We start from the raw sequence: 288,358 nt of genomic DNA, 5'->3' as shown, positions 1-288,358 counted from the left end.
CAACATATTCAATGGTTCTTGTTAATGTTATTTCCCATAGCCTTGGTACCTCCTCCACATGAGTGTGGAAATTCATATCAGATACTTGTGTGCATTTATAACCAAATTAATGGTGGAGATATCCATGGAGGACTTAGTACTGTACTGAGTGAAATACAGAAAAGCCAATGCTTAATAACAGCTTAAAGAACAAATGGCAAGGGCAGACTGGGACTTGATGTAGTTCATTCTAAATAAAATACCTTTATCCTTGTGAAAATATCCATGGAATGTGCAGAATAGCCCTTAACAACACCCGATATATGAACAATTTCAGGTTGTTCAAGAGATCATGCAGTCCCACATGGTTGTAGCAGGATTCCCACACAAGGATAATGAGTGCCGGCACAGGGTCCTCCCCTTTTCCCTCTAAAGGAAATGTAGGGTTGTAGCGGTGTGCTACACGCAGCGCTAAAATTACGACATGGAGTCGGTAACTGCAGTCGAAGGAAAAACTTTATTCGAAATCTTCAGCCTCACTTTTAAGCCTCCCTCAACCTGCCCCCCATGGCGCAGAGGCTCCAAAGCTCTGTGCTCGCAAACCCCCGTAGGCTATCTAATTGTGAGTCGGTTCGGATGTGCCAGGAAATGGGTCGCCACATAACCCCCCCACCCCAGAACCGGCGATACACCCCCCAATGTCCACAGTCTGGGCCAGAACCTGCTTGGGAGGTCGGCCTCTGCGCCGAGGTGCAGGAAACTCGGCCGGTTGCGCCAGGTCCACATGGGCCGGTTTGAGGCGGTCCACCGTGAAAACCTCCTCTTTCCCCCCAACGTCCAGCACGAACGTGGACCCATTGTTCCGGAGCACCATAAACGGCCCCTCATATGGCCGCTGCAGCGGTGGCCGATGCCCGCCCCTTCGTACAAACACAAACTTACAGTTCTGTAGGTCTTTGGGTTTGCAGGTCGGGTGCCGCCCGTGCTGTGAAGTGGGTATGGGGGCCAGGTTACCGAGCTTCTCGCGTAGTCTGCCCAGGACTGCTGCGGGATCTTCCTCTTGCCCCCTTGGGGCTGGTAGGAACTCCCCGGGGACGACCAGGGGCGTGCCGTATACCAACTCGGCCGACGAGGCGTGCAGGTCGTCCTTGGGCGCTGTGCGGATGCCGAGTAGGACCCAGGGAAGCTCGTCCGCCCAGTTGGCTCCTCGCAGGTGGGCCATGAGGGCCGACTTCAGGTGACGGTGGAAACGCTCCACTAGCCCGTTTGACTGTTGGTGGTAGGCAGTGGTGTGGTGCAGCTGAGTCCCCAAAAGGCTGGCCATAGCTGACCACAGGCTGGAGGTGAACTGGGCACCTCTGTCGGAGGTAATGTGGGCTGGTACACCAAAGCGAGATATCCAGGTGGCAATCAGGGCTCGGGCGCAAGATTCGGAGGTGGTGTCGGTGAGCGGGACCGCCTCTGGCCATCTTGTGAACCAGTCCACGATAGTCAGGAGGTGCCGCACTCCGCGCGACACTGGCAGGGGGCCCACGATATCCACATGAATGTGGTCGAAACGCCGGTGGGCAGGATGGAACTGCTGCGGTGGGGCTTTGGTGTGCCGCTGCACCTTGGCCATCTGGCAGTGCATGCACGTTTTGGCCCATTCACTGACCTGTTTGCGGAGTCCTGCCAAACGAACCTGCTGGAAACCATCCGGACAGTTGTCCAGATGGAGGGATGCGCCAAGTTATGAATGGAGTCGAAAACGCGGCGCCGCCAGGCTGTCGGGACGACGGGATGGGGCTGGTCGGTGGCGACGTCACAGAGTAGGGTCCTCTCACCTGGGCCCACGGGGAAGTCCTGGAGCTGCAAACCAGAGACTGCAGTCCTGTAACTCGGAATCTCCTCATCTACCTGCTGTGCCTCTGCCAGTGCCTCAAAGTCTACCCCTTGGGAAAGGGCATGAACGGTAGGGCGAGAGAGCGCATCCGCCACGACATTGTCCTTACCCGAGACGTGCCGGACATCCGTCGTGTATTCAGATATGTAGGACAGGTGGCGTTGCTGGCGGGACGACCAGGGGTCGGACGCTTTCGTAAACGCAAAGGTAAGCGGTTTGTGGTCCGTGAACGCGGTGAAGGGCCGACCTTCTAGGAAGTACCTGAAATGCCGGATTGCCAGGTAGAGCGCCAACAGTTCCCGGTCGAAAGCACTGTATTTGAGCTCGGGTGGTTGCAGGTGTTTGCTGAAAAACGCCAGGGGTTGCCAGTGACCTGCGATGAGTTGCTCCAGCACCCCACCGACTGCCGTGTTTGATGCGTCCACTGTGAGGGCGGTAGGGGCGTCCATTCTGGGATGTACTAGCATTGCGGCGTTCGCCAAAGCTTCCTTCGTTTGAACGAAAGCGGCGGTGGACTCCTCGTCCCAGGTAATGTCCTTGCTCGGACCCAACATCAGGGCGAACAGGGGGCGCATGATTCGGGCAGCTGAAGGGAGGAAGCGGCGGTAGAAATTGACCATACCTACGAATTCCTGAAGGCCTTTGATCGTGGTGAGTCGGGGAAAGAGGCGGACCGCATCTACCTTAGCGGGCAGAGGGGTTGCCCCGTCTTTAGTAATCCTGTGGCCCAGGAAGTCAATGGTATCGAGTCCGAACTGGCATTTGGCGGGGTTGATTGTAAGACCGTACTCACTCAGTCGGGCGCAGAGTTGACAGAGGTGGGACAGATGCTCCTGATGACTGCTGCTGGCTATGAGGATGTCATCCAAATAGATGAACGCGAAGTCCAGGTCCCGTCCCACCGCGTCCATTAACCGCTGGAACGTCTGTGCGGCATTCTTCAGGCCAAACGGCATGCGGAGGAACTCAAAAAGGCCAAATGGGGTGATGAGAGCCGTTTTGGGGACGTCGTCAGGATGCATCGGGATTTGATGGTACCCTCGGACGAGGTCTACCTTAGAGAAGATCCGTGCGCCGTGCAGGTTTGCTGCAAAGTCCTGAATGTGCGGCACAGGGTAGCAGTCCGGTGTGGTAGCCTCGTTCAGCCTGCGGTAGACGCCACACGGTCTCCAGCCCCCCGTCGCTTTGGGCACCATGTGCAGGGGGGAGGCCCATGGGCTGTCGGACCGCCGGATGATCACCAATTCCTCCATCCTCTGGAACTCCTCCTTCGCCAGTCGGAGCTTGTCCGGGGGAAGCCGCCGAGCGCGGGCGTGGAGGGGTGGTCCCTGGGTTGGGATGTGGTGCTGTACGCCGTGCCTGGGCATGGCCGCTGTGAACTGCGGTGCCAGAACCGATGGGAAATCCGCCAGGACCCTGGTGAAGTCGTTGTCGGACAGCGTGATGGAGCCGAGGTGAGGGGCTGGCAACTGGGCTGCACCCAGGGAGAACGTCTGAAAGGTCTCGGCGTGTACCAGTCTCTTCCTGGGCAGGTCGACCAGTAGGCTGTGAGCCCACAAAAAATCCGCACCCAGAAGCGGTTGGGCTACGGCGGCCAGTGTGAAGTCCCACGTGAACAGGCTGGAGCCGAACTGTAGCTGCACCTGACGGGTGCCATAGATCCTTACTGTGCTGCCATTCACGGCCCTCAGGGGGGGACCCGGTGCCCTGCTGCGGGTGTCGTAACTCGTCGGGGGTAAAACGCTGATCTCAGCCCCAGTATCGACCAAAAACCGGCGTCCCGACCGTCTATCCCACACATACAGGAGGCTATCCTGATGGCCAGCCGCTGTAGCCATCAGCGGCGGCTGGCCCTGGCATTTCCCGGGAACTTGCAGGGCGGGCGACAACGGCGGGCTTCTGTGCCCCACCGCTGGTGGTAGAAGCACCAGTGTTCATTGGGCCAGGGGTTGGCGGGCTCTGCGGCCAGGCCTGGACTGGTTTGCTGCCGGGAGCGTGGCTGGGAGATCTGTGCAATGGACGCCCCGCTCACCTTTTTGGCGTTCCACAGCAAGTCCGCCTGGGCTGCCACCTTCCGGGGGTCACTGAAATCCGCGTCGGACAGCAGCAGGCGTATGTCCTCGGGCAGCTGCTCCAGGAATGCCTGCTCAACCATGAGGGAGGGCTTGTGTCCTCCAGCCAGAGACAACATCTCATTCATTAAAGCCGATGGAGGTCTGTCTCCCAAGCCATCCAGGTGCAGTAAACGGGCAGCCCGCTCACGCCGTGAGAGTCCGAAAGTCCTGAGGAGCAGGGCTTTGAATTCTGTGTACTTGCCGTCTGCCGGGGGCGACTGTACGAACTCCGTGACCTGGGCCGCTGTGTCCTGGTCGAGGGAGCTCACCACGTAGTAGTAGCGGGTGTCTTCTGAGGTGATCTGGCGAACGTGGAATTGGGCTTCGGCTTGCTGGAACCATAGGTCCGGGCGCTGTGTCCAGAAACCCGGCAGTTTCAACGAAACTGCATGAACAGAGGCGGCGTCGGTCATTTCTGGTCCAAAAATCGTTTGGACTGTCGGGGTCACCAATTGTAGCGGTGTGCTACACGCAGCGCTAAAATTACGACACGGAGTCAGTAACTGCAGTCGAAGGAAAAACTTTATTCGAAATCTTCAGCCTCACTTTTAAGCCTCCCTCAACCTGCCCCCCATGGCGCAGAGGCTCCAAAGCTCTGTGCTCGCAAACCCCCGTAGGCTATCTAATTGTGAGTCGTTCGGATGTGCCAGGAAATGGGTCGCCACAGGGTCAGTAACGTTGCCATGAAACCAATCTCATCTCTCAGGTTCAGCACATTCACAGCAGCCCCTCAGCAGGGAAGACATAATCAGCAAACCAAGCAAGTTCCCTGGAGACCACCTGCCTCAGGCAGAGAAATTCACCCGCAGTCTGCATGGCTGGACACTAGGTATAGGCCACAACATTTACCTCTAGCCTCTTTCTTTTGGAAGAAAGTTTTAGACCAAGGTATTCCTTCTGGGACAGAGGGAAAAGTCAGAGGCCGTATTGATATGACGGAGAAGAGTATGAAACTCTCCACACACCACGAGACCCACCTCGTCCTTCACCCTCTAAATAGACAAAGAGACAGGACCCACCCCGAACGTCCACTCCCTCCCCTGCAGCTCAGGAAATGTTAATGTAATAGAGATTGCACAGGAGAACTCCAGACACAATTCTACTCAAAATGCTCCGTCTGATGAAATAAAATGCAAACAGAACCGGTCTCACCTTTCCATATGCCAAAACTCACATTTTATGCAAATTTGACCCTGCCATTTTGAAAAAGGTGCAGAAATTTCAATGCTAAATTCTATTATTATTCAAGACAATTAACTAAGTGAGCCGACAGGGAAAATTAAAACAGTAGCATACATGAAAACAAACAAGAATGCCCAACTTTTAACGTTCCCATGCAGATTTACAGAATTAAACAAACAATAGAAGTAGGCCGTAAAGTCTCCACACCAGCTTGACCCAGATTGTAATAAACTTCTAACAGGAACACAGTATGCTTCCTGTTGGATTCATACTACAACGAAACCAATAACTGATGCAAATGCACCAGATGAATGAGACATACATATTTAAAAACTGCTCAACTCTCATCAGGGTAAAATGACCAGAATGAAATTGAAACATATTTTGTACAAATATTATGGCCACTTACAACATCCTAACCACTATGAAATGGCTGATATTGAACTGACTAAATTAGGATGCCATCCTTTCCCACACCAGAAACAGTGGCATGTTCCCAACTATAGAGAAAAGCAATCTCTACAGGAAACTAAACTCCCTCTAGAAATAAGGTGTTTTGATAAACAAACCTTTTTGATTTAATTCACCCATGTAAGGCATAGCAAAACCTGACAGATTATGGTGATTGGTCATGAACTACATCATCCTGAATAAACACACAGCACCTAATTCAACAGTCATTACAACAAATGCTGCAAGGATTGAATCGTAAAAAGAATAAATCTTGTATAGATCTGGCTAATAGTTTCTGGTTTTACCTAATTCCTGTAAGTGTAGACATTACACAGCCTTTATAGAACCTAGAACATGAATGGCAGTGATGCTTCACTACCAGATGAACTCAACGCCTTCTATGACCGTTTTGAAAGGGAGAATATTGTTGTTGCATGAATTAAATTGCCGGAGAAAATTAAAGGTAGATACACAGCAGTTTCTTTATTCGACAAAACAAGGTACAGCAGGCATCATATCAAGACGCTTTCGGTGAAAAGATCTCCTAGCCGCATGTAGGGCTCGACACTTCTATATTTACAAAGGATAGACAATGCTTTCTTTTGAAACTACATATAAACTTCACACCTCCTGATTCACATTCATCCCACATACGCCAGCTTCCTCTGTACTGGTATTCACAGCTTTTAGGAATTCATTGTTCCAAATTAAATCTGCAATACATTCTCAAGGAACAGAAGACTGGCAGCCAAAACCACTTGCTAAATGTAAATGACCTAAACCCAAAAATTACTGTCATAAATTGTAAGGGGTTTCTGCCTTATGTTACTGCATATGTTAATTAAAATGGCTTCTTTGTAATGTTAAAAGTAAAAATGCTTCTGTAGCGGTGTGCTACATGCAGCGCTGAAATAACGACACATAGTCAGTGAGCTGCAGTTGCAAAGAGGTTTATTCAAACTTCATGGCCTCGCTTTAAAGCCTTCCTCTTCCCGCCCTCCCTGAGCGGGAATGCAGTATTCACCATCCCGTCCCATGCGCGGGCTTTTCCCCTTGCTGGTGACGCAGGCTTGGCACCCTCTTTGGGATTGGCCTCAATGCCAGCGCGTGCCACTTTGTGAGCCGGTTCGAGCGCGCTGGGAAGTGGGTCACCACAACACCTTAATTCCAGTATTTGGTACTTTTTGCTTTGATTGCACTGCAACTCGTCCCAATGGCTGCAAATTTGCCCCATCACCTGCCTGTCCTTCCTGACATCTTTACTGCTCACTATCTTAGATTTATTTCTGTTTTCCCCCCTTCTCTGCTCTATCATTCCGGTTCCCATCCTCCTGCCAAATTAGTTTAAACCCTCCCTAACAGCTCTATTAAACCTTTCCGCCAGGATATTGGTCCCCTTCAGTTCCAGGTGTAATCCGTCCTTTTTGAACAGGTCATACTTCCCCCAGAAAAGATCCCAATGATCCAACAATCTGAAGACCTGCCCCCTGCACCAGTCTCTCAGCCACGCATTCATCTGCCTGATACTTCTAGTCTTGCCCTCGCTAGCACATGGCACAGGTAGCAATCCTGAGATTACTACCCTGGAGGTCGTGCTTCTTAGCTTCCTTCCTAACTCCTGGAAATCTCTCTTCAGGACCTCCTCCCTGTTCCTATCTATGTCATTGGTACCAACATGTACCAAGACAGCTGGCTGCTTGCTTTCTCCCTTCGGAATATTCTGGACCCGATCCGAGACATCCCGTTCCCTGGCACCTGGGAGGCAACACACCATACGGGTATCTCTATCAGGCTCACAGAATCGCCTGTCTGTTCCTCTGACTATGGAATCCCCTATGACTACCAATGAAGAACAACAATGGCCTATGTTTATGCAATATATAAAATATAACAATGAAGAAGCAATAATAAATATCTATATAAGGATGTTGTGTCGATTGGCATTTATGCTCCTTTAAATTTAAAGCCTTGTCCTTCTTGGACCTTGTGCTTTTGGGAAGCTTTGGGACTTCCCTGGTAATATACTGTAACTGTAAAGCATTTTCGAGACACACTGTAGTGGCTCTGTGATGTCCACGAAGGAGATGATATTTAATGTGTTTGATAAGGTGCGAACAAAGTGGGCATCTTTCTTCTGGATGATTTTGAGCTTCCAGAGGGTTAATAGTACTACACTCTCTGTGGTTAATGGAGATTATTCTGTAGGTTTTCATAAATAAAAATGATGGAGCAATTTATGTTTAAAAAAAATGTAACAAGTCATTTATTGTAATGCTAAATCTGAACACAAAGCATAGCAAACTGTACTTTAATTAATTATGTCATCATGTCAGACCAGCCTCTTAAATTGAACCCCAACTCAATGTCAGAGGCTGTGAATTATGTATGTTTCTACCAATTACATTACCCTACAAAGTACACCCCAGCACCCCCCACACCCAGAATTCACTAAAATCAGCATCTGGATAAATCATCTGGCTCAGGTCTTAAGTTGCAAGGGTGAAGGAACAGCGCAGGCCTCTGTTGAAATGCTCATGGTCATGTCGTGACGGCAGGGGCATGGTATCAGAATCCTCCAAATCTTGATGGGTCGGTTTTAGGCGATCTACCCATCTTACCTATCCTCAGGTTTACTGAAGTCTTTTCTCTCCATTTCAAAATGTGGAACAGGCAATCGTGAGGGGCCCTAAGGGGTTGTTGGTGTGCATCATGATGGACAAAAACAAACAAGTCAAAATGTAGGTCAAAAGGAGCCCAAGAGTGCTGTTTGCCATGATGGGAGGTAGGATTAGACGCAAAGTAATTGAATTTACTGAGGAGGATGCAATGCTGATGAGAGGCCGATCATGGCACCAGGATTAAAATCAGCTGGCACTTGTAATGGCTGCCCTCATACCAAATCAACTGTGGACGACTGTAGATCCTCTTTTGGAGCCATTCTAAGCCACAGGAGATGATCATGTCATCAGGGAAGTCCTCCGAGTAGCCTTTAAGGAGCGGTGAAAGTGCTCGCAAAGACCATTGGATTGTGAGTGGTACGCAGTGGTGTGATATAGCCTGATGCCAAGGATCTGGGCCATCGCAGTCCAGAGGTTAGTTGGGGACCACAGTCAGAGGGAATATCAGATGGAGTGACAAACCAAGAAACCCAGATGCTGTTGAACACCCAAGCCACAACCGCAGCTGTGGCTGATGCTAGAGGGATACCCTCTGGCCATCTGCTGGTATGGATCACCATGGTAAGGAGGAGTGTGGTCACTCAGGGACCTCAAAGAGTGCCAGTGGAACCAGGCCATGACGGTTAATTTTTGTGCCCAGTACTCGAGACAGGCCGAACTCCAATTGTGCACGTCCTTTCTAAGGCCGTACCACACAAACTTTAGTGCAAATATTTTCTGGTGTGGCCTTCCGGCCTGGATATGAGAAAGCATGTATGGAGTCAAAAACATTCCGTTTCCAGTTTGCAGGGACTATGGAGCAAGGGCAACCAGTTAAGATGTTGCACAGGAGAGAAACCCTAGCTTCCCCGTACTTAATGTCAGCCAACCGCAAGCCTGTTACTGCTGTTCGGTAAGCTTGGAACTTTGGGTCACTAGCTTGGTCTTCTGCCATGCTGCCAATGGCTTCATCGGCATTATATTTCCCCTTGAGACCTTGTGTATCAGTTGAGAACTCTGATATGTAGGCCAGGTGGTGTTGCTGCAGTGGTCAACGATTGCTGTGAAATGGCGACCCTCTAGAGGAAAATAAAAATGGTGGACAAATAGATTGAGACCGAGAAGCTCATTTTCAAACCTACTGTACTTCCTTTCAGGGGAACGGAGCTGCCAGCTGAAGAAGACGAGAGGCTGCCACATGCCTCCGACCAACTTGTTCATTCACAGTGCCCACAGAGTAGTCTGAAGTGTCAATTATAATGACTATGGATGCATTGGGGAGTAGGGCCATGCTGGAAAGAGATTGTTTGGTATTATCAAATGACCTGGTCATGTCTGCTGACCAGAGAAGCACGTGATTAGGGGCATTGCCTTTATCTGCATGATACAAGGGAAGCATAAGTTCAACAGCTTGCTGAGTGAAGCAGTGATAGAAATTTGCTGTGTCTAAAAACTCCTGTAGATTTTAGTAGTGCAGGGCGGTGGGTAATCTATAATAGTGGCTACTTTTGATGGGATAGGTTTCGCACCTTCTGTGGAGAAATGATGGCCAAAAAAGTTATTGGTTGACAATCCAAACTGCGCCCAGTGTCCGCTCCTTCATACAAACATAAACTTACAGTTCTGCAGGTCTTTGGGTACATGGGTCGGGGTCCATCTGTGATGTGAAGTGGGTATGGGGGCCAGGTTGCCGAGCCTCTTGCGTAGTCTGTCCAGGACTGCTGCGGGTTCTTCCTTTTGCCCCCTTGGAGCTGGTATGAACTCTCCTGGGATGACCAGGGGTGCGCCGTACACCAAGTCGGCTGACGAGGTGTGCAGATCCTCTTTGGGCCCCGTGCGGATTCCGAGCAGGACCCAGGGAAGCTTGTCCACCCAATTAGGTCCTTTGAGGCGGGCCATGAGAGCCGACTTCAGGTGACGGTGGAAACGCTCCACTAGTCCGTTTGGCTGTGGGTGATAGGTATTTGTGTGGTGCAGCTGTGTCCCCAAAAGGCTGGCCATAGCTGACCACAGGCTGGAGGTGAACTGGGTGCCTCTGTCGGAGGTAATGTGGGCCGGTACACCAAAGCGAGACACCCAGGTTGCAATCAGTGCTCGGGCGCAAGATTCGGAGGTGGTGTCGGTGAGCAGGACCGCCTCTGGCCATCTTGTGAACCGGTCCACGATAGTGAGGAGGTGCCGCGCTTCTCGTGACACTGGCAGGGCGCCCACGATAGCAACATGAATGTGGTCAAAACTCTTGCAGGTGGGGTGGAACTGCTGCGGCAGAGCTTTGGTGTGCCGCTGTACCTTGGCTGTTTGGCAGCGCATGCACATTTTGGCCCATTCACTGACCTGCTTGCAGAGTACATGCCAAACGAACCTGTTAACTACCTACTGGACAGTTGACCTGATGGAGGGGTGCACTAAGTTGTGAATGGAGTCGAAAATGCGCCGCCGCCAGGCTGCCAGGATGACGGGACGGGGTTGGACGGTGGTGACGTCACAGAGTAGGGTCCTCTCACCTGGGCCTACGGGGAGGTCCTGAAGCTGCAAACCAGAGACTGCAGTCCTGTAACTAGGGATCTCCTTGTCTGCCTGCTGTGCCTCCGCCAGTGCTTCAAAGTCTACCCCCTGGGACAGGGCTTGGATGTTAGGGCGGGAGAGGGCATCCGCCACGACATTGTCCTTTCCTGAGACATGCTGGACATCCGTTGTGTATTCAGAGATGTAGGACAGATGTCGCTGCTGGCGGGACGACCAGGGGTCGGATGCTTTCGTGAACGTAAAGTTAAGCGGTTTGTGGTCCGTGAACGCGGTGAAGGGCCTACCTTCTAAGAAGTACCTGAAATGCCAGATTGCCAGGTATAGCGCCAACAGTTCCCAGTCGAAAGCACTGTATTTGAGCTCGGGTGGTCGTAGGTGTTTGCTGAAAAATGCCAGGGGTTGCCAGCGACCATTCATGAGTTGTTCCAGCACCCCACTGACTGCCATGTTAGATGCGTCCATTGTGAGGGCAGTAGGGACGTCCGTTCTGGGGTGCAATAGCATCGCGGCGTTCGCCAAAGCTTCCTTTGTTTGAACGAAAGCGGCGGCAGACTCCTCGTCCCAGGTTATGTCCTTGTCCTTACCCGACATCAGGGCGAATGGGGGCGCATGACTCGGGCAGCTGAAGGGAGGAAGCGGTGGTGGAAATTCACCATACCCACGAATTCTTGAAGGCCTTTGATTGTGTTGTGTCGGGGGAAATGGCAGACCGCGTCTACCTTGGCGGGCAGAGGGGTTGCCCTGTCTTTAGTAATCTTGTGGCCCAGGAAGTCGTTGGTGTCGAGCCCGAACTGGCATTTGGCCGGGTTGATTGTCAGGCTGTATTCACTCAGTCAGGCGTAGAGTTGACGGAGGTGGGACAGATGCTCCTGACGACTGCTGCTGGCTATGAGGATGTCGACCAAATAGATTAAAGCAAAGTCCAGGTCGCATCCCACTGCGTCCATTAACCGCTGAAATGTCTGTGCGGCATTCTTTAGGCCGAACGGCATGTGGAGGAACTCAAAAAGGCCGAATGGGGTGATGAGTGCCGTTTTGGGGATGTCGTCCGGATGCATCGGGATTTGATGGTATCCCCGGACGAGGTCTACCTTGGAGAAGATCCATGTGCCGTACAGATTTGCTACAAAGTCCTGAATTTGCGGCACAGGGTAACAGTCCGGTGTTGTAGCCTTGTTCAGCCTGTGGTAGTCGCCGCATGGTCTCCAGCCCCCTGTTGCTTTGGGTACCATGTGCGAGGGGAGGCCCATGGGCTGATCCCCAATTCCTCCATCCTCTTGAACTCCTCCTTCGCCAGTCGTAGCTTGTCCGGGGGAAGCCTTCGAGCACGGGTGTGGAGGGGTGGTCCTTGTGTCGGGATGCGGTGCTGTACGCCATGTTTGGGCATGGCTGCCATGAACTGCGGTGCCAGAACCGGTGGGAAATCCACCAGGACTCTGGTGAAGTCGTTGTTGGACAGCGTGATAGAGTCTAGGTGTGGGGCCGGCAACTGGGCTTCACCCAGGGAGAATGTTTGAAAGGTCTCGGTGTGGACCAGTCTCTTCCTTGGCAGGTCGACCGGTAGGCTGTGAGCTCGCAAAAAATCTGCTCCCAGGAGCGGTTGGGCTACGGCGGCCAGTGTGAAGTCCCATGTGAACTGGCTGGAGCTGAACTGTAGCCGCACTGTTGGGCGACGTAGGTCTTTACTGTGCTGCCATTCACGGCCCTCAGGATGGGACCCGGTTCTCTGTTGCAGGTGTCGTAACTCTTCGGAGGTAAGACGCTGATCTCAGCTCCGGTGTCGACCAAAAAGCGGCGTCCCGACCGCTTGTCCCAGAAATACAGGAGGCTATCCCGATGGCCAGCTGCTGTAGCCATCAGCGGCAGCTGGCCCTGGCATTTCCCGGGAACTTGCAGGGCGGGCTTCTGTGCCCCACCACTGGTGGTAGATGCACCATTGTTCATTGGTCTCCTCACCCCTGCCTCTGGGGTTAGCGGGTTCTGTGACCGGGCCAGGTCTGGTTTGCTGCTGGGAGCGTGGCCTGGTTATCTGTGCGATGGACGCCCCACTCTCCTTCTTGGCTTTCCACAGCACGTCCGCCCAGGCTGCCACCTTCCGGGGGTCGCTGAAATCCGAGTCGGACAGCAGCAGGCGTACGTCCTCAGGCAGCTGCTCTAGGAACGCCTGCTCAAACATAAGGCAGAGCTTGTGACCTCCAGCCAGGGACAGCATCTCGTTCATCAAAGCCGATGGTGGCCTGCCCCCCAAACCATCCAAGTGCAGTAAGCGGGCAGCTCGCTCGCGCCGTGAGAGTCCAAAAGTCCTTATGAGCAGGGCTTTGAATTCTGTGTATTTGCCGTCCTCCGGGGGCGACTGTATAAACTCCTCAACCTGGGTGGCTGTTTCCTGGTCAAGGGAGCTCACCACGTAGTAGTAACGTGTGGCATCTGAGGTTATCTGCCGAATGTGGAATTGGGCTTCTGCTTGCTGGAACCATAGGTGAGGTTGCAGTGTCCAGAAGCTTGGCAGTTTTAACGAAACTGCATGAACAGATGCAGCGTTGTTCATCTCCGGTCCAAATATTGTTTGGGCCGTCGGGGTCACCAATTGTAGCGGTGTGCTACACGCAGCGCTGAAATAACGACATGGAGTCGGTGAGCTGCAGTTGCAAAGAGGTTTATTCAAACTTCATGGCCTCGCTTTAAAGCCTTCCTCTTCCCGCCCTCCCTGAGCGGGAATGCAGTATTCACCATCCCGTCCCATGCGCGGGCTTTTCCCCTTGCTGGTGACGCAGGCTTGACGCCCTCTTTGGGACCAGCCTCAATGCTGGCGCGCACCGCTTTGTGAGCCGGTTCGGGTGTGCTGGGAAGTGGGTTGTCACACTTCTTTGTTATGTTAACTGGTGAGAGAGTGCTTTCTCTTGCAGTTTGGGTTATAATTACTGATAAAGAGAATTGTATTCATTTGTTAACCAATTGGGATAGATGTTATTCTGTCTTGTGAGTCTGTAAGCTGGTGTTGTGCGACCTTTTGGTGAGTTGGAGAGGAGATTGAGAGGAAGACAGACGTGCTGAGAGTGCTCTGGTCGATCACTTCGGGTGGTCCCGAGCTACGAGTCGTGGGGTCGGAGCGGATCGCAGGGGAAGAAGGAAGCTCCAACTGTGTGTGCACGAAGAAACTGAACTTTGATAAGTCTGGTGCATTTTTTTGTTTCCATTCATTCCTTTTATTATTGTATCTTTATTAATCTCATAGTCCAAATAAAATTTATGAAGTGTAATTTGTAAAATGTACATTCTGTGCTGGCTGTTGATTGATGTTTGAGGCCGTATCAGGTGGCATTGCACAACAACTGATGCAACTGTGAGACAAGGTTGGGTGGGGGACAGGGTCTCCCCTAGATACGTACGAGGCGATATAGCTAAGCGTTACAAATATAACTACAGCTGTGAAGATCCCTGCTGCCCCTGATAACCCCGTGATCTTTGTCATAGAAGCCAATGTTAGGCTTTCTTTAGAGAGAGTGAACACTCGCAAGGTGGAAGGTCCCGATGGAAAACCCGGTAAGGCTCTGAAAACCTGCGTCAACCAACTGGCAGGAGTATTCAAGGACATTTTTAACCTCTGACTGCTAAGGGCAGAAGTTCCCACTTGCTTCTTGCTTCAAAAAGGCAATAATTATACCAGTGCCCTAAGAAGAATAATGCAAGCTGCCTAAATAACTACCCCCGGGAGTATTCACATCTACAGTGATGAAATACTTTGGGACGATGGTCATGAATAGACTGAACTCCTGCCTCAGCAAGGACCGGAACCCATTGCAATTCATCTATCACCACAATAGGTCAATGACAGATGCAATCTCAATGGTTTTTCACATGGTCTTAGATCATCTGGACAACACAAACACTTACGTCAGGATGCTGCTCATTGACTATCGCTCAGCATTTAATACATCATTCCCACAATCCTGATTGAGAAGTTACAAAACCTGGGCCTCTGTACCTCCCTCTGCAACTGGATCCGTGACTTCCTAACCAGAAGACTACAATCTTTGCAGATTGGTGACAATGTCTCCCTTAATTGCAGGATTTTGCAGAGAGTGGTGTGGACAGCCCAGCGCATCTGTAGTTGTGAACTTCCCATGATTCAGGACATTTACAAGGACAGTTCTGTAAAAAGGGCCCATAGGATCACTGGGGACCCAAGACATCCCAACAACAATCTATTCCAGCTGCTACCATTCAGGAAGCGGTACTACAGCATAAAAGCCAGCACCAACAGGCTCCAGGACAGCTTCTTCCACCAGGCCATCAGACTGATGAACTCACAGTGATTTGAGAATACTCTATATTACATTGACTGTTCAATTTATTATAAATTATTATAAATTACTATGACTGAACATTGCACATTGAAATGGAGATGTTACATAAAGATTTTTACTCCTCATGTATGTGAAGGATTTAAGAAATAAAATACAGTAAATTCAATTCAATTCCTTGCTGACGATCAACATGACACACCTCAGTGATGTGTACTTAGCCCCCTGATCTACTCTCTCTATATCCATGACTGTGTTGCTAGGCATAGTTCAAATACCATCTATAAATTTGTTGATGATGCAACTATTCTTGGTAGAATCTCAAATGGAGATGAGAGGGCATACAGAAGTGAGATATGCCAACTACTGGAGTGGTGTCGAGACAACAACTTTGCACTCAACGTCAGCAAGATGAAAGAGCTGATTATGGACTTCAGAAAGAGTAAGACGAAGGAAGACACGCTAATCCACATAGAGGGATCAGAAATGGAAAGAGTGAACAGTTTCAAGCTCCTGGGTGTCAAGATCTCTAAGGACCTAACCTGGTCCTAATATATCGATGCAGTTATTAAGAAGGCAAGACACTGACTATACTTCATTAGGAGTTTGAAGAGATTTGGTATGTCAAGAAATGCACTCAAAAGCTTCTATAAATGTAGCTTGGAGAGCATTCTGAGTGGGTGCATCACTGTCTGATATGGGGGGTGGAGGCTACTGCACAGGACCAAAAGAAGCTGCAGAGGGTTGTAAATTCAATCATCTCCATCTTGGGTACTAGCCTACAAAGTACCCAGGACATCTTTAGGGAGCGGTGTCTCAGAAAGGTAGCATATATTATTAAGGACCTCCAGCACCCAGGGCATGCCCTTTTCTCAGTGTTCCTATCAGGTAGGAGGTACAGAAGCCTGAAGCACACACTCAGCGAATCAAGAACAACTTCTTCCCCTCTGCCATCCGATTCCTAAATGGACATTGAACCTGTGAACACGACCTCACTTTTTAAAATATATATTATTTCTGTTTTTGCACGATTTTTATTCAATATACATACACTGTAATTGATTTACTTATTTATTTTTTATTGTTACTTTTTTCTTCTTCTTCTTCTGTATTATGTATTACATTGAATTGCTGCTACTAAGTTAACACATTTCAGGACACATGCCAGTGACAATAAACCTGATTCTGATTCTGACCTAATGGCTCACAACATCAGTGGACCAGACTCCCACAAAGTCTCCAGAATTGTACACAGATATCTTCTGCAGGACTCGTCCATACTCTATAAGGAAGACCAGACACCTGGCTGAGCATTTAGCACAGATTGAGATTGCCTTTAAAAGGCTGTTGGACAGTGGCAATCTAATTAACATTAAAAAATTGCAACTCTGTATTGTAGAGAAGTAAATATCCTAGGCATTATAATTACCAATTAGGGAAGTGGCTTAACCGCTGAATTTAGAAAAGAAAAGTTGATTGCGTAGGATATCAAAAATACACTAAAAGTCTTAGTCAACCCTAGGCCAACTGAATTATGCTAGAGCTTTCATACCGGACTATCCTCAATGGTTTAAACACCTTTATACAAGAGGTATGCACTAAAAAATGGAAAGTATTTTGTTTTTACCACAAATGATTATGAGGCACAAGAGAAATTGATGGAGTTCAGCAAGTGATAACCCTCTGCAAAAGAGCTAAGAGTACCTCTGGTTCTATGAGTTTGTGTTTCTTCAAAACAAGTCTTCTGTTTTGTTTTAGACATCTGCTATAACAAGGGAGAAGAAATATACGCCCCCATACATTATACCTCAATAATTTCACCCCAACAGAACAGAAATTTACTGCCTAGGAATGATGTCTTATTGCAGTAAGACAAGGGGACAAACCAATTTTTGGTTTGAAAAATGATAGCAAATTACCAACAAATGAAGAGAGGGCTACCATGAATAGATATGGCCAATGCTTTTACAACGTGACACCTTAAAGTGGGAATATATTCCTGAGAGCAATGACTTTCAACCTTTACGTTGCATCTTCTCCATGACCAAATATAGAGTGACATCCCTAAGAACACTGTTCTCAAATGTGGTACTGTGGCGATATAACAGGTTGATTAGACCCAAACTATTTAGTGTCCAGGAGATGTGGTAATAAGTGAACAAGCACAACAAAGTAACTTAAGCTTAATAGAAACATAGAAAACCTACAACACAATACAGGCCCTTCGGCCCACAATGCTGAGTCAAACATGTACTTACTCTAGAAATTACTTAGGGTTACCCATAGCCCTCTATTTTTCAAAGCTCAATGTACCTATCTAGGAGTCACTTAATAGACCCTACCATATCTGCCTCCACCACCATCGCTGGCAGCCCATTCCACACACTCACCAGTCTGTGTGTAAAAAACTTATCCCTGACATCTCCTCTGTACCTACTTCCAAGCACCTTAAAACTGTGCCCGCTCATGTTAGCCATTTCAGCCTTGGGAAAAAGCCTCTGACTATCCACACAATCAAAGCCTCTCATCACCATATACACCTTTATCAGGTCACCTCTTATCCTCCGTCGCTCCAAGGAGAAAAGGGCAAGTTCACTCAACCTATTCTCATAAGGCATGCTCCCCAATCCAGGCAACATCCTTCTAAATCTCCTCTGCACCCTTTCTATAGTTTCCACATTCTTCCTGTAGTGATGTGACCAGAACTGAGAACAGTACTCCAATTGGAATTTGACCAAAGTCCTATATAGCTGTAACATTACCTCTCAGCTCTTAAATTCAATCCTATGGTTGATGAAGGCCAAAGAACTGTATGCTTTCTTAACAACAGAGTCAAACTACTCAGCAGCTTTGAGTGTCCTATGGACTTGGACCCTAAGATCCCTCCGATCCTCCACACTGCCAAGAGTCTTACCATTAATACTTGCCATATTTGACCTACCAAAATGAACCATTTCACACTTATCTGGGTTGAACTTCAACTGCCATTTCTCAGTCCAGTTTTGTATCCTATTGATGTCCTGCTGTAACCTGACAGCCTTCCACACTATCCACAACAGCCCCAACCCTTGTGTCATCAGCAAACTTACTTACCCATCCCTCCACCTCCTCATACAGGATGTTTATAAAAATCACAAAGAAAAGGGGTCCCAGAACGGATCCCTGAGGCAGACCACTTTTCACCAACCTTCATGCAAAATATAACCTGTCTACAACCACTCTTTTCCTTCTGTGGGCAAGCCAGTTCTGGATCCACAAAGCAATGTCCCCTTGGATCCCACGCATCTTTACTTTCTCAATAAGCCTTGCATGTGCTACCTTATCAAATGCCTTGATGAAATCCATATACACTACACCTACTGTCCTACCTTCATCAATGTGTTTAGTCACATCTTCAAAAAATTAATTCAGGCTTGTAAGGCATGACCTGCCTTTGACAAAACCGTGCTGACTATTCCTAATCATATTATAATTTGTTATCATAAAATAGAAAACATGAATAAACCACATTAAATACTATGTAGTAAGTCTCAAGATACCAGGGCTCATGATTCTTAGTCAGCATTGATTCCCACTGTTGTTGGGAGATCTCCGAATTCCGACTCACTTGTGAAATCACCCTGGATCGAAGACACTGATTGTGATTCCTCAGGCCAGGTGAAGTTCAAGATACCAAATGAAAGGTACCCCAACAAATAGGGAGTACCATAAGCACAGAGAAACACACAGAGACAGACAAACTCTCTGATCTTTTGTTTTTATGCCATGAAATCTGCTCGGTTTCTTTCATTCAAGCAACACGTGTTCATCAACACACTGTTTAGCATACCCTTATAAATCAATTTGACACTTTAATTGTCATTCCTAGTCCATCAGTCCGCCAATGTTTTGAAGTTAACTTTCCTTTAGTGAACAAAATAAATTCAGAAAGTTCAAAGTAAATTTTATTATCAAAGTACATTTATGTGACCACATACAACGCTGAAATTTATTTTCCTGTGGGCATACTCAGCAAATCTACAGAATGGTAATGATAATAGATCAATGAAAGATTAAGTTGAGTGCGGAAGACAACAAACTGCAAATGCAAAGATAAATAAATAGCAACAAATAATGAGGACATGAAATAACAAGATAAAGAGTCCTTAAACTGAGATCATTGGTTGTGGGAACATCATGTTACAGAACATTAATATTACATAAGCTTGAATCCAAAAAAGAAGTCATCAAGCATATTTGACAGACACCAAGAAAGAATCCATCAGCCGAGTTCTCAAAGTGACCAACAGACATTTTGACAACAACAGATTCTAACATGTCCTAATCCTCAAAGGGTACCATCCTGATTAGCTTCGACAGGAGGGGTTGCCAGTAAAAGACCAGGATACAGAGGCATGAAAAAGTTTGGACTCCCCTGGTCAAAATTTCTGATACTGTGAATAGCTAAGTGAGTAACAGATGGCCTTATTGCCAAAAGGCATAAAGTTAAAGATGACACATTCCTTTAATACTTTAAGCAAGATTACTTTTTTATTTCCATCTTTTACAGTTTCAAAATAACAAAACAGGAAGAGGGCCCAAAGCAAAGTTTGGGCACCCTGCATGGTCAGTACTTAGTAATGACCCCTTTGGCAAGTATCACAGCTTGTAAACACTTACTGTAGCCAGCTAAGAGTCTTTCAGTTCTTGTTTGGGGGATTTTCACACATTCTTCCTTGTAAAAGGCTTCTAGTTCTGTGAGATTCTTGGGCCGTCTTGCATGCACTGCTCATTTGAGGTCTATCCACAGATTTTCAATGATATTTCGGTCAAGGGACTGTGAGGGCCATGGCAAAATCTTCAGCATGCGCCTCTTGAGGTAGTCCATTGTGGATTTTGATGTGTATTTAGGATCATTATCCTGTTGTAGAAGCCATCCTTTTTTCAGCTTCAGCTTTTACAGACAGTGTGATGTTTGCTTCCAGAATTTGCTGGTATTTAATTGAATTCATTCTTCCCTCTACCAGTGAAATGTTCCCTGTGCCACTGGCTGCAACTCAAGCCCAAAGCATGATCGATCCACCCCCGTGCTTAACAGTTGGAGAGGTGTTCTTTTCATGAAGTTCTGCACTCTTTTTTCTCCAAACATACCTTTGCTCATTGCAGTCAAAAGTTCTATTTTAACTTCATCAGTCCACAGGATTTGTTTCCAAAATGCATTAGGCTTGTTTAGATGTTCCATTGCAAACTTCTGATGCTGAATTTTGTGGTGAGGAAGCAGGAAAGGTTTTCTTCTGATGACTCTTCCATGAAGGTCATCGTTGTTTTCTTGATAGGTACCATGGGTTACGAAGAACAAACCATATTCTGGAAGAACATAACTAGAACTTTTATTTATCAGCAAACAGCAACCACATCTTAACCATACAAGCTTCTCAAACATTCTGTCAGTTTTGTGCATGCCACTGACCCTGTCCAATCATGTTCTTACATGTGACACGTGATGTCACCACATCTTCCTTTCCTTAAAAAGAAACAATTAGCAACATTAATCAAAACAAGTGCATAATTTAACATGAATCTATCAGTTTATCTGGAGGTTTACGAACAAGAGTAGACCTTCTCAGTGTTTCACACAGATCTTGTGTTTCGTTGTTATTTTCATGCTTTGTCTGGTCTGCATCAGTTAATTGAAACTTTGAAGTTGGCTCTTTCTTAGGTCTTTGTGAAGAAATCATAATTCATTTATTAACCGTGTAATCTCTTTTTTATGCTGGGACTTTATCATTTCAATAAAACTTCTCAATTCCTTCACTTGTGCTTTCACTTCTTCATTTGGATTCTGGTTCTTGTCACTTTTTGGCTTCAGATCCGTACTGCTCTGTACTGGCAAGTTTGGATTTAGTGGCAATGCTTTGTCAGATGTTGGCAACAAAAGGATAGGTCTGGGATCTTTCTTTATGACTTCTTTTAGTTTTGCTGCGTTGGAATCAAATTCTGTTCTCTCTCAATTTTTCATCAAGTCACTGTATTCCAACTGTGTCACTATCCAGGACTAATACTCTTTTCACCAAGTTCAGTCTCCTGATGAATGGTTTTGGCCCGAAACATCGTCACTACCTCCTCCCATAGATGCTGTCTGGCCTGCTGAGATCTGCCAGCATTTTGTGTTTTTAGATAAACCAACTATTGACTGTACATTCTTTGGCACCACTACAAATGAAAGCAAGTGCACCATATTTTTGTGTGATTCTCTTGCCACACATGTTCCTTTAACTGGAATGTTTGCACCTGAATACCCAGTCACTTTTAAATTTGTCTGATGTAACTTTGGTCTTGGCTTTAATACATTAAACTCAGATTCTGCAAGAACATTTTCTTGGGCTCCAGTATCCAATTTAAACAGAATAATGTTTTGGTTCACTTGCAATGGCATAGTCCAGTCATTCTTACTTTGTTTGTTTTCACAAAACACATCTATATAAAACTCCTCACGTTCATTTTCAAGCACTGCGTTTACGTATTTTATTTCTTTTCTACTTCTGCAACAGTGTGAAAAATGTTTAGTCTTACCACAGTTACATTTTCTGATACACTAACTGTTTAGGTCAGTGCTGCAACCCACAGTGATCACAAAGTTTTTTCTTTTGGATGATGGCTTGCTCTCAGTCAGTTCAGTTGTTGCTTTATTACTTTTCCTAATATGTTCACACTTTACAGTGTCTACACTGCCGTTCCCGATAAAAAGTTCTTTAGCCTGTGACATCATGGTCTCCAAAGCTTTGCAGACCGCCACAGCTTTTTCCAAATTCAGATCTTTCTCTAACAGTCTTTCTCTCAGACCATTATCCAGAATGCTGCAAACAATTCTGTCTTTAATGAGAGAGTCTGTCAGCTCTGCAAACTCGCATCTTTTACTGTGGTTTCTCAATTCTGTAACAAATTGATCAATCATTTGACCAGTTATCTACTTGCACGTAAAGAATTTATACTATTCATATGTCACATTGCGCTTCGGTGTACAAAACGCCTCAAACCTGTTGATTTTCACTTTTACATTCAAATTATCTCCATTCTCAAAAGTAAAATGGTTATATACCTCAATTGCGTCATCCCCAGTCACGTGAAGTAGACTTGCAGCTTTCATTATCTCTGTTTTATCATCTGCTCCGATCACCAATAAATAAATCTCAAAACGCTGTTTAAATCTTTTCTAGATTTCAGCTACATTTCCAGTCAGCTGAAACGTCGATGGGGATTGCAAAATTTCCATTTTTTAAAGCTGTTAGCAAACAACAAAAAAGTTTGCGCTTTTTTTTCCCAATTCTCTTCACTTCTTCCTTGTTAGTAAGACGAATTAATCTTCCAGACCGACATCTTACACCATATCGTGTTCTTGATACGTACCGTTGGTTACATTATATCAAACCATATTCTGGAAGAACATAACTAGAACTTTTATTTAACAGCAAACAGCAACCACATCTTAACCATACAAACTTCTCAAACCTTCTGTCAGTTCCGCAGATGCTCCTGACTCTGTCCAATCATGTTCTTACACATGACATGTGATATCACCATATCTTCCTTTCCTTAAAAAGAAACAATTAGCAACATTAATCAAAACAAGTGCATAATTTAACATGAATCTATCAGTTTATCTGGAGGTTTACGAACACGAGTAGACCTTCTCAGTGTTTCACACAGATCTTGTGTTTCGTTGTTATTTTCATGCTTTGTCTGGTCTGCTTCAGTTAATTGAAACTTTGAAGTTGGCTCTTTCTTAGGTCTTTGTGAAGAAATCATAATTCATTTATTAACCGTGTAATCTCTTTTTTATGCTGGGACTTTATCATTTCAATAAAACTTCTCAATTCCTTCACTTGTGCTTTCACTTCTTCATTTGGATCCTGATTCTTATCACTTTTTGGCTACAGATCCATATTGCTCTGTACTGGCAAGTTTGGTTTTGGTGGCAATGTTTTGTCAGATGCTGGTAGCAAAGGAATCGGTCTGGGATCTTTCTTTACGACTTCTTTTAGTTTTGCAGCATTGGAATCAAATTCTGTTCTCTCTTGCTTTTTCATCAAGTCACTGTATTCTGACTCTGGGTCACTGTCCAGGACTAATACTCTTTTCACCAAGTTCAGTCTCCTGATGGATGGTTTCAGCCCGAAACGTCGTCCCATCGATGTCCTATCGATGTCCCATCGTCGTCCCAACTACCTCCTCCCATCGATGCTGTCTGGCCAGCATTTTGTGTTTTTAGATAAACCAACTATTGACTGTACATTCTTTGGCACCACCACAAATGAAAGCATGTGCACCATATTTTTGTGTGATACTCTTGCCACACATGTTCCTTTAACTGGAACGTCTGCAGCTGAATACCCAGTCACTTTTATATTTGTCTGATGTAACTTTGGTCTTGGGTTTAATGCATTAAGCTCAGATTCTGCAAGAACATTTACTTGTGCTCCAGTAACCAATTTAAACAGAATAATGTTTTGGTTCACTTGCAATGGCATAGTCCAGTCATTCTTACTTTGTTTATTTTCACAAAGCACATCAATATAAAACTCCTCACGTTCATTTTCAAGCACTGCATTTACATGTTTTATTTCCTTTCCACTTCTGCAACAGTGTGAACAATGATTACTCTTACCACAGTTTCATTTCCTGATATGTTGAACACTCTATAGGTTGGTGCTGCCACCCACAGTGATCACAAAGTTTTTTTTCTTTCGGGTGACGTCTTCCTCTCTGTTGGTTTCATTGTCTCTTCATTCTTTTTCCTAATATATTCACGGTTTACAGTGTCTACGCTGCCGTTCTCAACAAAAATCTCTTTAGCCTGCGACATCACGGTCTCCAAAGCTTTGCAGACCGCCACAGCTTTTTCCAAATTCAAATCTTTCTCTAACAGTCTTTCTCTCAGACCATTATCCAGAATCCTGAAACAATTCTGTCTTTAATGAGAGAGTCCTTTAGCTCTGCAAACTCACACCTTTTACTGTGGTTTCACAATTCTGTAACAAATTGATCAATCATTCGACCAGTTATCTACTTGCATGTAACGGATTTATACCATTCATACATCACATTGTGCTTCGGTGTACAAAACACTTCAAACTTGTCGATTATCACTTTTAGATTCAAATTATCTCCATTCTCAAAATTAATATGGTTATATACTGCAATTGCATCGTCCCCAATCACATGGAGTAGATTTGCAGCTTTCGTTTTCTCCGTTTTCTCATCTGCTCCGATCGCCAATAAATAAATCTCAAAACGCTGTTTAAATCTTTTCCAGTTTTCAGCTACATTTCCAGACAGCTAAAGCGTTGATGGGGATTGCAAAATTTACATTTTTAAAGCTGTTAGCAAACAACAAAAAAGCATGTGCTCTTTTTTTTTTTAATTCTGTTCACTTCTCCCATGTTAGCAAAAGGAATTATTCTTCCAGAACGACCTCTGACACCATGTTGTGTTCTTAATATGTACCATGGGTTACTAAGAACAAACCATATTCTGGAAGAACATAGCTATTACTTTTATTTAACCGCAAACAGCAACCACGTCTTATTCATACGAGCTTCTCGAACATTCTGTCAGTTCTGCGCATGCTCCCGACTCTGTCCAATTACGTTCTTAAACGTGACACGTGGTATCAACACACCTTCCTTTCATTAAGAAGAAAGACAATTAGCAACATTAATCAAAACAAATGCATAATTTAACATGTCTCTATCAGTCTCTCTGGGAGGTTCGCAAACACAAGTAGACTTTCTCAGTGTTTCACACAGATCTTGTGTTTCGTTGTTATTTTCATGTTTTGTCTGGTCTGCATCAGTTAATTGAAACTTTGAAGTTGTCTCTTTCTTGAGGTCTTTGTGAAGAAATCGCAATTCATTTATTAACTGTGTAATCTCTTTTTTATGCTGGGACTTTATCATTTCAATAAAACTTCTCAATTCCTTCACTTGTGCTTTCACTTCTTCAATTGGATTCTGGTTCTTGTCACTTTTTGGCTTCAGATCCGTACTGCTCTGTACTGGCAAGTTTGGATTTAGTGGCAATGCTTTGTCAGATGCTGGCAACAAATGGATGGGTCTGGGATCTTTCTTTATGACTTTTTTTACTTTTGCCACACTGGAATCAAATCTGTTCTCTCTCACTTTTTCATCAACTCACTGTATTCTGACTCTCTGTCACTGTCCAGGACTAATACACTTTTCACCAAGTTCAGTCTCTCACAGGCAGATAAACCAAGTATTGACTGTACATTCTTTGGCACCACCACAAATGAAAGCATGTGTACCATATTTTTGTGTGATACTTTTTGCCATACATGTTCCTTTAACTGGAATGTCTGCACCTGAATACCCAGTCAATTTTATATTTGTCTGATGTAACTTTGATCTTGGTTTTAATGTATTAAACTCAGATTCTGCAAGAACATATACTTGTGCTCCAGTATCCAATTTAAACAGAATAATGTTTTGGTTCACTTGCAATGGAATGTTCTAGTCATTCTTAATTTGTTTGTTTTCACAAAGCGCATCTATGTAAAACTCCTCGCGTTCATTTTCAAGCACTGCATTTATGTGTTTTATGTCCTTTCCACTTCTGCAACAGCGTGAAAAATGTTTATTCTTACCACAGTTGTAGCACATTTCCCAATACGCTGGACACTGTTTACGTTGGTGCTGCCATCCATAGCGATCACAAAGTTTTTTCTTTCAGATGAGGTCTTGCTCTCAGTTGGTTTAGTTGTCACTTTATTATTTTTCCTAGTATGTTCATGCTTTACAGCGTCTGCGCTGCTGTTCTCAATAAAAATCTCTTTAGCCTGCCAATAAAAATCATTGTCTCTGAAGCTTTGTAGAGTGCCACAGCTTTTTCCAAATTCAAGTCTTTCTTTAACAGTCTTTCTCTCAGACCATTATCCAGAGTGCCGCAAACAATTCTGTCTTTAATGAAAGAGTCCGTCAGCTCTGCAAACTCACACCTTTTACTATGGTTTCTCAATTCTGTAACAAATTGATCAATCGTTTGACCAGTTTTCTGCTTGCATGTAAAGAATTTGTACCGTTAAAAGTCACATTGCGCTTTGGTGTACAAAACACTTCAAACTTGTTGATTATCTCCTTTCTCAAAATTAAAATGGTTACATACCTCAATTGCATCATCCCCAATCACATAGAGTAGAATTGCAGCTTTCATTTTCTCTGTTTTCTCATCTGCTCCGATCGCCAATAAGTAAGTCTCTAAACACTGTTTAAACCTTTTTCAGTTTTCAGCTACATTTCCAGTCAGCTGAAGTGTTGATGGGGATTGCAAAATTTCCATTTTTAAAGCTGTTAGTAAACAACGAAAAAGTTCACGCTCTTTTTTTCAATTCTCTTCACTTCTCCCATGTTAGCAAAATGAATTATTCTTCCAGACCGACCTCTGACACTATGTTGTGTTCTTGATACGTACTGTGGGTTACTAAGAACAAACCATGTTCTGGAAGAAGATAACTATAACTTTTATTTAACAGCAAACAGCAACCACATCTTACCCATACAAGCTTCTCGAACATTCTGTCAGTTCTGCGCATGCTCCCGACTCTGTCCAATCACGTTCTGACACATGACACGTATTATCACCACAGTCATATTTGTGCAGGTGTCGCCAAACAGTAGAACAGTGCACCACCAATCCAGAGTCTGCTAACTCTTCCTGAAGGTCCTTTGCAGTCAAATGGAGGTTTTGATTTGCCTTTCTAGCAATGCTATGAGCAGTTCTCTTGGAAAGTTTTCTTGGTCTTCCGGACTTCAATTTGACTGCCTCCATTCCTGTTAACTGCCATTTCTTAATTACATTACGAACTGAGGAAACGGCTACCTGAAAACTCTTTGCTATCTTCTTATAGCCTTCTCCTGCTTTGTGGGCATCATTTATTTTAATTTTCAGACTGCTTAGCAGCTGCTTAGAGGAGCCCATGGCTGCTGATTGTTGAGACAAAGTTTGAGGAGTCAGGGTATTTATAAAGCTTTGAAATTTGCATCACCTGGCCTTTCCTAATGATGACTGTGAACAAGCCATAGCTCTAACAAGCCAATTAAGGTCTGAGACCTTGATAAAAGTTATCTGAGAGCTCAAATCTCTTGGGGTGCCCAAACTTTTGCATGGTGCTTCTTCACTCTAAAATTATACAAAATAAAAATAATACACTAATCTTGCTTAAAATGTTGAAAATAATGTTTCATCTTTAACTTTATGCAAGGCGATGGGAATGAAGCAACAGGGAGTTTGGACAAGATGGAAGAATGCGGTGGAGAGGAAAGTGACCTGGGCTGAGCTTTGGAAAGCTAAGTCACACTGCATCCAATTTCTCATCCAGGCAGTGTACGATGTGCTTCCAAGCCCATCAAAGCAGAGTCATCAGCGTGCCCACTGTGTTCCAAGCGAGGAACCCTGGAGCACATCCTCAGCAGCTGCACAAGGGCACTTGGTGAGGGACAGTACCGATGGAGGCATGATCAGGTCCTGAAGACCATCGCTGAAGCCATCAGAGCAGGAGTGGAGTGGGTGAAGCCATCCCGACCCTCCAAGCAGACTATTGCCTTTGTAAGAGCTGGGGAGCAGTCAGTACCCACCAAAAGAGCATTGGCAGGTATCCTGACCTCTGCAAGAGACTGGCAGCTGTTGGTAGACCTCGAAAGGCAACTGAGGTTCCCCAACCATATCGCAGCCACCACCCTGTGACCAGACATTGTCCTTGTGTCTGAGTCTATGAAGCAGATGGTGATGCTGGAGCTGACAGTCCCGTGGGAAGATTGCTTGGAAGGCGCCATTGAAAGGAAGCTCTCCAAGTACGCAGGACTGGTCAGCAAGCTGGATGGAGAGCGAGGTGTCTCCAGTGGAAGCTGGTTGTAGGGGATTTGCAGCCCGTTCCTTAGCCAGAGCTTTCAGCAATTTGGGCATCGAGGGAGAGAGGAAGAGGAGAGCCATCCGCAGTACCACCGATGCGACAGAGAGGGCCTCAAGATGGCTGTGACTCAGAAGAGGGGAGCCATGGCGTCATAAGTAGCTAGCCATCTGGACACAAGCTGGGGTCTGATCAGCCCCGGCTGGGTCACCTGGAGGAGGCTATATGGTGTTGAAAGACCCAAAACACCCAATGATTCCAGGAACATCACTGATGATGTGTGCAGAAACATCAGTAGATGTATGCACACAGCTATGACTTTTGGAGATCAGTTCATCTTCTACTCACTTAACTATTCACAGTAACAGAAATTTTGACCAGGGGTGCCCAAACTTTTGCATGCCACTGAATATGTCCACCATAGCAAAGAGGTACTGGAATCGCTTCTGTAAAAGAAGGGACCAACATAATCTATTTGCCGAATCAGAGCAAGGGCACACCCATAGCAAATTGCTGCCAAGGGTCATTTTAAAAGCTGTTGGTCCTTAATTTCTAAACGTAGCCCACGATTCCCTACCACTATATGAGCTATACCACTACATAGCTAACGTAGTCTGGGGAAACTCAGCAACCCCCAATTTTACACCCAATTCCATCCAATCCTTATGATGCTTGTTCAGAAAGCTACCACTTCCATTTGACATTGGAACTCTATTGTTTATGACCTACCTCATGGGTGAGTGTATCAGTGAGTATCCATCCCATTAAAGGAAGGTCAGGGCGGAGAGAGAAGAGAGAATTCTCCATCTGTGTTCCAGTCTCCAATAAAGCCCAGTAACAGCAAGAAACTGTTTCTCAAATGTAGTGTATCTGGTGGCAGCAGCAGGAAGCTTTCAGGACCAGAAACCTTATTCCTTATTCCTCCCTCTAGTCTTCTGCCAGAGGCTTCACACGGCTACATCATCTTTAACAGAAGCTTGCAGTTCAAAGGGGAGACCTTCTGGACAAGGAGACAGTGGTAAGGCCATGCCAGTGGCCTCCTTTGCAGCCTGAGAGGCTGATTGTTTCTCAGAGGCCCATAGAAAACTAACTTTCAACAAGCGTTGACGAATGGGAAAATGTGTCACCACCAGAATCTCAAAAGACCAACAACACTTTGGGCTTCTTGTTTTGTCATAGGGGCTGCTATGTCTAGGATCTTATTTCTGATCTTATCCAGAATTATCCTCTTATGCTTAGTTCATTGTATTCCCAAAAAATGAACAGTCGTAGCTAAACCGTCCACTTTACAGGGGTTAATTTCACATGTGATCCAGCCTAGTGCCAAAAGCTCCAGAAAACTCCTCTTCAGAGGATCTGCACTGCACTAGTGAAGTACTTTAATGCTGAGGGATAAGACACACTCACGCAAATTCCGTACCCTCCGCACTATGACAAATAGTGGGACTATGGATGTATCCCTGTGGAAGCCATGTAAAGGTGTTCTGAAGGCTATTCCATGTAAAAACAAACTGATCCTGGGACTGCTTAACAACAGGGATGGAGAAGAAAGCATTAGCCAAATCAATAATAAAATATAACGGTCAGTCCCACTAGAAAGGTCCTCAATCAGGGTCACAACATCAAGAACAGCTGTGATAAGTTGACTTATATGATTTAACTGGGGATAATCAATGGTCTTACACCCTGAACCATCAGATTTCCTAATTGGCCAAACAGGGCTATCTTAAGGGGATGAGGCAGGACAAAGCACGTCCAGGTTTAAGAGGGACTGAACTGTCTCACTGATTTCCCTATGTCTTCCCGGGATATGCTTACTGCTTGGCAATTACTAATTGTGATGCCGAAGGGTTTCCACTTTGTCTTTCCAAACAGAATAGTCACCTTCTTAATACCAAAAGCAAATTTGCCAAAGGGTGGCGTGATAGAGATTCCTGTTAACAAATTGATTCCCAAAATGTTTTTTTTTTGTAACTGGGAGATGAGCATGGGGACAGACCAAGGAGGTCACAGTAGCGAGGCCGACCTTTGTTCATACAGCATCTGTAACTAACCCCACTATATTCCTGAAAACTTCCTTGCTCCCCTGTTTATAGATCCAGGTTCCCATTGAAATAAGGTAACCTCAGCCCCTGTGTCCACCAAGATGTTTCATCGCTGCTTATTGCCATGTGATCACCAAAGGGTAATAGGTACGCATAGCCTCTGGTCTCCTTCTGAGTTGCTGGAAGTACGAGTTTCTATAGCAACAGTGGAGGTACCAGAACCCTGCCTATACCCCTAGGTGACGGGCTGAGTAACCCACTATCCAGGGTCCAGTCCACGCCAATTCAGATATAACTGGAGAATGTTCTGCTTTTGGGATTAATACTACAACCTGCTGTAGAGGCCAGAAGGGTGACTGGTCCCTTTGTTTGGGCTATTGAGTACAACCCACCTGGGCCACAATGCTCATGGTATAACACATAAAAAACACCTGCAGGTATACCATCATTTTTTTTTCCTCATCCAGCCTTGCCTTCAGCAGGGACAGAAACATTTCCTTTTCACTCCGACGGGAAGAGGAGCTCTTTGACACCGGCTGCTTTGGAGCATTCGTAGTTCCGTCCATCACGCACTCAGAATACCCCTGCTGCTGCCAGGGGTACCTTTAACCAGCACCCATTCCTGATCCACCTCTGGCCCTTCAAGTTGGGCCAATGGATTGTTCGTCCCTGCAAATGTCTGACCCTGAGCTGACCATGTCAGAGCCAGCAAGATGCCCCTCCTCTATGAGACTCTCTGCTCCATCAATCAGGTTAGTTTTCTAAGGGAAAAGGGGACATCCTCAAGGTCATTAAAGGCATTATTATTATAAATAGCAAATTGTGTTACCATATCACAGAGGCATGAAAGAGCCTCCAAGGGATTTTCCAGGGATGAGGAGATGCATCTCAGTCCAAAGGGGCAGGGTAGCGAGCTTGAGCAGCTTGTATGACCACTGCCCACAGCTCCACCAGCATGAACTGTCCACAATTCAGAGAAGACCAATGGGTCTGTTGTTAATAACTGAAACTGACTCAATTCATGCAATGCACATTAAAAATAGTTAGGAGGCTCCTAAATCCCATAGGCGTGTGAGCTAGCTGGGTGAGGATTCCCCTGGCCTTTGAGTGCAATTCTTTAACTCAGTGGTAGTTATGAATTGTGGTTTATAGACTTCAATTTAGCACTCAACACCATCACACCCCGGAAACTGGTGGGCAAACTGTCTTTGTTGGGTCTTAACACCTTCCTCTGCAAATGGATACTGGACAATTTAACAGTAATACTTGGCATCCTGCCAGACAGTAATATTTGACAGGATACTTGGTAGCGTGGAGGAGCAGAGGGATCTGGGGGTACATGTCCACAGATGCCTGAAAGTTGCCTCATAGGTAGATAGGGTAGTTAAGAAAGCTTATGGGGTGTTAGCTTTCATAAGTCGAGGAATAGAGTTTAAGAGTCAGGAGGCTCTATAAAACTGTGTCCAGTACTGGTCGCCTCACTATAGGAAGGATGTGGAAGCATTGGAAAGGGTACAGAGGAGATTTACCAGGACACTTCCTGCTTTAGTGAGTATGCATTATGATTAAGGGAGCTGGGGCTTTACTCTTTGGAGAGAAGGAGGATGAGAGGAGACATGATAGAGGTATACAAGATATTAAGAGGAATAGACAGAGTGGACAGTAAGCACCTCTTCCCCAAGGCACCACTGCTCAGTACAAGAGGACATGGCTTTGAGGTAAGGGGTGGGAAGTTCAAAGGGGATATTAGAGGAAGGTTTTTCACTCAGAGAGTGGTTGGTGCATGAAATGCACTGCCTGAGTCGGTGGTGGAAGCAGATACACTAGTGAAATTTAAGAGACTACTAGACAGGTATATAGAGGAATTTAAAGTGGGGGGTTTTACCAAAGGCAAGGTTTAAGGGTTGGCACAACATTGTGGGCCAGAGGGCCTGTACTGTGCTGTACTATTCTATGTTGTTCAGTAAGACCACAGTCAGTCTGCGTGGGCAGCAAAGTCTCTCGTCCCATTACACTGAGCATTGGCACTCCCCAAAGTTGTGTGTTCAGCCCACTGCTGTCCACACTGCTGATGCATGACTGTGTTCAGTTCAAACCGTGTCATCAAGTTTGCGGATGACACAACAGTGGTTGGCCTCATCAAGAGCAATGGGCAGGTGGAGGATAGAGAGGAAGTGGAAGTGGACTGGTGTGAGAGGAACAACTTGAGCCTGAACATTGAGAAGACAAAGGAAATCATCGTGGCGTTCAGGAAGGTGCACACTAACCATCCCCCTCTGTGGCTCCTCCATAGACAGAGTTAAGTGCACCAAGCTTCTGGAGTTCACACGACGGACAACCTCACATGGTCCCTTAATACCACCTCCCTTAACAAGAAGGCACAGCAGTGCCTCCACTTCCTGAGAAGATTGAGGCAAGCATTGCTCCCCACTTCACACCACCTTAACTGCATTTTACAGGAGCACCATTGAGAATATCCTGACGTTGCATCTCGATCTGTTATGGAAGCAGTCGAGCATCGGACCTGAAGTCCTTACAAAGAACTGTAGGACCAGCTGAGAGGATCATAGGAGTCTCCCTACCATTCATCGGGGAAATTTATCAAGGAGCACTGCACACACAGGGCCCTTAGTATTATCAAGATTCCCACCCATTCAACCAGTATCCTCTTTAGCTTTCTACCATCAGGCAGGAGACTATGCTGCATAAAAACAAGAACGGTAAGGATAAGAATCAGTTTCTTCCCCCAGGCCATTAGGCTTCTGAACTCCCTGCCACATTGTATTCAAAGTGTCACTGGTTAATCTATTCCATACCTTACAATATTTAATATTAATGCACTTTTGTTTGTATTTATGTGTAATTCGACTGTAGATTTTATCCTTACCTTCATAAGTTATTGTGTGTTATGTGTATTATGTTTAAGGCTGTGCTTTACACCCTGGTTTGAAGAAATGTTGCCTCTTTTCTATATATATTATATGGTTATATAAGTTATACACATTGATGTAGTTAAATGATGATAAACTTGACTTGACTTGGTCTCAGTGGCAATAGGGATGGCCGCTGAAGCTTGATTTTGGTCATCAGCATTCCAGCGTTCCTCTTTACCGTCTATATGTCTGATAGGGCACACTTCGATTACATTGTTCTCATCCCCATTCAAATCATCATCATACCAGACATCCCTATCCCAAGTGTTTGGATCCCAGTCCTCCTTCAGGACCATAGATCGGACCTTTACAGGATCCACTGTCATGAACTGCATTCCATGTGGTGTTTTGTTTTACAGTAACCATTCTAAGTGCCATAGCAACTTGTTTAACTTCAGAAAGCTCACCGCCTTCTAGTGCTGTGTGTGCCATTTTGCTTAAGGTATCGTTCTGAAAACACAAATAGGCCAACTCACGGTGCAGTCACATAATTTCCTCAGAGAGCTGAGCTTTTTCAGTATTTAACTGTTGCAATACAATCATAAAAATCCACCCTACCTGAGGCAGAGAATCCCTCTTTGAGTAAAAATCTATATGCTTAAGGCATTGTTATAAGGAAGCTTAATGTCATGCAATTTAGCAAATGCTTTCTCCCAGCATGTAAGAGGACCCAATTTACACAGATCATTAGCCAGCGATCGAAAACCCTCAGAGTTATCCAACCATCCAGGGACCCGATAAGTGTCGGGTCCAGTATCGATCAACTTGCTTGTCCACCTCCACATTTTCCTGGACCTGCTCTCTGTACCAGAGCGTAATGGGATGGATTGATCAGACCCAAAGAATTCAAGTGTCCACAAGATGTGGTATTAAGCATACAAGCACAACAAAATAACTTTATCATTACAAAAATAGGAAGCAAAATAGGGCCACACAAAATCCTACTTAGTAATTCACAGAGATTTCAGGACTCAGGATGTCTTAATCATCTCTTGATTGTTGCTGTTGTCGAGAGACTCCGAATTGTGACTCACTCGTAAAATCACATTGGATCCGAGGCACTGGTTGTGATTCCTTGGTCTCGGCAAAGTCCAAAGAATGAACAAAAGGCACTCCAATAAATATGAGCTTAAACAAGCATAGAAAGACACACAGAGACAGAAAAACTCTTTGATCTTTTGTTCTCATGCCATTAGCTCAGCCTCACTCACAAAATGCTGGAGGAACTCAGCAGGTCAGGCAGCATCTATGGAAATGAATAAATAGTTGACGTTTTGGGCCAAGACCCTTCTTCAGGACATGAAACTTTGACTGTTTATTCATTTCCATAGATGCCACCTGACTTGTTGAGTTCGTCCAGGATAACGTGTGTTGCTTTGGATTTCCAGCAGCTGCAAAATCTCTTGTGGTTATGATCATCTCAGCCTGGTTTGTTTCATTCAAACAACATATGTGTTCATCAACACAATGTTCAGCACACCCTTATAGATCAATTAGACATTTTAATAGTCACCCCTTATCCATCAGTCCACTAATGTTTTGGACATAACATTCCTTCAGTTATGAAAGAACATTAATATCACATATGATCTAAGCTAAAGTGTTGAATCCAAAAATGAATGCATCAAATCAACTTGACAAACACTAAGAGAGGATCCATCCCTCTAACTATCAAAATGACCAATAGACGTTTAGGCATTAAAAGACATCCTCATGTTAATGGTGCCTGAGACTAAGAAAGACTCCAGCTGCTATCAGTAAACAGACATTAACAAACCCTCAGTGTATAACATGCAGACACACTACATGCTGCGATTTCACAACAAGTTAAACTGTTAATTTGAGCTGTTCAGATATTCATTCAGTATTTTACAAAATTTAATATAACACAGATGGATCAGCAATGAAAATCCAGAAAGATGGATTCATTTAATTACAGGCAGGATCAGGAATTATAAAAATATATTGTTTATTTGAAACTTAAACTGAACCACATGAGTTTCAAGTGCATCCTTTAGGGAGTCATACATCTCAATTTGCAGAGGCTAAATCCTTAGAATTATGTCTAAAAATAAGTAAATACAACAGAACCAGTCTTGGTATGCACTGACTCTAATTATATTAGAAAGAGATCTTGCCATCCGCTCAACTACCGGATGGAGATCACACGGAGAAAGAGTACTTCCACATTTGTCCACGTGGAGGAATGTTTATGAATTATTATTGACTTGACCATTAGTGTAGGTGTTACACATCCCAAGACATACTGCAGTCCACGTACATAGATATGGTAATAGATTAGCCAATGAACCAGCAAAACAGGCTGTCGAGATGAACCTTACTATGGTAAAGGAGGCCAAGGTTTTTGTGGTAACTAAGCAACAAATAAAAGATAACCAGGACGATGTTTTAGGAATTCTCCTAGATACTATTGAACCCAATTCCAAAGGATTTCCAAAATGGTAGAAATATGAAGCTGACAGTAAAGATAAGGCTTGAGTTTGCCACCCTTAAAAGATAAGAAGCAAACACTTCTTATGTTTTCTTAGGCCCAAATGCAGGAACCACTGACTCAAGAAGCCCAAGAAGGACTCAGACACAATCGTGGCAGTGAACATGCCACTTGTACAATATTAGTCATGTTATACAGATGGCCTTACATGTTGAGTGACTGTAAGCAATTTGTTGCAAAATGCAAAGAGTGCCTTGCCTATTATAAAGGAGCATTCACAAGACCAGCTCCTACAAGACAAAGTAAACTCAATGCACTGATGCAGTTGTGGCAAATTGATTATATGGGCCCATTTTCTGGCATCCCAAGACAACCCACCTTATCAGAAACCTAATAATAGGTATATTTTTGTGACAGGTGAACTTTGTATGGGATACAGTATATATGGCTAGTCCGCTCAAATTCTTGTAGTGAGACCACAACCATCACAGCACTCTGAAATTCCATACACGTTGGTACCCCCACTGGCATGCATGCCGAACAAGGGTCTTCCTTCTTTGGTAAAGGCTTTCAGGCCATGTGTGAACAAGCAGGCATACAAGTGGAGTACAGCACTTCATTCCACCAATAATCGAATGGCTCAGCAAAGGAATCAGAAGATTAAGCAAGGCCTAGCAAAACTGGTCTCCTCCAGAGGCCAAAAGTGGGCTACACTTGTCTCTGAAGTGTCAATGTTCATAAACTATATGCCAGTTGCAAAAATAAGAGTGCACAAGAATGTTACACTTTATTATTTCATGTATAATATTCGATTAAGTACACCCCTCATCACCTATACCCAATGCAACTCTTCTCAGGGAATTCAAGAGAAAGCAGAGGAACCTGACAAGACAGGTTGGAATTCACAAAAATGAGACTTAGTCCAAGAAAAGACCTGCCAGAAAAATAATTCTGACTCTAGTTTCCATCCTAAATGGAAACCTCCTTGTATCATTGCCCAGACTATCAAGGTCATCAATGATAGGACTGTGTAATTGAAACACAGAAGGAAAACAAGACTGTAAGTAAAACTGACTACATGGACTATAGTAAGCCTGTACCAGCAGGATTTATCCCACCCCCCAGAATGAGTGGAACCCCTATATTAGATTGGTAAATTGGTCCACCACAAACTCATACAGTCTGATGGGAAGGGGAAGGAGTGAGATGCATTGAAAAGATGAAACACAAGTTAGGATATAAAAAAATGTCACAAAAATTCTTCTTACTTTTAGAAAACCTCATGCGTACATTGCCCAGGGATGATAGGTCTAAAATGCATTGTTATTGTTAAGCGTAAGACAGAATCAGACTCCAGAATGGCCTGTTATCATGCTGTGTTTCTAAATAAAGTTTTGAAAAAAAAACCCCACCACCATTCACTTCATTACCATGTACAAAAAAAGTGACAGATGGAATACAGTGTCAGGAAATGTATGGTTGTGCATTTTGGTAGAAGGATTAAAAACGTAGACTATTTTCTAAATGGATAGAAAATTCAAAAATCTGAGGTTGAGTCGGTAGTGAGGAAATCAATGCGATGTTAGCATTGACTTCAAGAGGACTAGAATATTGAAGCAAGGATGTAATGCTGAGGTTGTATGGAACACTGGTGAGACTTCATTTGGAGCATAGTGAGCAGTTTTGGACCCCTTTTCTAAGAAAAGATGTGCTGACATGGAAAAGGGTTCAAAGGAGGCTTACAAAACTCATTCCAGTATTGAGAAGCTTCTCATATGAGGAGCATTTGATGGCTGTGGGCCTCTACTCACTGGAATTCAGAAGAGTGAGGCATGACCTCATTGAAACCCATCCTCACCGTGCTGAACAGCCATAACACTTGTCCATGTCTGCCTAACACTGTCAATGAAGGGCATTCTCTTTGCACCAAACCAAATGTTTAAATTCCATATGAATTCACAAGAGCTGCAATGTTTCTAGATTGAAAATGGAATGCATTCTTTGACCTCATACTAGATATCACTGAACTGCTGTTCGTCAAGCCTGGACCTCTGGGTCAGTAGCTTGGTTGGTTGCCATGCCGACATAGTCAATCCCTATTTGTACGGCCTCAACAGCAGGCCATGAGAGACAATCAACCATGGCATTATTTTTCCCCTTGATATGTGTACAGTATATCAGTTGTGAACTTTAAAATGTAGGTGGCGTTGCTGTCTTACAGACTAATGGTCTAATATTTAGGCCATTGCATGTACAAGGGGTTTCACACACGATGGCCAAAAAAGTCACTGGTTGACAACCCAAACTGACATTTAGCAGGGTTAGTAATCAACCCATGTTGGCTTATGCACTTGAAAAGTGGGTAGAGATGAGATACGTTTTCAGATTTGGATGCACTGGTGACAAGTATGTCATCCAGATAAACAAAAAGAAAATCTAAGTCTTTTAATACAGACTCCGTCAGCCGTTGGAAAGTCTGTGCTGCATTTTTCAGCCCAAACGACATGTGCAGAAACTCAAAGAGGCCAAACAGGATTATCACAGCCATTTTGGGAATGTCCTCCAAACATATAGGCCGCAACTAGCCCCAAACTAGATCAACTTTGGAAAAAATAGCTTCATGGCTAAATGTGCCGTAAGTCTTGGATGTGTGGGACTGGGTGACTATCAGGGGTGGTGGCCTCGTTAAGGCATCGGTAATTGCCACATAGGCATCAAAGGGACCAGATGGAGGGGTGAAGCTCAGGCGCTATTCAGCCGGCTTACAATGCCAGGTCTTTCCACTTGGGAAACTCAGCCTTCATGGTTGTCTATGTGCACGGGTATGGTCTGGTGGGCCAGTTGTAGAAATGTGGTGCTTGACCCCAAGTTTTGTGATTCTGGTGGAGAACGTGTGCTTGGTGAGGTTTGGGAATTTGTCCAGCCATCGAGGAAACTCAATGCGGTGGTGCATGCGCTTGATAGAGTCGTGGGGAGCAGGGTAATGGCCCAAAGTCCTTGAAATCCACAAGCCAGTAGTTCTCATGTTCGACTAATAGTCCTTGAGTACATAGGAATTCTGCATCGAGCAGAGGTCCAGCCACTTTATCCAGGATAAAGTTTGACGTGTAATGTCACCCACTCACCTGTCGTGTCCCGTAAGTCTGGATCCTGCTGCTATTGGTGATGTCCAGTGAGGTTTCGGCGCTCTTTGCCCTCTCATCAATATGCAATGCTCGCAGTGTGCTCACTTGTGCACCTGTGTCACACAGGAAGCGTCAACCTAAAAGGGTGCCTGGAATGATCAGTAAATGCCCTGGCAGTGGGAACTCACTGTGTTCACAGACCTCTGATGTTCTGATGCACTGGCACTGTTGAAGCTGCAGGATGGTCGGCACTTCCTGATGTTTCTACCAAAGCGAGGGGGGCAAAAACACAGGCCAAGCGTCAGCTGTTTCACAGCTGCGGGCAAACTTATGTTGAGGGATTTGCTGACCAGGCTTATTGAGGTCGAGAAAGGAGAGGAAAGATGATACACCACCGCCTGGCTGAGTGCAGACCATAAGCTACTTGATCAAACTCCCTATAGGCCTTCACAGGTGCATCAGCAGGGTCTATGTGAACTTGATCAGGCATTTGCTGCGTAACAATTTATTTTCAAATAAAAACAAGGATGGTAATTTCCCAGGAGAGACAGCATGTGGTCCATTAGCTCTGATGGCTTGGCATCACTGAGGCTGGGCAAGGAGAGCAACTGTTTGGCGTTCTCAGACTCCGATAGTCCAAGGTCGGTGAAAGGTGAGTTTTCAGAGATCGGTATTTATCATGTTCAGGTGGGTGTTCTAGCAGACTTATCATTCTTGCATGCAAGGAATTACTGACTGATGCTACCACATTAAAAAACTTAGTGTCATCAGCGGGATTTCTCACAGTGTGAATTGGGCCTCGGCTTGTACAAATCAAGCAATGACATTTTGCTCCCAAAACTCCGGCAGTTTCAAAGTGACTGTATTGGCCAACATGTTCAATATCTCTGAAATGATCCTAGAGCAACAGGGTCACCAATGTATGTTTTTGCGAATTAAATAATGTGAGGCATTTTGTGTTAAAGATAAAAAAGGTCACACATTTTATTGAACTTCAAAGCCTGAACACAAAATGCAGTAAAAACCCTTTACACAATTACGTCATCATGTAATACCTGCCTCTTAAAGTGAACCCCAACTCAATGTTATTTGTTGTGAATTATGTACATTTCGACCATTTACATTATCCTCCCTTGGGAAGAATGAAATAAAAGATCAGGTGCTGTATTTCTCACTGTTACATGAGAATGCTCTGTAAGTAGTGGAACTGTGGAGGTGGAAAAGTGAACCAGGGAGACACAGAGGAAATGATCCCTCCTGAATGCTGAAAGGAGGGGAGAGAGGAAGATGTGTCCAATTTTGGAATCCCTTTGAAGATAGTGAAAATTAAGGAGGATGATCCATTGAGTTGAAGGCTTGTCTGGGATGGGAGAAGGTGAGGACAAGAGGATTCCAATACTTTTTTTTGGCAGCAAAGATAATGAAGTTTTGACGTTCCCTGCTAGAGCATTGAAGATGTAGTGATTCATCTCAGTCATTTAGTGGCAACAACCCTATTTTGTGTGCCTGTAGTTCTCAAAAAAAGGAGATTGAAAAAACAGATTTAATGTCAAATCAAATGTCTATAGATTTATGTTCAGAAGGATTTTCATGAAAGCCTTAGAGAGACCTTGTCTGAAGAAAAAGCAAACAAAAAGAATGAAAGAAACAAAAAGAGGTAGAGGAAGCATAACCAGTGCCGTCATAAATGTAATGGAAGAAACTTAAGGAATGGAGCCTGTACAGGAATGAAATAACTGTTTCTCTATTGTTTCCTCAGCTGTTCCAGTGATGCCTAGTCAAAGCTCAAGGGACAACACCTCTTCTGTTCGGCACATTTCAGCATTTGAAAATCAAATTTAATTCTTCAATTTCAGGTAATAACTGCCTTACTGCCAGGTATTTCAGTTTCTATTTGTTTCTTTGTTCCCTTTCTTGTCTGTCAGTACCTGCTGAGGAAGTACGGTAGTGTAGTGGTTAACACAATGCTTGACAGGCAATCCAAGGTCACTTCCCACCACTGCCTGTAAGGAGTTTGCACGTTCCTCCTATCAGTGCAGCAGTTTCCTCTGCGTGCTCCTGCTTTGTCCCACAGCACAAAGATGTACCAGTTGGTAGGTTGATTGGTTATTGTAAATTGTTCCATGATTAGGCTAGGGTTAAATCAAGGGATTGCTGGGGAAATGGCTCAAAGAGCCAGAAGGGCCTTCTGCACTATGTATCTCAATAAATAATTAACAAGTAATTATTCCAAGACAACTTCAGTCTTCACTGCATGCAAATTGGGTTATTATTGTAACATGTACTAAGGCATATTGGACAAACTTTATTTTGTATGCCATCCATACAGATCAGTTCATTACAATAGGGCATTGAGGTACTACAAGGGGAAACAATAATAGAACACAGAGTAAATTGCTACAGCTACAGAGGAAGTGCAGTGCAGTTACATAATAAGTTACAAGGCCATAGATTGTGAGGTCAAGAGTCCATCTTATTGTACTGGGGGCCATTCAATAGTCTTGTAACAGTGAGATAGAACCTGGCCTTGAGCCTCATGGCTCTTGCTTTTAGGCTTCTGTATCTTTTGTATCAGATATTCTCTCCAATCTCTCTAGTCCTCCTTTCCTTAACTTAGCCCACTTACTTTCTCACTTCAGTTTTGATGACCTATTGATCTGGAAAAACTGATGAATATGAGACATATTCCTATTCCTCTTGACTCACTGCGAAAATCTTATCAATCTATGTTAACACCATCGTGGACGTTCATCTGGTCAACACTCTAATAATACTAACCTTTCAAATAGAAGTAAATATAATTTGCTGAGCTTAGCAGCTGTACCAGAACCCACCTTTTGTATCTCCATTTCTTGCCTTGTTTTCATGGAACAAAAACCACACAATCAAACTGTTTGGAAGTAATGAAATGACTAAAGTTACTCACTTCCAAGGTGCAATTCAGTTTGATGTGCAGGGTTCATTTTAGATGATTTGTGTGTTTTTTGCGGAATCTACAAGACATGTAAATTCTTAATTTTTTACTTGTTTTCATGGCAATATTTTGAAATGAAATAGCCATAGGAACTGAGATATTGCAGTTCAGAATAATTGTCATCTTGAGTCACAAACAGGTTGATATCTGGTGTATTTGAAGTATTTGTAGTTCATTTCTGATGGTCTTGTTTACACCATTTATCAAACATTTATAAATCAGCAATGATTATACTTGTGAGAGACTTCCAATATAGATCTCAAGCATTGTTTTATGGAGAAAGGAATTGGCACCATTATATCTTCATTCCAAATATGTAATATCTCTTCTGGTCAAAGGTAATCAGAGTAGAAATTCATCTTCTGTCAAATGGGCTAAACTCTATTTAGTGAAAACAACTGAGGGCAAACTTCCACCAATTCTGTGTGTCTGGTGTTATCAATTAGAGAACTATGTTTAAAAAGATAGATTTGCTGTCTGATTTAAATACGTATTGCATTAGTGCTCAAAAAGATAACGATGAAAGCTTTAAAGAGAGCTACAAGTGCCTTTTCTGGAAAAATAACAAGCTATAAAAATGTCTTCAAACTATAAAAAGGAAACAGCTGACTATCTATAAACAAAAGAAATATTGTGTACCTGACACATTGTGACATTTAAAAAAAAACGAATTGCTGTAAGCTTGTTATACTTTGATGCCAATGAACTCTTGCAATAATTTAGGTCAGAGAAGTTAATTTAGTGTACATGAAGATCCGGTTTCAATATTCACTCTATGATAAGTAACACAAAGAAAAACTGAAAAATTTTGTGTAGAATAGACTCTCTATTAACATCAATCAGGCAAACTATGCTACAAAATGAATGATCACATCAAATAACTGAGCTTGGGCATAATTTTGTCCTGAGGTCAATTATCCTACAAACATTTATCACTCAAACTCATTCTAAGATTAATTATTTCATTTTTAACATAATGCATGAGAATACTTTATGAATTTCAGCATGTGATATCCAGTAGTACCTAGTCTCACAGCCAGAAATAACATTTTAATTAATTTATCTGGTGATACAGAGTGAAGAAGTCCCTTTTGGCTCTTTGTGCCACATTGCCCTAGCAACCTCCAATTAACCCTAACCTAATCACAGGTATAATTTACAATTAACCTACCGGTATGTCTTTGGACTGTGGGAGGAAACTGGAGGACCTGTGCATTCCATGGGGAGGACACACTGTACAGAGAAGCCTTACAAAACATGCAGGAATTAACCTCCAAATTTTGAACCCTAACAACAGATGTTGGTTATTATATGTTTATTTTATGATAGGTAATTCTAGTTTCTTCTCTTCCACATGTCATGAGTTTGAATTGTACCTGCTATAAAATTTGTTTGATAAGAGAATGTGAGATGTAAACATTGGCATCCTGGATATCGTCTGGTCTTATATTATGTCCCAACAGAATAAAAAGTGAAAATTTCTTCTATGGTGAGCCCCACCCTATTTCAAAACATGAAATATCTGGATTTAATGTTGATCTAGCTGAACTCTCCCTTTGGTTCAAGATCCTGATGTTTGAGAAGTAATAACTCTTCCTGAACCTGGTGGTATGGGTCCTGAGGCTCCTGTACCTTCTTCCTGATGGCAGCAACAGGAAGAGAGCATGGCCTGGCTGGTGGGGGTCCTTGATGATAGATACTGCTTTCCTGTGGCAGCACCTTGTGTGGATGTGATCAATGGTGGGATGGCTGGACCATAGCCACTACTTTTTGTAGGACTTTCCATTCAAGAGCATTGGTACCTCCACACCAAGCTATTATCCAACTAGTCAATATACACTTCACTACACATCTATAGAAGTTTGTCAAAATGTTAGATATCATACAGAATCTTCGTAAACTTCTAGGGAAGTAAAGGTGCTGCTATGCTTTCTTCATAATTGTACTTACACAATGGGCCCAGGACAGATCCTCTGAAATGATAACACCTGGGATTTTCTGCTTTTCTCCTGCTGAAGTCAATAATAAGCTCCTTGGTGTTACTGACATTGAGAGTCAGCTTGTTGTTGTGGCATTACTCAGCCAGATTTTCAATCTCCCTCTTTTTTGCTGATTTGTCATCATCTTTGATTTGGCCTATGACAATGTCAGAGTCACCAAACGTGAATATGATATTGGAGCTGTGCTTAGCCACACAGACACAAGTGTAAAGTTAAGTAGAGCAGGGAACTAAACACATAGCCTTGTGGTGCACCTGTGCTGAATGAGATCATGGAGGAGAAGTTCTTGCCAATCCAAACTGACTGGGGTCTGCAAGTGAGGAAATTGAAGATCCAATTGCTCAAGGGAGTACCGAGGCCAAGGTCTAGGAGCTTATTGATTGATAAGGAAATTAATTTTTCTGAGTCATTTTCTATTTGTCTCAGCTAATCACATTTAGGAGACTCACGGTGTTAGACTGAAGGCAAGTGTACCTGACAGATTAAAATACACACATATTGACCCTTTGCGTTGAGTGTCTCCATTCTTTATATTTAAACCAAGGATCTTTTGAACTTCCACAGCTGTTATTTTTTTTCCACAGATTTTGTGTTTCAATTTTCCTTAAACTTCTTGGCACAGTGGTGTAGGAATTAGCAAAGACTTTACAATGCCAGCAATTCCAGATTGTTTATTGTCATTCTTCTGTACAGTAAAGGAGAACACAATGTTTGTAACTACAGATCTGACGCAGCATAAAAAAGCACAATAAGCATAAAAAACACAATTAAAAAGCACTTAAAATACTGTATAAATACAGGATTAGCTTATAGACCGATCATATGTACATCAAGTGAGGCTAGGTACAGAAGTATCTGTACATAAGGTGACAGGAAATGATAAAATGGTGGTGGTGAGGAGAGTGGTTGGTGGGTTAATGGTTGGAAGTGCAGATCAGCCTGATTGCTTGATTCATCACCATGTTTGATCCAGCCAACAACAGTGTTGTCATCAGCAAACTTAAATACGGCATTAGAGCTGAGTTTAGCCTCACAGTCATAAGTATAAAGTGAGTAGAGCAGGGGGCTAAGCACACAGCCTTGTGGTGCACCAGTGCTAATAATGCAGGTTGTGGAAGAGATGTTGTTAGCAATCAAAACTGACTGGGGTCTGCAAGTGAGGAAATTGAGGAACCAATTGCGCATGGTGGTATTGAGGCCAAGGTCTTGAAGTTTATTGATTAGTATGGAGCAGATAATGGTATTGAATCCTGAGCTGTAGTCAATAAAGAGCAGCCTGATGTATGCATCCTTGTTGTCCAGATGTTCCAGGATTGAGTGAAGAGCCAACAAAATAGCATTTGCTGTGGATCTGTTGTGTTGGTAGGCAAATTGGAGTGGATCCAAGTCACCTCCCAGGCAAGAGTGGATATGTTTCATCACTAACCCTTCAAAGCACTTCATCACAGTGGATGCAAGTACAACTTGAAGATAGTCATTAAGGCAGGTCTACACATTCTTCTTAGGCACCAGTATAATTGAAAACTGCTTGAAGCAGATGGGTACCTCAGACTGTTGAAGCAAGAGGTTAAAGATACTGATGAACACTCCAGCCAGTTCATGAGCACAGATTTTTAGTACTCAGCCAGGTACCCCATCTGGGCTGGTAGTTTTCTGTGGGTTTATCCACCTGAAGGATGCTCTTACATTGGCCTTAGTGGTTGAAATCACAGGGTCATTCTGTACTGTGGGAATTCGTGAAGATTCCTCCATATTTTGCTAGTCAAAGTGAGCATAGTAGGCATTGAGCACTCTTGGGTGTGAAGCATTCTTGTCACCTACATGTGTGTTGCTTGGTTTCATTTTGTAAGAGTAGTAGCATTCAAGCCCTGCCACAGCTGTCGAGCCTCCTTCAATGATTCAAGTTTGGTCCGGAGTTGCCTTTTCACATGTGAGATGCCTCTCATAATTCCATACCAATATATTTGTCCATGGCCACTTCTATTGCCCTGTTGAAGTCAGATGCAGATTAAAAAAATAATTCATATTCCACCTCATTTGTCTCCAGTCTGATGGAGTAAACATTGATTTCTCTAACTTTGAGTAACCACACCCCCTTGCGTCTTTTTTATATCCTACTGGATGCCATCACTCCATCTTTCCCTACTCCCACCCTCTTTACAATCATCTTTACAGTCCTCCCACCAGCTCCCCTCCTTACATGCTTCCCTTTATTACATGTTCCACTGTTCTCTCTTATCAGATTCCATCTTCTGCAGCTCTTTATTACTTTCATCTACCATCTTCTTTCATGTTTCCAATCTACTGCTTTCTCACCTCGATCTACATGCCAATTCTTGTACCACACCTTCCCTATCCATCTCCCCCACCCCCTCTCTCCCTCAAGTCCAGATGAAGGGTCTTGACCCAACATGTCAAGTGTCCACTTCCCACCTGACCTGCTGAGTTCCTCCTACTGCTTTGTCCGTTGCCCCCGATTACCAGCATCTGCAGTCTTGTGTCTCCATTTGCTGTTAGTGTTGGGATTCTGAAGAAGAGAAGAAATCCCTTATGCGTTGAAATAAGTCTTCATAAGCCCAAAAGTTCTTTGCTCTAATTTAGCTAACATAGAATCTTTTATAAATATTAATTTTTTTGTTGGTTTATTTGAGATATTTCATATATTTAAGTGAAGTCAGTCTTCTTATCTCTGCATTATTTAATACAAGTCCTGTACAAATCATTAATTCTATAGAATGGCATTCCAATAAAATGAGTAAATGTTACACACCAGTCACAAACTTAACATCACAATCTAAACTTGATCATGCATAACAGTTGCTCCAGGCTTACATATTGTTTGGACTTTCTGGTTAAAAACTATTTCCTTAATGATGTTGTTCTACAAATAGGATAATGTGCAATATAAATATAGCAACAGATTAAGATATCAGATGTATTTAAACTCTATTAATATAATGGTAAAAATTCAATTTTGGCAATTGATGTATTAAAATTAATCCCTTAGTAACTATAGCTTCAATAATTGTCTTTATTAGTGAAACTTCTGATAAAAAACATTATTTGATTTAGGATGTGGCAGTAAAATTAACATATAACTCAGTCATTTTTATCTATCAATCTGTTGATTCCTTTCACTTGTTGGAAAATCAAGTTTTAAAACAATCCTAAGATTCAACAGCAATTAGTATTTCTATTAGCAATAGAGCCAGAAATGCTTTTTTCAAGGTTTTCTCACATTTGTTCCCCAATTTAAAGTATCAACTATTTCCCATCTTAAAGTGCTTTATGATTCTCCAATCCCATACATCCTGCTTCTCAGCCCATTGATCCACCTACAAGAAGCATAAGTAAGTTTAGGCTTCCCAGCTTTTAAGAATAATATCAAAGCAAGATGTAGCAAAAATTGAAAACAGAATGAAAAAAATGTGTTACGAACCCTATAACTGGGTCACTTACCAGCAAAGATGGAGACATCCATTGAAGTCTGATGATACTATTTTTAACAGTATTTATTAGTAAAAATACACAAAAATAATATGAATGCAAATATACAGATAATATACGTCATCAATACGAAATCTAAAAGTGTGGGTATAATAATAATAATCAATAAGAAATAAGCTCTATCGTTGTCTAGGGGATAATATATTGTCCGATGGAAATATAAAGTTCACTCAGTTCATGCAGGCTGCAGCCGTTGGGGACCACTGTTTTGCAATTGTTGGAGAGATTTGGAGAAAAACTTGCCGGCTTTCCTTTATGATTTCGATCCATCAGGAGTCTCGTTGTCGTGGCCATTCAAGTGTGACCTCTCTTTTAGTTAAACTGTTCTTCCGTGGTGAGCTCGACACCCCAGGCAAGGGAGGACGCACACGAGCCCCACCGGCTGTCACTATTAAACGCTGTCACTGGATTTCCAGCGTTTCTCCTGACGCGTCTAAAGGGGTTGTTCCCCAGACCCTCTTTTATCCTTACTCACGGGGTCTCAGATGTCAATCAGGTTGGGATGATGCAATCCCTCAACCAGACCACTCTGGTTGTCCCCTGAGGGGTTTCAATGAATAGTACAGTACTCAATACACAATTCCGTCTCCAAGAGACAATAGCCGTTATCAGTGGTTCTGTTCCGCTGATGTCAGGCCACATGCCAAACCTTGTGTATTCTGGACGTCTCTCTCTCATTTCCTGGGTCTCAGACCCGAAATAATAGCGATCTGGCGATTCTCAAAAAGGAGGGGGCGACTTTGTACCCTTCGGCCCCTCAGAGTTGCTTCACATTCGTAACAAATGAAAATACTAAAATACACAGCAGGTGAAACAGAATCCATGGAGAGAAATTAACATTTTTGTTAACAATTGAGCCAAAAAATTCACTTAAATATAGAAAAATATCAGGGATTGCCTTCTGCCTGGTACATCCTCTTTAAATCACACACATGCTGGCTTAGTTAAGAACATAGAACAGTAGAGCACAGGAACCACATGGTTGTGCGAAATAAGTTAAATTAATTATATTCCAATGAAACTAATTCATGTGCCTACTTAAAAACCTCCTGAATCCTCTGTCAGCTTTACCTCCACCACCAACAAGACATTCCATCTCCTTTGAACTCAACCCATCTTACCTTAAATACATGCACTCTGGTATTCCACATTTCAACCCTTGGAGAAAGGTCCTGGCTGTCTACTTTATCTACAGTATGCCTCTCATAATCTTATAAACCCCTGTCAGATTTCTTCACAGCCTCTGCTACACCAGAGAAAACAACTGAAGTTTGTCTAGTCCCTCCTTATAGAACAAGCCCTCTAATTCAGGCAGCATCCTAGTAGACCTCTTCTGCACCCTCTTTAAAGCCCAGGATCCCTCTGCACATCAATATTGTTGACGGTCTTGCTCCATTAACAGTGTACTTCCCTTTTACATTTGATCTCCCAGCATGCAACACTTCATATTTGTCCAGGTGATGGTCCATCTTCCGTTCCTTAGCCCATATTTGCAACTGATTGCTATCCTATTATCTCCCTTGCCTGTCTTATTACCTCCTTTCCCTCCATGGATTCTGTTTTATCTGCTGCGTATTTTAGGATTTTCATTTTTTTTCCATTCTGTTTTCAATTTTTACAACATCTTGCTTTGACATTATTCTTAAAAGCTGGGAACCACAACATCAATCTCCATATCATCTGTAAGCTTACTAACTCACCCAACTATTTTTTCATCCAGGTCATATATATCACAAACAGCAGTGATTCCAATATGGATCCCTGCAGAACACCACTCTTCATAGACCGCGAGCCAGAATAAAATCAATGGGCCAGCTAATTCTGAATCCATACAGCCAATCCAATTCACTGTCAATCCCATGCATCTGAATCTTCTGGAAGAACCTTCCATGAATCACCTGTCAAATGCCTTATTAAATCTAGTTAGACAACATCTACAGCTCTACCTTCATCAACTCCTTGAGAAACTCAAAGTTAGTAAGACATGACTTACCCAGTACCATGCAATGTTGACTGAGCCTAACTGAGCTATGGGATTCCAAATGCTCTTAAATATTATCCCCAAGAATCCTCTCCAGCAGCTTCCCTACCATTGATGTAGAACTCACCTCTCTATAGTTTCTAGGATTATCCCCATTTCCCTTCTTGAATACTGGAACATTAGCTACTCAGCAGTCCTCTGGGATCTCACTCTTGGTTAGAGATGGAATGAAAATATTTGTCAAGGCCCCAGCCATCTTGTCTCTTGCCTCTCTCAATAACCTGAGGTATATCCTATCAAGCTGTGGGAACCTAACCACCTTAATCCTCTTTCAAAGACCCAACACTGTATCCTTCACTATTTTGATTTTACTGATTTTTCTATCCTCCATGACCTTCTCCTTAATCAATACTGTTGCAAAATATTCATTTATGACCTCATCAACATCATCAGCTCAGAGCACATATTCCCTCCTTATCCTTAAGTGGTTCTTCTTAGTTATCTTCTTACTCTTGATATATGTATAAAACGCCTTGGTTCTCTTTAATCCTTTTTGCAAAGACTTTTCATGCTCCACCTGGCTTTGCTAATTCCCTTCCGGAGATCTTTTCTGGCTTTGTTATCATCCTCTGTACAATTATATATTTATATTTGTTACATATGTTTCATTTTCCTTCTTGACTAAATTCACCACATCTCTCAGTAATCACAGTTCCCTTACCTTGTCCTTCCCTCTCACTGGAACTTACCTGGTCTTTAGACACCCTCCACATCACAGATGAGAACTTGCACAAAAACAGCTGCTCGTAATTAACTCTCCCTGGTCTTTACCTAATACTCTCCTAACTTGCCCCTCTCCAATTTAATACTCTCCTACAGGGTCCATACTTATCCTTATCTATAGCTATCTTAACACCTAAGGAGTTGTGATCAGTTTCCTCTAATTGTTCTTCCACTGAAAGGTCACCTGGTCAAGTTCATTTCCCAACACCAGGTTCAGTATAACCTTGTTGAACTATCTACGTATTGATTAAAGAAACCTTTCAGGATATACCTAGTAAATTCTGCCCCAGCTAAACCTCTTGCTCTAATGAGGTGCCAGTCTATACTAGGGAAATTGAAATCACCTAATACAAAAACCTGTTGTTTTAACACCTTTCCCTAATTGGTCCATTTGCCTGTTCCTAAATGTCCTTGTGGTGGCTATTGAGAATGAGGGGGTCAGTTTATAGTACGATACTAGAGAGAGATTGCATCTTTTTTTAGTTCAACTCATATAGATAAACCCTCTGTCATGTCCCCTCTGAGTGTAGCTATCACCCCAACCTCTCCTATACTTCTTTCTCTATCTTTTCAAGATCAAAACTCTAGAATATAAAGCATCCATTCATGTACCTCTCTCAACCAGTCTCTGTTATGGCTACAGAATCATAATTCCACATACTGATCCACGCCTGAAGTTTATCACCCTTACCATAATATTCCTAGAATTAAATTGTTCGCCAGAGAGTACTACAGTCTCCAAATCAGTGAATTTGAATAAATCAAGGACAGAGGAAGTAGACAAACCATTTGTCTTTGTTCTTGCCATGAGGGCAAAGGAATGGAAGCTACCATTTTGTGAAACTGTTCTGGACCCTCCATTTTGTGAACTGGTTTTGCTTGACTCAGTCAGTGTTTTAATGTAGACACAATGATGCTCCAGGTAATCTCCTGGACTAGAGATAATTTTCAGATAAGTTACTTGGAAGCTGTTCTTTGGTTAGATAAAACATGCAGGCTTGTGAATGGTGAGATCTATGCCTGCTTTGAGTGATTTGATCTGGTTACTGATTTAGAATAAACAGCCAAAAATTACCTGTTGTCATTTGTGGAAGAATGGCAATAAGTGGATTTTGGCTTACATCACAGCCAACAAGAAGGTGTTATATATCGGTCAGATGACCTGTGGCCAAAAACGCTGAAATGCAACATTTGAACTGGTAAGGAGTGAATATAAAGCAGAGGCTTCAATTTAAAAATAGGGACAACGAGACTCTAGACACTAGAATACTACAGCACAGTACAGGCCCTTCAGCCCTCGATGTTGTGCCAACCCCTATATTCCTTAAAAAAAGTACTAAACCCACACTACACCGTAACCCTCTATTTTTCATTCATCCATGTGCCTGTCCAAGAGGCTCTTAAATACCCCTAATGTTTTAGCCTCCACCACCATCCCTGGCAAGTCATTCCAGGCACTCACAACCCTCAGTGTAAAAAACTTACTCCTGATGTCTCCCCTAAACTTCCTTCCCTTAACTTTGTATATATGCCCTCTGATGTTTGCTATTCATTCCCTGGGAAACAGGTACTGACTATCCACCCTATCTATGCCTTTCATAATCTTGTAGACCTTTATCAAGTCCCCTCTCATCCTTCTATGCTCCAAAGAGAAAAGTCACAACTCTGCTAACCTTGCCTCAGAAGACTTATTTTCCAATCCAGGCAACATCCTGGTAAATCTTCTCTGCATCCTCTTCATAGCTTCCACATCTTTCCTGTAATGAGGTGACCAGAAATGAACACAATACTCTAAGTGTGGTCTCGCCAGAGATTTGTAGAGTTGCAACATGACCTCTCCACTCTTGAACTCAATTCCCTATTAATGAAGCCTAGCATCCCATAAGGCTTCTTAACTATCCTATCAACCTGTGCAGTGACCACGAGGGATGTATGGATTTGAACCCCAAGGTCCCTCTGCTCATCCACAGTCTTAAGTAACTGACCATTAACCCTGCACTCAGCCTTCTGATTTGTCCTTCCAAAATGCATCACCTCACACTTATCTGGATTGAACTCCATCTGCCACTTTTCTGCCCAACTCTGCACCCTGTCTATATCCTCTTGTAACCTTCGACCACCTACAACTCCACCCACAACTCTCTTCAGAGACCCACCATTGTGGATGTGAAGAATGCCACGGATGTGCGGAGATTAGATCAGGATCATGGCCAGCATCGACTCTTTTTCTGGATATTACCTTTCCAATTCTTTGACTGTTCATGGAAGGTCAGGAAAACTCAGTGGGTATGCACACAAGTATCCAATCATGTAAATTCATGTGTTCTTATGTTGACACAATAAAGGTACTTGTCAGTAATTATAGATTCTCTCTGTGCCTTACTGATCGTTATTACTAAGGAGTAGGTCCTTGCAACATTCTGTCCATCCCATTGTGTCTATTGCCTTTTTCTTACTGGTCATGACATCTACCTTCCTCGCAATCCCTGTTTTCTGACCTGGAGCTCTGGTTCACATGTTTCTGCCAAACTAATTTAAATCCTCTCGAGTAGCACGAGAGAATCTCTCAACCAGGAAACTGGTTCTCCTCCAGCTGAGGCACACCCTATCCTTTATGTATCCTTGCTCCAGTAGATGTTCCATTGATCTTAGAACTTGAAACACTGCCCCCTGCACCAGTTCCTCAACCACACATTAATTTATCCGTCTTTCTGTTCTTGGCCTGATGAGCACATGGCTTCAAAGATTACCACCTTTAAGTTCTTTCTCAACCTGTTATACTCACTGGGTCCTCTTCTCCACTTGTACCTATGTCATTAGTGCTAATGTGCACCATGACCTCTGGCTCCTCACATTCCCCCTAGAGAATGTTCTGCAGCTGCTCTGAAATATCCTTAACCCCAGCACTTGGGGGACAACACGAATGATGAATTGACTTTATTTCTTACATCCTTCATACACATGAGAACAATCTTTATGTTATGTCTCCATCTAAATGTGCAAAGTGTGATCATAGTAATTTATAATAAATAGAACAGTCAATGTAACATAGAAATAAACTCAAATCAGTGTGAGTTAATCAGTCTGATGGCCTGGTGGAAAAATGCTGTCCTGGAGCCTGTTGGTCCTGGCTTTTGCGCTGCGGTGCCATTTCTCGGATGGTAGCAGCTGGAATAGGTAGTGGTTGGGGTGACTCAGGTCTCCAATGATCCTATGGGCCCTTATTACACACCTGTCTTTGTAAAATGTCCTTAATCATAGGAAGTTTGCAATTACAGATGCACTGGGCTGTTCATGCCATTCTCTGCAGAATCCTGTGATTAAGGGAGTTACAGTTCCCATACCAGGTAGTAATGCAGCCAGTCAGGATGCTCTCAATTGTACCCCTGTAGAAAGTTCTTAGGATCTGGGGGCCCATACCAAACTTCCTCAACTGTCTGAGGTGAAAGTGGCGCTGTTGTGCCTTTTTCACCACACATCTGGTGTGTACAGACCACATGAGGTCCTCGGTGATGTGGATACCGAGGAACTTAAGCACTCTCAACCCCAGATTCATTGATGTCAATAGGGGTTAACCCGTCTCCATTCCTCCTGTAATCCACAACTAGCTCCTTTGTTTTTGCGACATTGAGGGAGAAGTTGTTTTCTTGACACCACTTTGTCAGAGAGAGTACTTCTTCCCTGTTTGAGGTTATTGTTATTGTTTGAGATTAGGTCAATCAATGTATTGTTGTCGGCAAATTTAATTAGGAGATTAGAGCTGTGGGTGGCGACACAATCATGGGTATACAGGGAGTGAAGGAAGGAGCTTAGTACACAGCCCCGAGGGGCTCCTGTATTGAGAGTCAGAGGGGTGGAGGTGAGGGAGCCCACTCTTACCATCTGCTGGCGATCTGACAGGAAGTTCAGGATCCAGCTACACAAAGTATGGTCAAGGCCGAGGTTTCTGAACTTCTTGTTGAGCCTGGATGGAATTATGGTGTTGAATGCTGAACTGTAGTCCAAGAACAGCATTCTCACATAAGCATCCCTCTTCTCCAGATGTGTAAGGACGGTATGTAGAGCAGTGGCTGTTGTGTTGTCTGTTGATCATTTGTGTCAGTAGACAAGTTGTAGGGGGTCCAGTTTGAGTGGTCATGACCCCAGCAGTATCGAAAGGGGTATTCTTGCTGCTCATAAGAATGGCCAAAGGCTGTCACTTCCCTTTACTTCTTTGAGTGGTCAACCAGCTGCCTGCAGCCAGTACCTCAGGTGCAACTATCTCAAAAAATCTCGTCTCTGTGATGCTCTCAATATCTCTGACATCCCTAAGTACATCCAGTTCCAACCCTATTTTCTTCACACAGTCAGGAGCTGCAGCTGGCTGAACTTCTGCAGATGAAATCATCAGGGACACCGACAGTCTCTGTAATCTTTCACATCCTGCAGGAGCATACTGCTGCATAAACTGACATCCCATTTTCTCTAACAAGAACAATAGTTGTAAGGGAATATCCATTATACCTTGTCTCCTCTCATCAAAGCCTCAATCACAGCACCTGCATCTCAAACACAGCCACTCCAAAATGGCTGCTCCACTACAGCTTGCATCCCTATTATGCTGTATCTGCAAAACAAACAATTGGGCAAACAAGCTCCTAACTTAAAAAAAACTTTCAAAGAGCTGCTGGCTCCACCCTTCCGCTCCTTTGGCTGCTGCAACTTGATAAGTAAGCTCTTAACTGAAAAACAACTTTCACATTTTAGTGCAGAGAAAACCATCAATTTATCACCATTGAAACTTACAGGATGTGTAGACTGGAATGTATTGTATGCTGTTGGATATCATTTCTGCATTACAATCTATATTCTAGGTCTCCAGTAATTTCCTAATTTTCATCAATGTCTCATTTCTCATAGAAATGAGATCATATGGAACAGAAAACCATTGTAATATTTTATTCAATTTTTAGGCAATTCTATTTTGGAATATCTCTTCCTGAATTTTTATTTACTCGGCAAACCATGAACTCTCACGTCAAAATTACTTTCTCCTTGAGGGCTGTCACCATGCTAGATATGGAAATTAAATATACAAAGCCATATCAGTACAAATTATTGGATCCAGTACCTTTTTGTTTAGAATATGGATTAATTATTAGTCTGTGACCTGAAGCTGCTTTCATGACACATCTGCAACATTTCCAAGATGTTGTTCATTCTGCTTTCAGAAAAGTATCACCTATGCCGCATTTTGGTTCCTATTATAGCTTAGTAGTAAAATGGGGATGAGGATCTGCTGATTGACTGCTTTAATGAGAGATTTTCAAAAAGAATAGTGGTGAATTATGATTACAGAAATTAAACCAGTTCTGGCTCTACATTATGATATAAATCAATAGTATGTTATCAGGTGACATTTAGTTTACAATGTTAGTACAGTTCTTATACAAGTAATGTTAAAAGCAGATGCAAAGTGATACATGCACAAACAAAAATACATTTATATTGCATCTTATACAATCACATAATTAATGCAAAGTTAGGCACACAGAGTATTTGTTGTTTTCAAGATTAATTTGGCTATGAAGCAATCCATTTAATGTGCTGTTGTTGTCACTGGTTAAGATTGAATTTTGGCCAGAAGTACACTTATCCAAAATGCCAGGGCACGTCCTGCATTCATAAGTGTATAGTGCTATGAAACTTACACATTTACATGAACAGGCAGATAAGGCTTAAGTTTAAATGAAAGCTATCTCTCCAATCATACAGCAAACCATTAATATCAAGGTCAAGCTAGATTCGGTTTTAAAATCTCTGTTGTAGGGTTTGCACCTACAGCCTTTTCATCTAGAGGCAAGAATGGAAACAATAAATCAAGATTTAGCACCACTATTAAAATAAGACCATAGACATAGGAGCAGAATTAAGCCAGTTAGCCCATCGAGTCTGCTCTTTCATTCCATCTTGGCTGATTTATTGTTCCTCTTAATCTCATTCTCCTGCATTCTCCTCGCAACCATTGAAGCCCTTACTAATTAAGAAACTGTCAACCTCCACTTTAACTATACCCAATGACCTTGCTTCCACAGCCATCTGTAGCAATGAATTCCACATATTCGCCATCCTCTGGCTAATGAAATTCCTCCTTATTTCTATTCTAAGGGGTGTCCTTCTATTCCGAGGCCCCTTTGTCCTAGACTCCCCCAGTATAAGAAACATTCTCTCCACATTCACTCCATCTGGGCCTTTCAACATTCTGAAATAACAGAAAGATTCTTGTACTCTAATAAGCCATTTTCTATCATATTCTAAAAATAAGCTTATTTTAGCAATAAAGCCCTTTGTGAGTGTTTACAGTGAGAAACACTTTGCACTCTTCTTCCACCTCCATCTGTAGGGATGTCTCAGCTAAGTCAACTTTGCTGGAATGTTTCCCCTGCAAAAAGGTCTGGAAAGATAGCCTCTACATTGGGTAGATGGTATTGATCTACTTTCAGTACTGGGTTCATGGTGACCTTAAAATCATCACAGACCCTGACAGACTCATCCTCCTTGGCTATTGGCATTACACAATGCCATTGGCTATGGGCCCCACTCAACCTTGGAAAGAATTCCCTCAGCCTCCATGCGATCTAGCTCACTGGCTACTTTATCACAGGTGGTATAAGGCACCAGACAGACTTTGTAAAACTAGGTGTGGCATTTTCATTTAACGCTATTTTACCCTCAATATATTTGAGATTTCCAATGCTATCCTTGAGCACTGCTGTGGCATCATCCTCAACCTTTCTAAACTGGCTTTCAGTTGACTCTATTGCAAGGATGTGTGTGGTAAACAATGTATACCAGTCTGGACACGCCTCTCTGCTGACTGCTCCTGTGGCTCCTCCCACAGACCCCTTTATAAGCAGCGATTGGAGGCACTGCTCCTCCCTCGGTCTCCGGGATGCCATGGTCCCTTTTGCTGCTAATAAAAGCCTATCGTTCACCTCCCGTCTCCGAGAGTTATTGATGGTGCATCAATGTGGCATGCAAATAGTGAATGGATCTCCAGTCAAGTTGAATTTATTTGACTCAGCCAGTCACTGCCCCACAAGGGGGGTGGGCGCTCCAATTTTTACCCCATACAAGCCCAATGTGGTTTGTTAGTTGTTGTATTTCACTGTTACAAATGTCATTCCCACAGGAGTTATCCCTTCTGTAATATAGCTGGATATTTGCAGGCTTCAGTGCAGTATGTTTGAAATGCCGTTCAAACTCATTTTGTGGAATGACTGAAACAGTCAAGCCAGTGCCCAATTCGATTTTTATTAATTTGCCATCCACTTCCAGTGTAAGTCATATTGCTTGCTTTTTGTTAGTTTTCACATTGTAAGTTTCAAATCTACCTAGTCCTGTGTCACTCCTATGTTCTGTGATTCCTCTATGAGACCCAAAGTGTTCTGCAATCAACAACGAATTTGGTTGTAAGTGTTTCTGTATTACTTTCACAATATCAGCAAACCTCAGTTTGGCTGATTTTGGATGGAGCAGTTAAACTTATTAGCAAGCTGTATGCTCTTCCACCTAATGCATGCAGCAAAACTGGCACCCGATTTTCATTGGCTATTCCATTTGCTTAAAAAAAACTGCTCAATTCATTCAGTACATGTCATCCAGTTATCTATTGTGCAATTAAACATGTCTATCTCTGTTGTAGTGAGTCATTTCTGCTTCTTAAAAAATTTATTGTTATTATCGCTCAGTACTCAGAGTTTATGAACCCATGGCCGTACTAGTTCCTTGTTGATTTTGTCAATTTTCTGCCTTTTTAAAAAAAACTCATATGTCTCTCTCTCCTTCTGAAGAAAATGTGCTGTGCTTCAACAGGTAGGTAGTCCTCTCAGGTTTGTTTTAAAACTTGCTCTTTACCATCGTTATGTTTTGCAGCTCCAGAACTTAATTGAAAGAAAAGCACAGGAGCTGGGATACTTGTCTACTTAGTTTTCTTTTAGTGAAAAAACTCACATATGACATGGTGGCATTATGACTTCTTACAATAAGTCATAATGAATTATGTAAACAAACAAAGAATGCTTAATCAAACAATATATTTACAAATTACTTAAATTATATTTAAGTAATATATTTACAAATTACTCAGAACAGAGATGCGAAAATTTTTTTTTAGCCGGAGGGTGGTGAATCTATGGAATTTGTTGCCACAGGCGGCAGTGGAGGCGAACTCATTGGGTTTATTTAAGGCAGAGATTGATAGGTATCTGAGTAGTCAGGGCATCAAAGGTTATGGTGAGAAGGCAGGGGAATGGGACTAAAGGGGAGATTGGATCAGCTCATGATGAAATGGCAGAGCAGACTCGATGGTCCGAATGGCTGACTTCTGCTCCTTTGTCTTATGGACTAAATATTGAATACACTACACCGGCCTCCAATGCCCCTAAAATACATTTCAACCATCTATTTGATAAGAATTCCAAACCTGTGCCAGTTGTAAAATTTACAATGTAGTCCCAATACATGAAACAGCATCATTGTCAATTAATCTTTTTCCATCTCTCTAAAAGAAGGCTAACCTTCATCTATTTAATTATGTTTCAGCCTGGTGAGACTTGAGGGGAAACAAAATTTCTTTTTGGAAGGGTTCTTTGGATTTCTTGCTTACTCTCTCAGATAATGGCTTTTAAGGCTATATTATCTCTGGTCAACCTCATTTTCCATAAGAATAAATCAGCATCTTTCTACGTAAGTAAAATACTAAATCCTGAAGGATAGCAAACTTCATTGCAAGTAAATTTTACCAATACGCCTCAATTTTCTTCCACAAACAATATAGCCCCTGTACTTTAGCAAAATACAGGTTTTCCCCCAATCACATCCATAAGTACAAAATAACAACTCATCTAAAAAAAATCTCAAATTCCTGGGTAACTGAGGAGAAAAAGTGGCAGATGATAATTGGGTTGTTTGTCCCGCCTGAAGCTTGTCTAAATGGGATTGACAGGTGTGTAAGGCATTCTTGCAAACGGTGTTGGTTCCCATTACTCAAATGATGAATCTTGAGCTGGGGTGGGAAATGCATCAGCACTACTCCAGAGCTCACCCTGCATCATTGTATCTCCAAGCACAGTAACACTCCAACCTAAAGAAAAAAGCCTGCCCGGACGTCGGCCACAGCGGCCCATCCAGCGTGGGCGTGGCTCAGATAAGACCCGCCCCTTGCGTCGAGTCCATCCAATGAGCGGTGTTGTGTCCGTGACGGCACGTTGTATTACCCCGCCCCGACTCAGTGAAACGTAAACTGCGTTAAAATGGCGGCGGCGCTGTTGTTCCGGAAAGATTAACGGTCGAAAAGCAGAGTGAGGTCGGCTCGGTAGCGATTCGGCAATCCCTCCTGCGAGCCAGTCCCGATCCAACGACAGTCGCCGGGGTCAATCAAGGAGACGAGAGGATGTGTTGCTGCGTTTGCACGGGTGGCTGATAGTTCGCTGTGGGTGTTGTAAGGATGAACCAGGAGGTAAGGGGGGGGGGGGGCACGCTCCGCGTATGGAGAGGTCGAGATGATGGGTCGATAGGCGAGCCCTCATGAGGAACCCGAGGGGAGGTGGAGACCAGCGGTACCTCACTGGCCGGCTCTCTCTGACAGTTGCTACAGGTGTGTTAGTCGCTGCTGCTGTTTCGCAGAGTAAGGCGGGGAGGTGAGGGCCGCTGGCACACCCGTGACGGTGGCGGTGGGTAGGGGTATATTTAGGGGAGCTCGTCTACTCGCTCCGCATTGTCTAATGTTGGGCGCCACGCCCATCGCTTCAAACCCCACTCTTCCCGGAGACACCTGCAATGTGGGCGTACAGCCTGCTGCCACCCCTGCCCGCAATCTCGGACACCGGGCGCATCTGGGCTCTGTAGACATAGTTACCTTCAACCCAGTCACTGCACCTGGGGGTGCAAGAATTCGTTGTGGCCGCTTTGCATCTCAGTGATACATGTTTTTTTTTCGTGAATGAGTCACTATTAAGTTGATATGTCACATTGGCCCCCTTTTCTACTCTCCCCTTAAAAGAACACCGTGGCATTTAGCCCTTCGAGTCTGTTTTCCCCATTCAGCCTCCAACACCATAACGTGCAAATCAATGTATTTGTTTACTGTTCGCTTGATCCACGCATTTCCTCTAATTGTGCAATATCTGCAAATCTGTTTTGCATGCAACCGTGGACTGAGCTATGATTTAGAAGATTCATCACTAAAAGAATTTCTTCATTGTAGCTCCAAATGACCCACTCATTATTCCAATTTTTTTGTTTCAAGTTAATCACACTTTATTTTACTTTGAAGAAAAGTAGCTGAGTGTACTTAGTCTCTCCCTGTATAACTGATTTGTCCCAGGGACCAGTAACTTTTTGCTGTACTTTATACTATACTTTTAGCGTAAGGAGATAAATTGTACGCAATACTCAGGTATGGTCTCAATAAGGTCCTCTACTTAATGATACCTTACTATGATATTTAGATCTCCCAGTAAACAGCAAATTTGGAAATATTACATTGGTTGCCTTGCTGAATCATTGTTAGAAGTTCTGTGATTTTTGTCCTTACCTGCTCTTCCGGAAAATCTCAGTATGTTGATGAGTCAACATGGTACCCTTTCACAAATTCATGTAGCTGCAAACCATTTACATGATTTTCTAAATGTCGATGTTATTCTTTATGAATTCCAGGGTTTTCACAGCTACCAATGCTGTTTTTTTAAACTAGATTTAGCAAATGTAATCCCACATTTCTGTAGGAGAACATTCTAGCATGTTTTAATTTTGTGAGGTAATAACTACTAGCAGCCCCCTTTTTTTACTAGCAGCCCTCTTAAATTCTGGGATGTAGTTCTTGGAATTAGTCAATGTATTCGGTCACTAACATCTTGAGTAAATTTTGTTACTTTTGCCTCTTTCCTTGTGGCACTGGAGCTTCAGTTTTCCAGAACTTCTGATGGCTGCTTTATTATCTTCCACATAATTTGCTTAATTTCTCTACCTTCTCATTGTGATATCATATTATGAATTTTTTTCATTTTTAGCATCCAGTTTTCCTTCATCAGCTTTATTTTTGTGCTTAGCTATTGAAGCTGGTGCAATCTATTTTTCCTCAGTGTATTGTTCATTGCTTTATCAATTTTTTAGTCCTCTTTTTAATTCTAAAGCCTTGTTAGTCTCAAGGCATGCTACTATTTTTGGTACTTTTAGAATTTCAAATTTAAAAATATCTAATTCCTTCTTGCTTTTCCTACTATTTTTGTGTCTTAAAATAATGTATGATATGAGGCAAATATAAATTAATTTAAATTCTAACTGTTGTCATACCATGAATGTTAATTTCCAGTCTGTCAGCCAATTTGCCGTTTATACTTCAGTTGTCTTTTATTATAAATACATGTAAAAGGCAGTTCACCAACTTTTTTATATATGCCATGTCTTCACTCTTTGGTGGCCTATAAACAGATGTTTTCTGCCACCCCTCCCCCTCCACTTCTGTTTAACTACATATAAACAGATTTCTAATTCTATAATTGATTTGCTGAGCCAAAATCCCTTGTGTTAGCTCTTCCGATAATATCCCTTCCTAAGAGTGCTGCCCCACCATCTTTTTGAATATCCTTTCTAAATGTTAAAAAGACTACAATATTTCTCTCGAAGGATTGATCATTGTGTCGGCACATTTTTGTTTTATCAGTTATAGGCAATTATTTATAATCTTTGATTTGTCCAATTTGGATAGAAGAAATTTGGATGGTGATCAAAGATTTCAGAAGGCAGGAGGCAATCATGAGTAGCCATGAGTAAACCTTTGACTTGGCAAAATGATAGTACAAGTGCCATTACAAAGAAAACATGGCAGTGCCTGTACTTTGTTTGAAGATTGTGAAGTTTCAGCATGTCATCTAAACTGGAATTTTAGTCTGGAATGGAAACACCAATGTCTTTGAATGGAAAAACTTACAAAAGGTAGTGGATACATCCCAGTCCATCATGGGTAAAGCCCTCCTCACCATTGAGCATGTCTACATGGAGCGCTATCGGAGAAAAGCAGCATTCATCATCAGAGACCCGCACCACCAAGATCCTGCTCTCCTCGCTGCAGCGATCCGGAAGGAGTTACAGGAACCTAAGGACCCACACCTCAAGGTTCAGGAAGGGTTATTAGCCCTCAACCATCAGACTCTTGAACCAGAGTGGATATCTCCACTCACCACAACACTGAACTGTTCCCACAACCTATGGACTCACTTTCAAGAACTCTTACCTCATGCTCTTTATATTTATTGTTTAATTTTTTTTTTGTGTTTGCATAGTTTGTTGTCTTTTGCACATTGGTTGTTTGTTTTGTGAGCAGGCTTTCATTGATTCTGTTGTTTCTTTGTATTTACTATGAATACCTTTAAGAAAATAAATCTCAGCATTGTATATGGTGACATATACTAATATTACTAACAACTTTAAAAGAATTCGTGTAGTGCCTCAGGGATTAGATTTTGGATTTCTTGATCAGTATGTTGGGAAATTAGCCGAAACAAACAGTTATGATTGCTAAGCATGCTGATGGTATAAGTATAAGTTTTGAGGATAACGTATGGCAGCTAAAAGGGAAAGGTGTTTAAATGACTGGACGACCATCAGGCAAATGGATTATAAAGTGTGAACGTAAACTTTTCCATTTGGCAGAAAAAGCAAAAAAATGCATTGTATCAATTGAGAAATTGAAAAGCTATAAAATATGTAGAGGTGTTGTGAGCTTTTCTTTTGTCATGGCATCTGCATGGTTAGGCCAGGGCAGGCAATTGGTAATGTTCAGTCCTAGAAACTTGAAGCTTACAGTACTCTTGTCCTCAGTCTATTGATGTCAACTGGAGTGTGTGCACTGTTCCCAGTTTTTTGTTTGCTATCATTGAGGGGAAAGATTGTCAGTCATGACATAATATCACAAGGATTCTTGTACTCCAACTTGAGATACAGCCCATTGCAGTGGTATCATCTGCAAGGTCCTGCATGGGAAATTGGTCAAGGAAGTTCAGTCACTGGACATTAAGATGAGTTAGTAAATTGGATTAGACATTGATTTTGTGGGAGAAGCCAGAGAAAGGTAGATGGTTGCTTCTCTGATTGGAGGCCTGTGACTAGTGGAGTACTAGAGGCGTCTGTGCTGGGTCTGTTGTTTGTCATCTGTATCAATGATCTGGATAATGAGGCTAACTGGATCAGCAAATTTGTGGATGACACTGAGATTGGGGGTGTAGTGCACTGCAAGGAAGGCTATCATAGCTTACAGTGGGATCTGGACCAGCTGGACTGGAATTTAATGCAGACAAGTTCCAAGTTTTACACTTTGTTAGGACTGACGAAGGTAGATCTTACACAGTGAACAGTAGGACACTAAGGAGTGTGACAGAACAGAGAGATATGGGAAATGAGTTAATTGAAAGTAGTATCAATGGTAGATGGGATTGTAAAGTAAGCTTATGGCACATTGGCTTTCATAAATCCAAGTATTGAGTACAGGAGATGGGATGTTATGTTGAAGTTGTATAAGACATTGGAGAGGCCTAACTTAGAGTATTGTGTGCAGTTTTGGTCACCTGCATACCTGGTTTGGTCAACTGGAAAGATGTAAATAAGGTTAAAAGAGTACAACAGAAAAATTACGAGGATGTGGGAGAGTCTAGGAGACCTGAGCTATAAGGAAGGATTGAAAAGGTTCAGCCTTTATTCTTTGGAATGTAAAAAATAGTGAGGAGATAAATAGTGATGGATGTATATAAAACTTGGGTGTATAGATAGGGTAAATGCAAGCAGGCTTTATCCACTGAGGTTGAGTGGCACTGCACCCAGAGAGGTAAAGTTGAAAAGTTTCAGGGGCAATATGAGGGGAACCTTCACTTAGCGTTGAGAGTGTGGAAAGAGCTGCCAGCACAAGTGGTCCATGCAAACTTGATTCAACATTTAAGAGAAACTTTAATCAGTACATGGATGGTAGGGGTAGGGAGGGCTATGGTCCCGGTGCAGGTTGATGAGAGTAGGCAGGTTAAATGGATCTAGTTAGGCTGAAGGGCCTGTTTTGTGTTGTACTTTTCTATGACTCTAATTCTATGACTAATTTGTAAATGGAGTTGGAGCAGAATCTGGCCATGCAGTCTTGAGTGTATAAGAAATAGAGTAAGTGGCAGAGGATACACTTATGGGCCACCAGTGTTGAGAATAATTGTGGTGGAGGTATTGCTGCTTGAATGCAACTGGATCCTTGAATTCCAGGATGCAACAGATGAGCAACACACAACAGAACAAACACACAGATGAACTCAGCAGGCCAGGCAGCATTTATGGTAAAGAATAAATAGTCAATGTTTCAGGCCAGGACTCTTCTTCAGGACTGTTGTTTGCAACAGAAGATACTGAGTCCCAGGTCGAGAGGCTTGGAGAGGAGATTGCTTGGAATTATAGTATTGAAGGCAGAGCTGTGGTCAATGAACCATGGTCTGATGTAGGCGTCTTTACTGTCTAGATGCTACAGGGATGTTAGTGCCGGGGAGATGGCGTCTACTCTAGACGCATTTTGATGGGAGGTGAATTACTATGGGTTGAGGTTGTCTGGGAGTACTGTTCCCTCTGAACTCTGTGATGCAAGGTCATGCTGAAGTGAAATGCCCTGCGCACATACACTGCACAGCTGGAATTTTCTTTTTATATAATGTTAATTTGAAATGCTTCTAATATAATTCTAGAATCTTTATATAATTGTGAACTACTCTGTAATTGTGTGAATGAATATACAGGTAGTCCCTGAGTTACGAACGTCCGACTTATGAACAACTCGTACTTACGAACCGTGGAAGGAGGGCGCTGTCCGCCATTTTAAATTGGATTGTGACGCCGTCCGCCATTTTAAGTCGTTGCTGTTTGTATTTGGCTTAAATTTTTCTTAGCATGATTCACCCTGACCCCACCCTCCCACTTTCTTCCGGTTGGCTGGTGGCGCAGTGAGATCAGTGCCAGGCTTGAGAACGGAGATTCCCAAGTTTGATCCAGTGACAGACTGCTCCCAAGCGTGCTCTTCATCCGTGCCGGGTTGATGTCAAGCTCGCAACTTGACTTCATTAAATAAAAAGCACTGCCACCTCCAGTTTAAATTCCCCCACGGAATATTGTGGAGGATCAAATACCCAAACCCAGAACAGTCCCCACTTGTCCCATTTAACTTGTCTCAGTGCAGTGGACTTTGGGACCTGGGGAATTCAGTGTGGTGGTCCTTGGGACCCAGTGGAGCTCGGGACCTGCTGCCTACAGTGTTTCTGTTCCGTTGACTGGAAGCGATCATGATTGAAAATCAAGTGGAAATAATAAAGCGTTTGGAAAGAGGCGAAATGTTATCAGTCATTGGAAAAGCGTTAGGCTACAGTCGGTCAATGATTGGAACAATTTTAAAGGATAAAGTGAGAATAATGGAGCATGTGAAAGGCCCTGCCCCGATGAAAGCTACAATTATTACTAAGCAACGCAGTGATTTAATTATTGGAATACATAAGTTTCTTAAGTGTTTTATATACATAGAAAGGTAAAATATATACTATATACTATGACAAATGTTTGACTAACTGACGCTAAATAATACCGGATGTACTTGTTATGACTTGCGTACAAATCCGACTTAAAGATGGACTCAGGAATGGAACTCGTTCTTAACCTGGGGACTGCCTGTAATGGGTAGATTTTCTAAATAATGTACCACTGCCTTTACATTGAAACATTTTAGAGCTTCAGTGTATTTACATTGTTAGTGTTTCAAGTTACAACTGTTAGAAATTGTTGTAATAATAAACACAGAATGGAAGTTGGTTGGGCTTGGCAATACCGTCTATTGGAATGACAATGTGAAAGATCTGCTTGCCACCTAAAAGTTCTGACATCGATAACAGTGGCTATTATTTGGTTTATTCAATGTGTGTGTAATCATTTGGATAATAGATTTCCTGATGATGAGCTAAGAGAATGGCAAACTTTTGACCCTGTTCCTTTTGCAAACGCCTGACAAAACCTAAAATGGAGAGTTATAGGCTGAGTTAAGGGGTGGGGAAGGATTAGATTGATCAGAGAGTAGGTTTATATAGGGTAGCCCATTCTGTGTTCTACCATTCCACGTTCTATCTTCTCCACCCCAATGTTTCTAGCTTAGTTTGAGCTTAGACTTAGTTCCTCTTAGGTTCATAGGGAAACCTTTGGGGAAAGAGCGGGGAATTGGGAGTCAGGTTAGGTTTTAGGACAAGTACGTGGGGGAGTATAAGAGATCCATAGAGACAAGGCGTACAATTGACAAAATAATACTCAGCTACTATTATGAACTGTGACAAAAGCATTGCCACAAAAATATCGCAGCAATACTGTGATTTCAAATCTCTCATTTCTGCGGAAGTTAAGACTGGTTTAATTAAGACATTCACTGATGTGTTGACCTATGTGCTTGAAAAAGTATTTGAAGAACTGTCAATTCTGTTGACATTGGAACATTTAAAGCTTCTAATACTGACTGCAATTGTTGATTGAGTCTTCTGAATTCAATCAAATGTAAATCCAGAAACGGGTAGTGGTGAAAATGGAACTGTTTCACCACTTCAAGTTACGAACTGAAAAATTGAAGATCTCGACAGTCATCTTGAAAGTTCCAATGAAAATAAAGATTTGGGGGAAGCAGTTGTCGTCAGTATTATATGAAAGCAGTTCATTATCTGCACTAGGTGTGAAGTGTTGAAGTAGTGAAATGATTTTATTTTCATTTTTGGCCACAACTGGCATCTCCAAGTCTGAATGCTTGAAACTGCAGTGAAGGTAAACAATTTTTAATTGTCTTGTTGCTTCTTTCTCGCCAACGATCAGTGACAAAAATCGCTGCTTTTTAAGCACAAACACACACAACTGGTGCTGTATAAAAACTACTCCCTCCAAGCATTTTGTAGTGAATAATGGCCATGTAAGTTCATTCAATTGATACTAGTTAGAAACTCATCAGTAACAGTCTCCTGTTCCAATTAAGTGGCATAGCATCCCAAATAAATGAAAGAAATCCCATCTATTTTCTTGTGGTTTTTATTCTTTTCGAGTTGTCCCAAATAAGTGGCTGGCTTCTAATTAACCAGAACCCACCATGTCTTGAAGGAGTTCATAAGTTTGTGCTTGTTCTCATTGAAGTATTTGTATTTCTTAGTGGATTATATAATTTTGAACTATAGTTAAGTGTTTGACAGTGTTCTGTTATTTGGGAGTTTCTTGTGGCTCTGTACATCATGGATTGCTAGTCAATAAGTTTTATTATCCAAAGCTTTTTTCAAGAAGAAATACTCAACTGTTGCAGCAGAACATTATCTCCATTTGTATTGGATCCCTTTGCCATTGGATCAAGACCTTGCTCTGTGAAGCATCTATGATGGCTGGTTTGCAACAGCTGCACAATGTGAGTTGAAATTGAACTTCCGCTATAGTGTGCGATGTTCGCAACACTCAGGCATTCGTAATCAGCAAGTAAACTGTCTACCCCATATCCTCTCTTCTGTTGACCTCCTTAGGTGCTTTAGCCCACAAAACCATAGTGGAAGTAAGCGGCCCTCGATCACAAGGGTTTGTCTAAGAAGTCACTGCATAGGCCAGAGATGACATTTCCACAAAATTTCATTAGGTTTCTTGAGCAGAATATAATTTTTTAGCATGCATGACTAATTATTTGCCTCGCCTTCCTTTAACTTCTTACAAAAGTACATCATTGAAAACTTCTGTTAAAATAATAGCTTTATACCATTCATCTTGTTTCCCCAAAGGAAAGTGTATGGCTATGGGAACAGTACTACATGTATTTTCTGTATTACAACCTTGACTTCAATTCCAAAAATATTTCCAACTGCATTACAGAACAGACTGAGCTTTATTAATAGTGTCTTTTAGGCATCTTAACACAACCTTTGGTGTTTCAAAGAATACAGTCAAAATTTAGAACTGATCTCTGCAATTCGCAAATTGCTTCTGGACTGATTTATGAATTTATCTGTGGTTTTAATGTAGGTGGTGGATCTGAATATTGCTTAAAATTAGTTGTAATCCTTTAATATTACTAATTGCTTTAATTATTGAATCTTGTTTAAATTCTTTCATGGCTTTGCCTTAGTCATCAGAAAGTGGTCTGAAATTACTTGCCTTTGGTGTATTCATTGAGATGGCACATTGAAGCGTGGAAGTTAGGAAGGAACTAGAGATTAGATATTTGCTGGTGATGGGCATTACACTCTGTCTCCTTAAAGCATTGTTGGCATATTGTACTAGAAGTCAGTGACATACCATTGAGGAAGGGAAAACTGGTAACTGGATATTTCTGATAAGTTCCATTTTAAATTTAAAAAATACCGTTCTTTGCTGAAATCCCAACACAGGAGATATATATGTGGATCAGAGAATTTGTTTGAACAGTATATTTAAATCAGTTCAGATTGGTGACTGAAGTTATCTACACCAGTTCAAGAGCCTGATGGTTATAGGGTAATAACCTGGTGGTGTGTGATGTAAGGCTGAGCTGAGGGCATGGATTGGATGAGGGAGATCTTCGATTAATGCTGCTTTTTTTGTAGCGGCACTCCATGTAGAGCCTGTGATGGATTGGGCTGTGTCCACCACTTACTGTAACATTTTCCGTTCCTAAATATAGGTGTTTTCATATCAGACTATGATATAGAAGGGAGATTGAATATGTGGTTGAATGGTGCCACAACAGTTCATGTGAGCCAAGGGGGAGACTTGTGCTACCATCTAATTCTATAGGGTGGTATTCAATTGTAGCATTTGAATGATTTTCTATAGGAGATGGAAGCTAACATTTGCTTGGAGTTCCAGAATGTAATTTGATTGTGAAAGCATTTGTGATAAAATTTGGCAGGAGTAGAAGTAAGTTGTGAAAACCCAATTTGTATTTTTAAGCTGCTTTGAGGTCAAGTGCCTTGAGTATACAGTATATTTTCATATTTCTTATCTTCATTTGCTTGGTTTTTAATTTTGGGTGTTTATGCAGGTGGTTGTTTGGTATTCGTTTAATTTCAAAACCACCCATTTGAAGTGTATGTAAATTATGCTGAAAATGGTAGAATAAATCAGCTCTAACCTCTTAAATAAGATGCAACTTTAGTGTAAAATGAAGGCAGCACTAATGTTGGTTCAAGACAGCTAAGAGCCTGTGTTTTGACACATCCAAAATATTTTAATTTTTAAACTAAGTTTAGTGGGAAGATATGCTTAAGTATATACAGCATGTATATGTTTTGTATATGTATCAACTTTAAGTATAACCTAGTCCCTGAGAAGTGATTGTTAGGTTTTGGCAGTAAATTTTAAATCCCTAATCTGTTATAGTCACACATTCAATGACTAAGTACTTGACTTTTATTATAATGCATGTATTCATTCTCTTTGAGACTACTGATTTTTTTATATATATAGGAAAAAGTGCAGACTGCACTTGTTACTTCTGCAGTCATAACTAGATTGATGTAAGATTGGAACCATTCCCAAAAAACAATGTAGAGTGTTTTATGTAATTACAGTGCAATATCTATTATTGCATCAACATAAATGCTAAAGCAAAATTACTCTGGGTATTGGAATTCTGTAATAAACAATTTTGGGAATATGCCAGATCAGGCAGCATCCATGGAGTGAGATTGATTTGTACCATTAACTCTTGACTTTTCATCTAATCTAGGATTTGAGTTGTAGAGAAGTGGGCATGTTGGAGAGAACAAAAAGGAAGGTCTACAATTGTGCTGAAACCAGGAGAGTGACACAGGTACTGGTGAAGCTGTCTGAATTAGGGTGGTGCAAGTATGCTGTGAAAATTATTGAAGCTGATGTAAGGAGAAGGATGAAATCTGATATACCAGAGAAAAAGAAAGCAAAGTTAAAAGTCTTGAATGACTGATTATCTGAATTTGATTCAAGGTTGTTTGGTGTATTTTCTAGTACACCCTCTCACTGGAGTTTGTACACCAACTTGGCTAGTTAGCTAACTCTGTTACAGCCATGTGACTCACTGGTGAGCAGGTCAGCTTTCATAAGCAGTATATATCTAGAATCGGAATGATTTGGAGTTCAACCAAACAGGAAAGTTAGAATGTTCCAATAAAGTGAACATCAGTTGCAAATAATGCTGTGTAGATATTCCCTTTACACTATCATCAGTAGCCCAGAATTGGCAGATAGTACACTGGCATAAAATTATAAATGAAGTATATTTACCCAACTTTCAACTTTATCAGATACAGAAAAAGAAAAGAAAAATAAAAGGGCTCAATACAGTTAAACCAATCCAAGGTGCTCATAAGCGTTGGAGCTCATTCTGGAAGTCAGGAGTATATTTGTTATTCACGCGCTGGACCTGCAGTCAGTGTGAAAGCACCTGCCACATTTTGAACATCCCTTGAAGACAATTTCGAATGAACTGGCTCTCTCTTAGGAGTATTAGCCCTTTCTCCTTGGAGCTGTTCATCTGCACAAAGCACTTATTGCAGTGGGGACTTTCCTTCCAATGGCATTCTACGGCATCTTCCCTTGTGCCCTGCTCCTCAGCTCCTGCGAAAAGACCCCAAGCCAAACTACTGCCCTTCAGAAAACTCTTCCCCCACAACTCTCTAGAACCTCTCTCTCATCCCACAATGCTGTTTAACTGACATATATTGCTAAGTTAGACAACATTGCTCCTTATTTTTAGCCGAATCCAAAACACACTTTCCAGCGGGGCATACTGCTTTTACAGAAAATTGCTAAAATAAAATGCCTCAATGCATCACAGTAGAAATCTTAACCAGGGCATTGCAAGGAGAATGAAATCGTTACTCTGGATCTCATGTATCACAAAAAGAACACAATACATATGAATACTCAAGGTAGCTTATATACATTGATTATATATCTATAAAATGCTGCTAGGCACAGGAGTGTCTGAAGCTAACTGACAAAAAATTATAAAGTAGTGGTTGTGGTTGGTGTTGAAGGGTGGGTTAGTGGCTTGAAGTGTTGATCTGCCTTACTGCTTGGGGAAAGTAACTGCTTTTGAGTCTGGTGTTCCTGGACTGGATGCTACGTAGCTTCCTCCCTCATGGGAGTGGGACCAGCAGTCCATGAGCAGGGTATTCATTTGGATTACAAAGAATGTATTATGCAAAGATTTGAAATCTAGGGTGCTTTTCCAGAAGCTTGTTTTGAACTTATTTGCAATGATAATGCAGTCAGAGCAATATTGCTGATCAAAATGGAATGGAGAAGTAAAATAAATTGTAACTTCCCACCTATCTCCCTCCTGACACTTATCCTTGCAAGCGGAACAAGTGCTACACCTGCCCTTAAACTTCCTCCCTCACCACCATTCAGGGCCCCAGACAGTCCTTCCAGGTGAGGCGACACTTCACCTGTGAGTCTGCTGGTGTGATGTACTGTGGCCTTCTATATATCGGTGGGACCCGACGCAGACTGAGAGACTGTTTCACTGAACACCTATGCTCTGTCTGCCAGAGGAAGCAGGATCTCCCATTGGCCACATATTTTAATTCCACGTCCCATTGCTATTCCGATATGTCAATCCATGGCTTCCTCTACTGTTGAGATGAAGCCACACTCAGGTTCAAGTCGTCACTTTTATTATCATTTCGGCCATAACTGCTGGTACAGTACACAGTAAAAATGAGATGATATTTTTTCAGGACCATGGTGTTACATGACACAGTCCAAAAACTAGACTGAACTACATAAAAAAACAACACAGAAAAAAAACTACACTAGACTACAGACCTACCCAGGACTGCATAAAGCGCACAAAACAGTGCAGGGAATACATTAAATAATAAACAAGACATAGGCACAGTAGTGGGTGGTAAGTTGGTGTCAGTCCAGGCTCTGGGTATTAAGGAGTCTGATGGCTTGGGGGAAGAAACTGTTATATATAGACTGGTCGTGTGAGCCTGAATGCTTTTCCCAGATGGCAGGAGGGGTGACGAGTTTGTACGAGGGGTGCTTGGGGTCCTTCATAATGCTGTTTACTTTGCAGATGCAGCGTATAATGTAAATGTCCGTAATGGTGGGAAGAGCAACCCCCGATGATCTTCTCTTTTTGTTCTTTTTCAATCTTTTTAATGAGTTTCATATATAAAAAAACATAACATAATAATGAATAGGTTATAAGTGCAATAGACTTGAAATTGCATTAATAATAAGATAACAATATCCTATTAAATATCAACAAAAAGAATAGTACATTAATCAATCAAGCCTATAATAATTATATATGAAAAAAAGAAAAATATCATCAAAAGAAAAAAAAAATTAAAAATACAAGAAAAAATATATATTGAGGAAAAAAAACACTAAACTAAACTAACATGGGCAATAATAATAGTTTATATGTATATGATAGTGTCAAAAACTCCGGAACTCCATACCTGAACAAGAATAAGCAGAGAGAAGGTCTGGAAGAGGCCAAATTAATTCATATCCCAATGATCTCAGCTGACCTCACTATATGCTGCAGGGTCTTGTGATCCGAGATGGTGCAATTTTCAAACCAGGCAGTGATGCAGCTGCTCAGGATGCTCTCAGTACAACCCTTGTAGAATGTGATGAGAATGGGGAGTTGGAGGAATAACACATTACATTCCGTCTGGGTAGCCTCCAACCTGATGGCATAAACATTGATTTCTCTAACTTCCGTTAATGCTTCTCCTCTGCTTCTTACCTCATCCCTAATTTTTAATTATTTTCCTCTTTCCTCTCACAATAACACCTTGCCTGTTCTCCATCTTCCTCTGGTGCTTCCCTCCCCCTTTTTTCTTCCAAGGCTTTCCGTCCTATGATACTCCCCCTTCTACAGCCTTGTATTCCTTTTGCTAATCAACTTCCCAGCTCTTAGCTTCATCCCCTCCTCCCCCCCCCCCCTCACCCGTCCCGTCTTCTCTTATCATTATTTTGGGTCTCCCCCTCCCACTTTCAAATCTCTTACTACCTCTTTTTTCTGTTAGTTCTGTTAGATGAAGGGTCTCGACCCGAAATGTTGACTGTACTTTTTCCTATAGATGTTGCCTGGCCTGGTGCGTTCCACCGGCACTTTGTGCGTGTTGCTTGTAACTAGAAGTTTGGGATCATGCTTGCAGAATGAAAGGAGGCATTTACTGGCCGAATCTGGTTTCTATCATCACAATATAATACACTAACTTGGTAGAAATACAATAAATGAACCTGGAAAATGTGTTTCAGAGGAGGTAAAAAAAAATGTAGCAACTATCTCAGTTGAATGGGAAGGTGGATTGCACCTTAAAGGTGATAGAATGGATTAGAGCACTACAGAGAGAATGGTCTATTCAGAATTCCAAAATTGGTGTATCAATAGTTGTCTGGATTTTTTTCTTATCCCTTGTTTATGGTTTACCAACACCAGATCCATGTGACATTCAGGTGCCTGTTCTCCACCCTATTATACCATAATTTCTTTTTGCACATGCTCCTTAGACAACCCCCACCCTTCTCATTCACTTTCACTTTATTTCTAATGTTTCCCAGTTCTCATTGATTGGAAATGTTTACTATGCTTCCTTTCCACTGATAGGACTTGGTCTGATGAAAATTGGTGTCATTTCCTATTTTCATTTCTGTCTTGTTGATTTCTTGTGTTTTTTTTTCAGATTGTAACATTTCTTGTCATCAGAATAAAAAGTTTAGATTTAAATTTACTTTTTACATTTACTTTATTTTGATTTTTTTTTGATATGGACTGAAAGAAGAAAATTCCAAAAGTATATAAAATGTTTTTGCAGAACATGGCAAGGAAAAGAGCTAAACAGATCACCCCCCAAAAAAACTGGTGCCATTGTAAAGCTGAATTGATTTTCTGATTATTAAATTGCGTTAGTAGTTACAGATGAGAGTTCAAATCACAGTTAAATCTTATTTTAAAAATAAAAAGTATTTGAAAATACTTTGACTTTGAAGTACTTGAATACTGACAATATTTTGAAAATATTCTTAGTAATGTATCATTACTTGTTATCTATAACCTTTGTTTCACTGTAATTGACCTAGGTAAAGGACAGTGCCAAGATTCAAGCTGCCTTGTCAATGTTATCCTTTAGGAGTGGTTAATAAAACATAGCACTTGAGTTTAGGGATTTTTGAGTTAAAGTGCAAATGTGATCAGATTACTTTTCTTATTTATTAACAAAACCTATATTTCACTACAGAAATCACTTTGTCCTTTTCACTTGAATGTCAAAAAGTTGAATAAAACTTTTTTATAGCTTCCAGATACATTTTCACAATTGTATATTTTACTGATTAACAATGTAACTGCACACACCTTTAAGTTGTGATTCACATTATTTTCAACTTGGGCATAATTTGAGTAAAAGAATTGATCTAATAGATTGAAAGATATATTACGATATTATGTCACTAGCAATATGGTCTTCCTTGTAATATGAAGGCACAGTGTAGCTAGAGTAGGATTTGAGGGTAATGTAGAAGGAAAATCAGTTATTTTTAGCCTTTACAGTGATGGTCATTGGAGGTGAGGGGAACTTCGGGACTACACTGTACCAGGAATGAGTCATATAATTTCAATCTGGGTAGGTTGTGAACCGGAAGATGCTGTTTAACAAACATGTATAGGGGTATTAAAAAAAATACATGCAAAGTGATGTTTCCAAGAGTTCTGATAATGTGTACTGTCTGTAATTTCAGATATTGTTACTGAATAATATCCAGTGGTAGGGAATATGGGATCAGTAATGATCCAAATATGATGTGTTTGCAACTCTTGTTTTGTACTTCTCTGACTAACTTTATGCTGGTAGTGTTAATCTCATTGCTACTAGAATTTGAAAATTAAACTTGCTAACTCAACCAAATCGAGCCCTTTTTTCTTACCAAGCCCAATAAAATCCCATTACTCAGTGCCTGCTCCAATTCAAGTGTATATCATTTTCCCCTTTGAAAGGTACGAAAGGAATGGTTGCTTCATTTTTCTGATTAATGGATTCCAAATTATGATTTGCTGTAATTTTTAGTAATTGCTGGTATTGGGAGTGGCATAGTGGTGTTACAGCGACTAGTGGTCGAAGTTCAGTTCTCACCACTGTGAGGAGTGTTGTTTTTGCGTTCTCTGTGTGAGTTTAGTCCTGGTGCTGTGACTTCTTCCCACATTTCAAACATGTACTGTTTAGGATTAGCAAATGCTATGTTGCCACCAGAAGCATGGTGGAACTTCCAGGCTTCGCCCCAGCACATCCTCAGACTTTTGGTCACTGATGCAAGATTATGTATTTAACTATGTTTCAATGTACATGTGACCTTTATCTTTTATCTTTTTTATTTTACCTTTCATGAATCTGCTCTCTAATTATTCCTTGTGTATAGTTGTCTGTCCCTTGTTTTCTATGAAATGCAAAATGACTTTAAACTATCATATCTACTTTTCTGCTTTCCTGATGCTTCAGTTTCTACATGTAACTGAAGTCTGTTATTGCTGCTGTTAGTCTGGTAAATTTCTGAATGCATGTTCAATAGAGCAGGTTGCTCCAATCAACTTGTGACCAGTTTTTAAAAACTTCTTCCACTACTGATTCTTTGCTTATAGAAACAATGTTATTTATGTTATTTAAGTTAGATATGGCCCTTGTGGCTAAAGGGATCAGGTGGTATGGAGAGAAAGCAGATACAGAGTTCTGAGTTGGATGATCAGCCATGATCATACTGAATGGCGGTGCAGGTTCGAAGGGCTGAATGGCCTACTCCTGCACCTATTTTCTATGTTTCTATTTTAAACCTAATTTGTCAGTTTTCAAAGGGCTTTGTCTTGGTACTTTTATTAAAATTTAACATTAGACTATGTTGTCTCTTCCGTTCTGTCTGTAGTCATATTTTTACATTACATACCTACCAGTAAAAGTTATTATATTTGTATGTAGGTTATGAGCATTGTTGTCAAGGTCATTTAACATTCATTCTATGTTCATTGGTCAGGCTGTCAGTTATCATCTTTGTTATTAATTATACACTAAAGCTTGAGTTGTGCTTTCTGTACTGAAGCGCAGGTCATGAATCTTGAATTCATCCCTGACATCGGTTGGATTCTTGTTGCTTTTTCGAGCTGAAAAGCACATCGCTACTGTGTTCATTAACCAAAGTTATATGCAATCTAATGACAGAGGCTTTAATTTTGCAAAAGCTTGCGAATTTCATTTAAAAAAGTAATTAGCAAATCTTTTTAAAATACATAACAAATCATCATGATGTGTCTCCAGGGCAACCTTAAAGAACCTGATTATCAGACAAGCAAAGCCTTTAGTAAAATTGTCTGACTTTGTTATATTTGCAAATACCAAAACATTGGTCCAAGATTGTTTCTGTAGATTTTTCCTTGTCCTCTAACTGCAGAGTTCATCCCCTTTTTTAAACAAGAATGAAACATTTATGAACCTCCTCTCTTTATCAGTATCCTCTCTTTATCAGTATCCCAAATGTGTAGGAAAATTGAAAGGTTGTGACCAGAAGCTTTTTGAAGTTTCCAACTTCGTAATTTGTATATATCCCATCTAGGTCCATGACTACTTTGGAGCATGCTAATATCTTAAAATGCATTTATAACTAGAATACAGGAATTGTACCTGTGGCTCCTTATAAACTTTAATGTTCCTGTCACTGTGATCTTGCATTGTACTATTTTCAAAAACAATGTTTTCATGCAGTTTATAAGTTTTGCATTCAACTGAAAAATATTACATGTATGATCAGTTTGTTGTAGATTGTAGTAGTTTTGACATAACTTATTTTTTATCTAATTAATACTGATTATGTTGAATTTGAATTCGGCAGAAGAAAGGAGGATACTATAAGTTGAGACTTTTAAGTAGCCACTGCTTTGATACACTTAAAAGCATTTAAGTTAGGGAAATTCTGTAGTAATAGAGATCCAAGATAGCAGCGCGATGCAGCTTGCAGCGGCCACTCCAGAGCTGATTATCTGTTATTTGTGAAGTGGGGTGCCGTGTGCAATCATAATCGGATGAAAAACTGATGTGGGAGCACGGAGGAACATCTGAAAATCTCCAGGAAGACCTTCTTCATTGCTGCCGCTGCAGTGAGGTCCGCGTCTCTGCTAGGAAGAACAGGCCCCCAGTCCTTGGGGTCGCATTGCTGATGGCCGTTAGCGGGGGCGTCTTAATACGCTCGGCAGAGGATGGTTTTTGGAGAAGCTGTGCTGGAGGGGATGGTCAGAGGCTCAGAGGTTCGATGGACTCGGAGTTCGCTGCGGTATGCTCGCTTTCAGGCTGTGCTGTGTCTGCAAGGCTGAGTCGGGCGGTGCTTTCATTGTGTGCTGTGTCTGCGAGGCTGATTTGGGCGGCGCTGTGGAAGTCCATAGCAGGGGTATTCCGTTCTGCCGCCTGCGTGGGATGACGAGTCAATCGGGACCCTGAGGACTTGTGGAAAACTGTGTGGTGGTTTCTTTCGAACTTACGGTCTTTTAACATCTTTTGATTATTTCTACTGTGCCCATGGTCTGTTTTTTTTTATCAATTATGCTATTGTTTGCACTGTTGTAACTGTGGTTTTGTGCAGGTCTTGTACCTTTAGTATTTGGTCTTGTTTGTCTGGTGGGATTGGAGCTCCTTTCCAGGGAACGCGCTAAGATGGTAGCACGATATTAATACGCAGCAGCCTCTCCGGACTCTGGATTGGGGATTGCCAAACGTTATGTGGATTTTCTGGTGTAGTCTGTTTTGTCATGTGCTTTTGTGATATCATTCTGGAGGAATGTTGTCTCATTTTTTAACTGCATTGCATTTGTGGTTTTTAAATGACAATAATCTGAATCTGAATTTGTGACTTTTGTTGAAAGGAGTTCATGAAGGTAGTTAAACTACATATTCTAAGGCGTCTAGCAGAGTTAACAGCAAGCAAAAAAGGAAGACCTTAATGTGATTAATGATTTTTGTTTCTTCTGGAAAGCTCAAAAGTGATTAATTTATAAATTACTTTTGAAGTATATTCACTGTTGGTTTACATGATTAAGTCAGTTTACAACAACATGCTCCCACAGACTGATCCTGTGATATCTGAGGAATCTGGGGAAAACCATAATTTTTTGTTGGGGGGGGGGGGAATACTGCTTATGGAACTGTTAAAAGACAGCTGTTACACTAGCTCGGTAATTTGCATAAGGGAAGTCCTTGTGTGTCTCTGAAAATAAATTGTTGTAATAATAGCTAGACTTTAGTGGACTTGGTAGAACTGAAACTGTACAATGATGTGCTTATTCATCTGTTTTACTTAATAGGCCTATCTGTAATATCACTCGAGCTTCTATTGGTTGAGTTGCAGTGAGTTAGGTTGGATTTGTCCAGATCTTCCTGTGTATATGTTACAAACTTCTCATATTTAACAAATTGTTTTAAGCACAGGAAGAAGTTGTACAGTTCTGGAGTGCAGGCTGTCATCCTTGTGGAAGCAGTTGAGGTCGAAAACTTTGTTTCCTGGTTGTTCTCTTACAGACTGGCTGAAGGCCATTCAGAAGTTTTAGAGAGCTTGAAGCCAAGATGGATCGTATACTGTGCTTCTGGTTTTATCTCCGTACGATTAGGCATAATTTTTGTACTGATACTGATTTTTGTTGATTTTCATATGAACATTCTCTGTTCCTCATGACCTCCACCACCCCCCCCCCCCGCCCCCCCCCCCCCCATTAAGTTGGTTGCAAATCCCGGTGCGAGAAATGTTAGAAATTGAACTAAAAACAGCCTTACAAAGGTCTGAGGTTTCATATACCCAACATCCGCTGCGGATGGAAATCCGAAGTAAAACCAGCACCCTAATCCTGTCAGATTTTCTTCCTCTGGCCTATCCATCCATCCCTATTGTACGCAATAGGTGTATGCAAAATTATGAGAAACAAAAATATAATGGTCAGCCATTTCCCCAGGACGGCACTGGCCAATAACAGAGGACATCAATTTAAGATTGGTGGAAGAAAGTTCGGGGGAAACACGAGAATTTTTTTCTTTAAAAACAGTACTAGGCACCTGAATTGCAGTACAAGGGATGGTGATAGAGACTAATAAAATAAGGACATTAAGAGACTCTTAGATAGATACACAGATAAAAGAAAAAATGAAGGATAGAATGAGTAAAGGGGTGGGGAAGGATGAGATTGATCAAAGAGTAGGTTTATATAGGGAAGCCCATACTGTGTTCTACCATTCCATGTTCTGTCTTCTCCACCCCAGTGTTTCTAGCTTAGTTTGAGCTTAGACTTAGTTCCCCTTAGGTTCATAGGGAAACCTTTGGGGAAAGAGTGGGGACTCGGGAGTCAGGTTAGGGTTTAGGACAAGTACGTGGGAGAGTATCAGAGATCCATAGAGACAAAAGGCATGTGCGGGTAACACCCCCCCCAGGGTGGCCAAGTCCAGGATTCAAGGCCTGATTTCAGATCCTGTCTTCGGGAATGCCTGAGGTCAATACTGAAGACTGAAGCTCGAAGTTCAAAGTTGGTGAGTCTGGAAGTCAAGGACTGATGGACAGACCCCTGGGTCTGCAAGTCTGCTGGCAATGTCAGAGAGTCCATTGGAAGCAGGAGTACTGGAGGCGGCCTATCCAGTGTTGGAAGTCTGTCCATATGAGTGAGAGAGCATGTTTTAGTGCTGTTGTTTGTATTGTTCTGCTGAACACTGGGGCATGCTGTGTTGATATCAGAACGTATGGAAACACTTGCAGGCTGCTGCCAGCACATCTTGTGGTTGTGTTGGTTGTAATGCAAGTTACTCATTTCACTGTATATTACCATGTACATGTGATAAATAAATGGACCTGAGTTTTTTTTTATCATTCTTATTCCTGTTGACTACATAGTTGTCCAAAATTGTTCACAACTATGTGTCCTCCTGCAGCATATGGTGACCCCGTGATCATTCTTGGAGGCCGACATCAGAACATCAACTCAGAGGCCGAACTCTTGCAGAGTGCCAGGTCCTGATGCTGAACTTGGTAAAGCATTGAAAACTTGTGCTAACCAACTGGCTGGAGTGTTCAAGGACATCTTCAATCTCTCATTGCTGCAGTTCGAGATTTCCACATGCTTAAAAAGGGCAAAAAAATCATAGGATGAACTAGACTTGACATAATTTTCTGACCTCAATCTGATAGAAAATTTGTGGGCAGAACTGAAAAAGCGTGAGCGTGAACAAACCTGACTCAGTTACACCAGTTCTGTCTGGAGGAATGGAACAAAATTCCAGCAACTTACTGTGAGAAGCTTGTGGAAGGCTACCCAAAACGTATGACCCAAGTTAAACAAATTAGAGGCAATGCTACCAAATACTAACCAAGTGTATGTAAGCTTCTGACCCACTGGGAAAGTGATGAAAGAAATAAAAGCTGAAATAAATCAATCTCTCTACTGTTCTGACATTTCACATTCTTAAAATAGTGATCCTAACTGACCTAAGACAGGGAATGCTTTCTAGGATTAAATGTCAGGAATTGTGAAAAACTGAGTTGAAATGTACTTGGCTAAGGTGTATGTGAACTTACGACTTCAACTGTAACTGGGACTGGAAGGCTCGAATTATAAGGAATGACTGGATGGGTTGTTTTCCCTGGAGTGTAGAAGGAGTAATATAATGTAATATATATATATATAAAAAAAAATTGAGAGGCATAGTTAAGGTGATTTGTCAGTCTTGCTTTTGGTGTAGGGAATTGTAAAATTGGAAGGTATATGTTTTGGGTGGGGGGGTGGGGGGGGAGAAGCTAAAGGAAGCCTGAAGGGCAATTTTTCAAATGCTGGTGCGTATGTGATACAGGTGATAAAGGTAACAACAGAAGAGCGTACAATCGCAACATTTAAAAGAATATATGGAAGGTACGTGAATAGGAAGGATACGGGTCAGATGCAGGCAAATGAGACTAATTTAGGTAAGTAACTTGGTTGAAGAAAGGGTTGAAGGGCTTGTTTCAGTGTTGCACAACTCTCATACACTGAAGAAGGCTGTTTTTCCTTTTTTGTCCAGGCTGATTCCTAGGGCAAAAATACTCTTGGTTTGACTCTACCTCATTTCTCTACACCCTGTAACAACTGCCACCTAATGTCCAACTTAAATTTTAAGCCACTAATCTATATAGGTAGTGATTTGCATTAGCTAACAAACCTACCAGCACATGTGAGAGGACACCATGGGAACTTTGTGTTGCAAAGAGAGCGTGGAAGCGAGCTCACATTAATAGCATCCAAGGTACCATTTCAGGTTTTCTGTATATAAATGTGTTTTCAAGCTGTATTTTTCTGGTGGCCTTCATACAAAAACTGATAAGAATACAAGTTCATCAAACACTGATGATGTAAAACATCCTGAATACTTTTGCATTTTGTTGCCTTATTGAATGAAGTATAGACATCGTCAATAGAGGAGAGACTGGTTTTTGTGCTATGCTGAGCTGTGTCCACAATGAAGACATGTCGGTTACTAGGTTAATTGGTCATTGCAAATTATTCCATCATGAGTCTAGGGTCAGATCAGGTATTGCTGGGGGTTGAGCTTGAAGGGCCAGAAGGGCTTATCCTCTGCTGTATCTCTAAAATAAATTCTGTAGTTTCATGCAGTTATGTGCAGAACAGAAGCCATACCAAGTTGTCATGCATCCAGACAAAATTGGGAAGAGTCAACTAGGATATGCTGAATTTCTTTAACCTCCTGAGGAAGTAGTGGTTTTGGTTGGCTTTCTTGGTTGTGACATCTTCAGTATGGTTGAGCCAGGCAAGCTATTGGTGGTATTCACACACAGGAACTTGAGTTTTAATTCCCTTCAACCTCAACCATGTTGATGAAGACAAGAGCATTTGCACTGCCCCCCCCCCCCCCAATTTCTGAAGTTACTGACCAGTTCTTCTGTTGACATTGATTGAAAGGTTGTCATGACACCATGTTACTAAGCTCTCAATTCTCTCCCTGTGCCCTGAGTCATCATTATTTGAGATGTAGCCCACTGGAGTGTTATTATCTGCAAACTTGTAGATGGAATTCGAATAGAATCAGGCTGGTTATGAGTGTACTGAGAGTAGAGTAGAGGGCGGATAATGGAACCTTCAAAGATAAGGAAGCAATATTTATAACTTGGATGGAAGCATGCTTATTTTTTGATACTGCAGGTTTTCTACACTTGCAAAAGATGAAAATGGTTAGAATACAGGAAAAGAGATTCCTAAAATAATCAAACCCAAACTAGCAGTGATCTTCAGAAGGTGAATAAAGCAATCACTGTGCAATCAAGTCAGTCATACAATACAAATTAGTCCTTCAACCTGTCCCATTTGCCCATATCCTTGGAAACCTTTTGTATCAAAATCCGGTTTATTATCACCGACATGTGTTGTGAAATTTGTTAATGGAACAACAACAGTTCAATGCAATACATAATATAGAAGAAAATAAAATAAAAATAAAATAATAAGAAATCAATTCCAGGATACGTATATTGAATAGATTAAAAAGCATGCAAAAAGCAGAAATAATATATATTTTAAAAAGTGAGGTAGTAGGATTCAATGTCCATTTAGGAATCAGATGGCAGAGGGGAAGAAGCTGAATCACTGAGTGTGAGTGTGTGCCTTCAAGCTTCTGTACCTCTTACCTGATGGTAACAGTGAAAAAAGGGCATGCCCTGGGTGCTGGAGGTCCTTAATAGTGGACTCTGCCTTTCTGACACACTGCTCCTTGAAGATGTCCTGGATACTTTGTAGGTTAGTACCCAAGATGGAGCCCACTAGATTTACAACCCTCTGCAGCTTCTTTCGGTCCTGTGCAATAGCAGCCCCCCCCCCCGATACCAGACAGTAATGCAGCCTATCAGAATGTTCTGCAAACCACATCTATAGAAGCTTTTGAGTATTTTTGTTGACGTACCAAATCTCTTCAAACTCCAAATGAAGTATAGTCGCAGTCTTGCCGTCTTTATAGCTGCATCAATATGCTGGGACCAGGTAAGGTCCTCAGAGATCTTAACACCTAGGAACTTGAAACTCACTCTTTCCACCTCTGACCCCTCTATGATGATTGGTATGTGTTCCTTCATCTTACTCTTCCTGAAGTCCACAATCAGCTCTTTTGTCTTACTGACGTTGAGTGCAAGGATGTTGCTGTGACACCAGTCCACTAGTTGGCATATCTCACTCCTGTACTCCTGCTCGTCGCCATCTGAGATTAGAATGCATTTGAGCTATGCCTAGCCACAGTCATGTGTATATACAGAGTAGGGCAGTGAACTGAGCACACATCCCTGAGGTGCACCAGTGTTGATTGTCAGCGAGGAGGAGATGTTATCACCAATCTGCAGATTGTGATCTTCCGGTTAGGAAGTTGAGAACCCAATGGCAGAGGGAGGTACAGAGGCCCAGGTTCTGTAACTTCTCAATCAGGATTGTGGGAATGATGGTATTGAATGCTGAGCTATAGTCGATGAACAGCAAACTGATATGGGTGTTTGTGTTGTCCAGGTGGTCTAATGCCATGTGAAGAACCTTTGAGATTGCATCTGCCATTGACCTATTGTGGCGATTGGCAATTGCAATGGGTCCAGGTATTTGCTGAGGCAGGAGTTCAGTCTAGTCATGACCAACCTCTCAAAGCATTTCATCACTGTAGATGTGAATGCTACCAGGAGATAAGTCATTAAGCCAGCCCACATTATTCATCTTAGGCACTGGTATAATTATTGCCTTTTTGAAGCAAGTAGGAATTTCCACCCATAGCAGTGAGAGGTTGAAAATGTCCTTGAATACTCCTGCCAGTTGGTTGGCACAGGTTTTCAGAGCCTTACGGGGTACTCCATCGGGACCTTCCACCTTGCGAGGGCTCACTTTCTTTAAATACAGCCTAACATTGGCCTCTGAGACAGAGATCACTGAGTCATCAGGTGCAACAGGGATCTACACAGCTGTAGTTATATTCTCCCTTTTAAAGTGAGAGTAGAAGGCATTGAGTTCATTGGTAGTGAAGTATCACTACCATTCATGCTTTTGGGTTTCACTTTGTAGGAAGTAAAGTCTTGCAAAACCCTTCCAGAGTTGTTGTACATCTGAAGTCGCCTCCAACCTTGTTCAAAATGGTCTCTTTGCCCTTGATATAGCCCTCCACAAACATACCTGGTTTTCTGGTACAGGCCTGGGTCACCAAACTTGAATGCCACAGATCTAGCCTTCAGCAGATGACGTTCCTCCTGGTTTATCCACAGTTTTTGGCTTTAGAATGTACAGCAAGTCTTTGTAGGCACACACTCATCCACACAGGTTTTAATGAAATTGGTAACAACCAAATGTTTCTGGTAACTGATCAATCCTGCACATCAGCTTGGAGGAACTTTAGGCCATTTTCTTGTTGCATTATCCGACTTCTATTGAGCTTCAGGTGATGAACTGTTATGCTGACATTCTCCTGTAAAATGCCCTGATACAATTTTGAACTCTTTACAAGCTGTCAAGGCCCTGATGCAGCAGAGCAGCCCCAAACCATGATGCTCCTTCCACCATGCTTCACATTTGGGATGGGGTTTTGGTGTTGGTGTGCAGTGTCCTTTTCCTCCAAACATAGCAATGTGCATTTCTGCCAAAATGTTCAACTTTTGTCTCATCTTTTCACAGAACATTGTCCCAAAAGCATTGTGGAATATCCAGGTGGTGTTTTGCAAACTTAATACGTGCTCCAGTGCTTGCTTTTTTTTGGAGAACAGTGGATTCCTCTGTGGTGTCCTTCCATGAACAGCATTCTTGTTCACTGTTTTTCTTCTACTGGACACATGTACAGAGACTTTAGTAAGTTTAAGTTCTACAGATGTCTGCAGATCTTTTGCTATTACCCCTGGGTTCTTTTTCACCTCCTTCAGCAATGAACACTGTGCTCCTGGTGTGATCTTTGCAAGATGCCCACTCCTAGGAAGAGTAGCAACAGTATCAAGATTCCTCCATTTGTAGACAATTTCTCTTACAGCAAATTTATAGATGGTATTTGAACTATGCTTAGCCACACAGTCATGGATATATAGAGAATAGACCAATGGGCTAAGTACGCATCTCTGAAGTGCACCTGTGTTGATAGTCAGAGAGGAGGATATGTTGTTACCAATCCGCAAAGATTATGGTATTCCAGTTTGGAAGTTGAGGTTCCAGTTCTGGAGGGAGGTACAGAAGCCCAGGTTCTATAACTTCTCAATCACATCTGTGATGGTATTGAATGCTGAGCTATAGTTGATGAAAAACATCCTGACATAGGTGTTTTTTGTTGTCCAGGTGGTCTAAGCTGTGTGAAGAGCCATTGAGATTGCATGTGCCATTGACCAATTGTGGTAATAGGCAAATTGCAATGGGTCCAGGTCCTTGCTAAGGCAGGAGTTCAGTCTATTCATGACCCAACCTCTCAAAAGTATTTCATCACTGTAGATGTGAATGCTACCTGGCACTCCTTGTACCTGTCCAGGTATCTTTTTATGAAGAATGAGTTTGTAAGCTTTTGGGAGGGAAGAAGATATTAGAGGGGAAAAAAGTTTTTTTTTAAAGAATAGCTTGATTTTGTCTGTGGGTGGCAATGGGTGGATATGTATGTATGGTTAGAACAAATGCAATGTGTTAAGGTGTGTAGAGCAACAGATATCTTGTATGTTTATAGATTTGGGAGGTAACTAAACAAGTACGTGGGATGCTTTCATTTATTGACAGAGCTGGAGCAGATGAGCGGTGAAGTTGTGCTAGAATGGTATACAAAACAGTTTCATCGTGACTAGAAATGTACATTACAGAAAAGATGTGATTGCACTGGAGAACGTTTAGAGGGGAATTTAAGACCATAAGACATAGGAGCAGAATTAGGCCATCCGGTCCATCGAGTCTGCTCTGCCATTCAATCCTGGCAGATCCCTTGATTGCACTCCTCAACCCCACTCACCTGCCTTCCCCCAATTACTGCTGCCTGTGCTTATAAGTTCCATAAATTCATAACCTGCTAGTTAAATAAATTTTTTCTAGATCTGTTTTAAATGGGCACCACTCTATGCAGAGGCTGTATACTTGTCCTAGACTCCCCACCAGGGAAACATCCTTTCCACATCTACTCTGTCTAGGCCTTTCACTTATCAAAAAGTTTCAATGAGATTCCCCCTCATCCTTCTAAATTCCAGCGTGTACAGACCTACAGCTATCAAACATTCCTTGTATAACTTTCATTCCTAGAATCATTCTCTGAACCTTCTTCAATGCCAGCACATCTTAGATGAGGAACCCAAAACTGTTCTCAATACTCAAGGTGAGGCCTCACCAGTGCCTTATAAAGCCTCAACATCCCATCCCTGCTCTTGTTTTCTAGACCACTTGAAATGAATGCTAACATTGCAATTGCTTTCTTTCCTTAGACTCTTTGAATGCATGTAGTGTACAAATAAGTAGATGACCTTGTAGCGCATTTAGAGATTAGTAGGTATGACTTTGAGGGCGTCGCTGAGCTGTGGCTGAAAGATCATATTTGGCAGCTTAACATCCAAGGACACAGATTGTGTCAAAAGGAAAAGCAGGTAGGCAGAGGGGGTGGGGTAGCTCTGTTGGTAAAACAATGAATTTAAAGCCTTAGAAAGAGATGACACCGGATCTGAAGATATAGAATCCTTGTGGGTACAGTTAACAAACTACCAGGGTAGAAAGAGCCTGATGGGTGTGAGATACAGGCCTCTGAACAATAGCCAGGGTGTGGGATGCAAATTACAAGGAGTAAAAAAAAGCATGGAAAAATAGCCTTGTTACGATAGTTGTGGGGGATTTCAATATAGAGGAAGATTGGGAAAATCAGGTTGGTGCTGAATCCCAAGAGGGAATTTGTAGAATGCCTACAAGTTGGCTTTTTAGAGCTGCTTGTGGTTGAGCTCACTTAGGGAAAGTCAATTCTGTATTTAGTGTTGTGTAAAGAACCAGATTTGCTTGAGGAGCTAAAGGATCATTAGGAGGAAATGATCATAACATGATGGAATGTACCCTGCAGTTTGAGAAGATAGTTTGATGTATCAGTTTGATGGAGGAGTAAAGGGAATTACAGAGGCATGAACTGATCAAAGATGATTGGAAGGAGACACGAGTAGGGATGATGGCAGAACTGCAGTGGCTGGAATTCCTGGGAGCAATTCCAAAGGTGCAGGACAGATACACCCCAGCATTGACTAGACATTGTACCAAAGCTATGAAGAAATGCTCGATATGCTGAGATTTTCTTTTGAGTGAGGGAGGTTTAGGATAATGAGGTGTACAGACTTGAGAGGTCTTAATAGAGTTTGTATGAAAGACATTTTCCTTTGCTAAAGTATGAGACATGGATTTGAATTAATTGGTAGAGTAGTCAGAAGGGACCTGAGGGGATAGGACAATGGGAGCATGGAAATACATCTTCTTTGAACATGGTAGTGAAAGAAATCTTCAAGTATACATTTTAGGGTTAAATAGACAAATATCCATACACTCTTAGAGCAAAAAATAAAGTGTTTCCTGCTTTTATGTATTAAAGAGTGATCAAAACATTCACAGATGTGGAAACATGAGATTCTGCTGATGCTGAAAATCTTGAGCAAAACAAATTGCTGGAGGAACTCAGCAGGTCAGGCAGCATATATCAAAGGGAAAATAAACAAAATTCCAGCAGAGACTCTTTAGGATATTTACAAATACGATTGAAATGGAAAGGTTTTTAAAAAATCCTTAACAGAAACTACAGGGAAGTTTTTAAAAACTGTAGACAGTGAATTTCTGAAATACAAAGACAAAATACTAGAAGTACTGAACACATCAGGCAGCATCTATGGCAGGGCCTTCCCAACAATTTTAATGCCACGGACCCCTACCATGGGCTGATGGGTCTGTGGACCCAGCTTGGGAACCCCTGATCTATGGAGAGGCAAACAGAACTGATATTTTCAGTTGAAGACCTTCCTTCAGAATTAGGAGAAACTAGAAATGGAACAAGTTGTAAGTCAGAATTGGAGGTTATTATCACTGACATGTGAAATTTGTTGCTTTTGTGGTAACAGTGTAGTGCAAGACAAAGATAGTACAAAATGAAAGAAATAGACTATTTCAAAAATTTGCTGGTGGGACGAAACGATTGCTAAGTTATACAGTATGGGTCTTCAGGCTTCTGTACCTCTTCTTTGATGGTAGTAATGAGAAGTGTAAATGTTGAGGGTCCTTAATGATGGATGTTTTGGGGGTAGAGCTAAAATGATTGGGTTGAATTTGAGTGGGGTGTTTGTGAAAATAATAAATATATATTTTTGAAGATGTAAGTGAGATGTTTGAAGTCTTTCTGAATTAAACAATTTCAGGTTATGTGCTATTTTAGTTGTTAAGTGCGTTCATCTTTGGAACCATATGGAGCTTAGAGAAATAGAGGGCTATGGGTAACCCTAAGTAATTTCTAAGGTAGGGATATGTTTGGCACAGCTTTGTGGGCTGAAGGACCTGTATTGTGCTGTAAGTTTTCTATGGTTCTATATAGGAGAACAAAGACAGGTGTGACTAGAGAATTGAAGTAGTTGTGGGATGGAAGTCTCTTCTTGACTTCTGCATTTAAATTGGCAAATAAAATGATGCAGAAGTCATGTCTAGTAAATGGGGGGGGGAGCAAATTCCTTTCTGATGTGAAATACCATCTATCAAGAAATCTTTATGTAACTGTTACCACCATAGCTATTGTAGCTGTGAGCAGCAATAGCTATGAGAGCATATATTGATGAGCATCTCAACTACCGTGAAGACGAGAAATTCTCATTGAATAATTGTTCATATCCTTGACTCCAGCCCCTTATGCTCATGAATGATATATTCTCTCTCCTGACTACATAACTCTAGTGGAGACTTTTTCTTGTATGATAAAATGTCGGTGTTGTGAAACCATAGGAATTGCAGCTTCTGCTTTGATCAGACTATCAATGTTCTCACTCCTTTACTTTCCCCTCTAGCTTGAGAAAGCAATGTCGTGGCTCTTCATTTTCTGTCTGATGTGAATGTCTGCTGTTTGATTATAATTTTTGAAGATAACTTCTCAATTATATTCCAGTTGATGAAACCCGTTACACCTCATATCTGAGTGATTGATTCAATTGGATCAAATGGGATACATTTTAACTGGGGAAATGAACCTTTATTTTCCAGCATTTGTTTATGTTTGCATCAAGCCGGTTCCATTTTGATATTGATAAAAGTAACGTTTATCTATTTTTTAAAAAACTTAAAATAAGTGAATATCTTCTGTTGTAGGACAATAAGACTTGCTCTGTTTGGGGAGGTGGGAGGGGTGTGTGTTGGGAAAGATGCAAGTGAACAGGCACCTGATCCCTTGCTTGCAGGAATTTGTACATCCACATAGTTTAAGTTCTCTCAAGACATGAAAGGAAGATGCCCTTTTCAGTCAGTTTCTAGATCGTGCAGGAAGACTCTTAACAGGGCTGGACAGCAATTAAGAAAATATAGGTTTAATCAGTTATTCCAACTGTGTTTGCTGCACTGGAAATACAGACTGTTTTTGGTTTTCTGGCACTGAATGGAAGTAATACAAGTAAATTCCTGCTTCACCTGGGAGGATTATTTTTGGTCCCTGGACGATAAATGGGGAGAATACAAAAAGAGTGCATGTTGAATTCCTGTAGTTAAATGAAAAAAATAGATTGGCACTTTCAAAGTACATTTACTCTCAAAGTATGTATGCATTATACAATTGTGAGATTTGTTTCCTAGCAGGCGGCCATGAAACAAAGAAACCCAAAAGAACCCATTTAAAAAAAAAGACCTCAAACACCCTATGTACAGAGAACAAAAAAACTAATTATACAAACAGAAAGCACAAGCAAATAGCATTCTGAATTGAAGTCCACAAGAGAGCCTGTCCCCAGATCCTTCATTCGGAGCAGAGCAGGGAGCTGAACTGGCTTGTCCCTTGCCTTGGGCCCTGACACCCTGACCTTTTCAATCTCACCTAAGTTGTTGTCCAAGCATCAGGTTCAGTCGCTTCAGTATGATCTGGGGCCTGGATCCTGCAGTCTTGATTGGGCGTGTACCTGATGTTTCCAGTTCACCCAATTGTGAAGGGAATTAAATGCTGACATGAAAGAGGAGAGCAAGATTACAAGTGATGATATGTTGGAAGTGTTAGAAACTGAGTAAGTCGATACGTTGCAAATTCGAAGATTGAAGAAGATGAGAATAAGATAATCGTATCCTTGTTCTGGATGGAAAAGAGGGAGCAATGGTAGAAGTTCAGGAAATAAGCCAGTGAGGTTGAACTTGTCCATTGTGGTTGTGAAAAACTTTTTCAGAACACGTTTAATGATTACGACAGCAAAGACCTTAGAGCAGGGGTTCTCAACTTTTTAATGGACTAATTCCATTAAGCAAGAGGACTGAGGATGCCAGATTGGGAATCCCTGGTTTAGAGGAAGTATCTTCAATGAAACTGTGAATTTGTGGTTTTGTAGTGGGTAGTGATCATTAATCCCTATCCTGAGGTTTATATAAAGTTGGTACAAACTCAAATGAACTGAGTTAAAGTGAGAGCAGAGTGGAAATAGGCAAAAGAGGTGATAAAACTATTTGAATTTGTTTTGTTGATATGGAATTGGCACTGTTGTAGTCAGTGATTGAACAAGAAAAAAACGGAGTGATCAGACTAGGTTTGAAGCTCGAACTATTTCACATATATCCAACAAAGGGCTTTACACAACATGGACCTACAGTACTTTTCCTTTTGCTAAACATCTGATTTGGAAGAATTGAGTGTAACTGAAGTAGAATTGAGTCAGCAGAGGGGATCTGGCCATACTTTGGAGCATTTCAGTCAACTCAACCTTGGGAAGTTGCCTGCAGACTGAAATGGAGTTAGGTTATCCCAATTAACACAAAAAAAACTTCTTGTAGATAATTTCTTTGAAGAACATTTAACTGCCATGATTTCAAAAGTTAAGGAACTACTTACATTGCTGATTGAAAGCAACTTCATTCATGATCTCATTAGCTTTAATCTGATTTTGCATTCAAAATACTTGTAACATCAGAGTGAATGTGCATGTATTGAATGTTCATTAATGTCAAGTGCATTTCTCACCTATTCTTTGTAAGAGACTTAATTGTTGGTGTGTATACTGTAAGATGTTAGGTTTTTGGAATATGAGGGCAGAGTTTAACCTGTTAGAATTGGACAGTTGGCTTTTCCAGTTATGAAATTTTCAAAATGTACTTGTGGGATTTGGACTTTAATAAGTCTTAACATATAGCCATTAGTGCTGATTGTTGCTGTTAGCATCACACTGTATTTACTTATGTGTAAATATTTTATTTACTTTATTTACTTCTAGTAAATAAATTTTTGTGGCTGTGGGCTGAAAAATGTTATTTGCTGTTGATTTAGTTGACGTGTGGTCATGAATTGGTGTAAAGCAAAACATTTCAATACCCAAAATATCAATCTTGCCCTTACCAATTAATAATGTAGAAATGTATTTTTGTTTAGGAGAAAAATAGGTCAATATGGAACTTCATTTTTTTTTGTATATGTAGGATTGAAGGTGCCTGAAAAATAGCCAAGGGAATTTTGAAATAATATGGGAAGACCAGTTTTGGATTTCAGTCAGTTAGGGCAAGTATGTTTCAGATGAATTGGTGACAGAACTTGTTGATTAGAAAAAATATTTTGTCTGCAAGCTCCTAACCAGGCATCAAGTTCATTTCAAGTTGGGAGTGTCAAAAATTTAGTTGAGTTAAATTGATTCCTACCCATTGGAAAAAAGTGGTTAAGAATTTCTTCTTTCTCATCTACAGTAGGTTCCATATGTAGTGTCGGTTATTAAGAAAATGCTGTCTGAAATGTTAAACTTGTGCTTGGTGAAATTTTGATTTTTATTGGTTTCATGTGAATTAGATTGTGATTTCCCATTATCTCATTTAACCTACAGATTCAGTTTTTAAATCATCAAACATATTTAACTAATGGTTTTTGAGTTCACATCTTCACTACTTTGTTGCTTACAGTTTATTTTTTGTTGTTTCAGGCTGATGTTTCCATATGGGGATGGGGATGCCTTGGTGTCGTTCTTTTTCTAGTCACTTTTGGACCTTTTGCTATATTTTACTTTGCGTTTTATATCCTGTGCTTTGTGGGTGGGTGAGTATATTTTTAAAAATCTTTAAGAAACATGTTAATCTTGCACCATCTAGTAGATAAACTATAAGTGTAATATTCTGTATGTTAGTTTGCATAACAATTACATTCTTTAATACTTTAAATGTTTAATGGCATAATTTTTAAAGTCCAATTTGCTGTTTTGCCCAGTTGTGCATCTGTTTTCATAAAACCTGTATAATGCTGAAAATGTTGAATTAGATTTCCAAGCCTATTGGTGAGCTTGGACACTTATAAATGGAACAAAATATATATATTTTTAAAAATATAATTAGTTTCTAGCTTATGCAAAGTGTTTTAATATACTGTTCATCATTTACCATTTTAGTTAATTATTAGTCTTTCAATTTACTGGAATTTTCTCAAAATAGTTTCCTGGCCTGAGTGGTATTTTTTTTTGAAAGAAAAACTTGCCCAAGATTCTTTATTTTTGTTCAAGTTCCCTTTTGCCTGTTCATTTAGGCCTAAGTTCATAAATTGTTGGATGTTCTTTTTCCAGCCACATCTGAAGATTGAGGAGAGCCATGTGTGGTGCATAAACACTGGCATGTACTGTTTAATCTGAATGGACTGTCATATCCTGCATGGCTAGCTCAGTTAATACTAACCACATGAATCACATTAAATACTACTTTCCTCTTCTTAGCCAGGTTACCCTTTTATTCCAGTATGGAAGTCAACAATCAACATTATCTTACTTCTGGAAATAACTATTTTCTCAAGTTATGAATTGATTTTTACTTTCAACATTTAAAACATGCATGCTACTTTTTCTTTCCAAACAATTTAGTCCAACTCATTGTAACGTCCATTGCATTGTCCATGCCCAAATGACTACCTTTAATCTCCTTCCAAATGACCTCTCTTGAACCATATAGCCTGTGTTGTTCAAGCTTTGTTTCCTTTTCTGACTCTGGTTTCTCAGATAATTCTGGATTTAGCTGTTTACTTGTTTCTTCAGAACTGATAATTCAAAGGCTGTAAATTGTAAGTTTCATCCCAGGCCTGTGTGTTTTAATCCTTAACTTTGAAATTGCCTAGCAACTGATTCATTTGGGGATTCCCGGAATTGGTAATAAATGTATTTTTTGTCAGTGTTGCATACGGCCATAAGATTGATAAAGAGCATGCTGATCCTCACAGCTTTCCAATGTTAGCTCACTTCCATGACTTGCACTGAGTTCCTTCACCTATTTACAATGCCCTGTAAAAAGATTCAACCCCAACCACTTGTTCACATAAATCAGTCTTACAGCCAGGGATTTCACTCAATTTAACTGAGAATTTGTACTTGTGTATCATATGCTCCTTTTTTTCTCGGTAGAGTCTAAAAGAAAACAGAAAAATTGCAAAGCATGAAAAACTAAAAATTCAAAAGCTGAAATGTCAGCAGTTCAATAGTATTTACTCCCTCAGTATTTGTTAAGCCACCCCTTTCGGCTATTACAGCCAGTAGTTTGTTTGGATAAGTCTCTATTAGCTTTGCACACAATGAAGGAGCAAGATTTACCCATTCCTCCTTGCAAAATTGGTCAAGCTGTGTCAGGTTAATTGGGGTCTGGTGGTGGACAGCAATCTTGAGGTTTTATCAGAGAAGTTCAATGGTGTTAAAGTCTGGACACTGGGCCACTCAAGGACATTAATTTTCTTCATTTGAAGTCACTCCTTGGTTCTTTTCGCAGTGTGTTTTGTTTGGGTCATTGTCCTGCTAAAGGATTAACTTGCTCTTCAGTTCAAGCTTTCAGGCTGAGGCTGGCATGTTTTTATCCATGATCTTTCTGTATTTAGCAGCATTTATCTTCCCATCAATCCTGACCAGATTTCCAGTCCTTACTGCATAGAAGTATCCCCATACCATGATGCTACCTCCACCATACTTTACAGTAGGGATGGAATTACCTGGCTGATGCACAGTATTAGATTTATGCCACATGTATTGCTTTTTTTTAAAAAAAAAAGAAACATCCTTAACCATGGAAGACGTGGAAGGAAGGTTCTGTGGTCATATGAGACTAAAGTGGAATTTGGCATCAACACTAAGTAGTACATGTGATGTAAATCACATACTGTGCATTGGCCAGGTAACAGCATCCGTACTGTAAAGTTTGGTGGTGGCACTATGCTATGGGATGTTTTTCAGCAGCAGGGGCTGTAAATCTGGTCAGTTGTGATGGGAGGATGAATACTTCCAAATATAGAGAGATCCTAGATAAAAAGCTGCTAGCCTCTGCCAGAAAGCTTAATCTGGGGAGGAAATTTGTCTTTCAGCAGGACACAACCCAAGCACAGTACCAAAGAAACCATGGAATGGCTTCAAATGAAGAAAATTGATGTCCTTGAGTGGCCCAGTCAGAGTTCTGACCTTAACCTGATTGAACATCTCTGAAAAGACCTCAAGATTGCTGTCCACCGCCGGTCCCTAACTAATTTGGCATATTTGAGCAATTTTGCAAAGAGAAATGGGCAAATCTTGCTCCATCACATTGTGCAAAGCTAATAGTGACTTGCCCAAAAAGGCTGTATTGGCTGCAAGAGGTGCTTAAACTATGTACTGAGTGAAGAGGGATGAATACTTTTGAACTGCTGAGATTTCAGTTTTTGAATTTAATTTTTCATGCTTTACAATTTTCCCTGTTTTTTGGGCTGCTCTGTGGGGAGGAGCATGTGATTCACAAATAATTCTCAGTGAAATTGATCGAAATCCTGAGTTGGAATGTTCATTTATGTGAATGGGGCTGAATACCTTTTTGAGGCGCTGTATGTGTCAGTTTTAGTCTTACAGGCATTTGCCTTCTCAGTTCCAAATTCTGGAATCTTTCCATAATCCATCATATTTCCATTTTTAATAGTCTTCTGGAAGCTTAATCTGACTGATCTGCAATAATGTGTATTTTTTGTAAATACTGTTATAAAATGCACAGTGTGATATTGAAATTGGCAGGGAGCTGCTTGTAGTGTAATAATTTTATTTGCTGCCAGGATCCAGGGTGTCATAGCAGGTAGATACTTGAATTAAAAATGTGGGAAATCACTAAGAATGCATTGAACATCCTTTTGGATAATAACTGCATTTGATAGTATGTGCAAGTATAACATCTGCATTGCTGTGTAGTGAAACCGACATTAAAGTGATCTACAGTTGTAATAGTGATAAATAATTTCTATAGGCAACGTTGTGTACTTGAGTTCAAAGAAGAATGCAAGGACTAGTTCCCTGAGTTCTTATTAACAATATAAGTCAACATTTTGGGTTGAAAAACATTACTGATGACCCAATTCTGAAAAAGTGTCTCCAATGCAAATTGTTGATTCTTTCTTCCCACAGATGTGGTTTGACCTGTTAAGTATTTTTGCTTTTGTATTAAAATTTCAGTTCAATGATTTTTGATCAGAACATTTATTGACAGTTGTTAAACTATTAGATAAATCCATGTAGGCTTACAATGTAGAGCACATAACTGGTTAAAACTAAAGTGCAGAAAAGCACAAATTAATGCTTAGATATCAATTTGGATTGAAAAGATTAATTCATTGATGTAAAATGTTCTGTAATAATTTCTTGTTTTGGCTGATCCTAAAATCAGTCTAATGAAAAATTATTAATTTCGAAACATTTGAGTTTGTCAGTGTTTCTTGACTTGCTCAGTAAAACAACAGCTTCTGTTTTTTTTTCTGATCTTAAGTATTTGTAGTATTTTTTTTCCAGGTTAGAACTGGATTATTAAAAACTGCCCTCAGCCTCAAATTTCAAACAAGTTCCAACAGAATTTTCTAAAAGTTGCCTTCTGTTGAACTTTGCATTGGTGTCTATGGATCTACTCCATAGGGATATTTTGCATCCACTGTTTTATGACTGCAGTGAAAAGGCTGTGAGAAAATGATCGTTCAAGTGAACTTTGTGCCACATATCTGGTCTGCAATCCAGAACTTACTCCAACTTGTTTCTTACCTTTGTCACCCCTTCTGGAATATATTGATGAGATTAAATTAAGAGTGCGAAGAAGCATTTGTGAAACACAAGTTGAAGCATTCATTGATTATAATAACTGAGTCTGAGGCTTCTACACTTGATGGATACTTAGGATGAGCAATCCTTGAATGGAAGTTCCATTGAAATCCAGATTAAAGAATCATGACATCATCAATGTTGGTATTCAGTCCACAAAATGAATACTGGTTGTCCTCAAGCAATCCAGTAATTCTCACCTCCAGTTCTTTAAACATGACTCTTCTTAATTCTCTCGTGCAATACTCCCAAAATGCTCAGCAGTCCAGTCGGCTTCAATAGTAATCAGTGGATGTTTTAGACTGAGACCCTTGTTCAGGACTGGAAAGGAAGGGATTGGAGTCAGATTAAGGAGGGGGGAGAGTGGCAGGTGTTAGGTGAAACTAGGAGAGAGTGAAGTGAAGAGCTGGGTGATTGGTGAAAGATGAAAGGCTGGAGAAGGGGGAATCTGATGGGAGAGGACAGAAGACCAGTGAAGGACGAGGAAGTAATGGGCAGGTCAGGACATAAGGTGAGAGAGAGGAACAGGAATGGGGAATGGTAAAAGAGAGGAAAGGGGGAGGCAGTTACTGGAACTGAGAAATTAATGTTCATTCCATCAGGTTGGAGGCTACTCAGATGAAATATAAGATGTGCTCCTCCAATCTGAATCTAGCCTCATCATGGCAGTAGAGGAGGTCATGGACTGAGATGTCAGAATGAGAAAAGGAAGTAGAATTGAAATTGATGGTCACTGGGAAGTCCTGCTTTTTGTGGCAGATGGAGCGAGGGGTGATCTCCCAGTCTACATCGGATTTCACCTAAACAAGGGGCCATACCACGATCACCGGATACAGTAGATGATCCCAACAGACTTGCAAGTGAAGAGTTTAGGGCACTGAATAGTAATGAGGGATGAGGTGTAGGGGTAGGTGTGGCACTTGTTCTGCTTGCAAATATGAGTACCAGGAAGGAGATCGGTGGGGAGGGATGAATGAACAAGGGAGTCATGTAGCAAGCAGTCCCTGTAGAAAGTAGGGGGTGGAGGGAAAGATGTGTTTGGTGGTGGGATCCCATTGGAGCTGGCGGAAGTTGCGGAGAATTACGTGCTAGAAGTGGGGACTGTTGGGATGATAGGCGAGGACAGTAAAAACCCTATCTCTGGTGTGTCTGCAGGAGGATGGGGTGAGGGCAGATGTGTGTGAAAAGGAAACAATGTGGGTGGGGGCAGTGTTTGATGGTGGAGGAAGGGAAGTCCTTTTCTTTGATGAAAGAGGACATCTCAGTTTTTCTGGAATGGAAAGCTTCATCCTGAGAACAGAAGCAGCGGAGACAGAGGTACTGAGAGAAGGGAATGGCATTTTTACAAGTGACAGGGTTGCAAGAGGTATAGTCAAGGTAGCTGAGAGTGGGTTTATGATCAATATCAGTAGATAAGCTGTCTCCAGAGATGAAGGCAGAGAAATTGAGTAAGAAGAGGGAATGGAAATGAACCAAGTAAATTTGAAGGCATGGGTGGAAGTCGGAGGCAAAGTTGTTGAAATTGACAAGCACAGCATGGGTGCAGGAAGCAGCACAATGCAGTTGTTAGTGTAGTGTAGGAAGAGTTGGGGAGCAGTGTAGGTGTAGGCTTAGAACATGGACTGTATCACACAACCTGTGAGAAAGCAGGCATAGCTGGAATCCACGTGAATGCCCATGGCTACACCTTTGGTTTGAAGGAAGTGGGAGGAGCCAAAGGACAAATTAAGGGTGAGGACCAGTTTTGCCAGATGGAGGAGAATGGTGTTGAAGGGGAACTCTTTGGGTCTGTTGTCTAGAAAGAAGCTGAGAGCTTTAAAGCCTTCCTGATGGGGGATAGAAGTTTTCAGGAACTGGACATCCACAGTGAAAATGAGATAGTCAGGGCCAGGGAACTTAGTCATTGAAAAGATTATAAGTGTATGAAGTGTCAAGGAAGTGTATAGGTAGGAAGGGACTGAACCAAGGGAGGTAAAACAGAGGAGGTATGCAGACAGAAGTTCAGTGGGGCAGGAGCAGGCAGAAACAGTGGGTATACCTGAACAGTCAGCTTTGTGGATCTTGGGTTAGGTAGAAACAGGCGGTGCAGGGTAAGGGAATTAAGAGTTTGGTGACAGTGGATGGAAAATCCCCAGAGTTGATGAGGTTGGTGATAGAATTACTTCATTTTATTATCTTGTGTGTACGTTTATACATTCTCCTTGAAATTTATGATTTAATCTTCATCTACCTCACTGTCTGGGGCATGCTGTCTTTTCATTACTACCATCATGGAGGAGATACAGGAGCTGGAAGGCCCACACTCAGTTAACCACAAATAGTTTCTTCCCCTTTGTTGTCAGATTTCTGCATAATCTATAAACACTAACTCATTACTTTTTAGCACTATTTTATTTATCTTGTAATTTATAGGTATTTTATGTCTTTGCACTCTGCTGCTGCCGCAAAACAACAGATTTAATTTCTTACAAGATTGTGATGATAAACTTGATTCTGACTCATTAAGACAGTCAATTCCAGATCCTGACTATTTGTGTGAAAGTTCTTTTTTTTCCATAAGTTGCTCCGGGTTCTTTCTCAATCCCATGACATTTTACTCCTCTGGTTGATTTTCAGCTGAAATGACTTGAATGATTTAGAAGACATTATTAAATTGCTTCATAGTATTTGTTCCATGGAGAATAATCCCAGGTGCAACTTATTGACCAGTCACGTTCCTGTACCATCTTTCTAGAACCTTTCTTCCTGCATTGCAGTGACCAGAATAGAATGTAGTATTCTAGTTAAGGATTTTTTAAAGATCAGTCCAATGTAAATTCTTTATCTTCACATCTTGATTAATATAAGAAAAATGGTATCTGTTTTGGAATGATGTGCTTCAAAGTACAACATGAGGGGAATGAGACCCTTGAAGAAAAGTAAGTTTTAGTATCCTTTTGACATTAAATTAGCTAGTATAGGCAATTGTAGAGCAGTGAAGAGCTTGACCAGTTGATAAGGAAAGATAAGGGAAAGTCTTTTCAAGATCTCTGTTTAGTCTTATTGTTGTTAAAATAGCCTCTAGGGCAGTTAGTTGTCTGCCCCTCTTGTCTGATGTGAGAGATCAGAGGCTATCACTGTCCCTGGTGTCTTTACTTCTGGGAAGTAAGTCCAGCTGCAGTGTTTAGTTGACCGCACTCAGCAGTGAGAACATTTGTCATGTGGAGATTATCATAGTGGGAGCTTTAGTGAGGTGGTTACATCAGAGAGGCCGATGACAGGCAGCTGAGCGACCGCCAAAAGTGTGTGGGACTTGCCTGTGGCCATTTCTCTCACTAATATATCATTTTGGACACTTTGTGGGGGAGGGAGTGGGGAATAGCCTTACAAATGGGAGCCGCAGCCAGATCAGTGGTACTGTGACCGGCTCTGATGCACAGGAGAGGTTGGAGGCAGCTATTGTGGCAGTAGGCTCCATATTTAGAGGGAACAGTGGGTTCTGTGGCTGCAAATGAGATATCAGGATGACACGTTACCTCCTGAGTGCCAGGTCAAGCAACTCTAAGCCATTTCAGAACATTCCCAAGGTATAGAGTAAGCAGGCAGATGTCATGGTAAAAATTCGTACCAGTGATCTGTATCGGAGAAAGGATGAGGTTCGGCTGATTGAATAAAGTGAGTTAGGCAGAAAGTTGAAAAGCAGAACCTTTGCTACCTTTGGTTGCTTTAGCCATTGCCACATGCTACATGGGAAGGAGGCATACACTCAGCGATTCAGGAACAGCTTTCTCCCCTCTCCCGATTTCTAAATAGACATTGAACCCATGAACAATACTTCACTTTTTTTTCGTTATTTTATACTACTTATTTTAACTTAACTATTAAATTGACATTCTTAATGTAAGTCATTTCTCCCCTCTGATATATCAGCGGGGAGAAGAGGTAAGAGGCCAGAATGGGGAGTAGAAGAAGAGGGGAGGGGGAGGGAAATTTTTTTCTCTACTGGACGGAGAAATCAATATTCATGCCATCAGGTTGGAGGCTACCTAGATGGAATATAAGGTGTTGCTCTTCCACTCTGAGAGTGGCCACATCTTGGCATAAGAGGAGGCAGTGGACTGACATGTCGGACCAAAAATGGAAGTTCTGCTTTTGGCAGATGAAGCAGAGGTACTCAATGAAGCAGCCCCAATTTACAACAGCTATCACCAATGTAGAGGAGGCCACATCAGGAGCGCCAGACATAATGGACAACCCCAGCAGATTTGCAAATGAAGTGTGCCTCACCTGGAAGGACTGTTTATTCACTTCCATAGAAGCTGCCTGACCTAGTGAGCTCCTCCTGCATTTTGTGTGTGTTGCTTTGGATTTCCAGCAGTTGCAGAATTTCTTGTATTTATGATATACCTGTAATGTATTGGACTAAGTCTATTAATCTCTGTGGCTTATTGCATTCCTGTACATTTCCATTGCTGTACTAGACTATAATGTAACCAATTGGGATACTTTCAGTAGTGCATCTGTAGAAATTTGCCAGTTTTCTGGGATAAGCTGAACTTCCTTAACCTCCTAAGAAAGTAAAGATACTGGCACACCTTGATGTCATTGCATATGTATACTTAAGCCCAGGATAGGTCAATCCTGTATGTTAATACTCAGGAATTTAAAGCTACTGACTTCGCTGCTGATTTATCCAGTGTAGACTGGTGCATGATTGCCCTTCCCTTTCCTGAAGTTGACAACCAGCTTTTCTTAGTTTTATGACGTTGAGTGAGAGTTTGCTGTTGCGACGCCTCTTATCTGGATGATTAACCTCACTCTTGTTTGCCTGTAATTTGTTTAATATCGGTGTCATTGGTGAATTTATAAAGCATTGGAGCTGTGCTTAGCCACACGATCATGTATATGGAGAGTAGAGAGCTCAGTATACAAGCTCGTGGTTCATCTGAGTTGATGACAAGTAAGGAGATTAAGGAGATGTCAGAGGTGACTTTGTGAAGATGGCACAGGCAGTGAGGTGGATGGTGCAGAGGGTGGTGACCGGGACCCCGATGCTTGCCAGTGCTGTTGTTAAGTATTCAAGACCTCGTATTGCTACTTTTTGGAAATATGCTTGGGTAGAGCTGTCCTCCAACATCACTGTGGCTGTTGAAAGCTTTAAGGGCCTTGCTGCATCTTTCAAGGCTGGGACTTACAAACAACTAACTGTCAAGGATGCCTTGAGAAACACAAAAGTTCTGATGTGGTTTTTCATTAGTGAGGTCATTGGCCGAGGAAGCCTGATTGGACATAGAGTCTGAGCTCCTCTGTTTGACCAAGCATTCCATTGTATGTGAATGAACATAATATTTCAAAATAAACAAACCTATTATTAAGACCTGGAAAAAAAAGTAAGGAGATGTTGTTAATAATCCTCAATGAGGCCTGCCAGTATAGAACTTGTGTATCTAGTTGCAGTAGGAAGTATAGAGACCCCGGTCATTCAGCTTGACAAAAAGTTTGAATGGGATGATTGAAAAATGTGATGTAGTAGGTAAACAACATCCTTATGTATGAGCCTCTATCGTGGTAGGGAGATGGGATCCAAAACCAGGCAAATTCAGTAAACAGGTCTGGTTGGAGCATCGCAGGGAGCAAGGGAAGCTTGATAGATTAAGTTGCATTTATTTCAATGCAGGTGATCTGACAGGCAAGGTAGATGAACACACGGCATCAATAGGTTGATGAGATTGAGATATTGCAGCCATAACAGAAATCTGACTGAAGGAAGGACAGGACTTGCAGCTCAGTGTTCCAGGGTACAGATGCTACAGGATGAATATGGGAGGAGTTAAGAGAAATTGGAGGTGGGGTTATGATTTTATGTAGGGAGAACATCACATGAATATGAAATGATTGGAGGGATATGGGCCGTGTGCAGAAGGAACTAGTTTAATTGGGTGTTATTAACTTAATTAGTTTGGCACAATATCATGGATTGAAGGGTTTCTTCCTGTGTTCTCTTCTATGTTCTATTTAGAGAGGATATTCATGGAATTGTACAGTGAGGCAGTATGGGGGAACTGAGAAAGAAAAGGGGTGATTACAGATGGCATTGTACTTGAGGCCTCCTGTTGTCAGAGGAGCAAATATGTAGGCCCATCACTGTAGCTGTGAAAATAGTAGGGTTGCAGTAGAAGTGAATTTTAACTCGTATTTAGACTAGGGCTATCATTGTATTAAGGGCATGGAGGGGGAGGAATTTAAGTGCATTCAGGAAAAAATTGTCAAGTAATATGAAGGAGAGGCAAAATTTGACATATTTGATGTGGGTATTAAGGTAAGGCAGGTGACTAAAGGATTAGTCTGGGAGCACCTCGGGACCAGTAACCTTATTTCTATTAGTTGTTAGATAGTTAGGGGAAAGGATAAGAATTGTGGACAAGTTTGTCCTGAATTGAAGCTAGGCTAATTTTGATTTTGGATAGGAACCTTCAAAAGTTGATTGGGTGGTGGTGGAGGGGGGGTGGGGGTGGTGGAGAGGCTTTTGCAGGTAGCTTCAAGTAAAGACATTATCAAAGTACATGCATATCACTACATAAAACCCTGAGATTCATTTTCTTGCAGGCATATTCAATAAATCCAATACCATAATAGAATCAATGGAAGACCACCAACTGGGCATAAAAACCAATGTGCAAAAGAGAAAAAAAAAGCTATGCAAAGTACAAAAAGAAAGAAATAACATTTATAAATAAATGAGCAATAAATACTGAGAAAATGAGATGAGCCCTTGAAAATGAGTACACAGATTATGGGTACATTTTAGTGATGGAGCAAGTGAAGTTATCTCCTTTGGTTCAAGAACCCGATGGTTGAAGGGGTAGCAATTGTTTCTGAGCCTGGAGGTGTACGTCCTCAGGCTCCTGTACCACCTTCCTGATGGGAGCAATGAAAGGAGAGCATGTTCTAGGAGGTGGGGATCCCTGATTATGGATGCTGCTTTCCTATGATTACACTCCGTGTAGATCTGCTGAGCGGTGAGGAGGGTTTTACTTGTGATGGACTGGACAGTATCCATTATTTTCTGTAGGATTTTCCATTCAAAGGCATTGGTGCTTCCATACCAGGCTGTGTTGCAGCAGTTGATATTCTCTCCACCACACATCTATAGAAGTTTTAGATATCATGTTGATTATTTGCAAACTCCTAAGGAAGTAGAAGTGCTGCCATGCTTTCTTCATAATTGCACTTACATAATTGCTGGGGGTAAGACAGGTCCACTAAAACGATAACACTGAGGAATTTATAGTTGCTTGGTCTTGCTGACATATTGAGTAAGAGGTTGTTGTTGTGGCACCACTCAAGCCAGATTTACAATCTCCCTCCTATCTGTTGATACATCACCACCTTTGATTCGTCCTACGACAGTAGTGTAGTCAGCAAACTTGTATATGGCATTGGAGCTGTGTTCAGCCACACAGCTGTAAGTATAGAGTGGGGGACGGGGGGGGGGGGGGGGGTAAACGCACAGCCTTGTGATGTACCTGTGCTGATTGAGGTTATGGTGGAGATGTTACCAATCCAAACTGACTGGACTCTACAAGTGAGGAAATTGAGGATCCAATTGCACAATAAAGTACTGAGGCCAATGTCTAGGAGTGTATTGATTAGTTTTGTGGGGTTGATATTGAATGCTGAGCAGTGGTCAATAAAGAGCATCCTGATGTATGCATGTTAACTGTCCAGATGTTCCAGTGCTGAGCGAAGAGCCAATGAGCTGGCACCTGCTGTGGACCTGGTAGGCAAATTGGAGGCATTTAAAGTCTCTTCTCAGGCAGAAGTTGTTACATTTCATCATCAACCTCTCAAAACACTTCATCACTGTGGATTTAAGTGCAACAGTACGATGGTCATTGAGACAGGTTACCCATGTGCTTAGGTACTGGTGTAATTGAAGCCTGCTTGAAGTAGGTGTTTACCTTAGACAACCGAAGCAGGAGGTTAACGATCTCAGTAAACATCGCATCTAGTTGATCAGCACAGGTCTTTAGTTCTTGGCGAGGTATTCAATTTGGGCTAGATGCTTTCCGTGGGTTCACCCTGCAGAAGGATGCTTGCACACCAGCCTCAGAGAATAAAATCACAGGGTCATCTGGTCTGTGGGAATTTTTGTTGGTTCCTTCATGCTTTGGCAGTAAAATCATGTATATAAAGCTTTGAACTAATCTGGAAGCGAAGCCCCGTTGTCACCCCTCTATTAATTTCGCTTTACAAAAGGCACTTAAGCCCTACCACAACAGTCACATCATTCATTGATTTAAGTTTAGTCAAGAATTGTCACTTCATCCAGGAGATGCTTTCTGGAGTTCATACCCGGACCTCTGATCTGGCCCTCAGCAGATTGCAGGTATCGTGGTTCATTCAGGTCTTTTGACTGGGGAATACTCTGAATGATTTGACACACTTGTCTGTAGTTTTTTATAAAATCTGTGACATCTATACTGTATCCACAGATGAGTCCTTGAACAAACTGTAGTCCACTGACACGAAGCAATCTCATAACCTCTCTTTGCCTCCCGTGACCATCTCTTTGTTGTCCTAATCTCTGGAACTTTTCTGTTTAGCCTTTGCCTGTATGCAGATAGGAGAAGGACAGCAAACTGATCAGATTTCCTGAAATGTGGTCTGGGCCCAGAATGGTAGTCATTCTTTATCTTAGTGTGAAGACTGATTTATACTTGTGTGTTGCACCTACGCTGTAGGGTGCCATGCACCTTCCCAAGAAAGTAACTTGCATGTCGCGGTGACGCAGACCACGACAATTTTGATTGGGCCGCTTGGTAGCATCACATTTCCTCCTATGCATTTCCGGTTGCTTCTTCTCCGCCATGTCTGTACACCGATGCGAAATAGATGAACCATATCATCAAATCTACCTGCTGCCATGTGAAAATGTTTGAAATGCATTTCCTCGTCCATGTCTCTCACGAAGAAACTCAACACATTGGCATAGAAACCCCACCGTCAACTAGTGTGTTGGTGCACACCAACGCAAGCTTGCTACGACGTAGAGCTATGCGGAAGTGAAAATCAGGGTTATTGCGTAGGCTGCGGCGTAGCCCATATGCACAAGTATAAATCAGCCTTAACAGTGGTCTAATGTGTTGGGACCTCTGGCTATACTAATGGTAATTAGGCAGGAATTTTTTCAAATCTGATATCCAGCAAATGAGAGGCTTTTAAAAGTGAGAGGCCAGTGTTGTGTCACGGGAATTGATGCTGGGTTCACTGTTCATTTATATTGACGATTTAGATGAGAATGTGGGTTGCATGATTGGTAAGCTTGATTCCAAAGTTGCTGATGCAATGGACACTGAAGTAGGGGATCTAAGATTTGATTGATCAACCAGGCCAGTGAGCCAGAAATAGGATGTTGAGTTTAATCTAGATAAATACAATGTGTAGCATTTGGTAGGGCTTGCACTGTAAATTGCAGGCCCTTGGGAGCGTTGTAGAATGTAACACTTGGGGGGGGGGTGCAATGCAAATAATTCCTTGAAGGTGGTGACATACACAGTGTGGTGAAGTGTTTGGCATGATGCCTTCAGTGATGAGGATATTGAATGCAGGAGTTGTGACATCACATTACATCTGTGCAACAGGATGGCAAGGCTGCATGTGGAATACACTATACATTTCTGCTCACCCTGCAATGGGAAAGATGTCATTAAATTGAAAGGGATGAGGGGGAAAAAGATTAAGAACGATACAAGGAGATGGATAAACTAGGTCTTGTTTGCTGTAATTTTCTTGATTTGATTGCCTATTCTAAGTCAATCAAGTTAAATTCATGGAATTGTCAATGACATCAATTGCATTTTTAGTTCAGCTTTCAAATCTGTCAGTTTTGGAATTTACAAAGGATTCTTCTCAAATAACCACGTGTAGGGAAATTGATGATTCAGCATGAATTAAAAACAGTGACCTTTTTTTAAGAGGTAATGAATATTGGTGCTGCTTCATGCACCCATGCTAAGCTCGCTCAGCAATTTCATTACCTTTGCCTCCAACTGTCACCCTGCCCTTAAGTTCACTTGGTCCAGTTCTGACACATCCCTTCCCTTTCTTTATCTCTGTAGAGAAACAATTTACCGACATCATTTATAAACCTACTGCTTCCCACTGTTATCTTGACAATACCCCTTCCTACTCTGTCCCCTATAAAAATGCTATTCCTTTTTCTTAGTTCCTTTGTCTCTGCTGCACATGTTCCTAGGGTGAGATTTTCCTTTCTAGGACATCAGAAATGTTCTCATCCAAAGAATGGGATTTCCCTTCCTCCACCATTGATGCTGCCCTCACCCATATCACCTCTATTTCCTGGACATCCACGTTCACCCCATCTTTCTACCACCCTAACAGGGATAGATTCTTCTTGTCCTCACCTACCACCCCATGAGCCTCCACATCCAGCACATCATTCTCTGCAACTTCTGCCATCTTCAATGGGATCCTACCACCATATACATCTTTATCTCCCCCACACTCTCCACTTTTCGCAGAGACCATTCCATCTGTGATTCCCGTGTCCATTTGCCCTTCCCCAGTAACTTCCCACCTGACACATATCCCTGCAAGTGAGAGAAATGCTGCACTTGCCAATTTATCTCTGCCTTTAAACTCTGTTCAGGACTCCAACCAGTCCTTCCAGGTGAGGCAACACTTCAAATGTGAATCTGTTGGTGTCATCTCTTGTATACGGTGCTCCTGATGTGGCTGGTCAATATCTTTTCCCCTTCCTTCTTCATCTGTTCCCTACTCTGGCTTTTTATCTCTTCTCTGCCTATCACCTGCTCATGGCTCACTGTCATCACCGGTCAAATTTCTTGTTTTCAAGCCCTTTCCTGGCTTCACTGATCTCCTTCTAGTTGGTCCTCCGTCTCTCCCCGCCCTCTTTCTTCCCCCCCTCCCCCCACCAGAACTGTCTCGCCTCAAAATGCTGTTCATTCATTTCTGTAGCTGCTGCCTGGACTGCTGAGTTCCTCCAGCATTTTGTTTGTTGCTCTGTATTTCCAGCATCTCTGCAGAATCTCTTGTGTTTGAGTGTTTTAATCTTCTTTTCAATGGGAACAGGAAGGAATGTTGTTTTGTTGCAGCATGTTAAAGCACCTGAAAGTTCACATACTTAGCTTCAGCTGAGCCATACATTCTCAAAATATTGTAAGTAAACACCCTTAAACAGCCCAAAGGCACACCAGTCTACCTGTTGGCTCCTGTTGCGACACAAAGATGGCAGGGCGTATTAAATATATGCTGTTCCAGATGCATAGGAGTACATGACGAAAATGTAAACTTCTAGGATTAATGTAAATGTTTTAACTTTGTGAAGGAAGTTATTGGGATTTTATTGAGAGCAAAGTGCAGCATCCACTTTTACAAGATATTTTTTTAAACAACTGCACTTTTTGATGGAGATTAAATATTACATATTTGATACTAATTGCAGCAAATTATAGCCTGATGCAGATGAATGGCAGATGCTGAATTTAATCTGAAACTTTGTGATGAAATATTTTGAGCTGTAGTCTACTTGTACATTGGCCCCTCAGTACCTAATCTACCCTGACCTTTCAATTTTTGTTGGTAAATGCCATGGCATAATATGTTGCTATCACTTGTTGCTATGACAGCATACTAAGAACATTTCAAGATAGTGCACTGCCTGATTATATCCCATTATTTACAATTTGTGACATCCCTCCACATTTGAACCTCGGTAGTAAAATAGCAGCCTGTCCATCAAAAAGCCTCTTTTGTACAGAAACCTGCATTATGCTATTAGATCTCAGCTGAAGGTAAAGCTGGGTGAAGTGTATGATTGCAACAGAGGATGGCAGGCAAGATTTTAATCATATAGATCTCCTGTAGCTAGGTCTTTGGTTGTAAGCTTGTCAAGTATTGAGATGATTCCTTTCATTTTGTCAGAACATTTAGCATCATTGCGCTTGACCATGGATATCCAACTTATTTAATTTCCCTCATGACTTGTTTAAAATATTTTTAAACATTTATCTAACCACCTTTAACATGTTATGTCTGAACTTGCTCCCATCACCATTTCAAGCAATAGTTCCATGGCTGTGCATCAACTTAATACCCAGTTTTTGTTTGTGAAGTAACCTTGAATTTGAAGGGTTCAGAAGGTTATGAGCCAAATGTTAACAAATGGAATTGGCTTGGATGGGACATCATGGTCAACATGAGCAGGTGGGATGAAGAGTCTGTTTTTGTGTTGTATAACTCTTGTATGAAGAGTCCCACTATGTTTTTAAAAAGTTGTTGTTATTGTACCTGCCTTAACCACTTCCTCTGGTTGTTCATTCCACACAGATACAAAAAAAAAATGCCCTTCAATTTCCTATTTTAAATTACTTTCCACCCCCTCCCCATTTTAAACCAGTGCCCTCTAGATCTTGATTCCCCAACCCTGGAAAAAGACTGGCTGATTTCCCTTATCTGTGTTTCTCATTATTTTGTACTTCTCTATGGACCTCTCAGGTCTCTTACACTCCAAGGATTTGAGTCTGAACTTCTTCAATCTCTCTATAATTCAGTCCTTCAAGTCTTGGAAATATCCTTGTAATTTTTTGAGGTTGTAGAGTGAACATATCTGAAGTATAGTGTCATCTTTTTCACCGCTTGTCTACCTACATCTCCATTTTCAGGGAACCATGTACTTGTACTCTGTTCCTCCATTTACAGCATTCCTCAGTGTTCTGCTGTTCACTGAACATCCTACTTTGCAAAAGACAGTATCTCACATTTAACTGAATTAAACTCCGTTTGTCATTCCTTATTAAGCTGATCAAGATGACAACCTCCTTCAGTGTCCACTCTACCATCTATTTTGGTGTCATTTGCAAACTTTCCAACCATGCCTTTACATTCTTATCCATATCAGTGATGGAGTTGACAAACAGCAGTGGACCAACAACGTTGGTTCTAGTCTGAGGACCAACCTCCCACCAAAACCTCTGCTTCTTATCTATTCAAATGCATATCCAATGAGGCAGCCCTCCCTGGACTCCATGTGATCTAAATGTACCTCCACGTGATTACTTCATATCTCTTGTGGGGAGGGGGTTGGGGAGGCACAGTAGCGTAGTGGTTAGCAGCATGCTTTACAGCGCCAGTTATTAAGCCGAGGTTTAATTAATGTCTGTAATGAGTTTGTTCATTCTGCCCATGACCACATGGTTCTCCTCTAGGAGCATTTGTTTCCTCCCACATTCCAAAGATGTATGCTTAGGGTTAAGTGAATTCTGGGCATGCTATGTTGGCATCTGAATTGTGGCTGCTGGGCTGCCCAGTATAATCCTCTCTGATTTGATGTAAATGATGCATTTCATTGTTTTTCTGTTTCAATGTGCATGTGACTAATCTTTCATCTGATACAACCCACTGTTACCAGCTAATGTATGAACTGCATGTAAATTGGTGGATTCCAAGTCTCAAATAAGTTCCAGATTAATGTCATCTGATTGTACAACCAAATTAAGTTGATAAATATTATTTAAAGTGCATGTAGTGTGCAGTACAGTAAACAGTGTTCAGTCCTTGTGATGAGACCTCAATGGTGGCAGGTATTCATTAGTCTCGAAGCCTAAGGGAAGAAGCTGCTACCCAGTCTGGCATTTCTCATACCGATGCTCCAGTACCACTTCCCTTCTGGTAGTGGGTCAAAGGGATTGTGGGATGGGTGGTAGGAATCCAACACAATGCTTCTGGCCTTTTGCTCCCGGTATAGGTCACAAATAGGGGAAGGGGGACCCCCAGTGATTGTTGCGTTTTTTTTTTACTATCCTCTTCAGTGTCTTGCATACTGAAGTCTTGCAATTTCCATATTTCCTCTGTGTATTCCAGCTCATTGTTGCTGATGAGGCCAACCACTGTTATCAGTGAGCTTGATGATGTGGTTTGAGCTGGATTTGACAGTGCAGTCATGAGTCAGCAGCTGGGGGCAGCTCAGTGTGATGGAGTTGCCAACTGGGGCTGACTGGTCTTTCTGCCATTAAGTCCAAGATCATGTTACAAAGAGTGATGTTGAATTGCACCAAAAACAGTTTACCCACCCAAGAGTGATGATCGTGCTTGTGAGGCATGGTTTTCGAGGTGGAAATGACTGAGTGGAGAGCTGAGGCTGTGGCATCACTAGTGCACTGGTTTGAATGGTAGGTGAACAAGAAAGTATCCAATATAGCTGGAAGTTGGGATTTTGTATGATCCACTGTAGTAATTATTTAGATCACATCTCTTGGGCATCAGAATAATGGTGACTTAATTGAACCCTGCAGGGGCAGCGGACTGTTGCAAAAAGATACTGAAGATGTTCATTAAGGACCTCTGTTAGCTGGGCTGTACAATCCCTCAGCACCTGAGTAGTATGTTGTCCGGCTCCACAACTTTGCTTGGGTTTATCCTGGCTGGGGTCCTCTTCACCTCAGGTGTGGCTAGACAGGATGCCTATTCCTCAGAAGGAGAGGGCTTTCCTTCCAGAATGCAGTGGGACCAGCAAGTCTACAAGCACTGCCTAACACAGCTACTTGCATGATAGATTTCAACAGCCATGACATGGATTCATCTCCAGATGGGGTTTACAAATGATTAGGACTCTCAACATCTTCCTACCAGTATAGGTGTCAATTATATTTCCAACTGAATGCCAGAAGTTACTGGTGTGTTCCTTGATTGATAACTTACTTACAATCATCAGAACAAGCATGATTTATGATGAGATTATTCATACTTGGTATTACTCTGAAATCATCAGTTCAGTCTTGATTTTAAGCAATCTACCAATATCCCGATCACTTATCTATACTGTCAATGGTTGTTATGCTACTCAATTTCTGGCCTTTTCTAAGTGGGAGTGTATAAGAAACATGTAATGGGAAGAAGAGACTTCAAGAACATATCCATCCTCAACAATGATAGGGCCAAACACGGGTACCAAAGATGAGGCTAAAACATTAGCAACTGGGTTCAATCAGAAGTCCAAATGGATTATCTATATTGGCTTTCTGATAATGTACTATCAAAGAATCCTATATGATTTTTCTCTGTGTAATAGCAGGTATTATACCATGGACTCTATTTAAGAGCAATTCAGCTGGTTTCACTCCCTTTTATTTACTGTTACCTTGAAATTTCTTTTATAGAAACATAGAAAACCTACAGCACAATACAGGCCCTTCAGCCCACAAGTTTCTGCCAAACATGTTCCTACGTTAGAAATTACTAGGCTTACCTATACCCCTCTATTTTTCTAAGCTCCATGTACCTATGCAAAAGTCTCTTAAAAGACCCTATCGTATCCTCCTTCACCACCATTGCCGGCAGCCCATTCCACACACCCAGCACTCTGAGTAAAAAACTTAGTCTCTGACTATCCACACAATCAATGCCTCTCATCATCTGATACACCTTTCAAATACTTGTCCTGCTTCACTTTAAACATTGAATCTGCCTGGAAGTTCGAGGAAAACTTATTGTCAAAATTAATATGTGACCATGTACCATCCAATGATTAATTTTCTTGAAGGCATTCACAGTAGAAAAAATACAATAGAATCTATAAAAAACTACATACAAACAGACAACCAACGTGCTAAAGAAAAGCTGTGTAAATACAAAAATACTACTACTCATAAGGAATTAGTTGATAAATAATAGTGACAGCATGAGTTATAGAGTCCTTGAAAGTGAGGCCATAGGTTGTGGATTGAGTTCACTGTTGAGGTGAGTGAAGTTATCCACGCTAGTTCAGTAGCCTGGTAGTTGAAGGGTAATAACTGTTCCTGAACCCAGTGTTGTGGGACCTAAGGCTTCTGTACCTTTTTTCCAGTGCAGCATCGAGAAGGGAGCATGGCTTGGATGATGGGTATCCTTAATGAAGGATGCTACTTTCTTGTGGCAGCTCCCTTATGGATGTGCTCATTGGTGGGGAGGGCTTTTCCTCTGATGTACTGGGCTATATCCACCACTTTTGTAGGCTTTTCCATTCTTGGGCATTGGTGTTTCCTTTCAGGCTCTGATGCAACCAGTCAGGATATTACTCAACTACTATCCCTGGTAATACATTTTAAATGTTAGTTTTAAAATCTTTTTTTTAATAGATCATGTTACTTTTCGTTCTTTTACCAGTCACTTTCATTCCAGTACCCAAGGTTGTTAAAATCCTATCAATGAAAACATTCTTTCAACCACATATCCATACAGAACATCGAACAGTATAGCACAAGAATAAACCCTTCCATCCACAATGTCTGCAACAAGCACTATACTAGGTTAGACCAAATCTCTTCTGCCTGTGCATGATCCATGTTGTTTCATTCTCTGCATATTCGTGTCTAATAACCACTTAAAAGCCATTATTATATCTGCTTCGATCAGTACTACTAGCAGCCTGTGCTTGGGTGGCATCGCAGTGTATTGGCTAGCACATAGCTTTACAGTGCCAGTGACTGGGGATCAGTTCTCACTGCTGTTTGCATGTTCTTCCTGTGACCACATGGGTTTCCTCCAACACTCGCATGGATTTATGACATTTATCACATAGATGTAATAGGGTGGCACCAGCTTGTAGGACCAGAAAGGCCTGTTACCATGCTGTATCTCTAAATTTATTTACTACTCTCTATATCTTGTCCCACACATCTCCTTTAAACATTTCCTCTCACTTTAAATGCATATTCTCATGTTCTTGATGCTGCGATGCATCCTAGGATGTGCTGGAACACGTCATCAGTGATGTTACCTGGGGACATCAGATATTTCAACATTATATACCCTCGAACAAGGGTTGATCAGCTCCTGACTTGTGTCCCAGCAGCACTGCTTCATGCCTCTATAACTTTATAAACATCTATCAGATGTTTGGTTAACCTCCAATATTCCAAAGAAAGCAGCTCAAGTTTGCCTGACCTCTCCTGATAATTCATACCCTCTAATACAGGCAGATTTCTATGCACGATCTTTCCAGGAAATTCTAATTGCAGCATTGCAACTGATTGGTTAGCACTGCCACTTCCCTCATTTTATTCTCTTTTTGTCTCAAACATCTTTTATCCAGGAATAGCTGAAATCCATTTCTATCCTTTGTTTACTTAGAACTCACTTAATGTCACAATTTTATTATCCCATGTGAATAAATGCACCCTAAAGCCAATTAGTGCTGTTTAATATACTTGAATTTTAATACCTGTTTATCAAGAAATGGCTGAAAGCATTGCAAATAACGTACCGGTAGGTCACAGGACAGGTTGACGTTATAGTTCTCCAGTACAAGTCAAATTGCTCATTACAATTATGACACCAGCATCAAATCTGACTGGAAAACTGGCTTTGTCTGTACAAAGCCAAATGTAATCCAGTTGATTTATGGCCAAACAGTCTACCTCTGGTCATCAGCAAAGTGAATAAATTTATTGTCTACTGCATAATTTATTTTAATCTATTTTATTTCGAGCTACAGCGTGGAACAGAGCCTTCCAGTCCACTGTGCTGCACTGCCCATCAGCCCACCTATTTAACCCTAGCCTAATCACAGGACAATTAACAATCTCCAACTAAGCTCTAATGGGTACACTTACTGGAGATAACTTAATGAACAACTTTCTGCTTAGATTTTTACCGGAATCTGTACCTCATTATGGTCTTAGTCCAGATATGAACTGAAGACCTACATTCCAAAGATGAGGTGAGGGCCATTACCCTTGGTATCAAGATACCTTTGACTGAGTGTGACAGCAAGATGCCCTGATAAAATTGAAATCTATCAGCAGAAGGGGAGAAAACACTCCAATGACTGTGTTTGTTCTTTGAAGAAAAATGGTTGCGATTGTTGAGGGTCAATTATTGGCCCTAGAATATCGCTTGGTTTTTATTAATGGAAGTGACCTCTGCCCAACCAACTTCAACTGTTCAGGAACATTCAGAAGATGTTTGATTGCGCAATGTTAAATTTTATTGCATCTTATCAGAAATGAAACAGTGGATGCAGCAAAACCCCAGGTAGTGGACATAGGCTGATGAGTGGCAAGTAACACATGACCAAGGCAATGACCTGTAGTGCTTCACGTTTCCAGTTTCTTTAGTTGTCTCAGTGGTGGCGTTCCATAAGTAATGTGCCGAAATAAGAGACTTTGCTGCATAAACCTTTGATTTTTTTTCTACTACTCTATGATACTGGTTATAAATTTTGCCAGTTTTCTGCAGTTTAAACCTGTATTTCTGTATTACTGATGAGGTTTCAGTCAAGCTTTATATGATAACAGGTTTCCAAAGTTCACTTGAATTTATGAGTATAATTAGCTGCCATTGTGCATTTAAGCCTAACCTAAAATTTATAAATTGTTGTTTTCATTATAAAAGTCAAAATTTGTTAAAATAATTTCAAGAAAATGGAGATGCATTCATTTCTCTTGGAACACAAGACTGACATAGGAGCAGAATTAGGCCATTTGTTACATCACACCTACTCTGTTATTCCATTAAGGGTGATTTATTTTACCCCTCAATCCCATTGCCCTGCCTTCTCCCTGTGACCTTTGAATCCTTTACTAATCAGGATCCTATCGGTCTCTGCTTTAAATATACCCAATGACTTGGATTCTACACCCATCTGTTGCAATGAATTCTACAGATTTACTAACCTCTGGCTAAGGAAATTCCTCTATCTCTATTCTAAAAGAACATCCTTGTATTCTGAGGCTGTGCCCTCTGGTCCTAGACTCCATTCTATCTGGGCATAAAGATCCTCTCATTATTCTAAACTCCAGCAAGTACAGGTCCAGAGCCTTCAAACACTTCTCAGCGATTAACCCTTTAATTTCCAGGATTATTCTCATGAATGATCTGGGCACTCTCCAATGCCTGTCTTACTTAGGGGCCAAAACTGCTCACAATGCTCCAAGCATGGTCTGACCAATTGCTTATAATATCTCAACATTACATTCTTGCTTTTATATTCTAATCCTCTCATGAATGCTAATATTGTATTTGCTTTCCTTACCTTACTAAGATCACTTAGTATCATAACTAGTCATAACTCAGTATTACAGTAGTCTGCAATCTGTCTACAAATTTGTTCTTCTAAATCCAACGGACTGTTGTGTGGTGTATAATATAGCCCCATTAACGTGGTCATACATTTGTTATTCCTCAATTCCACCCATAAGTCCTCACTAGACATGTTTCTATGCTGACTGAGTACTGCTGTGACATTTTTCCTGACCACTATTGTGTATCATTCAGCCAGGTCTTTTGATATAAAGTAACAAAAGACAACAGATTCAGGGTGAATCACAATTTTTGTGCATTTATTATTTTACTTGTAAGAGAAGCTATATTTTCCAGCCAAGTATCATCTGGAAAATAGTTTCGTTCTTCTTTCAACCAAAGCAGTTCTATATTTTTTTCCAAGAGAACAGTAATAGGCTGCTCCATTCTGTAGCATTGCATTCCTCTATTATCTTTATCCCTATCTCATTTTCACATTTGTTCTTTAGAAGCTCTATCCTGTTGTCTCTGTTGTCAAAACATCCCCCCTCAGCCATAAAACAAGACTCCTGTCATTAAAAAATGGCTTCTTCCCATAAAACACAGTCTTGTAAGCTTCCCATTCAAACCAGCAAAGCACCATGAGATTTTCATAGGTTCCATCTTGTTCAGTTGCATTTTACAGAAGTTACTATCGTAAATTCCGGACTATAAGCCGCTACTTTTTCCCACGCTTAGAACACTGCGGCCTATACTACGGTGCGGCTAATGCATGTTTTTTTTTCATGCTGCCAAAAACATTTTGCCTCGTAACAGTAGACCAATAAAATTGATGAGTAGTTCACAGAGGTCCAATGAAATTGTACGATAAATCAAGCGCACTTTCACAGTTAAATTATTGTAAATCAGTCATTTGTACTCACCCTCATCAACATGGAAAACACTCGAAGAAAAGCATATGATGCAGCTTTTAAGTTAAAGGCGATCAATCTGGCGGTTGAAGAAGGAAATCGAGCTGCTGCACATAATCTTGGCATTAATGAATTGATGGTGAGACGGTGGAGACGCCAGCGTGAAGAACTGAGTCAATGCAAAAAGACGACAAAAGCTTTCAGAGGTAATCATAGCAGATGGCCCGATCTTGAAAACTTTCTTGAAGACTGGGTTAACACACAGAGAGCAGGCGGCCGCGGTGTTTCCACCGTGCAGATCAGACTGAAGGCTAAAACAATCGCCACCAAAATGAAAATCGAAGATTTTAGAGGTGGGCCATCGTGGTGTTTTAGATTTATGAGACGAAAAGGTCAGGGTACGCACAACTCTGTGTCAGCAGCTCCCTCCCGACCATGAGGAAAAACTTGCTAACTTCCGCACATTCACTCAAACAAAGATAGCAGAGAATTCCATCGAGCCAGATGATATCATAAATATGGATGCAGTACCTTTGACGTTTGACCTGCCTCTCACTTGGACTGTTAATAAAAAAAGTGACTCGTCCATTACACTGAAAACAAGTGGCCATGAGAGAACGCATTTTACTTGTGTTCTGAGCTGCACAGCATCCGGACTAAAGCTTCCACCAATGGCGATTTTTAAGCGGCTGACAATGCCAAAGGAAAAATTCCCAAAATAAATCATGGTGAAAGTCAATAAAAAAGGTTGGATGATGGAGAGTCTAATGAAGGATTGGCTGAGAGAGTGCTACGCCAAGCGACCAGGGGGATTTTTTCACAGAAAAAAAGCATTGCTCGTTATGGACAGTATGAGGGCCCATATAACAGATTCAGTGAAAGCTGCCATCAAGAGTACAAACTCAATTCCAGCTGTGGTTCCTGGGGGCACCACGAAGTATTTGCAGCCACTGGACATCAGCGTGAACTGGGCATTTAAAGTGGCGCTGCGCGTTGAGTGGGAGGCTTGGATGACGAGCGGCGAGAAATCCTTTACCAAAACAGGCCGCATGCGAAGAGCATCTTTAACTCAAGTCTGCCAGTGGATCCTAAATGCGTGGAGCCGTGTCACAACATCCACCATCACCAGCGGGTTTCGAAAGGCTGGACTGCTGCGTGATGAAGAGGACCGCGTGCGCTCAAGTGAGAGCGACAACGAAGAGACTGAAGTGAGTGACGAGATCCTGAGGTTGTTCAATTCGGACACTGAAGAAGAGGACTTTGATAGTTTTAGTGCACAGGAGGAAGATGAAGAAGGCGATCAATAACTTTTCCTGGTAGGCTGCAGTATATATATTTTTTTTACCAGTCGTTAGGAGATATTGGAATGTTGTTCGTGCACTGTTCAGTAAAAAAGTATACGCAACATAATTTGTGTGTTACCAATACGTATGTATATTTAAAAGTAGCTGTGTTACAGGCACTGTTCGAAAAAAAGCATTTGGAATATGTATTTGTTTATGTTACTATACGGATTTAATTAGAAGTTAAAAAATCCTCACGTGTAATATCTTTCTGTGTAAATATCTCATATTACAACGTGGGACACCTGCGGCTTAAAATCTGGTGCGGCCTGTACAAGTACAAAATTGATTTTGTTTCTAAAATTAGAGCGTTGTGGCGACCCATTTCCTGGCACATCTGAACCGGCTCACAATTAGATAGCCTACGGGGGTTTGCGAGCACAGAGCTTTGGAGCCTCTGCGCCACGGGGGGCAGGTTGAGGGAGGCTTAAAAGTGAGGCTGAGGATTTTGAATAAAGTTTTTTTCCTTCGACTGCAGTTACCGACTCTGTGTCGTAATTTTAGCGCTGCGTGTAGCACACCGCTACAATTGGTGACCCCGACGGTCCAAACGATTTTTGGACCAGAAATGACCGACGCCGCCTCTGTTCATGCGGTTTCGTTGAAACTGCTGGGTTTCTGGACACAGCGACCGAACCTATGGTTCCAGCAAGCCGAAGCCCAATTCCACGTTCGCCAGATCACCTCAGAAGACACCCGCTACTACTACGTGGTGAGCTCCATCGACCAGGACACAGTGGCCCAGGTCGCGGAGTTCGTACAGTTGGCAGACGGCAAGTACACGGAATTCAAAGCCCTGCTCCTCAGGACTTTCGGACTCTCACGGCGCAAGCGGGCTGCCCGTTTACTGCACCTGGATGGCTTGGGCAACAGACCTCCTTCGGCTTTAATGAATGAGATGTTGTCTCTTGCCGACGGACACACACCCTGCCTCATGTTTGAGCAGGCATTCCTGGAGCAGCTGCCCGAGGACATACGCCTGCTGCTATCCGACGCGGATTTCAGTGACCCCCGGAAGGTGGCAGCCCGGTCGGACTTGCTGTGGAACGCCAAAAAGGTGAGCGGGGCGTCCATCGCACAGATCTCCCAGCCACGCTCCCAGCAGCAAACCAGTACAGGCCCGGCCGCAGAGCCCGCCAACCCCCGGCCCAATGAACACTGGTGCTTCTACCACCAGCGTTGTCGCCCGCCCTGCAAGTTCCCGGGAAATGCCAGGGTCAGCCGCCGCTGATGGCTACGGCGGCTGGCCATCGGGATAGCCTCCTGTGCGTGTGGGACAGAAGGTCAGGACGCCGGTTTTTGGTCGACACTGGTGCCGAGATCAGCGTTTTACCTCCGACGAGTTATGACACCCGCAGCAGGGCACCGGGTCCCCCCCTGAGGGCCGTGAACGGCAGCACTGTAAGGACCTATGGCACCCGTCAGGTGCAGCTACAGTTCGGCTCCAGCTAGTTCACGTGGGACTTTACACTGGCCGCCGTAGCCCAACCGCTTCTGGGTGCGGATTTTTTGCGGGCTCGCAGCCTACTGGTCGACCTGCCCAGGAAGAGACTGGTACACGCCGAGACCTTTCAGACGTTCTCCCTGGGTGCAGCCCAGTTGCCAGCCCCTCACCTCGGCTCCATCACGCTGTCCGACAACGACTTCACCAGGGTCCTGGCGGATTTCCCATCGGTTCTGGCACCGCAGTTCACAGCGGCCATGCCCCGACACGGCGTACAGCACCACATCCCGACCCAGGGACCACCCCTCCACGCCCGCGCTCGGCGGCTTCCCCCGGACAAGCTCCGACTGGCGAAGGAGGAGTTCCAGAGGATGGAGGAATTGGGGATCATCCGGCGGTCCGACAGCCCATGGGCCTTCCCCCTGCACATGGTGCCCAAAGCGACGGGAGGCTGGAGACCATGCGGCTACTACCGCAGGCTGAACGAGGCTACTACACCGGACCGCTACCCTGTGCCGCACATTCAGAACTTTGCAGCAAACCTGCACGGCGCACGGATCTTCTCCAAGGTAGACCTCGTCCGAGGGTACCATCAAATCCCGATGCATCCTGACAACGTCCCCAAAACGGCTCTCATCACCCTGTTTGGCCTTTTCGAGTTCCTCCGCATGCCTTTCGGTCTGAAGAATGCCGCACAGATGTTCCAGCGGTTAATGGACGCGGTGGGACGGGACCTGGTCTTCGCGTTCATCTATTTGGGTGACATCCTCATAGCCAGCAGCAGTCGTCAGGAGCATCTGTCCCACCTCCATCAACTCTGCGCCCGACTGAGTGAGTATGATCTTACAGTCACCCCCGCCAAATGCCAGTTCGGACTAGATACCATTGACTTCCTGGGCCACAGGATTACTAAAGACGGGGCAACCCCTCTGCCCGCTAAGGTAGATGCGGTCCGCCACTTCCCCCGACCCACCACGATCAAAGGCCTTCAGGAATTCGTAGGTATGGTCAATTTCTACCACCGCTTCCTCCCTTCAGCTGCCCGGATCATGCGCCCCCTGTTCGCCCTGATGTCGGGTCCGAGCAAGGACATTACCTGGGACGAGGAGTCCGCCGCCGCTTTCGTTCAAACGAAGGAAGCTTTGGTGAACGCCGCAATGCTAGTATATCCCAGAATGGACGCCCCTACCGCCCTCACAGTGGACGCATCTAACACGGCAATTGGTGGGGTGCTGGAGCAACTCATCGCAGGTCGCTAGCAACCCCTGGCGTTTTTCAGCAGACACCTGCGGCCACCCGAGCTCAAGTACAGTGCTTTCGACCGGGAACTGTTGGCGCTCTACCTGGCAATCCGGCATTTCAGGTACTTCCTAGAAGGTCGGCCCTTCACCGCGTTCATGGACCACAAACCGCTTACCTTTGCGTTTACGAAAGCGTCCGACCCCTGGTCGTCCCGCCAGCAACGCCACCTGTCCTACATCTCTGAATACACGACGGATGTCCGGCATGTCTCGGGTAAGGACAATGTCGTGGCAGATGCACTCTCTCGCCCTACCGTTCATGCCCTTTCTCAAGGGGTAGACTTTGAGGCACTGGCAGAGGCACAGCAGGCAGATGAGGAGATTCCGAGTTACAGAACCGCAGTCTCCGGTTTGCAGTTCCAGGACCTCCCCGTAGGCCCGGGTGAGAGGACCCTACTTTGTGACGTCGCCACCGGCCAGCCCCGTCCCGTCAGCTTGGCGGCGCCGTGTTTTCGACTCCATTCCTAACTTGGCGCATCCCAGTAGGTTCGTTTGGCACGGACTCCGCAAACAGGTCAGTGAATGGGCCAAAACGTGCATGCACTGCCAGACGGCCAAGGTGCAGCGGCACACCAAAGCCCCACTGCAGCAATTCCATCCCGCCCTCCGGCGTTTCGACCACATTCATGTGGATATCGTGGGCCCCCTGCCAGTGTCGCGCGGAGCGCGGCACCTCCTGACTATCATGGACCGGTTCACAAGATGGCCAGAGGCGGTCCTGCTCACCGACACCACCTCCGAGCCCTGATCACCACCTGGATATCTCGCTTTGGTGTACCGGCCCACATTACCTCCGACAGAGGCGCCCAGTTCACCTCCAGCCTGTGGTCAGCTATGGCCAGCCTTTTGGGGACTCAGCTGCACCACACAACTGCCTACCACCCACAGTCGAACGGGCTAGTGGAGCGTTTCCACCGTCACCTGAAGTCGGCCCTCATGGCCCGCCTGCGAGGAGCCAACTGGGCGGACAAGCTTCCCTGGGTCCTACTCGGCATCCGCACAGCGCCCAAGGACGACCTGCACGCCTCGTCGGCCGAGTTGGTATACGGTGCGCCCCTGGTCGTCCCCGTGGAGTTCCTACCAGCCCCACGGGGGCAAGAGGAAGATCCAGCAGCAGTCCTGGGCAGACTACGCGAGAAGCTAGGTAACCTGCCCCCCATACCCACTTCACAGCATGGGCGGAACCCGACCTGTGTACCCAAAGACCTGCAGAACTGTAAGTTTGTGTTTGTACGAAGGTGCGGGCATCGGCTACCGTTGCAGCGGCCATACGAGGGGCTGTTTATCGTGCTCCGGAACAACGGGTCCACGTTCGTGCTGGACGTTGGGGGGAAAGAGGAGGTTTTCACAGTGGACTGCCTCAAACCGGCCCATGTGGACCTGGCGCAACCGGCCGAGTTTCCGGCACCTCGGCGCAGAGGCTGACCTCCCAAGCAGGTTCCGGCCCAGACTGTGGACATTGGGGGGTGTATCGCCGGTTCTGGGGGGGGGGGGGGGATTTCTGTGGCGACCCATTTCCTGGCACATCCGAACCAGCTCACAATTAGATAGCCTACGGGGGTTTGCGAGCACAGAGCTTTGGAGCCTCTGCGCCACTGGGGGCAGGTTGAGGGAGGCTTAAAAGTGAGGCTGAGGATTTCGAATAAAGTTTTTTCCTTCGACTGCAGTTACCGACTCCGTGTCGAAATTTTAGCGCTGCATGTAGCACACCGCTACAGCGTGCGGCTTTTAATCAGGTGCGCTCTGTAGTCCGGAATTTACGGTAATTCATAAAGACTTCAGGGTTACAGATGTGTTGCTACATTCCCCCCTCTTTGTCATTTCATGACAATATAATCATCAGAACACGTTTGTTAAGGCATGAGTATAGTAATCAAAATTATTTCAAACATTCTTATGTCCTGAATGTTCCTCACACATTCTTACAGTCTCAGATCTTTTCGTTGAGCAAAATTCTCTTTTTCTAGACTAAACCAATAGGGACACATTTTTAATATACTTTCCTTCTTAGTCCTATTTTACTATGCATAAATCACAAAAGAATAATAGCTATTATATCAATGATTATGCTGATATGTAGGATAGTTGGAGTGTTATAATTGGGAAACTGATTTCCCACTTCCTTAAGCTTTTTGTTGTGATCTCAGATATGATCTGCAAAGTAAGTTGCAGTATGTCTTTGGATTCATCTGGCATGTAATTGCAACGTTCTCGTCCAATCAGGGCACACTTCCCTCTTTTGGATAAAATGAAGTTCAAAGCCATTCAATTTTTGCAGTGCTGCTGTACAGATAGCCACCAGTTTTGCCAAAAATTTAGATATTGTTTGTCAGGTTTGATCAAGAGCGGTTTAATTGGTTAACTTTTCCAATGCTGATGCCATGTCAATCAGTTTCCATGCTGCTTCACCAGTATCATAGGCAAGTGTTACCTTCCCCGGGGACCACAGTGAGTCATTTCACTCTGGGATTAGTATTATCTGACATTAGTCTTAGTATTATCTTACAGATGTATATCTCATCCTCCAAAACACTTGTTTCCAAATTTATATTCCCATTTGCCCCCAATTACATTTTAGCTCTATGGATTAAGGAAGGAAGGGGTTTATGTTTTCTAAGTCCTAGCATAATTGTACCTAACACATCCAGGGCAGAGAGCTTGGGCCAATTAAAGTAACAGTTTATTACTGTTTCATGAAAGGACATAGGTAAGAAAAGGCACACCCATTTCCTTAAGTGCCTGGACATCCATACAAACCCAGTAGTTTATGTTATTGGTCCAGTTTGCATATTCGTATGTCATTTGTAAGGAAGTGTTTGTAGTCATTTACATCTGTCAAAGAAAAGATGAGAGCTAATCCAATCACTCTCATTAGGACTCTCAGTGGTTTTATATATTTTGTTCAGTAGTCATATTTTAACAGTGAGAAGTGTGAGTCTATGACGTCTTTTCTCTTGATGGCTGTATTACCAGCAATACTCAAAATAGTCCTTTAAATAGAGGTTCCAAAAAATACTTTCTTTTAAATGTATACACCATCATGTAATCTCCAGGTTTAATGTTGTGGCACTTAGTGCCTTCTAATGGTTTCTGGGCTTCCTTTACCTGTTGACGACAACTGGTAATGCTGCTTTATTGGGCAAAACAATAGTTGGGCTGAACAATAGTCCAGGTTATGTATGTCTACCTACTTAACTTCCAATAGCACATCTGATGGCATGCACAAGGGTTGTCCTCTTATGATTCTGTGTAGGGACAAACAAATGTTTCTATTAGCAGTGACTCAAATATTCATCAGAACCAAAGACAGCACCTGTTTTCACTTTAGTCCACTCTCCTCACACATTTTGCTGTTTATTCATAAATTGCGCCATTCCTCCTTTCCACTAGACCAGGGATGGCTGACCTTTTACATTCCATGCATCAGTTTTTTCACGCACAAGTTCAGATGCGCCATACAGCTCTTGTACCCCCATTCAATTCTTGTAAAAAATATGTTAGTATAGACATATTTAGTATTTTTACATGATATATTAATTTAATATAAAAACAAGATTAACATTACTTAATGAGACTTTTAACAAATATATTTTCTTTTGATTTCTTCCTTTTCCTTAATCATATATTCTTTCCATATCTCAGACCCGAGCACTAGCTTCAGTTTTCCTTCTATTTCAGTCTGATGTTGTGTTTTATACTGTCTATTAAGATCATGTCTTCTATTATGTGAGAAAGTGTCTTCACAAACAATGCACAATGGTTTTCCTGACGAACCCGCTGTAAATAAGAATTCATTTTCCCTCTGTTCATTGAATTCACGTTTACTATCACTTTCTGCTTTTGCACTGTGATGGGTAACTGAATGTAAAAACAAGGCTTAATTTTCAAAAAATAGTACAAAACTGCAAATGTTCACAAAGGACAAACAAAGCACAACTACGTAGCGCACAAGTGTCAATTGTAAACTGACTAGCAAAAACCTGCGGTGCACGACTGGTGCAGGTGCCTGGTACCACAGGATCAAACAAGTATCAGACGTGTATTGAACAGTTATGGAATGACTGCAGAACAAAAGTCTTTGTTTCCTAGTTTGACTCATTGAACATTTTAAAAAAAATTGTAAACAGATTAATGTAAAAGAAGTTAACATTCGCCAAAAAATGTGCACAAAATAATAACATCGCTAAAAATAATTGCTAAGTTTTAGATTTATTCTCAGTAAAACCCATTTCTAGCTCTAAGCCACTTGAATTCCTGTTATAGATTTTTTTTCTTTACAAATCAGTTTTTGGTTAATACCTCTTGCATGAGCAGGCTTTTTTTAAATTATTATCACGAGTGCAATGCGCCATTTCTAATCATCCAGTGTGCTGCTTTTGGCACATGTGCCATAGGTTGGCCATCCCTGCAGTAGACCTACTGACTGAGAATCGGAATGTTGATTCACCTGTATGTCTTTGCATGCTTCTTTAATTATGTTACTAGTGAAATGGGTACGATTGTTGCTAGATAGTTTCCAGAGGATCCCAAGTTGAGGGATTATTTCCTTTAACAAATATTTTGCTACTTGTAACTGCATCATTCTTTCTATAAGGAAACACTTCAAACCATCATGAGAACACATCAATAATAACTAATACATACAGGCAGCCCCCGGGTTACGTACGAGTTCCGTTCCTGAGTCCGTCTTTAAGTTGGATTTGTACGTAAGTCAGAACAAGTACATCCAGTAATATTTAGTGTCAGTTAATCAAACGTTTGACTTAGAAGATAATATATATTTTATCTTTATATGCATATAAAACACTTAAGAAGCATATGTACTCCAATAATTAAACCACTGTGTTGCTTAGTTATAATTGTTGCCTTCATCGGGGCAAGGCCTTTCACATGCTCCTTTATTCTCACTTTATCTGTTATCCTTTAAAATTGTTCCGATCGTTAACTGATTGTAGCCTAACACTTTTCCAATGACCGATGGTGTTTTACCTCTTTCCAAAGGCTTTATTATTTCCACTTTATTTTCAATTGTGATTGCTTCCCATTAATGGAACAGAAACACTGCGGGTGGTGGGTCCCGAGCTTCGCCAGCTCCCGAGTTCCCCTGGGTCCTAAGGACTACCACACTAAATTCCCTAGATCCTAAACTCCACTGTACTGAGACAGGCTGAACGGGCCAAGTGGGGGTTGTGCTGGGTTTGGGTATTTGATCCTCCACAACATTCCACGTGGGAATTTAAACTGGAAGTGGATTTTTTTTACGAGGTCGAGTTGCGAGCTCGACATCAACCAGGCACGGATGGTATGGGAGCCACTGGATCGACATCAACCCGGCACAGGAGTGGTCTTTCACTAGATTGAACTCGGGAAACACTGTTCTTGAGCCTGATGCTGATCTCACTGCACCACCAGCCGACCTGAACCGGGGTTGGGGGGGGGGGTCAGGGTGAATCTTACTAAGAAAAATTTAAGCCAAATACAAAGTTAAGCACTCAACACAGTGTCAACGGCAATGACTTAAAATGGTGGATGGCGTTCTCCTTCCTTGGTTCGTCAGTCAACGTTTTGGGCTGAAACAAAGGGTCTCAGCTTGAAACATTGATTGCTTGCTTCCACGGATGCTGCCCAACCCGCTGAGTTCCTCCAGTGTGTTGTATGTGTTTGTATGTTTGTATGTCCTCCACGATTGAAGTGCATTCAGGGCCAATTGCGTGGGGCTGCTTGTTTCTGGCACAAGAAGGATAGGCCTATTTGTTGCCTCTTGCAGTACAATTTACAGCTTTATTGCCCTTAGAGACCTCATTCATTTGTCCAATATGTGCTGTGTCTTTCATAATTGCAACCTGTTTAGGCTCACTTAATGCTACCAATAAGTTTTGTATATGCACTCAATTTTATTTTCATGGGGAACATTCCAAGGTCAAAAAATTCCTGTTGATTTCCAGATCATGTGCTGTTTCAAAGGCATAGTATGAGTAAGTATAAATATTGGCAATCTGCCCTTTACCAAGTAAGCGCAAAGAACTGGCTTATTTTGCTGAAGTACACATGGGAAGTGCTGCTGTACCTCCACAACATGGGTGAGGGATTGGAACAGAATCAAGGCCCACTTCTGCCAAAGAACCGTGGGCTCAGGTACATGATACCGCCGGCGATACAGAAACAGGCAACATCGACCGTTTCTAAAGGAAAAGATCAACGAGAACTGCGCAAACGTGAAGGAAGGAGCATGCGCAACCGGGAGCACCCAGAACTACAAATCCCAGTTACGACTGAAACCGAAAGTGAATCTGAGAGAGAGTCATTTTCTCTGGAAAAATCAGACGAAGATGGAGGCAAAAGTCTTTCTGGAAATATGGAAAAGACTTTGATGCAAATAATGCGTAAATTAGAAAAATTAAACGCATTAAAAGTAATCAAAAGAAAAATGGCAAATATGGAGATGATGTTTGTTAAAATGACAAAAAGACAGGAAAAAATGGAAAAGAGAATTATAGATTTGGAATCTACAATGGAAGGTATAGTTGAAAGAATGAATAAAATGGAAAATGATACTACTGCCTGGACATCAGAAAGAAAACAGTTTATGGAAAAAATTGATAAGCTTGAAAATTTTAGTAGATGAAACAATATTAAAATTGTTGGACTCAAAGAAGATGTAGAAGGAGAAGATCCAATAATTTTTTTTCAGAAATGGATCCCTGAAAAATTGGAAATGGAAGAAGATACTCTAATTGAGAGCGAAAGGGCTCATAGAGCCTTAAGGCCAAGATCTCAAGCTGATCAAAATCCACGAGCAATTTTGATAAGATGCTTAAGATACAAAGATAAAGAAAAGATCCTGAAGGCGGCTGCCCAACGTGCCAAAAAGTGAAACGGGCCATTGATGATAGCAGGGAAGGCAGTTCTTTTTTATCCTGATATAAGTTATAACCTTTTGAAGAGAAAGAAGGAATTTAACCCAGCGAAAAATGTCTTATGCGAAAAGGGTTATAAATTTATAATGCGTAACCCAGCAATGCTGATAATTTTTTTGGAGGAGGGAAAAAGAAGATTTTTTAATGATTATCGAGAAGCGGAGGAGTTCACACAAAAATTTCCATCTATTCGCTAATTATACATAGAGACTTACAAATGTGATGGATTAAAGATGAAGATAGAGACCGTGAATGGAAGTGATGGACATTTAAGGATGATACAGGGGAGAAAAGCAAAATTTCAGAAATACTAATTGAGAATAGTATTTTTTTCTTATATATATATACTTTTCTATGTTGCGGGGGGCTGGGGACCTTTGGATCGGTTACTGCGGGATTCACGTGTGTAATCATGGCGATTGCCATGACCCGTACAACAGAGGGGGGTAATGTTGTGTTCCTTTTTTTCACAACATTAGTAGGGGGGTATTTTGTTTTTTTCTTTATACTCGATATTTTTCTTCTATCTTTCTGCCTGGATGATTGGTGGGGACACACATAGCAACATGGAGAATTTTAAAAAGATTTCCCAAAATACCACGAAAGTTGAAAGATTAGGTATTATTATAGCTTGGAGTAACATAATTAAAAATAATGACTAATTTACTGAATTTTTAAAGTTTTAATGTTAATGGGCTTAATGGACCGGTAAAAAGAAACAGAATTCTAACATACATTAAAAAAATGAAAACAGATATAGCCTTTTTACAAGAAACACCTTTAACAGACAAAGAACATCAGAAATTAAAAAGAGACTGGGTTGGAAATGTTATTGCAGCTTCATTTAATTCAAAGGCGAGAGGAGTTGCAATTTTGGTTAATAAAAAATTACCAATTAAAATACAAAAAGTATTAATTGATTCAGCGAGGAGATATGTAATTATATATTATCAAATTTTCTCAGAACTATGAATTCTTATGAATATTTATGCACCAAATGAAAATGATGTAAAATTTATACCAAGAGGTCTTTTTGAATTGGGCTAATGCACATGACAAAATATTAATAGGTGGAGATTTTAACTTTTGTCTAGATCCAGTTTTAGATAGATTGTGGCGGCTCATTTCCTAGCGTATGCGAACCGACTCACAATTAGATAGCCTACGGGGGTTTGCGAGCACAGAGCTTTGGAGCCTCTTCGCCATGGGGGGCCGGTTGACAGAGGCTTAAAAGTGAGGCTGAAGTTTTCGAATAAAGTTTTTCCTTCGACTGCAGTTACCGACTCCGTGTCGTAATTTTAGCGCTGTTTGTAGCACACCGCTACAAGATCAACAAAGGTGGACACAAAATCAAAAGTATTAAAATTAACTCTATCATTGATGAAAGATTTAAACTTGATTGATATATGGAGGAGAATTAATCCAAAAGAAAGAGATTACTCATTTTATTCAAATAGACATAAAACATATTCAAAGATAGATTTTTTCCTATTATCAATGGATATTCAAGATAGAGTGAAAAATGTGGAATATAAAGTGAGAATAGTGTCAGATCATTCTCCTTTGATAATGACAGATAAAGAGGAATCAATTTATAGATGGAGGTTTAATTCAATGTTACTAAAACGTCAAGATTTTTGTGATTTTATGAAAAAGCAGATTCAGTTCTTTTTAGATACAAATTCACATTCAGTTGATGATAAATTCATATTGTGGGAAGCAATGAAGGCATACTTGAGAGGTCAGATAATGTTATACTTCTAAAATTAAGAAGGAATATATGATAGAAATAGATCAATTGGAAAAAGTGATTACAAAATTAGAAAAAGAATCTCAAATATGACAGAAGAAAAACGAAGACAACTTAACTAATAAGAAGTTACAATATAATAAACTCCAGACATATTGAACAGAAAAAGCAATTATGAGAACTAAACAGAGATATTATGAACTAGGTGAAAGATCACATAAGGTCCTTGCATGGCAGTTAAAAACAGACCAGACTTCTAAAACAATAAATGCAATTTGAACAAGAGTAAATAAAATTACTTATAAACCTTTAGAAATTAATGAAATGTTTAAGAATTTTTAATCTGAGTTGTATAAATCAGAATCACAAAATGATAATGTCAAGATAGAAAGATTTTTATCACAAATAACTCTTCCAAAATTAAATACGGAAGAATAGAAGGGATTAGATATGCCTTTTACATTGAAAGAGGTCGAAGAAGCCCTAGGATCACTTCAAAGTAATAAATCTCCAGAAGAAGATGGTTTTCCGCCTGAATTTTATAAAAAGTTTAAAGATTTACTAATTCCTCCTTTTATGGAGTTAATACATCAAGCAGAAAGAACGCATAAACTTCCAGAATCTTTTTCGACAGCTATTTTAATACTATTACAAAATTAATACAAAAAAAGATAGAAATCTTTTAAAGCCAGCATCATATAGGCCTATTTCTTTATTAAACACTGATTATAAAATAATAGCAAAGATCTTATCTAACAGATTATCTAAATACTTACCAAAATTAGTACATGTGGATCAAACAGGATTTATTAAAAACAGACAATTGGCAGATAATGTAACTCGGTTAGTTAGTATAATTCAATTGGCACAGAAGGGGGAGGAAATGAGTGTGGCAGTTGCTTTGGATGCAGAAAAAGCATTTGATAGATTGGAATGGGATTTTTTATTTAAAGTATTAGAAAAATATGGATTAGGAGTATCTTTTATAAAATGGATTAAAACCTTAAATATTAATCCCAAAGCTAAAGTAGTGACAAATGGTCAAATTTCAACACCATTTCAGCTAACAAGGTCAACTAGACAAGGTTGTCCATTATCACCTGCTTTATTCGTGTTGGCGATAGAACCATTAGCTGAACTAATTAGAATGGACCCAGATATTAAGGGTTTTAGAGTTAATCAGGAAGAATATAAGATTAACTTATTTGCTGATGTTGTTCTGCTTTATTGAACAAACCCATTGCACTCGTTGCATAAATTATCTTATAGATTAGAAGAATATGGGAAAATATCAGGTTATAAAATAAATTGATATAAAAGTGAAATTTTACCTCTTACTAAAGGAGATTATAGTCAATGTCGATTAATAACTCAATTTAGATGGCCGACAAATGGTATAAAATATTTAGGTATAGAGTTGATAATGATATAAAGAACTTGTATAAATTAAATTACTTACCATTACTGAAAAAAATTCAAGAAGATCTTGATAAATGGACGGTATTACCAATAACATTAGTAGGGAGAGTAAATACCATCAAAATGAATATATTCCCTAGACTACAATACTTATTTCAATCATTACCAATACAACTACCTCAGAAGTTTTTTCAAGAGTTAAACAAATATGTGAGGAAATTTCTTTGGAAAGGTAAGATGTCAAGAATATCTTTGGAAAAATTGACACGGAAATTTGATCTAGGAGGGTTACAATTTCCAAATTTTAAGAATTATTGTAAAGCAAACCAACTTAGATTTATTGCATCTTTTTTTGAGAAAGATAAACCGGCATGGATTAGAATAGAACTAGATAAAATAGGAGAAAATATACCAGAAGATTTTATATATAAATGGGAATCTAAATGGATACGGGAAAACAAAGAATCTCCTAAATTAAAACATTTGATTGACTTATGGAATAAGATAAATGTTGATGATGAGACAAAGAAATTTTTATTAGCAAAGAGATCTTTAATTCAAAATAGACATTCTATTTACAATGGATAATCAACTTTTATATGATTGGTTTCAAAAAGGGATTAGATATATAGGAGATTGTTTTGAAGGAGGTATATTAATGTCATTTGATCAATTAAATAATAAATATAAAGTATCAAACAATACTCTTTTTTGTTCCAACTAAGAGCTTATTTAAGAGAAAAATTAGATCAAACGATGTTATTGCCGAAATCTAATGAAATAGAAACTTTAATTTAAAAAGGAAAGATTAAAAAATTTATTTCTTGTATGTATAACAATTCAAAAACAGGCAATTAAATGAGTCCATAAGTCAAGACAAAAATGGCTTGAATATTAAAATTGAAAAAACAAATTGGTCAAGACTATGTCTTGATAGTATGACAAATACAATAAATGTCCGGTTAAGATCAGTGCAATATAATTTTTTACATCAATTATATATTACACCTCAAAAAATAAATAAATTAAACCCAAATTTATCCGATCAGTGTTTCCGATGTAAACAAGACATCGGTACTTTTTTATATTTTACTTGGTCGTGTTCTAAAATTCAGCCTTTTTGGACAAATTTAAGAGTTTTATTGGAACAAATTATTGGAACTCAACTTTCACATAATCCAATATTATTTTTACTAGGCAATATTGAAGGGATAAAACCGAAAACCAAATTGAATATCAGAAAAAATTTATAAAAATTGCATTGGCAGTAGCCAAAAAGGCTATTGCAGTTACTTGGAAATCGGATACATACTTAAGTATAGATCATTGGAAGAAGGAAATTTATGGTTGTATTCCATTTGAAAAAATTAGTTACAACTTAAGAGATAAATATGAAACATTTTTGAAAATTTGGCGCCCTTATTTACAAAAGACAGGATTAAATATATAGGTGCTCCGAAGATGAAATAATTGGTTATTTGGGGAAATAAATAAATATATGTACTAAAGTTATTACAAACTCCATGGAGCATGTGGGGATCTTCCGATATCCAGGCAATCTTTCTTTCTTTCTTTCTTTTTTATATAGGGATGTTAGGGGGGAGGGGTTAAGGGGAGGGGGGTAGGGTATATATATATTTTTTCATATTTTCTTTTATTTCTGTAATTATTTGAAAACTCAAGAAAAGTTTAATAAAAAAAATAGTAACATGGGCGAGGGAAACAATTGCATTTCCTGCTCATGGTTTTCCCATATCACTACATGAAGCTAAACTGTCAACAAAGAAAATTAAATCGGCGTAAACAATAGGAGTATCAGTAAAGTACACACGAGGTTTTATTACTACTTGTGTAATGGTTTCACAGCAGTGTTGATCACTGTATTCCTCCATGGGGAGAAGATGAGCCATATTAAGAGTTGCAGAGCAAGTAATTCTAACATTTGGGCTTATTAATGATTTGATTTCATTACTTAGTTTGTCTGGCAGGAGTAAGGTGTTACTTGGCACAAGCATGTGCTGTACAGCAAGGCAGGGGGCTGCCACTGGCAATCTGATAAACCTCTGGCTATTGGATCTGAGCACTGAAATAAGCAGTTGGCATTTGTCTTTCCCTGTGATTCTGAGTCTGAACAAATCACTCATCGTGAACGAAAAGTTGAAACTCCTCACTATAATCTGGGTGGCCCAAAGCTGAGGCAGATATCATTGCTTGTTTTGTACATTTAAGTGCTTTCTCAGCTTCTGTGGTATAACGCATTAGGTTGACTGGGAAGAGATATTTTCTGGAGGGGGCCTAACAATGGCGGCATAATCTATAATTCACTGTCTACAATACCCAGTCATTCCCAGAAAATACTTTATTTCCCTACGAATTGTTGGTTGCGGAACTTTATCTGTTGCTTCAATCCAAGTCTTAATCAATGACCTTGTGTCCTGGGATTTGGTACTGTATGTCGCAGATAAGTAACTTCTGGTTGTACAAACTGTAGTTTCTCCTTTGATACTTTATGACCTTTCTTAGCTAATTTATGTAAAAAGTAGAGGGGGTTCTGCTCACAGGCTTCTTTGCTTGGAGAGGTCGACAGGAGGTCATCAACTTACTATATTAGGATGGAGCCCTCAGCAGGGAAATTCCTTACCTCCTTCCATTTTCAATTTACATGACAAACACTGATGGTGTCAAAGCTATTTTCCAAGTAATTTCAAACTCAAAATCAATGTGTCAAAGGTCGCTTGTAAAAGAAGGCAGTCTTGTTAGTAGTGTAGCTTTTAAAATTGCTCTCAATCTTGTATCTTTCCAAAATTGATAATTTCAAATTCCTGATTTAATTAGCTGCCAATAAGCAATTTCCCCCAAATGCCCATTTCCGTCAAAAATGTAGGCATGTCTTATCTGGTATACAGATGCATAAATTTTTCCCTCAACCCAGGTTTCACCTGGCCAGTATGGAATCTGTGTTTCCTTATGTTACGTATCCCGTAACTGGATAACTTACCAGCAAAGATAGAGAGGTCCGTTGAAGTCTGATGTCACTATTTTCAAACATTTTTATTTATAAAGGGGCACAAAAGTAAGGTTAATGCAAACATTCAGATAATGCATGTCACCAATACTCAATCTAAAGCGCGGGTATAGTAATAATCATCATTAAGAAGTAATCTCGGCTGTTGTCTAGGGAATAATATTTTTGTCCATTGGAAATATAAAAAGTCATTCAGAAGTCTGCAGACTTTAGCCTTTCGAGGAATCGTTGGGTTTCACGTGTTTTAGAGGGATCGGTGAAAATGAAAAGAAAACCTGCCCGGGTCTTTATGAAGCCACTCCGTTAAGTCAGGGGAGTGTTGTTTTCCCCATTGTTAGTTCGAAGTCCTTCTCGGTATTATCAGCCACCCGCTCCCCAGGCAAAGGAGTTAGGAGCACACGTGACGTTGAGTGGCTTCCAGCTCTCACGGGAGCGTTGAGCGAGCAAGTTCTTCTGGTGCGTCGCTCCCGTACCGCCTCCTGCAGTCCGCTTTTATCTTTATTTGCAGAGTTGTAGGTGTCCATCAAAGTAGGGTGATGCAATCTCCACCCCCACATTGCCCGAGGGTGTCCATGTCCATGGTAGCTGTCACGTAACAGGGACATGCACATGACACAGGTGCCTCTAAGAACAATGGCCAGAACCGTTGCATTGTCTCTCACTTCCGAGACCCGAATTAATAGCGATCTTGCGATTCTCCTGAAGGAGGGGGCTGCTCCCGCTCCTTCGGGTATACAGATGCATAAATTTTTCCCTCAACCCAGGTTTCACCTGGCCAGTATGGAATCTGTGGTTCTTTAAAATCAATTCCATGAAAAAAAGAAACAAATAAAAAAATAGACAAAATGGAACAAAAAAAACTCGCTTGTACTGTTCTTCCTTGCAAATAGTTGTGGAACACAATATACACAGTTAATTCCTGCATGAAAAGCTTTCACACGTTTCAAACTACCAAGGAAAAGGAAAAGAAAAAATTCTGGGTGGTGTCCCCCCACGTATTAACACATTCATGTAAACTCTTAAAAGTGCAGCCTCTTGAAAACAGGATTTACACTCACTCTCTCTCACACTTGCACTCATATTTTCTCTCACTCAAATGAACTCTGTTGTAGCCATACTTTACATGCAAACCATTCACACTTTAAGCCATTTTAGTAAAATCTCTTGTTCCTTAGGGTTAAAAAATTACCACAATATTTGACGGCATTGAGGAAATGTGTTACTCAGAAATAGAAATGTTGGAAGTTATTCATCATGCACAAGTGAACAACATTCAACAAATTTAAACCATGAATTCTCCCACAGTAACTAGAATTCTAACGTACTCAGACCCTTCTGCAACTCCAGTCTGATTTTTGTTAGGATTTAAATTACATGAACTGTTTGCTATACAGTTTGGAGCACAATGGCTTCTCCCCGACCTGCATTTCCCCACACCAATATACTGTGTATTTTCTCAAAGACAATACACTTTAGCTGCATCTGGAGTATTCCTAAAGTTAAAATCTATCTCCCACGCTTCAGTATGTGTAGGGTCCAGCAGTTCCAATATCTCTCTAGATTTGAGGGTACTGTAAGACTCCAGTGTTCTTAACCATCTATTTGTAGGTTCTGGACCTAAATGATCTCGATCTAATATTGATCCATACATCCCTTGGAACACCATCCGCAAATGCAGTGGGGTGTTCTTCTTTCCTCGGGTAGCATTTATGTAACTCATCTATTGGGTCCCCTTGTTATTGTCCATAACAGTCAGTATTGCATTATTTATTTCCTAATTTATTCACCTTGTTGCTGTGCTTCTGGTAATGTTGAGTGTGCGTTCAAATGCAAGCACTGTGTTTTGCTCTCTGGTAACCAATTACATGGAACAACCCTCTAGAGTCATATCTGGGCACATATGTCCTGATATCCTTTACAATATCTGTCAGCTGCTGTACACTGCATGAGTTAGTGTATGTTATATTTTGGTTTTGATTTCCTGCCCCGGCTCTTCTCTCTCTGAAAGTATCTCAGGGTGGGGGGGAGTCCTCATCATACTGGTCACTTTAAATGCTACATCATTCCAATCCATATTTCTGTATACATCCTCTTCCCCTCTTTAATATCCTAAAGCACATATTATTCCTCACTGGGCTACAAGTTAGCTCTACAGCTTATGTATCTGCTTTAAATTCATTGTGTGATTTCCAGTATTTCTTTTTCTTTTGATGTGCTGATTTCTCTGTCTGGATCATGTGAAAATACACCTTGTCCCTTTTTTAACTTTATCCTTATTTTGTTCTATTTAGATTTAGCAATACTTATATCAACTTGCTAGTTTTCACAGTGTCCTGTAGGGTTTAATAAATTTCGGTATTTAATTCAGAAACCTCATGTCCCTGACACCCTTTCGTTATTGGAAGATCTACTCATTTCATTTCTCATATTCCCTCAGGAAATGTTTGCACGTTCCAGATGCTGGCTCAACCTCTAAGTCGCCAATACTAAAACCATCCAGTGCAATTGTGCATATCTCTTTCAAATGTCTGAGACTGCAGGTTGATCTAAAATGTTCAACTCTTACTCAAAGTTTCTGTCATCATGCTGAATGTGTCAGAATCATGAGAAGAGAAACTGACCCGCTGAAGCCCATAGCATTCATTGCAGTGTGTAGGGCAAAAGCAAGATACGACCAAAGTCAAACTGCCGAGGGTGAAAAAAAAACCTTACTTTTTCTTTGGTGACCATTAAACTTGAAGTTTCCCCTAGGCAATTCTGTCCTCAGAATTTCCTTATTATTGGGCAGTCAATATACAAAATATTCCACTTAGAACATCTTATATTAACTCTGTTAATAAATTTTCTATTATTTCTCTTCTCGGATCCTCACTCCCTTTATCTTTTAGTAAACTCTGCTGTTGTCTAGGGGTTAATAGATTGTCCGTTGGAAATATAAAAGTCAATCAGAAAGTCTGCAGGCCTCAGCCCTTTGAAAATCGCTGGGTTTCACGTGGGGCGACCGAGAGAGAGAGATTGGGGGAGAAGAGAAAGAACTTGCCGAGTCTTGATGAATCTTCCGTGAAATCGGGGGAGCGTTGGTTTCCTCTCCCCGATGTTAGTTAAAAGCGGTTTTCTGTGATTCCAGCCACAAATTCCAATCCCTGAATCTAACGCACGTGGCTTCCTTCAGAATGGCTTCCCGCTGCTGCGGGATCACTTTCGTGTCTTCTTGGTGCATCTGAGGGGGCTGTCCCCCTGAGACTCTCCTTTATACTTCCTCACGGGGTCGCAGGAGTCAGTCAGGTTGGGATGATGCAATCTCTCTCTTAACCAGCCCACCTTGCCCGAGGGCTTTTCACGTGGTCTCCATGAGACAATAGTCGCTGTCGTCTTATTCTGTATCCCAGGTGGAACGTGCAATTTGGCATATCTCTCTCTCTCTCTCTCTCTCTCTCTCTCTCTCCTCTCTCCCCCCTCTCCCCCTCTCCCCCTCTCCCCCCTCTCCCCCTCTCCCCCTCTCCCCCCTCTCCCCCCCTCTCCCCCCTCTCCCCCTCTCCCCCTCTCCCCCCTCTCCCCCTCTCCCCCTCTCCCCTCTCCCCCCTCTCCCTCTCCCCTCTCCCCCTCTCCCCCTCTCTCCCCCTCTCCCCCTCTCCCCCTCTCCCCCTCTCCCTCTCTCTCTCTCTCTCTCTCTCTCCCCCTCTCCCCCTCTCCTACTTGGTCTACTGACCCCCCCCTCAACGGGTGCTCTTGCGATTCTCACAAAGGAGGGGGCTGGGATCATAGCAAGACCAATAAAATTGATGAGTAGTTCACAGAGGTCCAATGAAATTGTACGATAAATCAAGCGCACTTTCACAATTAAATTATTGTAGATCAGTCATTTGTACTCACCCTCATCAACATGGAAAACACTCGAAGAAAAGCATATGATGCAGCTTTTAAGTTAAAGGCGATCAATAACTTTTCCTGGTAGGCTGCAGTATATATATTTTTTTTACCAGTCGTTAGGAGGTATTGGAATGTTGTTCGTGCACTGTTCAGTAAAAAAGTATACGCAACGTAATTTGTGTGTTACCGATACGTATGTATATTTAAAAGTAGCTGTGTTACAGGCACTGTTCGAAAAAAAGCATTTGCAATATGTATTTGTTTATGTTACCATACGGATTTAATTAAAAGTTAAAAAATCCTCACGAGTAATATCTTTCTGTGTAAATATCTCATATTACAACGTGGGACACCTGCGGCTTAAAATCCGGTGCGGCTTGCACAAGTACAAAATTGATTTTCTTTCTAAAATTAGAGCATGCGGCTTTTAATCAGGTGCGCTCTGTAGTCCGGAATCTACGGTAATTGTTTATTCAATTTAGATAAAGAAAACGGAAGTGAAGATCCTAAGATTGAAAACAACGAAAAATCTTGTACAGATTTACATTCCAAATTTACCCATTGTGGGCAGGCAGCTGTAGTCAATTCTTGTGTCCAAAATATTAAATATCGTATATTAAACTGCCCAGTAATAAAATCTCAAATTTGGCAAAGCCAAGCCACCTTCCTTAGGTTTCTGTAAATATTTTTTGCCTAGTCTAGGATTTTTATTCTGCCAAAGATAAGATATTTTGGAGTCAATAATATCAAAAAAAGATTTAGGAATAAAAATTGGTAATGCTTGAAATAAATATAAGAATTTGGGTAATACCATCATCTTAATAGCATTAATTCTACCAACCAATGACAAAGATAGTGGAGACCACCTGGCAGCAAGTTGCTTAATCTGGTCAATTAAAGGTAAAAAGTTAGCTTTAAATAAATATTTGTGCTTTTTAGTAATTTTAATACCTAAATAAGTAAAATAATCTGTAATAACCTTAAATGGTAAACGTTTATAAATTGGAACTTGCATATTTAATGGAAATAGTTCACTCTTGTTAAGATTCAATTTATAACCAGAAAAGTTACTAAATTGAGCAAGCAAAGACAAAATAGCAGGAATAGATCTTTTAGGGTCAGATATGTATAGTAACAAATTGTCAGCATATAGTGATAACTTATACGTCCCCCTCCCCACGAGTAATACCAAAAATATTAGGTGATTCACGAATAGCTATAGCCAAAGGTTCTAGAGCGATGTCAAATAGTAAAGGACTTAAAGGACAACCTTGCCTGGTACCACGAAATAACTGAAAGAAAAGGAGATCTTTGATTATTGGTAAAAACCGAAGCCAAGGGTTTATGGTATTTTAATTTAATCCATGATATAAATTTTAAACTAAAATTAAAATGTTGCATTGTATTAAATAAATATGGCCATTCAACTCTATCAAATGCTTTTTCGGCATCTAGAGAAATGACACATTCTGGTGTTTTAGGTGAGGAAGTGTACATAATATTTATTAATTTTCTAATGTTAAAAGATGAATAACGATTTTTAATAAATCTAGTCTGATCTTCAGAAATGATTCGAGGTAATATATTTTCTAATCTAGTAGCCAAAATTTTACTAAAAATCTTAAAATCCGTATTCAACAAGGATAGGCGGATAGGATGCACACTCAATAGGGTCTTTATCTTTTTTAAGAATTAACGAAATAGAAGCTTCATAAAATGATTGTGGCAATTTGCCTATAATTAATGCATCTTTAAAAAATTTTACAAAGCCAAGGAGAAAGTATAGAGGAAAAGGATTTTAAAAATTCTGCAGAATAACCATCTGGACCAGAAACTTTACCGGAATTCATTGAAAAAATAGCCTTTTTTATTTCATTTTCCGTGATGGGTGTATCTAAAAATACATTATCCTCTACTGTTAATTTTGGAATATTCAATTTCCTTAAAAATTCATTTATTATAGAAGAATCTTCAGCAAATTCTGATTGATATAGGGAATTATAAAAATCTTGAAAGGCTTTATTTCTTTATGGTCAATCGTTAGAGTACCATCTTGTTTACGAATCCTAGTAATCTGTCGTTTAGCCGAAGCAGTTTACAATTGATTAGCCAATAATTTACCAGACTTATCTTCATATACATAAAATTGAGTTCTCGATTTAAATAATTGATTTTCAATCGAAGAGGATAATAACAAATTATGTTCCATTTGGAATTCCACTCGTTCTTTATAGAGTTCTTTGCTAGGAGTCACTGAGTAAATCCTATCATTTGCTTTGATTTTATCAACCAATGTTAATATTTTAGAATTAGTTCGTTTCCTAACTCCAGCAGAGTATGAAATAATCTGCCCACGAATAAAGGCTTTAAAGGTGTCCCATAAAATTCCACTAGAGATCTCTGCTGTAGAATTTGTTGAAAAAAACAAATCAATTTGTTGTTTGATAAAATTGACAAAGTCTGAGTCCTGCAATAAAATAGAGTTAAATCTCCAAGATTTAACATTAGTAAATTAGTCCATTATCTTAATAGATAACTTCAAAGGTGCATGATCAGAAATAGTAATAGAGTCATATTTACAATCAATAACATCTGTAAGTCAATGGTGATCAATGAAAAAGTAATCAATTCTTGAGTAATTGTGATAAACATGAGAAAAATATGAAAACTATTTGTCATTGGGGTGTAGAAAACGCCAAATTTCAAAAATTGCTGAATCAGTCATAAAGGAGTTGATAAGAGAAGCCGATTTATTCGGAAGAACTTGGATGGGCTTGGATCTATCCATCGAAGGGTTTAAACAACAGTTAAAGTCCCCACCCATTACCAGTCTGTACTGATTCAAATTGGGAAAGGATGTAAATAGACACTTAAAAAATTCCGGACAATCAGTATTTGGAGCATAAACATTGACTAGAACAACTTTTTGTTTAAAAAGTAGACCTGTAATAAGCAAAAATCTACCTTGTGGGTCTGAAATTGTTTCATGATGTATAAAAGAGGTTGAAGAGTCTATAAAAATGGAAATGCCTCTTACTTTGGCTTGAGAATTCGTGTGATATTGTTGACCTTTCCAAAACCTAAAAAAGCGTTGACTATCCATCTTCCTTACATGAGTCTCTTGTACAAAAATAACATTCATTCTATGGAATACTTTGAATATTTTTTTCCATTTAATCGGATGATTTAAACTATTAGTATTCCAAGAAACAAAATTAATAACCCTATCCATATTAACAATATTTATTACAATTAACACATAATGTTGAAAAAAAGATAAACTCATGAATCCGGAAGAAGGAAGTAAGTTCAAGGAGAAACCGGAAGTTACGGCACTGCAACCATTTTGGTAGTTTCATATAAGCCCATGAAGTGAAACTAAGCAAAAAGCAAGCAAAAGAAAAAGAAAAAAGAAAAACCCCCCTCCCTCCACCCTCAAAACCCCAGGAGAAAAGCCAAAAAAAGGCAAGCAAGCAATCTAACACTAAAATTACCCCCATGTCTCAAGACGGTAACTCACAAAAAAAAATTGAATAGAAGATGCAAACCACCCATATTATGAGAAAGGGTTGATATAACAAAAACTAAAATATAAAATTAGTATTATATATATAAAACAAAAGTATTTAAAAAAAATAAAACCCATAAATGAATAATACTGAATTAGTGTTTTAAAACAAAGTTTGAAACTTCTTCAAACACATCAAAACGGACATGACGTTTCAGGCACTAAAGCCCTTCGGGAAGAAGAAACGACATTTTGTTTTTTTAAAAAAATCTTAATATTTAAACATTAAAAAAATATATATACAAACTTGAAAAAAATCTTAGATTATTTTCAAAACTAACAGATTGATAATATGAAAAAATAACAAACTCAGAATAAACCAGAAACGAACTTCTACCATATAGAAAATACATGTAAGCCATACGCTAAAAAAAAACATCATTTTTTTAAAATAATCCAAATCTTGTATACTAATTATTACATTAGTTAAACCGATAAAATGTTATTCTTCCAAAAAACTTTGAGCATCCGCTGGAGATTTAAACAGCCGATAAGTTCCGTCTTCAAGAGAATCTCTCAGATGTGCTGGAAATAGCAACGCTTGCTTGTAGCCTTTCTGATGGATTTCCGACATAACTGATGTAAAAGCCATTCTTGCTCTTAAAACTTCAGGACTGTAGTCTTCCAGAATACGAAATTTAAATTATTGAGAGCTGATCATACCCTTTTTCCGAGCAGCCCGAATCAAACGCTCTTTGGTATGAGGATAGTGGATCCGGAGAATTATTTGTCGCAGTTTCAAGCTTGAATCTGAATGAAAACGAGAGACGTGATGTGCACGGTCGATTATTAGAGGAGAATCCAGTACTTCTGAGCCAAAGACATCCATTAAAAATTTGGAGGAAAAAACAGTGAGATCGCCATTCTCAAATTTTTCCGGAATCCCGATTAACCAAAGATTTTGTCTTCGAGAGCGATTTTCAAGATCAGTAATCTTAGACTTATAATGATCCAATTGTTGAGAAGTCGAAGTTTGCTGTTGTTGCAAAGTTTCAATTATAAGATCTCTCTTACGAGCAGCTTCTTCAAGAGCTAAAATACTTGCTTGTTGTTTTTGTGACTCCAATGTAAGTACTTGAAATTTTACATCAAGTGCCTTAAACATTTCATCAAACTTATCCATCCTTGCGGTTAATTTATTCTCCAGTTTTGCAAGTCTGTCGTCTATAAGATTCGCAATCACTTCCAAAGTTATCGGTTCCTTCGTCTGTTTCGATTCCTTTGCTTTAGACATTTCAACGAGTTGAAAATGATTCAAGCAGTTGAAAAAAGTTTCATGTGTTTAAACCCCTTTAAAATAGGTATAAAAAGATCAATTAGGGGGTGTTTGTAGGTTAAAAAAGATAAAAGGTTTGAAGCAAAGCCTAAAGCTGCTTCACTCCATAAGCACCATCTTGAGACCTCCAACCTTTTGTTTCCTGACTTTGAGGTCTTAACAACATGTCTCCACAACCACTCCACTATTCAGGCACTCTAGTTTCCATCCCTCTGCCACTAGTTTAAAATGTCCCCCTCCTCCCCCATGCAGTATGAGCAAACCATGCTAAGATATTAGTTTCCCCCTCCAGTTTAGGTGCAAATAGTCTCTTGTGTACAGGTCCCACCTTCCCTGGAAGAGAGCCCAATGATCCAAAAATACACCAGCTCCTTAGCCGCATGTTAATTGTATGATCTTCCTGTTTCTGGCTTGTGGTACAGGTAGCAATCCTGAGATCACAACCCTGGAGGTCCTATCCATCTAATTTTGCACCTATCTCCCTGAACTCACTTTGCAGAACTTCATCCCTCTTCCTACCCATGTCATTGGTACCTATATGGACCACGACTTCTGGCTGATCACCCTCTCATTTAATGCTGAGGACTCGATCTGAAATGTCCCAGACTCTGGCACGTGGGAGACAACATACCCTCCAGGAATTTTGTTCCCATCCACAGAACGTGCTTTCTATTCTGCTAACGAATCTCCTATTACCACAGGACGCTTCTACTTCTCCCCCTTTCAACTGAGCCACAGAGCTAGACTTGTGCTGGAGACCTGACTACTGTGACATTCCTTTATGTCAATCCCCTAATGGTATCGAAAGTCATACCTATTGTTGAGGGGAATGGCCACAGGGGTACTCTGTACTGGCTGTTCAACCCCTTTCACCTTCTTGACTGTCGCTCAGTTTGCTGTGTACTGCATCTTGTGTGTAATTACCTCTTTATATGTTCTCTCTGTCATCCCCTCAGTCTCCCAAGTAATTTGGAGTTCATCCAGTTGCAGCTGCAGCTACTTAATGCATAGTGTTGGAAGCTGCAGCTGGATGCACTTACAGGTGAAGCCATCAGGGACACTGGTGGTCTCCCAGCCTTCCAACATCCTGCAAGAGGAGCATTCTCCTATCTTACCTGGCATCCCTACTGCTCTAACTGTGCAGTTATAAAGAAGGAAACAATAAATAAAATGACAAAAAATAATTTACCTGCAGCTTCTCAACTTCTCTCACTCAGGCCTCTCTTCCTTGGAGGTTTGAAGAACTAAAATCTCAAATCCCCAGTCTTAAGACTGCCCACTGCAATAGAGGCCACTCTGCTAACTCCTGCCTTATTTTTCTTTGTTCTTGTTGATAAATCACGATATCTGCTGCTGTTCAAACACTGAAACTTCCATGAAGCACTGCTTTTTAATGCACACTTAGCGACCTGTGTGGGTCATGTCTTCTCTCGCTCTTGATCTCTGGCTGCTGTTCAAACACTGAAACTCCCACAAAGCACTGCTTTCTAATGTACACTCACTGACATGTGAGTCACCTCTTCTTTCGCTCCCGATCTCTGGCCGCTGTTTAAATTCTGAAACTACAGCGAAGTGGTGCTTTTAATGCACATTTGCCACCCTGTGTGCCTCCTCTTCCCACTTCTCCATTTCTTGATTGTCCACTGTTCAAATGCCAAAATACCTGTGAAGCGCTGCTTTTAAATGCATTCTCACCAAATTGTAGGAGTCACCTCTTCTCTCAGTCCCAATTATTAAGCTAAATGACCATTTGAAATGTAAGCTTAGTATTTGCAGTCAGCATATCCAACATAAGAGTAAGCAATATGCCATCAATGATTTATTTTAAAGTAAATGTACATGAATGTCTGAAATAATTGTCTAAATGGATGCAAAATCGAATCTTGTAATTTGATCTGGATTGTTTTCAATTGAATCTTAACATTTTAATGTTGGAAATTTGAATATCAGTCTTTCCTATTTTGTAGGGGTTTTGCAGTGATACTGCTTTTTGGGAAGACAAATTCTGAGAAACATCTTGAAAAGTGTGAGCAGACATTTCTTCCTGCAGCACCAACAGGAGTCCCCAAAGTAAGGTGTTTTGTTTGAACCAGCTTCATTTACCGTAATGTATTCCAATAATTTAACAAGAATTTGTACCTTAGTTCATAATGCTAAATTAGTTCAATTGTATGTCAGTAGTACTCTGGAAAGAAAGAATTTTGTTTTGCTTGTCATGAATAACTGTTGCTTAGAATTAAATTCAGGGAGTGAGGGTTATGTTAGAATAGTGTACCTTAAAAGAAATTGAACCAGATGTGACAGAAGGAAGACTGCAGATGCTGGAAATAATGAGCAACAGACAAAAATGGCTGGAGGAATTCAGTGGGTCTATGGAGTGAAATAATCAGGACTGGAAAGAAGGAAGGCAGAGCCAGAATAAAAAGGTTGAGGAGGGGAAGACAGCAGGAGGAGCACGAGCACGTGGATGATATGTGAATCCATTTAAATAGATGGAGATTGGTAGGTGGGGAGGGTGTTGAGTATTGCAAGATACTGGGAGGTGTGATAGATGGAAGAGGCAGAGAGCTAAAGAAGAAAAATCTAATAGAAGAGGAGTATGGAACAAAGGGAAGGAGGTGAGAAACCATAGAGAGAGAAATGTAGCTGAAGGGAAGGGGGGGGGGGGGAAGAAAGAATATTGAGGCCAGAGGGATAAGGGAAAACAAAGTGGGGGTAGGAAATGGAGGGAATAGTTACCAGAAGTTAGGGAAATCCATGTCGATACCATCAAGTTAGACACTAACAATACTAAATTTGGAGTTAGTTCTTCAAATTCTATCCTCAACTTGGCAGTAGACATGTCAGTGTGGGAATAAGAGTGGAATTAAAGTGGCTGGCCACTGGGTAATCCTGGCTGTTAAGGTAGATACAGCGAAGGTGCTCAGCGAAGTGATTCCCCAACCTGTACTGGTTCTCATTGATTTAGAGGAGGCTACAGTGGATACAAAAAATCGAACAGAGGTTTGCTTCCCAACTTAGCCTGTTTCATCATCTGAAGTGACTGTTGTCCCTGCCCATTTCTAATTGATATGATACAAATAGCTAATCTCACAGGCCCTTTTTACTCAGGAGAATGACAATGAGTAAACCTTGGACTGCCCTCTCAAACACCATGACAAGCTCTGACATAGGTTGGAGCTATGCCTTTACCCAAAATTTAAAGGCTTTTCAGTTCTCAAAAATCTGATGTTCAGACTCTTGACACTGGTAAAATTGTTGCAAATTAAATATTTAACAGAAGTCTAAATTTAAAGCACCTGAAAAATGGACAAGTCAATAGACCTTTTAACTCTCGCCTTCCGCTTTCTATAGGTTGAAAATGTCCATTGAAATATTTTGACTTCGCTACTCTTAATGCCTAATTTAGGATGAGAGAGATAATTTTCCTTGTGTAATACTGACGATTTTTAGCAAGATTGATCTCCGTTGATTCTGTGGAGTTCAATGACTGATCAAAGTTACTGACACAGTGGCATTTATCACTTGTCAAGTTTCAGACTGAATGCAATTCTTGTGTGAGACTGCTGAATGGCAGGAATTCCCTACAGATCTGCTTGCCACATGGAGCACAGTTCAACCCTTGTCACTGTAGAGCAACATGTGCTTTGAGCTGTAAGTTGCAATTTAAAACCCCAAACAGGATGTAACTTTACTGGAGTGAGGTTTAAAGTGCTTTTGAGAACTAGGTTTTAAAATATCTCAAGAAATATTGCTTAAGCTTGATAGATAATATTCTGCAGCTTTTAAAGATTTGAGTATTTTAAAATTCTAATTGAAGTTGATAGAGCTGCTAATGTTCATCAGTTTTTATTATAAATGAAAAGCAAATGGTGCTGAAGATCAAACACAAGGAAATCTGCAGATGCTGGAAGGGTCTCGGCCCGAAACGTCGACAGTGCTTCTCCTTATAGATGCTGCCCGGCCTGCTGTGTTCCACCAGCATTTTGTAGGTGTTAAAGATCTTACACATTTTAAATAGACCTTTTGGGAAATAAGAACTTCAGAGAAAAATAGTTAAATTTAAATTTCTGCTCAAATTAAGTTTCCTAGATGGCTCTTTTTTTTAAAAATCCTAGACCATGGATTGAGTCCAGATTTATAACAAGTTAGAGATAGATTGATTATCATATAATTTGAACTTTACATCTGTACTTGTAATGGTGCTAGAAAGTAAAATTTCTGCATAAATATGACCTAAAATGTAATCAAGTCTTCACACAACTTCTAAAGCCAGATAAAGAGAACCAAAATAAATAAATAACACAAAAAATTATACTTGTTCATTTACTTATTGAGAAAAATGATCCAATGTTACATGTATTTGTTGGAAAAAAGTATGTGAACCTCTGAGGTAATGCCTTCTGCAAAACCTATTCGGAGTCAGGTGTTGTTATCAATGTGATTGCATTGGAGGTATAGGTTGTGGAGGTGCCCTGCCCTCTATAGATAGAAATATAAATATAAAAAAAGACACGCAAAGTCAGGTTACTGACAGAGACTGCTTCTTCTTGAGGAAGATCTGTTTATGAGCACAATGCCTCTATCAAAACATCTTTCAGAAGACCTTAGAAGAAGAATTGTAGAGATGCATCAAGCTGGAAAAGGCTACAAAAGCATTTCTAAAGACCTGAGTGTTCATCAGTTCACAGTAAGAGAAATTGTCTACAAATGGAGGAATCTTGATACTGTTGCTACTCTTCCTAGGAGTGGGCATCTTGCAAAGATCACACCAGGGGCAGTGTTCATTGCTGAAGGAGGTGAAAAAGAACCCAGGGGTAATAGCAAAAGATCTGCAGACATCTGTAGAACTTAAACTTACTAAAGTCTCTGTACATGTGTCCAGTAGAAGAAAAACAGTGAACAAGAATGCTGTTCATGGAAGGACACCACAGAGGAATCCACTGTTCTCCAAAAAAAAGCAAGCACTGGAGCACGTATTAAGTTTGCAAAACACCACCTGGATATTCCACAATGCTTTTGTGACAATGTTCTGTGAAAAGATGAGACAAAAGTTGAACATTTTGGCAGAAATGCACATTGCTATGTTTGGAGGAAAAGGACACTGCACACTAACACCAAAACCCCATCCCAAATGTGAAGCATGGTGGAAGGAGCATCATGGTTTGGGGCTGCTCTTCTGCATCAGGGCCTTGACAGCTTGTAAAGAGTTCAAAATTGTATCAGGGCATTTTACAGGAGAATGTCAGCATAACAGTTCATCACCTGAAGCTAAATAGAAGTCGGATAATGCAACAAGAAAATGGCCTAAAGTTCCTCCAAGCTGATGTGCAGGATTGATCAGTTACCAGAAACATTTGGTTGTTACCAATTTCATTAAAACCTGTGTGGATGAGTGTGTGCCTACAAAGACTTGCTGTACATTCTAAAGCCAAAACCTGTGGATAAACCAGGAGGAACATCATCTGCTGAAGGCTAGATCTGTGGCATTCAAGTTTGGTGACCCAGGCCTGTACCAGAAAACCAGGTATGTTTGTGGAGGGCTATATCAAGGGCAAAGAGACCATTTTGAACAAGGTTGGAGGTGACTTCAGATGTACAACAACTCTGGAAGGGTTTTGCAAGACTTTACTTCCTACAAAGTGAAACCCAAAAGCAGGAATGGTAGAGATACTTCACTACGAATGAACTCAATGCCTTCTACTCTCACTTTAAAAGGGAGAATATAACTACAGCTGTGTAGATCCCTGTTGCACCTGATGACTCAGTGATCTCTGTCTCAGAGGCCAATGTTAGGCTGTATTTAAAGAAAGTGAGCCCTCGCAAGGTGGAAGGTCCCGATGGAGTACCCCGTAAGGCTCTGAAACCTGTGCCAACCAACTGGCAGGAGTATTCAAGGACATTTTCAACCTCTCACTGCTATGGGTGGAAATTCCTACTTGCTTCAAAAAGGCAATAATTATACCAGTGCCTAAGATGAATAATGTGGGCTGGCTAAATGACTTATCTCCTGGTAGCATTCACATCTACAGTGATGAAATGCTTTGAGAGGTTGGTCATGACTAGACTGAACTCCTGCCTCAGCAAATACCTGGACCCATTGCAATTGCCAATCGCCACAATAGGTCAATGGCAGATGCAATCTCAAAGGTTCTTCACATGGCATTAGACCACCTGGACAACACAAACACCCATATCAGCATGCTGTTCATCGACTATAGTTCAGCATTCGATACCATCATTCCCACAATCCTGATTGAGAAGTTACAGAACCTGGACCTCTGTACCTCCCTCTGCCATTGGGTTCTCAACTTCCTAACCGGAAGATCACAATCTGCAGATTGGTGATAACATCTCCTCCTCGCTGACAATCAACACTGGTGCACCTCAGGGATGTGTGCTCAGTTCACTGCCCTACTCTGTATATACACATGACTGTGTGGCTAGGCATAGCTCAAATGCATTCTAATCTCAGATGGCGACGAGCAGGCGTACAGGAGTGAGATATGCCAACTAGTGGACTGGTGTCACAGCAACATCCTTGCACTCAACCTCAGTAAGACAAAAGAGCTGATTGTGGACTTCAGGAAGAGTAAGATGAAGGAACACATACCAATCATCATAGAGGGGTCAGAGGTGGAAAGAGTGAGTTTCAAGTTCCTAGGTGTTAAGATCTCTGAGGACCTTACCTGGTCCCAGCATATTGATGCAGCTATAAAGGCGGCAAGACTGCGACTATACTTCATTTGGAGTTTGAAGAGATTTGGTACGTCAACAAAAATACTCAAAAACTTCTATAGATGTGGTTTGGAGAACATTCTGACAGGCTGCATTACTGTCTGGTGTGGGGGTGGGGGCTGCTATTGCACAGGACCGAAAGAAGCTGCAGAGGGTTGTAAATTTAGTGGGCTCCATCTTGGGTACTAACCTACAAAGTATCCAGGACATCTTCAAGGAGCAGTGTGTCAGAAAGGCAGAGTCCGCTATTAACGACCTCCAGCACCCAGGGCATGCCCTTTTTTCACTGTTACCATCAGGTAGGAGGTACAGAAGCCTGAAGGCACACACTCAGCGATTCAGGAACAGCTTCTTCCCCTCTGCCATCTGATTCCTAAATGGGCATTGAATCCTTGAACACTACCTTACTTTTTAAAATATACATTATTTCTGTTTTTTGCATGATAATTAATCTATTCAATATATGTATACTGTAATTCATGACTTGTATATTATTAATTTTTATTTTGTTTTCTATATTATGTGTTGCATTGAACTGCTGCTGCTGAGTTTACAAATTTCACAACACATGCTGGTGGTAAGAAACCTGATTGTGATTCTGATTTTGAAGTTATTGCTGTATAAGGGGGTCTCACCAGTTACTGAAGGCAAAAGTTCACATCCTTTTACCAACAAATGCATGTAATGCTGGATCATTTTTCTTAATAAATAAATGAACAAAAATAATGTTTTTGTGTTACTTATTTAATTGGGTTCTCTATCTACTTTTAGGACGAGTGAAAATCTAATCACATTTTAGGTCATATTTATGCAGAAATAGATAAAATTCTACAGTGTTCACAAATTTTCTAGCATCACTTTAAAAACAGAAATATAGAAAACCTACAGCACAATACAGGCCCTTCAGCCCACAAAGTTGTGCTGAACATGTCCCTACTTTAGAAATTACTAGGCTTACCTATAGCCCTCTATTTTACTAAGCTCCATGTGCCTATCTAAAAGTCTTTTAAAAGACCCTATTGTATTACAGCTGTAGGTTGTAAGCTTTCTTGGATTTTTTTCATTTTCTATAAATGCCGCTGAAAATATTGTAGTAGTACCGTCACAGCCAGTTCTAATTGCTATTCAATTCTTTAATGTTTCCATTGGTCCAGGCTTTAGAAGAAATGAAACGTGAAACTAGGCAAATAAAGATTGACCGGCGTTTGACTGGTTCAAGTATAATTGATGAACCTCTACAGCAGGTAAAGAAAAACATCTTAAATTTTGTGGTTTAAAAAAAGTACTGTAAAATATTCATATGTAATGGTTGTGTGGAGAATTTTTAAATAGAAACATAGAAAAACTATAGTACAATACAGGCCCTTCAGCCTACAATGTTTGGCCCACAGTATGTTGATTGTATTAATTCAATGCCTTGTTTGAATACCCTCCACTCTTATTTTAATGTAAATTGATCCTTTCCATAATAAACACTGAACATTACTACTTGCATTTTTTTATGGAAAGAAGCTTTTAATGATGCAACAAAAGTAATTGTATCCTGTACATAGTCCAAAAGAATTCTTGAAAAGTTGGCTTGGGGATGTGGCAATTGCCTTCTAATGAACAAAGGCAGCATCCTTAAAGGCATAAACACAAGATATTCTGAAGATGTTGGAAATCCAGCCAGGTCAATGCCAACACGCGCAGAATTACTACAATTTGTGTCAACTTGAATATCATTAAGGCTCTTCAATGTTGCTTTTGACTTCATGCTTTCTCACTTAATTTCTGGAGTTTCTCTTTTTCAAATGTTTGGACCAAGCTTGAAACAACATTTGGAGTTATAATGGTTCTCTGTAATTTGTATGTTTGTGCAATTTTTTAGTACAATTGACACCTTCACTCATTTTGTTAAAGATTCTTGGAGCAGCAGTCGCTGTTTGTATTTGTTCTGCTTTCTATAGCTAAAGTATTACAGGGAAATTTTATGCTTTGTTTTCTAGATACTGGTTTTGTTATATTGCTTTGGAGAAGCTGATTTGGCTAGATACACAACAAGTTTTAATTATATTAATTAGAGCTCTAGTGGCTGCTTCAGAATTTGGAAAGCCAGTGTGCATCGTTCAAGTCTTCACAGTTTATGACAGCTTAACTAGCATTCCTTAAAATTCTGCAGTACTTTGTGCATCTTTCATTTCTCCTTTGCTCTTCGGATTTACTTGAAGGGAGTTGCAAAAAGTTGCAGTTGGTTTCTTAAAGTTGGAAGCTTCATTGGAGTGCCTGATCAAGCAACCAAAACGAATAGGTCTCAATTCCCCAACTTCTGGTCACACCTTTCTAATTATTTCTGTACCTTTTCATCACTTTCTTAGAGACGGCAGTATAGTGCATTGATGAGAATTTTGCATGGGTATGTTTTCTGATCAAGGTTCTTCGTAAATTCGTCATTAGCCCTGTAGATTTCTTTTCCATTTGATTTTTAGTAAATCCCTTTTCTTTGTTAGCAATTAATTACAACAACCTGTATTGCAGCCTTTAACAATTGTTTATTCACAGATTTCTGTTCTTAATTTCATTTTATTTACTTTTTTTAAAAAAATTGCTACCTCAGTGAATCTCCCAAGTATTTTCTGAATTGAGTATCTTTCCTAATTAAGTTTTTCTGCATAATTATTTCTTCTTTGTATTTTGTTAATCTTTCTTGTTGGCTCTGTATCATCTGCAAATTGTGACAACAGTGTTATTTTAATTGTTGCTGGCAAGTTAACGTTTGTATGTAAGTAATTGTCCCATGGTGGTAATAAGTAAGCCTCTTTAATTTATCGTCCTTGTGAAAGTAGTTGTCTAATGACAAAAGGTCGGGATTTTCAGAATGTTAACCAAGCAATCTCCACTGCTGGCTTGTTTTTCATTATACACTCAGTTGCCATTTCTTAGGAACACCTGTAAACCTGCTTGTAGTTGTAAAAATTTAATCAACCAATCCGATGGCAGCAGCTCAGTGCATAAAACCATGCAAACATGGCCAAGAGGTTGAGTTGTCATTCAGCCCAAACATCAGAATGGGGAAGAAATGTGATATAAGTGTCTTTGAGTGTGGAATGACCGTTGGTGCCAGACAGGGTGCTTTTGAGTTTCTCAGAAACTGCTGAACTCCTGGGATTTTCACCCGCAAGTCTCTAGAGTTTCAAAAAATTCAAAAAAAAAATCCAGTAAGCAACAATTCTGTGGGGGAAAACCATCTTGTTATTGAGAGAGGTCAGCGATACGCCATAGCATCAAGCTCTTTGCCCAATGAACCCATGCTGCCCAATTACACCCCTGTGACCAACTAACCTGTACATCTCTGGAATGTAGGAGGTAGCCAGAACACTGAGGAAACCTACAGGGTTATGGGGGAATGCACAAACACCTTAAAGACAGCTGTAGGAATTGAACCCTGGCACTGAAAAACATTTCTCTAACTGCTATCCTACTGTTACAGAGAATGATGTGAAAAACAAAACAAAAAAAAATTCCATGGATGGCAGATCTATGGGAGAAGTCAGAGGAGAATGACCATACTGGGTCAAGCTGACAGTAACTGAAATTACTACATGTTACAACAGTGCTGTGCAGAAGAGCATCTCTTGAAGTGGATTTGCTGCAGCAGCAGAAGATCATGAACATACCTGACAAAGTGGCACTGAGTGTGTTTTCTCCTATTATTGAACTGAATTTTCAAGGCTAATTTATCATGTATTATTTTTGTTTTTGTAGCCTGGCACCTTTGATTCTCAGTGCAATTGGTCCTACGTTATCACAGGTTCATCTTGATAACTGTTACCAAATCATGCCAACCCAATTTAAACTTACCATTGAAATTACAATTTTAAATGCTGTGTGTTTGTACGCTTAATTGTACAATTACACTCGCAGTCCTTAATCTTCAATCTAAGGTTATGCTGAAAGTTCTATTTGTAAGCATTTATTTTCTGTTGATTTAATTCAGTGATCAAATCAGTTTCTATGGCACAGCCTTTTCAACCTTCTGTTACAATGTGTTTAATCTGACTTTTACCCAGATCTTCAATAAGACAATTGCTACCAATCAAAAATGATAGTCATGCTGAACACTTCAGTTCACCACATCTGTGCTGACCTCTGACCAACCTCACTAATCCTTCTTTTTTTACGTACACACTCATGCACCAGTCTCTACTTCCTTAGAAGTTTGCAAAAATTTGGAGTGACATCTTTGAAAAACTGCTATAGATGTCTGGTGGAGAGTATATTGACTGGTTGCATCAAGGCTTGGTAGGGAAACACCCGTGCCCTTGAATGGAAGGTCTTACAAAAAGTGATGGATATGGCCCAGTCCATCACGGGTAAGGTACTCCCCACCATTGCACAAATCTACATGGAACATGGTCATGGAAATAAGCATCCATCACCAAGGACCCCCACAGCCGAAGTCATGCTGTCCGTGTTGCTGCCATCAGAAAGAAAGTACAGGAACATCCAGACCAGGGGTCAGCAACCTTTACCACTGAAAGAGCCACTTGGACCCGTTTCCCACAGAAAAGAAAACACTGGGAGCCGCAAAACCCGTTTGACATTTAAAATGAAATAACACTGCATACATTTTTTTTGCCTTTATGCTATGTATAAACAAACTATAATGTGTTGCTTTTATGAAATTGATGAACTCCTGCAGAGAAAACGAAATTACATTTCTGCATGCAACAAAAACATTTTGAACTCCGAAAAAAAGACGTTGGGTTGAAGGTTACTTTTAAGTAAAATACTCAATGTCTATTTGAGTTCTTCTTGTATTTATGAAAAACGCTGAACTTAAATTTTCCGCCAGCCGCAAACCAAAAATAACGTCAGCCAGCTGTCAACCTGAAAAATAAAAGGACTATTTCACTGAACAATGAAAAAATATGAATATTCCTAAAATAATAGGCAATTAAAATATGTATCATACTTGGTTAATGGGATTTCTGCTCCTGGACCTCAGCGCACAGCATCTGCACATCAGGGCTGTATGACATCACCTTCATCTTTACACAGGATCGCAAGCTGTCATCTGTGAGGCGTGCGCGATGTTTTTAATAAAGTTCATGTTGGAGAACACCTGCTCACATACATATGTGGATCCAAAGATCGACAGGACTCCAAACGCATACTTTTTAATATTTACATAAATGTCGGGGATAGTATTCCATGTTTCGAACACAAGTTTGTCCGCTTTTGGGAGATTTTCAATATCACTCCATTTGTGATTCTGAGCAAGAACGGCCTTCTGACGGGCAACATCTTCAAGGTCTGCTGTCAAGCGTCTAAACTTGGACACCCATATGTCTTTGTCGGCTATTTCGGCCAGTTCCATCTCAAGATCAGGTTTGCTCACACCTGCCAATGCAGTCGTATTCAGTAGAGATGAATCGATGCTTAGGGGAGTGACCGGGAAGGATAATGTGTTTTTTTCCTCTCTGAACTCACAGAAGCGTTTCCCAAACGAAGTTTGCATTGCGATGATTGCAGAATGTAAATACTCCGAACTTATCATGTCGTGACCTTGTTTGAACTCTCTCAAATTGGGGAAGTGAGACAAAGTGCCTTTCTGTCAATCTCTGGCAAGCACTGTCAACTTGCACTCGAATGCCAAAACATCCTCCAACATGTGTAGGGCTCTACGTCCTTTCCCCTGAAGAGCTGTGTTCAGCATGTTCAGGTGCGCTGTCATGTCTACCATGAAGTGTAGCTTTTCCAGCCCTTTGCTGCCCAGGAAAGTTTTCACTTCTTCCAGACACGTGACAAAGCGTTTCAGCACTTCCCCTCTGGACAGCCACCGGACTTTGTTGTGCAGCAGGAAATCAGAATATGCGCTTTCCAGCTCGTCCAGTAACAAACGGAATTGACAGTGATTTAAACTTTTTGCCATTATTTTATTGACAATCTGAATGACAACATCCATTACTTCTGTGCATTCCGGAGGAAATGTTTGAGCGCACAGTGCCTCTTGGTGCAAGATGCAGTGAAAAATCAGCAGCTTTCTGTCCAGCGACTTCTGCAGTAAAGCCACAATTCCCTTGTGCGTTCCCGTCATATTCGGTGCCCCATCAGTAGCTACTGACACCAGGTGGGTAGTCTTTATTCCTTTGGCTCTTAAACAATTCAAGACAGCCTCACAGATGTCCTCCCCCCGTGTTTGGTCTTTTAGAGGTATCAACTCAATCAGTTCTTCCTGTGGCCCGGCAGAGTTTACATACCGGCAGAATAACGCTATTTGTTCAATATCACCTTTGTCTTTAGACTCGTCACAGGCAATCGAGTAGGCCACAGCTGAATTGATGTCTTTAATTTGCTGTCTTGTGATGTCTTCTGCCATTTTTATGGTTCTGTCTTTGACAGTCTTTGCAGAGAGGGGCATATCCCTGATTTTCCGCACAATTTCACTTTTGTTTTTAAAGTCCGTGAATAGATGTTCTGAAATCTTAATGAAAGATTCTTTTATATATTAACCATCTGTAAACTGCTTCCCGTGCCTGACTATTTCCTGAGCAGCAATATAACTAGCGTATGTCGTTGGTTTTCCGGACTTCATCCATTGCTTGAAATGATTTTTGCTCAGATCAACCTTCTGCATCAGTTCCGAAACGGCTTTTTTTCTCTCATCTCCATCCGGATATTTTTGAGCAAAGGCTGCGTGCTTATTCTAGAAATGCCTTGCAACATTTGACTTTTTGTTGTTTGCTAGTTTCTCATTGCATATTAAGCATACCGGTAAACCAGTCTCGTCAACAGTGAAAGCAAATGAATCTGTCCACGTATCATTAAACGTTCTGTTTTCTTCAGTCACTTTTCTTTTTTTAGAATTCTCCATAGTTGGCCTACCTTGGATCGAAAAATTAAAGAAATCGCGCACTGACGGGTGTCAGGTATTGGCAGTGGTGACGTATATTAATAGCGATAAAAACACGTTGTAGCAGTGTGCTCACACAGTCAGTAAACTGCAGTCGAATAACTTTATTCGAACTAAACAGCCTTGCTTTTAAGCCTCCCTCAACCTGGCCCCCATGGGCGCGGATGCTGCAAAAGACCAATTATTTCCCAAAGCAACAGGGAGCCGCAGCACAGAGGTAAAAGAGCCGCATGTGGCTCCGGAGCCGCGGGTTGCCGACCCCCGATCCAGACCAACACTAACAGGTTCAGGAACAGTTATCACCCCTCAACCATCAAGCTCCTGAACCAGAGGAGATAACTTCACTTAAGTTCACTTGCTGCATCACTGAACTGTTCCCACAATTTATGGACTCACTTTCAAGGACTCTTCATCTCATGCTCTCGTCATTTATTGCTTCTTTTTTCTCTTTAGTATTTACACAGTTTGTTGTCTTTTGCACATGGGGGTTTGTCCATCCTGTTGGGTCTGGTCTTTCATTGATTCTATTATGTTGGATTTACTGTGTATGCCTTCAAGAAAATATATCTCAGAATCATGTTTGAGTAGTCCTCAATTGGTTCAGGTTGCCTTTCTGGCTCCATTTTACTTCGTAAGGGTAAATTCATTTAACAATGTTTTATGTCGAGCTGAGAGAATTATCTGCCACGTCATCAAGAGCCTACTCTGATATCCTCCCACTGTCTAAGGAGTTTGTAGGTTCTTGCTGTTGTCGCATGGGATTCCTCTGGTATTTGATTTAAGAATCAGAATCAAGTTTAATATCTCTGGCAAATATTGTGAAATTTGTTAACTTTGCAGCAGCAGTACAATTCAATACATGATAAATACAGGAAAAAATACAGTATATATGTGTATGTGTATATATGTATGTGTAGACATACACAAACATATATGTGTGTGCATATATGTGCATTATGCATATATATGGGTGTGTATGTATGCATGTATTTGCATAAATCTATGTGTATTAAATAGTTACGATAAGTAGTGCAAAAACAAATTTTAAAAAATAGGTAGTGATCATGGGTTGAATGTCCATTTAGAAATTGGATGGCACAAGGGAAGAAACTGTTCCTGATTCACTAAGTATGTGTCTTCAGGATTCTGTATCTGTTGGTAATAAGAAGAGGGCATGTCCTTTGTGGTGGGGGTCCTTGATGGAAATTGCTTTTCTTAGGCACCACTGCTTGAAGATTTCTGAGATACTATGGAGGCTGGTACCCATGATGATGGAGCTGACTAATTTTCCAACTATTTGCAGCTTACTTCGATCCTGTGCAGTAGCCCCTTCCTCTCTCCCCCCCCCCCCCTCCACCCCTCATACTAGATGGTGATGCAGCCAGTCAGAATGCTCTCCTGGGTACATCTGTAGAAGTTTTTGAGTGCTTTAGGTGACAAACCAAATCTCTCCAAACTCCTGATGAGATATAGCTGCTGTCTTGCTGTCTTGCTGCCTTAATAACAGCATTGATATGTTGGGACCAGGTTAAATCCTCAGAGATCTTGACACCCAGAAACTTGAAATGGCTCACTCTCTCCACTTGTAATCCCTTGATGAGGATTGGTGTGTGTTCCCTAGTCTTGCCTTTTCTGAAGTCCACAATCAGCTCTTTCGTCTTACTGACGTTGAGCGCATGGTTGTTGACACTATTCAACTAGCTGGTATGCTTCTGTACACCTTCTCATCACCATCTGAAATTCTGCCAGCAATGGTTGTATCATCAGCAAATATCTGGATGGCATTTGAGCCATGCCTAGCCAAACAGTCATGGATATAGAGAAAGTAGCGCAGTGGGCTAAGCACATATCCCTGAGCTGCACTGGTGTTGATTGTCGGTGAAGTAAGTAAGTTATTTCCAATCCTCACAGATTGTGGTTAGGAAGTCCTCCATTACTCCAGAGATGTATGGGTTAAGATTGCTAATTTGTGGCCATGCTATGTTGGAACAGTGTGTATTCTGACCGTTGCTGGCTGCCACAAGCACATCCTTGGACTGTGTTGATATGTGACTCAGATGGCACATTTTACTGTATGTTTCAATGTACAGTGTCTATATAAAATATTCACCTCCCTTTAAAATTTTCATGTTGAGTTATTTACAACATTGAATCACACTGAATTTAATTTGTTTTATTTTGATGCTGATCAACAGAAAAAGACTCTTTCATGTCAAAGTAAAAACAAATCGATCTACAATGTGATCTAAATTAATTACAAATATAAAATACAAGTTAATTGCATAATATTCATCCCCCTTTAATATGAAACACCAAATCATCACTGGTGCAGCCAATTGGTTTTAGAAGTCACATAATTAAATGGAGATCACCAAGGTGTTTCATTTGATTGTTGTAAAAATACACCTGTATCTGGAAGATCCTTCTGCAGGTGAGACAATATCCTGGGTAAAACTACACCATGAAGACAAAAGAGCACACCAAGCAACTCTGCGAAAAGGTTATTGAAAATCACTTCAGGAGATGGATACAAGAAAATTTCCTAGTCATTGACTATCCCTTGGAGTACTGTTAAATCAATCATCAAGAAATGGATAGAATATTGCATAGCTGTATATCTGCCTAGAGCAGGCCGTCCTCAAAAACTGAGTGACCGTGACAGAAGGGGACTGGTGAAGGATGTCACCAAAATAACCTATGACAACTCTGGAGTAGTTACAAACTTCAATGGGTGAGATGGCAGAGACTGCCCGTACAACAACTGTTGCCGGGTGCTTCTCCAGCTGCAGCTTTATGAAAGAGTGACAAAGAGAAAATCACTGTTTGAAAGAAAAACTCTCATGAAATCTTGGCTCGAATTTGCCAGAAGGCATGTAGAAGACTCTGAAGTCAACTGGAAGAAGGTTCTGTGGTCTGATGAACCAAATTTGAGCTGAGCTTTTTGACCATCAGACTAAGTACTATGTCTGGCGTAAGCCAAACACCTCGTGTCATCAAAAACACACCCCCTGTACCATGAAGCATGGTGATGGCTGCATCATGCTGTGGAGATGCTTCACCTACAGCAAGCCCCGGAAGGTTTGTGAAGTAGAGGGTAAAATGAATGCAGCAAAATACAGGGAAATCCTGGAGGAAAACTTGATGCAGTCTGCAAGAGAACTGTGACTTGGAAGAAGATTTGTTTTCCTGCTAGACAATGATCCTAAGCATCAAGCCAAAGCTACACAGAAATAGCTTAAAAACAGCAAAGTTAATATCCCGGAGTGGCCAAGTCGGAGTCCAGACCTCAATCCAATTGAGAATTTGTGGCTGGACTTGAAAAGGGTTGTTCACTCATGATCTCAGTGCAATCTGACGGAGCTTGAGCAGTTTGTAAAGAAAAAGTTTTGTTTAAAAAAACAAACTGCAGTGTCCAGATGTGCAAAGCTGAGAGACCTATCCATACAGACTCAAGGCTGTTATTGCTGCCAAAAGTGCATCTACTAAATACTGACTTGAAGGGGGTGAATATTCATGCAATCAGTTATTTTGTTTTATATTTGTAGTTAGTTTAGATCACTTTGTAGAGATCTGTTTTCACTTTGCCACAAAAGTCTTTTCTGTTGAGTAGTGTCAAAAAGCCAAATAAAATCTACTGTGATTCAGTGTTGTAAAAAAAACAATAAAACATGAAAATATTCTTTATAGACACTGTGTATCAAAACATAGTGAAATCCAAGGTGAAAAGTACTTGGGAGTCCTTAAAGGTTAGCTTGCAGATTGTGCTGGTGGTAAGGAAATGTGGACTATGTTAATATTACTATTATAATAATATAAGGTGCCACAGTAGTGTAGCGGTTAGTATGATGCTGTTATACCTCAGGACATCAGGATTCAAAGTTCAGTCCTAGCATCCTCTGTATAGAGTCTCTGCATGTCCTCCCTGTGGAATGCGTGGGTTTTCTGCGTGCTCTGATTTTCTCCCACTGTTCAAGGACATACCAGATAGATTAATTTGTCATTGTAAATTATCTCATGGTTAGGTTAGGGCAGCTCAAAGGGCAAAGGGGCCTATTCCATTACTGTATTTCTAAATAAGTGTATAATATCAGAATGTTTGAATCTTCTTGCCAGAACTGTTTTTTTAAAAAAACAAGATATGGTAGGGTTTTTGGAAAAAAGCTTGTTCTTTCTATTTTTCATTTTCTTTTGCAGGTCATCCAGTTTGCACTAAGGGACTATATACAATACTGGTATTATACTCTAAGCAATGATGAATCATTTTTACTTGAAGTCAGACAAACTATACAAAATGCACTAGTTCAGTTTGCTACAAGGTAAGTGGATTCACTTGATAGCACACTGGTGGTATAGAATTTATTCAGTTTAAAAATTAATATGAATATTAAGGTAAAATTTATATTAACTATTTGTGGAAAATTACAAAATAATGCAATCAGCAGCACCCGTGGATAGAAATACAATTAGCAAAATTGAGGGTGAGGAGAAATGTAGAAGGAATATATGGTATCAGTAAATTGGAAGACTGGTGTTATGATTTGTAGGTTTGTAGATGGTGAAGTGGGAGATAGCAAAGAAAGTTGACTGAAGATGCAGTGGGACGTAGTTCAGCTGGAGGTTGAGCAGAGCATTGGCAGATAGAATAGAATCCACATAACTTAAAATGCAGACTGTACTGATGTCAGAATGTTTAAAACTTGTTGCTTGGACCTTTAATAAGCAGACAAATTTTGGTAAGATATATAAAACAAGTGGTGGAGACCTTTTGTAGAAGAGCAGAGCGAACTAGGGATCCAAGTCCATAGCTCCTTGAAATTGGTGACTCAAGTAGGATAATGCAAAAAACATTTGGTGTGCTTTCCTTCATAGAGTGAGACATTGAGTATGAGTTCCAACATTATATAGCAGTTGAACAAGACGTTGATTTGAAATGTTCATGAATTTTATAAATTGTAACAATAATTTGGCTCTTAATGATTGTCACTTAACTTCTGCGTCATAGAAAATGTTATTTTTTTGCCATTCTGCTAAATACACAAAAATATTTTTAAGATTTCTCAATAGTGATTTTGTAGTTTACTACAACAAAAACATTTATTTGAATTTGTAAATGAAAATAAAATTAATGATGCTGTAAACCTGAAGAAAGGAAAACAGAGCTAATGTTTCAAGACAAAAGCAATTTGTCTTCACACTGAACATTTGCTTTTTGGTCCCTCACCTCTACTCTGCCATTCCTCATTGCTGCTTTATTTTCTCTCTCAGCCTCATTCACCCACCTATTCTCTGTAACCTTTGAAGTCCTTACTAATCAAGAATCAATCAACCTCTGCTTTAAATATTCCCAGTGACGTGGCCTCCATAACTGTCTGTATCAATGAATTAAACAGATTCAGCACCCTCTAGTTAAAGAAATCGTCATCTCTGTTCTTAAGGGACGCCCTTGCATTCTGAGGCTGTGCCCCCTGGTCCTGGGCTCTTCCAGTATTGGAAACATTCTTTCCATGTGTACTCTCTCCAGGCTTTTCAAATTTTGGTAGGTTTCAATGTCATTTACCCCCTGTTCTTCTAAAATCCTGGAAGTATAGGCCTGAAACCATTAGTGCTCCTTATAATTTTAACTTTTTCATTCTCAGGATAATTCTCATAAACTTACTTCAATCTCTCTGCCAGCACATCTTGTCTTAAACACAAGGCCCAAAACTGCTCACAATACTCCAAATATGGTCTGACCGATGGTTTATAAAGCCTCAGTATAACATCCTTTTATATTCTGGTTTTCTCGGAATGATTGCTAACATTACTTTTGCCTTCAAGTCAATCTGCAAGTTAACCTATAGGGAATCCTGCACTAAGACTCTGGAGTTCCTTTGCACTTCCAATTTCTGAATTCCTTGCCCACCTATAAAATAGTCTGTGTCCTCCTACTAAAGTGCATGACCATACACTTTTCCTACACTTTATTCTACCTGTCACTTCTCTGCCCATTCTCCCTATCTGTCCAAGTCCTTCTGTAGACTTCCTGCTTCCTCAACACCACCGAGGCTTCAACCTTTTTATTGGCACAGTCACTTTCAGCAATTTATCAGAGGTTCTGATAACATTCCTTTCTGCTCAACTATAAATATCACTTTACTCGAATAGTTTGGGAGCTTTACTGCATCCGCTCCGTGAGCCCCATTTCTACTCTCTCACCATTTTGCCATTCCCAGATCCAGAATATTCAGCATTACTGAGGTAGATCAAGAAGTAGCTGGAGTAATTCTCTGTGTCATAGATAACTTGGAGTTATATCAGCATATCTATTTATACAGTTCAAATGATCAAATGTGTTGATTTTTTTGAGATTGCCTAAAATTAGTTTAACAGTGATACTAGCGCATTGCCGAGCATCAGACTGAGAAAATGGTTGTCAATTACTTAAAATAACACATATAGTATAAAAGAAAGTGAAAATGGAAAGAACTTGAAAGAAATTATTTTATAAGTAGTATGAAATGGAATTGCCATGTAGTCTAGAAACAGTTGTTGTAAATATAATGCATGACCAGGGTACTTAAGACTGTAGGATAACTAAGTATTCTTAATATGGTATGATCCCAAATAGCATAATAGGAATATATACTGAAATTAATGGAGCCAAAGCCTAGTATGCAAATATGGTTTTGGGGACAGAGAGAGGATTTAGGGACCAGGTTTGGGTTTAGGGACAGGGAGGGTTGATTTGAAAGTTTGAAAGTCAAAGCCTGATGGCTGGAGCCTGGAGCTCTGTCCTGGATTTGGAGGACAGTCTGTGTGTGTGTGGATGGTGAGGGAGGAAATTTGGTTATTTTTCTATTGTTTAGTTGCTTGTTGTGTTCTGTGTTGTTCTGCCGAATATTATGGGCATGCTATGTTGCTGCTGGAATGTGTGGCAACGTAAGCAGATGGATATTGTACCAGATGGTGAGAAAGAAGTGGCAATGAATTGAGCAGTAATTGAAAAAAATCAATAAGCTGTTAATGTTGTAAGTCAAAAATGTTAAAAAACCACAAAAAATGCTAGTAATATTTGGCAGATCAGGCAGTGTCTGAGGAAAGAAGCAAAGTTAATGGTTTAGCTCAAAAGTTCAGAAGTTCTTCCACCTGAAACATAATTCTCTTTTCATAGATACTGCCTAAGCTGCTGATAGGTTCAATGTTTCCTGTTTTTATTTTAAAGATTCTTGACTGATCGACAGCAGCATCACTTCTCTTTCTGACCTATTAATGGTAGTAAGATGTACATTATGGGGGGAGTTGAGTCTGAAAGAGCCAATTCCCTTGATGGTTTCTATTTACTCTTTCCATCATCCTTTTAGGTCATTATAACTTTTAGCATACAAATATTTCTCCTTTGCTCCTATCTTCTTTGTAGACGAATTTGCCTCTGTGTGCTCTTCATAAGAATAGTTTTTCCTAGTTATTGTATGAAAATCCATAACTAGTGCCAATGTTTTAATCAATGCAGGCAGTCATAGAAAATAAAGCCATTAAGATTGGTACCAGACAGATTGCTAAGGATCACTTTAGATCTTTGTTCTAGAATTTACATCTTGTGATTTGTGTTTTGAAAAATGTCAATCAAGCTTATTTTACTCTCCTATGAAAAATAAGGTCAAAAGAAGTAGACTGGCAACCATACTTTACTACACGATTAGTAGATGACTTTGCTACCCATCTGCGTGTGTTCAGGAAAGCTCAGCAAAGGCTAGAAGATTTGAGACCAAAAAAAGGTAAGGGATAAATTTCAAACTCAATTTTTCTTGAGGTGATTGTCTGGACTTTTGTCATATAGCATTGTGTCCAATTTTCTCTAATAGGAGAATCTAAAGTTGAGAATGCAGGAATGTCTGGCCATAGCCACACTGGCACTTCACATCCCTTGGCATGTGTTTCTCCTTGCATTGTGTAGAACATTGCGAGAAATCAAAGTCACTATGCACAAGGCAAATGTTCATTTTAACATTTTGGCAGTTTGCGGTGGTAATATCAATATGTGCATTAAACGAAGGCAAACTTGAAACCAGTTATTTCTTCCTAAGGTACCATGCTAGGTTTGTATGATTGTTTTGCACTAGTCCTAATTAATGGCCTATTCATTTTGGAGGTAATTATCAATTGTTTATTTGATCTCTGGTCTTGGAAAGGTAAAGTGTTCAGGTCATTTAACAAGTATCAAACCTGAGCAGATACCTACAAGAGAATCAAAATTTGATCTGGATTTTTTTATTTGTGTATCTTTGGTGGATGTAGCCCTGCTCCCTATGGAATGCACACATATTTTCACCAGCTAGAACTTTTCAAATAATCTTTCAGTGTTGGATTTAGATTGATATTAGATTTTAATTTCAATTTTGGAGATGTGGGCATTCTCCATCAATGCTACGATTTATTACCTATCCGTAATTGACTGACAGAAGATGGTGACCTTTTTGAATTCCTTTCAGTGAAGGAGACTGAGGGGAGTACGTGGATGCTAGCGTTCTTAAGTGCCTGGTTCCTTTGTTTTTGGTGGAACAGGTGATGGGTTAGTCAGGATAGTCCAAGTGAGTAACTGCAATGATTTTAGTAAACAATGAATATTCCATCATACCTCTGATTATGCTTGTGCATGGTACAAAAGCTTTGAAATGACAAATAATAGCTTATTGAGGGTTACCCAGCCTTCGATTATCCTTCACAGCCACAGTATTTATGTGATTCTGGAGGCTAATCAAAGACTGGGTAATGTCCAGTCAAAAGATCAAAGGATTTTTGACCTGAAACCTTAATATTGCCTGTCTTCCCAGAGATGTGACCTGACCTGCTGAGTATTTCTATCATTTCCCATTTTTATTTTGTCCAGTTGAACTTCTGGTTGATGATAATTCCCCAAGGGGTTAATGTTGTGGAGTCAAAGGTCACGATGCCATTGTATTCAAAAGTAGATGGCTAAACTTTTTCTTGTTAGGCATGGTATTATTTGGCGGGTCTGTGGCATGAATACTGCTTTCCATTTATTAGTCCATATAAGTCTTCCTGCACGTAGGCAAGAACAGTCTTATTTGCTGAACTGTTACCAATAGAAATGAACTTTGTTGATGTGAGTACATGGATAAAAGGTAAACACGAGGAAATCTGCAGATGCTGGAAATTCAAACAACACACACAAAATGCTGGTGGAACACAGCAGGCCAGGCAGCATCTATAAGGAGAAGCACTGTCAACTTTTCGGGCCGAGACCCTTTGTCAGGACTAACTGAAAGGAAAGATAGTGAGAGATTTGAAAGTAGTGGGGGGAGGGGGAAATGCGAAATGATAGAAGACTGGAGGGAGTGGGATGAAGCTAAGAGCTGGAAAGGTGACTGGCAAAAGTGATACCGAGTTGGAGAAGGGAAAGGATCATGGGACGGGAGGCCTCGGGAGAAAGAAAGGAATTGGGGGGGGGGGGGGAAGCACAAGAGGGAGATGGAGAGCAGGCAAACAACTAAATATGTCAGGGATGGGGTAAGAAGGGGAAGAAGTGCATTAACGGAAGTTGGAGAAGTCAGTGTTCATGCCATCAGGTTGGAGTCTACCCAGCTGGTATATAAGGTGTTGTTCCTCTAACCTGAGTTTGGATTCATTTTGACAGTAGAGGAGGCCATGGATAGACATAACAGAATGGGAATGAGACATGGAATAAAATGTGTGGCCACTGGGAGATCCTGCTTTCTCTGACAGACCGAGCGTAGGTGTTCAGTGAAATGGTCTCCCAGTCTGCGTCGAGTCTCACCAATATATAAAAGGCCACACTGGGAGCACCGGATGCAGTATACCATACCAGCCGACTCACAGGTGAAGTGTCGCCTCACCTGGAAGGACTGTCTGGGGCCCTGAATGGTGGTGAGGGAGGAAGTGTAAGGGCAGGTGTAGCACTTGTTTCGCTTACAAGGATAAGTGCCAGGAGGGAGATCGGTGGGAAGGGATGGGGGGGACGAGTGGACAAGAGAGTCGCATCATATAGGGAGCAATCCCTGCGGAAAGCAGAAAGGAGGGGGGAAGATGTGCATTGACTTCTCTAACTTCCGTTAATGCCCCTCCTCCCCTTCTTACTCCATCCCTGACATATTTAGTTTGTTTGCCTGTTCTCCATCTCCCTCTGGTGCTTCCCGCCCTACCCCCCCCCCCCCCCCCCCTTTCTCCCGAGGCCTCCAGTCCCATGATCCTTTCCCTTCTCCAGCTCGGTATCACTTTCGCCAATCACCTTTCCAGCTCTTAGCTTCATCCCACCCCCTCCAGTCTTCTATCATTTCGCATTTCCCCCTCCCCCCACTACTTTCAAATCTCTTAGTATCTTTCCTTGTGACAAAGGGTCTCGGCCCGAAACGTCGACAGTGCTTCTCCTTATAGATGTTGCCTGGCCTGCTGTGTTCCACCAGCATTTTGCATGGATAAAAAGTGCTTGATTAGGGTGCAGAGTTGTTACTTTTCTTGCATTTTCCTTGTTGTTTAACTTTCCTATGTTTGGTTGTATTTTTATAAAATTACCTATCTGCATGTAACTTTCCAGTGAATTTTCCAGCAATTATGGTTCAGTTGCTTTTGTATTTTTCTAGAACTTTATTAGTTTTCTATAGCAGGTGTCACACCACTTGAATCTGAGTATTTTTATCACTGTTATCTCTGGTCAGAGTATGAGATCATCACAACTTTTTTTGCCCTCGTCTCTGTTCTCTAAGCTCTTTCTATGATCGTTCTTTGTTCTTGTAACATTTAATAAAACAACCCTAGGCAACAGGTTTTATGCATCATTCTTTATTTCTGAAGAACCTTTGGACCAAAAACACCAGGATCCAACAAAGGATATTGATGAAACTATTGAATATTATTATGCCCAGGGAGCTGTCCTGAGCAATTCCTGTAATGATATTCTACGGATGGGATGATTGACCTCTAACAATTACTACTATCTTCCTTTGTATGAAGAATGATTCTATATGTGGAATTGCTTTCCCTAGGGGAAAAGAGTTGAAGTCTCACAATAAGATGTATGCCATTCAGAACTGATTAAGAAGAAAATTTTTCACTCAGATGGTAATGAACTTATCAAGATCTCTATTACAAAAGACAGTTGAAGCCAGGTTAGTGACTATATCAGAAGGAGGAGGTGGATAAGTTTCTAACTACAAAAGGCATCAGGGAAATGGTCAGAAAGTGGGATTATGATATCGAGGTAAATATTCAGCTATGATCATAATGTATGGAGGAGTAGCTCGAAGGGCTGATGACCTACACCTGCTTCAAATAATCTGTATACAGTTTATTTGTACTGGGCTAAGTGATTGAAGGCATTGACTATGTAGAGTGGTACTACAAATGTAAAGATAAATGCAACTGTCTTGATCATCAGCAAGAGATACGCCTATTAATAAATATGCTCTGAAATAAAGTTGTCATGGGAGTTTCTCACTGAAGGAAGCTCAGAATGAGAGCAAAGTGTTATATTACTTGAATGCTATAAACTCTACCAAATACCACTGGCCCGAGCTACAGCACAACACTACCCCTCATGTTTTACCGTGGAATTTCATTTATATGTTCAAGTTGAAGCCTGTTATTTTCTTTCTTTTTCAATCTTTTTATTGAGTTTCATATAAATATAAAAAAACATAACATAATAATGAATAGGTTATGAATACAATAGACTTAAGATTACATTAATAATAGGATAATAATATCCTATTAAACATCAACAACAAAAAAGTACATTAATCAATCAAGTCTATATAATTATATATGAAAAAAAACAAAACTAATCATCAAAAGAAAAAGAAAAAAAAATTAAAAATGTGTGAAAGAAAATATATATATGAAACAAACACTAAACTAAAACTAACATGGGCAATAATAACAGTTTATATGTATATGATAGTGTCAAAGAACTCCGGAACTCCATACCTGAACAAGAATAAACAAAGAGAAGGTCTGGGAAAGGCCAAATTAATTCACATGAAAATGTCGGATGAACGGTCCCCAAGTTTCTTCAAATTTAATTGACGAGTCAAAAATAGTGCTCCTAATTTTTTCCAAACTCAGATAAGAAATAGTTTGAAAAAGCCACTGAGACGTGGTAGGAGGGTTTACTTCTTTCCTATTTTGTAATATAGACCTTCTGGCCATTAATGTTACAAAAGCAATCATTCGTCTGATTGAAGGAGAAAACTGATTACCATCCTCATTTGGTATACCAAAGATTGCAGGAATAAAGTTAGGTTGTAAATCGATGTTCCAAATTGAGGAAATGGTAACGAATATGTCCTTCCAATAGTTATGTAAAGTAGGACATGACCAAAACATATGGGTCAGTGAAGCCACTTCTGAATGACATCTATCACATTGAGGGTTAACATGAGAATAAAATCGAGCAAGTTTATCTTTAGACATATAAGCTCTATGTACAATTTTAAATTGTATTAAAGCATGTTTAGCACATATAGAAGAAGAATTAACCATTTGTAAAATTTTTTCCCATTTATCTGTTGGTATATTGTATCGAAGTTCTTTTTCCCATTGTTGTTTAATTCTATCAGACATCTCTGGTTGTATCTTCATAATCATGTTGTAAATAAAAGCAACTAATCCCTTCTGACAAGGATTTAAGGTAAAAATCAAATCTGAGAAATCCGTTGAAGTTGAGTTGGGAAAAGATGGTAAAACTTTATGTAAAAAATTTCTGATTTGTAAATATCTGAAGAAATTAGATTTAGGTAATTTAAATTTATTGGAGAGTTGGTCAAAAGACATCAAAGTACCTTCAAAAAAAAGGTCACGAAAACATTTTATACCTTTCCTTTTCCATATGCTAAAGGCTTGATCTGTCAAGGAAGGTTTAAAGAAAAAAATTAAATAAAATAGGGCTATCAAGCACAAAGTTTTTCAAAGTAAAGAATTTCCGAAATTGAAACCAAATTCGTAATGTGTGTTTAATAACAGGATTAGATATCTGTTTATTAAATTTAACTAAATCAGCAGGAAGAGAAGAACCAAGAACAGAGAATAAAGAATATCCCTTTACTTCATTGCATTCCAAATTTACCCACTGCGGACACAATAATGAGTCCAAATCTAATTTCCAATACGTTAGGTTACGAATATTATTCGCCCAATAATAAAATCTAAAGTTAGGCAAAGCTAAACCACCATCTTTTTTAGATTTTTGTAATTGCCTTTTACTTAACCTAGGGTTTTTGTTTTGCCACACAAATGAGGAAATTTTTGAATCAATGTTGTCAAAAAAGGATTTAGGAATAAAAATTGGTAAGGCTTGAAATAAGTATTAAAAATTTCGGTAAAATCATCATTTTAATAGCATTAATCCGACCAACTAATGATAAGAATAAGGGAGACCATCTTGTAGTAAGATGTTGTATTTGAAGAAGCATAGGTAAAAAATTCAGTCTAAATAAATCTTTATATTTCTTGGTAATTTTTATACCTAAATAGGTAAAATTATCAGTAACAACTTTAAATGGAATCCTGTCATTCAATAAAGTTTGCGCATTTAAAGGGAATAATTCACTCTTATCTAAGTTTAATTTGTAACTAGAAAAACTACCAAATTGAGCCAACAAGGATAAAATAGTGGGAATAGATCTATCAAGATCAGAAATAAATAACAGCAAATCATCAGCATAGAGTGATAATTTATATAATTTCTCATTACGAGTAATACCAAAAATATTAGGAGATTCACGAATAGCAATGGCTAAAGGTTCTAACGCAATATTAAATAATAAAGGACTTAAAGGACAACCTTGTCTCGTACCACGAGATAATTGAAAAAAGGAGGATCTATAATTATTTGTAAGAACAGAAGCAACAGGTTTATAGTATATTAGTTTAATCCATGATATAAAATTAGGACTAAAATTAAAATTTCTCAATGCATTAAATAAATATGTTCATTCAACTCTATCAAAGGCTTTTTCAGCATCTAATGAGATAACACATTCTGGGACTGTGGGTGATGAAGTATGAATTATATTAATCAATTTTCTAACATTAAAAAAAGAATACCGATTCTTAATGAAACCAGTTTGATCTTCTGAAATAATCTGTGGTAATACTTTTTCTAATCTAGTGGCTAAAATTTTTGTAAGAATCTTAGAATCTACATTTAATAGTGATATAGGGCGATAAGATGTACATAAAGTAGGGTCTTTATCTTTTTTAAGAATTAGAGAGATAGTAGCTTCATAAAAAGACTGAGGTAATCTCTTCTTAGCAAATGCATCGTTAAAGATTTCACATAACCAAGGGGAAAGCAAAGAAGAAAAAGTTTTGAAAAATTCTACAATATAACCATCAGGGCCAGGAGCTTTCCCTGAATTCATTGATGAGACAGCCTCACCTATTTCGGCCATAGAGATAGGAGCATCGAACAAACTTCGATCTTCATCTGTCAGTTTAGGAATATTCAAATTGTTAAAAAAATTATCCATCATGGACAGATCACCATCAAATTCTGATTGATATAAAGATTTATAAAAATCTTGAAAAGTATTATTGATTTCTTTATAATCAGTGGTTAAATTACCATCTTGTTTACGAATTTTAATAATTTGTCGCCTGGTTGAAATAGCTTTTAATTGATTAGCTAACAGTTTACCAGTTTGATCACTGTGAATATAGAATTGAGCTCTAGTCCTAATTAATTGATTTTCAATTGAAGAAGATAATAATAAACTATGTTCCATTTGAAGCTCAACTCTCTTCTTATAAAGTTCTATGGTAGGAGTCACGGAATAAATCTTATCAATTTCCTTAATTTTATCCACCAATAAAGCAATATCTAAATATCTTTGTTTCCTTTTACCAGCGGAATACGAAATAATTTGTCCACGGATAAAAGCCTTAAAAGAGTCCCAAAGTATTCCTCTGTCAATTTCTTCAGTATAGTTTGTTGAGAAAAACAAATCAATTTGCTGCTTTATATAGATGACAAATTCTGGGTCTTGAAGCAGAGTAACATTAAGTCTCCAAGATCTAACATTATTGGAAAAGTCCGGAATCTTAATAGATAACTTCAAAGGTGCATGATCCGAAATAGTAATAGAATCATATTTACAATCAATAACATCCGTTAATAACCGATGATCAATAAGAAAGTAATCAATTCTAGAATAACTATGATATACATGTGAAAAAAATGAAAATTCTTTATCTTTAGGGTTCAAAAACCGCCATATTTCTGTAATTCCCGAATCAACCATAAAAGAATTAATAAGTAAGGCTGATCTATTCGGAAGAGTTCGAATAGGTTTAGATCTATCCATCAAAGGATTCAAACAACAATTAAAATCTCCACCCAATATCAACATATATTCATTCAGATTAGGAAGGGAAGTAAATAAACGTTTAAAAAATTCAGGGCAGTCAAAATTTGGGGCATAAATATTAACTAGAACCACTTTGAAAAAAGATCCCCACCCCCTCCCCCCACCCTTCGAAGAAAAGCCAAGCGGCAGGCGCATAATCTAACACTAACCTTACCCCCATTTCAAGATGGCAGCTCCATAAAAAGTTTTTTTAAAGAAAAACTATGTAACACCCATATTTAAATATAGGGTTGCAAAAAGAAAATATATGTCAATCAGAATGAAAAAACTAATATAATAAAACAATCTTTAACAAAAAAAATAAACATCAAAATTTAAGAGTGTAATATACCTTTAAAAAAATTTCATATATAAATGCAAGAAAGATGACGTTTCAAAAGCAAAGACTTATGGGAAGAAGAAACGACATTTTGAAAAAGCCATCTTACAAAATATAAATGTAGATTCAACAATCTATTAAAAAAGTTTAATAATAAAAAAATACCAAAATAGGATCAAAAAAGATTCAATAAACACTACAATATATATTAAAAAAAACTAAAAAAAAATTCAAAACATTCGTCCCATTTCTAAGTACAGGCAAACAAATAAATGTTTATAAAAAGCATAGTCTTATGGGAAGAAGAAACGACATCTTGAAAAAAATAAATCATTATTACAAGATATAGATGTATATATCTGAAACAGAAAAAAGAATTAAAAAAATATTGTAAAAGTTAAGAAAGCATCCATAAAATAGTGATAATAATGAAAAATAAGAGCCAGACCCGTAGAACGGGATAGAAAGTTATAACCCAACTTCGTAGGTTACTTAAAATGAGATGGCACCCTCTCTCCGAGGAATCTTCAACATGACACAAAGTTCAAGTTGCACTAGAAGATCTATATTCTTCAACAAATTTCTTTGCTTCTTCCGGTGTTTTGAAAAATTGCTGACTGTTGTCGTTTAACGTAATTCTGAGCTTCGCTGGATACATTAAAGCTTGTTTAAGGCCAATCGAATAAATCTCTGCCATCACTGGTTTAAAAGCGATTCTTGATTTCATTACATCAAAAGAATAATCTTCAACAATTCGAAATGAATTGGTGTTATAAGAAATCATGCCTTTTTTACGAGCTAATCGAATTAAAAGCTCTTTCTCCCGAGGATAATGAAGGCGAACAATCACCGCTCGTGGTTTATCAGACAGAGCCGAAAATCTCGCAACTCTGTGAACACGATCGATAACAGGTTTAGCTTGCAAACCTTCAGCACTGAAAGTTTCCCATAGTAAATTAGAGAAAAATTCAGTTAAATCACCGGACTCAACTTTTTCGGGAAACCCGATGATACGCAAATTCTGTCTACGAGATCGATTTTCGAGATCAGTAATTTTAAACTTATACTGATCCATAGTTTTAGCATTCGACTCTACCTTCTTCTCCAACGCTTCAATTGTACGTACTTTTGCACAAATGGATTTTTCAAGAGTCACGATCTTATCTTCATGCCGCTGAATATCCGATGCCTGCGATTGAAGTTTAATTTCAAGCGATCTATCAGCTTCTTCAAGTTCGGATATTTTCCTGGTAAGCTTATTTTCCAAACTTGTCAGTCTGCTTCCCAATCTACCATCCAATCTGCCTTCCAGACTCGAAAGTTTAATACCCAGTTTAGCGTCCAAAAGAGTAGAGATTGCGTCGATGGATACAGGTTCCTTAGACGATTTCTTGCTTGTAGCCATTTTATGTTTGTCGAGATTAGATCAAATATTATTTTAGGAAGAAAAAGTTAATCAAAAGTATCAACCCATGTGATTAAATTCGAAAAGATTTAATTAAGGGGTGATTAGTTGAAAAAATGAAGAGCGCCTAAAGGCAGATGTTTACGTCGCCATCTTGAAACTCCACCCCCCCGCCTGTTATTTTACTTTCAGTTTTATTAAATGATTGCTTCTGTGAAAATTAGCATATCATTTATTTTGAAAATTCTGTCACATATGATCTCTCAAATTAATTGAAATATAGTTATCAGTCTGTCAGTATCTTCTATTCAAAAGGGTCATAGAGACAGTTAATTCGTGATGGTTTTGTTAATATGCAGGTGCGCTTCCCAGAGGGGGAGCGAATATGAGGAGGACGAGTTTGATAGCATTGAGTGGAAGCAAAGTGAGGAAAAAAATCAGGCTAAACAGAAGCATACAAACCTTAGTACTTAGTGCAACTAGTTACCTGGAAATAAATTATTGCGTGCTAATTTTAATGGAGATTTTATTAAGACTTTGCAATACTTTATGCATCTTGATTTCAAGCTGTTGCTGTTGGGACCAAGCTATTAAATGTGACTATTTCTTGTTTGAAGCAAACACAATCCCCATCAGTTCTGGATGGATGAAATTTACATTAATTAATTGTAATAGGGAGGGAGGAAAAAAAATAGTTATTTTGCTTGCCTACTTGTTGAGGAAGAAAAGAATATGATACCAGATCGAGCACATGCACTTTATTTTTGCACTTCAATGTGTTACTTGACTTTTGCTTGAATTATTTTCCTGTATCTCTGAAATTGCATGTGATGAACAGTGGCAATCAGTCGACTCATGGTGGTATTATAATCTACATCAATTATAATTAAAGTTTGGTTCTTAAGAAACTGAAGAGATAACATTTTCTGTTTTATTTCTTGAACTTCAAAACTGTTTTGAAGAAACCTCTTATTTGTAAAGAAGAACTTGTGTAGCAAGTTTGAGACTCCTGGATAGGTACATGGAGCTTTGAAAAATAGAGGGCTATGTGTAACCCTAGGTAATTTCTAAGGTAAGGACATGTTCGGCACAGCTTTGTATTGTGCTGTAGATTTTCTATGATTCTAATCCAGAACTTGATTATTTCTTTCCAGGCAAGAATTTTTCATGTAAGTACGTTCACACATAGTATACACATTTTGAACCTGATGTAAGAATGTGACTCATCCATCTTGATAAGAAAGTGAATATGAAATTTGAAAAACTTGAGTTCAAAGAGGTTTCAACTTTGAGTGGAAAGGGTAATTTTTTATATGGATAACACAAATTGGTTGGTAAAGTTCTTAATCAAAAGTAGAATCAGAATCAGGTTTATTATCACCTGCATGTGACATGAAATTTGTTAAACTAGCAGCAGCAGTTCAATGCAATACATAATCTAGCAGAGAAAACAATAAAAATAATAAGTAAATCAATTCCATATTAAATAAATTTTAAAGAAGTACAAAAGCAGAAATACTGTTATTTTTAAAAAAGTAAGGTAGTGTTCAAAGATTCAATGTCCATTTAGGAATCAGATGGCAGAGGAGGAGAAGCTGTTCGTAAATCACTGAGTGTGTCCTTCCTGATGGTAACAGTGAGAAAAGGGCTCGTCTTGGGTACTGGAGGTCCTTAATAATGGACACTGCCTTTCTGAGACACCGCTCGCTGAAGATGTCCTGGGTACTTTGTAGGCTAGTACCTAAGATGGAGCTGACTAGATGTACAACCTTCTGCAGCTTCTTTCGGTCCTGTGCAGTGGCCCTCCATGCCAGACAGTGATGTAGCCTGCTCTCCGTGGACTTAATGTTGATAAGAGAAGAAAGTAAGACCATATGATATAGGAGCAGAAGTAGGCCATTCAGTCCCTCGAGTCTACTCCATCATTCAGTTGCAGGAATAATGGTAGAAATAGCTGATAATGCAACTGAATTTAAACCAAGATAAGTGAAATCATACATTTGGGGGTGAAATAGGGTAGCTCAGATCATAATTTAAAACAGCATAAAGTTAAAACATTAGTGATCTCAAGAAATTGAATATACTTATTACAACCCCAACTTCACACCTCAAGAAAAAGCAACGTGCTGCTGCTGCTGCATTAGCCTTTATAACTAATGGGTTAAAATTTAAAGATGCCTTTGCTGTTGCTCGACAAGGCCCTCTAAACCTAACCATTGATGAAAGAAGTTGAGATTTCTGTATTTATATTGGTCTGCATTTTACTTAACTAATATTATCAAACACACCTATCAATAGCAGTAATAATGTTGATTTCAGTATGTTATTAAGATCAGTGATTCTGTCATTTTAGATATCTCTGAAGAATTTGTTGAAACATTTTTTGAAGTTGAAGTAGAAATGGAGCGTGAAGTGTGCCGTGACCTCATTTGTACTTCAAGCAAAGATGAAGAAGGTTTGTTTTGTTTAGCCTTTGTACTGAAAAGGGTTTTCAAATGCAGAAAGGAGCTATTTTTCATCTGAACAAAGTTCATTTCTTGTTGTGCTTTTGGTGTACCTTAATACCATAATTATCGTCAGGTAGTGTTATAAAGATAATGAAAGCAAATAGAAAATAAGAGGTCCAGGTCAAGAAGTAAATGATGATGCTCAGTTAAAATGATGCTGACTAATAAAGACTGCTGAAATATCATTATATTTAAAGCATACTGATCGTAAAAGCTGGTGCCAATTTATACTGTGCAATTATAGTGGAAACATGTAGATAATCAGAAACAGAATATACTCAGGAAATCCAGAAAGGAGGTATAGGTATAGTACTTGAAAGAAGTAAAACTAAGGGTAGAACTATGACAGTGAGAGCAGAAGTGTGTTTGATGTGTTCAAAGGGCAATTTCACTGAGGAAAACAATTTTTGTGACAAAATTCTAAATAATTGGTGTGAGTCTCATTTAAACATAGCTCAGTCTGTAAGAAAGTGAGGATGGTAAGGAATAGCTGAATTTGTAAAAACAAAGAATGCGGCTAGTAATAGTTTTTGCTAAAGGTCAGGTGAAATAGCTAAGGAAATCAGTTGTTAGCATGGAAGATGAAAAAAAGGTATGAAATACTCGGTGAGAGGGCAGCACAATTGTAGGAAGGCACCTTTAATCAACAAAACAGCAGGGAAGAATGGACAACACCATGCTTACTGAAATGTTCAGGAGCAGACTTGCCTTTCAAAGCTTGTTGATTGTAAAGACTAATGCATCAATTTATCCAGTTCTTTGTACTTGATGCAACTTGATATGCTGTGTTTCTGATCAGTTTCTCTGCTCAGTGATTTGTTGCAGTCATACATCAGCCTTTTGAGTTAGCTTGCAATTTAGTCTTAAAACAAAAAAAAAGCAAATTTTACAAACTTTAAAACAGGAATGTACTGAAGCTATTCAGCATGTCAGGCAATTTCTTTGGGGAAATGAAACAGCAGAACTTAAAATTGCCTTTTGTATGCAGTTTATTTGGATCATTAGTCATTATTTGAAATGTGCAAGTTGCAGAAATCATTAGATGCATAATTAATAAATTCCCTAAAGTCATCTCCATGTTGTATTGTTTCTTGATTTTGATGTTTATCTCCATCTTGGTAAGTTTAATCTGTGCAGAGGAAGCAGAATTTATGAATAAAATACAAGTTACAAAATTTACACATCCTAACTATGAAGCATAGAGTTTTCTAATAAAGATGTTCTTTTTCAAAATGGCTTATTCTTTTGTTTTCTTGTGTTCAGTATGTCTTATTTTTCTTGATAAATTGAGCAATTTTGAAATTATTTTCTATATGTTACAGTCATCTAAGATGACTAGCTGACAAATAATTGTTAACGCATGTTAAAGAAATTTATAATTAAATCTTCAGTTTTAAAATAGATTTTTAAAACAGTATGTCAGTAGGTTCAGGGCTTTTTCTAAAACATGGAAATCCTGAATTTTTAAGCAAGAGGTCAGAATTTTTACTTACAATGTTTTGTTGTTGGACTTTTCATAGAACATGGAGCAAAAATATGATAAGTTGACCACATTTTTTTCTTCAAATCAAGCAAACTATTTGGATTTTAATATTCAAATTAGCTCAAGCTATTTGGAAGAAAATCCTAAAATAAGATAATGCATGTCACTTTTCTTTCAACTGTACCCACACAATCTTTAAATTGTTTCAGTTTGTGTCTGTCATTGCACCCCTCTCTCATGTTTCTCCATGCCATCTTTCACCCTCATGCTGTGGAACAATGTGCTGTTTTATCAAGCAGAGTAGAACGGGAGTTAATATCAGTTAAAGACCATAAGACGTAGAAGCAGAATTAGGCCATCAAGCCCATCGAGTCTGCTCTGCCATTCCATCATGGCTGAATCTGGTTCCCACTCAACCCCAGACACTTGCCTCCTTGCCATATCCTTTGATGCCCTGACCAATCAGGACACGATCAACTTCTGTTCTGAATGCCTTCTCATTCTGTGGCAGAACATTCCACAGATACTCCTCTCTAGCTTAAAAAAAAGTTCTCCTAGTGTCTGGTCTAAAAGGTCGCCCCTCAATTTTGAGGCTGTGTCTTCTAGTTTAGGATACTCCCATAGGAAACATCCTTTCCACATCTAGTCCTTTCAACATTTGGTAGGTTTCAATGAGATTCACCCTCTGCATTCTTCTAAATTCTGGGCCCAAAGCTGCCAAATGCTCCTCATGTTAACACCTTCATTCTTGGAATCATCCTTGTAATGTCCTCTGGACTCTCCAACAACAACACATCCTTTCTAAGGTATGGAGCCCAAAACTATTTGCAATACTCCAAATACAGCCTGACTAGTGTCTTATAAAACATCAGCATTGTCTCCTTGCTTTTATATTCTCTTTACCTTGAAATAAATGCCAACATTACATTTGCAGTCTTTACCACAGACTCAACCTGTAAATTAACCTTCTAGGAGTCTTGTACGAAGACTGCACTTCTGATGTTTGAATTTTCTTCCCATTAAGATAATAGTCTGCACTATTGTTCCTTTTACCAAACTGTATTATCATACATTTTCCAACACTGTATTCCATCTGCCAATTTTTTGCCCATTCTTGCAATTTGTCCAAGTCCTCAGCACTACCTACCCATCTACCAATCAGAATCAGAATCAGACTTTAATCGCCAAGTACCTGTGCACATACAAGGAATTTACTTCCGACAGATGTTGTCTCTCTGCTCATAACAATAATAATGATAAATATAAATGAAAATATAGATTATACATACAGGTAGTGCAATCCAAGTAATAGTTAGCCGACAGTTAACCGGCAGTTAACTGTTCAGCAAAGTGACCGCAGTAGGGATAAAACTTCTCCAGAGCCTATTAGTCTTAGTCTGGAGGGATCTGAAGCGCCTACCAGACGGAAGCAGTTCAAACAGTCCGTGCACAGGATGGAAGGAGTCCTTTATGATGTTCCCCGCCCTCTTCTTCAACCTGGAAGAGTACGGGTCCACAATAGAGGGCAGGGAGGCTCCAATGATGCGCTCGGCATTGTATCATTCACATCATTCACAAACTTTGCCACAAAGGCATCAATTCCATTAACTAAATCATTGACGAACAGTATGAGAAATAGCACTCCCAATACCGACCCCTGAAGAATACCACTAGTCACTGGCAACCAACCAGAAAAGGTCCCTTTTATTCCCACTTGCTGCCTTTTGTGTGGCACCTTATGAAATGTCTTCTGACAATCCAAGTAAATTACATCCACTGCCTCTCCTTTGTCCACCCTGATTGTTACTTCCTCCAAGAACTCTAACAGATTTGTCAGGCAAGATTTCCCTGTACAGAACGCATGCTGACTTTTGATTTATTCTATCATTAGTGTCCAAGTACCTCAAAATCTCATAATTAATAATAGACTCCCAAAACTTTTCCAACCATTGAGGCTTGGCTAACTGGCCAATAATTTCCTTTGCCTTCCTCCCTTCTTAAAGAGTGAAGTGACATTTGAAATCTTTCAGTCTTCCGGGACCATGCCAGAATCAAGTGATTCTTGAAAGATCATGACCAATGCATCTGTTATCCCTTCAGCAACCTCTCTCAGGACTCTGAGGTGTAGTCCATCTTGTCCAGGTGACTTATCCACATTAAGACATTTGAGATTGCCTTGCACTTTTTCCTTTGTAATAGCAATGGTGTACACTACTGCTCCCTGACACTCACCAACTTCTGGCACACTGCTTGTGTCCACCACAGTGAAGACTTTTGTAAGGTACTCATTAAATTCATATTTGATTTCTTTGTCTCCTTAATAATTTATTTCACCAGTCATTTTCAAGTGGTCCAGTATCAACTCTCACTTCCCTTTTATTACTTATACAACTGAAAAATCTTTTCGTATCCTTTATATTGACTAGTTTGCCCTCATATTTCATCTTATAGCTTTTTTAGTTGCTGTTTGTTGGATTTTAAAAGCTTCCCAATCATCCAACTTCCCACTCTCTTTTGCTAATGTGTATGCCCTTAGCAGTCCTTAACTTCTTTTGTCAGCCCCAGTTGCCTACTTCTGCCATTTGAGAACTTCTTCCTCTGTGGGACAAATCTACCTTGCACCTTGTGAACTATTCCCAGAAACTTCAGCCTTCTCTGCTCTGCTGTCATCCCTGCCAGTATCTTCCAGTCTACCTGCGCAAGCTCCTTTCTCATGCCTCTGTATTTCTCTTTATTCCATTGTAGTACTTATACATGTGACTTGTGCTTTTCTCTCTCTCTCTCTCTCTCTCTCCCTCTCCCTCTCCCTCTCCCTCTCCCTCTCCCTCTCCCTCTCCCCCTCCCTCTCCCCCTCCCCCTCCCCCTCCCCCTCCCCCTCCCCCTCCCCCCTCCCCCTCCCCCCTCCCCCTCCCCCTCTCCCCCTCCCCCCTCCCCCTCCCCCTCTCCCCCTCCCCCCCTCCCCCTCCCCCCCTCCCCCTCCCCCTCCCCCCCCTCCCCCTCCCCCTCCCCCCCTCCCCCTCCCCCTCCCCCCCTCCCCCTCCCCCTCTCCCCCTCCCCCTCTCCCCCTCTCCCTCCAGTATGAATTCAATCATACTATGATTACTGTCTCCTAAGGGTTCCTTTATGTTATGCTCTCTAATAAAATCTGGGTTATTACACAACACACAATCTAAGATAGCCTTTCCCCTTGTACGCTCAAGCACAAACTGCTCTAAAAAGCCACCTTGTAGGCATTCAACAAATTCGCTATCTTGCGATCTGTCACCAGACTGATTTTCCCAATCCTCTTACATGTTGTTCCCCATTACAATTGTGACGTGACATGCCTTTTGCAGCTCCCTTTGTAATCTCAACCCCACATCTTGGCTACTATATATGATTCCCGTAATGGTTTTTTCACCCTTGCAGTTTCTTAACTCCACCCAGAAAGATTTGACATGCTCTGACCCTATGTCACCTCTTTCTAAAGATGTTAATCCATCTCTTACCAACAGAGCCACACCTATGCCTTCCTTCCTACCTGCCCTTTCAATACAAAGTGTATCCTTTGATGTTGAGCTCCCAACTATGGCTGCCTTTGTGATGCCCACAACGTCACACTGACCAACATCTAATTGTGCCACGAGTTCATCCACGTTATTCTACGTGCTACACACATTTAAATACAGCACTTTCAGTTCTGCATTTTTCTCCCTTTTGAACTTTGCCCCTGTGGTACAATTTAACTGTTTACTCTGTCTGCATTTGTATCCATGCATTGGGTTGCCCTTCCTTACATTCATGTTACACCCATCATTTAGTTGTAAACCTGCTGGCTCATCCTCAGCTCTATCATACTGGCTCCATTCCCCTGTCATAATAGTTTAAAACACTCCCAACAGCTCTAGTAAATATGCCTGTAAGAATATTGGTTCCTCTCGGGTTCAAGTGCAACCTGTCCCTTTTGTACAGTTCACACCTGCCCCAGGAGACCAGATGTTCACACCATAGCATGCTAAGTTATAATACATTGGATACTTTTATAGTAGGAACCAAGGGGAGAATTGATAAAGACAATTTTGATTGTCATTTCAGACCTAATGTATTCCAGAAGCCTCTTGATTCAAAGAATATTTAGAAAAATTATGGTGAATGCTGTTGCTATAAAAAATGCATGACAAAGTAGTGGCGTAGCTTTGTTTATTTTCTAGTAAACTTTTTAAAACATTTTGCTTTCAGTTTTCCTTTACAGATGTCTTTTTTACAACAGGATAGTAGAGGAATTGAGCTAAAATAAAGTACTCCATCCTTCCACTGAACACAGTATTAATGAAATGTATATTGGAAACAAACTGAAGTATATATTTCCTGGCCTTAATGGATATATTTTTTGGAATTAATGTATTATTGTTACCTACAAAGATGCACTGAAAAGCTTGACTTGCATATTGTTGTATAGATTAGATCCTTGCATAGTGCATTAAGATAAAACAATAAATGATGTGTAACAGCTGCAGAGAAAAGCCAGTGCAGATAAACAGTGAATTGTAAGATCATAAATAGATAGGTTGAGGTCAAGAGTTCATCTTGTACAAGGGAACCATTAATAGTCTTATAACAGTAGGGTGTCATTGAGCTTGATGGTACATGCTAGCAGGAGTTTGTATCTTCTTGCCCCATGGAAAAGGGGAGAAGAGGGAATGTCTGAGGTGGGTGGTCCTTGATTATGCTGGCTGCTTTACTGAGGCAGTAAGAAGTATAACTAGAGTGCATGGAGAGAGGAGGCTAGTTCCTGTGCCATACTGTGTCCATACTTCGGCATTTTTTATGGTCACATACAAAGCAGTTACTGTGCCAAGCCATTATGCACTCAGAATGCTTTCTTTGGTGGGTTGACAAATGCTACAAATAGAAGAAAAAATAAAACACATTTCTTACCTAAATTAGTTCTACTATGGTTACAACTTAAGTAATGATTAATGGGATAAAAAAAAATTACAGAAGTTACAGTTTATGACTGGCATTTACAGTTGTTGATTTCAACTTGCTTACTTTTGCAGCATTCTTGAGAGATCTCTGTGAGGTTCTATTATATTTGATTCTTCCTGCTGGAGACTTCCATAACAAGAACATGAGATATTTCCTGAGGGTGAGACGAGCTGGTTTCTTCTTCAATCTGATTATATGATTGCAAAATGTGATGTGAGCTCTTAACTATTTCTCAGCTGCCAAATAATATTGCTTAATCATTTCTGAAGATGCATTTGGTTGAAATCATACCTGCTAAATTTTGTGGCAATTAGATATTTAAATTATAGTCCATAACTACAGAAGATTCTCTCCTGATCACACTTCATAATTCTGGAGGTTTCAAAAGAACTGGTGAAATTTACCTTACCTGCAGGATAAGTTATCCATTTAAATATTAGGACTTACTAGTCCAAGCATTGGCAAGTTATGAAACTGAATTTAATATGGATGAGCACCAGAGGATGAACAAAATTGACAAAAAAAAATTATTGTCATTGAAGCCCTGCAATTCCTAAAATTTTCATCAGGTTTTGGATTGACCATCTTAACGCACCTATCTGTAAATAGATAGGTATATAGATAAAAATATCATATATGGTCTAGAGATCCATGACATGTATCATGATGGCTAAAACAGTTGTCATTACCTTTTATATATCTAGCTTGTTTACAGTGCCTCTTGAAAGGGTTATTGCAAGCATCTCTGTGACCTAGTCACTGTAAAAGTTACAGAGTAGCAGTATAACTGCCTTTTTTTATTAAAAGATAAACATTTATCCATAGGTATTATGATGAGATTCTGAACAAAATCATTAACTCATTTAGATTCACGACATTTTTCTGTTTAAGAACAACAATTTTGCTAATGAAACTGGGCTTTTCCCAGTACATGGCTTCCTTCACTGCCAAGAGTTTGGGAGTGTGATGAGGTACTAAGTAAGTTCTAGATTTTCCAATTATTCATGGGTGTAGGCCCTACATGTTAATATGTTCAGTATTGATTTCTTTATTTCTAAACATTTATTAGCCATTTTCTACTGTGGTTGGGATACAAAACCAGGGCTTTCTACAGAACTTGAAATCTCAGAGGCAGTTGTTTGTGGACTTCAGCATCAGATTTAAAATGTGAGTGGGGCCTGTTGGAACATTCTGTGGAGCTGGAAATTATTTGGGTAATTAAGCACTTGGCAAGGGTCAACAAAAAGAAGTGAAGTTTAAGTGAGGCAGCCATCATGATGGTGGACATTGTTGGAATGGACGTGTTAGAGTGGGGAGCTGAGTCAGGCTCAAGAAGCTATGGCATGAAGAGGCAGAGACTAGGTTGAGGTTTCTGAGTTTTCTCTTTCTTTGACTATATAAGTCTAGCAAGACTATTGAGAGTGGGTCACAGATTAGTGGTGTGCTCCTCATGCAAGATGAGGGAGATCTGGGAAACTTCCAGGATCCCTGATGGCTACATTTGCATCTGAATGCAGCTCCTTACAGACCATGTTAGGGAACTGGAGCTGGATGACCTGAAGAATGAGGAGGAGGCAGATGAGAGCTACAAGGAGATAATAACCTTAGTTGCAGGAACCAGGTGGCTGGGTGACTATCAGGAGAGGGATAGGGAATAGGCAGACCATTTCCCTCAATGAGTATAACTGCTTTGGATACTGTTGAGGAGGAGTTGGGGTTGAATGGCCTACCAGGGAAAAGCCGCAGTGACGAGATCTCTTGCACTGAGTTTGGTTCTGTGGCTCACAAGGGAAGCGGGGGGGGGGGGGGGGGGGATTCAATAGCTGGCAGAATGGTCAAGAGATTTTGTGGATACCAGATGGTATGTTCCCTTTCATGTCCCAGGGATCATTATAATTATGAATCATTATCATTATTCATTAGCTGAATAGCAGTGATGCATGGTAATCTAAAGAGGTTTTCCACTTTTAATTTTGAGAAGTTTTCTAGTTTTACTTAATGTTATGTTATTTCAGGGAGTTTGGAGTTGATATTAATCTCCTAGTGACTGTCCTTTATAGCTGGTCAAGCAATAACCAAAGTTGTAATTGGAAAGCCTGGCAAATTATGTTAAGATATTAGGATAGCTGCAAGGTTGCTACTTGAGTGAGATTGTTCTTGTTTTAAGCACCAGGTCCCAAGAGCTCATAAGGATTCTACAGTATTAACTGGGTTGGAGTAACTGTGCTGTTATTTGTTCAATCTAATTTTATTTGTTGCTGTTTCATTGTAATGGCTGTTAATATGAATGAATAAGCTAGACTATAGAGTCAGCCCTGATGCTATAGGTCTTTACTTCTAATTACAAAATTCGAAAGGGTATATATCTAAACTGAGTTTAAATTCCCAGTTTCATTAGTAGGATTTGCGGTCGTGCCTTTGGAATTCATAGTTCAATCCTCCAATCTGTTTATTTAATCACTTGCATCCCCATTTTCAATGAAGAATGTATTTTTGAAAAGCTTAAATATATTTTCAAAATGCTAATCTAGTCAAAAGAATTGCTCTAATTTTTCAGGAAATTTTGGCAAAGGGAATTCTTCTTCCATTAATTGACCAGCTTAGTGATCCTGACTTTGTTAATCAGTATATTATATGGATGGTAAGTGACATTCATGATTAATGAAATTGTGCCAATTTCATCAATTGTCTTGATAAGCATTTCTTTCCTACAATGTTAAATTTAATACATTTGAGCAAAACAAAAAATGGAGAAAAGATTATTATACAACTGTATCTCATTAGAGAAATAAAGGAAATAAGGGGTATAAGGGCTGATATGTAAAGAACACATTTCTCTGTTAATTTTTGTATTAAAGATTATGAAGACAAGGTTAATTGCAAAGTGTCAGTTTCTGTACTGGCAATAACTGGGAATTTTTGTTATTTTTGTCAAATGGTAGCTCTGTGATCAGTAATTTGTAAACAGGTAAGAATTATCAACAACTGAAATGTGTAGAAAAATCAGCAATGTTTGTTTTAATTATTAGAAGTAAATTTTAAATTTTATGTTTTAACAGTATGCATTTTTGGGCTATTTTTGTATTGAAATTGTTGATTGAGACTAAATCGCACGGGTTTATGAAATGTTGGGGTATTTTTGTTTCAGATTCGTGATGCCAATTGTAATTATGAAGCTTTTCTGAATATTATCAAACTAAGTGACAAAGTTGTGGAACTGGAAGCAGTGAAAGAGAAAGCTGCAGATGAGCTGCAGCATCTTCGATCTCTAGATACAGCTGGTGATGGTAGATATTTAAATTAATCTGGATTTCCCTGGCTTTTAAAGTATGTTATTGTGTATTGGAGTAAGTTTTGGCACCCTCAATGGCAAGGAGAACAAGTTGTTAATTGCTGTCATCTCCTCCACCTTTTAAATCTACTCCTCATCTTTTCTTCATCAGTCCTGCCAAAGAGTCTCGGCCTGAAATGTTTTCTATCGATGTTGCCTGCCCTACTGAGTTCCTCCAGCATCTGCAGATTTTCTCTTGTTTGTTAATTGGAAGGTATCTTGTTTTGTGAGGGTTGCCATTAAACCTTGAGGCTGTATATTTGGTCAAAGTTGGTAGTGAAAAATGTTTTGAAAGGTGTTTGATGTATAAAATATGATTGGCATAAACAATGTATTTTTCTTGTATTAAGAAATTATTATCTTTTACATAGCTGACAAGCTTATTGGAAAGATAATTAAAGATAAATAAGTTAAGTGTAGTTTAAATACTTTCTCAATTTGAATATTATTGGATTTCTCTTGCATTCCAAATATCTCATTTTGGGTAACGCTGTAGAAAAAATGTTCCAAATCTATTTTGCCCATATTTCAGAGTGATAATGACGAAACCTTTTTGTGCGGGAAAAAGAAACTGCTACTACATTAAAGAGCCTGGAATTACTTGATATAAAAGGTTCTACTGAAATTGTTTCCTTAAGTTGAGTGGAGAGCAAAATGGAATATTTGTGTTTCCATAAGCAATGTGCTCATCAGGATTGGACGGATTCTATTTAAAGCCATCTTCTGGCTACTTAATAGGGTTCTGGAGTCCTAGCATCTTTCATGTTTCAGAATTATTTTTCTCATGGTTCTCAACTATAGGAATTGCTTTCACTTCAAATAATAGAAGTGTTTAAATGAGAATAACAAAGGAATAGCAGAAGATCGCTATAGGTCAGACAGTCCAATCATGCTGTGCATGCTTTTACACTGCCTAAAGGCTGAGATATAAATATAAACTTGTCAGTGAAAATAAAAACCATCTGAAAGTTCTAGCTTAGGAGATATTCAGGTGCAAACTTTTTTTCTGTTGGGTTATAGCAATTCTTACTATAAATGTACATCTCCAGATCTTACCAATCAGCACTGAAAATTTCTTCAGAATCCAAACAGAGATTTCAGGGAGATGACTACAGCATGTTGAGTTGTGCCACCGTCAACAGTGGTGCAGCAGTTACTGCTGCTGCATTGGAGCTTAGTGACTTGGGTTCAATCCTGATGTCAGGTGCTCCATGTATTCTTTGTGCCCTCTTGGGTTTCTCCCTTGTGCTCCAGTTTCCTGTCACATTCCAAATGTGTTAGTTTGTTAATTGACTACTGTAAATTATCTCTAATGTAAGTGGGTGGCAAGGGTATTAGGAAGCTGATAGGTACGTGAGAATAGGGTTCAGAGAAATAGATAGGGGAATGGGATTGATGGAAAGCTTTGAAAACAAGTATAGGGAGTACCTAATAAAGTGATCACTGAGTGTATGTTCATGGTCTTCTGTTGCTGCAGCCCATCCACTTCAAAGTCTGATGAGTTGTAAATTCAGTGATGTTCTTCTGCACACCACTGTTGTCACGCATGGTTATTTGATTTACTACCACCTTCCTGTCAGATTGAGCCAGTCTGGTCATTCTCCTCTGATCTTTCATAAACAAGATGTTTTCGCCTATCCACACTGGATGTTTTGAATGTGTTTTTTGTTTCTCGCAGCATTCTTTGTAAATTCTAGAGACTGATGTGTGTGAAAATCTCAGGAGATCAGCAGTTTCTGAGATACTGAAACTACCACATCTGGAACCAAAAATTATTCCACGTCGAAGTCACATTGATGACATTTCTTTCCCCATTCTGATGTTTGGTATAACAATAACTGAACCTCTTGGTCATGTCTACATACTTGTATGTATTGATTTTATGCCACATGATTGGCTGATTAGATGTTTGTACCTAATGGAGTGGCCACATTACCACTGGTTGTGTCATGAGAAAACATTAAAAATGAGTTCAGTACTCATTATATTATCTTATTTAATAAGAGCACCATAACAGCTGTAAAGTTCAGGGATATTAACAATTATGGGGACAAAGTATATTAATTTCCATAAACTAAAACCCAGTTTTCCAACATTCTTAATCCAAAGAGGCAGGGCTGTTGTATGCTATATGTTGTCAAAAGATGTCAGGTTGAAAAAAATTGATGGACAATGATGTTTGTTTAACTATGTGAATATAGTAGTTCACAAGTAATCCATATGTAGATTATAATTGGTACAGTGAAACAATAGCTGAGATATTGGGGTGAGTTGACTATGTTCCAGTACAGAAAGATGAAATTTAATGAACATTCAGAGAGAAGAATATAATCTCACCCATAAACTTACTAAGAATACCTTGTGCATTCACGTTCAAATGATTTATATAAATTACAAACCACAAAGGTACTAGCATTGACTTCTGTGGCGCATCACTGGACACAAAGCTTCCAGTTTGAGGGAAAAACCCTCCATGATCATCATCTGCTTCCCACTAGCAAGCTACTATGAATCCAGTCCACTGTCTCTCTGGGTCCCATGTGATCTAATCTTGCAGACTACCCTGCCAATAGAGAACCTTGCCAAAGATCTGGTTAAAGTCAGTACAGACAACATCCACTGCCCGACCTGCATCTACCTCCTGGGTTACCTCTTCAAAGATCCCAGAGTTCCTTCAGACATTACTTTCCATGCTGAGGGCCTTTTGGTCTCCAAGATTATGGCTGAGACAGTGGTTGTACTTCTGGGTTCGTGGGAATTTTTTGAGGACAGAGAGGATCAGGTTTAAGGACAGGGAAGTGAGGAGTCTAGATCTACTCTGTGCTGCACATTTTAAGACCAGTGATCATGTGGATGGATGTTGGGCTGGCAGATGCTGTAGATGAAGACTAGTGAGAATGAGAGCCATTGTTGCTATTGTTTCCTGAATTTTGTGGGCATGCTATGTTGGTGCTGGATTTTGTGGCATCACTTGTGGGCTGTCCTCCGCACATTCTTATGTTTTGCTGATTGTTAATGTATGTTTTGATGTACATGTGATAAATACATGAACCTGAATTCGACCCTGTTTCTCCAAATGTTGGTAGATCCTGTCTCTCAGAATGCTCTCCAGCAATTTACCCACTACTGATATCAGACTTACTGACTTGTGATCTTCTGGCTTGTTTTTGCTACCTTTTTTAAATGATGGTGCCATATTAGCCACTCTCTAGTCCTCTGGCACCTCACTTGTGGGATGAAGCATAAATCTCTTCAAGGGCCTCCATAGTTTCTTCTCTAGCTTCCCATATAGTCCAGAAATGCACCAGGTCAGGTCCTGGATGTTTTTCCATCAATGCATCTTAATATCTCCTCCCTGCTAATTCATATGTGTTCTAACACAACACTGCTCATTTCCCCCTTTTCTAAATTTCCGTAACTTTCTCCACAGTAAAAACTGAAGAGAAATAATATACTTTAAAACCTCACCCATTTCCTTTGGGTCTACACAGCAGCTGTGCGAATTTTTAGGGAACTCATTTTCTCCTTTTACTCATAATATAGCTGTAAAAAATATTGGGTCTTGCTTCACCTTGCTTGAAGGATCCTTCTTGTAGCCTATTTTTGTCCTAACTTCTCTCTTGTGAATTCCTACATTTCCTGTTATTGTCAACAGATTTGCTAGTTACCAATTGCTTATGCACAGTGTATCCTCTTTTTCTTAATTAGAACCTCAATATCCTTTGTCATTCAGGGTTCCCTGAACCTGCCAGCTCTTGCCCTTCATCCTATCAGGAACATGCAGGCCCTGGAGCTGTTGACATCACATTTTTAAAGCAACATCCCATTTAATAGCTCCAAAATATGTTCCACCACAGTTCAGAATCTTAATGTGTGAACTGGCTGTATCCCCTATAACTACTTTAACCTTTCTTAAGCAAAGGAACAATATAAGGCACATGACATTGTTTGGGAGCTTCACTGGTGGTTAGCGACGAAGCAGTTACCTCAGCATGGGCCTCCACAATTTCTCCTCTGGTCTCCAACAAAGTCTGAGGAAGCACTTGGTCAGCCCAGGGTTTTTATCTGCCTTAATACTCTGTAAAACTGTAAATACTTCTTCCCAGGTAATGTGAATGTCCTCTAAAGCATCTCCACTTCTTACTCTTAGTTCTTGGACAACCATCATTAGTAGTAAACACAGAGGAGAAATATCTATTAAATGTCCCACCATTCTCCTGTGACTTGAGCCATAGGTACGCCTGCTGATCTCTAAGGGAACCTACTCTCTCCCTAGAACTCGTACAGCTATAGAACCTCTTGGGTTTTCCTTAATCTTACCTGCCAGGTACATCTCATACCCTCTCCTCGCCCTCCTGATTTCCCTCTTAGACTACCCTTAATCAATTTATTGTCACTCATTTATTCATCCCTAGCCTAAACCTATGCTTTCTTCTTTTTTTAATTAGAGCTTCAATATTTCTCGTCTGCCAAGGCTCTTTGAACTTGTTGAGCTTACTTGGATTTTCATAGGAATATGCTGCTCCTGGACTCTTGATAATCAGATTCTTAAAAGCCTTTCACTTGGCCATGTGTTTCTTTTCCTTCAAACGGGCTCACCCAATCAACTTCTGCTAGATTTTGCTCAATTCCTGCAAAATTAGTCCTGATCCAATTTAGATTCTAATTCGGGCAACTGTCCTACCTTTTTTCTTCAGTGTCTTAAAACTAACAGAAATGTGGTCATTATAGCCAAAGTATTCCCTCACTGAGTTACTTTCTGGGCCTCATTCCCTGAGTGAAGGTCCAGTATTGCATTCAGGAAACTTTACTGGGCACATTTCAGAAATTTCTTCCCATCCAGGCTCTTAATACTCTGGGTGGCCCAGTCAATGCTGAGGAAATTAAAATGTCACACTAATACAACCCTGTTATTCTTACAGCTATGAAGAATTTCTCTGCACGCTTGCCCCTCATGGTCCCATTCACCATTGGGGGTATCGAGTATTTAGTGTAAATTGTCATGTGTAACACAAGCAGATTTCCTTGCCAGGATATTGGTCTCTTCCTGATTCAAATGCAACCTGTCCCTTTTGTGCAGGTCGCCTCTACCTCAGAAGAGATCCTAATGGTCCAAGAGACTGAATGCCTGCCCCCTACACCACTTCTCAGCAAAAATTAATTTGCCATTTTTCTTTCATGGACTAACTGTAGGGTAGCATTGTAAGACAATGACTTCACATCAGTGTGCTAGAGTATTTTAACAGCAGGTTCACCAATCACCATGTGAGAGTCCAAGGAGAACAAAAACTCCATGAAGCCTAGCTCAAGGTTTTCCTTTATAGTCATCACATACTTAAGCCCCTTTGAACGTTGCAGCCTCTGAATCTACTGCCTGAACATTCAAAATTACCTTTAGTTAGTTGGACTTGTTAGCTTCTATTTGAATGACCTACTTTGGATTCTTTGGCTTGTAAGAGGTTCTGTGGTAAATTGCATTGTACCATGTCTTTGCTTTCACAAGTTCAATTGTTGGACACATTTGCTTCCTGGCTAGATTTAGTTCCTAATTACAAGTCTGCTGATGTAAGTAGACCCCTTGTTTTTTAATCCTTGCAACATGACCCAGTTATTCTACCTCCTCCAAAAAAATTCCCCAATGAATTTAGCTCCTAAGAATCTACCGGGGCATTCTTCTTCTTGAAAGGATGCAATCTATGGTTCACAAGCTTGCACAATATGTGCACCTCCTGTTTGTTCAGAAACTCCACCATTTGCACATGGGTTATGACGAGCAATGGGCATGAGGGGGCAACTTGAATAAGCCAAAGTGGTGGGTAATTAACCATGTATTTCCAAAATAATCTAATTTCTTGGAAGAATTGTGATACAATGTCATGTACAAGTCAGACTTTGATTTGTGTTGCTTCATTTCATCTCTCCATTTTATATGTAGTACCAAGGGCTTTCAAGCAAGATCTGTTTTCACACTCGAGCTTCTTTGAGTATATTTTAGTAACTTTTTGCAGACTTGCTATTATCTTGTGTATCTCTGGTTCTCTTATCCTGATGGCATTAATTCTACCAACCATCTTACTCTAAATATATGCATTCCTTTTTTTGTTGAAATAACTATAAAGGCACTCCTTAATTGATGAACGTCAATCTCAGCATATAAATCTCATAATAAATAAGGTGTTATGAAGCATTTATTAGAAAAGCATTTCACTTTCTGATTGGTCTGTTGTATTTTAAAAGATGGTTGTATCATTAGATTTTACTTATATAACTTGTCCGAATACTTTCTTAGGCAAACAGTTATTTAAATAAAAGGTTGATTTGAAGCGCAAATCTGTAAATCCTAAATATTAGATATATATAATCGTGTCAAGGTAAAACTAAAAGCAACTTACAAGCAGTCATTTATCCTCTGTGTTTATTTGACAACACATGGATAGGGTTAATGTTTTGACTTTGAGTACGTTATTTTAATCTGAGGTGACTTAATCTGAAAGTATATATTTTAATGTTTAAATTTATTTGAAGATTTTTAGAAATCTGACCTATTCAGGTTTTGCTTAATTGTTGCAACCTTACTTTTAGATATAAGCAACATAAAGAATCAGATAAACAGTTTACTTTTTGTGAAGAAAATCTGTGAATCGAGGGTACAGCGATTAAACTCCGGAAAGGTAATGTATTTATTAATTGCTTTTGGGTTGCTCATTAAAATGGAAACAACCTTAAAATTGCATTTTATTTAACTTGAAATCATTAATGACATGAAAAGACGTGCATCATTTTTATTTGTCAAACAATGGCAATGGCTGTATCTGAAGAAAGTTAAAAATTGTTGTCCAATTTGGCTTTGAAAGTAACACTTGTATCATTTCTGCAGCTCTAAAGTTCTTTCTTTCTTTTTCAATCTTTTTATTAAATTTCATATATAAAAAAAAACAACACAAAATAATGAATAGATTACAGATTCAATAAACTTGAGATTACATTAGTAATAGGATAATAATATCCTATGCAGCTCTAAAGTTAAACAGGTGAAATTTAGTTTATACGGTCAATTCTAGTTAATTGCTACATTTGAGCAAACTAAGTGGCTGACCCATTTGTCCAAAGTTTCATGGAATTAGTTATGGTACAAAAAAGAGAAACTTTTAAAACTGAGTAACAAATTACATTTTTAAATGAAGTACAGAACAGATCAGAATATCGCTAGTACTACTACTACAGTACTGTAAAACTGTATTAATTCCTAATAGTCATTGATGGAGGAATTCATCCATTGTATGCTGCATATTCTTTTGATGGGCTGTAAATGAACAACCAGTTGCAGACACCTAGTGCAGATAATGCACTGCCTTAATACAAAGCTTTCAATGATTGCATCCTCCTAATCTTTATTTTCATTGTAACGTTCAAGATGATTGTTGATACCTTCAAATTTTTCATAGTTCCTAACTTGTTGAAGAAGTGAAATTGTTACCATTTTCACTCCCAGTCTAATCCAGCATCTTCAGACCTGAATGCTAGAAACCATAGTGAGCAAAACTGTTCTGAATTCTCTTGTGCTTATTTCTCACTATTAGTGGCAAAAATTACTGCTTCTTAAACACAAGTACACACAACTGATGCTTTTTAAAAACCTTTCACTCTACGCATGGTGTTGTGTCTAATGATCACATAAGTGCACACGACTGATGCTAGTTAGAAAGTGTTTGGCAATAATCTCCTGCCCCAAATAAAGGAAATCCTGGCTGTTTTCTTGATTAGTTTTTGTTTTTTGTGAGTTATCCCAAATAAGCAGTTGGCCTAATTAATCATGGATTAAGTGGAATCCACTGTATTCTGTCTTTATTCCTGCAGTTTCATTTCCTTAATGTCCAAAAGCAGCATTAAATGTTTTTAAAATGAATATCTACAGACATCAATACAAAAATATCCAGCATCTCAGTCAGTAAAAATGACAAATAACATTTCAGATGCAAGATCTTTTCTTAGAACTGGAAATAAAATTAGCGGATTGATCACTTGGTGTTTTTAAAATTAAAGATATTAATCTCCATTCTGTATTTAAAATACAGCACATGAAGTTGTTTAGATATTCTCTACCTCCTTGCCATGCTTCAGTATTTATAAATGGAATCCATCACAACCATAGTGTAAATTTAAACTTTTTATTCAGAATGGCTATTTGGTATTTGTATCAGGGTAAAATAAAGTTGATACCAGCCGTTGGCAACAGTACTGTCTCAATCATTAACGTTGCACGTCTACATTTCTTGGTCTTCTAGCTCACCATTGTGGGCATGTGAGATTTTAATTTCAAAAACTTAAATTCTTGTGTGTTCAAAATAGCTTCTGCATTAATATGTCCTTGAATCAATAAACAGAGGGTGTCAGATTAGGTTAATTAATACAGTGCCATCACTAGACAACAATGTAATATTTGAAAACAAGGAGTTGTGGAAATGGATATGAATAGATAGCTTTAACATGATGTTGGCAATTCACAGTAAACTGAAAAAATTTGTAAATAAGATAATGGAAGCAAAAGTCTGTGTAGAGCTACCCTTGAGAATCACTTGCCAGTGGAAACGGTAATGGAAGACTTGAGTTTTTTATTTGTGTGTTTCATTTTAGGTTGCCCTCACAATTGCCCTAACATTAGTCTAGGAGAGAGAAAAAAATAAATATGGCAATACTACTGCAAATACTCAATGAAAAGAAACTGGCAAGAGATATCAAGAAAAAGCACAGCTTTATTAAAAAAGTGATTAGGACTACTGTTAACTAGAGTAGTTTTGTAAGTGAAAACCAAGGAATAGTGAACATGCTGCATGGCGACCTTGTGTTTACTTACAGCATATTAAAATCTATTTGTAGCTAATATAAGAACACAGACACTCAAAACCAACAGGAGCAAATTGATTGTCATGAATGAAGTAACACTAGTAACTGACATTTCCCTAAAGCCACCTGAAGAAGTTGGGAACATTGCATGTTCATTATAATTCTTCATCATTATATTGTTTCAGAATGGTTTCCTCAGGAGTTCAGCTAGTATAAGGGGATACAATCTGAAAAGCTGAGTGTATTTTCTATTTTTTTTGTATATATACTACCAGAATACATGGTATCTTGCTTTCCATTTTCGGGCAATTGCCACAGAATAAAGGCTGCAAATAGATTGATTTAAACAGGTTGAAAATTTTTTAGCTTATTGGAAAGCCAGTGTAGATTGTAAAGGGCAGGTCATGCCTGATGAAGATTATTTAATTTTTCTGGCAAAGGCAGCAGGCAGTAGAATCCGTTTATAAAAATTTTTCAACTAATAAACAGCTTGATGTAAGAGCACTCTACTGGTTCCATTTTATTTGCCTAAAAACCACGGAATTGACTTCCAGTGTTTTTATCTTCCTTCGTTAGTGCTATTGGTTCAAACGTATACACAGTTATGAAGATTAGGGAATCCTTGGAAATCAGCAAAGTGTAACCAAATTAAAGAGGGAAAAGATACAATGTGAGAGTCAATTAAGAAACAATATGAAAATATTTCAGGAGATTTTACAGAAAAAGAAAATTTATATCTAGATGTTAGAGGATGACACTAGAAACTCAACAATGTCAGATTTTAAATTATTTTAGATTTGTATTTATGGTGGAAAGACGCTAACAGTATCTCATTTACAGATAATCAAGGAGCTGTAGTGAAGCAGCAATTTAAAGCAATTTCTTTCACAAGAGAAGGAGTAACACTGGGCAGTAATTTATTTCAGTAGTGTTGCTTCCTCCGAATTTTTTTTTCTCTTTGTGATACACTGCCTGAAGATGAACACAAATGTAATTTCAGACTACTTGTATCAGGTTGGAATTTGGAGAAACAAGAAATTAACTACTTGAATATAATGCGTTTAATTGCATGACGGTGCTGGCACTTTACAATAATTTAAGCTAAAAATGTTTTGTTGATGACACTTCTTGCTTAAGTGTCCTCCAATAATTAGCCAGCATCGATGGATTCCAATTGCCCTGATACTTATTCTTCAAACCTTTCACCATACTCGTTACTGACACCACTAAAATTTGCAGGAAAGAAGTCCAAATGGAAATGCAAAAAATTAATCTTTAGTGAAATTTTGCACTTCATGCTTGAGGCAAGTTGTCAACCAGCTACTTGTAGTTTGGTGCTCTGTAGCTGCCAAGAAATTTTTGAACAACATCCTTGTATGCGTTCCATGTGATTTTTTTTCTGGTCCCACTAGAAGTTCTTTGAATTGCCTGTTATTCATGATGTGTTTGATTTGTGGACCAACAAAAATGCCTTTGTTAATCTTGGCGTTAGTTACGACTTGAATTATGAATTGAAATAACAAATATAGATGATTTTAAAAAAAAGTGAGTGATGGGGAAATTTCATGTTGATTTTCATTTTTCATTTTCAATCTTTTTAATTGATTTTCCGTAAAGAAAAAATTACAAGTCAGAGAAGTTTTAACAAACACAATACAAAAGACTTATAAACAGCAAAAAAAGTATGTATTGTCAAAGTCAATTAAGTATAGTATTACAGTTGTATATAATAAACAAAAAACCACAACTTCTCTTGACAAATCATAAAAAAATTGGAAATTTTATTATACAAGAAGAAAAAAAACACCTGCTAAACTAAAAACAAAAAAAAAGAAAGATTGGGCAGTCCATTTGAGGATAAAATTAGAAGAAAAAAGAAGAAAGAAATCGTCCTTCCAATCACCTCTGCACCTTCGCGGATAAGGAAATTTTTTTTTAAAATTTTTTTAAATAAAAAAAATTAAATCATATGAAAATATTGAATAAAGGGTCGCCAGACTTGCTCAAAATTAAAAGATGTATCAAAGGTCCGGCTTCTAATTTTCTCCAAACTTAAACAGGACATAATAGAGGAGAGCCAGTTAAAACAGTAGGTGGATTAGAATCTTCCCAGTATAACAAGATTGCTCTCCTAGCCAGTAAAGTTGAAAAGGCTGTCACATGTTGAGCAGAAGCAGAAACTCTACCTGTTTCATCTGGAATAATCCCAAAAATGGCCGTGAGTGAATTGGGTTGTAAATCCACACCTATAACTTTTGATAATGTTCTAAACACATCCCTTCAAAAATTATTTAAGTTTACACAAGACCAAGACACCTCTGCGCTGCATCTGTCACAAATAGGACTTGTATTAGAAAAAATATGTGCTAATTTATCTTTTGACATATGGGCCCTGTGTACTATCTTAAACTGAATTAAAGAATGACATGCACAGATAGATGAATTATTAACTAGATAATAAATTTTACTCCATTGATCATCTGAAGGTGAATGTTGAAGTTCTATTTCCCAAGTGCATTTAACCTTATCATTAGGCAACATGCGAGCATTCATTAACTGTTTATAAATAATAGCTATTAATCGTATTTGAAATAGTTTAAACTGAAAAATAGCATGAACCAAATTTAATGGGTAGGCCAAGGGAAAATTTGGTTAAAAAAAATCATGTAAGAAATTTCCTAATTTGTAAATATCTAAAAAAAAATGTGTACTGGATGTATCATATTTATCCATTAACTGCGAAAAAGACATTAAACAGTCCTCTGAAAACAAATCTAAAAAAGTTTTTATTCCCTTAGTTTTCCATGTTAAAAAAGCCTTATCCAGAGTTGATAGTGATTTTCATGATCAGCAACTCAGAATCCATAAGATACACCTAAAACTATTTAGGAAGCAAAACTTTTGTTGTCTAGTGCAATTAATAAACTATGGGAACTAGAGTCCAACCAGTCCTCTGGAATTTATGGACACAAAAAGGGCTCTTCGAGGCAGTGGCTGCAATGATAATGGATGAGTGAATTCAGAAATATTCACTAACTTCTAGAGAAAGGGTTGTAGATTTCTGGTGAGGTTGCACAGTATTGCGTACAATTTTGGTCTCTATTTGATTGGGGAGGGATTGTTGGGATTCTGGGAGGTAGGGGACACAGTGAGCCAATACCCACTTATAATGGAGATAAGGAGGAATACTTTACAGCGGTGGCACTCTTGAATTCTAATTCCAAGAGCTAGGGAATGGTCATTAAAAATATTCAAGTCAGATGTGTCTGTGTTTCATGATAAGCTCTTTGCACTGCTCAGATGTAGCAGACTTGCAACAATCTTGTTCTCCCAATCTTGAACATCTACTGATTAACTGCCATCATCTACAGATGAGATCTCTGTGATCCTGACTGCAGTTTACATATCATCTAAAGCAGATGTTAATCAAGCACTCGATGTATTGAGTGCCGCAATTAGTAAATAAGAAACAACCTAGCCCGACGCCTTTCACACTATTGCCAGGCACTTCAGTCAGGCTTGTTTGAAGAAATCTCTCCCCAGTTATCAGTATTTCACCTGCAGCACCAGGAGTTCCAACACACTCGACCACTGCTACACTACGATGGGAAGGTCTACTATTTCACCCCAACACCGCATGTCAGGCAATCCAATCAGCTGGCGGACCTCCTCCTGGAATACTGGCACAGGCTAAAGAGCAAACCACCAGAGGTAAGGAGAATAGAGAGGTGATTACAGACAACTATGGGATTACTTCAAGTCAGCGGACTGGGCCATGATCATGGATTCTCAGAGGATCTGAATTAATATGCCATGCTTATCACAGACTTTATTAAGGGTGTATTGCTACAAAATTTTTCAGTTTTCAACCAGAAGCCCTGAATGAATCAAGAGGTCTGCAATCTACTCACAGCTAGATTAGTGGTGTTCAGGTCTGGTGATCAAAAAAAAAGTACAGAAAATCCAGCTAAAGTCTCCAAAAAGTTATATCACGTCTGGAATGACAATTCCAGACCAAACTTGAATCACAGATGGATGCTCAACAGCTGTGGCAGGGCTTGAATACTATCACTTCCTACGAAATAAAATCAAACGACATATGTAACCACAGGGTTTTGCTCCCAGCTGAGCTCAATGCCTTTGATGTTCGCTTTGACCAACAGAACATGGAGGCACCTTCACAAACTCCCACAGCCCCCAGCAACCTTGTAATTTCCATGTCAGGGGCTGACATGAGCATCTTTCAGGAAGGTGAACACGGAAAACATCTGGCCTAGGTGATGTACCTAGCTGAGTACTGAAGACTTGTGCTCATCAACTGGCTGGAGTGTTTACTGATATCTTTAACCTTTCGCTTCAGCAGGTGAGGTACCCACCTGCCTAAGCAGGCTCCAATTATACCAGTGCCCAAGAAGAACATGTTAATTTGCCTCAGTGACTATCATCCACTTGTGTCCATTGATGAAGTCTTTTGAGAGGCTGGTGGTGCAACATATCAACTCCTGTTTGAGGAGTGACTTTAATCTGCTCCAATTTGCCTTTTGTCACAACAGCAGATGGCATTTCATTGACTATTCACTCAGCCCAAGAACATCAGAATAATGATAATGCATACATCAGGATGCTCTTCATTGACTCTAGCCCTGCATTCAACACTATCATTCCCTCAAAACTAATCAATAAACTACAAGACCTAGGCTCAATACCTCCTTTTGCAACTCGATCCTTGACTTTGTCACTTGCAGATTCCAGAGTGTTTCGATTTAGGTTTCTCTTCCACAAATACAATCAGCACAATTGCACCACAAGGATGTGTGCTTTGCCTGCTGCTCTATTCATTGCATACTTTTCACTGTGAGGCTGAGTGTTGCTCCAATACTCTATTTTAAGTTTGCTGACAATACCATTTGTTGGCCAAATTAAAAGATGGTGATGAATCAGCATATTGGAAAATCTGGCTGAATGGTATACAGTTTGTCTTTTTCACGTTGGTTGTTTGTCTTAGTGTATAGTTCTTCATTGATTTCTTTGAATTTACTATGAGTCTTGAATGCCACAAGACTCAATCTTGGTAGTAAATGGTGACATACATGTACTTTGACATCAAATTTGCTTTGATGTTTGAATTTTAGATGTTTGAGCTGCAAGGAAATTAATATGTATGAAGAAGAAGCAGTAAAATGATTATGAGATGACAATTTGGTTGTTCAGGAAAATTATTGGTGGAACAAGATTAATAGGCAAATTGGTCTACTACTGTTTCTTATTTATAGTGTTTTCTTTATATTGTGAATTACAATCCTTCTAGAGTTTCAGGCACAGTACCCGTCTTTCGTGATTGTTGATTTGTTCTTCATGTGCTTTATTGTAGTCCTAAATGCTAGGCAAGTTATAGCTGTTGCTGTATGAATTTCATTTATAATACTGATGCCACTACTCAATTTTGGAGGTTGAACAAAACAATTATACACTTGAACATATACATTTTTTCATAGACTTTAAATTCATATAATTCTAAATGCTGTTTATACTGTTTGCTGTATAGTGATAATTTTTAATGACAAATTTAATTGGAAATATGGTTTTATTCAAAAATATAATAATGCTGAGTTTAATTAAATTTTATTGCATGGATTGCCATAACTGAGTCGTTTAAAAAGATTTTCTGTATGACTAACTTCAGCCTTCAGTGCTCCAAATAATCCGATGTAAATATTTTTTTTTTGTGTGGGCAACTAACAAAGGGGTTAAGTGTTTGTGATGTCCAAAAGGCAGTTTGATCCTTGCGTTGTCAAAGCATAGGAAGAGTTGTATAAAACTTGGTTAGGTCATTTTACAGCATTGTGGGCAGTTCTAGTTGCTGTATTATTGAAAGGATTTGGTGCCCTTGCAGAAGGTGCAGAAGTTGTTCACAAAGATTTTGCCTGGATTAGAGAGTACCTGCAATAAGAAGTTGAACAAACCTTCCCAAGATGAAAATGTCAGATACTGGAGGGCATAGATTTAAAATGATAGGGGGAAAGTTTAAAGGAGATTTACACAGTACATTTTTTCCCACACGGAGAAATGTGCTACCGGGGTAGTGATGGAAGCTGATACAGTAGGCAATGGTTCAGGTGCATTTAAACATACACGTGAATAAGCAGGGATTGGATTGATATAGCATATGTATGATCAGATGAGATTCATTTAACTTAACATCCCAGCCAGGCAAGTCATTGTGGGTCAACGGGCCTATTCCTGTGATATATTGTATTACATTGCCTTATAGAGTTTTCCCATAGTATAGATGAACAAAAAAGTCATTTTTTATTCTACTTCCTAACTTTGTAAGATAGCTTCTAAAAATTTACATCTTTGCTTATTATATTTGTTGGATGTGATAATCTTCCCATTCATAACTATTTTCTGCTTTGAAGTATGGCTGAATCAGAAGTATTGAAATGTAAATTGTGTAGCTGGTTTTCAGCTGTTAATTGTTAATTTTTGATCTGCAGGACGTAGATACACTCAAGCTTGCTGCAAACTTCGGAAAACTTTGCACAATTCCCCTTGACAGTATTCTTCTGAATAATGTTGCATTACAGTTTTTCATGGGTAAGTATTTTAAAATACTTACATTTAGCAATCACATAGGGAAATGAAGACCAAAGGTTGGTTAATTTATGCTTTGATTCTATTTTCTGTAATTAAAATAATTACTGTTCATAGTTTTAAGAAAAATATTTATTCCACTGAAAATATATGGTCCATAAATTGCATCTTATTAAATTTGCATGTGCAACTTGTACATCAGGATGCACAAGTCTTACTTCTGTATAACTTGAATTTAGATGATTGATGGTTTATTTGAGTTAAGTAACATAGTTTTATCAGTTTCCTTTATTATTTCCCTTGGTGAGGAAACGTATTAGAACTCGATCTATTTTGCTTAGTAATGAAAAAAGGCACTTTTCCATAGTTTGCAAATATATCCTAAGAGGTCTGTAGATTTGTTCTAATAACTCAGAGAACTGCAAGTGCAATAACTCGTACTTGTCTGCATTAAATTTCATCTGTCACTTTTCAGCCCACTTTTCCTGTAGGTCCAAATACTTCTGCAAGCTTTGGAAGGTTTCCTCACTGTCCACTGTGCTCTCAATCTTGGTGGCATCTACAAATTTGATGATCCAGTTTACCACATTATGATCCAAATCATTCATGTAGATAACAAACAACAAATGACCCTGCACCAATCACTGCAGCACACTATTAGTCACAGGCCTCCAGTCAGTCAAACAACCATTTACTGGCTTCTCCTGCTAAGCCAGTGTTAAATCCAGTTTACTACTTCATCTTGAACTCCCAGCAACTTAACCTTCTGGCCCAACTTCCCATGTGGGTCTTTGTCAAAGGCCTTGCTGAAGTCCATTTAGACAATGGCCACTGCCATTTCTTCATCAACTTTCCTTGTAACACTCCACGAAAAACTCAAGATTGGTTAGGCATGACCTATCATGTTGACTATTGCTAATGAGGCTCAGTCTATCCTTAAATATTCTGTCCTTTAGAATACATTCCAATAATTTACCTGCTACTGATGTCAGGCCAGAGCTTCAATATGCCTTGAAAATCCTTGCCTTTTATTATGACAGGAACTCTGTACTCTTAAAATTTCATTTTTGAAGGTGTCCCATTTATCAAATGCACCTTTGCCAGTAAACAGTCTATCCTAATCCACGTGTGTCAGATCTTTTTTGATGCCATCAAGATTGGAATTTCCCCAGTTTAGAATCTCATCCTGAGGATATGTTCTATCCTTCTCCATAACTTTATTGAAAATAATGGAATTGTGATCACTAGATCCAAAGTGCTCTGCTACCCACACTTCTGTCACCTGCCCTGTTTCATTCCCTAATACACTATTCGGTATTGGGCTGTCCCTAGTTGGAACATTTATAAGGAAACTTAACTGAACACATTTGACAAACTCTACCCCGTCCATTCCTTTTACAGGAGTCCAGTTTGTTCTGACTGAACACTGCCATGTCATTTTCTTTAACAAGTAATGCCATCCTTCCCCCTTTAGTACTTGCCCCTCTATTATGCCTAAAACAGTAGATCCCCAGGACATTGAGCTGCCAGTCCTGCCCCTCCTGCAACCAAGTATCACTAATGGCTACAATATCATAAATCCATGTGCTGATCTATGTTCTAAGCTCATCTAGGAATTACTTTTCTATTTTATCTTTGAAAGTTTATACTATCAGGTGAGTTCTAATAAAATTTCTGAGAGATTATGTACACTGTTTTAAGCTGTTACAGGTTGTCAGAGGTACTTTTATGTTTGGGTTCCAGATTATATGCAGCAAACAGGAGGTCAGGCACATCTTTTCTTCTGGCTCACAGTGGAAGGATACAGAGTCACTGCACAACAGCAGCTGGTTTTGCAAAGTGAACATAAAGATGGCGAAAGACAAGGCAAGCAAACCAAGGGATTGCTGCGTGCCGCGGCTCTTGGTGTGTATGATCAGTATTTGTCAGAAAAGGTAAATACACTATTCTTTTTAGCTTGAAATGTAGTGCAATCGTGTAGTAGTTGCAGAATTTGCTTTTATACTGTTTAAAGGCTTTTTAAATGTTTATGCATTTATTTTGATTTTTATCAACCAGAATTTTCAAAATTGCATAAAATTCATAGTGTGACAGCAATCAACTTAACACCCTTTGAAATGTAAAAGAAGTAAATATACATAAATCAATAATACACTGTAAATGTTACTAAATTTATATTGCATTCATTTACAAGTTACAGGTAGCAGGGAGAATTAGCCCAGTAAAAGTCTACTGTTAATCACTATTTTTACACTAATCCTACCCAATCCTATTTTATAAATCCCACACTCCAATTCCTTCATCATTCCTTTCATCCCCAGATTCTAATATTCCAAACTAGGGCAACTTGGATGATCAAACTAACCAACCACTCGGCTAAGAACCACGTTGTCACAGAGGTGTTTTTAAAATCTACACAAAATAAGGATACAATATTGATCTCAGGCAATCTTCTCTTTTTAAAATTCAGAATTTACGTTTCAGAATCAAGATGTTCAATCAATAGTGAAATTCTTGGCCAAAAATATTTAAAATGTTTGATTTTATCAATGAATTGCAATTTTTAATAAATAAGAATATTTTCTTCACCTATTTTTGACTGAGTTGAAACAGTCAATTACTGATTCCTGATGTGTGACTGTGAACTTACTAGTAATACTATTGCTTGATAAATCAGGAATTTGTGATAGACATCCTCCTCCTTAACCTTGAACATAATGTCTCTAATGTTATATGTTGAACATGAACTAAAGTTTCATACTTCATCAATAAACTTGTTAAACTTAAAAAAAAATGGAGGGAAAAGCTACAGTTTCTGAAAACCTGAAATAGAAGCAGTGTTGGAAACACTCAGCAGTTCAATACAGTTGGCCCTCCTTATCCTCGGGTTCCGCATGCGCAGATTCAATCAGCCATGGATCGGGAAAACCCAGAAGTTCATTCTCCAACACTTGTTGTTTGAGCATGTACAGACGTTTTTTCCCTTGTCATTATTCCCTAGACAATACAGTATAACAACTATTTACACAGCATTTACATTGTATTAGGTATTATAAGTAATCTAGAGATGATTTAAAGTATAGGCAGTCTTTAAGTCAGATTTGTATGTAAGTCGGAACAGGTACATCTGGTATTATTTAGTGTCAGTTAGTCAAATGTTTGTCTTAGTATGTATAGCATATATTTTACCTTTCTATGCATATAAAGCACTTAAGAAGCATATGTATTTCAATAATTAAACCACTGCATTGCTTAGTAATAATTGCAGCTTTCATTGGGGCAGGGCCTTTCACATGCTCCATTATTCTCATTTTATCCTTTAAAATTGTTCTGATCGTTGACCAACGCTTTTCCAATGACTGATGGCATTTCTGATCGTTTTATTATTTCCACTTTATTTTCAATCGTGGTATCATTTTCTGTCAACGGAACAGAAACTCTGCGTATTCAGCAGCAGACGCGGGCGACGGGTCCTGAGCTCTACCAGGTCCTAAAGTCCACTGCACTGAGACAGGTTAAATAAGAAACTTAAGCATCCACGTTTTTTTGTTATCTATGGGGTGTCCTGGAACCAATCCCCCGCGGATACCAAAATTCACGGATGCTCAAGTGCCTTATTTAACCTGTCTCAGTGCGGTGGACATTAGGACCCAGCGGCAGAGATCTGAATCCGCAGTGTTTCTGTTCATGAAAATAATCACAATCATGATTGAAAATAAAGTGGAAATAATAAAGCAATCAGAAAGAGGTGAAACGCCATCGGTCATTGGAAAAGGGTTAGGCTACGTCGGTCAATGATTGGAACAATTTTAAAGGATAAAGTGAGAAAGGCTGTGCCCCGATGAAAGCTATAATTATTACTAAGCAACGCAGTGGCTTAATTATTGGGTTTTTGATCCTCCACATCAGCCTGGCACGGTGGAGAGCGCACTCCATAGTGATCTGTCACTAGATCAAAGTTGGAAGCTTCCCGAGCCCAGCGCTGAAGCATATGTTTTTAAGTGTTTTATATGCATAGAAAGATAAAATAGATACTATATACATTTGACTAACTGACACTAAATAATATTTATCATGATGCATGGGTTGTGGGTGCCTGGAATGACTTGCCAGGGATGGTGGTGGAGGCTAAAACATTAGGGGTATTTAAGAGCCTCTTGGACAGGCACATGGATGAAAGAAAAATGGAAGGTTTTGGGGTAGTGTGGGTTTAGTACTTTTTTTAAGGATTATATGGGTCGGCACAACATGGAGGACTGAAGAGCCTGTAGTGTTCTATGGTTAAGTAATACCGGATGTACCTGTTCCGACTTACTTAATAAGAGAACTTACGATTTTATTCGATCCCGATCCACGATAACCCACGCACATCCTCCCGTATACTTTAAATCATCTCTAGATTATTTATAATACCTAATACCATCTAAATCCTATGTAAAATAGTTGTGTACATTGCATTGCTTAGGGAATAATGGCAAGAAAAAAAGTCTGTACATGCTGGAAGAGCACTTGCGGGTTTTCTCGATTCGTGGTTGGTTGAATTCGCGGATAAGGAGGGCAGGCTATATTTGGGAAAAAAATGTGACTTTAAGATACCACGAGTGAATCTGCAGATGCTGGAAATAAATAAAAACACAAAATGCTAGCAGAACTCAGCAGGCCAGACAGCATCTATGGGAGGAGGTAGTGACAATGTTTCAGGCCGAAACCCTTCAACAGGAGTGAAGATGGGAATCCCCATCTATTATTTCACTGGTTCTCTTTCTCTCTCTCTTTCCCCCCTCACTATAATCTCCCTCCAGTCCTACCTTTCTTTCTCTTTTACTTCAATAATTCTCCACCTTCCCCTTAGCCCATTTCCTTCCAACCTATCACTTCCTGGCTCTCTACTTTATCCCTTCCCCCACTTCTTATCCCCCTCCCCCCCTTGACCATCCCATGTTACTTCACTTCTGATGAAGGGTTTCGGCCCGAAACGTCATCACTACCTCCTCCCATACATGCTGTCTGGCCTGCTGAGTTCTGCCAGCATTTTGTGTTTTTATTTTTTTTATGACTTTAAGATACGATCTTTTAATGAAATGTCAAGTCAAATTTCATAAGAAGATAATATTGCACAATCAAAAAGATAATTTTCTACTCAAAGCCTAGCCAGTGTTTATCAACCATACACCACCAATAGATGAAAAACAAAAGCAGTTGATCATTGATTTCATTGTTATTCACAGAACTGAACAGCATGCTTTGTTGAAAAATTGATAAAGACAGCATATCAGTGTTAAATGTTTTATGTGGTTCTCAGTACTAAATTAGAAAATTGAATGCTATAAATATGAAGCACAAGGTGAAAGTGCATTAAAGATTTCACCTCTTTCTACTGGCTGTGGGTGACTTTCTTCCCTCATAATCGCCACCTACACCACGCAAGTTTGATCATGCCTGACTGTATTAAACTTAAGGTTTATTATCTTGGTTCTGATAAAATGTGTATTTTGTTATTGTCAAGTTAACTCTCAACTCCAGATGAGTGCGCTTTTTAAGTCACTCTCTTTCCACTATCTGTCAGTCAGGTTAATATTTTTTTGCTATAAATCCTTTTAGAATGAAAGGGAATATCTTAATATTTCAAGGTAACTATCCACAACATGAACTGAAATGTAGAGTCTCTATCCATTTAGTAAGATTTGTCAGTGATCAGGGTAAGTATGTTAACAATAGTTCCTTGGTTTTTTTTAACTAAAGGGGAAATCTACTGTTCAGAGTTATGAATAAAAGTATGTAGTTAGTTCACATAAATATCGGATAACATCAAAGTACGCAAATAACAACCTAAACTAAACAGTGATTTACTATACATCCAGTGGAGTTTTTATTTATCATCAAAAATCTGTTTGTTCTTTTGTCAGGCATCGCCCAGAGTCCATGTGGATGATAACTTGGTTGCTAAATTGACAGAAAAGTTGAATTATGAGGATCCTACACCAGAAATATTTGATGATGTTCAAAGAAAAGTATGTTCAGTAAAAGAATAATACGCTTTCAGCGTTAAAGGTCCTGGGGTTTGATAAAGAGAAGAAAAATGAGGATGTGGGAACATAAAAATAATTTTTTAAACCTTCCATAATTAATGAAGGCAAATGTAGAAAATTATAGTCAGAAACAAGAGTTGTTTTGGGAAACAAAGAAGCAACAGTGCAATTGGTTCTGTGTATTTTTTTTGATGGAAGAAGGCAGAAATAAATTCCCTAAAATAGTAAGGAATGAAAATTCAGATGCAAAGGATGGAAGTTACTTTATTTTATTTTTTTTAGGTGCTAGATAAATGAATGTCACTGAAAGCTGATTAGTCCTCAGACCCTGATCATTGCATCCCTGATTACTAAAAAGATAGCCGTGGAAATAGTGAACATTGGTAGATTACCACCTCTCAAAATTCTGTGGATCAGTCCTACTGATTGGACGGTGCCAAATATAATTCCATTATTTATCTCATTATTAATTTATTCTCATTATCTTTGTTTCAGTATTCACCAGTGGGAGGGATCTTGACAGATGTGTGGTCAGCCTAGAACAGGCTAATGCGCTGGAACATGTCAAGGTTAAGAAAGAGGATGAGTTGGAACTTTTGCAAAATATTAGGATAGATAAGTCTCTGGGACCAGAAGGAATATACCCAGGTTAGTACAGGGAGCAAGGGAAGTTATTGCTGCGTCATTGGTGATGATCTTTGTGCCCTCATTTAGCCACAGGAGAAGTATGAGAAGATTGGGCAATGGCAAATGTTATTTTTCTGTTTCGGAAAGATAATAGGGATAATCCTGGGAATTATATACCAGTGAGTGTTACATTAGTGTTGGGCCAATTATTGGAGAGGATTTCTAAATCAAGATTTACAAACATTTGACCATTAGACCAGAGATATCTGAGCAGAATTAGGCCATTTGGCCCATCAAATCTGCTCCACTCTTTCGTTCTGGCTGATCCTCTCAGCCCCATTCTTCTGCCTTTTTCCCTTATCCCTTATCCCTTCATGCCCTGACCAATCAAGAATCTATCAAACTTTGCCTTAAATATGCAAAACAATATAGCAAAGAATTCCACAGATTCAGTACTAGCTAAAAAAAATTCCTCCCCATCTCTATTGTAAAAGGACACCTCTCTGTTGTGAGGCTGTGCTCTCTGGTCTTTGACTCTACCATGATAGGAAACATTTTCTCCACTTCTACCCTATCAAGGCCTTTCACCATTCTATAGGTTTCAATGAGGTCACACTCATTCTTCTGAATTCTAATGAATACAGGCACAGAGCCATGAAACACTCTTCATATGACAAACCATTCAATCCTGTGAACCTCCTTTGAACCCTCTCCAGTTTTAGCACATCCTTTCAAGATAAGGGGCCAACACTGCTTGCAATATTCCAAGTGAGGCCTCACCAGTGCTTTATAAAGCCTGAACATTGCATCCTTGCTTTTATATTCTGGTCCTCTTGAATTAAATGCTAACATCACATTTGCATTCCTCACCACAGACTCGACTGCATATTAGCTTTTAGGAAATCCTGCACAAGGACCCCAAGTCCATTTGTGCCCCAATTTTTTAGAATTTCTCTCCATTTAGAACATATTCAAACACTTTCATTTCTTCTACCAAACTGCATGACATACACTTCATGACACTGTATTCCATCTGCCATTTCTTTGCCCGTTCTCCTAATCTGTCTAAGTTCTTCTGTAGTTTCTACTTCCTCAAAACAACTTGACCCTTAACTTGTTGTCTTATCGTTTGCAAACTTTGCAACAAAGCGATCAATTCCATCATCCAAATCATTGCCGTATATTGTAAAAAGAATGAATTCCAACATAATTTGCTGTGGAGCACTACTAGTCACCAGCAACCAGCCAGAAAAAGCTCCCTTTATTCCCACTTTTTGCCTCCTGCCAATCAGTCACTGCATTATCCATGTTAGTATCTTTACTGTATGGCACCTCGTTAAAGGCCTTTTGGAAATCCAAGTACACAACATCAACTGATCCCCCTTTGTCTATCCTGCTTATTATTTCTTCAAAGAATTCCAACAGATTTGTCAAGCAAGATTTTCCCTTGAAGAAACCATGCTGACTGTGGCCTGTTTTATCATGTCCCTTCAAGTACCCTAAGACTTTGTTATTAATAATCGACTCCAACACCTTTCCAATCACTAAGGTTGGACTAAATGGCCAATAGTTTCCTTTCTACTCCCATTTTTGACGAGTGGAGTGACATTTGCAATTTTCCAGTCTTCCAGAACCATTATAGCATCTAGTGATTCTTGAAAAATCAGCCACCACCCAGAACCCTGAAGTGTATACCTTTCGGTTTGCCAAGAACCTTTTTCCTAGTAATGGTAACTTCACAGAATTCATGACTCTGACACCTGGAATTTCTACCATACTGCTGGTGCCTTCCACAGTGAAAACTGATAAAAAAATACTTATTCAGTTGGTCCGCTATTTCTTTGTCCCCCATTACTACCTCTCCAACAGCATCTTCCAGCAGTCCAAATCCACTCAAACTTCTCTTTTACTTTTTATGTATCTGAAGACACCTGAAGAAACTTTTGGTGTCCTCTTTAATATTATTGGCTAGCTTTCTTCCTTATTCCATCTTTGCTGTCATAATGGCTTTTTAAGTTGTCTTTTGTTGGTTTTTAAAAGCTTACTAATCCTCTAACTTCCTACTAATCTTTGCTCTATTATATGCCCTCTCTTTGCCTTGTGTGTTGGCTTGGACTTCTCTTGTTAGCCACAGTTGTGTCATCTTACCTTTAGAATACTTCTTCCTCCTTGGGATGTATATATCTTGCACCTTCTGAATTACCTCCAGAAATTCTAGCCATTGCTGCTCTGTTGTCAACCCTGCCAGTGTTCTTTTCCAATCAATTCTAGTCAACTCCTCTCTCATGCCTCTGAATTCCCTTTAGTCCACTGTAATACTGATACATCTGACTTTCTCTCATATTTCAGGGTGATGTTGATCATATTATCATTTTCCCCTAAAGTTTTTTTTTTACCTTAAGCTCTTTAATTAGTTCCGGTTCATTTCACAATCCAGAATAGCTGATCCCTTAGTGAGCTCAATCATGATCTACTCTAATAAGTCATCTCATGGGCCCTCTGGAAATCCCCCCTTCTGGAATCCAGCACTGGCCTGATTTTCCCAATCTACCTGCATATTGAAACAATCCCCCCCCCCCCCCCCCACCGCATGTCTATTGTAAGTAACACTGCCCTTGTGGCATACTCTTTCTATCTCTCATTTTAATTTGTAGACCACATCCTTACTACCATTTGGAGTTCTGTATATAACTCCCATCAGGGTCTTTTTATCCTTACAGTTCCTTTGATCTATCCACGATGATTCAACACCTTCCAACCTTATGTCACCTCTTTCTAATGATTTAATTTCATTTTTTACCAACAAAGCAACATCACCTGCTCTGTCTTCCTGCTTTGAGGATACAAAGTATATTTACCAGGAGGCTGCCTGGATTAGAGAGCACGTCTTATGAGGAAAGGTTGATTGAATTAGGGCTTTTTTTCATTGGAGTGAAGGAGCATCAGAGGCAACCTTATAGTGGTATATAAGATGATAATAGAGTTGACAGCCAGTGCCCTTTTTTCCATGGTGCCAGTGGCTAATGAGACGACATATTTTTAAGGTGATTTGAGGAAAGTATAGGGGAGGTGTCAGAGGTAGATTGTTTACAGAGAGAGTAATAAGTATGGAATGCATTGCCACTGGGTTGGTAAAGGTAAATACATTAGTCATGTTCAAAAGGCTCTTAGACAGGCACATCGATGCAAGAAAAATGGAGGTTCAGGTGGGAAGGAAGTGTTAGATTGATCTTGGAGTTGGTCGAAAAAGACAGCTCAACATTGTGGACTAAAGGGTCTGTACTAATTAAGAGGAAGAAAGAAAGTAGTTACTGTAACACCAGTAATAGATAAAATTCTGTAGTCTTAAAGAGTGTATTTACAGAACTCTGAGAAATTATCAATGGGATCATCCAAAGTACACATGGAAATTATGTCCGATAAACCTAGCAGAATTTGTTGAGTCCATGACTGACAATAGATGTGGGGAAATCAAAGGATATTTGTATTTGGATTTTAACAAGGGCTTTAGTAAAGTTCATTAAGAAGTTGATATGCAAACTTGGATATTATGTTGGCATGAACTGAAAATTGGTTAACAGGTGGGAACAAAAATAAGGACTTTCCCATGGTGGCAGGCAGTGACCAGTGGAGCACCTTTAGGGATTGGTGCTTGAACCCTCAGCTAATTACAATATATATCAAAGACAAGGAATAAATATTAGCTTATTTGTCACATGTACGTCGAAACAATAAGTGAAATGCATTGTTTGCTTGAATGACCAGTGCAGACGAGGATGTGCTGGGAGCAGCTCACAAGTGTCACTGTGCTTTCGACACCAGCATAGCATGCCCACGATTTACTAACCATAACTCATACATCTTTTGGAATCTAGAAAGATACTGTGGCCCTTGAAGGAGACCTACACAGTCATTGTGGGAGTGGGGGAGTTTGCAAAGTCCTTACAGACAGTGGTAGAAATTGAACCACTAACTGCTATGCCATACGTAGCCAATCAATGATTGGATATGGTAACCAAATGGTATATATGTAATTTGCTTGTGATTGTGAGTTAAAAATGATGCAAGGAAATTCGAAGTATTTTGGGGAAGCTGAGTGCACAAATAGATGGCAGGTGCAGTGTCAAGTCAACTGCTGGTGGTATAAACAGAAGGACATTATTTAAATAGTAATGTTGATTACTAATCTTTGTACCAATTGTTGAAAATAGACAAGCAGGTGCAGCAAGGGTTTAAAAAGACAGACATTATATGGACCTTCATTGCAGGAGACTCTGAGTACAGGGAAGAGGATGACATGCGATGGCCATCCAGGACCTTAGTACAACCAAACCTGGAGCATCGTATGCAGTTCAGTTTGTCCAAGAAACGATTTAGTTGCCATTTAGCGAGCATGTTAAAAGATTGATTTCTGAGATGGCAGAAAGAAAGGGGGAATAATTGGACTAACTAAGTTTGTATACTCAATTGTTCAGAAGAATTTCTGATTTCAGATGAATTGTTCAGAGGATTTCTTATTGAAAAATACAAAATTCTGACATGGCTGCAAATACAGGATATGGTAAAGATGTTTCTTATAGTTTTGAGGGAGGTGTTTTGTTTAGGATGACAGATCTGACTCAGGATATAGTTTAAGATAATTAACTCAGGTGTGAAATTTCTCCATTTGGGATGGTAAATCTGCAGAATTCTCTATTGCACAAGGTGGTGAAGGCCATTTTGATGAATATACTTAAGTGGGTACTTTGATATCGAGGCACGAAACATTAACAAGAATGAAGAGGGAATGGGAATATAATATTGATGTATCGAACTGTAAAGCAGTACATTCATATACCTATTTTCTATGTGTGCATAGAACAATGAGTGAAAGATATTGATAACTGCTGGCTGCTAGTAGATTTCTTATTAGTGATGTGAATGAGTTTGGAACTTGGCATAGTATCATGTACAGAGATTTTGTACAGAATTTGACTATTATGCCTGAAAAAACTGATTTATTTACATTTTGTTAAGGTCTATGACATGATGCTGAAGGATGAGCAATTTTACCCCTCTTTCAAGCAAAATGCTCTTTATGTACGGATGTTGGCTGAATTGGACATGTTGAAAGATCCTAGTATCAGAGGATCAGATGATGGAGATTTGGGTATGAATAATGTGTTTGTGTACACAAAGTTTAAAGCTAGAACAACCATTATTACATAACCGTGTCACCTTACTAAAAACTTTCAGCATTATATTCATAAGAAGTAAGTTTTACATGAGATTCTGAATGAAGGCTCCATTTTATTAGGCTATCCCTTTATGTTCTCTCCATTAATGGTTCTTTTAAATATTGTAATTTCCTGTCATATTCTGAGAGTTTATTGATCACTACAAATGGACATCTGTCATGGTGATCTAAACTATAACTTATTGATGTTCACAACTGCTGCATTATCACTAAATATTGCACATCTCATAAAAATCAGGTGAATGTGAAGTGAAAGCTCAGAGGTAGTTTACATTAGCTTTATTGTCCAAAACAATTCACTAGTAGTTTGTTAAAAGACAAAGAATTTTGTTTTTCTGTCATGATGAGCAAGAAGTACCAAACAATTCAGTGGTTTGGTGTCATCTGTAGGGAGAGGAATAGCTAAATATCTCAAGTCATCAAACTTTTGTCAAAGTTGGAGAGAGTTTAGAGTTGTAACTCAGTTAACAAAATTATGAAGAGAGGAGAGCAAAGAACCAGAGATAAGGTCTTTATAAGGCAGGAATAATAAAAAGGCAAAATGAAGGGGAATGGAAATGACAGGTAAAGAGGTAAAAGATAGATGAAGAAGAGGTATAAATGGAAACAAAAATGTTCTTCACATTTCCCATCCAAATAGGAAGCAGCAGTGAATTGTGTTGTAAAATCATTATATTCAGTCTTGAGTTCAAAGGTTTATGAAATTCCTAGATCAGGAATTGTTTATTTGACTTTTATTAAGTTGTATGTAGTTAAATAAAAAGACCATCTTTCAATAGTCCCTTTGTAATAAATGCATTCTATATTAATCTCTCTCCTGCCAGTCTATCACAGCTTCTTACTACTTCACCTCCCCCACCTGTGTTGCATATTATATTAAGCCTCTTACATTTCTAATCTTACACAATTCTGATAGAAGATCATTCTTTAAATATGCTTCCCTACTTTACAATAGCCATGTGCACTGTCATTATTTAACTGAAGCCCTAATCTGTATTTTATTCTCTTATCAGTCAAGTTGATCGCTTCTGTTACAACCCTCAGATCTGGACAGCCTTCTTAAGTTGTAGTGTTAAGTAATGAGTACAGCACTGCAGTATTAAGTTATAGTTTAGTCCTACCTTTCTTGCATTCTACCTATTAATAAAGCCAGTCATCCCTTGTATTGTCTCACCTTTCTCAAGAAACCTTTCAAAGGTTTGTGAATATAACATACTTGTGTCTGTTTCCCTATTTAAAAATATATCGTTTAGGCTCGACTTCAGCACTCCCCTCTCCTCAAACCTTATTCCCTCTGAATGCACTGCCTTCCACTCTTTCTGCACCAATCCCAACCTTACCATCAAACCCACAGACAAAATGGGGTGCTGTTGTAGCACACTGACCTCTACTTACTGAGGCCTGGCGGCAACTCTCAGAAACCTCCTCATACCTACCCCTTTAACAGGACCCCACTCCAGACCATCAGAAAATTGTCTCCAACACCAGCACTGACCTCATCAACTCTGGAGAACTCCCATCCACTGCCAACAAACTCATAGGTCCCTTGCCCTGCTCTGCTCACTTCTCCCTCCTACCTAAGATCCGCAAACCGAACTGTTCGGGTAGGCCCATTGTCTCCACCTGCCTCCGCCCCAATGAACTTGTGACCTTATACCTCGACTCCATTCTATTCCCCCTTGTTTCATTCCCTTCCTACCTTCATCAACAACTCCTCTCATGCTCTCTATCTCCTCACTAACTTAAAATTCCCTGCCCTAACCGCCTCATTTTCATCATGGATGTCCAGTCCCTATACACTTAGGCCTTAAAGCTCTCTGCATCTCTCTTAGTAAAAGAAGCAACCATTTCCTCACCACCACCCTCCTTTGTATGGGACAATTGGTCCCCAGCCTCAACAATTTTTCCTTCAGCTCCTCCCACTTTCTGCAGACTCTCTAAGGGTAGCCATGGGCACCCGCATGAATCCCAGCTATGCCTGCTTTTTCGTTGGCTGTGTAGGGTAGACCATGTTCCGAGCCTTCCCCGGTAATGTTACCCAACTCTTACAGTGCTACAATGACAACAGCATTTGTGCTATTTATACACCCATGCTGAGCTCATCAGTTTCATCAACTTTACCTCGAGCTTCTACCATACTCTTGGTCCATTTCTGATAACTTCCTCCCCTTTCTCAGACTCTCTGTCTCTACCTCTAAAGCCAAGCTGTCGACTGACATCTTTTATAAACCCTACTGATTCCCACAGTTATCCTGACAATACCCCTTCCCACCCTGCCTCCTGTACAAATGCTATTCCCTTTTCTCAGTTCCCTCGTCTCTGCCACATCTGTTCCCAGGATGTAGATTTTCTTTCCAGGACATCAGAGATGCTCACTTCCTTCAAAGAATAGGGTTTCCCAACACTTCTGTTGCCCTCACCCACGTCTCCTCCATTTCCCAAACATCCGCAATCAACCTATTTTCCTGCTTCCTTAACAGTGATAAAATTCCTCTTGTCCTTACCTACTATCCCATGAGCTTCTGCATTCAACACATCATTCATCACAATTTACATCATCTCAAAAGGGATCCTACCACCTAACTTATCTTTATCTCTTCCCACTCTCTTTACTTTTGAGTTGGGATATCTCCTTCTGTGATTCCCTTGTCTAATTGTCCCTTTCCACTAACTTCCCTCCCGACACTTATTTGTGCAAGCGGCTAAAGTGCTACACCTACCCATCCACTTCCTTGTTTCCCTCCATTTAGGACCCAAAAACAGTCCTTCCAGATGAGGCAACACTTCACTTGTGAATCTGTTGGGGTTGTCTACTGTGTACGGACTCACGATGCGGCCTCCTCTACAGTGGCCAGACCCGTTGTAAAGCAGCAGACCTCTTCATTGAGCACCTCCACTCCATCCACCAAAAGCAGAACTTTCTAGTGTCCAAACGATTAATTCTGATTCACATTCCTTTTCTGATGTGTCCATCTATGGCCTCTTCTTGTGTCAACGAAGCCACCCTCAGAGAGGAGGAACAGCATCTTATATTTTGTCTTGGTAGCCTCCAACTTGATGGCATGAATATTGATTTCTCTTTACAATTTAAAGAAAAATTCCTCCCCCTCTCCTTTTCTATTCCTCACACAGTGGCCCCTTACTCTTCTCACCTGCCCATTATTTCCCTGGATTCGTTCCTCCTTCCCTTTCTCCTATGGTACACTCTCCTCTCCTAAGTTCCACTAAGGAAGTCTGGCTTGCAGCTCTGAATACCAGCCATCTTGCTGGCAAATGTCACTCTCTGGTAAATAAAATTGAAGATCTCAACGGCTAAATTTCTATACCAGAGGGACATTAAAAGCTGTTGCATTTTTGTTTCACAGAATCTTGACCATCCTCACCATTCCAGATGTAGCAATACAGTATGATAGTTTTACAATGCCCTGCCAGGATAGGACTGCTGAGTCTTTCAAATGCAGAGCAGGTGTAGTATGCTTTATGATCAACTCCTTGTGGTGTACAAATACTACAGTGCTATCTGAGTCCTGCTAACCCAACCTTGAACATGTCACAATCAGGTGTTGTCCATTTTATCTGCTGCAAGAGAGGGTACATCCCCACCTATGGTCAGAGAAAACAGATGCTAGACGAACTGAGCAACGTAATCAACAGGCATGAAGCAGTGCATTCCGATAACTTCCCTATAATTTTGAGGGATTTTAACCAGTCCAGCTTGAAAAAGTCTCTAAATAATTATTACCAACCTATCACTTTAGTACCAGAGGAACCAACACACTGGACCACTGTTATACCACCATCAAAAGTGCTTATTGTGCTATCTCTCACCCACTCTTTGGAAAGTCTGTTCACCTGGATGTACTCTACTCCCTGAGACTGAAGACTGCAGTATCAGTAGTGTGGACAAGAAGGGAGGCCTAGGAGCACCTACAAGACTGCTTTAAATCAGTAGACTGGACTGTATTCAGGGATTCATCTTCGAGATTGAATGAGTACGCCGCACCTGTCACTGACTTCATTAAAACCTGTGTGGATGAGCGCGCCGACGAGAACAAACTGTACATAGCCAAATCAAAAGCTGTGGATGAACCTGGAGGTTCGTAGTCTGTTAGATCTGTGGCATTCAAGTCTAGACACCCAGATCTGTACCAGAAAACCAGGTACAACATGTGGATGGCTATCTCAAGTGCAAAGGGAACAATTTTCAAGTCGTCACTTTTATTGTCATTTCGACCATAACTGCTGGTACAATACATAATAAAAATGAGACAATGTTCTTCAGGACCATGGTGTTACATGACACAGTACAACAACTAGACTGAACTATGTAAAAAAAAATGAAGAAAGCTACACTAGACTACAGACCTACACAGGACTGCGTAAAGTGCACAACAATAGTGCAGGCATTACAATAAATAATAAACAGGATAATAAGGCAAGGAATCAGTCCAAGCACTGGGTATTGAGGAGTCTGATAGCTTGGAGGAAGAAACTGTTACATAATCTGGTTGTGAGAGCTCGAATGCTACGGTGCCTTTTCCCAGATGGCAGGAGGGAGAAGAGATTGTATGAGGGGTGCATGGGGTCCTTCATGATGCTGTTTCCTTTGCGGATGTAGTGTGTAGTGTAAATATCTAATGGCGAGAAGAGAGACCCCGATGATCTTCTCAGCTGACCTCACTATCCGCTGCAGGGCCTTACAATCCGAGATGGTGCAATTTCTGAACCAGGCAGTGATGCAGCTGCTCAGGATGCTTTCAGTACAACCTCTGTAAGAATGTGATGAGGATGGGGGGTGGGAGATAGACTTCCCTCAGCCTTCGCAGAAAGTAGAGACGCTGCTGGGATTTCTTTGCTATGAAGCTGGTGTTGAGGGACCAGGTGAGATTCCCCGCCAGGGGAATTTGATGCTCTTAATGATCTCTACCAAGGAGCCATCAATGTTCAGCAGGAGTGGTCGCTTCGTGCCCTGTTGAAAACTGTTGGAGGCAGTATTGGATGCATATCAATTCTGGCAGAGTTTACAGGCTATTACTTCCTACAGAATGAAATCTAATATGAATGGCAATGATGCTTCACTCTCAGATGAGCTCAACACCTTTTAAGCACCCTTTGAAAGGGAGAATAATACTAGCTATGAACACCCCTGCTGCACCTGGTGACTTCGTGATCTCTGTCCCTGAGGCCTATGTCAAGCTGTCTTTCAAGAGTGTGAACCCTCACAAGGCGACATGCCCCTATGGAGTACTTGGTAGGGCTCTGAAGACCTGTGCCAACCAACTGGTGGTGGTGTTCAAAGACATTATCAGTCCCTCATTGTTATAGTCAGAAGTCCTCACCTGCTTCAAAAGGGCATCAATTATACCAGTGTCCAGGAAGAGCAGGGTGAGCTGCCTTAACGACTGTTGTCCAGTGCTACTCACATCTACAGTGATGAATTACTTTGAGAGGTTGGTTACAGCTAGAATTAACTCCTGTTTCAGCAAGAATCTGCACCCACTTCAATTTGCCTGTTGCCACAATAGGTCTACAGCAGATGCGATGTCATTGGCTCCTCACGCAGCCTTTGATTACCTGGACAATACAAATACCTATGTCAGGATGCTGTTTATTTACTAGAGCTGAACATTTAACACAATCATTCCTACATTTCTCATTAAAAGGCTCCAGAACCTGGGCCTTTGTATCTCCCTCTGCAAGTGGATCCTCAGCTTCCTAACTGGAAGACCACAATGTGCATGGATCAGTAATAACATCTCTACGTCCCTGCTAATCAACACTGGCGCACCTCAAGGATGTGTACTTAACCCACTGCTTTGCTCCCTACACCCATGACTGTGTGGCTGGGCACAGCACAAATGCTATCTATAAATTTTCTGACGATACAACTATCATTGGCAGAATTTTAGATGGTGATGAGAAGGTGTATAGGATTGAGATATAACAGCTAATTGAGTGACAGTGAGAGTTTGAGAAGATTTGGTCTGTCACCAAGGACACTTACAAAGTTCTCCATGGAGAACATTCTAATTTTGCAGCATCACCACCTAGTATGGGGGAGGGGTTGGTGCAGGGAGGTTCTGCTGCACAAGATCAACATAAGCTGCAGACAGTTGTAAACTTAGTCAGCTCCTTAATGGGCACTGCCTCCATAGTATCCAGGAAATCTTCAAGGAGTGGTGCCTTAAAAAGGTGTCATCCATCATTAAGGAGCCCCATTACCAAAGTCATGTCTTGTTTTCATTGCTACAATCAGGAAGGAGGTGCAAAAGTCTAAACACACACATTCAATGATTCAGGAATGGCTTCTTCCTCTCTGCCATGAGATTTCTGAATGGACATTGAACCCATGAACACTACCTATCTACTTTTTAATTTCTAATTTTGCACTAATTCCTTTGTAATTCAGAGTCATAGAAAATACAGCACAGAAACAGGCCTTTTCAGCCATGACAAACCTCTTAAACTGCCTATTCCTATTAAAGTGCACTTGGACCATAGCCCTTCATAACTCTACCATCCATGTACTTATCCAAACTCTCTTAAGGACACTACGGAAAATCCTGGCAATTCTAGACGATGTTTCTCACCCTCTGCGTGACATCTTAGCTCAATAGAGGAGCACTTTTAGTGTACTGCACTGCACCAAAGAGCGCTACATGAGGTCATTCTTACCATCGCCCATTAGACTCCATAATGAGTTTACCTAGAGGCAGGGAAGTAATGATTCCTCCTGTTAGACTATTGTGGAAACTTAATTTTTATTCTTTTACTTTTCTTCTAATATTTATATCTGTGCACTTGTAATGCTTCTGTGACACTATAATTTCCTTTGTGATCAATAATGTATCTATCTAAATGTTGAAATTGTGCTGGCAGCTAGATCTACACTCTCACAACCCTCTGAGTGAAAAAGTTTCCCCTCATGTTTCCCTTAAATTTTTCACCTTTCAGCCTTAACCCATAACCTCTAAGTTGTCTTACCCATCCACAATGGAAAAGCCTTGCTTGCATATACCTTATTGATACCCCCTTATAATTTTGGTATACCTCTATCAAATTATCTCTCAATCTTCTATATTCCAAGGAATAAAGTCCTTACCTATTCAGTCTTTCCTTATAGCTCAGGTCCTCCAGACCTGGCAACTTCCTTATAAATTTTTTCAGTACTCTTTCTATCTTATTAACATCTTTCCTGTATGTAGATTACCAAAACTTTCACTGACTTATGAACCTGTATTCCCAGATTCCTTTGTATTACTGCACTCCTCAGTGCCCTGCCGTTCACTGTGTAAGACCTGCCCTGGTTGGTTCTACCAAAGTGCAACCCCTTACACTTGTCTGCAGTTAATTCCATCTGCCATTTTTCCATCTGGTCCAGATTCTGCTGCAAGCCATGATAGCTTTACTTGGTGTCCACTTCGTTGATATGATAACAAAAAACGGACCTAGTACTGATCCCTACAGTACTCCACCATTTACAGGCCCCCAGTCAGAGAGGCAACTATTTACTCTGGCTTCTCCCACAAGGCCAATGTCTAATCCAATTTACTACCTTATCTTGAATACTGAGATACTGAAACTTCTTGTCCAACCTCCCATTCAAGACCTTGTCAAATGCTTTACTAAAGTCCATGTGGATAACATCCTCTGCCTTGCCTTCATCAGCTTTCCTAGTAACTTCCTCAAAAAGCTCTGTAAGATTGCTTAGACCCAACCTACCAGCCACAAAGCCATACTGACTATCCTGAATCAGTCAATGTCTGTCCAAATATTTATATATCTGGTCCCTCAGAACACCTTCCAGTAACTTCCCCACTACTGATGTCAGGCTCACTGGCCTGAAATTTCCAGGTTTATTTTTAGAACTTTTCTTGAACAGTGGAAAAACATTGGCTATCCTCCAATCCTCTTAACTTCCCATATTGTTCTTCTATGGTATGAGAGTCCCAATCAGATCACCTCCTATAACATCCTTAAGTTTCTTGCATCCCTCTGCAATCTCTGCAAATTTGTTTCTCTCAAACCCTCCCGTCGTTGAGTGGTCTGTAATATAGCTCCATTAACGTAGTCACACTTTTTTTATTTCTCACCCATAATGCCTCACAAGCTGAGTTGTCCAGCCTATTCTGACTGAGCACTGCCATGATATTTTTCCATGACTAGTAATGTCACCCCCCTCCTTTAATCCCTCCCACTCTGTCACGTCGAAAACAACTGAACCATGGAATCTTGAGCTGCCAGTCCTGCCGCTCCTGCAACCACTTCTCACTAATGTCTACAAAATCATAATTCCAGATGTTCCCTGAGCTCATCTGCAATTACTACTATACTGACATTAAAATATACACAGCTCGGGACATCAGTTGCACCATGCTCAAACTTTTGGTTCCTGACTTTGCGGTCTTAACAATATCTCCACAACCTCTCCACTAACTAACTGTTCTACCACTCTAGTTCCCACCACCCTGCGACTCTTGTTGAAACCCCACTGTGCAGCACTAGCAAACCTTCCCGCTAAGATATTAGTCCCCTTCCAGTTCAGATTCAAACCATCTCTCTGTACAGGTCTGACCTTCCCTGGAGGAGAGCCCAATGATCTAAAAATCTTATGCCCTCCCTCCTACACCAACTCCTTGGCCACATGTTAAATTGTATATTCTTCCTATTTCTGGCCTCATGAGCAGGTGGCATGAGTAGCAATCCTGAGATCACAACCCGGATTCATTTCTGGCCCTTTATCTTTTATACACACCTAGCTTCACCCATCTCCTTCTAGCCATCTTCCTTCCCCTTCCCCCAATTTTTTGTTCTGTCATCATCCCCCTTTCTAGTCCTAAAGAAGGGTCTCAGCCTAAAATGTCAACTGTCTATTCATTTTCCTAGATGTTGCCCGACCTGCTGTGATCCTCCAGCATTTTGTGTGTGTTGCTTTGGATTCAGTCCACCAAAAACTATTGTGTTACAGCTTTCTCCGTTAAATTTAATTTGCTTTGTATAGGCACATATCACAAGTGAAGTTGTCACAATCTCGTAATGCAGTAGCTAAGCGATTTTGAAATGTTAAACTGTTAATTGTTTAAATTAGATAAATCAGGGAAACATTTCTCCAAAATAACAATACCCTTTCATGTCTTCATGTTTGTTATGACGTAGTTGTATGGCATTTAACCCACTGAGTCCATGCAGGCTCTCAGAGAAATCCCTTCAACCTCGTACAACCATGCATTTTCCTATCACCTCTTCTTTCAAGTGCCTATCGACTCCACCCTGAGTATTTTACCATTCAGCGAAATTGAGTAATTTACATTAGCCTATTATGCTAATCTTTGGGGCGTGGGAAGAAATTGTAATTTTTCTTTGTTAATACTTTGTGATTTTAATTTTAAGTGCATGACTTCATGTATTTCATTGTTCCTTACTAATAGATTGTTACTTTGATTATCTTCCCCCTCTCCAGAGTCTTTCAATGGCTCTCCAAATGGTAGTTTAAATTCGGTAAGTTATAAGAAACTTTTGCCTCACTGAGATCATGTGATGATATACCTTTGTCTGTTTTTGCATAGAACAAAATAACCTAATTTCTATCTAACTGTCAATCCTGGAACTAAGCTATGGCTTTTGTTTCTCTGTGCTTTGAGGCAAAACTTGATGGCTGTGTAAAGTTAAAATGCTTGTGTCAGTATTTTAATATGAAACTATTTGTTCTGATCCAGTTACATGTCAGAAATGAATGAACACATGTATAATTGTGTTCCTTTGTATCACGCTGTAAATAGTCAAAAAATGTATCAAATGTTGTTGTTCCTGTGCATACCCAACTTAGCAATCTTTTCCCTTTTGGGTGATGTTTTCGCAATAATTTATGGTTTGCATTTAGATCATTAATATTTTCTACAGATTAATATTAGTATTTTCTACAATTCCTGCCCATTAACAGCACCTAACTCCCTGAACTCACTGAATTCATGTTTTTTTTCTATTATTATGTATTGCATTCTACTGCTACCACAAGGGCAGCAAATTTCATGACATATGCTGGTGATAGTAAGCTGATTCTGATTCTAATATGATCAGATTCCATTTAAGTGAAAAATAAATAAATTTCAGAAAAGTAAATTCATGGTAAAGAAACCAGGGGTCTTCACTCACTATCTTTTTCTTTGTAGGTATTGGTAATTAATGGTTGTTACTTTTGATAATCAAAACAAATTTCCTTAAAAATATATAATTTAGTGATAGTTTGATTTTTAGTGTCATCAGTCATTATTTAGGTGGCATAACATATATGTGCATACTCAACTCGTGAGAATGAGCTGAGTTAAGCAGTTTGGAAAATAAGTTAATTTGAAATTTGTTTTGAAAAATTTTTGTGTTGTTCTCTAGTCACTAGATGATCTTTCAAATACCAGTACTGAAGAGTCATTGCAACTTCAAGTAACTATTAGTGACACTGGTAAGTAAAAAGAAGCATATAGCCTGCAGATAAAGCTAATTTGTGCAAATCTAGTTTTTTTGTATGCATGTCACTTAACTATTAGATTTACTTCACAAATATAGCAAAATTAGCTGAGGTATCAGATACATTATGATTTGTGTGCTCACAGAGCAGCTACAGTAGTTGAAATAATTAATACCTGTTGATTTGATAATGAAGCATTTTTGTTGAGCCAAACTTGAACAGTAACAATAAGTACTTATATATTCTGTACTCTTTATAGATCGCTGTATGAGTTGGTTTTGTGTAGAAGTGTATCCATCACCAGATGGTAGAAAAAACTTTGTGGTTTTCCGTAAATTCTGTCTTCCTGTTTAACAACAGAAAATATGTAGAGTTAATTCATGAATTTTCAGGTCATGTGCATGGATTGACACTATTAAGCTTATGAAAAAACAAGCTTGATTTGTTAGGAATTTGGTTGGCCTTTTTGGAATATGCTTTTCCAAGTGATCTGTTAGCTCTTTGTGGCAATAATTGAATTGGACAGTGTCCTCTATTCTGAATATCATTCTTCCTTTATATGTTTACATTTCTGTTCATTTTTCACTATCTGTTATTTTCACATCTCTATATCTTCAAGGTGGTTTAGCTTTACTGTGAGGGAAAGCTAATTTATAGATTTTCAGTTGATGTCAATTTGGTAACAATATAAAGTCCTCTGTGGGCAACAGAACTTTTTTTTATATAGTTTCATGGAAAAAAGTTAGTGGGTTGCACGTATATAATGAGTTGCCAGATATTTTCAAACGTAATAGCCATTTTCCATTGTCAATGTAAATTAAATACTAAACATTTTGTTTCTATCCACATGGCAAACAGGCTGGTAGTTTTTTTGTAGTGTTCATTTTGACTTGTACTTCTGAGATATTTAATTCAAGCCCTACTCACCAGGCACTAAAGCAAACCATAGTTTTTCACCAAAAATGTAGGTTTGGGACAATATCTGCGTGCGTTAAGTGATGTTGAAACCATCGTGTTTTTTCTTTGCATTTCTAATGCAAGAACAGCCTAAAATGGATTTTTTTCTTTCTGAGACAATTGAATTTGCTTTTAATTCATGTATATATTAAAGCCAGTACTTGTTAGATTCTGTTATTATTTCAAATAATCTAATCACAGTAAATATACAAGGTAATATTTGTCCACATAGCAATTGAATAAGAGCTATCCAGCCTATTCCTAATTTCCAGAATTGCCTGTCTAGTCCTATATGTAGCTCAAACATGGATTGTAGTACCCTTTAAGCGTGATGGTTTCTTGTTCTACAAATCTTTATAAGCAAATTCAAACACCCATTACCCTCGAAATAAAAATTTATTGCCCATTACATTTTAAGACATTGGAACAGAACTAGGCCATTTGGTCCATCGTCTTCTCTGTCATTCCATCATGGCTGAGTTATTATCCCTCTCAGTCCCATTTTACTGCCATCTCCCTGTAACCTTTAACACCCTGAAAAATCAAGAACCTATCAACCTCTGTTTTAAATATATTCAATGACTGGGCCTCTATAGCCACCTGTAGCAATGAATTTCACAGATTCAATACCCTCTGACAAAAGAAAATCCTCCTAATCTCTGTTCTAAATGGACGTCCCTCTATTCTGAGGGCGCATCCTCTGGTCTTAAATTCCTCCACTATAGGAAACGTCTTCTTCACATTCACTCCATCTAGGTCTTTCAATATTTAATAGGTTTCAATGAGATTCCCCCCTCCCCCAATCTTCAAAATTCCAGTAAATGCAGGCCCAGAGCCATCAAGTGCTTCTCATACAGTAACCCTTACTTAGCAGAATCATTTTTATGAACCTGTTCTGGACCCTCTCCAATGCCAGCACATCTTTTCTTGGATAAAGGGCCCAAAACTACTTATGTTCTCCCAAGTGCGGTTGACCAATGCCTTATAAAGCCTCAGCATTACATCCTTGTTCTTGTATTCCTGTCCTCTGGAAATGAATGTTACCATTACTTGTGCATTCCTTACCAGTGACTGAACCTGCAAGTTAACCTTTAGGGAATACTGCACCAGTACTCCCAACTCCCTTTGTACCTCTGATTGTTGAATTTTCTCCCCTTTTAGAAAATGTGTCTTCTCTCCTACCAATGTGAATGACCATACACTTAGTTACTCTATATTACATTTGCCACTTCCTTGCTCATTCTCCCAATCTAAGTCCTTCTTCAGACTCTTTGCTTTCTCAACACTACCTATCCCTCCACCTATCTTTTGTATTGTCTGCAAACTTGGCCACAAAACCATCAATTCCGTCATCTAAGTCATCGATATATAATGTGAAAATAAGCGGTCCCAGCACTGACTCCTGTGGAACACCACTAGTCACCAGCAGCCAACCAGAGAAGTTCCCACTCTTTGCTTCCTACCAGTCAGCCAATCTTCTTTTTATGTTAGTAACTTTACTGTAATACCTTGGGCTCTTGGTAAACAGCCTTATGTGCAGCACCTTATCAAAGGCCTTCTGAAAATCCAAATAAACAACATTTACTGACTCTCCTTTGTCTATCCTGCCTGTTATTTCCTCAGATTTAGTAGGCAACATTTGGAAGCCATGCTGACTTCAGCCTATTTTATCATGCACTTCCAAGTACCCTGAAACCTTACCCTTAATAATGGACCCCAACATCTCTGAAGTCAGGCTAACAGGCCTATAATTTCTTTTTTTCTGCCTCTCTCCTTTCTTAAAGAGAGGAGTGACATTTGGTATTTTCTAAGCCTCCAAACCATTCCAGACTCTAGTGATTCTTGAAAGATTGCCTCCACAATCTGTTCAGCTATCTCTTTCAGAGCGCTGGAGTCGATGTAGTCCATCTGGTCTAGGTGACTTATCTACCTTCAAAACTTTCAGCTTTCCAAGCACCTTCTCAGTAAATAGCAACTGCACTCACTTCTGCCCCCTGACATTCTTGGATTTCTGGCATACTGCTAGTGTCTTCCAGAGCGAAGACTTGACAAAAATACCTATGGCAGATGAACTGTTTTATCATTAATTTCTACCATTCTAGCGTCATTTTCTTTCAGGGCAGTATCCACTCTTGCCTCCCTTTTACTCTTTATATCTCTGAAAAACACGTTTGATATCCTCTTTTATATTATTGACTAGCTTACCTTCACATTTCATCTTTTTTTCTCCTTTTTTTTAGTTGCTTTCTACTGTTTTTTTAAAGCCTACCCATCCTCTAAATTCCCACTATTTTTTGCAATATTATAAGCCTTCTTTTTTCCTTTTATGCTGTCTTCACTTTCTTTGTACTATGGTTGCCTCATCCAACATTTAGAATAATTCTTCGTCTTTGGGATGTATCCATCCAACACCTTTGGAGGTGCCCCAGAAACTCCCACCATTGTAGTTCTGCCATCATCCCGACTAGTGTCTCCTTCCAATCATCTTTGACCAGTTCTTCCCTCATGTCTCTGTAATTCCCTTTAATCCACTGTCATACTGATACATATCTTCTCCTCAAACTGCAGGGTACATTCTACCATGTTATGATCATTACCTCCTAATGATCCTTTAGCTTTAGCTCCCCAATTAAATCTAGTTCATTGCACAACACTCAATACAGAATTGACTTCCCCAAGTGAGCTCAACCACAAGCTGCTCTAAAAAGCCAACTTGTAGGCATTCTACAAATTCTCTCTCTTGGGATTCATCACCAGCCTGATTTTCCCAGTTTTCCTGTATATTGAAATCCCCCACAACTATCATAATATTACCACGTTTACATGTTTTTTTTTACCCCTTGTAATTTGTATACCACACCTTGGCTGTTGTTTAGAGGCCTGTATCTCACTCCTCCAGGCTCTTTTTACCCTGGTAGTTTGTTAACTGTACCCACAAGGATTCTATATCTTCTGATCCTGTGTCATCTCTTTCTAAGGATTTAATTTCATTGTTTTACCAACAGAGCTACCCCACCCCCTCTGCCTATCTGCCTATCCTTTTGATATAATCTGTGTCCTTGGATGTTAAGCTGCCAACTATAATCTTCTTTCAGCCACAGCTCAGTGATGCCCTCAAAATCATACCTGCTAATTTCTAAATGCGCTACAAGGTCATCTACCTTATTTGTGCACCGCATGCATTCAAAGAGTCTTAAGTGAAGAAGGCAAATGCAACATTAGCATTAATTTCAAGTGGTCTACAATACAAGAGCAGGGATGTGATGCTGAGACTCTGTAAGACACCAGTGAGGCCTCAACTTGAGTATTATGTACAGTTTTGGCCTCCTCATCTAAGAAAAGAAGTGCTGGCATTGAAAAGGGTTCAGAGAATGATTCTGGAAATGAAAGAGCTATCATACAAGGAATGTTTGATAGCTCTGGGTCTGTACACGCTGGAATTTAGAAGGATGGGGGGAATCTCATTGAAACTTTTCGACTGTGGAAAGGCCTAGACACAATAGATGTAGAAAGGATGTTTCCCTGGTGGGTAAGTCTTAGGGCAAGGATTGAGGCTCAGCATAGAGTGTTGTCTATTTAAAGCAGATATGGAGAAATTTCTTTCGCCAGCGGGTTGTGATTTTATGGAATTTATAAACACAGAGACAGCAGTGGAGGCCAGGTCATTGGGTGTATTTAAGGCAGAGCTTGATAGGTTGATTGGACACGGCATCAAAGGTTATGGGAGAAGGCAGGTGAGTGGGGTTGAGGGCAATACAGGAACCTGCCAGGATTGAATGGCGGAGCAGACTGGCTGGGCCAGATGGTCTAATTCTGCTCCTATGTCTTATGGTCTGAAATAAAACACCTTTAGTCCTCTATTCATCATGCTTTTTGATTTTGTCTCTGTTATACTTGAATTTATCCCACCAATTACTCAGATATCTGCCTGTCCTTCCTCACAGTCTCACAGCACATTGCGTCTACTTGTATGCCAACTGCCCAACCTTCAACCATATCACTCTGATTTCCATCTCCCTGCCATATAAGTTTAAAGCCTCCCCAACATCTCTAGCTAGCAAACCTGCCTACACGGACTTGGTTTCAGATTTGACCTGTCCTTTTTATACAAGTCATTACTTCCCCAATGCTCTAGCATTCTAAAATCCTGCCTCCTGCACCAATTGCTCAGCCGCTCATTCATCTGCCAAATCATCCTATTCTTGCCCTCACTGGTGTGTGGTACAGGCAGCAATCCAGAGGTATTATCCTGGAAGTCATTATTTTCAGCTCTGTACCTAACCCCCCTATATTCTCTCTCCAGAACTTTCTTCCTTGAATCCTTCTTATTCTCCTATTCCATCAGATAATTTTAGTTTCAGCTATTTTGCTAACACTTTCGTGATAATGCTGAATGTATCAATTTGCAAAAGGCTTTTCTACAATGAACTTTGACATATTAAAAGCTCGTCTACTGCTAACCACTAATCTTGTATTGGGCTTTAGGACTGATAGAGAAAACAATGGTGTGCATTTGTTTATAACCCAGAAATGAAAGCTCGTAAATTGAAGCACAATTTAAAGTATTTGGTATCATTTAAATGTCACTTGGGACACTGGGAATAACAGCAACAGACATGGAATATTTCTATACTGTCTACATTCATTTGTCATTCTATAGTTATCTTCATACTGTTGTTTTTCATGCTTTCTCCTCTCTTCTTATGTTCCGTCCCATTTTCATGGATGTTTGTGTTTCCATTTTTCTCTCCTCTGTTTCTTTTTCATTGTGACTAGTCCATGCTGATTATGAACCATATCCTGTGGCAGGAGTATGCAATGACCATGGCAAGACCTATGCTCTGTATGCAATCAAAGTTCAAAGGAGAAACCCAGATGGAAGTGAGGATGTTTGGACGACTTATCGCCGCTACAGCGATTTCCATGACTTTCACATGCGGATAACTGAGCAGGTAAAAGTCCTGCCTGATAATTATTTTTGCTTTCTTCAATCAGTGTATTTTTGATTCCACATTCCCATCTGCACTGATGTAATGAGATCACCAATTATGTAATACAGAAGTTTAAAGAAACCAGATTTTTTCCCTCTTCCACTAAGCAATAATAGACTACTATTGAAGAATTGGTGGATTTTGGTCATCCTATGTTATAAAATAGTGCATCTCTTTCAGAATCATCCTACCAAACAGTTTTTTTTTTCCTTCTCTGTGTATGTTGCTGTCTGCTGTGCCACAACCCAGAGATGTTGTAACTGGGACTATTAAACACAGTAGCTTTTTCTAAGGAAAATAATTTTCACCTCTCCTGACAATGTTTTGTACTTACCATATAACTACCATCAACTCCTGTATTGTTTCAATGGGACAGAATCAGATAGTCTCACACCCTGTGATTGATTTCAATAACCTTTAAGGTATCAGTTGAAATTAAATTGTCAACCGGTTTTATTTTCAAAGATGGGTTCAGCAGACCCTTGTGTCCTCATTTTAATTAGTATCTGATGTCCATTATTTTATAACTCTGGAAAAATTCCTGGCATTCCCTCATGATGGCCTCAAGTTAGAAATTGTCCCAGGAGTGTCAAATGTTAAGGAGCTCTGATTATGGAAATCAGTAAAAGTGCTCCAGAGATGAGGACCAGGGAGATGAGATCTGCTATAACGTTGGCAAATTTTAGTGGGTTGAGGTTATCTGGAAAGTTGGAGTTGATGCATGATGTGACCAGCTACTTGAGACAATTTGTGATGGTAGATGCCAGAGCCACTGGGCAGTAGTCGTTAAGGTACATTATCTTGTTTTTCTTGATTAGTGGGATTATGGTGGCATTCTTAAAGCAGGAGGGAACCATAGCCGTGAAGTGGAGTGAGATTAAAGATGTCTACTAATGCCGGCTGATCCACCCAAGATCTAAGGACACAGCCAGAGACACCATCCTTACCAAAACCCAATATAAGAGAAAAACAATATTTGCCTAGTTTTGTTTCTGGCTCCCTGCCAAAAAAAATAATGACCTCCTATCTGGTTATTTTTGTCCATCTTAGCAGCTCTTGGTCACCTGTCTCACTTCTTTACTGAAAGATCTTATAACACATCTTTGGAATCCTGCAGTTAGTTAGCCATGTTCATAATTAATGTTTCTGTGATTGGCTTCAAGGAAAATTACGAACTGTGCCAGATTAAGATCTTAGGTATATTTTGCTGTTACAATTTCCCTTGGCTTAAATTCATATTTTAATCAGATTTGATCTTGTTTAAAATGCTACTTTAATTTCTTGATTCTAGCATTAAATTTATTTGCTAATCTTAAAAAGTTTGTCTGTCACAGCTTCTGTTTTCTACTGAAAATTTCAAACATTTAAAGTCTGTCTTCCTTGTTTTGAGTGTGCTTGCCAGATGGTACCTATACCTCACAATATGAATTTCACCTGCTTTGATCGGTATGCACATTAATCATTTAGCTTTTAACTGGGGATTCTGGTTAAAAGTTTTGGTTCAAAATTTGCGGTTTCTGTTATTAAAATCCATTTATGACCTGTGATCAGAGTATCTATTACATTACGCATTGAATGTTCAATCAGTCAATTATGTTTCTTATTCTAAAACAAATTTGGTTTTCATTTTTATCTTTTATCTTTACCAATAGAACATGGAAAGGGGCCCTTTAACTGACCACATCCAAACTGACCTGCTCCCCCGCAGATGCTGAAATGATAAATTGTTTGTGTCATGTTAGCAGTGTAGGCATTTAAATTTAGGGACTAAAGATTTTCTCTCTTCCTTTGTAATGATGGGCTGCCTGAAGACCTATGCTATTCAACTGGTTGGAGTGTTCACTGATATCTTGAACCTTTTGCTTTGTCAGTAAGAGGTACCCACCTACTTCAATTATACCAGTGCCCAAGAATGTGGTAACCTGCCTCAATGATTATTGTCCAGTTGCACTTACATCCACTCTGATGAAGTGCTTTGGAAGGTTGATGATGAAGCGTATCAATTCACATCAACTCCTGCCTGAGGAGTGACTTGGATCCACTCTAAATTTACCTGCCAACACAACAGCTCCACAGCAGAAACCATTTTTCATTTTTAGAATCTTTTTATTGGTACATAATCTTCTACAGTTATAAAATGATACAAAACTTCAACAAATTGATATATATACACAATTAATAAAGCTGAAGAGGAAAGAAAAGAACCCCAACTAACTGGAAAAAAAACCACTGACTACAAAAAAAAGGGGGAAAAAAACCATTAGGAATCAACCCCCGGAGCAATACGTCTTACCATTATATATATATATAGAGAGAGAGAGAGAGAGAAAAAAAGAATCATCAACTGCCAATTCATGTTTATATAGAATAAGATTGAAAGGAAACCATATAAAAATAATTCAAATTAAATGAAAATATTTGGCAAAAGAACCCCATCTTCTCTCAAAATCGAATCGAGGATCAAAAGTTCTACTATTTTTTTCCAAACTGAGACATAACATTACTTGAGAAAACCATTCAATTAATGTAGGGACAGAGGTATCTTACCATTTTAATAAAATAGCCCTTCTTGCCAGTAATGTAACAAAATGCAATTACATGTTGATCTGAAGATGAAATACCCTGAGTATGATGCGGAACTATTCCAAATGGAACAGTCAGTCTGTTAGGTTGTAAATTAATTTTCAGAGCTTTAGAAATTGTAGGAAATAAAGATTTCCAAAAAGATTTTAATATATAAGACCAGAACATATGTGACAAAGTAGCTACTTCAGTCTTACACCTATCACAGTAATTGACTATACTAAGAAATATTTTAGATAGTCTCTCCTTTGTTAAATAATAATTGTAAACAATTTTAAACTGAATTAAACAGTGATTGGCACATATAGAAGAAGAATTTACCTTTTTCAAAACTTGCAACCAATCTTCATTAACAAAGGTCATATTAAGTTCTCTCTCCCAATCTTGTTTAATCTTTAATGAGAGGTTCTCTTTTTGTAGCAAAAATAAATTATAAATTGTACCAATGGAACCTCTCACTAAAGGATTCAAAATCAAACTGGTATCCAACAAATCAGATTCTTGCAAGTATGGAAACTTAGATAATTATTGTTGTAAAAAATGTCTAACCTGAAGATATTGCAGAAAGTCTGTATGAGCGAGAGAATATTTGTTAATTAACTCTTCAAAAGTCATCAGTCAACCATCACAAAATAAATCTGTAAAAGAACAGATCCCTTTAAATGGAATCGGTTATTGAGAGTTTAAATAAAAAGTTTTGATATAAAGAACTAAACAATTTAAGTTTTTTAAAATTTTTAAAATTGTGAAACTGAAACCAAATCCGTAAGGACTGTTTAATAACGGTAAAGATTTAAATTTGGAATTTTAGAGAGCTGTAGAAATCATATCATTGGCTCTTCACTCAATCCTGGAACATCTAGATCAGGGTTCCCCAGTTAGTTTTCCACAAAGGCCAAGTTATGTCAAGCATGCCAAGCCAAGGGACAAAACATCCAGGGTTTTTCCATTGCACCAGTAAGTTGTTTTATGGGCAGGTGTTGTTGCTGCTATTACCATTATTATTAGTAGTAGTGATGGTAGTAGTAATAATTTAAGCCTTGGATTCTCAAAGCCTGTGTTCTTTTTTTTTTATTACTGGGTCACACAAGAAAAAAAATTCACTCTTGAACCAAAGTAAGTCCAAAACCAACCATTTGATTATGACACTGTAGCTATCACAACTGTCAGCTATCACGTTGAGAACTCATGTGGGTCTTAAAACGCACACGCACACGCGCACACACACACATCCCTTCACCACTTCTCCTCCACATGAAGAACACTTCTCTTCCACACAGTTTTAGTACTACTGCCTTTTCCACTGTTTTTGTTCTCTCATTTAATCTATTTGCTTTTAATTAAGCTATGTAGCATTTGAAGTATAAAGTGTAGCTATAAATGAATTTATCAGTATTACTGTTCTTATATCATTATACCACAGTAAGATTGACAAGTGGACAAAAATAAATTGATTGACTCAGTGAGAGAAGTGATAGCGACAGGATGAGGCAATCCTTCTGATGTTCTGATGTTCGTCCGGTATCCTGTTGTGGCAATCCTGAGGCACTGGCCAAGATATGCATTGCAGTGTCTGTTTCTGTCCTGGTTCTTGGTAGAGTTCATTGAAGAAAACAATGACTCACATATGTACCTGGAGGGGAACAGTGTGAGTAGGAGCATTGCAATAGCTCTCGTGTTTTTGAATTGAGCTTGGGGAACCACGTTGATCCAAAAGTCACTCACCGCAACGTCCTTGTGCTTTGAGCAAATCAGATGTTCCCATTTCCAAGTCCTCCATCTGAAGAGTTGCCTCATCTATGGAAGGCACGAAGCTTTTGGCCTCTGCAGTCCACTGGTCGTCAGCCAAAACAGAACGGCCCTCTCAGAAAGAGGAGGATGTCACCTGAGAGTTTAGGGGAGATTTCAAATCGTTCCCTGAAGTTTCCTGCCAGGCTCATCACCAAATCCTTCATCACTGGATCCTCCCGCATTTCGTTCTTCTCGCAATGCTCCCGCAGACATGGAAAGTGCATCCGGCTTTGACCAGAAAGCTTCAGTCACCTCGTACATGTCCGCAACAGTATAGTCGTTGCCTTGTAATTGCAGATTAAGTTGATTTAGATGAGACATGATGTCACACAAAAAAAGAACATGTGCCCATCACCTTGTTGTCACTTAAAAACTTCTTAAATTCTTGGGCTTTTTGGCTCTGCAGGCTGGATAAAAATGACACAAGCTCATTGCGCATGTTGCACACCCTCTCCAACACACGGCCTTTGCTCAGCCAGCGAAAGTCATGAGCTGTATGGGGGCATAGGTCAAGCGTACAGTGTGGGATGAGGTTAAAATAAATTAGAGCAGCATGCGCTTTATTTACATGTTATGACAGGTGCATTCACGTAAGTGCCAGTGGGTTGGCGCCGTCCAGACAGTTGGTTCTCACGGTCCGCCTATTGAGGTTGTCTGATCTAGACAGTAAAGATGCATACATCAAGATGCTCTACATTAGCTTTTCTCAACCTTCTTGCCCTGAAGGAACCACTGCTAAAAATTATTATACCTACATCTCACGGTACATGTATGTGATCGGTAAATTGTAATTGTCAATGCTCTTTTGAGTAGAGAATGAATTTTGAGACAACCTTTTTTAAAAATAACAGTTAAGCTTAGTTTACCTTTCTTGAAATTAATCTCTTCCTTTCTCTTTCATAAATTTTAAAAACTCATAAGGCAAGCATACTAAATTTCTGTTAAATAACTGGTTTAAGCCAGAATGGGATTTAATTTTTCTAAAGGTAGGCTCGGCAGTTTGATTTTAATTAATGCTATTTACAATATGCAAATTTATTGACAATGTTGAATAGTTAAAGCAACTAAAAACTATAATCCAAAGCAATATAAATAAAAATATGACCCAAGACACAATTTTATATGCTCCTCATCAGCCTACCATCCTCCCCTCCATGCAATACAGCGCTTAACCAATTAAACATGGCCCAACTGCAAGACTGGGCTGATAGACTTCCAACGTGGTGCTACTGCCCACCACTGTAAGCACTAGCACCACACTTCGTGCAACGTATTTTTAAAAAAAGGTATCTTTCTTTCAATATCTCTCACAAAACTCCTAGCGACTTAGAACACTATGGTTCTGCATAACCCTTGTTGAGAAACCCTTCTGTACACTGACAACAGCTCTACATTCAACACTATCATCCCCTCAAATCTAATCACTAAGCCATGAGACTATGGTCTTAGTATCTCATTGTTCAACTGGATCTTTGACTTCCTTACTTGCAGACTCCAGTCAGTTTGAATTAGCAATAACATCTCCTCCACAATCACTATTAGCATAGGTAAACCATAAGGCTGTGAGCTTGGCCCCTGCTCTATCTATGACTGTAAGGCTAAATACAGCTCTAGTATTGTATTTAAGTTTGAAGACTCCACTGTTGGCTGAATCAAAAGGGAAGATTGAATCCCTCCTCCCGCATGTAAAAAAAAATGAACAAGCACATCAACCTCAAAGTCCCCCCTCCTGCACAAAAGACTGAAGAAAACAGAACAGGCACATCGACCCCCAAATCCCTCCTCTCACACACAAAAATCGAACAAAACAGAACAGGTACATCAACCCCAAATCCTTCCTCCCGCATAAAAAAAAAACTGAATAGGCACATCGAGCCCACAAATACTTCATTCAAAAAAAAACGAACAAAAATAGAACAGGCACTTCAACCCCCAAATCCCTCCTCCTGCACAAAAACTGAAGAAAACAGAACAGACCATTGCCCCTAAGATCCCCTCCCCGCACAAAGAAACAAAGATCAACCCGAAAAACACAATATTTAAAAAATTATAAGAAGGAAAAAATTGTCTATAGTCCGCATCCAAAACGCAGAAAACCTGGAAAACACTCTCTTTCTGGGTCCACCAGCACCCCCTCTGTAGCAGATTGATCAAAAAACAGGCAGCCAGCACTCACCCAACACACTTGCCTTGATGCTCATAGCTTTAATCGATGAAATGGAGTCAAACAACGGTTTACACCCTGTCCTGAGGCCTTCTTGCCACAAAGTTCATGCACACTGCCTCTGTCTCCCGGAATCCTCTGAGACTTTAGAGCGCTGAAGCATCAGAACGATCTTCAAGCTTCTGCATTTGCCTTGATGCTTCAGTCTCCTTCATCACTTTAATCAATGAAATGGAGTCGAACATCAGCTCTAACCCTTCTTGCCATGAGGTTCCCGCTTGCTACCTCCGCCTCCAGGTCTCTTCTCAGAGACTGCAGAGTACTGGAACACCCAAAATACCTTCAAACAGCAAATCACAGGCTCCAGCAGTTCCAGCATCACATCCAAGGCAAAAAACGAATGTAAAAGACATAAAAGAAGTGAACCATATGGTTTCATGATCTGTCCAGAATATGTTGACTGAAGGAGCGCTGTACGCAGGTGGCATCTAGCTGGAAGCAGTCTCAGTCTATTATTAACTACAGGAGGAAGGTATCGGAGGTCCATGAACAAGTCTTCATTAGGGGATCGGAGGTGAGGAGGGTCAGTGACTTTAAATTTCTGGGTATTATTGTATCAGAGGATCTGTCCTAGGTCCAGCACGTAAGTGCCATTACAAAGACGGCACAACAATGCCTCTACTTTCTTAGAAGTTTGCGCAGATTCAGCATGTCATCTAAATCTTTGACAGACTTCTATAGATGCACAGTGGAGAGCATACTGACTTATTGCATCACAACCTGATATGGAAACATCAATACCCTTGAAAAGAAAACCAGACAAAAAGTAGTGGATACAACCCAGTCCATCACAGGTAAAGTCCTCTTCGCCATTGAGCATATTTACAAGTGGCACTGTCGCAGGAAAGCAGCATCTATTATCAAAGATCGTTGTCATCCAAACCATGCTCTCTTCTCACTGCTGCCATCAGGACCAAGGTACAGGAACCTCAGGGCCCACATCACCACGTTCAGGAACAGTTATTACCCCTCAAGCATCAGGCTCTTGAACCAGAGTTCACTCATCCCAACACTGAACTGATTCTATAAATTATGGACTCACTTTTGACTCTATAACTCATGACATTTATTGCTTTGTTGTTTACTTTTTTTTGTATTTGCATTATTTATCTTCTGCACATTGGTTGTTTGTCTTCATGTATGCTTATTCATTGATTCTGTTGCATTTCTTTATATTAACTGTGAATGGCCGCCAAAAAATGAATCTCATGGTAGTATATGGTTACATATATGCACTTTGTACTTTGTGAACTTTTCTGCCAGACAAGACCCAAGAGAATTGGTGCATCTTATGACAACTTTTTGGCCATTTCTGTCATATTCTGTGCTAGAATGCGCTGAAGGTGACTGAAATGTCGCCTTAAAAATGTGGACCATTCTGACTTGGATCAAAGTCAGTTTTTGGATTTTGTTGTTGAATTGTTTAAACGTTGACCATCCTCCACAGTTGAACTCACTAGCACTGCTCAAGGTGCTGTCTTAAAAATATTGCTCATTCTACTTGATCTGGCATTTATTTTTCCACCTTCAGCTTTGGGGATGTTTATGGACTGCTACTGTTACTGCAGCTTGCTCAAATACAGTAGCCTTCAAATTTTAAGCTCCTCTAAATGCTTGTTCACATCAGTAGAAAATGTTTCCCACATTTGGCCCATTCTTAACTTAAATATCTCTTTGGTTGCCCTATTATTTTATCTTTCCTGAGGAAAAGAATCAGCACTTTTTCAAAAGAAACTTAACCTTCCCTGCATTCCCTAGTGGTATAATGCTTTTACTTTCCCTTTTCAGGAAGTCCCAAAGTTGTTTGCAGCCAATTAAATAGTTTTAAATTATTGTCACTATTCTGTGATGAATTGGAGCATGCATCCACAAATAGTAATGTGACTTTGACATGTCTTACTCAACGTTGCTCAAAGCATTAACTAATGCTTTCTCACTATTTGGCTAGGACTAGGGATAACTCATCCCATACTAGATGGGAGCTTTAATCTAAGATTTGATATTGCTCATTCACTTGCAATTGCCATTGGTTATTCCATTCACCAGTCATTTTCTTTAATCTTCCAAATGTGCCAGAATGCTATTTTTTTTTCTCTTCTAATCATGGAAAGGGCATACACTGAAGATTTCAGGCTATCTTTGTTATTAGAGAAACAAGTCCAGCTGCTGGTTATTGTATTTTGTATTCATTGTCTATTTTTGCATTGACAATCCAGCATGGGTTCAATTGTTAATAAGTATGGCTGAATTAAGTGCATAAAGGATTAGAATTAAATTGAGAACAGAAAGTCTTTTGAATTGTTACTAAATAAAAATAAGACCATAAGACATGCAAGCAGAATTAGGCCATTTGAACCATTGAGTCAGCTCCGCCGTTCCATCATGGCTGATTTACTCTCCCTCTCGATGCCATTCTCTTGCCTTCTCCCAGTAACCTTTGACACCCTGACTAATCAAGAACTGTCAATCCTTTCTTTAAATATACCCAATGACATGGCCTCCACAGTCATCTGTGGCAATTAATCCAAGATTCAACATTCCCTGGCTAATGAAAATCCCTCTCATCTGCATCATAAATAGATGTCCCTGTATTCTGAGGCTGTCCCCTCTGATCCTAGATTCCCCCACTATAGGAAATGTCCTCTCCACATTCACTCTGTCGAGACGTTTCAATATTCAGTAGGTTTCAGTGAGATGCCCCCCCCCCCCCATTCTTTCAAACTCCAGGGAATACAGACCCAGAGCCACCAAATACTCGTCATACGTTAACTCTTCCATTCTTCTGAACCTCCTCCACTGCCAGGACATATTTTCTTTGATAAGGAACACAAGCATTCGTATTTAGTCTCGAGGCAAAACTAAATTAATGTGGACTTGTATACAAGAAATTCTGCAGATCCTGTAAATTCAAGCAACACATACAAAATGCTAGTGGAACGCAGCACGCCAGGCAGTATCTATAGGGAGAAGTACAGTTGACGTTTCAGGTCGAGACCCTTTGTCAGGACTAAGGGAAAAAAGAGATGGTAAGAGATTTGAAAGTGGGACGGTGGGGGGGGTGGGGGGGAGACCTGAAATGATAGGAGAAGACAGGAGGAGGAGGGATGAAGCTAAGAACGGAAGGCCTTGGAAGAAAGAAAGGGGGAAGGGAGCACCAAAGGAAGATGGAGAACATCTTGACAGTAGAGGAACCCATGAATTGACATATCAGAATGGGAATGGGACGTGGAATTAAAATATGTGGATATATTAAGTGGTCCATGGCCTCTACTGTCAAGATGAAACCACACTCAGGTTGGAGGAACAACACCTTATATTCCATCTGGGTAGCCTCCAACCTGATGGCATGAACATTGATTTCTCTAATTTCTGTTAATGCCCTTCCTACCCTTCTTATGCCATTCCTAATTTTATTTTTTTTTTCTCTTTCCCTCTCACAATAACTCCTTGTCTGTTCTTCATCTTCCTCTGGTGCTCCCCTCCCCCTTTCTTTCTTCAAAGGTCTTCCATCCTATGATACTCCCCCTTTTCCAGCCTTGTATCCCTTTTGCTAATCAACTTCCCAGCTCTAGGCTTCATCCCTCCTCCTCCTCCTGTCTTCTATCATTTCGGGTCTCCCCCTCTTCCTCTCAAATCTCTTACTATCTCTTTTTTAGTGAATGGTCTCGACCCGAAATGTTGACTGTACTTTCTTCCTATAGATGCTGCCTGGCCTGCTGCGTTCCACCAGCATTTTGTGTGTTTTGCTTGTATACAAATTACTGTGCTTTAAAATACTTAATACTTTTGTCCCCCAGTATTTCTCGAGCAGGTTACAAAAAGCATTTGTAACTAAAAGTTGTTGGTGCATGTAGAGCTTGAATTTAGTCAGTATTGTCTTATTGAGGTTGTGCACAGTATAACCTAACAGCTAAATATTTAATAGATTATGAAACACTCACATAATTGTTGCCCATTATGAATAAATTATTAATAAGATCAACATTGATTGGTTTTCCGTTTTTTAATTTTAACTACCATGCTATTATATGCATTTTTCTCTCATCCTTTTAGGATTAATATGGTTGACTTTTCTGTTTGTATTAAATTTTATCCTTGTATTTCTGCAAAAATCAGCTGCAGAATTATTTGTATCAATTCAATAATCAGCACATAAGGACAAAAAGTAAATATGCTATTGATGGCTATCTGAGCCAAGTATTGGAAGTTGAGATTAATAACAGAAGGGGGGGGGGGGGGCTACAGGTCAACATAGATATGATAGGCAGAATGGCCTGTTTCCATGCTCTTTGACCTTTGTTCTTTCAGCTAATTGCACCAAGTATCTTGGTTTTAGTGCTTTCTACACATTGGATGTATTCTGGGTTTTACTTTAATTTGTGATTTTAATATCAGATATATTTCCAAGTTGTACTGTGACAGCTCAAGTTGTTTCAATCCAAAGTCAAGCTACAGCTCATGTTTATTTGGATTTTCAGAAGGCCTTTGACAAGCTGCTACACATGAGGCTGCTAAACAAGATAAGAGCCCATGGTATTGCAGCAAAGATACTAGCATGGATAGAAGATTGGCTGACTGGCAGGAGGCAAAGTGTGGGAATAAAGGGGGCATTCACTGATTGACTGCTAATGACTTGTGTTCTGCATAGGTTGGTATTGGGATTGCTTTGTTTCAGTTTATGTGTCAATGATGCACATGATGGAATTGATGCCTTTTAGGCAAATCTTGCAGACTATTAAGAGAATGGGCAACAAAGTGACAAATGGGAATACAGTATAGGGAAGTGAATGGTGATGCGCTTTGGTAGAAAGAAAGATGCAGACTATTTTCTAAGCAGGAAGCAAATTCAGGAATCCGAGGTGCAAAGGGTCTCGAGTCCTCGTGCAGGATTCCTTCTGGGTAATTTGCTGGTTGAGTTGGTGTAAGGTAGACAAATGCAATGCTAAACATTCTTTTCAAGAGGACTAGCACAGAAAAGCAAGGATGTAATGCTGAGGCTTTATAAGGCTTTGGTCAGACAGCATGTGGAGAATTGTGAGCAATTTTGGGCCCCTTATTGTCAGAAAGGATATGGTGACATTGGAGAGGGTCCAGAGAAGGTTCATGAGAATGATCATGGGAATGAAGCAGTTAACATGTGAGAACCATGTGATTGTTCAGGAAGTGTACTAGTTAGAGCTTAGAAGAATGTTGGGGAGGTGGGTGATCTCATTGAAACCTATGGAATATTGAAAGGCCTAGCTACAGTGGACTTGGAGAGGAGGTTTCCTATAGTGGGTGTCTGCAGCCAAAGGGCACAAATCAGAATAAAAGGACATCCCTTAAGAACAGAGATGGTGAGGAATTTCTTTAGCCAGAGGTTGGCGAGTCTGTTTAGTTGGCTGTGGAGGCTGAATTATTGAGTATATTTAAAGTGGAATTTATAGGGTCTTGATTAGTAAGGGTGTTAAGGTTATAGGGTGAAGGCAGGAGAATGGAGTGGAGAGGGATAATAAATCGGCCCTGATGGAATAGCAGCACAGATTTAATGGGCCAATTGACCTGATTCTACTCCTATATCTTTTGGTCTTATGTTCGATGACAAGGTGAAACTCTTCAAGGTTGCTGATGTGTCTTCCATATGAATGCATTTGGGCCCAGGGTAGGTCATCCGATTATATTAACACCCTTACTAATCAGGAATTGCTGCTACTCTCCCCACTTAGAGCCACCAATGTAAATTGGCACGTTTGCCTTCCTTCCCTTTCCTGAAGTCAACAATCAGCACTTTAATTATTTAAAGAAAGCAGTATTTCATTTTGTGTTTACAAAGAAATACTACAGAAGGTTTAATCTTTAAAAATCTTTAAAAAGGGTACTTTAATAATTGCCCGCAGTCTACAAAGCATTTCCCCCCAAACTGAACTCAATGCTGCAATGTAGTTTTCATTTGCAAGAGTATTTTTTCCAACATGTATTCCCAATCCCAGAATGAAAACAAAAACACTCGTTGACTTCAGTTTGATTTTTCAGCATTCTGAAATGCATAACTCCTGCACCTGTGTGACATATATGGAGTATTTTTAGAGGGTAATATATGTGACCAATCTTAAATCCAAGGAATTAAAGAGAATTTTCACTATCAGACCTGTTGTTACCAAGCATGAGAACTCAAACTTATGCTTGGGAAACAGCAAATGTTGAAGTATCACATAAAATGCATAAGATTTGGCAGGACTGAAAACTTAACAGCTGCCACTGAAAAGGAGCAGTTGACAAAAGCTGTACCCTCTGCCCTGTACTAATCTGTCTGCATTCTTACAATTTAACACCTGGAAATGAGAAGAACTGGATTAATGCACCATTTAAACAGCTGTGGTTTGAATCTACCATATAATGTGTATTCTTAGAGTAAATGTTCTATGTAAAATGTAGTTGAATGAATGTAATTATGATTAGTATTAAAAATAAATGACAATATTTTGTTTATTCAGTTTGAACATCTTTCAACTTATCTTAAACTTCCTGGGAAAAAAACCTTCAATAATATGGACAGAGAGTTCTTAGGGAAGAGGAAAAAAGACCTCAACACATATTTGCAGGTAAATCTTTTGAGCCACTGCTGTACGGTGTTTTAATTTTAAGGTTGCTGCTTTTAGAATTGTTCTATTTTGAAGTGATTTCAAGTAAGTTCAGTATGAGATATTAAAAGCAAAACACACATCAAAATATATGACCAACTGCACAAATAGCATTGCTGATTGAAACATTTGAAACAAATAAACCACATCTTGATTGATTGTAAAATTTAAGAAGGTATTAAACTGTTTCACATGAGTTCAAATCTATTGAAACCAAACAGCATAGTAATTAGACTTCATTATCATAATAACCATTTATGTCTCTTTTCAAGAAAGTTTATTGTAAATTCAAAGCATTTCACTATTAAATGATTAAAACATAGTACTTCAAATTATTTTCTGCTTTTGTTTAGTTATTAATCAACCCTGAAGTGATAAAAGCTTGTCCAGCTTTGATACCATATGTTAACGACTTTCTGGAAAATAAAGCCTATAGCAAAGGAAAAGGTGATTTTGCTCGTAAGGTAAGCCTGCCATCTGTTGGCCATATTATATAATACTGCTTAGCAAAGCCTCTTGTTTCATGTTGAACTAGTAAAAAAATTACATGAGACCTAGAGGGTGCTCTCCAACTCCCCCTATAGATAACTATTGCCCAAGTGCATAGAGCAGGTTGATTGATTGAGATACAGCGTGGAATAGGCCCTTTGAGCCTTCGAGCTGCTCTGTCCAGTTTAATGCTAGCCTAATCACAGGACAATTTACAATGACCAGTTAACCTACCAGTCTTTGGGCTGTGGTAGGAAACCGCAGGAAACCCATGTGGTAGACAGGGAGAACGTATAAACTCCTTACAGAAAGCGAAGGAAAATGAACCTGGGTCATTGATACTGTAAAGTGTTGTGCTAGCCACTATGCCTACCGTACCTGGAAATTTTCAGCAACACACAAAATACTTGAGAAACTCAGCAAGTCAAGCAGCATCTGTGGAGGGAAATAAACAATCAACATTTCAGGCTTCTGGTCCCCCTTCCTTCCTTATGAAGGGTCTCTGCTCGAAATATTGGCTGTTTATTTCCCTCCATAAATGTAGAGGAGGCTATGGACCGACATGTTGGAATGGGATGTTAATTGAAATCTCCACCCTGCACCCCCCCCCCCCCACCTTTTTGTGGCAGACAGAGCAAAAGCAGTCCCACTATCTATGTTGACCTCACTGATTTATGGAAGACCAAACTGGGAGCATGGGATACAATAGTTGACTCAGACAGACGGAAGGTGAAGTGTCACTTCACCTGAAGGGACTATCAGGGATCCTGAATGGTAGTGAGGGAGGAGATGTAGTGACAAGTGTAGCACTTGTCTGGCACGCAGGGATAAGTGCCAGAAGGGAGATCAGTTTGGAGGATCGAGTGGACAAGGGAGTCATCTAGAGAGCAAACTCTACTGAAAGCTTCTCCACCAAGTGATTCTTCAGTGAACCACGTTTGTATCAGGCCCATGCTTTACACACTACAATGATACATTGATTGTGTGCCATTTACACACAGTAAAAATAAAATCAAACATAAACACTTCAAATTAGCTGAGCTTTTGATGTAAATCTTGCAAAGTTCATTTTGAGAGAACTGTCCCAAAGATTAGTAAAGCATTCTGAAGTAGTTACAGAATCATACCTATCAATGAACGTTCTAGACTTATCTGTCATCATCCCCGAGCCTTTTCTCCACCCACCCTCATGACCCCAAGCCACGCTGCTGAACACCAGTTGAAAAAACAAAGCACTGTTTATTCAGTAAGAACATATAATTTTTTACAATAAAGGATATCAGTAACCACTAAGAATGAGTTGGCAGCACACTACTGACAAAATGACAATCTGAGATATGTAGCTCCCAGGTTGGTACAATTGGTGTTAAGAAAACCAGCATAATTAATAAATGTGTTTGATCTAGTGCTCCCATTTCTACCATTTGTCTATGGCAATAATGGTAGAAGTGCTAGCTACATTATAGAGCTGTGTTACCCTCATGTGACACCAGTCATTTCTATTTTGTCTATCACCATGCTAAATAAGATGTTTGGGAAGATGGTTCCTCACACAGAAACAAATCTTCAACCAATTGGGGTTAGGTCTCTGTAATATTAAAAATGTCAATCTCATTCAAAATGCTGACTCAGTGAATGCCTAGCTAAAAGAAAAAAAAAGTACAACAGAGCTAATCTGCCCACTAACCCAAGCTGTTCCATAATGGCTACAACACTGGTATTCCCTCAACCAAATGGAAATCATGGAAATGTACAGCCCACAAAGTAGGGCAAGTTCTGAAGCTTCTCACCATCAACAGTTTCATGATCATCACTGGCCAGATTTTGTGCATTACCCAGGAACAACAGATAGGTGAAGAATATCCTGAACTAAAGAGCCTATTCAATTGCCATACTACTTACTGCTTTCCATACCATCAACCATCTAGGAGCTTAAAGGTAGGCACAAGGGAATGCCATCATCAGTAAGTTGCTTTCTATGATCCACTAAGTCCAATTTGCTAATATATTGCTAATTATGCCTGGTTATTGAGTTTAATCCCATATCCAGCGGTACCATGAGTTACCTTAACTGCCCAGTTTTGACGTATACAAAAAAATTATAGTTTGACCTGATCACTCATTACAAAGAGATAGGTTGCCTTTTCATGGAGAGCCTTCACCAGTTAATACAAGTGAAGTATAAGGTTGAAAATGGAAATAATGTGCCGTAATGGGTTAAGTGGGGAATAGGAAGTTGGTTAAAAATATACATTTCTCTTTGTGTGAAAAGCTTTATTAATTGCAAGATATATAATTTGACCTGTAGAACTTCTGTGAATCATGTCATTTTTTTTAATACATTCTCTGCAACTTGTTTGTGTTTTGCAGATGGACACGCTAGTAAATCCCCTTCGTAACTCAATGAGAAATGTTTCAAATGTTGTGAAATCACTTCCAGACAGTCTGGCAGAAGGAATGACAAAAGTATCAGACAATATGGGCAAAATGTCCGATAAATTAGGACATGAAATTAAGAATACATTTTTAAAGGTATTCTGACAGCACTTGTATTAATGTAACTATTTTAAAGCATCTTAAGACACTTCACAATAAACTTTGACACCAAGCCAGATAGAGAAATTAGGGCAGAACTCAGTCAACAAAGAAGGCTGCAGGAAATATCGTACTAGAGAAAGAGGTGGTGAGGTCTAGAGTATAGAAAGTTTAGAATCAAGGCACAGCTGCCACTGATAAAATGCTTTGATTCAGGTATGCAATATGGCAGTGTGGCAGGAATCATTGAGGATTCTTAAAACTTGGCACTGTAATGAACATTATTGATTTGGGAGATGTAAAGGTTCTCTCAAAATACCATATTAAAAATATTTTTCTTTCTTTAATTTTACTATTACAATTAAGATTAACTTATCGAATTTTTTTATGCTGCAGGTTCCTCCTTTAAAGCCAGAAGAAGGTAGTGGACATATTCGTGTTTCTGCCCAACTGGATGATAATGTGCGTTATATTTTTGTGTTTAACATTATGGGAAATCAGTGAATCTTAATATTTGATTAATTTCTTTTCCTACATAGAAGTTATTGATTTTTTTTTTTGTTCAAAGGAATTATTTTGCCTGTGCTTTTGTATTTATTCTATCTCTCTGATGGAATGATGATTAAGCAGTGCTCTAAATGTGCCTAGGACCCTTTCTATTCACCATTTTTAAAACAATGGTTGTATTTAAAAGTCACGCTCTGGAGCAGAGGTTCTCAACCCTTTTTATGTCATGGACAAATGCCATTGGACCCCAGGTCGGGAATGCCTGCTCTACAGGATTAGAGGACAGCGACACAGCGAATAGATCTGCAGCCTTGTAGCTCCAGAGACCTAGGTTTAATCATGACTGGTGGTACTATACAGTGTATGGAACTTGCAGTTTCTCTTTGTAGATGTATTCGTCTCCAGTTTGTACTGCGCTTTCTCCCACATTCCAAAATGTGTACAGATTGTTATGTTAGCTGGCCACTGTGAACTGCCTTGGTGTGTAGTTCAGTGGCAGAATCTGCGATGAGGGGGCAGCTGAAAAAAATGTGGGGCAAATAAAATCTGTGTGAATAGGATTGGTGTAAAAATGAATTATTTGGTGTTCAGTGGAGGGCCAAGGACTCTATGATTACTGTTTCTTAAGATGTATAAGTATTATAGTGTATTGCTGCTCATTGATTATGATGCCATCTCTGGTACTGTATGAGAAGTGTTAACTAATACTGCAACAGAATATTGAGAACATCGTAAGTAGTCTGTTTTGAGAAATTGTCTAAGAATTTGCAACCATTGATCAAGTCAATTTAAAATTTTAATTAAATCCTCATTCAACATTATTAAGAGATTTTTTTTATACTTCAAGATTGATACTGACTTATCCTGAAACTTTTTACAGGTTGATGACAATATTCCTCTTAGAGTTATGTTACTGCTAATGGATGAAGTATTTGATTTGAAAGAAAGAAATCACTGGTTAAGAAGGAACATCAAAAACCTTCTTCAGCAACTTATCCGGGCTACCTATGGAGACACAATTAACAGGTTTGTCAACACCAAATTGTTCTCCCTTAATGCAAAATGGCACTGTATAAATGGCTGACTGTGGTGTAATCTCAAACTTCAGTGCTATAAATGTTGTGACAAAATAAGGCTTCTGTTGCAGTGAGTTTGACTAGTTCTGAGAAGGTGTTTTTGCTATGATCAAGTAGTGACTGGTGCATTCTAGTAGGAACTAGCAGCATTGTCCCATTGAAAGCAAAAATGTGGCTTATAATTTGGAGCAGTTCACATTGCTGGTTGTCTTCACAGATTGTTGCTTTGTTTGCTCACCTCCAACCTCCCCGTTTCCACCCCCAACTTCAGTGGCACACAACTTTTTTGGAGGAAGTTGGCTATCCTGAATCCCTTTATGCAAACACAAAAGTACAAGATTTCCTTATTACTGGTGTTCTGACTAAGAAGGTCATTAGGAAGGAAAAGGTGAATTATGAAAGGAAGTTGGTGACTAATATCAAAGAAGATGCTAAAAGCTTTAGGTATATAAGGGGTAAAAGAGTGTCAAGGGTAGATATAGGACCAATACAAAATGACAGTGGAGATATTGTAATGAAAGATGCAGAGATGGCAGTGGAACTGAATGGGTATTTTGCATCAGTCTTCATAGTGGAAGACGTCTGCAGTATACTGGACATTCAAGTGTGTCAGAAGTGAAGTATGTGCAGTGAAAATTACGACTGAGAAGGTGCTCAGGAAACTTAATGGTCTGAGGGTGGATAAATCTGGACCTGATGGAATGCATCTTCGGAAGGAAGTAGCTGGAGAGATTGCGGAGGCATTACCGATGATCTTTCAGGGATTGATAGATTCTGACATTGTAACAGATGACTGGAAATTTCAAATGTTACTCCGCTATTTAAGAAGGGTGGGAGGCAGCAGAAAAAGAAACAACATACCTGTTAGCCTGACATCAGTGGTTGAGAAGTTGTTGGAATCCATTGTTAGAGATGAGATTACAGAGTACCTGGAGGCACATGACAAGATAGGCCAAGCCAGCATGGTTTCCTGAAAGGAAAATCCTGCCTGACAAACCTAATGCAATTCTTTGAGGAAATTACAAGCAGGGTAGACAGGAGATGCAGTAGATGTGGTGTACTTGGATTTTCAGAATGCCTTTGACAAGCTGCCACACATGAGGCTGCTTATCAAGATAAGAGCCCATGGAATTACAGGGAAGTTACTAGCATGGGTGGAGTATTGACTGGTTGTCAGAAAACAGAGTGAGAATAAAGGGATCCTATTCTGGCTGGCTGTCGGTTACCATTGGAGTCACACAAGCGTCAGTGTTGAGACCACTGCTTTTTACAATGTATGTCAATGATTTGGACTACAGTATTAATGGATTTGTGGTTAAATTTGCCAAAGATACAAAGATAGGTGGAGTAGCTGGTAGTGTTGAGGAAACAGAGCCTGCAGAGAGACTCAGAGAGTTTAGGGGAATAGGCAAAGAACTGGCAATTAAAATACAATGTTGGAAAGTGTACAGACATGCATTTTGGTTGAAGAAATAAACTGGCAGACTATTATTTAGATGGGGAGAAAATTCAAAATGCAGATATGGACTTGAGTGTCCTTGTGCAGGATACCCTAAAGTTAACCTCCAGATTGAGTCGGTGGTGAAGGAGGCGAATGCAATGTTGGCATTCACTTCTAGAGGTATAGAAAATAAGAGCAGGGATGTGATGTTGAGGCTCTATAAGGCACTTGTGAGACCACACTTAGAGTATTGTGTGCAGTTTTGGCTCCTTATTTTAGAAAGGATGCACTGACTTTGGAGAGGGTTCAGAGAAGATTCACAGGAATGATTCCAAGAATGAAAGGTTTCCCATATGAGGACTGTCTGGCAGTTCTTGGGCTGTATTCCCTGGAGTTCAGGAGAATGAGGGAAGATCTCATAGAAACAATCAGAATGTTAAAGGGCCTGAACAGATTCAATATGGCAGTTATTTCTCATGGTAGGGGATTCTAGAACAAGAGAGCACAACTTCAGGATTGAAGGACGTCCATTTAGGACAGAGATGCAGAGAAATTACTTTAGTCAGAGGGTGGTTAATCTGTGGAATTTGTTGGCCAAGTCATTGGGTGTATTTAATGCAGAGATAGATAGGTTCTAGATTTGCCAGGATATCAAAGGGTATGGGGTGAAGACAGGTGTGTGGGGATGACTGTAAGAATTGTATCAGCCCATGATTGAATGACAGAGCAGTCTCGATGGCCCAAATGGCCTACTTCTGCTCCTATTATCTTATGATCTTTAGGACTGCTTATAATCAAGCTGCAACGTCCTGCAGTTTCCTACCACTTGTGCTGCGGAACCTGTGCACTGAAAATATGCTGAGTTAGACCTATTTAAGCAAAATCCATTCATTTCAAAGGAATTTCAAAGGAGGTTTGTTTTTCAAGTGAGTTGAAAGTTTGCATGACTTATTCAGTGTTTAAATGTTGTGAGCTTCTGATATGCTCGAACGCCTTTGACAATGGTAAGCATAAGACTGTGGCATCACCAGCTGTCAAAGCAATTTTGGGGATGTGACTCTTCTAATGCCCCCAATTCTTATTTTAATTGCAGTATTAAATTATTAAGCCAGATGGTTTGTTGCTTCTAGAATTCCAGCAAATGAAATATTTCAGATATCTTTGGCAGCAACTCCTCGCTTCACTCATTGAGCATTATTTTAAAGTGTGATTGAAATTGGATTATATTTATTCAGGATAAAAGAGAAGATAATGCTGTTCAGGAAGAGATTAGCTTAGGGTCAGTATCAAAAGGAAAATATTTTTGTTTAAGAATTATTTGTTACGTATTGTCAAGTTAGGCATTTCCCAAATTCCTCGGAAAAGAGCACAATGACCAGAACATTCTTTCCTGGAGCACTTGGCAGTGAGTTCGAGCATTAATGAATTCATACATGGGTAAAGTTTCTTGCATACAAAATTGCTCATTGGGACAGGTTGAATGAAATCGTGCAGTAGTCAGATGTTACGCATGACAGAAATGTTTTTGGAGTGTAGAGAGGTGATTGAAATATTTTTCAGAATAATTGTACAATTTCTGTTATCAACTATGATATTTCACCATTTCTAGAAAAATAGTGGACCATGTTGATTGGATGACTTCACCAGAACAAGTTGCAGAAACTGTAAAACGATTCAGGTATTCAACAGTACATATTTATGCATGTTTCCTTTATTCATATTTTTTTGTTCCATAACATCTTGAAAATAATTCTTTTGCTTACAGAGATTCATTTTGGCCTAATGGTATCTTAGCAGAGACTGCACCACACAGGGAAAAGGCTGTAAGAATGAGAACAAGAGTCGCAGCTAAGACTAAAATGCTAATGGTTATGCCAGGTAAGATATTTCCTAATTCACAAGGCCTCTTCAGTTATAATTTTATTGCACAAGTTAATGTGAGAACATTTAGTCAGGTATTGTTGCTGATGAGTTGAGTGGAATATCATAGAATAGTAGAAGGCTTCTTCATAGAGTTGGGTTTGAGCTGTTGTGTTTAAAAGGACATTGTCCTAATTTATAGTGGCATACCATCAAGCTCTACTTATTAGTACTAAATGAGTTTGCGAGGCCATATTGATAATAGTGGAGAATTGGAAATATATTCTATTTTTAATCTGTATAGAACTAGCAGGTGCTAACAATCAGAATCATGGTACACATCTCCGATAAATCTTTCCAGCTTCCTTGAGATTTTAGATTTATTTTAGGTTATTAGGAGCAGTGAAATATTTAAAGAAAGCTTGTGCTCCAAATTATTACTAAGATTCTACCCTGTTGTAACATTCACTAATTCTATCTTCATGCTTTTCCTTCCCCAGATGAGCTAAAACATATTATCGGAGCTGAAACCACACGCAAGGGCATTTTACGAGTCTTTGAGATGTTTCAACATAGCCAGCTCAACAGAAGATTGGTTTATGTGTTTCTAGAAGGCTTCCTTGAAACCCTTTTTCCACAGTATAAGTTTCGAGAGCTCTTCATGAAATTGCATTCTCGATCGCAGCGAATGCAAAGATGCAAACAAAAATCTCAGTCAGCTCAAGTTGCTTCCTCTCAAAAGAGGTGACGCTGCCAAGCATGAAAACTGTGCTCTGAGGGAGGATCTTAGGCACCTTCTCTAGTTCCGTCTATGTTATGGCAATTTCTCTGGGGCTCTCAAAGCTAAGTTCCAATTACAATGCCACCTTTGTGCTAGCCTCCAGAGCCATGACTCAGTGGCTTACATTGGAAGACATTATTGTCTGCCGTGTTTGATTTCTAATGCACTTTCTTGCTCATAATGCCCCTGTGTATCATAAGTGATTTATATTTATTACGTGTTCATAGTTCATCAAGAAAATCTGTATTAATTTGTAATCGAAGAGCTGTAGATGCATGGTCCAACTGCTGCATCTTGCAGCTGTCTTCTTGTAAGTAGTTGCCATCTAAACCAATTGTACATCTTTTAAATTCTCTTGTGGACAGTTAGTGGGAGTAGCAGCAATATTGCCAACGATAAAGCAAAGCACAATTATAATGATTTTGCATTGGAATAAAACTGGTATGCACCCAGCTTGAAGATGATGAACTCTGCACAATTTGAAACATAAAACTGCATGGTTTAGAGGATGTGATGGTTAATTGAAATTGATGTTAAAAGTAACATTTAGAGAGTAGAAGTGTGAAAGAGTCTAAAGTCCCAAAATTAAGATTCCTATTGACAGGAATGGTCCTTTAGGATTTTGACTTAAATGGAAACTTGCTTACTGAACTGAGTAATCCACAACTTTGAATTATCTTCCATCCCATTGCCTGCACTCCACAAACATCTGAATAGAGCTTTTTTTGTGTACATGTCTGTGCTTTATCCATTATGAAGAAATTACTGAGCCGTGTATTTTCATACAACTGTAAAGCCTCCAGACATAATTGTAGATTTTAATGTACAGAGATTTTAATGTACTTCAAAGTCGGAATGTCCAAGGTAACAAGTGAGTGCTCTGATTAGGATTGATCAGAATAATGTTGCCACTAACAAATGTAATCGAGAGTAGCCTTAAATGTCCTGTTTAAAACAAAACTAGTTTTCTCATTTTAATCTGACCAGACTTTTTTCTGAATGCTGGTTTTTCACTTGTGCCACAGAAGTAAAAGTGCCCATTTCTGCAATTATCAGGAAAGTAAGATCTGTGAGATGCATTATTCTTAATTCTGACATATTTCTTCATGAAAACTAATTTAAGTAGACCCACACTCATACTTTATACTGAGATTTTAATTTTGTGCAATATTTTCTTTAGTATATGTGTGCATCTAAAAAATGAAAAATTTTAATGTTTTGAATCCTATGTTTTAGCAGTCTTCTTAACCCAACAACTTGCATTCTGTTGTTGATGCATAAGTTTATTTAAAGACTTGTTTTAAAAGTCTTGGTTGTCACTCCTTGTAAGACTCACTTGTCATGGATGAAAGTTCTTCATCCGAGCACAGCTTGTAAACTACAGGGGGAACCTAAGAGCACATGGTAAATAGCTGTTAATGAATTTGTGCATTTCATTGTACAGTGTCAACAGTGTGCCTAATTGTACTGTCAACTTTTTCTTATTTCTGTAATGAAAGAACAAATATCAATCAGAATGTCTTGGTGGTTTTTAATAGACTCAAGAAGAAATCTAAATTTTCAACTTTACTTTAAGCTATTAAAATGTTCAATAGGACAGATGAAAGGTATCACACTAAATAAAAGTATTAATTGAAATATGGTTTTTGCTTGTCTTTTGATACATGTTCATAATCTAAAATTCATCAATGCTTAAAGCTTCAGAATAAATTGTCTAGTTATATGCTATATTTATTGTGCTTTTGTAACTTTCCCCAGAGAAAACTGGCTTATCAGGCATTAGAAAGGAGGATTATGTAAGCACAATTTGGCTTTGTGAAATTTATATTTTTTACATATTTGCAATAGTCTATTTTTCTTTAAAGAAGCAGAAAGACTCAAGTAGTCTTTTGAAGGAACTCTTAGTTTTATATATTCAACAAATTTGCAAATTGAAGTTTTAATGTGGAAATTGTTTTAGTTTTTTGATATATACATTTGAATTTGAGAAGCTCCTTTTTTGGTCTGCTGTGATTATTTGTTAGTAGTTTACTAAACAATGGATGTAATATTTAGTACTGTAAATTTGAAACAGACTTTATTTGTACTGTTGGTATATATAAGTTATTGGAGAAATAATTACATGTTTAGCTTTTTTAAACTTTTGCTACTTTAGTATCCAGTAATGAAATTTATAAAAATAATTTTACAATGCCGTATTGCACAAACTTAGTTTTAAAAAAAACACCTTCCTCCTCCTTGAATGTGCTGATGTTTCACAGCCAATGAATATGAATAAGCAGAGCAAAAGCCGTGCAAGTTTTAAATGCAGAACACTCTCCCTTCTGAGCATCTAATGATAACATAGATGAAAGAGATGCTGTAATCTGGAGACAAAATACAAAGTGTTGGAGGAAATCAGCAGGTCTTCACCATTCCCTCTGACCTTTCACCTTCTGAGATGGAATGTTCAATCCTCAGTTTGGGCCTTACTTTCTCCCCCTTCACCTGCACCTCAGTGAATTTCGCGCCTGGCATGATGCCAAGCTCTTCTTCCATTGGCTCCATCTCCAAGCCAACATCTTTGGCAAAGATTTCCCACTGCGCACCAGTGACCCATTCTCTCATCTCCAAACCTCACCACTTCTTGGACACCCTGTTCCGGATCTTTTCATCTCGAATTGCTGACGAGACATCAACCGGCTCAACTTCAGCATTCCTCTCTCCCCTTCAAGCCTTACCCCCATCCCACCACCCAAGCACACACTCTCTCTGCACCAATCCCAATCTTATCAAATCCACAGACAAAGAGAGTGTTGTTGCAGTATGGTGGACTGACCTCTACCATGTTGAGACCAGACACCACCTCTTACCTATCCTTGAAAAGGACCCCACTCTGGACCATCAGGCTACTGGCTCCCGCATCATCACTAACTTCATTAACCCTGGATATCTCCCATCCATTGCTGCTGATCTCAGTCCATGTTCTTCCCTGGTAATACTCCCCAACTCTTTTGGTGCTATATTCATGCACCAATGCTGAGCATGTTGATTTCATCAACTTTGCCTCCAACTTCACCCTCCCCTTAAATTGATTAGGTCCATCTATGACACTTGTCTTCCCTTTCTCAGTCTTTGTCTCCATCTCTAGAGATCAACTGTCTACTGATATCTTTTATAAACATATGATTTCCCATGACTATTGACTATTCCTCTTTCCACCCTGTCTCCTGTAAAACACTATTCACTTTTCTGTATTCCTTCATCTCTTCCACATCTGTTCCCAGGATGAGGCTTTCCTTTCCAGGACATCAGAGATAACCACCTCCTTCAAAGAATGGGGTTTCCCTCCCTCCACCATTGATGCTGCCCTCACCTGCATCTCCTCCATTTCCCTGACATTCATGTTTACCCCATTTTTCTCTGCCTTAACAGGGATAGAGTTCCTTTTGTCCTCACCTATCACCCCATGAGTATTCACATCCAACATATCATTCTCTGCAACTTCTGCCATCTTCAGTGGGATGCTACCACCAAACAGATCTTTAACTCTGAAACTCTCCACTTTCCTTAGGGATTACTCCCTCCATGATTCCTTTCACAATTTGCCCCCCTCCACTAATCTCCCTCCTGGGAGTAAGAGAAATTCTACCCCTGCTCATTCACCACCTCCCCCACCTCCATTCAGGGCCCCTAACAGTCCTTCCAGTTACGGCAACATTTCACCTGTAAAACTGTTGGGGGGTCATCTATTATATCAGGTACTCTCAATGGGGTGTCCTCTACACTGGTGGGACCCAATGTAAATTGGAGACAGTTTTGTCAAGCACCCCCACTTCTTCTAGAAAATGCCGAATTTCCCAGTGGCCAACCATTTTAATTTTTATTCCTGATCCGACATGTCAGCCCACGGCCGCCTCTTCTGCCACGATGAGGCTACTTTCAGGGTGGAGGAGCAACTTGGTAGCTTGCAACCTGATAGCATGAACATTGATTTCTCCTCCCAGTAATTTCCCCCTTGTTCCTTCCCAACAATGCCTTCCCCTTGTTCTATTCCCAACATTGGTCTCTTACTTCTCACCTGCCTGTTACCTCCCAATGCTGCCCCTCCCCCTCCCCTTTCTCCCATTATTCACTTTCTTCTCCTATCAGATTCCTTTTTCTCCAGCCATTTGCTCTTTCCACCTATCACATCCCAGCATCTTGATTCATCTCCCCCATCCACTTGGCTTCACCAATCACCTTCTAGCTTGTCCTCCTTCCTCCTCCCATCATCTTTTTATTCTGGCATTTTCCCCTTTTAATTCTTGATGAAGGGTGTACCCCTGAAAAGTTGATTGTTAATTGATTTCCATAGATGCTGCCTGACCTGCTTAATTTCCAGCATCTGCAGAATCTCATTTATTCTCTGTGGTCTATATTTTGGATCCTGATGCTGCTTTAGGACTGGGTCTGATACAGAGTTTCAACTTGAGTTATTGACCAACCTTCTGCCTCTACATTTGATTTTGAACCTGCTGAGTTCCTCCTTCATGCTAATATACAGAAGTTTATTTTGCGAATAACTTTTCATGAAATAGGTACTATATTTCATGAGATGGGACTGTTATTTATCTTTCATTAATACGTATTAAAAGGGCATATTTTTTCAATGTTTTCAGTATGAACATTATGCACAGAATGTTTGGGGTTCATAGCCTATATACCAACTGTACTTTTTGGATAATGGACAGCCATTGGTGGAAAGCAGTTAAATATTGACGAATTATGCAAACCTTGGTTATTCGGTGGAACTTAGTAAACTATAACTTGACTAAAAACTGCTTCTATGACCACTCAAATAATGCACTGTTTCGTGATATTTGAATAGTGCATTATTTCAGTGGTCAGAGAAGCAGTTTCTAGTAATAAAATTATAAATATAGTTATAAAACTTGAGACAATTGCCTTTAGTCACAATCTTTTCATCAATTTTAATGTAGTTAAAAGTTGCCACTTTTGTTCCTAAACAGTCAAAATGTCCAAGTTTAAGATTTATTACAAATATAGCACTGTGTGGAATTATCTGAAAATAAGTGGATGGATAGCTCCAAGGCACACTTTTGAAAGTGCATTACCAAATAAATGAATTTGTGCTTCTTGTCCATTATCCAAAAAGTACAGTTTGTGTTTATGCGATGAACTCTTAAACATTGTGTGCATAATGTTCATACTGAAAATATTGAAAAAATATGCCCTCCTTCAATATGTGCTTCTTGATGATAACACTCACATAGTTGAGCATTACTTGTCTTTGTGTTTTGTTCATTGAGCTGATTTGTAATTATACATGAAGGGTTTACAGTATCCTATTTGTGTAAACATTGCCTAATGGACACCATCTACTCCCCTGTCCCCATGAATCACCTTTGTAAACACCTAAAAAAAAAGTCAAATTTGTGAGACATAACCTCCACATGCAAAGCCATGCTGACCAACACTTAAAAATTCATGCTTCTGCAAATGCAAGTAAATACTGTTCTGAAGAATCTTTTCCAATAATTTCCCTATCTGATTATTCACCAATCTTTGATGTATCTAGTGAGATTTATTATTTTGTGGCAGCAGTACAGTGCAAGGCATAAATTACTATGTTACAAAAATAGCACAAAAAGATGAATAACAAGGTCATGTTCATGAAACGTTCAAAAATCTGGTGGCAGAGAAGAAGCTATTCTTAAAATGATGAGTGTGAGTCTTCAGACCCTCCACATCCCTAATGGTAGTAATGTGAAGAGGGCATGTCTGTATGGTGAGGTTATTTAATAATGGATAGCTTCTTGAACATGGCCTTGGTGACAGAGAGGATTGTGCCTGTGATGGAACTGGCTAAGTCTACAGCCCTCTGAAGCCTCGTGTGATCCTATGCTTTGGAAGGTACATACCAGGCTGTATTGCAAGCAGTGGGAGTGCTCTACACCATACATCTGTAGAAACCTGCAAGAGTCTTTCGTGACATCCAATGATCTCCAGCAATTCATATTCCTGGTATCCAGTGAGAGATTCCATCAGATCCTTGCAACATCAACCTTAATATTTTTCAAGACATTTACCACCATGTCCTCCTCTCCCTTGATTGTGGCATGGTTCCAAAGGACTAGAAATTCACAAATGTCACTCCAGGAGGGGGAAAGACAGAAGAAAGGAAATTATAAGCCAGTTAGCCTGATGTCAGTCTTTGGGAAGATGTTGGAGTCGATTGGTGAGGATGTGGCTTCAGGGTATTTGGAGGCACATGACAAAATAGGGTAAAATCAGCATGGTTTCCTTGAGTGAAAATCCTGCCTGAAAAATCGGTTGGAATGCTTGGAAGAAAGTACAACGGGAATGTCAGCAGTATGTTTTTAGCAGTGTATCAGTAGTGTTCCAAAGTGGTCTGTGTTGGGGCCACTTCTTTTTACATTGTATATCAACAATTTGGATGTTGAAATTGATGGATTTGTGGTCAAATTTGCAAATAATATGAAAATAAGTGGAGAGGTGGTGTTGAGGAAGCAGAGAGGTTGCAAAAAGATGAGGAGATTGAGCAAAGAGATGGCGGGTGGAATTCAGTGTTGGAAAGTGCATTTTGCAGAAGGAAAAAAAGACTTTTCTAGGTTGGTATGTCGCATCTGTAATTACTTCCAGGTAGCAGATGATTTCCTTCCACACTGCCTTAACTTATTGGGAAATCGCGTACTAGGCAAGTTACAGCAGTGGTATGCCATTGCCTTCTGCCGGGTGAGTTTTTTTTAAAAGAGATCACCAACTCTTAGCAGGAGCCAGCTGGATTCGAACTCGGGACCTCTTGCCCTAAGTCCAGCGCTGATGCCACTACGCCAGTAGCCAGATTTTTCTAAACATGAGAAAACTCAAAAATCTGAGGTGCAAAGACATTTGGGAATACTCATTTAAGAATCCTTAAAGGTTAATTTGCAGGATGAATTGGTGGTGAGGAAGGTGAATATTATGTTAGCATTCATTTCAAGAGGACTAGAATAGAAAAACAAGGATGTAATACAGAGGCTTCACTTGGAGAATCCTGAGCAGCTTTGGACCCCTTGTTTGACAGAAGATGTACTGACATTGGAGAAGATTCAGAGGAAGTTCACAAGAATGACTCTGAGAATGAAAGGGTTATAATCTGAGCAGCGATTAAAGACTCTTGGGCTGTACTCACTAGAATTTAAAAGGATGTGGGGGGGGGGGTGGATCTCATTGAAACTTATTGAATGTTGTAAAGCCTAGATAAAGTGGAGATGGAGAGGATATTTAGTGGGGGAGTCTTGGATCAAAGGGAACACACTCAAAACAAAGGAACATGAATTTAGAACATAGATGAGGAGAAATTTCTTTAGTCAGAGGGTGACAACTCTGTGGAATTCATTGCCATAGGTAGCTGTTGAGGCCAGGTCGCTGGGTGTATATATGGAGCAGGTTAATAGGTTCTTGATTAGTCAGGACATGAAAGATGGAAAGGGCATGGCAGAAGACAGGAGAATGGGGTTAAGAGGGAAATGGATCTGCCATGATGAAATGCTTAGCAGGCTAGATGGGCCAAATGGCCTGATTCTGTTTCTATGTCTTAAGGTCTTATCAACAGATGTCCCTTCTTGAGGTCAGCATCTTCCATATCCTTCTTGGTCAATACCTATCCTAAATAGTTACTTAGAGCCTCATCCAGTTCCCATGGCTCTATAAATTCCCTCCTTTGTCCTGGAGTGCAATTAGTTGACCCTCTCCAACTCTGATCCTTCGATGAGAACTGGCTCACGGACCTTTGGGTTCCTCCTCTTGAAGTCAATATTCAACTCCTTGGTCTTGCTAACAAAGAGTATGAGATTGTTGTTGTGGCATCACTCAGACAAATCTTAAATCTCCTTCCTGTATGCTGATTCGTCACCATCTTTGAATTGGTTAACAACAGTGTTGTCAGCAAACTAAAATGTAGTATTGGAGCTTGGCTTAGGCACACAGTCACAAGTGTAAAGCGGGTAGAACAGGGGGCTAAACACATATCCTTGTGGTGCACCTGTGCTGATGGAGACTGGAAGAGATATTGCTGCCAATCCAAACTGACTTGGGACTGCAAGTGAAGAAACTGAGGATATAATTGCACAAGGAGAGGCCAAAGTCTTGAAGCTTATTGATTAGTTTTAAGATGATGATAGTATTGAATGCTGAACTGTAGTTGATAAAAGAGCATACTGATGTATGCATCTTTGCTGTCCAAGAGCCAAAAAAATGTCATCTGCTGTTGACCTGCAATGCACACAAAATGCTGGTGGAACGCAACAGGCCAGGCAGCATCTATAGAAAGAAGCACTGTTGATGTTTCGGGCCAAGACCCTTCGTCAGGACACTGCCTGGCTCACTGCATTCCACCAGCATTTTGTGTGTGTTGCTTGAATTTCCAGCATCTGTAGATTTCCTCATGTCTGCTGTTGACCTGTTGTGCCATTAAGCAAATTAGTGCAGATCCAATTTGCTTCTCAGGCAGGAGTTGATTTGTTTCATCACCAACCTCTCAAAACACTTCATCACAGTGGACGTAGGGTGCTGCTGGGTGGTAGTCATTGAACCAGGATGCCACACTCTTCTTAGGCATCAGTATAATTGAAGCCTGCTGGAAGGAGATGGATAGCTCAGACTGCTGAAGCAAGAGGTTATAAATCAGAATCAGGTTTAATATCACTGGCCAATGTCATGAAATTTGTTCTCTTTGCAGCAACAGTTCAATGCAATACATGATAAAAAAAGAGAAAAAATGGATTACAGTAAATAAATATGTATATTAAATAGTTAAATTAAGGTAAGTAATGCAAAAACAGTACTGAGGTAGTGCTTATGGGTTCAATGTCCATTTAGAAATTGGATGTCTGGGGGGAAGAAGCTGTTCCTGAATTGCTGTGTGTGTGCCTTCAGGCTTCTGTAACAATGAAGAGTGGTGGTGGGTGGTGGGGGTCCTTGATAATGGAGTCCACTTTTCTGAGGTACCACTCCTTAAAGATGTCTTGGATACTATGGAGGCTAGTACCCATAATGGAGCCAACCAAACAGCTCTCTGCAGCTTACAATGATCCTGCAGTGTAGCCACCCCTTCCCCCACACTGGAAGGTGATGCAGCCAGTCAGAATGCTCCCCGTGTTGCATCTTTAGAAGTTTTTCAGTGCGGTAGGTGATAAACCAAATCTCTTTCCCCGGCTGCTACAGCTGTAAAATGTGTGTCCAGATTCAGCTTCTGAAGGAGCATGTTGCAGCACTGAAGAAAGAACTGGATGACCTCAGGTTTATCCGCGAAAACGAGGGTTTTCTGGACAGGACCTACAGTGAGGTCGTTACACTGAGGATACCGGAAGAGAGAAAGGGGGCGACGATGAGGAAGGAAAGGATGCTTGAAGTACAGGAAACCCCAGGGGATGTACCTCTCGTAAACAGGTTCACCTTCTTGGAAGCTGTCAGGACAGAAGATACTGCCAGTCTAAGAGGCGGACAGATCTGCGAGCTGAAAATTGGTGCAGAAGCAGAGCCAAGGAGTCAGACGTCAGGAAGAGCCATGGTAGTAGCGGACTCCATAGTCAGAGGTACGGAAAGGGGTTTCTGCGGCAACAGGCGAGATTTAAGGATGATGTGTTGCCTCCCTGGTGCTAGGATCCAGGACATCACGGACCGATTGCGGGGAATTCTCAAGGGTGAAGGTGAACAGTCGGAAGTGGTGGTGCATGTTGGCACAAATGACATTGGGAAGAAGAGGAAGGACATTCTGCAGCAGGACTTCAGAGAACTCGGAAGAAGGCTGAAAAGCAGGACTAACAGGGTGGTTATCTCTGGTTTGCTTCCAATTCCTCGTGCTGGAGAGGGCAGGAACAGGGAGATAATGGATCTGAATGTGTGGCTGAGGAACTGGTGCAGGAAGCAAGGATTTACATCCTTGGACCACTGGAATCTGTTTTGAGGTAGGGATGAATTGTACAAAAGGGACGGGTTGCACCTTAATAGGCAGAGGACCAGCATTCTGGCAGGCAGGTTTGCCACTGCAACACGGATGTGTTTAAACTAAGTAGTGGGGGGGGGGGGGGGGGAGGGGATGAACTGGAAATATAAGGATGGAGTTAAAGGGAAAGTGAAAATAAGAAAAGTTAAAAAGGACAACAGAATCAATGGAGTAGAAAGCTCAAGAAGAGATCATACAGTATGGCCAAGTGAAATAGGACTTGATATGAAAGGAGAGGGGAGTACCGAATTAAAAGTATTATATATGAATGCACGAAGCATAAGGAATAAAGTAGATGAGCTTGAGGCTCAGTTGGAAATTGGCAAGTACAATGTTGTGGGAATAACAGAGACATGGCTTCAAGCGGACAGGGCCTTTGAAATGAATATTCAAGGATATACAACTTATCGAAAGGACAGACTGACTGGCAGAGGGGATAGGGTGGCTCTGTTGGTGAGGAATGATATTCAGTCCCTTGCGAGGGGGGACATAGAATCTGGGGATGTAGGGTCAGTATGAATAGAACTGAGAAATTCTAAGGGTAGAAAGACCCTAATGGGAGTTATCTACAGGCCTCCAAACAGCAGTCTGGATGTAGGGTGTAAGTTGAATGAAGAGTTAAAATTGGCATGTCGCAAAGGTAATGATACAGTTGTCATGGGGGATTTCAACATGCAGGTAGACTGGGAGAATCAGAATGGTACTGGACCCCAAGAAAGGGAGTTTGTGGAGTGCCTCTGAGATGGATTCTTAGAACAGCTTGTACTGGAGCCTACCAGGGAGAAGGCAATTCTAGATTTAGTGTTGTGCAATGAACCGGATTTGATCAGGGACCTCGAGGTAAAGGAACCATTAGGAGGTAGTGTCATAATATGATATGTTTTAACTTACAATTTGAGAAGGAGAAGGGAAAATCAGATGTTTCAATATTACAGTTGAACAAAGGGAACTATGGAGGTATGAGGGAGGAGCTGGTCTAAGCTCAAAGGAACAATACCCTAGCAGGGAAGACAGTGGAACAACAATGGCAGGTATTTCTGGGAATAATGCAGAAGGTGCAGGATCGGTTCATTTCAAAGAGGAAGAAAGATCCTAAGGGGAGTAAGGGGTGGCCGTGGCTGATGAGGGAAGTAAAGGGCAGTATAAAAATAGAAGAAGTATAACATAGCAAAGATGAATGGGAAACCAGAGGACTGGGAGGCTTTTAAAGAGCAACAGAAGATAACAAAAAAGGCAATATGCCAAGAAAAAATTAGGTACGAAGGTAAACTAGCCAAGAATATAAAGGAGGATAGTAAAAGCTTCTTTAGGTATGAGAATAGCAAAAAAAATAGTTAAGACCAAAATTGGGCCATTGAAGACAGAAACAGATAAATTTATTATGGGGAACAAGGAAATGGCAGATGAGTTGAACAGGTATTTTGGATCTGTCTTCACTAGGGAAGACACAAACAATCTTCCAGATGTAATAGTGGCCAAAGGAACTAGGGTAAAGGATGAACTGAAGGAAATTTATATTAGGCAAGAAACGGTGTGGGATAGACTGTTGAGTCTGAAGGCTGATAAGTCTCCGGGACCTGATGGTCTGCATCCCAGGGTACTTAAAGAGGTGGCTCTAGAAATCATGGTCGCATTGGTAATCATTTTCCAATGTTCTATAGATTCAGGAACAGTTCCTGCTGATTGGAGGGTGGCTAATGTTGTCCCACTTTTCAAGAAAGGAGGGAGAGAGAAAACAGGGAATTATAGACTGGTCAGTGGTGGGAAAGATGCTGGAGTCAATTATAAAGGAGGAAATTGTGACACATTTGGATAGCAGTAGAAAGATCAGTCCGAGTCAGCATGGATTTATGAAGGGAAAATCATGCTTGACTAATCTTCTGGAGTTTTTTGAGGATGTAACTATGAAAATGGACAAGGAAAAGCCAGTGGATGTAGTGTACCTGGACTTCCAGAAAGCTTTTGATAAAGTCCCACATAGGAGATTAGTGGGCAAAATTAGGGCACATAGTATTGGGGGCAGAGTACTGACATGGATTGAAAATTGGCTGGCTGACAGGAAATAAAGAGTAGTAATTAATGGGTCCCTTTCGGAATGGCAGGCTGTGACCAGTGGGGTACCGCAAGGTTCGGTGCTGGGACCGCAGCTGTTTACAATATACATTAATGATTTAGATGAAGGGATTAAAAGTAACATTAGCAAATTTGCTGGTGACACAAAGCTGGGTGGCAGTGTGAAATGTCAGGAGGATGTTATGAGAATGCAGGGTGATTTGGACAGGTTGGGTGAGTGGGCAAATGTATGGCAGATGCAGTTTAATGTGGATAAATGTGATGTTATCCACGTTGATGGCAAGAACAGGAAGGCAGATTACTATCTAAATGGAGTCAAGTTAGGAAAAGGGGAAGTACAATGAGATCTAGGTGTTCTTGTACATCAGTCAATGAAAGCAAGCATGCAGGTACAGCAGGCAGTGAAGAAAGCTAATGGCATGCTGGCTTTTATAACAAGAGGAATTGAGTATAGGAGTAAAGAGGTCCGTCTGCAGCTGTACAGGGCCCTGGTGAGACCCCACCTGGAGTATTGTGTGCAGTTTTGGTCTCCAAATTTGAGGAAGGACATTCTTGCTATTGAGGGAGTGCAGCATAGGTTCACAAGGTTAATTCCCGGAATAGTGGGACCGTCATATGTTGAAAGATTGGAGCAACTGGGCTTGTATACACTGGAATTTAGAAGGATGAAAGGGGATCTGATTGAAACATATAAGATTATTAAGGGATTGGACACACTGGAGGCAGGAAGCATGTTCCCCCTGATGGGTGAGTCCAGAACTAGAGGCCACAGTTTAAGAATAAGGGGTAGGCCATTTAGAACAGAGATGCGGAAAAACTTTTTCACCCAGAGAGTGGTGGATATGTGGAATGCTCTGTCCCAGAAGGCAGTGGAGGCCAAGTCTCTGGATGCATTCAAGAAAGAGTTAGATAGAGCTCTTATAGATAGCGGGGTCAAGGGATATGGGGAGACGGCAGGAATGGGGTACTGATTGTGTATGATCAGCCATGATCACAGTGAATGGCGGTGCTGGCTAGAAGGGCCGAATGGCCTACTCCTGCACCTACTGTCTATTGTCTATTGTCTTCAAACTCCTGATAAAAATATAGCTGGTGTCTTGCTTTCTTTATATCTGCATTACTATGTTGGGACCAGGTTAGATCCTCAGAGATATTGATACTCAGGAACTTAAAAATGCTCATTCTCACCACTTCTGATCCCTCTGTGAGGATTGGTTTGTGTTCCCTCTTCTAACCCCTTCTGACGATATCAATGAATACTCCAATCAGTTGATCAGCACAGAAAGACTCAGATTCAGAAGTCATTAAAATGGTGAAAGGCATGCAAGGGCCCTGGATGTGGATTGGAATGGAACTGAACTCAGAGAGACAGGAAAGGATCAAGGTATAAGTTCAGTGGGATGAGAGCAAGCAGAAGCAGGGACCTACCAGGACAGTCCTGATTGGCTCTGATATAAGTGTGAATTAGGTATCCCCTCTACAGATGCTGTTTAATCTGCCAACTTCCTCGAACTTTATGATTCTCTGACAAAGAGTTGATTTTCACCTGGATATCTAAAGTCACCAATTAGTTGGGCAAACTTGAGGGCATGTAATAGTAGGAGTTGAATCAAGATCGTAGTACAACTCTGAAAATATTTGGTGGATAGCATCAATGAAAGGTGGAAATGTTTTAATGGAGGGCAGAGGGTATGGCACAATACTAAATACAGGTAAATTAATTTGTGTTTTCTATTAAGGTACAGGTTCAGTTATTAAAGCTCAAGACAACTCATTGAAGTTTATATTTAGAATGTAAGAACATAGTAATGCCCCAATTAAGGGGGAAAAAAACCCATAAGAAATATGTAATGAGGAAATTGTTGACAGTTTAATCTTACATATAGAATGAAATAATCAAGCCTCTGAAGAAACAGAAGTCAATCAGAACTCCTGCAGGATTTTTCCAATGTAAATGTTTGGAGGAGGATCTGGTTGTAATTTATTTGGTTACTTAAGGTGCAAGAGACTGATGACAAATGGAGTCAAAGGAAATCAGGATGCAAATGTTTAAAAAATAAAATTTTAATAATGAACAGAAGATAATAGGACATGGAAAAGTTGAACCATGATTCATAAGAACTCAGTAGTGACCAAATTTTTTTACATTAATGATTTGGATATTATAATAAAAAATAATAAGATGGAGACAATATGAACACGTGCCACAGAAAAGCTAGATGAAACAGTATATCTGTATTGAGATGTAAGCCAAATTTTAAAAAATGTATTCAATATACATTTAAATATGCTTGAAATTACATGATTGAAAATGGAAAAAGTATTCATTGTGCAAATATGGGCAAAGCTTCAAAAACAGAACCTTGTATGTTATGACATTAAAGGGCAAGATACCAAGAGATGAAGGCAAAATTGAGTTTGCGATTTAATTAGAGCAGGTTTATGTTATGATGTTATGACACCGATAAATATGAAGATACAAAGACTTTTAACATTATGAGGAATGTAATTTATGAAAATATGAGCAATTGGGGCTTACTTCACTGTAACTAAAAGCTTTAGCAAGTAACCTGACAGGGCTCTTTAAGACCTGTTTGGCATAGGGGCAAAAAAATCAATTGAGTGTAATTCATTTAAAGTACACTTGGAGACAACTGTACCTAATAAAGTGGCCACTGTGTGTACGTTCATTGTTTTCTGCTGCTGTAGCCCATTCACATCAAGGATCTGTGTATTGTGTGTTCAGAGATGCTCTTCTACACACCACTGCTGTAACGCAAGTTATTTGAGTTGGTCATCTTCCTGTCAGATCGAAGCTGTCTTAACCATTCTCCTCTGATCTCTCATTAACAAAGTGTTTTTATCCACAGAAAGGCTGCTTACTGGAATTCTTTTGGGTTTTGTGCCATTCTCTGTATTCTAGGGACTGTTGTGTCTGAAAATCCTGGGAGATCAGCAGTATCTGTGATACTTAAATCACCCCATCTGACACCAACAAACTTCCCACGGTCAAAGTTAATTAAGTCACATCTTTTCTCCATTCTGATGTTTGATTTTACCAACAACTGAACCTGTTGAACATGTCTGCATGCTTTTCTGCATTGAGTTGCTGCCAAATGATTGGCTGATTAGATATCTGCATTAACGAGGTTCTGAGTGCATATAGGTGAGGTCTTTTCCATGATGTCAAAGCTGCTCTTGACTATTTCATCCTTCACATACACCCTTTGACCATAAGACACAGGAGCTCTGCTCTGCCACTTAATCATGGCTGATCCTTTATTCCCCTCCTCAACACCATTCCTCGGCTTCTTCCCGTAACCTTCACTACGGTATCTTATTAAGAACCTGTCAATCTTTGCCTTAAGTACACCCATCAACCCGGCCTCCACAGCTGCATATGGTAACAAATTCCACAAATTCACCACCCGCTAGCTAAAGAAATTTCTCCGCATCTCTGATTTGAAAGGGCAACCCTCTATCCTGAGGCTGTGTCCTCTTGTCCTAGACACCCCCACCATGTGAAAATCCTTTCCACAGCTACCATCTCTAGGCCTATGATCCCCACTCATACTTTTAAATTCCAGTGAGTACAGAGCCAGAGCCTTCAAACATTCCTCATATGAAAACCCTTTCATTCACAGAATCATCCTTGTGAACCACCTCTGAATCTTTTTCAATGCCAGCACATCTTTTCTTAGATGAGGAGCCTAAAACTGTTTACAATACTCAGGTGAGGCTTCACCAGTGTCTTATAAAGCCTCAGCATCACATCCCTGCTCTTGTATTCGAGACCTCTTGAAATGAATGCTAACATTGCATTTGCTTTCCCCACCTCTGACACTACCTGCAAGTAGGTTATTTTGCACAAGGTCTCTGCAGTCCCTTTGCATCTCACTTTTTTGGACTTTCTCCCCATTTAGAAGATAGTCTTCAAATTTATTTCTACTACCAAAGTGCATAACCATGTATTTTCCAACATTGTATTTCAATTGCCACTTTCTTGCCCATTATCCTAATCTGTCTAAGATCTCCTGCAGCCTACCTGTTTCCTTAACACTACCTGCCCCTCTACCACGCTTAGCATCATCTGCAAACTTGGCAACAAAGCCTTCTATTTCATCACTAAATCATTGATATACAGCTTAAAAAGAAGCAGTCCCAACTCAGACCCCTGCGGAAAACCACTATCACTGGCAGCCAACCAGACAAGGATCCCTTTATTCCCACTTGCTGCCTCCTAACAATCAGACAATGCACTAACCATGTTAGTAACTTTCCTTTAATGCCATAGACTCTTAACTTGGTAAGCAGCCTTAGGTTTGGAACCTTGTCAAAGCCCTTCTGAAAATGCAAATATATACCATCCACTACATCCCTTTTATCTATCCTATTCCTCAAAGAATTCCAACAGGTTTGTCAGGCAAGTCTTGCCCTTAAGGAAACTATGCTGACTTTGTGCTATCTTGTCTGTGTCTATGACCTACGCAAAGCTATAAAGGCTGCGAAACAGCAATATAGAGAGAAGACTGAGTCAAGATTCACAACAAATAGCACATGTGACTTGTGGCGAGGGTTGCATGCCATCGCAGACTTCAAAGCCAAACGTCGTGGTGCCGCCGACATCGCGGCTTCTCTCCCAGATGAGCTCCATTGCTTTTATGCTCGGTTTGATGTCGCGAACTCTGACCCTCCGAGGAAAGCCACTGCTGCAACCTGCAACCTGGTCATCCCTGAGGCTGAGGTACGCTGACCTTTCCAACGAGTGGACAGTCACAAGTCTGTGGGACCGGACGGCATCCCAGGGTGAGTACTCAGGATGTGCGCAGCACAACTGGCAGGTGTGTTTACGGACATTATTAATCTCTCCCTCTCCCTGCGTAGAGTGCCCTCCTGCTTTAAAACATCCATCATTGTCCCTGTAACAAAAAAGACCCAAGGTAACAAGCCAGAACAACTGGCGTCCTGTCACACTCACCTCAATAATAAGCAAATAATTTGAGAAGCTGGTCAAGGATTATATCTGCAGTTTGCTACCACCCAGACTGGACCCCTTACAATTCACCTAACGACACAACTGATCGACAGATGATGCAATAGCCACAGCTCTACACATCGTCCTTACACATCTGGAGAAGAAGGATGCTTATGTGAGAATGCTGTTCTTGGACTACAGTTCAGCATTCAACACCATAATTCCCTCCAGGCTCAACAAGAAGCTCAGAGACCTCGGCGTTGACCCTGCCTTATGCAGCTGGATCATGGACTTCCTGTCAGATCATCAGCAGGTTGTAAGAGTGGGCTCCCTCACCTCCAACCCTCTGACTTTCAATACAGGAGCCCCTCAGGGCTGTGCACTGAGCCCCCTTCTTTACTCCCTGTATACCCATGACTGTACTGCCACCCACAGCTCCAATCTGCTAATTAAATTTGTGGATGACACTACACTGATTGGCCTTATCTCAAACAATAACAAGGTGGCCTACATGGAAGAAGTCATCTCTCTGACACAGTGGTGTCAAGAAAACAACCTCCTCCTCAATGTCACAAAAACAAAGGAGCTGGTTGTGGATTACAGGAGGAATGGAGACAGGCTAACTCCTATTGACATCAATGGATCTGGGGTTGAGAGGGTGAACAGCTTCAAGTTCCTCAGTATCCACATCACCGAGGACCTCACGTGGTCTGTACACAACAGCGCCTTTTTCACCTCAGACTGCTGAGGAAGATTGGTATGGGCCCCCAAATTCTAAGAACTTTCTACAAGGTACAATTGAGAGCAGCCTGACTGGCTGCATCACTGCCTGGTATGAGAATTGTACCTCCCTTAATCGCAGGATTCTGCAGAGAGTGGAGCGGATAGCCCAGTGCATCTGCATTTGTGAACTTCCCATGATTCAAGATATTTGCAAGGACAGGTGTGTAAAAAGGGCCTGGAGGATCATTGGGGACCCAAGCCATCCCAACCACTATCTATTCCAGCTGCTACCATCCAGGAAGCGGTACCGCAGCATAAAAGCCAGGACCAACAGGCTCCAGGACAGTTTCTTCCACCAGGCCATCAGAATGATGAACTCACGCTGATTTGGGTGTACTCTATATTACATTGACTGTTCTATTTATTATAAATTACTATGATTGCACATTGCATATTTAAATGGAGATGCAATGTAAGGATTTTTACTCCTGTTGTATGTGAAGGGTGTAAGAAATAAAGTCAATTTAGTTCAAGTACTCCATTATCTCATCCTTAACAATTGACTCCTACATCTTCCCAACCACTGGGGTCAGGCTAACTGGTCTATAATTTCCTTTCTGCTACTTCCCCACCAAGCTGTGTGTGAATTATAGCTTCATTAGTTCTTGTAAAAGCTGCAGCACTATCAACTCAAAAAATTTATACAAATGGAGTGATTTATTGTGCAAGATTTGTAAGTTTTGTCAAAAAGTTAAAAAGCATATGTAACCAAAAACAGTCCCAAGTATAATGAAGAAAGGGAAGAATTTAAAGCAAGGAATTGGAAGGATTAAAAAGGAGCCCTGAAATGCTCTTGGCAAGTGGGATGAAGGAGAATCTGCAAGTATTAGGAGCCAAGAGGTACGATAGCTCTATGATACAGCCTAGTCCATCACAGATAAAGCCTTCCCCACCATGGGCACATCTATATGGAGCACTGTTGCAGGAAAGCTGCATCTATCATCAGGGATCCCCACCACCCCCAGGTCATGCTTGCTTCTCTCTGCTGCCATTAGGAAAAAGGTACAGAAGCTTCAGGACTTTCACCACCAGCTCCAGGAGCAGTTATTATCCCTCAACCATCACGCTGTTGAACCATCTGGGATAACTTCACTCAAATTCACTTACCCATCACTGAACTGTTCCCACAACCTATTGACTTTCTTTCAAGGACTCCATATTCTTGATATTTATTACTTATTTATTTATTATAATTATCTCTTTTTTTCTTTTGTATTTGCACAGTTTGTTGTCTTTTGCATATTTGCTGTTTGTCTGCCCTGATAAGTGTGGACATTCATTGATTCTATTATGGTTCTTGGATTTACCGAGTATGCCTGCAAGAAAATGGAATTGAGTTTTATGTGGTGACATATCCAGAATGTACTTGGATAATAAATTTACTTCAAGTTTTGAGCTTTGATTCCCTAGCCTGTATTGCCTCAGCTCACTCACTCTGAATGTCCAATCTTTTAACACCTCTATCTGCCATCACAAAGGTCTTTGCACAGTATTAAACTAAAGTCAGAAGCAGCAACTTTCACAACTAATGTCAGTGACACTGACCTGATAATGATTTAAGCCCTTGCTTTCCTCTAAAGCAACTCCCAACATATGCTGCTCAGTTGCTGAGCTCCTGCAGCAGATTGTTTGTTGATCTGGATTCTAACATCTGTACTTCCTTGATTCCCCAGTCACAAAGCAGTACAGTATAGGAATGGGTCCCTTTGCCCGCCTCACCTTTGCTAACATTTTTACCCATCTTACACTAATCTTATTTACTCATACTTGGTCCATATCCTTCTATGTCTTTCCTGTCTAAATGTCTTTCAAGACCATAAGACATAGGAGCAAACTTAGGCCATCTGGTCCATAGAGTCTATTCCACCATTCAATCATGGCTGATCCTTTTTTCTATCTCCTCCTCAACCCTAGTTCCTGACCTTCTCCCCATAACCTTTGATGCCATGTCTAATCTTGAATCTATCAATCTCTGCCTTAAATGCACCCAATGATCTGGCATCCATAGCTGCACGTGGCAACAAATTCCACAAATTCACCACCCTTTGGCTAAAGAAATTTCTCTGCCCCTCTATCCTGAGTCTGTGCCCTCTTGTCTTGACTCTCCCACCTTGGGAAACATCCTTTCCACATCTACTCTGTCTAGGCCGTTCAACATTCGAAAGGTTTTAAACATTAGATTCCATCACATCCTCTGGCAGCGAGTTCCAGACTTTAGCCACGACCAGCGTGTATGTGAAGTCTCTCCAATCCAGGCAACAACCTGATGGAACAACCCTGCATTCCCCGCAGCTCAATCCATGGTGTGGTAACTGGAAATGAACACAAGACTCCATGTGAGGTCGAACCAGCCTTTCATAAAGTTGCAACATAACATCCAAATGTTTATGTTCTATGTGGTGATCTATGAAGGCAATTATGCTCTATGCCACCTTCAGTACCCCTATCGACCTGCCACAGGAACCGTATATATGCGGACTAGGTGAATGTTTTAAAGATCTGATAAATCTTCAATTGGGGAGAAATATTAACTAAAATCTTAACGTACTGGTTGCGATAATCCTACCAAAATGATAATCAATGTTTGAACAAAATATGAATATGAAATGCAATTAAGTTCATTATTGCAGTTTTGTCCATGATTGCCAAGATGTTATGCTAATCAGTTTTACCATGAATAATTAGTATCCAGGGTATAAATACCTGAATTAAATCCTTATGATATTTACTGTCTGTATTAAGCTGGTTATCTATAGTATAAAAAGCAAATACATGTATTTATTGTGATTCAGTGTGGAGTAGACCCTTTGAGCTGCACTACCCAGCAACCTTCTTTAACTTTAGCCGAATTACGGAACAATTTACAATGACCAATTAACCTTTGGACTGTGGGAGGAAACCAAAGCATCTGGAGGAAGCTACTTTACATGTGATATTTGATAGTTATAATGTTGTTAAGGGAATAATTACATTTTATACTATTTAGATATTTATAAACTCTGATGATTGGGGTGTCATGGGAGGTTATCATCTCCGGAGAAGGGGCTTGCGGTATCCATTTTTGGACAGTTCAATCAACTTTGGGCTCCTCCGAACCCTGTGGCTCGAAGTAGCTGTTCGCAAGTGTCAGCAGCTTCACCCTGGTAAAGTGCTTCAGCAGGCAGTCTAAAGCAGGTGAGGTTAGCCAGCAGCCTCATACCCCATGGGGTATACACGGGGTATGTCTGTCTGTCCTAGCGTGTGAAGTCACCTCCAACAGACTGGGTGGACGAGGTCAACCGTGAGATCCATTGGCCAGGAAGACAGTCCTGCAATGCTTTCTGTGCAAAGGGCATGACAAGGCGCAGAGTTCTGCTGCAACCTAGGAAGACCCTGGTACATGATGACTGTTTGTACAAATGGAGCCGGGCTTCCAAGGTCAAGAAAATGGAACTGTTCCAGTGCAAAGGCTTTTCGATTTAAAAAAAAACTCTCCTGTGCAGGTCTAATGTCATTGTTGAACTCAACGGACAGCCACCAAGCCATGTGATGAATGATTTTAGTTGTGTGAGATATAGATGTTTAATGAATAGTTAAATCTTTTAGCTCCTGCTGAGTTCAGCTGTGACAGCTTTAAATGATGGAATGCAATTGGCAGTGAAATTTCATTACACAAGGTCTGATTGTAACTGAAGCATTTAACCCTAGAACATTACATGGACTGTTCCCACACAACTCTTCCTGACTGAGGCATTGCTGTCATTGTTACATCAGCCCTAACTACATTAGAAACAGCCACTTGTGTGAAATCAATCATTTGTATTAATCTGCATTTTAATTAGATTATAAGTTGTATGAATTGGTGTGACATTTGCCACAAGAAGTTTGCAGCAGTCCCTACCTTGGTATGATATTTAAGAGATGCTGAGAAAGGGTAAAAAAAACTAGTCTAAAACGTGAAGGATTGGCAATTTACAGGGATACACACAAAATGCTGGAGGAGCTCATTAGGTCAGGCAGCATCTATGGAAATGAATAAACAGTCGACGTTTCAGGCTAAGTCCCTTCTTCGGGGCGGAAGAAAGGGGAAAGAAGACAGAGTAAAAAGATGGGAGGAGGGGACCCAGGGAGAGGCGATAGGCAGATGAGAAGACGTAAGGGGCCAGAGTGGGGAATAGAAGGAGAATGGAAGGAGAAATAGACATTCATGCCAATCGGCTGAAGGCTACTCAGATGGAATATAAGGTGTTGTGCCTTCACCCTGCGAGTGGCCTCTTTGTGGCCCAAGAGGAGTTCATGGGTCGACATGTCAGAATGGAAAATGGGAATTGGAATTAAAATACTTCCAAGAAGTAGAATACTTCCACCGAGAAGTTCCACTTTTGGGAGACAGAGCAGATGTGCTCGATGAAGCAGTCCCCCAATTTGCAAAGTAGAGGAGGCCACATCAGCTCAAATGCCTGAGTTAGTCTACTTGGAGTTGATGTATTTGCTCACAAATCTGCTTTAGAGTAAGATAACATTGATTGTCATGATAACTTGGCTTGCAATCTCCCATTTCATGACCATTTTCATGCCTCAAAAATGTATTGATGTTATTGTTGATGTTCAGCCTTCTTGCCTTCAATTATTATTCTATATGATATTTATAAGTCCAAATCCATGTATATTTACTTCCCTCATCTCTCTCTCTCTCTCTCTCTCTCTCTCTCTCACTCACCTTTGGAAATAGCTGAAATGCTGAAATGTATGTTGTATGAAGCTACTGGCCATGTTAAGTAACCCCCTCATTTATATCTTACATCTCCCCAGTGAGGTCCATGGGAACTGTGATCATATTCTCTGTATTAACACATGGCAGTAACCTTTAGACCACTAGGTTGATATAAAGTTCTGTACCTTAAATCCGAAATGCTGGAAACTTAAATATGTTTTCACCCTTTTCAGGAAATATATTTCAGAAAGTATTTTTCCACTGCCAATGCTGCAGCCTCTGCAAGCTGAAAAGACAAAGAGAGCAATAATATCAGAATGTTGAAACTTAGAAGTTCCCTTCCATACTCACACAATCCTGACTTGAAATATATCACCACTTATCTAAATGCTTGAGATTCTGACTCAACATGACTAGGAATACATTCATAGCAACCACTGCAGTGGTTCAAGAAGATCACTCATTGCTACCTTCTCAAGCAATTATGCATCATCATTAAATGTTTGGGTTTGGGTATTTGATCCTCCACAATATTCCGCGTGGGAATTTAAACTGGAGGCGGCAGTGTTTTCTTTTACGATGTTGAGTCGAGAGCTTGACATCAACTCAGCACGGATGGAGAGCGCGCTCGGGAGCGGTCTGGCACTGGATCAAACTCGGGAACCTCCGTTCTCGAGCCCGGCGCTGATCTCACTGCGCCACCAGCGGACCTGGTTTTGAGGATGAATGAATAAAGCTTTAAATAAATAACTGAATGTCCTGCTCTCAATGTTAATAAAAATGATATTGATGATAGTGACTGAATCATTTTGATGTTTAATGAATTACAAATTTGTAATTACAGTTATTTGTTATAAATTAAATTAAGTAATTCCACACACTTTTGAGTAGCTCAGAATACACATCTGATTTCTGGAATTGCTTTTGGTACAGCATCCTCTTTCTGATTAGGAAGCCAACTGATAATTCATCAAAGTCAATAGCTCTGGGTTGAAATATCAGGGATATGTAGTAATTAATAAATAGCGATCAGAAAGAATGTTTGGGGACACTAGACACCAAAATATCAGTTTTATGAGGTAAATTACAAAGATAAGAATTTGTGGCCATTGGTGAAGGCATGGGGCTAGCCACTAATATCTAAAACCTTTCTCAGAGATTGAGTGCATTGTTTGTTTTCTCTCTGTCACTCTGTCACTTTCAATGAAGCACTTCACCTGTGAGTCTTTTGGGGTCTTAGACTGTGTCCAGTGCTCCCAGTAGGGCTCCTGTATATCGGTGAGACCCAGTGTAGATTGGGGGACTTCTTCACTGAGCATCTATGCTCTATCTGCCAGAAAAAACGGGATCTCCCTGTAGCCACCCATTTTAATTCCACTTTCCATATTCATTCTGATATGTCCATCCATGGCCTCCTCCATTGTCATGATGAGACCACACTTAGGTTGCAGGAACAACACCATATATTCCGTTTGGGTAACTTCCAGCCTGATGGCATGAAGATTGATTTCTCTAACTTCTGATAATGCCTCCTATCCCCAACCGCCATGCTTTCACCTTTTCCCATCCTCTTTTCCCTCCCTCACCTGATTTCCTTGTCCACCCATCTGCTCCCTCTAGTGCTCCTCCCCACCCCCTTTTCCTTTCTACCATGGCCTTCTGTCTCTTTCACCAATCAACTACCCAGCTTTTTATTTCATCCCTCCCCCTCCAAGTTTCACTTTCATAATAGCTTCTAATATTTTTTCCATTGACAGATGTTATAGTAAGCAGCCTGTAGTTCCTTGTTTTTGTTTAAACAAAGGAATTGTCTTGATTTTGTTCCAATTTCACAGAATCTATTCCATGAACTTGGAGAAATCTGGAGAATTAACACCAACCTATTGACAAAATTAGAACACAGACACACTCGATGTTACACAAACCATACATTTTTCATACTCAGTTTAACATAGGCCCCTACACTTCCTCCCTCGCTGCCATTTAGGGCCCCAAACAACCCTTCCAGGTCTGGTGACACTTCACCTATGAATCGGTTGGGATCATATACTGTGTCTGGTTCTCCTGGTGTGGCCTCCTGTATATCAGTGAGACCTGATGTAGATTGGGAGACGGCTTCGCCGAGCACCTACGCTCAGTCCGCTAGAAGAAGTGTGGTCTCCTAGTGGCCACCCATTTTAATTCCAATCCCATTCCCCTTCCAATATGTCAATCCATAGCCTCCTCTACTGTTATGATGAGACCACACTCAGGTTGGAAGAACAGCACCTCATATTCTGTCTTATATTCCAACCTGATGGCATGAACATTGATTTCTTGAACTTTTGGCAGTGGCCTCCCTTCACCATTCCCCATCCCCTTTTCCCTCTCTCACCTCAACTCACTGCCTGCCCATCGCCTCCTTCTGATGCTCCTCTCCCCTTTTCTTTCTTCAATGGCCTTCAATTCTTTCTTGTTAGATTCCCCCATCTCCAGCCCTGTATCTCTTTCACCGATCAATTTCCCAGCTCTTTACTTCATCCCTCCCCACCCCCTCAGTATCATCAATTGCCTTGTGTTTCTCCCTCCCCTCCCCCCAGCTTTTAACTCTACTCCTCATCCTTCTTTCTCCAGTCCTGCTGAAGGACCTTGGCCTGAATCGTCCACTGTACTCCTTTCCATAGATGCTGCCTGGCCTGCTGAGTTCCTCCAGCACTTTGTGTGTGTAAATTGCTGCTGATAAGTTGCTTCAATGAGAAACACATTGTTTCAAATTAATTGAAAAGGATTAAGTGTTGGACCAAAAGCTTTTCCTCCCCACTTCTTCATTTCTCAGACTGTTTTTTTTTGCTATTGGGATCAATTTATTTTCTTCACATCTTCAAACAGATCAATTCATTACACACTGTATCAGTTCTGTACAAAGTCAAACAGCAACGACATGGACTGAGGTACAGTGTTCATTTCATTACACAATGTATTGAGGTAGTACAAGGTAAGACAATAACAACATAAAGAATAAAGTTGTATTTGTGGGTAGGAATTGTGGAACTACAAACTACTTTTAAGCTAGAGATGCATTCTTTTAGTCTTTCAAATTAAGGCTTAAATTAAGACTGTGGTTTAAATTCATGCTTTTATAAACTTTTAATGTTAAATCTATGGGTATAATGAGCAACATAAACTCTTTGTGAGTTTCTATGTTTTGAGAAGTAAATTGAGTATTACAGGATGTGGAAATTGAATAAACACAATTGGTATTAAGAAAGAGAGAATTAAGGCAACACACACAAATGCTGGAGGAACTCAGCAGACCAGGCAGCACTTATGAAAAAGAATAAACAGTCAAGGTTTCATGCCAAGATCTTCATGAAGACTGGAAAGGAAGGGGAGAAATCAGAGTAAGAAGGTGGGGGAAGGGAGGAAGAAGTACTAAGTGGCAGATGATAGGTGAAACTGGGAGAGGGGAAGGGGGTGAAATAAGTAGCTGGGAAGTTGATTGGTGAAAGAGAAGGGGGAATCTGATAGGAAAGGACAGAAGACCATGGGAGAAAGGGAAGGAAGAGGAGCACCAGAAGGAGGTGAAGGGTGGGTAAGGAGATAAGATGATGGAGGGGAAGCAGGAACGGGGAATGGTGAAGGAGATAGGGTGGGGGGAACTTACCAGAAGTTTGTGTAATTGATGTACATGCCATCGGTTTGGAGGCTACCCAGGCAGAATAAAAGGTGTTGCTCCTCCAACATGAGTGGCCTCGTTGTGGCAGTGGAGGAGGCCATGGACTGGGAAGTCAGAATAAGGATGGGAAGTACAATTGAAAAGGGTGGCCATTAGGAGATCCTGCTTTTGTGGTGGCCAGAGCCAAGGTGCTCAGCATAGTAGATTCTCAACCTATGTCGGGTCTCACCAGGAACAGTAGACGTCCCCAACAGACTCACAGTACTCTACTCCTTCTATTTCTTCCATGATTTTCTGTCATCTCCTATCATCTTCTCCATCTTCTCCAGCCCTTTACTTCTTCACTAATCAACTTTCAGCTCCTTACCTCATCCCCCTTCCCCTCTCCTGCTTTCACTTATCACTTGCCACCTTAGATTTTCTTCCTCTCCTCCCCCTTCCTTCCTACTCTGACCTCCAATTTCTTTCCAGGCCTGATGAAGAGTCTTGACCTGAAACATTGACTGTTTACTCTTTTCCATAAATGCTGCCTGTGATGCTCTATCAATATCTCTAGGAGACTGGAAGTAGAGTAAATAACGATAGGCTTTATTTAACAACAAAAACGGAGCACGACCATGTTGGATGACTGTGGGAGGAGCAGTGCCCCAATCGCCTTTATACCGGGGTCTGTGGGAGGAGCCACAGGAGCAGTCAGCAGGGGGGCGTGTCCAGACAGGTATACATAGTCTGGCCTGAAGAGTTCCTCCAGCATTTTGTATGTATTGCCCTGGATTTCCAGCATCTGTAGATTTTTTTGTGTTAGGAAGTTAAGGCAAATTTTTCCTCAGGATGAAAATATTTTTATCATACACTCGGATCCCTGTGGTGGACTGTAACTCCTCTCATCACATTACTATACGTGTCAACCAGAAGCCATGGATGACCACAGAGGTGCGTGCACTGCTGAGGTCCCGCGACTCCGCCTTCAGAGCAGATGACAAGACAGCTTTAACAACAGCAAGGGCCAAACTGTCCCGAGCCATCAGAGGGGCAAAGCGTGCACATGCCCAGCTAATCCAGTTACTTCCAGGACAGCGGTGACACGCGGCGCATGTGGAAGGGCATCCAGGACATCACCAATTACAAGACAACATCACCAGACTGTGCAGGTGATGCCTCCCTCCCAAATGCGCTGAATAACTTCTAAGCCTGGTTTGAGGTGGAAAATAACGTGGCAGCGAGGAAGTCCACCCCTCCTACGAATGACCAGGTCGTGTGTCTCACTGTGGCCGATGTGAGAAGAACCCTGTGCAGGGTCAACCCACGGAAGGCTGCTGGACCAGACAACATCCCTGGTAGAGTGCTCAGAGGATGTGCAGACCAGCTAGCAGATGTTCTCACTGACATCTTCAACATCTCCCCGAGCAGCGCCACCATTCCAATGTGCTTCAAGGCCGCCACCATCGTCCCTGTGCCGAAGAAGTCTTCAGTGTCCTGCCTAAATGACTACCGTCCCGTTGCACTTACATCCATCATCATGAAGTGTTTCGAGAGGCTCGTCATGAGGCATATCAAGACCCTGCTGTCCCCCTCACTGGACCCCCTGCAGTTTGCGTACCATCCCAACCGCTCAACAGATGACGCCATTGCCACCACCTTCCACCTGGTCCTAACCCACCTGGACAAAAAAGACACATATGTTTGGATGCTGTTCATAGACTTTAGTTCAGCATTCAACACAATCATCCCTCAGAAACTGATTGGAAAGCTGAGCCTACTGGGCCTGAACACCTCCCTCTCCATCTGGATCCTAGACTTCCTGACTGGGAGACCTCAGTCAGTCTGGATTGGAAGCAGCATCTCCAACACCATCACACTGAGCATGGGGGCTCCCCAGGGTTACGTGCTTAGTCCACTGCTGTTCTGCTGACCCACGACTGCGCTGCAACACACAGCTCGAACCACATCATCAAGTTCGCCGATGACACCACCATGGTGGGTCTCATCAGCAAGAAGGACAATCAGTTTACAGAGAGGAGGTGCAGTGGCTAACGGACTGGTGCAGAGACAACAAACTGTCTCTTAATGTGAACAAAACAAAAGAGATGGTTGTTGACTTCAGGAGGGCACGGAGCGACCACTCCCCGCTGACATCGACGGCTCCTTGGTAGAGATCGTAAAGAGCACCAAATTTCTTGGTGTTCACCTGACGGAGAATCTCACCTGGTCCCTCAACACCTGCTCCATGGCAAAGAAAGCCCAGCAGCGTCTCTACTTTTTGCAAAGGCTGAGGAAAGTCCATCTCCCACCCCACATCCTCATCACATTCTACAGGGGTTGCATTGAGAGCGTCCTGAGCAACTACATCACTGTCTGGTTCAGAAATTGTACCATCTCGGATTGCAAGACCCTGCAGCGGATAGTGAGGTCAGCTGAGAAGATCATCGGGGTCTCTCTTCCTGCCATCACGGACGTTTACACTACATGCTGCATCCGCAAAGGAAACAGCATTATGAAGGACCCCATGCATCCCTCATACAATCTCTTCTCCCTCCTGCCATCTGGGAAAAGGCTCCGAAGCATTTGGGCTCTTACGACCAGACTATATAACAGTTTGTTCCCCCAAGCTATCAGACTCCTCAATCCCCGAAGCCTGGACTGACACCTTGCCCTACTGTCCTGTTTATTATTTATTGTAATGCTGGTACTGTTTTTGTGCACTTTATGCAGTCCAGTGTAGGTCTGTAGTCTAGTGTAGCTTTCTCTGTTTTTTTTATTACTTAGTTCAGTCTAGTTTTTGTACTGTGTCATGTAACACCATGGTCCTGAAGAACGTTGTCTCATTTTTACTGTGCACTGTACCAGCAGTTATGGTCGAAATGATGGGGTAGTTGGTATATAATTAGATGCAGTATGTAGTGAGACTGTGAGGATGGACAGGCAGATGATAGGGAAAAATTGCGGTCAGGTGTACCTGCATCAGTATAGCAGTCAAGTAAAAGGAATTACAGAGTCATGAGAGAGAAGCTGGCCAAAGTTGATAGGAAAGGGAAGTATCAGGGATGATGGCAGAACAACAATGGTTGGAGTTTCTGGGAGCAATTTGGAAGGTGTATGACAAATACATCCCAAAGAAGAAAAAGTATCCTAAAAAGAAGATGAGGCAACCGTGGCTGACAAGGGAAGTCAGAGATAACATAAAAGAAAAAGAGAGGGCATATAATATAACAAAAATTAGGGGGAAGTTAGAGGATTTGGAAGCTTTTAAAAGCCAACAGAGGGTAACTTAAAAAGCCACAAAGGGAGAAAAGGTGAAATATGAAGGAAAGCTGGCCAATAACATAAAAGATGATACCAAAAAGTTTTCTCAAATGTACAAAGAGAAAAAAAGAGAGACAAGAGTACATATTGGACTGCTGGGAAATGATGCTGGAAAAGTAGTAACGGGGGCAAAGAAATGTTGGATGAACTTAATAAATATTCTGTGTTGGTTTTCATTGTGGAAAACACCAGCAATATGCCAGAAATTCAAGAGTGTCAGGGGCAGAAGTGAATGTAGTTGCTATTATGAAGGAGAAAGTGCTTATGAAGCTGAAAACTCTGAAGGTAGATATGTTTCCTGGCCAGAGCTACATCAAAGGGTTCTGAAAGAGGTAGCTGAAGAGATTGTGGAGGCATTAGTAGTGATCTTTCGTGAATCACTAGACTCTGGATTGGTTCCAGGGGACTGGAAAAGTGCAAATGTCACTCCACTCTTTTAGAAGGGAGAGAGGCAGAAGAAAGGAAATTATGGGCCAGTTAGCCTGACTTCAGTGGTTGGGAAGATTTTGGTGTCTATTATTAAGGATGAAGTTTCAGCATACTTGGAGGCATATGATAAGACAGACCAAAGTCAGCATAGTTTCCTGAAGATCTTTCTAGACAAATCTGTTGGAACTCTTTGAGAAAATAACAGACAAGATAGGCAAAGAACAGTTAGTAGATGTTGTTAACTTGGATTTTCAGAAAGCCTTTGACCGGGTGCCACACATGAGGCTGCTTAACAAGATAAGTGTTCCTAGTATTACAGGAAAGACACCAGCAGCAGAAGGCAAAGAGTGGGAATAAAGGGAGCCTTTTCGGTTTGGCTGCAGGTGACTCGTGTCAGGGGTCAGTGTTGCAAATTTCTCTTTTCATGTTATAAACCAGTGGTTTGGATGATGGAATTGATGACATTATGACCAAGTTTGCAGAAAATACAAAGATATGGAGAGGAACAGATAGCGTTGAGGAAGCAGAGAGTCTGCAGAAAGACTTAGAGTGGGAGAATGGGCAATGAAATGGCAGGAAGAACATAGTGTAGGGAAATGTATGGCCATGCACTTTAGTAGAAGGAATAAAAGCTATTCAAAAACCCAAGGTGCACGTGAACTTGTGGGTCCTTGTGCAGGCCATAGTTGTGAGCTTAACATCAAAGGATATACTTTGTATGAAAAGGACGGGCAGAAAGGCATAGGCAGTGAAATGTGAGATACCCTTAGAAAGTAAAACCATATATTTTGGATATATACCTCAAGAATGGTTGAAAAGAGATAAATATTTAATGAATATACAATTGGTGGTTGGTAAAAAGACTCTTACTAGGAAATGGTTACCACAGGAGAGCCCAACTTTAAATGCATGGATGGAAATTACAATGGACATTTACAAAATGGAGAAGATAACAGTATCTGTTAATCATAAACTGGAACAATTTGATTCATACTGGGAAAAATAGTTTAACTACATAATGCCTCATAGGCCTGATTTTATTCTCACATATCAATGAATATGTTGTAAAAAAAGATCACTTCCTACTTGTACATAGTTTTTTCCTTTTGCTTGTGTTTTTTCTTTCTGCTCTTTTCTATAAATGTATACCTCAGATAAATACTTTGTGGAGATTTGTGATATATATGATTATGTAGCGGTGTGCTACACGCAGCACTAAAATTACGACACGGAGTTGGTAACTGCAGTCGAAGGAAAAAACTTTATTTGAAAACTTCAGCCTCACTTTTAATCCTCCCTCAACCGGCCCCCCATGGCGCAGAGGCTCCAAAGCCCTGTGCTCGCAAACCCCCGTAGGCTATCTAATTGTGAGTCGGTTCGGATGCGCCAGGAAATGGGTCGCCACATAACCCCCCCCCCCCCCCCAGAACCGGCGATACACCCCCCAATGTCCACAGTCTGGGCCAGAACCTGCTTGGGAGGTCGGCCTCTGCGCCGAGGCGCCGGAAACTCGGCCGGTTGCGCCAGGTCCACATGGGCCGGTTTGAGGCGGTCCACTGTGAAAACCTCCTCTTTCCCCCCAACGTCCAGCACGAACGTGGACCCGTTGTTCCGGAGCACCATAAACGGCCCCTCGTATGGCCGCTGCAGCGGTGGCCGATGCCCGCCCCTTCGTACAAACACAAACTTACAGTTCTGTAGGTCTTTGGGTACGCAGGTCGGGTGCCGCCCGTGCTGTGCAGTGGGTATGGGGGCCAGGTTACCGAGCTTCTCGCGTAGTCTGCCCAGGACTGCTGCGGGTTCTTCCTCTTGCCCCCTTGGGGCTGGTAGGAACTCCCCGGGGACGACCAGGGGTGCGCCGTATACCAACTCGGCCGACGAGGCGTGCAGGTCATCCTTGGGCGCTGTGCAGATGCCGAGTAGGACCCAGGGAAGCTCGTCCGCCCAGTTGGCTCCTCGCAGGTGGGCCATGAGGGCCGACTTCAGGTGACGGTGGAAACGCTCCACTAGCCCGTTCGACTGTGGGTGGTAGGCAGTTGTGTGGTGCAGCTGAGTCCCCAAAAGGCTGGCCGTAGCTGACCACAGGCTGGAGGTGAACTGGGCGCCTCTGTCGGAGGTAATGTGGGCTGGTACACCAAAGCGAGATATCCAGGTGGCGATCAGGGCTCGGGCGCAAGATTCGGAGGTAGTGTCGGTGAGCGGGACCGCCTCTGGCCATCTTGTGAACCGGTCCACGATAGTCAGGAGGTGCCGCACTCCGCGCGACACTGGCAGGGGGCCCACGATATCCACATGAATGTGGTCGAAACGCTGGTGGGCGGGATGGAACTGCTGCGGTGGGGCTTTGGTGTGCCGCTGCACCTTGGCCGTCTGGCAGTGCATGCACGTTTTGGCCCATTCACTGACCTGTTTGCGGAGTCCGTGCCAAACGAACCTGCTGGAGACCATCCGGACAGTTGTCCGGATGGAGGGATGCGCCAAGTTATGAATAGAGTCGAAAACGCGGCGCCGCCATGCTGTCGGGACGACTGGACGGGGCTGGCCGGTGGCGACGTCACAGAGTAGGGTCCTCTCACCTGGGCCTACGGGGAGGTCCTGGAGCTGCAAACCGGAGACTGCGGTTCTGTAACTCGGAATCTCCTCATCCGCCTGCTGTGCCTCTGCCAGTGCCTCAAAGTCTACCCCTTGGGAAAGGGCATGAACGGTAGGGCGAGAGAGCGCATCCGCCACGACATTGTCCTTACCCGAGACGTGCCGGACATCCGTCGTGTATTCAGAGATGTAGGACAGGTGGCGTTGCTGGCGGGACGACCAGGGGTCGGACGCTTTCGTAAATGCAAAGGTAAGCGGTTTGTGGTCCGCGAACGCGGTGAAGGGCCGACCTTCTAGGAAGTACCTGAAATGCCGGATTGCCAGGTAGAATGCCAACAGTTCCCAGTCGAAAGCACTGTACTTAAGCTCGGGTGGCCGCAGGTGTTTGCTGAAAAACGCCAGGGGTTGCCAGCGACCTGCGATGAGTTGCTCCAGCACCCCACCGACTGTCGTGTTTGATGCGTCCACTGTGAGGGCGGTAGGGGCGTCCATTCTGGGATGTACTAGCATTGCGGCATTCGCCAAAGCTTCCTTCGTTTGAACGAAAGCGGTGGCAGACTCCTCGTCCCAGGTAATGTCCTTGCTCGGACTCGACATCAGGGCGAACAGGGGGCCCATGATCCGGGCAGCTGAAGGAAGGAAGTGGCGGTAGAAATTGACCATACCTACGAAGTCCTGAAGGCCTTTGATCGTGGTGGGTCGGGGAAAGAGGCGGACCGCATCTACCTTAGCGGGCAGAGGGGTTGCCCCGTCTTTAGTAATCCTGTGGCCCAGGAAGTCAATGGTATCGAGTCCGAACTGGCATTTGGCGGGGTTGATTGTAAGACCGTACTCACTCAGTCGGGCGCAGAGTTGACGGAGGTGGGACAGATGCTCCTGACGACTGCCGCTGGCTATGAGGATGTCATCCAAATAGATGAACGCGAAGTCCAGGTCCCGTCCCACCGCGTCCATTAACCGCTGGAACGTCTGTGCGGCATTCTTCAGGCCGAACGGCATGCGGAGGAACTCGAAAAGGCCGAAAGGGGTGATAAGAGCCGTTTTGGGGACGTCGTCAGGATGCATCGGGATTTGATGGTACCCTCGGACGAGGTCTACCTTGGAGAAGATCCGTGCGCCGTGCAGGTTTGCTGCAAAGTCTTGAATGTGCGGCACAGGGTAGCGGTCCAGTGTGGTAGCCTCGTTCAGCCTGCGGTAGTCGCCGCACGGTCTCCAGCCCCCCGTCGCTTTGGGCACCATGTGCAGGGGGGAGGCCCATGGGCTGTCGGACCGCCAGATGATCCCCAATTCCTCCATCCTCTGGAACTCCTCCTTCGCCAGTCGGAGCTTGTCCAGGGGAAGCCGCCGAGCGCGGGCATGGAGGGGTGGTCCCTGGGTCGGGATGTGGTGCTGTACGCCGTGCCTGGGCATGGCCGCTGTGAACTGCGGTGCCACCGATGGGAACTCCGCCAGGACCCTGGTGAAGTCGTTGTTGGACAGCGTGATGGAGCCGAGGTGAGGGGCTGGCAACTGGCCAGGGAGAACGTCTGAAAGGTCTCGGCGTGGACCAGTCTCTTCCTGGGCAGGTCGACCAGTAGGCTGTGAGCCCACAAAAAATCCGCACCCAGAAGCGGTTGGGCTACAGCGGCCAGTGTGAAGTCCCACGTGAACTGGCTGGAGCCGAACTGTAGCTGCACCTGACGGGTGCCATAGGTCCTTACTGTGCTGCCGTTCACGGCCCTCGGGGGGGACCCGGTGCTCTGCTGCGGGTGTCGTAACTCGTCGGAGGTAAAACGCTGATCTCAGCCCCAGTATCGACCAAAAACTGGCGTCCCGACCTTCTATCCCACACATACAGGAGGCTATCCCGATGGCCAGCCGCCGTAGCCATCAGCGGCGGCTGGCCCTGGCGTTTCCCGGGAACTTGCAGGGCGGGCGACAACGGCGGGCTTCTGCGCCCCACCGCTGGTGGTAGAAGCACCAGTGTTCATTGGGCCGGGGGTTGGCGGGCTCTGCGGCCAGGCCTGGACTGGTTTGCTGCTGGGAGCGTGGCTGGGAGATCTGTGCGATGGACGCCCCGCTCACCTTTTTGGCGTTCCACAGCAAGTCCGCCCGGGCTGCCACCTTCCTGGGGTCACTGAAATCCGCGTCGGATAGCAGCAGGCATATGTCCTCGGGCAGCTGCTCCAGGAATGCCTGCTCAAACATGAGGCATGTGTGTCCGTCGGTCAGAGACAACATCTCATTCATTAAAGCCAATGGAGGTCTGTCGCCCAAGCCATCCAGGTGCAGTAAACGGGCAGCCCGCTCGCGCCGTGAGAGTCCGAAAGTCCTGAGGAGCAGGGCTTTGAATTCCGTGTACTTGCCATCTGCCGGGGGCGACTGTACGAACTCCGTGACCTGGGCCACTGTGTCCTGGTCGAGGGAGCTCACCACGTAGTAGTAGCGGGTGTCCTCTGAGGTGATCTGGCGAACGTGGAATTGGGCTTCGGCTTGCTGGAACCATAGGTTCGGTCGCTGTGTCCAGAAACCCAGCAGTTTCAACGAAACCACATGAACAGAGGCGGCGTCGGTCATTTCTGGTCCAAAAATCGTTTGGACCGTCGGGGTCACCAATTGTAGCGGTGTGCTACACGCAGCGCTAAAATTACAACACGGAGTCGGTAACTGCAGTCGAAGGAAAAAACTTTATTCGAAAACTTCAGCCTCACTTTTAAGCCTCCCTCAACCGGCCCCCCATGGCGCAGAGGCTCCAAAGCTCTGTGCTCGCAAACCCCCGTAGGCTATCTAATTGTGAGTCGGTTCGGATGCGCCAGGAAATGGGTCGCCACAATTATATGATATATATGTACAATGTCTGAAATACATCTTTTGGAAATGTTTGTTTGATAATGAACTTCAATAAAAAATAAATTACAAAAAGGAAAAAAGAAAGAGGTGAAAGAGTGTCAGATTGTTGAATCATTGTGGGTGGAGTAATAAATTGCAAGGGGCAACAAAACATTATGGGAATCACATAAAGCCTCCAAGTAGTAGCCAGAATGTGGGTTTATGATTGCAAAGGGAGCTGGAAAAGCTGTGTAATAAGGGTAATGACACAATCGTAATGGCAGATGAGTTTAATGAGTACTTTGCATCTTTCTTCGCTGTTGAAGGCACTAGCAGTGTGCCAGAGGTCCATGAGTGTCAGGGAGCAGAAGCGAATGCCATTGGTATTATAAAGGAAAAAGTGCTTGGCAAACTTATAGGTCTTAAGGTGGATAAGTCACCTGAACCAGATGGACTACATCCCCAGAGTCCCGAGAAAGGTTGCTGAAGAGATAACAGATGCATTGGTCATGATCTTTTAAGAATCACTTGATTCTGGCATGGTCCCAGAGGACTGGAAGATTGCAAATGTCACTCCACTCTTTTAGAAGGGAGGAAGGCAAAATAAAGGAAATTATGGGCCAGTTAGCCTAACCTCAGTAGTTAGGGAAAGTGCTGGAGTCTATTATTAAGGATGAGGTTTTGAGGTACTTGGAGACTAATGATACATTAAGTCAAAGCCAGCATGGTTTCTGTGAGGGGAATCTTGCTTGATAAATCTGTTAGAGTTCTTTGAGAAAGTAACAAGCAAGGTGGACAAAGGAGAGGCAGTGGATGTCATTTACTTAAATTTTCAGAAGGCGTTTGATAAGGTGCCACACATCAGGCTGCTTAGCAAGATAAAGTCCTATGGCATTATTGGAAAGATACTGGCATGGATAGTGGAATGGCTGACAAGCAGAAGGCAGTGAGTAGGAATAAAATGGGCCTTTTCTGGTTGGCTGCCAGTGACTAGTGGTGTTCCTCAGGGGTCAGTATTAAGTCTGCTGCTTTTCACATCGTTTGTGAATGATTTAGATAATAGAACTGATGGCTTTGTGGCAAAATTTGCAGATGATATGAATAAAGGTGGAGGGATAGGTAATGCTGAGGAAGCAATGTGATTGCAGCAGGACTTAAACAAAATGAAAGAATGGGCAAAAATTGTCCAAGATCCAGTTATAGAGATGGCATGTGATCTCCTTGCTTTTTCTTGCATTAATACTATAAGGAATGCATTTAAATAATTTTGTTACTTTCCAGACAACTCATTTGTATTATTTAAAATGTGTATTAAAATATAAACTATTAAATAATCACACAATTTAAAGGTTTTTAAAAAAATTTCATAATGTAAGCATTACTTACCCTAGTTGCATATTACTGTATTTTTCTTTGTTGCCTGCAATGCAGTTGTAAATACTCTTATCCTATTACTAAGAACATCAATTTCTTTTGACTTCTGATACCAACCCCCCCCCATGTCCCCTCCCCCAAAAAATGTTTTGTATTCCTTCCATTCTGGTGGCCCTCTCAGTTCTTTTCTTCCACCCCTCCACTGCCCGAAGAATTTGCCCATCACCTCCCTCTGGTTCCTCACCTCATTCCACTGGCCCTTCCTATTAGATTCCTCCTCCCTCAGTCTTTACCTCTTCCAGCTATAACCTCCCAGCTTCTTGCATCATGCCCTTCCCCCACTTGCCCACCTTTCCCCCTCACCAGGTCTCACATATCACCTGCCAGTTTTTACTTCTCCTCCTCTCTGCACCTTCTTATTTGGACTTCTGCACACTTGCTTTGCAGTCCGAATGAAGGGCCACAGGTTGAAACATCGACTTTTGAATCCCCTCCATACATGCTGCCTGATCTGCCATGTTCTTCAAGAATTTTGTGTGTGCTAATCATCCCAATCTGTTAGTTTACCTTCAAATAAGATCTCAGCTCTCCTGAATGGCAGCCTCCTTTTTCTTCAGTCAGAACTCAGTGTATGTGAGATAAAATCTGTCATCAAGTCAGAATTTTTTTAAAAAATTGGTATGTTGCTAACATTCATAATGCTAAGAAATGTTCCAAAATTCTGGAGAAAAACTGTCTAATAATCAATAAATACACAAGTTTTGGAGAAGTCATCATTATCAATTGTATAATCTGATTTCTTTATCCTTACAAATCCCTTGTATTATAAAAAGGCCAAGATACCAGAAGCATCTGAAAATTTTAAGAATGCTAACCCTCCACATCACCAGCCAACTATACTCAAGTAATTTCTTGAATATTCTGGTGAAAAGACATTCTGCCTTCTGTTTGTTATTTTACTGAGGGATCCACTACCTTTTATTTCTGTAGGTCCTCAAATATATTACTTACGAACTTCTACATAGGTCTTTTTCCCTCTTTTTTTTTTCATTCCATCTCATCCAACTGCCCCCTCATCACCTTATG

General features: G+C 40.5%; 2 protein-coding genes across 5 annotated transcripts; both read left to right on the top strand.

Moving 5' to 3' along the window:
- The first annotated feature begins 59,070 nt into the window (after window positions 1–59,070).
- snx13 (sorting nexin 13) lies at window positions 59,071–252,234 on the top strand. Of its 4 annotated transcripts, none has more exons than XM_059972665.1 (27): window positions 59,071–59,297; window positions 69,552–69,635; window positions 91,943–92,055; window positions 143,891–143,993; window positions 149,816–149,905; window positions 159,751–159,872; window positions 163,192–163,310; window positions 175,014–175,115; window positions 181,690–181,778; window positions 184,176–184,259; window positions 184,767–184,905; window positions 191,532–191,620; window positions 200,291–200,390; window positions 202,131–202,321; window positions 206,294–206,398; window positions 212,060–212,192; window positions 221,740–221,777; window positions 222,666–222,735; window positions 228,508–228,650; window positions 241,761–241,868; window positions 242,261–242,371; window positions 244,767–244,928; window positions 245,328–245,393; window positions 246,319–246,464; window positions 249,565–249,633; window positions 249,721–249,833; window positions 250,316–252,234. In XM_059972665.1, the coding sequence occupies exons 1-27, from the start codon at window positions 59,286–59,288 to the stop codon at window positions 250,561–250,563; spliced, it is 2,949 nt and encodes a 982-aa protein (XP_059828648.1). In that variant the 5' UTR covers window positions 59,071–59,285; the 3' UTR covers window positions 250,564–252,234. The 4 variants fall into 4 exon arrangements, with proteins under 4 accessions (XP_059828648.1, XP_059828647.1, XP_059828649.1 ...); XM_059972664.1 differs by having other exon boundaries at window positions 228,475–228,650; XM_059972666.1 differs by lacking the exon at window positions 69,552–69,635 and having other exon boundaries at window positions 228,475–228,650.
- LOC132395042 (ATP synthase subunit g, mitochondrial-like) lies at window positions 99,969–103,544 on the top strand. The gene has a single exon (XM_059971358.1). It carries the CDS (start codon window positions 101,059–101,061, stop codon window positions 101,356–101,358), a length of 300 nt encoding a protein of 99 aa, XP_059827341.1. The 5' UTR covers window positions 99,969–101,058; the 3' UTR covers window positions 101,359–103,544.
- Window positions 252,235–288,358: the final 36,124 nt, after the last annotated feature.

Source organism: Hypanus sabinus, chromosome 6 (genome assembly GCF_030144855.1).
Source record: "Hypanus sabinus isolate sHypSab1 chromosome 6, sHypSab1.hap1, whole genome shotgun sequence".
NCBI lineage: Eukaryota > Metazoa > Chordata > Chondrichthyes > Myliobatiformes > Dasyatidae > Hypanus > Hypanus sabinus.
The sequence above is the reverse complement of the archived record's forward strand: the minus strand, read 5'-3'. Positions and strand labels throughout refer to the sequence as shown.

Excerpts from the sequence above, each read along its gene's own strand:
- snx13 (XM_059972664.1), top strand. Across the intron at positions 159,873-163,191 it reads CTAGTTCAGTTTGCTACAAG|GTCAAAAGAAGTAGACTGGC; the intron begins GTAAGTGGATTC and ends ATGAAAAATAAG. Across the intron at positions 163,311-175,013 it reads AGATTTGAGACCAAAAAAAG|ATATCTCTGAAGAATTTGTT; the intron begins GTAAGGGATAAA and ends CTGTCATTTTAG.
- LOC132395042 (XM_059971358.1), top strand. The coding sequence starts at position 101,059 with ATGGCACAGGCAGTGAGGTGGATGGTGCAGAGGGTGGTGACCGGGACC.